Below are 247,452 nucleotides of genomic sequence, written 5' to 3'. Positions count from 1 at the left end.
GGAAACTTTTAGTTTTTTTTATTCAATACCTCCTATACTACTTGAAGTTTTTACCATATTCATTCACACCTATAAACACAGACATTTAATTTTTTTGGAAGGGGGGGGGGGCAAGTATCTCTCATTGCTCTTTACTGCCACCTAAGGGGTGCTGGGGACATTGCCTGCCATGATCACAATCATTGGTGTTAACCTTATTCACTTTTTTTTTTAAATTCTCACCCAAGGATATTTTTCCATTGATTTTTTTAAGAGAGAGTGGAAGAGAGAGGGAAAGACAGTAAGAGAAACACATCAATTGGTTGCCTCCTCCATGAGCCCTGACCAGGGCCCAGGCCAGGGAGGAGCCTGCAACTGAGGTACGTGCCCTTGACCAGAATCGAACCCGGGACCCTTCAGTCCACAGGCCCACTCTATCCACTGAGCCAAACCAAGGGCCTTATTCACTATTTAATAAGTGATCCCACTTTCTTGAGTTAGTATCTTACACCAAACAATACATGACCTCAAACTTTCCATTTTTAATTAGGTTGGTAACAATCAGAAACATGGGCCCATAGTTATAAAACTCAATAGATTTTAAAACAAAAATATCTGGTTTGATCTCCTTCACTGAGTGACCATTCCATCTTTATATTTATAATCTTGATCAGCCTCACCCATTGGCCTACCCCAAATAATCTCGCCTCACCCCTTCCCCAATGATCTGTCCATGATGCCTACATTTCTAAATCAGCTAGCTGCCTGCATTCGAATACTGGTTCCCAGCTCTGTGACCTTGAACAAGTCACTTCACCTCTCTGAGCTTCAGTTTCTTCATCTATAAAATACAAGTGATAATAGATCTCGTCCTACCAGTTTGGCTCAGTGGATAGAGCGTCAGCCTGCAGACCAAAGGGTCCCAGGTTCGATTCCAGTTGGGGGCATGTACCTTGGTTGCAGGTTCCTCCCCAGCCCCGGCCATGGTGGGGGCTCGAGCAGGAAGCAACCAATCAATGTGTTTCTCTCACATCGATGTCTCTCCCTATCTTTCCCCCTCTCTTCCGCTCTCCTTAGAAATCAATGGAAAAGTATCCTCTGGTGAGGATTAACAAAAAAATTAAAAAAAATAATAGATCTCTCACAGGACTCTTTGGGGATTACAAGTTGATATATCAAGTGCAATGCCAGATGCATAACAGGGCTTGATAAACAAATTTCACTGTTAACACCTACAGTCTTCAAATCTCAACTTAATTGTCTCTTCCTCCAGGAAGCCTTCCCTGACCTCCTAAGTGGGTCATGTTGTCACAGATGACTGTTGGATGTTTGTTTGATTAATGCATCTCTTCCTGGCTGGATCATGAGCACTAAGAGCACAGAGCACGGTCTGCTTTGCCCAGCATTCAATGGCCAGGTCTACCACAGTGCCTGGTAGAGAGTGGTTATGCCATACAGGGTACTGATAAAGAAATGAGTCAGGAAACTGAAGGCCTCTCAAAAATTAAATGTTAACCAGAACACGTGTCATGAGCCCAGGTTCTGATGGGCTGGGTGACCTGTGTCGGGGTGGAGGGGTCATCCTGCAAGACAGCTCGCATAAAATGAACCGGAAAAGGGATAAACCATATACCTCAGCCCCTTCTCCTAGGACCAGCCCAATGTGTTATTTTACATCAAGGTGAGGGCCCCCGGTAGTCCTCGCGGCGTATTCATCCAAATGAGGAGGTGCCCATTCCTCCAGGCAGGTGGAATCTCAGGACCTACTTGTCTCCTCAGGCAGGCAGCCCTGCCCAGGGCACACTGCACAGCCCCGGGCACTGGGCTCTCTCACTGGATGCAAACCACCGACACCACTTATCGTATCTGAGCCAGAGCACGGGTCCTGAAACTTTCTCCAGGCACGAGCGACTGCATAGCGAGATTAGGGGTCCACTGCTCACGTGCTCTTCCTTATCTCGCAAGCTGTTTGGAGAGAACCCAGAGCTCACCGTCTTCATGTCCAAGGCTTCCTCACCGACTATCGGGAGCAAGAACAGCTCAAGGAATGACACCGGGTACCGCCAGCCTGGCCTGAGCCCCTCCCGCTCCTGGGGACGCCCTTGCCTCCCTGTGCTATTGCCTTTCTGTGAGCCTGTGTCCATTCTCCTCTATGGATCCCTTTGGGGCTGGATCCATGTCTTATGTATTTTGTCTTTTAAAAATCCCTTTTAAATGACAAAAGTAGTACATCCTTGAGGTAGGAAAAAATTCAAACAATAAACTAAAGAGCTGAAAGTCCTCTTTCTATCTGCTCCTTTTTTCAATCCCACTCCTATTTCCAGAGAAGATCATATTTTTAAAATATATATATTTTATTGACTTTTTGCAGAGAGGAGGGGAGAGGGATAGAGAGTTAGAAACACCGATGAGAGAGAAACATCGATCAGCTGCCTCCTGCACACCCCCTACTGGGGATGTGCCCGCAACCAAGGTACATGCCCTTGACCGGAATCAAACCCGGGACCCTTCAGTCCCCAGGCCAACGCTCTATCCACTGAGCTAAACCGGTCAGGGCAGAAGACCATATTAATAGCATGTTGTGTATCTTTCCAGGACCTTCCATTTGCAAGCCTAATGGTGCCAGCAAACATGCTAATGTTTATTAAATGTTTACTAAGAGTCAGGTGCTCTTGCTCGGCACTTTTTGTGCATGTCCTCAAGTAATTCACAGAACAAGCCTACAAGGTAAGTGTTATCTTTGTTCCCTATTTCACAAAAGAGAAAGCCAAAGTGACAGTTACCAGGTGGTGAAGCCGCATTCGAACCCGGGCAGGCTGACTTCCGAGCTCACGCTCTTAACCTCTACGGCTCTGCCATTTTTGGGGGGGCCTGGGACGTCACAGACACTTCTCCGTGGTTACCTGTGTGCTTCTCCTTCCTCCTTCTGAAAGGCTGCTCGTCGTCCATAAAGCGAGTGTATTTAATTCATTTAGCCCTCCGCCTATTGACAAACTTTGCAGCATCTTCCAGTTTTTCATTTCCTTATTTCCTCAAACCTAAGATTCCACTGGCTGTATGAAGCGCCCAGTTTCACAGAGATTAAAATGCGCCTCTCAGAATTAATATATTATGGCATTAGAGACAGTGCTGCAAAGAACATGCCTGCATACGATTTTCAGGTGTGGATTTCTGTAGAAGTTTCTAGAAGCAAAACCGTGCACCGAAATGAAGGTGCATTTTTATTTTGATAGATACGGTCGCATTCCCCTCCAGGAGCACATCACCCGTGTCTCCAATGGACCCGGCACAACGGGTAAATGTTTGTTCAGCGGACAAAACGCATGACCAGGCCCGGCAATGGGAAGTGCTCTGTGTTACCTACATGCAAAACAGAAACGAAACCCACACACGACAAGGAAACCTCGGCAGGGCCAGCCCTGAAACGAGAGCGTTTCGGTGCCGCCTGTGGACACACTGGCGGCTGAAGCGCTGGCCGCAGTGAGTGACACGCGCTAATGAGGCGCGTTATGCAGGGCGCTGCGTCCACAGCGGCTGCAACATTATCTGCCCACAGGCTGTGCACTCGGTTTACAAACAGCACCTGAAAGCGCCAGCATTTGACAACCCCCCAGGCACCAGACGAGAGAAGGTTCCAGAAATCTTACGGTCTGTCATTTTACTCAAGCCCCTGCACCGCTACCCGCACGAGCACCGCCTGGGCACTTATTGAAACGCACACCCCCCTCCAGAGCTTCGAGGAATCGCCATTCCCGAGGACTCGGGCCGGGGAACCTGCATTTTCACCGCTCGGCCCTCACGGTGACGCTCAGGCGCTCAAAGGCGTGAGAGCCAGCGCACCACGGGCTCTAAGGGGCCTCTTATTTAGACTTTCCCTTTCACACGAGCCCTTCGGCTGGAGAGTGTGGAATCACCCGGAAGTGAGCAAAAATACCCCAAATCTCTAATGGAGTCACTCACCCCCGCGCAGGGAGCGCGGGCCAGAAAGTCGCGCGCGGCTGCGCCCTCTGCCGTCCGTCAGCAGCCTCGCCCGGGGCCGGGCCGGCCGGAACCGTCGACTGCGACTGCGACTGCGCGCGCTGAGGCCCGCAGAGACCGCCTCAGGGAGCCGGCGACCGCGGTGATCCCGACCGGAAGCGGAAGTAAGGGTGAGCCTCGCGCCTTCCGGGCCCCAGCCGCGCCCACCCCACGGGCCCCGCCGGCTGGCGGAAGAACCGGAAGCGGAAGTTGCTAAGAGGCGGGGGCAGTGTGTCTGGTTATCTTTGCGCTCCCTGGGTTCGCGCCGTCGCTGCCGGAGCTGGGAAGGCGCGGCCGTGAAACCTCGCCAGGTTTGCTGACCCGGCTCAAACCGGATTCCCGCCCGGAACCTTAGCCCGAGAGGTGCGGTCCTCGGCGCTCCGACCCTCTCCTTGGGCCCTGTGACACCCCCGCGCCCCCGACTGCGGGAGTCCCCTGCCCCTTCCCCGGGGTGAGGCCTAGCCCTGCCCGGTGTCCCCGCAGACTCCCGCCATGGGCAACACGAGCAGCGAGCGCGCCGCGCTGGAGCGACAGGGCGGCCATAAAACGCCCCGGAGGGACAGCTCGGGGGGCGCCAAGGATGGGGACAGGCCCAAGATCCTGATGGACAGCCCCGAGGACGCCGACCTCTTCCACTCGGAGGAGATCAAGGTGAGGGGAGGTGGGGACCGGTTCCCTTGCCCATTGAGATCCAGCCCCCGCCCCCGAAACTCCCCCTCGGAAGCGGGGCGGCCGCGGCCCCGAGGAGCCCCCCGAGCAGCCCGGCCGCCGGTGTCTAGTTTCCGACGGAGAAAGTCACCCTGAGGGGGAGGAACGCGTGCGCTCACATCGCTGAGGAGAGAGGCTCCGGGCCGGAGTGTAAATTCTGAATTGAGACCGGGAGCCGGCAGTCACAGCCCGCCTCCTTCTCTCGGGGATCCTGATTACTTCACTGAGAAGCCTCCCTCCCCGCAGGAAGCCTGGCCCCTGTGACCGTGGGTTTGCAGGTCGCTGTGGGTCCGGGAGATAAGGCAGAGCGCGCGGGCCGAGTGGGTCAGCGATGGCGGCGGAGGGTCTGGACCGGCCCCGCCAGCACCTTGGGTCCCCGCTCGCCCGGAGCGCGCACGGAAGGGAAACGGCTCTGGAGGCCGGGGGTGTGGGGGGGCCGTGGGGTGCCAGGCGCAGGGGGCGGCCCGCTGCCGCTCACCTGCTCGGCCCTGGTGTGAAACGTGACAACAGACCAAGGCAGACCAAATGCGGGCGCCCTGCTGCCGCCTGCTTTCATTTATCAGAAAGTCTAAGGCGATTCAGGCTCCCGCTACCCGCCCAGGGCCTGCTTCCAGCCGCAGGACACGGAGATGCCGGCAGCTGAGCTGCGTGCAGAGTATCCTAGAGAACAGCTCATTTCTTAAGGACAAGGCGACAACGCAGGTCTCGGTGCGGTGAAGGTGCCCGGCCCACCCATCCCCATGGGGCCCAGTGTATTCTGTTAGCATCCACTTGTCTGTTAAGCATCGTCCATTAGGCTAATCGCCCGCCACTCATTCCAACTTTGCTCCCATTTTTTCTCAGCTGTTGGGCGGGGTGATCATGTTATCTTATATTCTCACTTGGATCTTCGCTATAAAGACTCTGCTTTGACTTGGCTTTCCGTCCTGCAGTTTGAACCTGCTTTCTGAATCTGTTGCATTCCTGGGAAGCTACGTGCAACATGAACTTTGGAGTCCTGGTTTTCCAACGACCTGACGGCCCTTCCCTCAGTAATAATTTTGGCCCAAGGATGGCTATTTAAGACAGCATAAGAATGAAACTACTTTCTTCAAGAAGTATTTGTTCTGCCCTAGCCTGTTTTGTTCAGTGGATAGAGCGTCGGCCCACAGACTGAAGGGTCCCGGGTTCGATTCCAGTCAAGGGCACGTACCACGGTTGTAGGCTCGATCCCTGGCCCCAGTCAGGCGTGCAGAAGGCAACCAATCAATATGACTCTCACATCAATGTTTCTCTCTCTCTGTCTCTCCCCTCCCTTCTACTCTCTAAAAAAAAAAATCAATGGGAAAATATCCTTGGGTAACGATTAACAACAAAAAAAGAGAGAAGTTTTTGTTCTGTTGCTATTCCAAAACTTCTGAAAGAAATGTTTAGCATACACATGATCTGTGCAGAATGATTTAAAATAGTGTCCACAAAAAAAAAAAAAAACACAAAAAAGAAGTTATGGATTCTTTTAACTATGCGCAAATGTACCATTTTGGCTGGGGTCAGTTATCACATCCTCAGGGAAATCGTTTTCAGTCTGATATTCTTTATCTGAAATCTTGTGAAGCTCAAAGAATGCAGGCGGCTTTGAGGACGTGCGCAGCCAGTGTGTGAAGGGAAGACGCCGTGCAGCACCCCTAACGGTCTCCCCAGCCTGCAGCGCCTGCTCGTTTAGTCTTGGCTGCTGGCTAGGAAACATGTAACAGATCCCAACCACACATCTCCCCCGAGCCAGACGTGCTTCTTCCTCGGGAGCCTCCAGTTACACGTCTCCCACACCGGCAGTTCCTGTCGACCGTGGGGAGGGCTGGTCTTCGTCTTACCTTTTTCTCCCCGGTCTGATGGCACTCGGTGAATGTCATTTTTCCCTTCCTCGGAATCTGGATTTGCCAGTTTTCACGTTGACACCTCCGGAATTGTTCCTAATAAATGTTCATGTACTTCAAATCTTGCTTAATTAAGGGAGGAAAATGACCTTTATTAAGCTAGTCTTGAATTCATTGCACCTTCTTCCAAGAGAGTTTTGTCATTTCTCCTAGAATTTAATGTAGTTCTCTTTAATCACAGCAATAATAGTAGCTAATAATTTTTAAGCACTTACCATATGTCAGACACTACGCAGAGCATTTTACATGGACTTTCTCACTCAGTCTTCACAACAACCTTAGTGTTATTTTTACTGTGTCCATTTGCCAGTGGGGAACTGACGTACTAGCCAGTTAATGAGCCTGAACATGAACCTTGGTAGTAACAGCTGCCTCTGGAATGAGTTGTCGATATTAGGGTAACTGTCTGTGTAGGGAGCTCTCTAATGACTTCCTGTCCCTGAGTGCGCTGCTGTGTTTCCAGGCTCCCGAGAAGGAGGAATTCCTGGCCTGGCAGCACGACCTGGAAGTGAACGACAAAGCTCCTGCCCAGGCTCGGCCCACTGTCTTCCGCTGGACGGGGGGCGGCAAGGAAGTGTACTTATCTGGGTCCTTCAACAACTGGAGTAAACTTCCGCTCACACGAAGGTAATTGCCGGGGAGGGTTCACGTACTGTCTCAGCTCCGGGGTGCTCTGGTCCTGAAGGATCTCTGCTGGGGAAGAGAAGGGATGTTTTTATAATACGAATGCTGAGTGGAAGAATAATCTTAGTAATTCATAGGTTCCATTCTCACACCCACATGTCTAGGTTTAGAGCACACGTACTTAACGAGCATTGCTTCCACTTCACATATTCAGCTGTGCGTTTGCTCAGGCAGGATTCTCGGAAAGAGAAATCGATTCCTAGTGCTGTAGAGAAAGCACCAGGCTGGGAATTTCGAGACCCGACTTGAGACCACATTGGCTGGGCTAACCTGTCATTAATGCCTGAGCGTCAGCGTTCCTGGCTGTAAGAAGGGACTGTTGGATCGGATGATCTCTGAGGTTCCTTCTAACTTGGATTCTCTGTGCGTTCCTTTTGTTTGAAAGGTACATGTTATGTAGCATCGTTAAGACCACAGTAAACTCATCAGGAACGCTAGCATGGACTTTTGTCTCAGTGTCAGTGAAAGCATCTTCCCCGGGGGTACTCCTGATGAAGCCGGGGGAGAAACGGCCCTGCGTGGCCAGGCCTTGCTATTGTCAGGGAGCCACCTACCTTTCCGGGGTGATAGTGGTGTAGGAGGGAGCTGCTGGGCACAGTGACAAGTTGCTTCAAGTCGGGAACAAAACAGGTTTTCTGGGACCTTTTTAACAGTTATGCTTCTTCAGAGAACTTTTGCCTCTTATTAAATTGCTCCCCTTCCCTGCCCCTGGCAAACGGACAGGGTAAAGCTTGGCTGCAGGCTGTTGCCGTCCTCCTTGGCATCTAGGCTGCCAGGTGTTTTGTGTGCACGTTGAGGCGACCTTTTGAGCAAAGTGAGTTTTTAATAAAAAACTCCCTGCTTCCTTGACCATTTCTAGATTAAGATCTATGTATTGAATTGCTTGAATTGGTTAAAAATGTTTATACTCCTGCAGCTGAAGTCTTGGTTTTACATGGGAAGGTTTGGTTTTGTTCTATGGCTGGCTTTGTAAGTAAGCTCAGAAGGCAGCCCACCCAGCTGAAAACCTCTGCTTCCTTTTCCTCGTAGCCATAACAACTTTGTAGCCATCCTGGACCTGCCGGAAGGAGAGCATCAGTACAAGTTCTATGTGGATGGTCAGTGGACACACGACCCTTCTGAGGTACTCTCCCCCCGCCCTCCGTCCTCTGACTGCCGCACAATCCAAATGAGTCACCTTCCCTTCTAGACTCTTGCCAGGTCCCTCTGTCCTGCCGGTAAAAGTCCCTGTGTGTGGCTGAGCTAGATAAGTGCTAATTGTCAGACTTTTGGCATACTTGACCAAGAGGAGCAGGTTGGCTAGACAAGAGCTGAGCCCTTCCAGCCAAGAATTCTAAATCCTCTAAGAATAACCCCAGAGATCTTTCCCATTATGATTTCTGCCTGTCTGTCTCTTCCCAGCCAGTAGTAACCAGCCAGCTTGGCACAGTTAACAACATCATTCAAGTGAAGAAAACTGACTTTGAAGTGTTTGATGCTTTAATGGTGGATTCCCAAAAGTGCTCCGATGTGTCTGGTATGAACACAGTTCTTTTATACCACGTGTGTGTAGGTGGGGGCTGGACAGCATAGAAATCCTCTGTTTCCCTCTCCTCTCTCTCTTGAGTCAAGCTGCCCAATCGGGTGGATGTTTGCAGCTCCCTAAAGAGCCACATAATGAATTCCTAACTCTTTGGGGTCAGGCGGCTGAAATCAGCCCCGAGGAAGCAGTCAGTCATTTTGGGGGCAGATCTCCAGGATTCAGTAGGTCTGTTGGCCACAGATCAGAGAATTGAAACAATCAAAAGGCCTGGGAGCCTGGCCGTGGGTCAGTGATGAGCCAGCGCCAGGGAAGCCTGTCAGCCCCCGCTGCTCACAACCCACTCGGTGCCTGGAGAGTTTCAGCCTGACACGCGGTAAACAGGCACCTCCGTGACCTTGGCCATCACCGTGTGGCACATTAGCACCTTGTTGGGCAAGGAGGCTCACCACAGGAAACAGGCTGCACAGCACAGCCTGCTAAGGACAGTCTCGGGAAACGTTCCCGTCTTTCACGAGTCATGCAGTCATAGCCCTTTCAGTAAATTGCTTTCCATCCAAACCCACAGGAAGGAACTACCTGGAAACGTAAGTGCAGTTCAGCGGGAAGGGTGTGTTGTCACCTACAGTGTCAACAGCAGCTGCACTGCAGCCTTTAAACAATTCCTGAACCCCCTGGGAGACCATGGAAGAAAATGGCTTCAGTTCAGTTTATAGGATTCCTCATTGCCTCCTGGTTCGACCTGGAGGTTCTGCCACCGGGGCCTTGTTCTTGTCGGCTGGAAGCCACGGTGGTAAATGATCATGGTGGGCTTGCCTGGCCAACAGGCCAGGTGGTGGTGCGTAGGAATCAGAAATCCGGACATCGAATTCTCTCTGGCTAGCTACCAAGTCTTTTAGAGAAAACATTTATTTCTTTTCCAGAGAGGTGGAAATTGGGGGATGGAGGAAATGCCCAAATATCCCCTACTTACTGATAAGTGTAATTTTGGGCCATGCACTGAGGCTTTTAGTCACGTTTCCCAGCCTAGATCACCTGGGACAGAAACTGACACCCCCCCCCCCCCTTCCCCCGCTGCAGATAACCCACTGCAGGCTCTCTGTAGACTTCTCAGGCTCTCTTAACATCTGTATTGGCTCCCAATGGCTTGATTTTCTGCACTTACTGCTTTTCTTGTTTTCTGCTGTGAGCTGTTCAGGTCATGGGAAGGGAGCCTTTCCCTAGAAAGTGTGGCAAGGACGTTGGCAGAGCCGGACCCTGTTTATTCCAGACGGCCCAAGGGTCAGGCAACCAGCCCCATCCCAAATGTCCTGAGTAACAGTTCAGTCCTCCCAGCTGAGTGAGCTGCTTCTAACTTTGTGAAATACTGTGCTTCTAGAAGCTTCTTAATGTCTATATAATCGAGACACTCAAGCACGAGTTTGAAAGGAACCTGAAAGTGGTAGAGTCAAGTGCCTTTGGAGATCGGTTTTCCAATTTTGTTTTGATTTGCATTGTGCCGGTACCTCATATAACCTTTATAAACAGGCTGCTTTATCTTCTGTTTTATTCTGGCTGGCGGTGCTCCCAACTCAGGCTAAGCCACTTAAGCCTCACTTGGTGCCTGGAGCTTCTTTGCGGTATTGGCCGGTGCAGCCCATAGCAAGGAGCATGTCCCTCCTGTTAGGTCACGGCGGACAGCTTCCGTGATAGTCTGACCAGACTCACCACCTCTGCCACAGTGCTGACTCCTGCAAAGGATCTAAGTTCACGACTGAATTTTATCCAGTCATAGAATTCCGGAAAGGTTTTCTCATTGCCTCTGCTCTTCACCCCTGGGGCCTGTATATTCTGCAAGAGAATATACGTCTGTATTGAGGGAACAGTGCCGTGCGTTAAGTGAGACTGCTCCTACCTCCTCATTTTCAAAGTAAGTGTCCTGTCACCATCTCCCAACAGAGCTGTCCAGTTCCCCGCCAGGACCCTACCACCAGGAGCCCTACGTCTCAAAACCAGAGGAACGGTTTAAAGCACCACCCATTCTCCCCCCACATCTGCTCCAGGTCATTCTGAACAAGGACACGGGCATCTCTGTGAGTGCACAGGCGTCTGCCTGGACCGTCCTCCACGGTCATGTTCAGCCGCCCCCTCTGTCCACCTCTGCCGTGGGAACGGGCTACTGGCAAGACCTTCTCCAGTGTGGGTGCTGCCTTCCCATCCAACAAGCCTTTCGGGGCTTTTCCTTGCACTTTACTCCTTTCAAATTTTATGACAAAAATACATAAACCAGCGCTTCCCAGTCAGCTGCATGATGGGATTCCTCCTTTAGCCCCCAGTGCTTTCAGAAACTGCTCTTAGATCAGCATCTGGGTGTCTGGGCAACACATTCCCTCTGAGGTCGCTGTCACAGAAGGAAGTGCGGGTCCTCCTGGGCCCTGGAGAACACACCGTCACTCCCTCGTGGCTTATTGTCCAGTTGGTTGAGCCCGAATCGCCCAGTTTTCTGCTCGGATTCTTGGAGAGGCTCGATGTTCTCCAGCTTTATTCAAGCCACCATCTCCAAGGCACCCGTTTATAAGGTGGAAAGCGCACCTTATAGGAGCTGCGTACGGACAGGAGCTGAAGGACACGTGTGCAGGCGTGCCCTACACTGGCTACACTTTTACCCAGGGACCCACCACTCGGGGCAGAGAATGCCTAAGCACACACTCACCTGACAGCTGAGCCGACATTTGCCCTACACCTTCCTCATTGGAATGAGCATTTATAAAATTGGAGAGGGGTACATTGGAAAAAGAAATCCAGATTTCTGGTTTCTCAAAAAATTGGAGGGTGTGGCAGCATTAGTGCCAGTCCTGAGAGCTTTGTGGAGCAAGAGTGCCCCTCCTCCCCCAGTGACCCCTGTCATTCTCCAGGCGCCCACTGCCCGGGAGTGTCGGGTTTCTATTGTATCCTCCTGCTTTCGCTAAAAGTGCACTCATTGGACAGCTCTGTCTTCTGCCCCTCCAACAAGAGGACAGGGCCATGGGCCACATTTTATAGAGGCCAAGGCAAAGCTGAGCAGAGACCCCAGGGAGCCCAGCAGCACATGGGGGCTCCCCTTGGTTGGAGAATGAAGCTTGACCCCCTCGCCTCACCTGGCGCCTTGGACAGCCCTTTCGCTGCCTTAGAAAGACGGGCCCTGAGCAGCTGCTCCCTTTCCTTGGCTCCCCAGGGCTATGATATAAAGTGGGGAGTCTTTCCGATTCCCAGATCGTAAATGCTCACCTCACGTCTGCTTCTGTTCCTCACAGTGTGATCCGGCTTTGCTTCCTGAGCCCAACCACGTCATGCTGAACCACCTTTATGCGCTGTCTATCAAGGTAATGATGTGTTTGTTGCTATTAGGGCTGTGTTCTCAAAGTGTGCCCTGCGCCCCCTAGAACTAAACTACCTGGAGTTCTTGGCTAAGGGGAGCTCCCAGGACCTGATGCAGACCCTCACTCCAGTCCTGCAGGCGGCCCAGGAACCTTTCGATGAAGCCCCCCTGGTGATGCTCATGCACTCTATGAACTGTGAGTCCTGATCATTTGTCATTTCCACCCTTTCTCAGGACGGAGTGATGGTGCTTAGCGCGACCCACCGGTACAAGAAGAAGTATGTCACCACCTTGTTATACAAGCCTATATGAGGAGCTGCGGGCAGTGGTGGGCCCGGAACACGGGCACCACCAGGCTACACACACGCATGCTTCCCACTGGAGGGAAGGGACTGTAAATTCCCCATTTCATGCTCTGTAAGACATTTCATACCTGCCCTAGTCCTGCTTGAAGGTCAGTTCCGGGCACAGCAGCTCCTGGCACGCCTGCCTCCGTCTGTCATGGCCCTCTCAACACCCAGTGGCTGAGAATGGAGTCGAGGACAGAAGGCCCACAGCCCCACCACAGGGCACAAGGACGGGTGCAGTTCTAAATACACATCCACCAAATCGGTCGTGGAGGTTTTCTTAAGCCAAAAAACAAACACTAGCTACTTTGGTAGCAAATATCTGGGAAGCAGGAATAAGGCCACACAAAATTTCTGATTGTATGTGTGTCTTTAAGGCCTGGCTCTGGCGCTAACAGTGTTGGTGCTGCCTGGCCTCTGCAATCAAAGCAATATTGTCTCCCGTTCTCTGCTCCAGGGAGGTGTCATTTCTATAGCAATTAGCACCTGTCAGATTTCAGGTGAAGTTCTACAGTTGTTACACTTACGTGCACTAAGTTTTGTTGTGTGTGTTTTTTTTAACCAGAAATGGCTGATGTACAGCCTTAGGGTAATTTTCTAATCACCCAGCTAGAATGTAGATCATGTGAACAAACTGCTCAGCAATAATCTGTTCTCAGAACAGACTTCGAAAACCGCTGCCGGGTTTCTCCATTAAGCTGGATGATCCTCAGGACTGGCCACTGTTAGCGGCACAGTCGTCCAGCTTTTTATTCTCATCGTAATGAGGTGACAGTGTTACCATGAAAGCCTATGCCACCTGCTCAGGACCTCTGTCCCTACCTAGAAGGCTGTCGCAGTTCTTGTTGTTGCTTATCTGCAAGGAACTTAGAACTCGACAGCAGTCTTCTAGATTTGTGTTGGGATGACATCCTTTGGACCAAAACGAACCTCTTATGCTGGGCTTGGCTTCCAGGGAGATGCCGCAAATGTTCCCATTAGTGCAGGCTCCTGTCCCCGAGTCAGCGGAAGCTGTCATGGTCTGTGTTCATGCTGGGAGATGGAGGAACGGAACTCCCTGGCTTCCAGTACCTGTTCCATAAACCCGAGTCCGGGTTAAAATAACCCTTTTTTGTTACTGTTTCAAAACACTGAGTTACTGTCACCTTGACATACAGGTTTCAATAAAGTGTTCATTCAGCGCCATGCTTTTTAATCGTTTTCATGTCCTGTGGCCCACAGGTGAGGCTCCATTCCCTGGCCACACCCATTCCACACACACAGTTTGAAAGGCTATTAAGGACCCTGGAGACTTAAAGTCCCTTTGAACAGCTGAGTCACAAGGGGAAGCTGAGGCGAGGTAGCTGCGAATGTTCCTGGGTTAGGCAGGGAGGTGGTGTCCCAGGTCAGATACTGCTTCCTGTTGCTCATCAAGCACCGTGAGGGAGCCTGGGGCCATGACACCTGCTTGGAAGCCACCAGGACAGCCTGGAGTCAGACCTGTTCTTGCCAGCTATGGGCTCTGTCCTCCCAAAAAGAGGGACGGTTACGGGTATCCCTTTCATGGGCCTTTCTTCCCAGGTATCGGAGCCGCTGGGACATCTGGCCCACCTACGGTGGGGAGTGGCTGGATAACTAGCCATCTCACCCTGAAGGCCCAGCTCTGGCCAGAGTGACTCGGTTGGTTGTCCCAAGGCCCGAGAGGGTGCTGGTTCAATTCCCGGTCAGGGCACATGCCTGGGTTGTAGGCTCCACCCCTAGTAGGGGGCGAGCAGCCAATTAATGTTTCTCCCTCTTTCTCTAAAATTAATAAAAGCCCGAGTTGGAAAATGCAGCCTATAAATTGGCTCTACCCACAAATTTCAGAAGCAGCCACGCTGGAAATGCAATGCAAAAGGATTTGAAGCCAGTAAGCCTGGTCATTGTCCTGCGCAGCCCAGGGCCCATGGGCACCCGGCAGAGATGCCTGTGAGGGAGCACAGGCCCCAACCACAGAGCAGCACGCGGTGTCCGCACTCGCCACAGCTGCTTGTGTACTTAAACGACTTCATTTCCTTTAAAAAGGAAGTCCCCTGTGGTCCAGAAGATTGCTCAGACCCAAGTGAAAAACTTTATACCCCCAAAAAAACTTTATACCCAAGAGGTAATAGGGATTGTCCCACGGATGTGGAAGAGGAGACCCTGCTCTGCCCAAATCACGAGCAAAGCCACGTGCCCTGCGGTGCCCCAGGACCCGGGACTGTTGCTCGGGTAGCATACCCTTGCGGGTGAGGACTGGGGACATTGGCTAAAGCTTAAGTTGCTTATGAATGTAGAGGTACTTTTCCCTCTGGGAGTTTATATGCAAATGAGTATGTGGAGGCAAAGGTAAGGGCCTTAAATTACAAATGTAAAGTGATATTGCAGGGTAAATAGAACCATAGATCAGCACATTGAAACCAGAGACCAAAGGACCCAGGCAAGGCCATTTCCTTCCCCCCCCCCCCCCCCCGGGAAGTCAACAGCGCCCCAAGACCAGGTCAAACAAAGCCTGACATCGCCCTGGAGTCCGCCGGTCCCCCAGCATCCCCTCCCAGGGTGTGGACACAACTGAGATTAGGAATGTCCAGTTCAGTTGCTGACTAGCTAGGTGAACTTGGGCAAACCCACATGACCTTTTTCAGTCTGACTTATCCCCCTGAACAAATGAGAGGGCTTGGACTAGCACTAGATGGTCCCTGAAGCTCATTTCATTTCCCAATGGGAGCCACAAAGCTTTTACAACAGGCATGGAATGTGGGCACAAACAGGAAGTTAAGAAAAAGTGCCAGCACATCAGGCTCAATTAGGAGACCTCCATGACTCCCAAGGCCACGCCTGAAACCAGGTCAAAGTGATCCGTCCACGGCTGAGGTCAGAGACTCCACCATCACAGAAAAGAACAAACTTTCTGAGTCTGCTCAGTTCTGAGACCTGACCCTCCACCAATGTTTACAAATGCTTTGAGTTAATTTGTGAAGACTGAAGGCTATGGACCACTCATGTCGCCTAGCTTCTGAGTAGTCCCTCCCTAGCGGCTCTCTTGATCAGCAAATTGGTGGAGAAAGGAAACTAGAGCCACCTGCCCTGGAACGCAATAGTAATTGTCTTCAGGAGAAAACAGGAAGTTAGGATCATGCATGTATTTCCTCTAAAACCCAAACCACTCCAACTAATTATAAAAGGATCCACAAGGGCCCTCCTAAGAGTCATTCCTGCTGTGAAGCAGACCTTAGACTGGATTCTAAAAGCTGGAGCAGCCAGAGTCCCATCTCGGGCCCAGCCCGGTCCCTGGGTTGAACCCCGCCTGCAGCCCTGCCAGCAGGGTCACCTCCCACAACCACCTGTTTTTTTGTCCTAAATACAGCTAAAGGGCCTTTGCCTGGATAGGCTGCCAGCCTTCCCACTCCTTCCTACTCTCCTGGAGTGAATGCACCCATCTCATCTGGAAAACTCAACAGCAAGTGAGAATAAGAGACAGCCCCAGCTGCACATCCCCAGAGTCAACTTATTTTCCCTCTGTGGTTTCCTGAAAGACAGCCTGAGTGGTGTCTAGAATAGTAAAGTCATTTTCAAGGTTCTTTCCTCTACCCTAACAACCCCTTCTGGGCAAACAGAGCTCCATTAATCATTGATGGACTGAGAGCCATGATCAACGCTGCACTGTATTTCCTGCCCCCACCCTCCCAGCTTTGGGAAAATAAAGTTTCAACATTTGACTAGGCAAGGGATAAACTTTTTCTCCTGTGAACAGTGTGCCTAGAGCCTGCCTTAGACATAATATTTAAATTACCATGAAAGGAAAGCTTCTCAGCCTTGGTACTGTGGACACTGTGGGCCTGATTATGCTTTGGGGGTGGGGAGCTGTCCTGGGCCTTGTAGGACTTTTAGCAGCATTCCTGGCCTCTACCCTCTAGGCGACAACCAAAAAGGTCTCCAGACCTTGTCAAGTATCCTCAGTGGAGGGGAGCAGTCACGCCTAGTTTAGAACCCCTGGAAGAGGGCCCTTTAACTGTTGTATTATGAGATTGAAAGCTTAGCTAGTCCCACCCCTGTGGGTCTAGCTTTAATGCTTTAGCCAGTGGTTCTCAACCTTCCTAATGCCGTGACCCTTTAGTACAGTTCCTCATGTTGTGGTGACCCCCAACCATAAAATTATTTTCGTTGCTACTTCATAACTGTAATTTTGCTACTGTTATGAATCGTAATGTAAATATCTGATATGCAGGATGTATTTAGGCGACCCCTGTGAAAGGGTCCGTTCGACCTCCAAAGGGGTCGCGACCCACAGGTTGAGAACTGCTGCTTTAGACTTAAATCTGCGTGAATGTTTTCTAAAGCAAACCCAATTCTGAAGACCAGCTGGCTGTTCAGTCCTATTAAGCAAATCATCCCTTTTTGGCCTGAGTCTCCAAATCCTAGTTTCATGGTTATTAAATTTGCTATGCAGTCGCCTCTTTAATCTTATGAGAATTAAATTGCAAAAGCAGAAACGTGATGTCTAATTTTGTGCTTCAGACCCGGGAGGCTGGTGCGGCTGAGTAATTGGTCGGCTGTTTCTTTGAAGTCACTCCTTAGGGTGCAAAGAGCCTTTCTGATGCGTTCCTTTAGGGAAAGGCGGTTTCCTTGCGCTTGTCAAGTATCCTGGGGCCGACAGAACCCTCAGGACAATAACTGAAAGGCTGGTTGGTCCTTAGTGGATTTTTTCTAATATTATAAGGAAAGAAAGGTTTCAGCATTTCCCTGGTTCATCTTCGGAAGTATTTTCATTCCTGCAGCTGTGACCTTAGGCAGATTTTTATCCCGGCAGTAAAACAGAGAGGAACAGAATTGCAACTACGGTTCCTGTCACTGGCCTTGTGAGGTACGACCCTGTAGGTCAGACTTCAACTGTGGTCAGGTGACTTAACTGCAAAATAAAAATCGAAGACTAACAGCAACAGGAACCATGAGGAAATCAACAATTGCCAAAAGTGATGATTTTGTCTGGGTCAGGCATTTTTACTAAGAAAATATTTAAAAAATTATAGAAAAAAATTCCTTGTAGACTATAAAACTTCATCTAGTTAAAAACAGAAATATTTACGTTTGAAATTACCTTGATCTGAACTCCTCCCTCCAAGGAAATTTACCTCTTTAAATCCCTGTGGCCTTCTAAGGAGGAGAGAAATTTTAAGGTGGCTTGTTGTCCCGAGGGGCTGCATCCTAGGGGAGCTGGGTAATCCTTCCGGGAGGAATCCTTCGAAATGGCCTGCTTGCTCACGCCTTCCAGTCCTGCAACCCTATAAAACCACCTTAACAACCACTTCACGGCTCCCTGGAAGAGCTGACCACATTGACAATGTCACGCTTTTGGAAGAGAATGTCGCCAGTCTAGCGCTCTGTGTGCTCCCACCCACCCAGAGGAAAAGCCTCCTGGAAAGGAGGGAGGCCCACGCCATGATGACAGGCCGGGCCGGCACTGGCCATCCTTAGGGTTTTTACGGTCTCGCTCAAGAAATAAGAGGAGGTCACTGCACTAGAGCAAACATTTCCGATCGTTGCTTTATTTCATTATGGTTCAACACCAAAGTTCATTCCTCTCAAGGTGGATCTTGAATTGTTCCCTCCTCGTTCTGAATAAAAAAGGTAATGAAGAAAAAGCCTGTACTTTTGGAGACCTAGCATCTTATTTATGCTAAGAAGCTTTTGACCGCAATTTCGTGTTACAATATTTCCTGCTGGCATCTTGGTGGTCACACGGAGCCGCCCACCCTCCAGTGAAGATGGCTGTCCACAACTGCCACCGTTGAAACCAAAAGTAAGTGTTGAAAAATGCACCTTTTACAATAAAAAAGTAGAAACCAATTCAATTTCCTTTTTTTTTTTTTTACGAATATAAAGTTTCTTGTAAATATGTACAGTCTGTTGAGCTACTTCTAGAGCAGGAAGCATTTCACACATGGGACACACGATATACAGGCCGGGGCTCTAGAGGCCCGTTTCTCATGGAGATCCTAAATGAGATGCCAAGACTGAAAGACTCGTTTGCAGTGACCTTTCCAGATGCTGTGGACCAAGAGACAAAACTTCAGCAAACATTCAGTCGGGTCTGTCCTGGGGGAGGGAAGGGATGCAGTACAACCCCAAAGACTCAAAGCGACACACAGAACACGACAGCATGACACTGGCCAAGGGTGCGACAACAGGGAGGGTCTTGGGCGTTTCAGAGGAGAAAGCACTTAGGTTAAGAGACGAGCAGGAAGGAGCCGGGACTCGGGCCAGGCTGCAATCTGGAAAGGGCCTGAACTGTGGACACCCGGGTTGAAACACGGTCACGTTCACCTGCTGCGGTGGGAACAGGCTACCTGTCGGCCCACCTAGGATTGCCTGGTGGTGGGAGGCGTGCCTAAGAGAACACGAAGCGAGATGCCTTCTGGGAGATTAAAGGCAGAAATAAGGCCGCTAGTTAGCTTGCCAACTGCAAAGCCTCTAGGTTAGTTCTTTACCAGTTGCCAGGAATTTACCGGCCGCCAGAGGGTAGAAACAGGTGGGCCGCACTGCACCTAAGGAGGGCTTCTGGCCCCGGCAGAGGTGGGAGCTGAGCTGCGGCTGCCTCTTCCTGTCTTAGTCTAGCCCTAGGGAAAGGCTCGTTGGGAAGTCACAGTTTTGTGGGGTAGAACCGTGCTGGGTTTGTGTGAATAGTCATCCACGTGGATCGGCAGGAAGCGTGACCGTGTGAGGTGGTGGTTTGCTGAAATCCTTCTCTGGTCGTAAGGCTTGAGCGTTTGGTTTTTGTTGGTTCAGTGCTACAGACCGCAGCTTCTGTGGCCAGTGAGCTGGCAAGTCGTCAGAGGGTCTCGATTTGTGGGAGCTATGGGCGGTCCAGGACATTGCAGAGCAGCCAGGTCGGGGGCAGCACATGCAGCGAACAGCCATGCAGAACTCCCGGACGGGTCTCTTCCATCCCAGGGCGGGAACAGTGTGCCATCGCAGACATGAGGTGGGTGCCCCCAGTCCCCTCCCAGGCCCATGGGTGCTGGGCTCAGAGCAAATCTATTGCATGCTTTCCTGGCCAAAGCTACATGAAGCGGGACAGCAGGCTGGGGAGATGACGCTGAGGGGCGGGGAGGGAAAGCTTCTCGAGGTCCCTTGGCCCCAAGTCACTGCCTCCGAGCTGAGGCCGATGACCTCCATACATTCTCAGCTGGTGGGAGGGGTAGTCGTCAAGGCCATAAAAGGCAATGAGAACAGTAAACATTTGGCTAAGATGTCGCCCTGGGTAAAATGGGGCCTTTTGCCAGGAAGGGCGAGGATGAGAATGGGCCTATGTGAGTGCAGGAAGTTAGCCAACTGGCGGGGACTCTTCTACGATACGTTTCAGTAGCAAAGACCTGATGTGTGATCTAGCTAAAAATGACTACAACAGGAAATACATTGCTATTCAAATCTAGTAAGAATTCTGTTGTCTTAAAAAAAAAAAAAAAGGAAAAAAACTTAGAAAAAACACACAAACAAAAAACAACCAACCCTAGGATCTTAAAGTAGCTATTAATTAGGATTCTAACCACATTGTAGTTAGTGCCGGGTTGGTTTCCTCTGATGAACTGGTACAGGCTAGAGCTAGATACAAAAGTTTATGAATGCTTGGAAAGAGTAACAAAGTGCAAAGGGGATGACTGCAGGACGGTGCCGGCAGCTCCCAGGAGCCTCAGCCCCGCACTCCTAGCAGGGTGTCCGTGCCGAGGTGGGTCTGGGTCCAGCTGTGCCACGGGGGGCTGGGGTCCCCTTCGGCAGCGTTCCGTCGTGTGTTGGGTGTTTTCCTGCAGATTATGAAGAGGAGTTGGCTTTGCTGACTGAGGACTATACTGAAGACTGGTCCCAGACCTGCGAGCAAAGGAGGAGGAGCCGTTTTAGCCACCAAGGCCAGGAATTGCTGTGCTCTTTGCATAATCCTAACAGGAAGTTTGCAGCACCTGGTTCCCCTCTCAGCGGTTAATGCTGAGTGCTGGGCAGGGTGGCACCAACTAGCAGAGCCAACCCTCAAAGCTTGGAGTCCATCAGGGACTGAAATTCACTAAAAAGTCTCAAAGGCTATGAGTATTTCTACTGTTACACACACACACACACACACACACCATCTTATGGAGCCATCGCATTTAGATGGCTTTTCCCCTCTCCGTCCCGGCAGGGGTGCGAGGGTGACCGGCATTAGAAGAAAAATGCGATCTAGAAAGTCAGCTTCAGTGACGGAAGATTCAAATTCTGTGACCAGTGTCAGGGCAGCCTTCCTGACAATGCTGATGTATGTGTGCACTAGCATGTGCGCGTGGGCAGGTAAGGCGCAGAACGCTTTGTGTAGGAAGCCGTGCGTGTGAGAAGGGAGAATGCACACACACCTGCTTACATGCATACTCTCTCTAGAAACTGCCAGCACCTGTTGCCTCTGCGGGAGGGAAAGACCCTGTGTGGCAGCTATCGCGTTGCTGGGGCCCACGCACACACACTATCCTTTGCGTAGGAAGTCTCTTGTGAAGTCAAGTACCTTTCCTTCCTAACCTCGTGTGCTCACCAAGCCCGAGTTCCTTCTCACAACAGAGGCCGGAGGGGGCTCAGCTCCCAGCTCACTCCTCTGGCCTCCGGAGGGTGCCTCACCTTGTTGACCTGGGACAAGGGCGTCCTCACGGCTCCCACGGGAAGCCGGCCCCTGCTGCTGTCTTCAAACAGCCTCCCAGGGGACCGCTCCCTCCGCGTGCTGAGCATGCGGCCTGGGGACTTCTCCCGCTCCAGGGGGCGGCCAGGAGACTTGTCCCTGCGCAGCTCGGTCCGGCCCTCTCGGTAGCGGTGGGGTGTGCTTGGCTCTCGCGGGTGGCTGGGGCCTTCGGGTGGCGCCGGGCTGGAGGCCACACGCTTGGTGATGTGCTCGTTGTACGTTGGCGGGCCTCGCTTGTTGGGGCTGCTGGCAACAGGAGAGGGAGGGGGAGCTGAGGAGTCACACCCCAAAGGGGCAGAATCCTGTGAGAATCCCCCGTCCCCCAGCTCACCACTGACCCTGAGAAAAGGGTCCCACCTGGAGTTCTCCAGGCTCTTAGTCTGTTTGATTTTGGGTGGGGAGGGCAGGGAAGAGAGCACAGATGACGACAAAAGAAAATCAAGCTTCCGCTCTAGGAGCAGGCTTTTGTTTACTGAGCACCTACTGTGCCAGGCCCTGTGCTCAGCTCCTACTGTCCTTAGATCATCCCAACTGCACAAGCTGGGAACAGGCAGGCCCACACTGTACAGACAGGAAATGGAGACCAGGCGGGCTGGTGGCTGGCCTGAGCTAGTGAACCATGGACTGGGACTCAGCTCAGGTCAGTTTGATGTCATAATCCCCAACCTCTATCCTTCGACCTAGTCTTTTCCAGAGCCGCGGAGGCACGGGAGGACGGCAGGCGGAGGGTGAGCCTGCTGAAAGGCCCTCGATGCCCGGAGCAGTTTGGAGAAAGCCTGTTTCCTCCCTGTCGGCTGCCACTGCTGTCCCCCTCCTGGGCTGGTGTTCAGTCCCCTCTCCCTCCAGGTGGCTTTCTAAGGAGGCAACCCAATGCTGATGCGAGAGGTGTAGGGATCGGGCCTGACATAAGTAGGAAACCAAGCAGGGCAGATAGAAACAGTGTAGCTGCTCATAAAATGTCCCTGACCCCAAAGGGTGATGGTTAATAACCAATCAGGTGAAAATACTGAGGCCCCCCTCCCAGCCCCCCAAAAAGAAACAAAATACTGAGGACTTTTTGTACAACAAGCTAACCCTGTACCCAGCACTGCCTGGGTATTTCATGACGATTTCTGCACACATGTCCCTAACCACCTCTGAAGCAAAAGCAAGAAACAGAACTGACATGCAGCCTCCAAATCAATTCCTTCCAACCCTCATGAGCAGAAAAAGATCTGGGTCCTCATTATCTGAGCATGATTAGTGCTGGAAGAAGGCAACCCACCTAAAATGAGACCATTTTATAGTGAATCCACTTGGAGACATATTTTCATTGATTGGGGCTTTATCTTCAAAAGTAAAAGGAGAAATCAGGAAAATAAATTTATTTTATCCTTGATATTTTAAAAAATCTAAATTACATGCTAATTCTAAAAATGAACCAAGTATGAATCTCATACTGATTTATTTTGCTGTAACTTTCTCAGCAAAATTATATGCTCGAAAAAAAAATTAAAAATTATATGCTAACATGTTACATGACATCCTTTACATAGATGCTAGCTTTTGCAGTAAAACATAAGGACATCTCTTCGAAAATATCTGAGAATGTCACTGGTTTTTCCAAAGGCCTATTGTAATCCTTGAAATTTAAATCCTTCTTATTGGGACAGTTTATCATTTTATCAAATTTGCTGATTTTCTTTCTTCAATTATTGGTCTAACTTTACCAGAACCTCTTTTGTCAATGCCCAGAATTGAAAGCAACTGAGCAAAAAGATACTGATCCCTGGGGGAGAAAGACTAGAGCAAGCTGAGAGGCCTGCTGGTATAGGTGAAGTTTTACTGGAACTCAGCCACGCCCATCTGGTGAGGCACTGTCTGTGGCTCTTCCACACGACAGCCAAGTATGGAGACAGATACCATATGGCTCACAAAGCGGAAAGATTTACTATCTGGACTTTTACAGAAAAAGTTTGCCAATTCCTGCTCCACCGTGAAACAGAGAGGTTGGTGAGCGGAGACTGTTTCATAAGCAGTCGGTTCGTTGTGCAGTTTCATGTCATTCTCTTACTTCCCGGTGCAACTCTTAACTGTGCAGACCCAGATACCAAATGCTCAGAAAGCCAGACCTCCCTGCGTTGAGCATGCAGCCACAGAACAGAGTAACTCGGATTTCAACAGCTTGAAACCAACTTTATATTCATCTCTAGTTACGTGGCTTTAAGATATGGCAGACAAATAAAATGAACCCCAAGCAGGAGAATTACATTAAGTCTGTTTGTAACGGATGAGAAATTATAAAATGTGTCCACAGGGGCCCATCAAAAAGTGAGAGGGAGGCTACTGCCCAGGGGAAGAGAGATGGCTCAAGGAAGGCCATTCGGGGTGTCGGCTTAGATTAATGGGACAAGAGAAAATACCCATCATTCTAGGCCGAGTGGGCAAGCTTCCATCTCCATATGTACTAATAACCAATGATCTTCCCCGTCAATTTTATGCTTCTTGCAAAGAGTTACACTTCCTGCTCTGCTAACCAGCCAGGGCGACGTGGCTGACCTGCGGAGCAGCTGCGGGTTTGGACTGAGCGCCAGGCCCAGAGTTGGTCTTGTCGTGTTGCTTACACGTTGGGGGAAATTCAGTTTGTTAAACGTTTCATGTAACTGCTGTCCAGTTTTGCCAAGCTGTGTAGTGACTTTCAAATTCTAGTTTTCACAACCTGGAGACCAGACTGTTGCTTTCACATGATGTGCGTAGTGTCTCATGACTGAAGTTTGCTTTGTTTTATAGGGTCTGTACGCCTTGTATTTTCCAACAGCTATTTTGTAAACAGATGATGTATTTCTCCATTGAAAACACAATTTAAACAAAGCAACAACAACCAGCACTCTTCCCCCCCAATTTCAGACTTTTACCTTCTAAGCTGCCTAACGCAGTCTCCAGCTAAAGGCCATGTAGAAGCCAAGAGGCAACTGAAGACTACCAGCTGGTTTTGCACGTGCCTGGCAACAGCATGACTTCTGCCCGTGTTCACAGAAACTGGAGCCGCTTTCGACTACAGGAAAAGCAGCTCCCTCAGAGACACCACACAGTCCCAGAAGGAAGGTGCCTGGCCCTGAACTAGTGAGGCAATGGAGAAAAGATCTAATTACAGTACTTTGATCTGTTCTTGACATGATGTAGGAACTCTTTAAATAAAGCCTAGATAAATAAAATAAAAACCGCTTAAATAAAATCTAAAATTTCCAAGGGAGGACTTCAGCAGCCACTCTTGAGGCAGGGACAGGCCAAGAGTGAGGAGCTGCTGGTTATTCAGCCAGTCCTGGGATTAAAACCACACCGACCGAACGTTTCTGACTGACTCTTATATTTCAGCAAAAGAGAGAGACAGGGTATTAAATAGCCTGGAGTATTAAATTAATGACTCTCCCAAGACCTGAGCATTTTGTGGTATCAGAGGTGTTTCCTCCACAGACCGAGAGTCCCTTCAGATTAGAAAGTGTCTTCTTCATCTATGCACCCAGCCCGGACATCGTGTCTGGCACATGGTAGGGGGTCCACATAACTCTCTGTAGACATGTGGGGTTGTAAACCAGTCCAAACATTAAATCCTAGATAAGTAAATATCCCCTGGGTTAAATCCTCGCAGCCCTTTCTGTGGACCAAGGGCTTGAACTTTACACGTCTCATGCCTCCGCATCGCCCTGGAGCTGGCTAGCCCTCCGCGGCAGGACAAGGCCAGGCCCACTTCCACACGTGCTGTGGGACAACAGGTCTCCGCCTCCACGGAGGAAAACGCAGCAACATCTACGAAAATGACAAGTGCACAGCCGCTGCTAGGAATTTACCCTCCAGGTAGATTCCTAAGATGCAGAGTAACAAAATGACATAGGCACCGTCATTTGCTACAGCAACAGACGGGAAACAATCCAATACCCAATGGGAAAGGAGCAGTTAAATAAGCCGAACGTCATGGGGAGGAATGCTGTGTAGGCATCAAAAAGAAGGAAGAAATACTCCTTACACTGACACGGAACACGCTCTGAAATGTGAAGGTCTGCGGGCATGCACCGCGTGCGGCCGCCTGTCTTAAAAGGAAGGGGCAGAGCGAGGCCCTCCAGAAACCTGTTCCTTCATACAAGCAGCAAGAACACCAACAAACACCATCAAAATCAACTTCCCAGAACTCTGGAAATTAACCAAAGGCTTGCAAGAGCGTCTATGTAAGAAAAACAGCTGAATTTCAGTAAGAACAAGCTTTGTGACACTTTAACTTGACCTGCTCCCCCGGCTTTCTCCCCAGATCCGCAGTCCTGTTGAAAGCAGCAGCCTCATAACCACAGGAGCCATGGAAGCCAGCAGAGCAGCTGCCACCAGAGGGAGCTGGCGGGACTGACGCGCCCCAGAAACCTGTCACCAGCTGACCTGTCTGGTTCCTCCTGGGAAAGGACCCTTCTCACGCTGGTTTCTATTTGCCCTGGCTTAGCGCTCCCTATCCCAGGGAACATCCTATCCCAGGGAACATCATTGGCAGCCGTAGTAAGAATCAGTCTGGGAGAGTCACTACATAAACAGCAGCAAGCCCAAGGAGGGGACCAGATTTCCTGCCACCACATTCTATTATCTGAGAGGCATGTTTTCAACAAAATAATTATGACATACAAAGACAGAGGGACGTATAGATAGGACTTCATTTCTTCTGGGAAATCTTCCCTGACCCCCAAGTCCAGGCTGGGGGCCCTCCTCTGAGCTCCACGGTAGCTTACACGACCCCGATGGCAGCCTCAGCCTTCTAGGCTGTGCCGGAATGGCCTGAGTGCATGTGTCTCTCCCCTGGGACTTCACGGGGGCGGGGGGTGGGGGGGAGATGCATCTGGTTTATTCACCTCTAACCCTCCCACGACCGCCCAACGAGCCCGGAAGGATATCTGCTAAAGCAATGAGTGCATAATGCACGCTCCACCCAAACAGAGCCACAGAGACACCCTCCAGAGAAAGGCCTGCCGTTTCCTCCTGCCTGTGCTCAGGGGCATTTGAGCAGTCTCCTGCCATTACCGTGACTGTGTCATGTCAAGGCTGCCGAGCTCAAAGAAATGAGTGGCTTGAGCTTCAATACCAGGGAACCTCCAGCCAGTGAAGTAAGACTTCCTTCTGCTTTGCAGAAAGCGCTGACCCCTGCAATGAGAAGAGGAGGGGCACGGTACCTGCGGGAGGTGGAGGGACCCCGGTGGTGGTCAGTGCCAGACTCCTTCACGAGGTTTCCTTTGCAGCAAATGATCCTCAGTTTATCCTGGTATGAGGACGCCAGGTATATCGCTCCCGAGGAAATTGCAGGGCCCAGGTAGCGTGGGTTTGGGATTTCCAAATACGCTCGGGCAGGGGTCCTGCAGAGAAGAGAAGAGTAGCAGTGCAGGTTAGCGCCACTGCTAGACAGGAAAGGAAGCAGCAAGCGCCTGGCCCCACACCCACCCCAACCCTGAGCCCCCAGAGCCTGGGGCCAGTGCTTACCCCAGAGAGGAGCGTGCCTGGATCTCAATCACTTCTAGTGAGTTGAAGTGGGTCACAAACAGATAGGGTTCTCTGTAGGCTGTGGGGCCGCCACGGAGGAAGAGCGAGAAGAAAGGGTTAAAAGAAAGAAAATCAAAACCAGCCTGCAGTGCACCCTTGGGCCTAGCAATCCCACCTAAGCACAGTGAGGCATGATCGAGGGTGTTCACTGCCATGTCGTCAGAGCAGAAGATAGGAACCAACTCAAGGGTACATGCGAGGGGATCAGGTACATACAATGTGGCACAGCTGTGGAATTCTGCACACACAGCTGTGGAATTCTGCACACACAGCTGCAGAAATGCAAGAACCTCTCCAGTACTGATATGGGGGGGAGGGGGGGCGCGCTGAGGTGTGTAGTTTTACTTAGTGCATAAAGCAAGGTTCAGAATAATGTGTCAAGTGTGCTACTGTAATGATAAAAAAGGGGGACATAAGAATGTATTTTCTCTCTGCATTTGCATAAAGCCCTAGAAAGATAAGAAACTCAAAACTTTTTTCTCTTGAGGGAGTGGGCATAGAGAGTTTGGAAGATGGGTAATATGGATGAAACTTTTCATTGTACACGTCAAAATTTTTTGATTATGTGCATTTTGAAAAAATTAAATAAAAAAAGACTGGTTTCATAGGTAATTAGATATTTCTGGTCCTAATACTATATATCACAGTGTCACTGAAACGCTAAAGATGACCAGAGATCTTTTCTGTCTTAAAGGGAAAAGGAGGTCATCCCTCCTATTCCTGTGGTCCTTGTGCTTGGGTATTAGACTTCTAGTCACGCCTCCGGTGCTGAGGCGTGGGGGAGTCTCCTGGCCGTGAATCTGGGCTGGCTCTGTGGCCTGCTTTAACCAGTGGAGCGCGGTGGAAGCGAGGCCTGAGCTCCCGCTTCTGCCCACAGGGAGAGGAGCTGAGGCCTCCAGCCACCAGCCCCAGCCGGGCTCCCACCAATTGCTGCCATGTTGGTGAGGCCACTGTGGACTTTCTAGTTGTCCTGTGACCCGGCTGACACCATAGGAAACAGAACTATCCAGGCAACCACAGAATCATGGGCCATAAGTTGTGTTAAGTCACTAGGTTCTGAAACTTGATATGCAGCAATAGATCATCGAAAAAGCCTTGAAGGGCATTTCGGCTGCGATGGTAATTCCCAACATTCACAGGGACAAGCAAGTTCATCCTTGTATGTGTGTGTGATCACGTAGATAGTCCCACATTTAGAACTTAGGAGCAGAGGATACCATTCGACAAGTGCATACAAATTAGTACAAGATTTCATCACAGTGCTACTTACACTTACAACAAGAATGGCCAGGACCTGAGTGCTTTGCCCAATTAGAGCTGATAATAGTGACATGTGTTCGGTTAGGCCATGGGGTACTCTGCCGCCTTTGAAATGATGTAACTAAACTCAGGGGATGGTCTGCTTTCTATCATGAGACCCTAACAAATACTTCGCAAGGCCAGTGGGTTTGGCTGATGCAATTCTTTATCAAGCCGTAGACTCTCTGCCCTGAGCACTGACTCGGGGGATGACGACATGTGGCACTTGGTGTCCAATGGAATCCACGAGCACAGTGCTTGGGCCAAAATGAATTCCACCCACAATTCTTTCCCAGGACACCAGCTGCTGGCGAAAGGAGCCCTCCACACCTTGCCTCACTCACCGAAGGCCAAAGGTAAGCGACTCCACTTGAGATCGTCTGTGCGGCTGCGTCTCCCGTAAGAATCCACAAACACCCCAAATTCTGCAAGGAGTCAGAGCCCGGGCATCAGCATAGCTGAGGCAGACACACACTTTGACGGAAGAAGGAGGAATCGAGCCCAGGGGACCACTGGCCAGATTTCACCAGATGGTTAAAACCTAAGGACCCTGCTAAGCCTGATCTATTAGAAAAGGAGGGTTCAAGTGAAAGGAGGAGAGAGAGGAAAGGAAAAGGGAGGAGGGTTGGGGAAAGGAGGGCAGGGAGGAAAGGGGAGAAACAGAGACCCAGAGACAGGAAGGGAGAGAAGAAAGACCCAGAGATTTGGAAAGAACCAAGAAGAGACACATCAAGAGGAAAGAAAAAGGAAAGACAAAAATGTAAGGACGGGGAGAGAGGTGAGGACAGAGAAGGAAAGGACTGCCTGACTTTCGGACAGAATGGAGTAGCGCTGGTCAGGGGAGCGCCCTGGTGGGGACAGGACGGGCATCCCGAGAGGCCTTGGTGGCAGCTGGAAGGGGTTCTCTGCACCCCAGCAGGACCCGCCTTGCCCCAGAGTCCCCTGACAATCGCAGCTCTGGGGGACCCGGTCTGGGTCTGCTGGTGCCAGCAGCCCTCAGAACAGCAGCGAGCGGCAGCCCCGACTCACCGTGGAAGCAGAGCAGGTACTCCTCCCGCTGCCCTGCACTGTTCACCTGCATTATCGAGACAGGGAAACTGTGGGAAGAGGAGGCAAACACAGCAGGCGCCAAGGAATGGTCGTTCTTATCCAGGAATTCTGAAAAGGCAGGCGAGAAGCGGGGCTTCAGGAAGGGGCTGGAGCTGGTGGCAAGGCCAGAGCAGTGTGTGGGCTGGGAGGACTGGGGCCCTACCCTCAAGCGTGTACTGCTTCATGTCAATTTCGTAGAATTTATTGGTTCCGATGAGGATACTGTAGTTGGTGAAGTGGATACAGCTGCAGGGCTCTGAGGTCTCTATCTCCTGAGACAGAGGGCAAGAGGAGAATGTGAGTGTCCCCAGCCCACGGTAGCCACGCCTCCGGTTCTCCTATTTCCGCCTCAGGCATCAGTGATCCTTGCAGAGGGACTGCTGCCACCAGACTTGTTCAAGCTGTGGATTACGCACAGCACATTCAATCTTTTCACGTCCCTTTGCTATCTCTGAATTCTTTGCAACCCCAATCTAAGGAAATAAGGCCAAATACAGCCAAATAAAAGGGCAGAAACACCAGTTCAATGAAAAGGTAGCATTCAAAAAGAGAGCTTTAAAAATACAACGTTCTTATCAGAGGAAAAAGCCGGGAAAAGTACCCCAACTATTAACAGTGGTGGCTGGAGGGAGTGCTTTCAGCTTCCTTCTGTCTTCGAGTTCTACGTTTCTATTTTGAACCTGTATCACCTACGTAATTGTTATCTTCACCACTGTCGTCATCTGTCTGAATTATTTGCTTCCTCATTACTTCTGCTTGCTTTCAGGCCAATCCTTATGGCCCAGCAACCTAGACATGCTTATTCGAAATGGTGGCCAGGAATTAGGAAGAAGCAATGATTTCTGAGAATTCTCCTGAAGCTAACAGTTCAAACCCAAATCAGCACTGTCATGACCACTAACTATTCACTGACCACCTACTACGTGGAAGGAAACTTTTAGGCAACGTGACAAAGTGAAATGGTTGGAAAAATCCAAGTTCAGTTTTGGTTTCGACTCTGCCACTTAGCAAGGCCAGCCTCTATCCATCGTCCTACCTGAAACTGGGGATTGCCACACCTGCTTCTCAGAATCACTGTGAAACGTGTTTGTAAAGTAGCCAGCTCAGTCCCTGGTACCAGAAGGTGCTCAATAAAAAGCCACCCTAAACTAACAACAGCCCACGCAGGGTGGACAGGTCCTCCAAGGAACGAGCCTGGTTTATTCACCTTCCTTTCACTTTTGAGACTAATCATGAAAGTACCTGAAATAAGTCAGGCTTATTGGGTGGGACATCCTACTCTGCCAGCCTGCGGCCATCCTCCTGACGCCGCTGCTCCGAGGAGAGCCAGCTCTACCTGCCCTGCCCAGCACAGCCAGCACTGGCTTTTCCAAGGTAATTCACAGAAGCTTCCAGGACCCAAGAAAGATTCTAGTAAGTGCCAGCTTCTCAGAGATCTCTTCCCTTTTTTCCTGCTCTGCCATCAGCCACCTTCCTTCCACCTTAATGAACAGCTGGGTCCACGGGGCGGGCTGGAGAGGAGCTCACAACCAGGAGGAAGTGAGAGAGGAGACCTGCAGCCACCAGCGTCTGGAGCCTCCTCCAGGGAGGAAGGGTCTCTCCCAGGCCACCCGGCGAGAGGTCGGCAGGTGAAGAGACAGCACGCGCTGTGCCCTGAGAAGCACGCTTTCTACGCCAGCGCGTGGGCAGCGCAGATGGACCAGGCCCGAGACGTACCTTCCGAATGCAGTACTTGCTGAGGTTTTCGTTGTAGCGGAGAACGACGACTTTGCTGGGCATGGCTGCACAGATGCAGAGCCCGTTCTCAATCTGAAAGCGTCGGAGGAAAAAGGAGCGTCACTGGTGTGTATAGTGACTGCGGGAAAAGAGCGAGGTCTCACCCTCGGCACTGCTGAGCCCTGGACCAGGTGACTTCTGGGTGAGGGGCTCTTCTGTGCATTGTGGGATGCTCAGCAGCAACCCTGGGCCCTGCCTAGTAGATGCCAATCGTTTGACAGAAAATGTCTCCAGCCATTGCCCAACATCCCGGGGGCAGGCTCAACCGTTTGAGAACCACTGATTTAGCAGAGATTCAGAGAAAGCCTCAGGAAATCCACCTGCCCCACACACATTTTGTGTGTGTGTGTTATCTGCTGGAAACAGGGCCGTTTGACAATCTTATACCCTCAGGGAGGGGAAAGGCAGTAGACATTGCTGTAAGAATTTAGAGAAGATTTTGGCCCAAAAAGAAAAGTTCTTGGCTAAGATCTGTGTATATAGAGTTCTACATTAAAACTGTTTTTCTAGAATAGCTGAATCCCTCTTACTTCACCTCCTACACCTAGATCTTTGTCATTTCACCAAGAGTGAAGAGAAGCTTATTGTTCAAATCAGTCCTGAAAGGAAGGTGGCTGGCAGGGTGGGGAGAGGGAAATGGGATGGATTAGGGAAGGAATACACAGGAAAATGAAAATTACTGGCAACATTCTATTTCTTGGGTTGGATAGCGAGTTTGTGGATATTTACAACAGTATTAGGTGTTATAATTTTATAATTTACATATATACTCCATATATTTTTTGTGTATTTCAAACATTATGATGAAATTAACTTATAATTTTTAAAAACCAAGATGCACATTTCTTCTTTTTAAAATATATTTTATTGATTTGTTACAGAAAGGAAGGGAGAGGGACAGAGAGTTAGAAACATCGATGAGAGAGAAGCATCGATCAGCTGCCTCCTGCACGCCCCCCACTGGGTATGCACCCGCAACCAAGGCACATGCCCTTGACCGGAATTGAACCCGGGACCCCTCAGTCCGAAGGCCGATGCTCCATCCAGTGAGCCAAACCAGCTAGCACTAAGATGCACATTTCTAAATAACTTATCATTCACAGATAAATATAAGAAATTTTAAAAATATGTTGAATAATAAAAATTTACAGGGTGCAGCCTAGCCAGTTTGGCTCAGTGGATAGAGCACTGGCCTGTTAACTGAAGGGTTCCGGGTTCGATTCCCAGCCAAGGGCACATGCCCAGGTTGTGGGCTCGATCCTCAGTGTAAGGCATGCAGGAGGCAGCTGATCAATGATTCTCTCTCATCATTGATGTTTCTCTCTCTCTCTCTCCCTCTCCCTTCCTCTCTGAAATCAATAAAATATATATATATAGTGCAACTAAAACTGTAGTTAGAGGAAAATGTGTAGCCCTTAAATGCTTATATTAGGAAAAAAGACCTGGGAGTTAATTAGTGAGACTTTCCGCACACGGAGGCCCTGAGGAGCGCACCTTGCCAGCAGCGAACAGGTGGCAGCCCTTGACAGCTTCGAACACACTGGGCGACACGTCTGGCTGAGCGGGAAGGTGAGCCTGCGCCAGGGACTGTTTCACTTTCTTCACGTCCACGAGACACAGGGCTCGCTCTTCTCCTGGGGGAGGAGCAGCGCCGTGGTCAGTGTGGGGACACCAAGCAGACACAGGATGGCCGTTCTCATTCCACCCACAAATCAAGCCAGCAAGGCCACACAGATGCCCTGCTTTCCATGAATCCTGTAAACGCAGTTTTGGTCCAAGTTTCAGATCTCAAATGAAAACATCTTGCCTCTTAGTCAAGATTCTGGGAGAAAAACCATTCTGCAGGCAGAAAACTGGAGAAGGTGAACCATACTTTTCAAACATGTTCCCCCCCCAGAGTAAGAACGGGACAGGAACACCAAGAGAACATTTCATAAAACAACAGACTCGGACAGTTCCAATATGGCAATGTCATGAAAGACAACAGACAGGTTAACAGAGACTAAAGAGACATGACTAAGCGCAGTGAACGATCCCAGACTGGATCACTACTCAGGAAAACAGATACTCTAAAGGCCAGGATGGGGCACAGGTAAAGTCTGACTGTGGGCAGTATATCAGAGCACTGTATTCCAGCAAAGGTTAAACTCCATGAATTCATAACGGTACCATGTGGAACTGTTCTGTATGATGCCATCATAGAGGATTCGTGCCACAACCTAAAGGTACAAACCCATAAGTACACAACACCAAGAGCAAACCTGCATGTAAACTATGGACTTAAGGTGACAATGATGTGTCAGTGCAGGTTCATTACTTGTAACTGATGTACCCTCTGGTGGGACTGTTGATAGTGGGGGAGGCTGTGTGTGTGTGGGGGGGGGGAGGGGGGCGCCAAGGGCCTATGGGAAATCGCTGTACGGCTGAGCATCGACCTATGAACCAGGTGGTCACGGTTCCATTCCTGGTCAGGGCACATGCCCAGGTTTCAGGCTCCATCCCCAGTGTGGGGTGTGCAGGAGGCAGCGATCAATGATTCTCTCTCATCATTGGTGTTTCTACCTTTCTCTCCCTCTCCCTTCCTCTCTGAAATCAATAAAGTTATATATATATAAGATCAAGGAGAGAGGGAGGAAGAGAGGAAAGCCAACAAAAAGAGACAAAGCAAGCAGAGGAAAGAGCTGAAGGCCAAGAAAAGTCAGTTCCAGACCCTCTTAGCTCAGCTCCTGGATCCATCCAGCTGAGCCTAAAACAGGACCAAATTGTGGATGTTTCGAACATTGAGCCAATAAATTACTGTTTTCCTTTTAAAAAAAAAATAGTACCCAAAAGAGAAAAACATTTTTGCCTTGGTTATAGGAGAGAATACCCTGTTCTTAGGTGATATGCTGAAGAACTGGCTGCAACTCTCAGTCCAAAAAAGTGATAACACGTCTATGTATCACAGGAAGAGAGGGAAAAAAGGTGGCAAAAGCCTAACAAGTGGTGAATCTAGACAAAGGGTCTCTGAGAAGTCACAGAGCTCCCTGCGTATGAATGCGATGAGGACAAAGGTCTGACATTAATGAGCCTCAGGCTCACTACTCTTCACCTGTCACATGGTGAGAAGTTCCTTGGGGGTGTCAGTGTGTGCTATACTGGACCCCCAGGAAACTGAAAATGAACAAGAGGGCCATCATCCTGGGCACAAAGAGGGACAGAGAGAGAAGAGCTGCTTCCACTCCAACCTGCCCCCAGGAGGGCCTGCCTTCCGGTTTCACAAGCATGACACCTGGCTTTCAAACAGTTTTCCTTAAAGTGAAGAAAAAGCGCCATGTCCTTGGCCTCCACCTGCTATCATGAGGAGCTTCTCCAGGTCCTTGATGATATAAATTTGGAAGACCGCTCCGATTCCCGGGACGTGGGTGAGGGAGTTTTTCAAGACATTCAGTGCATAGAGCCCTTCCTCGGTGCCTACCAACACCACCTGCAAGGGCAGAAGTGCAAGGGCAGAACATAAGCACCGTCACGTCACCATAACAACCAAACAGGAAGAGGCACAAGCTGACACAGCCCTTTCTTTCTTGACGGCGTGTGGCTGTGGCCAGACCCAAGCTGACAGTGTCCAGAAAACACCGTTACCTGGTCGCTGAAGGGCAGTGTGCAGTTCATGTCTAGCCGGTCATCACCTTCCAGTTTCAGCAGGGAGTTTCCAAGCAATTTCTTTTCATATGTGAAAGAAAATAAGAAAGAAAAAAGAGGACCTGGTGAGATTGAACTGTTTCATGACCAGAGAGACAAAAGCAAGAATGGAGAGAAGCTTAATGCCAGAAAGAAAGGCAAGTTATTCCTGAAAACACTCAGAAACACACATCTGCTCTTGGCTTGCTTCATATTTTGATCTGAGCTCAAAAGGCAAGACGGGGGTCTTACCGCTGTCTCTGGGGTGGTTGTTAATTAGCACTGGAGTTAGAACTCCGCTTGGACGCAGAAGTAAATGAGTATAATAGTTGTAGAAATATTCTGCGTGGAAAATAAGCTGAAGCTAAAGATGTACCTGCAAAGGGTTAATGAGCACATGGAAGGTTCTTTCCCCTACAGGCTGTAGCAAAAGTGCAAAGCCCAGCGTCAGCAGCAAACCAACAAGCTTCGGAGTCTCTTTACCTGAACCCATGCAGGCAGAAGCCCCTGGGGAACGCAGCCAGGGCCCTAGTGTACACACAGTAACGTGGACTCAGTCAAAGGCGTACGCGGGTAACGATGAAACAGGTCACTGAACACCTCTACCCAGTGAACAGAGCTCCTGACAGCAGGAGGTTCGTGGCTAAGGATTTCCAATTGCTAATATTTCAAGTGTTTATTAGGAGAGATAAGTGTTTGAAAAGCACTGTTTGGTCTTATGTGGAGAAAATGCCAATGAACAACGAGCCCTGTTTATATCCTGGAAAGTTCTAGGAGGGCTGCTGCCAATCAAGGCACACCTACGTTCCTACGTTCAAGGATAAGTAGGATTTCAAACCTGCCTACGGAAGAGCAAATCGTGTCGAAGCAATTGAGAAGGTTATGAAAAGCTTGCCTGAAGTAGACACGGCTGTCGGCCGCCTTTTGTGCTGCTTCATGGCCAACGTGCTTGAAACTCAAGCCTTCAACCCCAATAAACTCATCAGAATAATGAGAGAGAGGATTGCCGTAAAGTCCATAGCTGCTGTGTTGCCATGACTAAGAGGTGGCTAATGGTGCTGCTGTCCATTCTGAAAGAGGGCCCGTGATGCCAGACGAGCCACCTGAGAGCCTGTCTCTCTATCCCCACAGAACTCCGCTCATGGAGCCATCACCCCTACGAGAAGGAGCCCGAGGGAAATCATGACAGCCAGGACCCCACCGAGGCAGCCCACAAAGACAAGCCCTAGCGCCCACTTTCATACTCACAGCATCGGCTTCTGCCTTTTCCCTAGAAACTCTCCCACCTGCGACAACTGATTCTAAGGCGGTGACCCAGCGCTGCTTGTCGGGGAAGCTGGGAGCTAGCAAGTAGAGGGTTCTCCCGGGCCAGCAGGTGGTATGTGGGTGGGACTCCATCTTCAGGATGTATGGGACATCTAGGAGATGTGACAGAGAGCACAGGGTTGGATGTGGATTTCCCCACTCCCGCCGGAAGGGATGGCCCTGAGGTCTCAGAGATTTCACTGCTAAGACAGGGAGTTCAGGAGGTTGGGCCCTTGTGCAGGCCAATCGCCCACATACCCTGATTCAGCAAGCCCAGCCCACCTCCAGGAGAGGCTGCTGCTCTCACCTGCTTTGGCTGTATTTGCGAGTTCAGAAGCACCAACGGCGCCATGAATAGATACATCCCCGTCGGGAAGGCACAGCTCAAATTCTTCCACCGGCCTCTGTCCAGCTTGGTACAAAGAGGAAGGGCAGAAAGAAAAACAAAAGAACAGGAACAAGAACAAGAGGAGAAAAGAGGAAGAGAGAGAGAGAGAGAGAGAGAGAGAGAGAGAGAGAGAGAGAGAGAGAGAGAAAGAGAGAGAGAGAGAGAGAGGGGAGAGGAGACAGTATGCATGGAAAGAGGCACACGAGAACAAAGGAGGGAAGGGTGTGCAGAGAAGGCGGAGAGGGAAGATAAAAAAAATAAAGTGTGTCAGATGAGCAGCACAGTCAACTGTGTGATGACGATGCGGATTTATGGGTTAGTTGGCTGAGGCAGGAGTTCTCGGAAGGTGTGTTAGCAGGTGGAATCTTCAGGGCAGCACCCTGCAGGGTCTTCAGAGGGGAGACCTATAGATGTGAGTATCGTACCAATAACCTTTAGTGAAGTCACTTGGTGTTTAATTTCCAAAAATGGGAAATTGTAGAAGGCTTGCAGCGCAGTCCAAAAAAACAAAGCCTTTACGCCAAGCCTGGGAGCCTGGGTGCACCACGTGCAATGAATTCCCCCTGAATTACTAATTTACCTTCTCTGGCTTCGTTGTCATAAATGAGGACTTTGGATCCCTCCAGGACAATGTACTTCCTGTCCCAGCCTTGCTGTCCTCGTTTGTTATTCCTGGGAAAACAGATGGAAAAGAAGAAATGTTTGAATTCAGAGGAATCAGGTGGGAGGAAGGGGTACAGTAGGGAGGGATGTCCAGAGAAGACATCCCTAGAATTCTCTAGAAAACACCAGGATTGGAAGTGGCCTGTGTCTTTCCATGCCAGCACAGGGGAGGAAACACTTCCTTCACCCCTCTAGGTTCTGTGGCTGGCATAGGAGTTCCACTGATACCAGAAGATGAACGGGAGAAAAGCAAGCACATCTCATTTTGCCTGGGCATCTCCATAGGAAAATAAAGACCCAAAAAGCCGATAGGCCACGTGCTTGTATTCTAGGCTGAACAGAGTAGTAATTCTGGAAAAGTGACTAAAATGTACAGGGGCAGCCATGACTCCCCATCTCTGGTGATAGGAGTGTTTCTTTCCTGCTGGTGCAGGGAGGGCAGCTCTGACAGGGAGTTTTATCTCCGACTTTCAGGAAGAGGAAGGGGAGGTCAGAGTGTCCTTCTTGCACCTGCTGTTTTTCAAGAGCTTTTAGTTCAAAACAGTCCTTATCCCAGAGTGGCATCTTTGGGGGTGGCATATTCTGCCATCCTTCACCAGCACCAGCCCAAGCTACCCTGCAACGATACCTGGGCACCTTCATCCAACCTTCCAGGTGCAAGCTGCTGCTGGGCTCCTTGGCCTGGAGACCCGGGGAGCTCATTTTGTCGCGGCAGAAGGCCTCGGTGAAGTGTGTGGCATATTCGGCTGGCAGGCCACAGGTCGCCGGCAAGCACGTGGAGCACTTGGGATGACACATCACCTGACATTCTAGGGAAAAGCAGGGAACAACCTGGAAAGTCACGTGGCTGATCCTGGACCATTCCCTTCCTCCGCCAGCCACCCCACTGCTGGGCCTGCCAGCCAACCCCCTGCCGGGCTTGTCAGTCTGGCCTTGTCATCCAGGTAACCCCTAAGCTTCCCCAGGAGCCAGGCCTCTACAGAGACAGGAAATGAGAGAGCCAAGTGCTCTCAGTCCAGTTGTTCTGGCCTCTCCCAGGCTATCACAAATAAATGTGTAAAGGACACATGTGCATGATCCAGTGGAAGCCAGCAAGCACATAGCCTCATAGGAGGCAGAGACCAGCCAGAAGAAAGGGGGCTGGAAATTAGCAAAGCCCAAGGCATTTTGTACCGGAGGTTGGAGACATGAGCCAAAAACAGGTATAAACTCTCTCCTCCAACAAGAGAAAAATAGTATCCTCCCACGGAAACTAAAGCTTGAAAATGAATGTACTCTATGATAAGAAAATTAAAATGGGGGGGGGGGATAGATTTTTTTTTAGGTGGCGACACACAGGTGCCCACTGCAAACATACAACCACTGCTCTTACCCAGACATTTGGATGCCTGGCGCCCGAAGTGCACAGTATCCAGACAAACGGCGCACTTTGTGGCTCGCATGTTCAGTCCTACGTTAAACCGGTGAGGAATATTGTGGTGCATGCGTTCCTTAAGACGCCGGCTGAATTCTGGAGGAAAATGTTAAAAATCATTAGGGTGCTACAAATTAAACCATCAAGAAAGTGGAAAGACAACCCACAGAACAGGAAAAAATACTTGCATGTCATGCTCTGACAAGGGACTTGTAGCTTGACTATATAAAGAACTCTTACAAAGCAGTAATAAATGACACATAACCTAATTAAAAATGAGAAAAGGATCTGAACAAGCATCTCGCCAAAGAAGATAAATAAATGACCAACAAACAAATATAAAGATGCTCAACATCATTAGTCACTAGGGAAACGCAGATCAAAACCACAAGGAGATACCGTTCATGCCCCCAGAAGTCTAGAATTTGAAATACGGAAAATAAGTGGTGAGGATGTGCAGACATTGGAATCTGCATACATTGCTGGTTGGAATGTAAAATGCCAAGGCCACTTTGGAACCCACTCTGGCAGTTCCCCAAAAAGTTAAACATAGGATTACCATGTGACCCAGAAATTTCACTCGTAGGTATACGCCCAAGAGAACTAAAAACATATGCAGCTACAAAATGTGTACATAAATGTTCATAACAGCATTATATATGACAGCCAAAACAATGTAAACAACCCAAATGCCCAAATGTGCTATTCATACAGTAGAATATTATTCAGCCATAAAAATGGAGTACGTGCTGGATGGATCTCAAAACTTTATGCTCAATGAAAAAAAGCCACATATGGTTTGATTCCATTTCCATGACACGTCCAGAATGCAAATTCAGAGACAGAAAGCACATTCATGATTGCCAGAGGTTGGGCAAAAAAGAGAAATGGGAAGTGACTGCTAATGAGGATAGAAGGTTTTTTTTTTGGGAAAAGGATGGAACCAAATATTAGAATGCAATGTTATACAACCTGGTAAATTTAACAAAAAAGACTGAATTATACATTTCAGTGAGTACATGGTATGACATGTGAACTTATCTCAATAACATTGTTTTTGTTGTGTTTTGTTTTTTATACATTTTTTTTTAATTTTTTTACAGAGAGGAAGGGAGAGAGATAGGGAGTTAGAAACATCGATGAGAAAGAAACATCGATCAGCTGCCTCCTGCACACCCCCTACTGGGGATGTGCCTGCAACCAAGGTACATGCCCTTGACCAGAATCGAACATGGGACCCTTCAGTCTGCAGATGACGCTCTGTCCACTGAGCCAAACCAGCTAGGGCTCAATAACATTGTTTAAAAAAATATTACAGCAGGTTAGTTACAGATAGGGGAACTTAAAAAAAATTTTAATATATATTTTTTATTGATTTTAGAGAGAGGAAGGGAGGGAAAAAGAGAGAGAGAGAGCAACAATGATGTGAGAGAGAAACATGAATCCGTTGCCTCCCATACCCACCCTGACCGGGGATCAAATCCTCAGCCTAGGTATGTGCCCTATTGCCCTGACCAGGAATCAAACCCACCACCTTACAGTGTACCACATGATGCTCCCACCAACTGAGCCATATTGACCATGGTGAGAAACTATTTTAACACTAAAAGATGCATCTAATTTATATGAATCAACTTAAAATCTCCATTTTCTGGTTACCAGGAATTAGGGGTTTTTAAAAAAAGTAGGAGGTCAACTACATGATAGCATAGATGTTTGTGGGCATAAAGAAGCATGCTTTCAAGCCAAAGGTTTGTAAATATCTTAGTCATGAATTCTTTGATTTCCCAGATATAACATTTATCTAGAGCATTTCAGAATCCAATTTAAAAATCACAAATATCAATTACAGAATTTCTAATTATTAAATATACTAGAGGCCCGGTGCACAAAAATTTGTGCACACGGCGGGGGGAAAAGGGGGTCCCTCAGCCCGGCCTGTGCCCTCTCGCAGTCTGGGACCCCTCGGGAGATAACGACCTGCTGGCTTAGGCCTGCTCCCGGGTGGCAGAGGGCAGGCCCAAAACCTAGGTGCAGCCCCTGGTCGGGCTCAGAGCAGGGCCAATTGGGGAGTTGAGGCACCGCCCCCTGTCATGCACAGATCAGGGCAGATTGGGAGGTTGCGATGCCACCCTCAGTCATGCTCAGGGTAGGGCCGATTGGGGGGTTGGGGCACCGCCCCCTGTCACACTCAAGGCAGGGTCGATGGGGAGGTTGTGGCGCCACCCCCTGTCATGCACATAGCAGGGCCGATCAGGGGGTTGGGGCGCTGCCCCCTGTCATGCACAGATCAGGGCCCATCAGGGGGGTTGGGGAGCTCCCCCCTGTCACGCACAGAGCAGGGCCCATCAGGGGGTTGAGGAGCTCCCCCCTGTCACTCACAGAGTAGGGGCGATAGGGGAGTTGGGGCACCGCCCCCTATCACACACAGAGCAGGGCGGATCAGGGGGTTGGGGCGCCGCCCTCTATCACCCACAGAGCAGGGCCGATCAGGGGGTTGGGGCGCCGCCACTGTCACACTCAGGGCAGGGCCGATGGGGAGGTTATGGCTCTACCCCGTCACACACAGAGCTGGGCCCATGCGGGGCGGGGGGGTTGGGGCGCCGCACCCTGTCACACACAGAGCCGCAGGGCGATCAGGGGGTTGGGGAGCTCCCCCCGTATCAGGCACAGAGCAGAGCTGATCAGGAGGCTGGGGCGCCTTCCCCTGTCATGAACAGAGCAGGGCCGATAGGGAGGTTGTGGCCCCACCCCCTGTCACACACAGAGCCGCAGGGCGATCAGGGGGTTTGGGCGCTACCCCGTCACGCTGATCCCGGTGCCAGAAGACCTCGCGGCTCTGCTGATCCCGGTGCTGGGAGGCATATTACCCTTTTACTATATAGGATAGAGGCCTGGTGCACATGTGGGGGCCGGCTGGTTTGCCCTGAAGGGTGTCCTGGATCAGGGTCAGGGTCCCCACTGGGATGCCTGGCCAGCCTGGGTGAGGGGCTGAGGGCTGTTTGCAGCTGGTCACACACCCTTCAGGGCGGGGTCCCCACTGGAGTGCCTGGCCAGCCTGGGTGAGGGAATGATGGCTGTTTGCAGCTGGTCACACACCCTTCAGGGCGGGGTCCCCACTGGGGTGCCTGGCCAGCCTGGGTGAGGGAATGATGGCTATTTGCAGCTGGTCACACATCCTTCAGGGTGGGGGTCCCCACTGGGGTGCCTGGCCAGTCTGGGTGAGGGGCTGAGGGCTGTTTTCAGGCTGGCAGGTGACAGAAGCTCCCAACCCCTCCTTTTTTCTTTTTCTTTTTTTATTCTGGGCCAGCTTTAGCTCTGAGGCTCCAGCTCTTAGGCCTCCACTCCTGAAAGCAGGTATCTGGTTTGTTTCCGTTCTATAATCGAAACTCTGTATCAACTCCAGCTCTGAGATCCCGGCTCGCTGAAAGCTGGTTTCTGGGGTTTTGTTTAGCTTCTATATTTGTTACAATGTTTCTTAAACTGCAGGCTCAGAGGCCGGCAAGGCAGGCGGGGAACGCTGGAGTCCTCTGTCACTGAAGCAAGCAAGCCTCATGTTAGTTTCAAGCTGCCTGGCTGCCGGCCGCCATCTTGGCTGGCAGTTAATTTGCATATCTCGCTGATTAGCCAATGGGAAGGGTAGCGGTCATACGCCAATTACCATGTTTCTCTTTTATTAGATAGTACTAGAGGCCCAATGCATGAATTTGTGCACCATTGGGGTCCTTCAGCCTGGCCTGTGGTATCGGGCTGAAACTGGCTCTCCGATATCCCCCAAGGGGTCCTGGATTGTGAAAGGGTGCAGGCCAGTCCGAGGGACTCCACTGGTGCATAATTGGGGCCAGGGAGGGACGTGGGAGGTTGGTCAGTTGGGGAGGGACCACGGGAGGGCTCCAGGGCATGTCCAGCCTGTCTTGCTCAGTCCCGATTGGCCAGACCCCAACAGCAAGCTAACCTACCAGTCGGAACGTCTGCCCCCTGGTGGTTAGTGCGTGTCATAGTGAGCAGTTGAGCGGCCTTAGCATATCGTTAGCATATCACACTTTGATTGGTTGAATGGACAACCAGACGACCAGACACTTAGCTTATTAGGCTTTTATTATATAGGATTGGATAAGCTGACTCAAGAATTCTCCCTTAATGTCTAGTTCCATTATGAATAACCTCATGTTAAAAACCCAACTTTTAAGCCTTAAGAAACAGATTCTTACACTTATATTCCTATCTGTTAAAATTAATAAGATGTTTTTTTCCCTTTTAATAGGCCCCCTCTCAATAGTGACCTAGAACTTAGTTAACTAGAGACAACACTAAGAAATTTCTGAATACAAATTACATTCACCATTTAACATCACCCCCCTTCCTTTACCACAAAGTTATAAGGAATAAATGACATGCTCACGTTCAAGGCACCCGAAGGAAGTGCTCCGAGCATCACAAAGTGCTCAGGGAGCCACTCTCCACAGCCCTGTCAACAGACACCAGAGCCAGGAACCTTTCTTTCCTGTTAACATCACCATTTTAGTGACCTTAAGGGTAAAGTTCTTTGACTGATTCAGTGTTATGTAAACAGAGAAAACAGATGATATTATCATTGAAGAAAACCAGCAGAATGCCATGGAGAGTTACAATATTTATGACGAAAGTCGGTTTGATGGTGATACCATGATGCTAAATCACAGCTCTACTCCACTCTCCCTAAGACTTTCCAACCTCCTTCTTTAAGTCCTTTTCATCTCTGGGTGAACAGAATACTTCTGAGACTATAAAGAAAACTCCTTAGACTGTTGGTAGGAATATAAACCCGCATGAACTAACAACACTCAAAAAGCACATAACCTGCAACACAGTGATTCCTTCCCTAAGAGCATACCCTACAGCTACACTGCCCAGAGGCACAGGGTGTATGGTAACAAGCAACTGGAAATAACAAAGATGCCCACCACCAGCGCCTGGTGTAACAGGTGAGTCACATACCCACCCCATGGAGCACTATGCATCCCTTGGAAAGGATGAGATCCATCCGTGTGTGTTTATATGACACACTCGCAGATAACATTTTAACTAAAAGAAGAAAGGTGTTTTGTGGTGTATAACACAGTGTGCTCTGATATTTATAAAAGAAAAAAGGCCTAAGAAAAACAAGCTTATTTTCTCAGACTCTTTAAATATGATTATATAATATAAAATATGTGAGTAAAACAGACATGCAGCTCCATGAACCACTGCTGGATGAACACAGTGGTTGACTCTGGGTAAGGGAACTAGGATTGGGAGGATGGAGAGATTTGATTCTTACTCCTTATCCCTTAATGTTATTGCTTATCATTTTTACCGTATTGCTTAATGAAAAAAAAATGTCAACCAAACTCCAATGGCTTGAGAACGTACCCTCTGGAGTTGAAGACTCCTTTCTACGGCTGGACGGCGGGGCGAGCAGGCTCATGGCACTGGGCTGGTGCTCGGGCGACCGCACGATGGCAGACATGGCAATCTGCTGCCTCGCAGTGGCTGGTGTGGATGGGTGCGGATGGTCGGTGGCTTTCCGGTGAGCAGCTGGGGAGAGAGCAGTCCAATGCCTTTTGGTCAGCCAAGTCACCAAGAGACCCGAGCCCATGGGCTGCCCCAGGCTGTCTTTCAAGGACCCCAAACTAAAGGGACATCATTGTACCAAATCAGCAACGCCAAGGATGCCATGAATTGTTCAGATTTTGGGTGTCTGGACTGAAAGCTCACAGGCCATAAATACAGATGCCGAGCTGGTCTTGAAAACCTCCTCGGGGTGGGTCCTAACACTGCCTAGAGAGCTGGGAGCCCTACCTTCCTCGCGGGCGGAGCGGAGCTCGATGCGGGTCTTCTGAAGGGCTTCCTCTAGCTCAGCACAGCGAGCTTTCTCCTTCTCCAGAGCCACCTTCAGCTCATTGTACTGCAGAGGAACCTGTGTGGGCAAAGCAGGGTCCTCTTTCCGTCGACTAAATAAACCCTAGCAATGGAAACAGAGATATCTCCTAACTCCTGGAGACTGGCACTTGACGCTAGCTAAAGGAACGCTGACTTGGGAGGAGCACACCACGAAAGCCAGGAGCATACTCACTGTAAGCGGATTTAGTAAAAATGGCATGTGAGGGGGAGGGGAGAGGGCCACAGCCCATTCCAGCGGCTGGAAAAAATAGGGATGCGCAAATTTTCACCGAGAGGGTTTAAAGATGCTTGGATTGCCACCACCTCTTCCTTAAGCATTCCCAAGGAGGAGAGCCATTTCCTGATTCTTTACCCTCAAAAAATGGAAGTGGAGGATGGAGTCAGGAGAGATGGTTCGGAAATCACTCTTGCCTTGAATTTGTCTCATGATGCTTAGTTACAAGACACAGAGAAGAGTGTTATAAAAAACAGAAGCAACAAAAAATGGAATGCTAAAATTATGTCAGAATTAGGGGCTTACTCAAAAAAAAATGCAAGTGGAGACATGTGTTGTACATAAAAGAAAAAAAGGAAACCATATAATGAGACAAAATAAAAACAAAAAAATGGAAACACCCTAACTACATCAAGTGACATAATCAGATAACAGTCCACTGCTAAAATAAAAAAGATTAGATATCATAAGCATAACAAACACAGTCACACAGTGTGCAAGAAATTACTTCCCCCGCAGCCACTACTCAGTAGGAGGCTGCTTGCAAATGCTGCTCTCATCCTCACTGTAAATGCAGCACTGGGCTCATGGAGACCGCGTGCCCCTTCAAGCCTCAGTATCCGTCATCAGAGGCCTGTTCTGGGAAGGCCCTGCCACTGCTACTCTAGGGTAGGACCGCCTTTGGAAGGAAACAAAACTCCTTAGAGACCTTTGCAAACTGAGAACACTTGGCCAAACCTCAAAGGAGGGCTTCAGTGGTTCAGAAAAGAATGTGCTAGGCTTATTAAAAAAAAAGAAAGTTCCACCCTAACCGGTAGAGATCAGTTAGTTGCAGCATCTCCCATGCATCAGAAGGCCACGGGTTCGATTCCCAGTCAGGGCACATAGCTAGGTTCAGGTTCATCCCTGTTGGGATGCATGCAGGAGCAACCAATTGATGTATCTCTCTCACATCGATGTCTCTGTCTCTGTCTCTGTCTCTGTCTCTCTCTCTCTCTCTCTCTCTCTCTCTGTGTCCTTTCTTCCATGTCTGAAACAACTAGAAAAAAATCTTCCCGTGTTCATCTATACCATATGAAACCCTGCCCATAGTTGCTTGTTTGGGAAGACTTTTTGGCTAATTTTTAATTTGTCTGCTACAACTTTAAAAGGACGGAGCAGTACTTGGTGGAGGATGTAACTGTCCAGTCAGGCACTTCGAACTGGTTGCTTCAGCTCTCTCATGAGCCAATCAAAATGACTGGGCCAGGTGATTCCTAGTCTTTTCTGGAGTCCCATACACGTGGCCTGTAATCTCTCTAAAGTCCCATACCTGTGACCTAATCCCTCTGGAGTCCCGTACGCATGAGCTGAGACCCCCCCTTTGGAGACCTGTATGGTGACCCATGTATAAACCTTTCTCTGCTGTCTTCCCAGTTTCTTAGGTTAAAAAAAAAATTACTCCCTTAACAGAGACAGGCACTACAATTTTAAAACCATGAACATAAAGTACAGAATTGACAATGATATCCTCTCTTTGAGGGCTATTCTGATTATCTCAAAACCTACATTTCAACCCAAAATAAAATAAAAAATGCACATTTTGTTTTCTTCAATGTTCCCTGGATTATGTATCACCATGGTTTTCCCTGAACCATCATTATGGTTGGGCGAAATGTCAAGTCCCCCTTTTCAAACACGATGACCCACCTTTTTCTTTTTAGCAGGTTGGTCCATTTTGGCTTGCAGAAAATCAATAAGTTTGGTTTGTTGAGAAATAGTGCCCTCCATTTTCACCTTTTCATGAGAATAGAGAACCTGAAATTCATCAGAACAAAAACAACCTCAGACCCAGAAGGAAGTATACTTTTAAATTTGATACTTTAAGAAAATAAAAAATACAGTCAGTAGCATACTAGCATATGAAAATTCAACACAAACATACTCAGTCAATATTGATTTACTCAGTCCTATTCTTATAGCCAAAAGGGTGTGTGTGTGTGTGTGTGTGTGTGTGTGTGTGTGTGTGTGTGTGGGGGGGGGGCGGGCGGGGAGGAGGGCATGGACTGATGGATGGATAAAAAAGTGAAAAGGTAAAAATAGCAAGTGGCTAATACTAGAATCTCAGGGGTAATCGGTATAGAAGTTTTCCAACTTCTCTGAATATTTGGAAATGCTCGTAATGAAGTCCTGGGGGAAATACACAACAGTGCACAGCATGAAGATACTGACCGTTTCACCAGCTGGCTCTTAGCCACCAGGCTGTGGCTCCGCAGGCACCTGTTATGTAAATTCCCTCTGCCAGGTCTCACCTGAATATTTTCCAGCTGATATTCCAGATCACTCCTTTCTGTTTTCAGCAGATCAGCCCGATCTAGAGCTTCTTGCAACCCTTGAGTCAGACGGAAAATGTGACTCTTCTGCAGGTCCATCTGCTGCTGTAGTTTGGCTTGCTGGCGGGAAGGAAGGCCAGAAAAGGGCTCACTACACTCACAACATGTGTTCCCACACGGTTCCTACTACCAAACGCATTCAGGCCTGACACCAAGAGTGCAGCTTCCGAAATCATCTCATTCCAGAATTAACAACTGTCTCCTATTCCACAGTGATGCAGGCCCAGTTAAAAAGAATCTGCACAGAAACCTCTGCAGGCCAGCAGGTAACCGGGCGCCCACTGTAACAGGAGGTCCAGGCTGCTGGGTCTGGCTCCCCAGTCAGAGCTGCAATGAAGGCTACTTGGGATTTAAGAGTGTGAGCTGCCTGAGTTGACATGTAAGGCTGTGTAACTTAATGCCTTGACAATCAATTTGTCCTTATTGTTTGGTTTTAAAACCTCAATTGCTGTTAGGAGAAATCATTTGTCCACGCCTGGGGGCTACACAAAGGGGAATCACATCCCTTCTTTTTTTTTAAACATATTTTATTGATTTCTTACAGAGAGGAAGAGAGAGGGATAGAAAGTTAGAAACATCGATGACAGAGAAACATCGATCAGCTGCCTCCTGCAACTCCCTACTGGGTATGTGCCCACACCCAAGGTATATGCCCTTGACCAGAATCGAACCTGGGACCCTTGAGTCCGCAGGCTGACGCTCTATCCACTGAGCCAAACCGGTTAGGGCCACATCCCTTCTAACTTAGAGCACCTTGTCAGGCTGAGGGACCCCAATAAGCATGCAGTAGCCACAGCTGTGGGAAACATTTCTACTGTGTGGGAAGAGGAAGATCCCAGATTCAGTAAAGTGTTGGTAAAACCCAGAGAAAGTTTTCAGTTCAGTTTATTGGAAATATAGTTCTGTGCTAGAATTTATAATGGAAATTATAAGTTTCCAAATTTATAATGGAAAATCAACCCAAAATAGGGCAGGCTATCGCGGTCCTGGTCTCATTGCTCTCTTTCCTAAATCGCCTGTTTGTGGAAAGCAGGAGAGAACAGCTCTCCTGACAAGACTGCTTGATTTCCTCCAGCCCTGGGCTCCCGGCTAACCACGCTGCTGTGACCCACAACGCCCTTCCCAGCGGCCCACGCCCCTGCGGACTTGAGGACAGAGAGCTAATGAGGAGCAACACACATCACCGCGGGCTCCCCGCAGACAGCGCCAATGGCAGAGCTCTCGGACCTGCAGAGCCAATGGCAGAGCTCGCGGACCTGCAGAGCCAATGGCAGTGCTCGCGGACCTGCAGAGCCAATGGCAGTGCTCTCGGACCTGCAGAGCCAATGGCAGAGCTCTCGGACCTGCAGAGCCAATGGCAGAGCTCGCGGACCTGCAGAGCCAATGGCAGTGCTCGCGGACCTGCAGAGCCAATGGCAGAGCTCGCGGACCTGCAGAGCCAATGGCAGTGCTCGCGGACCTGCAGAGCCAATGGCAGAGCTCTCGGACCTGCAGAGCCAATGGCAGAGCTCGCGGACCTGCAGAGCCAATGGCAGTGCTCGCGGACCTGCAGAGCCAATGGCAGAGCTCTCGGACCCAGGGACCCAGCAGGCCGAGGCTCCCCCTGACCTCAGTTTGCTGACCTTGTCTGTCTGACTGCCCTTCCCTCCACCTGTTTCTCTGCCCTCCTCTTGAGAGGTGCCCGATTCCTTGAGGCATCACAGCACAAGGAGAGGAAGCTGGGTTTTAGAATGTGAGAGACCCTGGTTTAAATACTGATGCTAACACTGATCAGTCATATGACACAGGGTAGCTCATACTGCCTCTCAGAGCCTCAGTTTCTTCATCTGAAAGTGGGTGTAACACCTGCCCTCACTGGGGGACATACTGGGTGCAGTGCCAAGCATACAGCAGATGCTTCATGAGTTTTAATACTCTCTACCTCCTCTCTCCTTCTTTCTTCCCTCCATCCAGCTCAGGTGCTCTTTCTTGCCCCACCTACTCTGCCAGCCTCTCCCCTATCAGTTCCCCAGGAGGCAAGAGATATTGTCAGACATCACCTGGTCTGTGAGCCAACCTGGAATTTCTGAATCGAACCACAGAACCCCCTAAAATACTTTAAAAAGAAGAAGAAGAAGAACAGCTAAGATAACCTATTCAAGGGAGCTATCCATCCCTCGCAGCAGGAGTGATTTGTAAATTACACTCTTAAGCTTCTCCCCGCTATTTTAGGACATTAATTACTAGGCAGGAAGCAGAGAAGCAAATGCTGGGGACAAGAGTGTGTTTGGTGACAGCCAGACCCAAGGTTTTTTTCTAGAATAAACACAACAACCGTGCCTTAGCTTTCCAAGAAACAGGCTGCTTAGTTACCATAATAAAAAACAAGTAAGAATGACATTTGTAATCAATAAAATGTTTTTCAAAACCATTTGCCTGCTTCCCAAAGAGAGGCAAGTGGCAGCTATGCCTGGCCAGTGTTAGACTGAAAGGAAGGCTGTAGCTATGTACTTAGATCTGTCCCACAGTTTTATGAGGTGACATGAGACTGGGAAGAAGCAGGAAGGATCTAGATGACAGAAACCAGAGCCTGTAACGACCCTGGTGGCTGGAAAGACGGCTGAAAACTAACAAGAGAATATTCAATAGGGGGGTATTTTTAAAAACTTCAACTGAATAAATACAAAACACAAAAATGTAAAAACAAACAAACAAAAAACCACTTGTGGAAGGGCAGACGGTGACCTCACAGGTCAGTGGTGTCAGGGGCACGATAAAGCCCCCAGGAGCCCAGGGCACGGCAGAGGTTACAGAGTCTGGAGGGAGTGGAGGTGCCCACCATGTCCGTACTTCCAGACCTCGGGACTCTGAGGGACTCTCTGGAAAGATCAATCCACCAGAAAAGAACATCGCCAACTTGAAATGCACTGTTTAGAAAAGATGAGGTGAATCGAGTGGGGAGCAACTTAGACCATGTCACTGGCATCAGTGGTTGCCTTACAGAACTGTCACAGACTGTGGGAGCTGATTCATGTAAACGCCTCAGAAAGGCACTGGCACGTAGTAAGTGCTAATTAAACATCAGCTATTCTGCTTAATCACCAAGTAATCAATACTGATCTGCTATTTCAGTTGGGAATATCAGACTACGTTCTATTTGCAAATGTTTCAACCTAATAGAACCAGTGGGTGGAAGTTATACGTGTTAGCTCAAATTAAGACTTTGTGAGAATCTGAGTTGCTGAGAAAAGGGCTGGGATGTCCAAAGTCACTGTGTTTAGGCCGTGATTCAATGAGACCCATGTGAGGAATGTTGGGGAAGAGATTCCCTAGCTTGGGTTGGAAATTAATTTCACCAGGATTAGCAATGGACTTTAATCTCTGTCATTACTTCTAATGGACTAACAGTGGCTGGAAAGTGTCATGTCAGAAAGCTTCTGAGGCCATTTAGGGCCCAAGAGGAAGGATTTGGGAGAAAGAGCCACCAATAAAGTCTGGGAACAGTGGTGCAAGTGCTGAGAATTGGGCTAGATGACACATAAACATTCTGTCCAGCTCAGAGACTCTGATGCTGGCCGCATTGACAAGTCTCTGTGCCTAAGATGAGGACAGCTGGGTTAAGCCCTCGGTCACATGCTTGCCGGGTGCATACCACAGCCAAGGAGCTGAGCCCCATTTTGGACAATAAAGATCATTCTATGTTTCATAATGGTTTCAACTGTCAGTGAAATTTGCCTCAAACTCAATGTCAGCCAGATGTCTGTGAGGTACAGACTAGGAACTGGAAATGTTCTCCTGTGGTTTAGAAGTGAGAAGAGGGGACTGACTCCGATTCCAGCATTCTATTCCTAGCATTGTCACTGACTCACCATGTAACCTTGGACCAAAGCACTGAGCTGTCAGGGCCAACTCTCCTTCCTCGGAAAGAAAATAGGACAGACGACATCATTGATTATCTCTGCTCTTTCCGTTTCCAACATGTGCTAAAGTGAGGACACTGCCTATTCATTCCTGTTAAAAGACCACAACTCTCTATTTGACTACCCAGTAGGCTTCTATTTTTTTAATATTTTAAATATATTTTTAAAATATATTTTTATTGATTTCAGGGAGGAAGGCAGAGGGATAGAGACAGAAATATCAATGATGACAGAGAATCATTGATTGGCTGCCTCCTGCACACCCCACAGTAGGGATGGAGCCTGCAACCCAGGCACATGCCCTGACCGAGAATTGAACCATGACCTCCTGGTTCACAGGTCAATGCTCAACCACTGAGCCACCCAGGCCGGCACAAGTACACTTTTAAATTTCTATTAGAGTGTGCTTAGTCCTACCTTTCATAAACTTCTCACTCATCTATATAATTAAGTTTATTTAAATATTTCATGTGGCAAAATATATAGCACATAAAATTTAACATTTTAACCATTTTTAAGTGTGCCGGTCAGTGGCACTAAATACATTCACAGGTTGTGTAACCATCACCACCTCTGTCTCCTGATCCTTCCCAAACTCCCACCCACATTTTTTAAAGTTTTATTCTATCATACATTCCATATTTACCTGCACAATTTTCACCACATTTGTTCAAACTTAGTAGCACAGCGATATTATTTCTACCAGCAGAGCCCTTTGGCAGCTATGGGCACCATACAATAAAACCCCAATTAAGCAGACAAGCACTCGGTTAATCCAAGTGCCAGGCTCACTATGGGTTAAAGAGAACACTCCGGAAGTCCAACTTCTTGTTAAATATCTTTACACAGTGTGTTTGTCTTGGTTGGTCCATTCTAATGAACAAAGCGAAATAATTAGTGATTCAACACAGAGGGCTTTGCGTGGGAGTGGGAAGTAGTTACCATTTTAATTAGCAATGTTCAGATTTCTGCTACAAAGTTCAGGAAATAGCAGAAGGAACGGGTGTAAGAGATCACTGGAGCTTTTCATTTTGTGTCTCAAAAGCAGGGCATCATTTTTTAAATTGAATTAGCTGAATACTCAAGTCTTTATGAAACTTGGTGCTCACCACAATCAAGTCTCTGCCCCGTGCACACCGCGGATTTGCATGGATGTTCTACCAGCCTGAAAACTTAATAGACTTTGGATATTAAGAACAATTTAACACAATTTTCATTCACCCACATACTTAATAAACTCTCACTGGGCACACACCCACCATGGGCCCCACCCTGTTAAGCGCCGTGTGGGAGGGCGCAAATGTCAGAGGCCCTCTGGCCTTCATGACACGTCTTTTAACTTTACTCTTCCTCTAAAATTCCAATTGCAAAATCTGAAAGTCTAATTTGGCCCTGACCACCCGAACACAACTGTTCACTTTCGAAACCCCGCCTGGCCCATGTGCCAGGAGTTCCCACTCACCTCCTCCAGGAGCCTCTGCTTGAGCTCACGCTCGGTCTCCAGTTTCTGCTGCAAACTCCGGGCGTTCATTTCAAGCATGGCGTGTTTCTTCTCCAGGTCACTGAGCTGGACATAGGGGAAGTGGCCATGATACCACATTTAGGAATGTTGGATGCTAATGACTTTTGCAAATAGCCACAAACCTTCACATGTAAAGAATAACCAAGTTCTGAAGGTCAGAACATAAACACTATGTTTTGGAAGTTTACCACACAAGTCCACGGTGGAGATAAGCCTTATGGAGGCCATTTCTGTAAGGATAGGAGTGATCTGTAAGGGATGGGTCATATATACAGCCATGACAAGTTCTAAGAGAACGGCCACTGAAGAATTTATTTATCTGACATGCTGTGGCTGAATGAAACAATAGTCATATGCTGAACACCTACTTCTTGCCCAAGATAATATCAGGGGCTTTGGGGGTAAAAGGACGGACACGCTCTCTCAAGGACATCACATCAAATCACAAAGGCAGGGAGTGGCCGTAACTAGACATGCACACAAAGAATGAGGCTGCTTGGTAATATGTTAATTTTGATAAGAGGTACGGAGAAGATAAATTCATATTGAATCAGTGGTCATCGAGAAAAGATGGTCTCAGGATGCCTGGTGTCTTAAAGGCTGAGTAGGACTTTGCTATAGAATATTTTAAGAATAGTCAAATAGAAAAAGAATTTCTTCAAATTAAACACAGAAGAGTTCACTTATCTCTAAATACCACATTTATTTTCATCATAGTTAAAAAAAAAAAAGTAAAGCCACTCGGGAATATTCCTGAGAGGCAAGCTCTAGCCTTGAATCTAATCATTTTATTTCTATAAAATTCTAGTAAGAAAATAATCATGATGTCCATAAAGATCTATGTTCATCACTGTTACTTAAAATAACAAAAAAAAATTGGAAGAAGCTCAAATTTCCAACACGAGTGGAAAGATTACAATGGGTACCTCCATGTAATTTCTGTTTTTAGAACTACATGTTCAAAAAATATTCTATAACTCAAGGAAAGTCCCTAGCTATATGATGTTTTTAAAAAGCTGCAAACTATTTCTATAGTAAGAACCTAAATTTGTAAATGTTTGTGCGTACACATCAACATGTCACACAAAGAAAAGACTACAAATTACAAATAGCTTTATCAATAAGATAGTGGTGATGAATGATCAGTCACTTTTTCCTTTATTTTCTGTGGTTTTTATATCTTCCATAATGACCCCAAATAATTCCTTTTGTAATCATGAAATAACCAAGAGTTATACAAAATACAAAACTCAGATGACTGTACATGGGTATGAAAGTGTATCTGTGAGGTATATATGAAATTTCTCTGATCTTCACTTTTGTTATCTGTAACACTGAAGCACCTATTCTAAATCTCTTTCAAGGATCTTAGATAAAAATCTCCAAAACACTGGTCTACGACTTTGTAAATATAACATTAAGTCCTTCTTAGAAAGCCTTCTAGAAATCAGGTGCCAGAAAACTACAGTTGTACGTCCACAACCAAAAGCTGGACCTCAGGGGCAGACAGGGAGATGCTAAGAAATCACTGGTGGATTGTGATGCTCCAGTACCTACCACACTCACCCACACAACTGCCAACCAAGGATGTCCTATGGTGACACCTACCTGTGGGGCTTTACTGGAATGGGTAAATGCCTGTTCATGAAATATGCTGACCATAGGTTGCATCTAAAAGAAGGAAATGAGGACGTTTTCCTAAAAGGCAGATGGGATGGACACCGACCTTGTCAGAGAGGCTCTCGGCTTTCAGCTTCTGCTCTTTGAGAGCCTGCTGCAGAGCGAGAATCTCGGCCTTGTGCTCCTTCACGGCCAGCTCGACCACCTGGCGCGACTCAGTGATCCGCTGGTCGGCTCTTGCTCTGCCGGGGAAACACAGGCCACTCTCAGAAGCGCTGTCATCATCGGTCTGGAGAAAGGAGGCTGGCCCACCTTTAGTCCTGACAAGCAACCCAACAGGCTGCAGGCTGGACAGATGCCCTACCCTCCAAACTATGCCTTGCTTCCTGACTTATTACAGAGCGAAAGTTTGACCCACTTTAGGCCTTGGGTAAAAATACTCTTAAAAAGTAAAGTTCCTGTGAGGAGCCGCTTGGAAAGGCTGAACAGGAAAGGGCACGCTTCCCAATGCAACTGGGCTGATGGGATGCGTCAACACTGCCACACCCTCCAGTGGGAGCAGAAATGGATCGAAGTCCCACTGAAGGACCACTGGGTGCAGAGGATCATGGGAGACCCCATTTGAGCAACCATTTCCTCTCCTTAACGTATATGCAAGATGCTGAGTGCTTTGTGTGCTCATCGGAAACCGAAACTTGAATCTGGTGAATGTATCTGTAAATAAGTTTAGAGAAAAGAAAAACTAGAAACAAACTGGAAAAGTCACTTCCCTTCCCATGCAGGTCTTAGGTTTTGCCTCTTCCACATCTGGGCGTATAGCAAGCTCCTCCACGGGCAATGCTCCCCTCCCCTGCTCCACGAACCCAACCTGCCTCAGCCTTCAAGGATAAACTCAAGGCCGTGTCCTCCAGAAAATCTCCCCCAACTTCTGCTCTCAGAAGTAACCTCTCCTTGCTCTGTACCCAAAGCACAAATGTATTTCTTTCCTGGCGCACCCCACTATTTTAGGTGATAAACATCTGAATGAATAGGTTATCTCCTCCATTAGACTCTTAGCCTCTTGAAGACAAAAATTAAGAATTAGACTTTACTCATCTCAGCATCCCACATAACACCAAATTGGGGGGGGGGGGGGAGGTTATAATTGCCCCCTGAAAATATAAATGAAATATCTACCTAAACACAGTCCATAATTATACCTCCCATGTGTGGCTGTGTATTTCCTAATGCTGAAGCCAGCCTCCAACCTCCAAAATTGTTTCTGAAGAACTCTAGAAACAGCTAGGGTAGGAGCTGGACTTGAGGGCAGGGGGAGGGGTCTGTGTGAATGCAACCAGAACATACCCTGAGGATTCGGGGGCCCAAGAGGGAAGCAAACCAGCAGCCCCTCACAATCAGCAAATACCCTGAGTGGGAGGATGTGCAAAAAGGGAATATTTCTCTTGAAATTTAATCTTTAGCCTCTAACCTTTTCTAGTTTAACTAACTGAGCATAGACTGTATGTAACATCAACACATTTAGTTGAGTCTCCTATGGTCAAGTAAACATAAAAAATACCAAAATGAGTCTGACTGAATGACAGATGTTTCTGTGTATAGTTGTCTTGCTTAAGAAGTATCACAGGAGCCGAAACCGGTTTGGCTCAGTGGATGGAGCGTCGGCCTGCGGACTGAAGGGTCCCAGGTTCGATTCCGGTCAGGGGCATGTACCTGGGTTGTGGGCACATCCCCAGTAGGAGATGTGCAGGAGGCGGCTGATCGATGTTCTCTCTCATCGATGTTTCTAACTCTCTGTCTCTTTACCTTCCTCTCTGTAAAAAATCAATAAAATATATTTAAAAAAAAAAAAAAAAGAAGTATCACAGGAAGGTAGTGTCGGAGGAAGGTGATATTAGGGAGGTTATGAAGGATAAATACGACTCAGCTGTGCAGACAGGAAGTCGTGGGGCTAGCTCTAGCCCATTTGATACCTTGGTGCGCACTGGAAAAAGACACCTATTTCAAGACCATTTATTTCCATCTGTTGGCAAACTGCTGTAATATAGCAATTTTGTTAGAGCAAAATACTTCCCTGCCATGAGTGGTGAGACTGTCCTCATAAATCTGCCACCCGGTGATGGTGATGTCTTCGATGTGAACGGCACGCCTAGAGCTATGCAGTACACAGCCTGCACTGCGTGGCCTGCAGGGGATTCTGTGCCAGGGTGATGGGACGGGGGGACGGGGGAACGGGGGGGTGGGGGGGGGGGCGAGACAAAGGTGAGAAAACAGAGGAAGAAGACTGCCTGGACTTACTATTTTTTTCCTCTGAAGAAAGAAAAAGAAAATTAAACTATTCTTGTAGAGCAGTTGTTCTCAACTGGGGGTGATTTTGCACCCTCAGGGGTCACTGGACAATGTCTGGCGACGTGTTTGGTTGTCACAACTTGAGGAGGGGCATCAAGTGGGCACAGACAAAGGAGGATGCTCACAGCAGAATGCACACGGCAGCTCCCATGACAAAGGGTTATCAGGCCACACTGAGAATAGGGCCAAGGCTGAGAAACCCCTGGGCAGAGGGAGACCAGCATCACTCACAACCAGGATTAAAATGGTGATGGCTGGCATGGCTCAGTGGTTGAGCATCGACCTATGAACCAGGAGGTCCTGGTTCGATTCCGGTCCAGGGCACATGCCTGGGTTGCAGGCTCAATCATTCTCTCTTATCAATGGATGTTTCTCTCTCTCTCTCAAATCATTAAGTATATATTTTAAATGGTGATGGTCTTGCTCCAATACAAGGCCACCAGGGTAGGGAACCGGAGGAAAGAGTTTCTGCAAAGAAAGCACTGAGACATGTGTCCTGCTCTGCCTTCTGGGTCTCTCCTCGGGGTATACGGACACCAACTGAGGCCACAGACTCCAAGTGACACTGACCACCGTTACAACTAGGGTGACCAGCCCATCCTGGTCTGCCCAAGGGTCTCACGGTTTCAGCGCTGAAAGTCTTTTGTCCCAGAAACTCCTCAGTCCTGGGAAAGCTGGACGATTGGTCACCCTGTTCACCACTCTCGGGTGATGCTGCTGTGGTCACCTGTCATCGGCTGTCTACAAACAGAGAGTCTCACCTGCTCTGCTTCTCAGTGTCCAGCATCCTCTGCAACTCTCGGACCCGGCACTCAAACTGGGACTTCTCGTCACCGAGGACGCTCCTCCATGCCTCCCACTGCCGCTCCTTTTCCAGCAGCTCGTCGTTCAGGGCCTCCAGGTCCATGACCTGTTCTTCCAGCATCGTGCAGGTGGTCTTCAGAGCCTCCATCGTCTGCAAATCAGTACCAAGTGAGCGTTTCCTGGATGTTACTTTTGTCAGATCAGTTTCAGAAAAGCACACATTTCTCACTACAGCCTGAAATACAGTCTATCTTTTTCTTCTACCGATCGAGGGGACTGGGCAAGAATTGATGAAGGGCTATTTCTGCCACCTCCTCTAGGCAGAAACCAAAGCAAGGCCAGGGGAGGAGACTGCAAAGGCTCACATTAGCCTCCTGGAGCAGTGTGTTTTATTTTTTTTAATTCTTATCTCTTTTTTCTATTGATTGATTTTAGAGTGAGAGAAAGGGAGAGGGTAGGGAAAAGAGAAAGAAACAGAGAGAGAAAGAGAGAGAGGCATCAATTTGTTGTTCCACATATACATGCATTCATTGGTTGATTCTTTTATGTGCCCTGACCAGGGATTGAACCTGTAACCTCAGGATGATGCTCTAACCCAGCCGTGGGCAAACTATGGCCCGCGGGCTGGATCCGGCCTGTTTGAAATGAATAAAACTAAAAAAAAAAAAAAAAGACCGTACCCTTTTATGTAATGATGTTTACTTTGAATTTATATTAGTTCACACAAACACTCCATCCATGCTTTTGTTCCGGCCCTCTGGCCCAGTTTAAGAACCCATTGTGGCCCTTGAGTCAAAAAGTTTGCCCACCCCTGCTCTAACCAATTGAACTACCTGGCCAGGGCTATTTTTAACTTAAAAAAATTAAACCAAAGAAGAACTACACACTTTTAGAAACCATTTTTAAAACCCTCAAGCCTTCAAAACACAGACATGATTATAACAAGAGCCCATTTCCTGGCCAGGCTCAGTCTGGGGGAGATGCGCCAGGCACTCACGCTGACCTGAGGGGACCAGGGGTCGCTGACACTGTTATTGTCCTTACCTGCTTCTGGCTGGTGAGTTGCATCTCTCTCTCCGAGATCTCGCGGCGGAGATGGTCCACCTCACTTCGCAGCTGAACTATCTCATCATTGGCGCCAGAAGCCTCATCGAGTTGTTTGGACAAGTAGAAGTTTTGGTTGTTAAGCTCAGCGTTGTCCTCCGTTAGCTGGTTTAGCTGCTCCTCCAGGTCTGTGATTACCTAAAAGATAAAAGCAATTGGTTACACACCACACAAGTAGATTTTAAATGAGAAACTGCTTCTAGAGCCGTGGGTTCCTGAAGCGGGGGACACTAGCGATCAATGAGCGGCTCCTGAGTTTGCCTCTCCAACGCCCAGAGTGGGCCCCAAGCTCCTGCGCCCGCCCACTGGGCACTAAGACACTCGCTGTGCTAGAAAGAGGAAAGTCTATCTCAGGGTTCACCTGGAAAACATGGCAAAAGCAAATCCACCAAAAGTGAAGGCCATACAGAAGGGGCCCCTTTAAATGAGATAAAGTTCATGGACAAAAATATAATGTGGAAAATGCAAATTGAGGAAAGAGGGATGAAGACCGGTCTCACAGTCAGCTAATTAAGCTAAAATGCCACGACACCTTCGATAGAAACTATAGTTTTACCAGGAGATAGTCTTAGAAAGCAAAATAAAGTTCTTATTGAGAAAGACCGAGTGAAGGACACTAAGAGTTATTCTAATAATATCTCAGGCAATATATTTAATTACATGCAACAAAGGAAAAATATCTTCAGGGAAGTTCAGAGTAATCCTGAAAACACAATATTGTACCATGGCGTCACTTTAACGGTTTTCATTATACAGTTCGCTATCGGAAAAATGGGAAGGCGTGTATATGAAATTGTCATTTTGTGAAAAGAGATTTAATCGGGTTTGGCTAAATTATTTCCCCGCTCAATGGCAGAATGACTTCAACTCCACTGCCTTTAGCTTTCCTGTTCTTTGCTGAGCTCAGTATCAGCACTTGCAGACCGCTTTAACACACAATACTTGAGAACTTTAAGGCCAATTTTCTTATAATAGTTGGAATGAGGTGCACAGGCAGCAAATTAAATTTTATGTAACAAAAAGATGTAAATTAAAAGGAAATGCCTTTAAGCCTATGCTTATTAATTGTTTCCAATTTTCAAACCAAGAGTAGAGTTACTTTATGAAATGTTAACACTGTTTCCATGACTAATTCCCTATTTTAACCACCTCTGATTAGCGTTTAAAAAATATCTTCCCGGGCACATGGAAATAAAGAGCATCAAGTAAGTACATTTGTTCAATGCAGCTCAGAAAGCACAGCTTTTCATTTTGTTAACCGAGCTGATGGATTTTTAATGTAGTAAGTGGTCTAGGAATTTTAATTTTAATATCAGAAGTCAAATTCCTAACGTACTGGTTTGAAGCACACTGTCAGCTACAAAAGGGGGAATAAAGGTTACCTGGTCAGGTTCTTAGCTGAGACTCCTTCCTCATGGGGGTGGGGATAGGGAAACACTGCACGCTTGCCATTCCTAGCAGGCAGCTATGCCTCATAGGGAGCCCTACACCACCCCCTCTGTGCCATGGCGAAAGCTCCTCAAACCATAGATAAATGAATAAACAATGCTTAATAGTTCAACTGGTCTCTTTCGGGTAGGTAGCAAGCCCCACTCCTTAAGATCGTTTTCAAAACAGACTGCAAATGTCCCCACTTAACTCTATGATGCTTCCTTCCGCCACTTTCCCAAAGGAAAGCAGAATTGAGGAAACTGGCCCGGAAGCTATGCAGTACAATGAACGCAGGAACCTGAGATAAGCAACGGTGGACTTTACTGGGTTGGCTTCTCCATCTGTGACTAGATAAATACTATCTTCACTACCCTTCTGCTTCTCTTGTTTTAATGTTTTGAATTTTCTTGCCTACCATTCCACTTTAATGTACCATGTAAAAATACTAGAGATAGCCCTAGCTGGTTTGGCTCAGTGAATAGCACGTTGGCCTGCGGACTGAAAGGTCCCAGGTTCAATTCTGGTCAAGGGCACATGCCAGGGTTGCAGGCTTGGTGCCCAGTAGGGGGCATATAAGAGGCAGCCGATTAATGATTCTCATCACTGATGTTTCTATCTCTCTCTCCCTCTCCCTTCCTCTCTGATAAAAATATATTTTAAAAAATACAAGGGATTAAAAATTAATGACCAAGATGATGCTTCATTATAAAGATTACAATGGTGCCTCTTGGGGAGCATGAACTACAGAAAATTTGTTCATGTAAGAATATACATGCTGCCAAAACAGTTTCCTTGCCATCTGAAGTCTTATTTAAGCCTTTGGATACCCACTTCCTTTTGAAATTTATGAAAAGAAAATGCAGTCTGTTATGAATCCATTTCTGCCACCTCTTCTCTTTCTCCCAAAATTAAATTACAAGTTGTTTCAGAAGAAACACTGGAAAGATGTCAATGACGTGCCAAGATCGTTACTCTCACTTCAACCGAAACGGGCCCTGGAGGAAGGGTGCTTCTGGTTCCCTGTTGTCCTCTGTTGTTTTGTTTGTTTGTTTTGGGGGGAGGGGCCATGTCTCCGATTCCTACTTACACAGTTTGTGATGCTGGTTCTAGAGCTGTCACTGTCTCTATGCTGCCGATGGCTAAGGGAAGGAGGTTGTGTTTGTGTGAAGCACCCAAACACTCATTAAAACATTTTAACTCGTTCAGACTTTTACATATTCTTTCTACCCAAGCCAGAACATGTGTAGCTTATGCCTCTGTTTCCAGTTGCTGGAGATGTGGTATTAAGTGTTACACACACACACACACACACACACACACACACACACACACTTGAGTTTGCAGATATTGAACTGACTTGAGACAAAGCAGTAAATTAATGGTCTCCATGGTTTAAAAATATATATATAATAATAGACTTTTATAATAATAGGCGATTTTGAACCAGGTAATACACAAGGAGAATTGCTGGGTCTACTTTGTGGCCTTTGGTTACTCTCTCCACACCAAGGGCAAATGATCTTTTTACTATGTTAGAGCCGGTTAATCTTTCATCGCTGAAGACAGAGGGTAAAAAAGATAAACTGAAAGCCGGACTCCATCTTAATGGCAAAAAAGACAAGGGAGACGGGGGCCAAGCGCCTTCTTGTGGACGGTTCTTGCAGATGAGACATGGTGGTGCAGCTCTAAGAGAAAACAGGATGTAAAAAATGCTGTTTGGAAAAAAAAATAAAAAATCTCTATTTGGGGTTATCTGTTGCTTTTCAAGGCTTTCATACAAAACTCGTGGTTCTGAGGAACAGATGCTAACATCTCGCACCTAGCGAGGAGCCCCCGGGGAAGGTTACCCAGTAAATGTCCGTAGCCTGTGAGAGGTGAAGACCCCGCCAGGTAGTGTGCACCAGGCTACAAAGACACAGGCCTGAAGTCCTATTTTAATGCCTAGTTTTCTCTTGAAGGCAGCTATTTGCATATTATTTATTTTTAATCTTATAGCTGACAGATTGATTCATAATTAAAACTGTGTCATATGTTTGCCCACCAACTCCCCTCCAAAACAGGCTTAGGTAGGATTCAAAGATCTATATTTTGAATCAAATCCTTTTTTGAAATCTCTTTGAAATATAGAAGCGGTCAGAGCTTGAAAATCTTACTTTTCATGGGCTTTTTAAAAGCTGCTAACTGGGAGCTTCTATCAATTGATTTAGTAATTCCCAACAGTAATAAAGACACTTCTAGTGGATGATCTCAAACCACACCAACAAGAAAGGAACATTTACTGAGGTGCCTTGAAAGCAGCCTTTGAACTTGGCAAAAGTATAATTGAGATAGACTATTGTTGCCAAATATTGTTCCATAAGGGGTGCCTTTCAAACTTTTCCAAGGAGCAGAACCCTTTTCTAAACAAAGGATTCACTTTTATGTCAGAGGTCCAATATCCTATATAATAAAAGCCTAATATGCTAAGTGTCTGGTCGTCTATTCAACCAATCAAAGCGTAATATGCTAATGATATGCTAAGGCTGCTCTACAGATCGCTATGATGTGCACTGGCCACCAGGGGGAAGACGCTCTGACTGGTAGATTAGCTTGCTGCTGGGGTCCAGCCACTCTGGACGGAGCTTGGGACTGAGCGAGACAGGCTGGACACGCCCTGGAGCCTCCCCTCCCCGGCTGGCCAACCTCCCGCATCACTCCCCAGCCCCGAACATGCACAGATGGGGTCCCACAGCCTGGCCCGTGCCCTCTTGCAATCTGGGACCCCTTGGGGGATGTCAGAGGGCAGGTTTTGGCCCGATCGCGCAGGCTGCGGGACCCCACTGGTGCATGAATCCATGCATTGGGCCTCTAGTAATAAAATAATGATAGTAACCAACAGTTTAGCACTTTCTATGGACCAGGCCCTATGCAAACACTTGGATGCATCATCTCATTAATTCTTGTAGGAACCCCATGGCTAGGTACTGTTACCAAATTTCTGATTCTATGACTCAGTATTCCCTAAGTGTTACGGTTTCTGTAATTTGGATATATACTGGAACTAAGCAGCTATCTTTCTTCTCTTGCCCAGGCTCCAAAGATCAGTTATTAAATAAATTATGTCTTACAATCCATGATGCATTGGAATCAAGGAGAGTGTTCACTCCATTTACAGGCAAAGAAACAGAGACTTGGGAGATAACACCCCATAGGCTCCCAAGAGGCCAATTCAGAACTGGAGCCTGGTCTGCCTAACATCAGAGAGCCAGTGTGGACCCTCAGCGGCCACTGCTGTGGGTGGGACCCCTCCATCCACCTGCGAGGCCCCCAGAGCTTCTCCACGGAATGCCGGGGGGAAGGAAAGGAAGGATTACAGGTCAGTGTTGCAGGAAAAAAGCACATCTGAGGAATAAAGAGAGTCTGAAAGTTACATAAGTTAAGAAAGTAACCAAATTCATTCTACATATCGCCATATTCTATTAAAAACTGTATTTCCAATTTTAAAAATGTGGGGGAGAGTGGATGACAAAGGAGCACAAGGGAACTTCTGAGGATGATGGATATGTTCATGATTTTCAGTGTCGTGCTGGTTTCATAGGTGTACACACACTTCAAAATTCATCAGGGGATTGTATGCCAGTTACACCTCAATAAAAGTATTAAAAATTTTATTTTAATCTTTATGCCAAAAGACTAAAAATGAAGAAAGGAAACCTGCAGATGAAGGATTACTGATGTACACACTGAAAATATATCCAAGTTTTATTTTAGGAAAATATAGTAATCTAATAATATCACAGCCATAAAAAGACCTATATTTTATTCAGTGATCATTTGAATATGTACGTAATGTAAGCAAATAACTCTTGTGTAAAATAACAAACCAAGACAAAAAGAAACTAAAAAAGAGAACAGGCCCAGATGCGTCTATTCTTTGACGAAGGGAGGGAGAATGGAGGAAATCAGCAGACATTTCTAAGGTGGGTCCACCCTGGTCCTGCCATCGGCACCAGAAAATAACCAAGAGCCATCTGCCAGGTGCCTACTAGAGTCAAACTAAAGGCACGTCGCGTGACCTAGCTATTCCGCTCTTGGGTATATGCTCATCAGAAATAAGTGCTTATAGCCACCAAAGGACGTGAACAAGAATGTTCTCTAACAGCTTTAACCACAGCAAAAACAACACAAATTTCCACCCGCAGGAGAATAGGTAAACTCACTTCAGTTCTAGTCATATACTGGATACACCACACCATAATGAAAAAGAACAAATTTTTGACAGATACAACATGGATGAACCACACGGACAACTTAAGTAAAAAAAAAAAAAAAATTTAAATGCTAAACTCAAAAGACCTTCATTTAAATGAAGCTCAAAAATAGGCAAAATTGATCTATGATATCAGAGATCAGAATAGTGGTTACCCTTGGGGAAAAGGATGCTGATGAGAATATGAGGAAGCCTTCTGGGGGCTGAAAATGCTCTGTATCTTAATCTATGTTGTGGCTACGTAGATTGTCTATACATGTAAAACTGTTATAGACTTTATATTCTTTTCTGTATGCATTTTATACCTAAACTAAGGGGGAAAGAATCAGGATCTAATGCCCCACTATTGGTAAGGAGGGAAGAAAGAGTTCATAAGAAAATAAAACACGTATGGGGGCGGGGAGGGGGTGCGCATTCTGGAAATTCACAGATGCGAATAATGCAAATGGAGACAAGCTCACCTAGGACTGACTAGGAGGTGATAGCAATGAAAGGACCAAACGAAAGGCAGGGGACCATGGGTAAGATAACACCCCTCTCTTCTGAAAGAGGCCTATTTCCAGCCTTCCTTTTCAGCAAAAATAGACTTTGCATTGCCACTGACCGACCCTATTACATAATCTGTGAATGATGCTTATCTGTGCATAGGATTTATTTTTCTCAATATAAACATCTTCCAGAGTCCTAGATTTTAAATTTGCATGGAAGGAAGCCAGATTTTACCTGTTAGGAAGTTAAAATTTCTAGATGTTTCCTCTGCAGAGGCAGCAGCTTACAGAAGACTCTTCGCACACATAACTGCCCCTGCACAATCTCTGGCCTGAGCTAGCCTGGGCATCTTCCACACTGGAGAAGGAGGGGCAGATGCTCGGGACTTTTGTGGCAGCGACTGAAACCTATTAGTGGTTGTGCGGTGAGAATTACTTGGACCGCTCCAGCTATCCTCCCTCCAGCATGAAGAATGGCTTTATATATTTAAAACAGGCAGACACCCGAGAAACTGAAGTGATCTGGGGCTCAGAAATGCCAAATTGGTTTGACAGCATTAACTGCTTTGAGCTGAGAGTCTGTATCAAAAATTAGTCACTGACATCACGAAGAGATGTTCTCTTTTTCGTCTTGGATTTAATGTTATGCTATTTTAATCATCTTTGGTTAATACTCACAGTACAGCTGTTACGAAGGGCATCAAATTTGCGCTGGATTTCATCTCTATGTGCCTAAAAGGTAAGAAGTTGATTATAAATTTTCCATAGGGAGGAATACAATTGTACACACTACGGGTCAAATAAAGAGAACAGCAATTGCCTAGAAAGCCAAGAATGTTGATGCAGCAGCTTCTGCATCTGTTTTTCAAAGGATTAAGTCATCCCCAACATCAGAAACAAAAGTTACAGGAACACATGATGCTGCGTTAATAACAATTAACTATTTTTTTAATTTTAATTTATTTTTCAATTACAGTTGACATACAACAATGAACTACTCAGACCACACATGCCCACCCTTTACAAATATATTTGAACATTCACATTAATGCCTAGGGATGAGTGGACAAAAAAAACTAATAAAGGGTGAAGTCTTTACTCTCCTTCATTTGCTTGTTCCCCGGCCTTAACCTTTCCCTCTTCTCGCTACTTGACCCTCCCCAACCAAGCCTATTCCCAAGAGAGACAAAAAACACACAGACACACATACAGGACAACAGCCAGGACAAAGTAGGAACTTTTTTTTTTTTTATCAAAAGCTGCTGAGACTCAGAAACCCCATAGTGATCTTGAAATAAATAGAGAGGCAGAACTGCTTCGTTCAGTTGACAAGGATTTTTTGAGTGCATACTACATGCTAGACACTGTGATAAGAGAGAGCGTGTAGGGCTGACAACTTCATTCTGGTGAGGGGAGCTAGAACATAAATAAGTACATGATTACAAAGTGTGGCAAATGCTATAAAGGAAACAGAAAAAAAGGGAACCAGGGGGTTAGGAAGGAGCTCACTTAGATGGGTGGTCACAGAGGCTTCCCTAAAGAGGTGACATTTAAACCAAAACCTGCTGGGTGAGGAGGAACCAGCCACGCAAAGAACAGGAAAAGGCAAATAGAACAGTGCGTGCCAAAACCCTGAGGCAAGAAGGGTTTAGTGCACTTGATGAACAAAAAAAGACCCGAGTGGCTACAGCAGAGTTTTTTCAACTTCAAGCTATACTCCAATGGTGAGCATAAGTGGGATTTTCTGGTTTGTTTTAACCAATGAAATGGAACAAAACAGGACAGAATATAAAAAACATCACATGGTACCTTTTCTACAACAGTAAGCCCTGTTGTAGAAAATTTGTCTGAGATAGCATAATTCATCCAATTTAAGTTGCTATCAAGTTGTAAGACTATCACAATTTTATGTAATATTTAAAAAGAGAAAGTACTATCAACTAAACCAAGACATGTTTATGTATATACTAGAGGTCCAGTGCACGAAATTCGTGTACTTGGGGGTGGGGGGGGTCCCTCAGCCCGGCCTGTGCCCTCTCGCAGTCTAGGAGCCCTCAGGGGATGTTCAACTGATGGCTTAGGCTCGCTCCCCACAGGAGCGCACTGGCTCAGGGCTTCTGGCTGAGCTGTGCTCCCCTTGGGAGCTAACTGACCACCAGGGGGCAGCTCCTGCATTTGGTGTCTGCCCCTGGTGGTCAGTGCGTGTCATAGCGACCGGTCATTCTGCCGTTCAGTCGATTTGCGTATTAGCCTTTTATTATATAGGATGATTATATAATCATATAAGCTATGATTGTAAGATGCAATCCCAATTTTTGGTACCTTAAGTTCAGTGAAACACACTATTACAATACAAGGTAAAATGTATTCTTCGGTGGGTTGTAGCCAAATGATTTTTGAAAACCACCTGGCTCAAGCACAGACAAGGAAAATGTGGTTTAAGATGATGGTAGAGAGGCAGGCAGGGACCAAGAATCTTTTCTTTTTTTAAAATATACATTTTTTATTGATTTTTACAGAGAGGAAGGGAGAGGGATAGAGAGTTAGAAACATCAATGAGAGAGAAACATCGATTCAGCTGCCTCCTGCACACTCCCTGCTAGGAATGTGGCCGCAACCAAGGTATATGCCCTTGACCTGAATCGAACCTGGGACCCTTCAGTCTGCAGGCCGACGCTCCATCCACTGAGCCAGGGCAGGACCAAGAATCTTGAAGGCCCAGAAAAGTGTTTGGATTTCATTCAAATTGCAATTAATTGAAAGCCAATGATGTTTTAAGAAGCAGACTTACATGATATGATTGTCATTGTGTGGACGCCACAGGAAGAATAGATCAAAACAGGACAAAGGTAGAAAGGAGCAGGGAAACCACTGTCATTCAAGGAAGAGAGGATGGTGGCAAAGACAAAGAAAAGTGAATGGAACTGCTACCTCTTTTGGAAGCACATGCAATAAGACCTGCTCATGAACATGGGGGCCAAGGGAAAGGAGGAGTCAAATCCTTACAGCTTTTTGATTTGAGAGCTAAAGTGGATTATGGCATTGTTTGCTTTGCTCAGAAAGCCCAAAGGCAAAAGTAGTCCTTCTCTTAAATTTAAAAAAAAAAGGAAAGGAAAGAAATTAGCCCTGGCCAGTGCTAAGTGGTTAGAGCACCGGCCCTCGGACTGGAGGGTCGTGGGTTCAAATCCCAGTCAAGGCATGTACCTAGGTTCAGGCTTGATCCTGACAGGTATCAATAGATGTGTAAGAATACTTGCCGAAACCGGTTTGGCTCAGTGGATAGAGCGCCGACCTGCGGACTGGAAGGTCCCGGGTTCGATTCTGGTCAAGGGCATGTACCTGGGTTGCGGGCACATCCCCAGTGGGGGATGTGCAGGAGGCAGCTGATCGGTGTTTCTCTCTCATCGATGTTTCTGACTCTCTGTCTCTCTCCCTTCCTCTCTGTAAAAAATCAATAAAATATATTTTTTTTTAAAAAAAAAAGAATACTATTTATCCAAAGTAGGAACGTAGCTCTCTACACTGCTGTTGAAGTCTCATCTGTGAGCAAGCAGAGTCTGGCCCCAAAGACCATCCAATCCCCGAGTGCATTTCATGACCACCGAGGACTCTTCCTAAAAGGAGAATAAGGCCCACAGATTAATAAACTCTAGAGCAAGAGTGAGCAAATTTTTTCTTTAAAGGACCAGACAGTAAATATTTTTGGCTTCGAGGGCCATTCAGTCACTGTTAAAAATACTCAACTCCGCCCTCATGACACAAGAGCAGCCATACTCAATATGTAAAAAAATGGGCATGGCTATGTGTCAATAAAACTTTATTGACAGAAAACAGGAGGCAGACTGAATTTGACTCACTGGTTATAGCTTGCCTAACCCTGCTCTAAATGACTATTTGGTATGAAATCTCTCAAAGACAGCAACAAGAAGCTGAGGGTTGCCAAAACCGGTTTGGCTCAGTGGATAGAGCGTCGGCCTGCGGACTGAAGGGCCCCAGGTTCGATTCCGGTCAGGGGCATGTACGTTGGTTGCGGGCACATCCCCAGTGGGGAGTGTGCAGGAGGCAGCTGGTCGATGTTTCTCTCTCATCGATGTTTCTAACTCTCTATCTCTCTCCCTTCCTCTCTGTAAAAAATCAATAAAAATATATTTAAAAAAAAAAAAAAAAAAGAAGCTGAGGGTAGAGTTGATTCCTTCAAAGCCTAAACAATGATCCCTGGCCTAGACTTAGGGATAGATGACCTATTCCACCTTCTTACTAATAGCAAAGTTTCTCATCCCACACCATTAAAAACTTGTTTAACTGCCCCCACTTGTAGTTTGAAATGTCAATCACTAATACTGTTTCATTTTCTTTGAAATTTTCCATCACCAAGACCCTTGGATCATTTTGGCACATCAAATGGCAATCCTCTTTGAGGATATAATGTAATGAATTACCATCGTTATGGCTTTTGATTTATTATTGACTATGAACTATAAACCCAAAATGTAGAACCAATCCTGTGTGACTGCTAGAAATACTATAAGAAATTTAATAATTATTGGGCTGATCTGGGTTAAAAAATTGTCAAGAAACATGTTTTATGTTTTTTTGAAATAAGTTATAAACCAACTATACAAAAAAGCAAAAGGTCGCATAATAGTATATATAAGGATAGTGAAATACATAAGACAAGGTAAAATGTATTTGGATTCTCTCAATGAAATAACTGAGTGTTAATAAGATATTAGGTATTACAGGGAATAGGTATTCTTACAAATTATTGAGGACCCCAAAGAGCTTTTGTTGATGTGGGTTACATCTATCTATATTTATATTAGAAATTAAAACTGAGATCTTTTTCAAATATTTGTATTTTATTTCTTTTTAAATAACAATAACATTGCTTTTGTACCATCAGTGTGTTAACCCAATAAAAAATGCCAAATGACATCTTAGTATTACTGTGAAAACAATCTGACCTTGGGGACCATTAGGCATCCACAGACCTACTTTGAGAACCACAGAGCTAGGGGTTAGGTGGCAATAAGGTAGAATGACAGGCTGCAGCCTGCAGAACAGAGAGCCACTCTCTTTAGAGAGTATATCTTCATTAATTTTAAGGAAAGTTACAAGAAGAAGAAAGAAAAGAGAATTATAACACAGCCTTGTGAGAGAAAATACCCGCAGAGCTCAGGAAAGGAAACCAGTATTTAGATGTCTGACCACCTTCTGGGATCCATGGTCATAATTCTAGAACACTCAGGCTTCCACCCCTTTCTCTGTGAAGGCAGGCCCCAAGCAAGACTGTCACCTTATATGCCCCAATTTCACATCTTGGCTATCACACTGACAGCTTACTAATTAATACAGGGTTTGATATTTATTTGGGGGAGGGGGGGTAGAAGAAATGAGAACGTGCATTGACTAACGATTTTAACTAATCACAGGGAACGACTGTGGAATCTCATAATCACAGAATGCTGGGATGATTCCTCTCATTACTGTCTCTGGCTTTAGACTCTTGGCCAAATCAATAAAAGCACATGAGGGAAGGGACGCGAAACATGTTGGTGGGCCCTGCAGGTGTACGCAGGGCTCACACCACACCTCTACCCCACGGCACCATTCAGACACCATGTCACACATCGGTGTGCTCTAAAGTGTACGGACTCCGATTCTCTCCCTTCCAGGACAGGATTACATGGAGTCTTAAATTTCAGGTCCAGGCAGAAAATGCGCTCCCACCAATAAGCATGGCAGCATCTTGAAAGTATGGATTTTTGCTTAAATTTGACTCGCCTGTTGGTCTCTACCTTGATTTAATCTCAGCCAGGAAATTTCAATGCAAATGCAATTGACAGGATGGGTAAAGCGAGAGTGAGGAAAAAGAAAGCAGAAGACCCACACTGGCTTCCCAGTGGCCCCTGCCAAGCTTCTTCAATGCCCATCTTCAACTTAACTGCGGCGATCCATCTAATTTGGTCCAGAAGTGGAGGCCAAATGGGGTAACTACTCCTTCCCAGGCGAGGAGATAGAGGCCTCTTTGAAATAAGCAATAATAGCCCATTTAACTATTCCTTTTATTGATAAAACAGCCTGCTGTGAAAGCTGACAAGCCTCCTGGGAGATCATTTTAGATCTGGCTGATTTAATTTGATTGATGCTTACGCTGGGTCTGAACCTGGGCCTCGAACAATGAGAGAGAGGGCATCAGAGTACAGCATTTTTGACCATTTTCTCTTTCTCTTGGAAAATACGTTCTTCAGACAAAATTCAACAAAGCCATTCAGGCAACAACCACATGAGGCCCATAACCAGGTTTATAGGACGTAATCAAAAGGAGGGGAGAGGGAAAACCCATAGCCTCAAAACTGAATGGAAGCAAACTGGCATGGTGCTGGGTTCCCGCGTGAGGGGCTTACAAAGAGCTGTCTGACCAAGGCAGCTTTCTGCCAGAACTTTAAGAAGCCCTGTTTTCCATGGCATCTTCATCTGCGAGACTGGTAGAGCCCTAGTTTCTAGACCTAGGAAAGCTGTTTTTCTTTTTTTCTAAGATGCTCTGAGGCAGTGATCTCATCTGACTAAATTAAGTCGTGACTTGCTGCTGTGCTAGGCTCCCAGCAGCCATTAGATACAGCATATTCCAACCAGCAGCAAGCAGGATTTAGAGACTAATTTCCCCACAGATAAACAGCGGTGACACGCGCTCTATTTTATACCCTCCTCCTTCCAAAGGGAAGAAGATGCATGGCCACCGCCCTCCCTCCCAATTCCAACTGAGCAGAAAAATAAATGTCTCCCTCCTCCAATGTAAAAGGATTTGAGGAATTACAGGCCAATCCCCCAGGGAGAAAAGGCTAAAGACACAGCCCTAGGCACACAGTGAGGACTCATTGAGTATGGATTAAATTACTGAGTTCTCTTCCTTTCAGAGCTTGGGTATTCATACAGGGGCAAAATATTAACAAACAATGCATTAAATATAATTTTTGGTTAGATTTTTAAGTGTCTCCTTTAGCAGCCAAGAAGAGCTATCTGGCTGTCTTCCTCCCCATCCACCCAACTCCAGAAAGTGTATAAGCCTTCTTTGCATTCACTCTTATATATTCATTTCATTCTTACCTCCATTTTTCCCTTTTATAGTCTTATTTACTCTTTGCCTTTTCTTTCTTATTTACCCTGTTTCACTGTTTTGTATCTTTCTAAATTGCTTTCAGTACATTTTGAAACAAGGCCAAGTATAAAGAGATATCATGACTACTTTTTTCCAAACAAATATTGGGGGCATGTGTCATCAACAGTGTTTAATAAGTGTTCTCATAGAGACATGGAAATTCAGATTTTAGTCAGTATCTGAACTTGACATTAAGTCCTGGAAAATCTAGGAATCGCAAGTACCTTCTACATCTGTTACTATGTTACCCCCAGAATCCTAGAAGTCCCCGTGTCCCAGACTGGCCCATAGGACCCTGGCACTGTCAACTCATGTTCCCAACTGGGTTGAGATAATGGGTTCTCCAAACCCAACAAAGGGAGAATAACTTCTAAGAATGAAACTCGTTTAAAATATATACCAGATCATACCAAATGCATACATAAGACATAAAGCAGAATCTACAAATTAAAAAAAGAACGTAAATAAGGTTAACCAAAACAAATATAGAAATATGGTACTGTTAAGATTATTATTTTTATTAATGATTATTGAAAATCAAAGTAGAAGATCCAAGCAAAAAGACTTTGGCTAAAACTGAAATTCCAAATATAACTGAAATTCAGATGAATACACCTGAAATGAATATAATATTGAATGTCAACTGTAATTGAAAAAAATAAAAGAAAAAATAAGGATGATTTTTTTTTTTAAGGGAAGATAAATAAAGGAAGACCTTTTCCAGATGCTAAGGAAAGCTCAGATATTACCAAATGATCTAAAACACTAATTCCAATGAAGGAGAAGCCTATGTAAGCCAATTTAATGCCCATTCAACATCTCAAGAGATCGCTGTTTTCTCTTTCGAAATGTCTAAGAGTGAGCAGACACCTTAGCACCACACTCATCCTCGCTGCAGCCTTCAGCGCTGCAGGGGCCGCTCCCCAGGCCGCTCCCCAGGCCTACCGTGAGCGCCTGGATCTCCTCTTCTGCTTCCGCAGTCGTCTCTTCTAGCTCCGTCTTGGCCTGGCGGAGCTGGCTCTCCAGGGCCGCCCGGGCAGCCTGCAGGGCTGTTAGCTGGGCCTCGCGCTCCTGCAGGGAGAGCTGCAGCTCCGTGAGCTGGCGCTTTAGCTCCAGCTTCTGCTCCTCGTGCTCGAGGCTGACCTGAGACACAGAAATGCCCAGTTGACCTTAACTATAAAGGAAGCCAGGATGTGACCTGCTGTTCAATATGTATCTTAAACTTGGTCATGGAATCAAATTCTTCAGCACTCAACTGAGGGGGAAATTTAAATTAAACAGGTCTGACTTCTATGAGTCTTGAAAATCAACAGGAGTCAGAAAATGTGAGAGGATGACATACAAACCATTCCTTATTTACAAATATTCAAATGCTTGGTAAGGTTTCCAAAGGAAAACCATGCAACAATCTCCTCCAGGCGACATTATAACAAGAGCTCTTACTAGAAAAGCATTTAAAAGCAATGATAGAAGTAACATCATATTAGTAAGAGGAACACCTTCGTAATTAGAATACAAATGGAACAACAGGCTGAATTCCATGTATTTTAAATATTCTTGCTCGGATTTGTTCCCATTAGGTAACCAGTAACAATGTCACATCACGAATATTCTTCCTTCTATCGGCCCATCTAGCCATCTATCTACTCAACATTTCATTCATTCATATAAGAAAACTTTACTCAGTAACGTCTGTGTAAAAAGGAAAATGGAGATGAAAGACAGGATCTGCCTTCAAGTTGAGAAGAAAAATGAAAACCAACCATTATCTTGTGTTTGGTCTTGTGCAAGGGTCAGGACATGCAGGGGTGTAATGGGAACACAGCGGAGGGCAGAGGTGGTAACTGCATCTGTGTACTGAAGAATACAGGAAGCCAACAAGCAGCTCAGAAAAGAAAGAAAATTCCAAGCAGGGGCAGCAAGGCACCCAGGGGCATGGAGATGAGAAAGCCTGTGGCGCATCTATTGACCTAACAAGCACTGACAAGGCTGAACCGAGAGCCAGACTCTGTCGGACACTGATGACCAAGCACATAACAGACGCTCACTGCCCTCAGAGAGCTCACTCTCCAATGGGACTGCCAAGAGGCACACAGGGTGATGAGTTAAACACAGGAAGCTGTGGGGACCCAGAAGAGACATCAGCTCCAGCTCCAGAGGACAGGAGAAGGCTCCCCAGAAAAGATGACACTGGAGTCCCAAAGGCCATGCGGGTGAAGAGAAGAAAGGCTTACGAAAGATTTAGCCTAGAGAACCAAGAGAATCAGTGGTTGCTTCGAGGCGGGGCAGGGAACCAAGGACAGAGGGGAGTCCAAGGTGAATCTGTGTTTCTGGCAGGTGAATTACACGAGGGAAACCATTGGCCAGGACAAGGAACATGAGAGGAAGAGCCAGTCTGAGGAGAAAGATAAGAAATTCAGTCTTCACCTATTGAACTTGAGCAACAGGGAGACAGCGAAATGGAGAGGTCTAACGTCTGCTGGGATGATGGCTCAGAAACCGGAGGGAGGGCTCAGGTGGGAAGTCAGGGGCAGCTGAAGCCAAGGCTGTGATCTCTCTCTAGTGAGGTTGAGAATGATGATGATGGTGCAACGACGACATGACAGCAGCAAATGTACTCACAGGAGCCAGGCACTGTGTTCACTCCTTTCATCTTCATAACTACTATGACCTCTGTTCTGCAGATTAGCAAACTTTGGCATTGAGATCAAGTAACTGGACAAATGTCATACAACTAAACAAGGGCAGGGCTGGCTCGAACCCAGGAAGTGTAGCTCCGCTACTTACTGGTGGCCTTAATAAAGGGCCAGCACTCTGCTAGCAGGCCTGGAAACTCCTTGCCACTTGGGAAAACCATGAGACGCAGCTGACAGCGGAGGAGCGGAGGTGGGTGAGCAGGATGCTGAACACGACAGGAGAACCCAGGAGCCCTGCACAGTCAGGACGCCACACACTTTGCTAGCGAAGAGCTAACGCTGCACACACTGGGCAGGTGCAGGCCCTTCAAGGTGAGTCAAGCCGAGGCTGAGGCCTCTGACCCCGTCTCAATGGCAGCAGGCAGCAGGGAGGTCGGACCTGCCTTGTTATATTTAAAGTTCCAGAACTCCCAGAGAGCATACAGCTCCAAGCCTCTCAGCAGCATTCTAAATTTCTACCACCATCCTTGAGGGACTAGCTGTATTAATTTAAGAACAAAGCAACACACTTCCCAGAGGCATTTTAATTGCCCAGATGAGCTATACAGCCTCAGGGCAGAAGAGGTAAGAGAGACATTTGTGGAAAAGAAAGGCAGGCCATCCAGCCAATGTTCCCAAGCTCAAAGAAGTCTCTCTGAGTTATTTAGGGGGGAGTGGTGTTAAACTTACTGAGGAGTAAAAATATCGCCTGCATGATAAAAGTTAAACCATCACCTAAGGCTTTCAGATGACCTAGAAAGATGGTTCTCAAACTCCACAAACAAGAATTTCCTGGGGCATCTGTTAAAAATGCAAACCTCTACTCTGCACCCTCTCCAACCCCAACCCCATTCCAACAGGTTGAGGGAGGAAGCGGGCCAGGAATCTGCATTTTGACATACCAAGTGGTCCTAATGGAGGGTCCACACTTTGACAACACCTGTCCTTTGGAGTGCTGGCCTCATTTCAACACTCCAGTGTAAACTAAGACGTGCCTAAGCATGGGTATTCCCCAGGCCTCTGCCAGCTTAGCAGGCTTTTCCTTGAGAGTCACCATCTGCTCTTTGAAGAATTCCATCACCAATATTTGAGCACAGTGTCTCCACTCCCAGCCCAATGTCCCACTTCCAACAACCACTCTGCTGAACGGCAGGCCTGTCTCTGCAGGTGCCAGGTTACCCTGCCCACTAGGCTGACAGCCCCAAGATCAGGGACTGGGTCTGTCTTGTCACAGATTATATCAGGCTACTAACTGGCACACAGCGGGCATTTAATAAACACAGCATGGGTGAGTACCTGAACGTAACTTCATCACTTTAATCAATCTCAACATGTTTACAACCGAGTATGTTGTATTTTCCTCCTCAAAACCTGGCTGTCCTTCCCAGCTTCCTTATACCTCTGAAGAGAACCACCTTCCATCCAACAAACCTACCGTTTGGTTGAATCTGCCCCTGTCATTAAGCCATGCTAGAGAGCCAATGCCGTGCTAAACTCTGTGCATGAGCTGGGTCATGTGACCCTTGCTAAATCGAGATAAGGAGGAATCACTCTGCCTCCATCTGAAGATGCACCAATTACATAAGCCCCATGTGACCTTGGAAGGGAGATCAATTTTCATGGCTGCTTTACGGATGAAGAAACTGATGCACAGAGAGAAGGTAGCCTGCCCAAGGTTGGAAAACTCATCAGAAGTGGAGGTGCGACTCTAACCAAGACCCTGTGCCCAGCCTGTGCCCTTTTCCAGGCACAATGCCTCTCACGTGAGCACTGACTTATGCCTGATCCCTGGCTGGTTTGGGGCCCAAGTCCTCCAACAAATCCTCTGGGACGATCACCCTCACTCTCACCTCCCTCAACCGTGTCTCCAGCTCCAGCAGACGATTCTTATCGCTATGGTCTTGGTGGCTGATTTTTTCCAGCTGTTCCTCCAGCTTCCGGTTCTGGGCCTCCAATTTCCCAGCCTGCGTCTCCAGGTAAAACTTCTGCTGCCTGAGTTCTGAAATCATCTCTTCCTGGGCCTTCCTGGTGGGGGTGGTAAGAGGAACCAAGCAAAAGCACAGTCTCGTCAGAGGTGAGCACGTCCTTTCGGAAGGACAGACAGAAACAGAGTGAGTGATGTGTCTTCTACAGTAAGTGGACACGGTCATTCCCGGGTTAGCTAGGACCTGACCTGGCCTCGGGGTCATTCCCAGGTTAGCTCTGTTCTGACCTGGCCGCGAGAGCATGATCCGAGCATGGGGACGAGTCCCCCACTTTGGGGATTAAGTGTGGCCAAGGGGAGTGCAAGATATAACCACCTTTCACTCTTTGGTAGACCTTTCTTTTTTTTTTTGAGTCTGTATAGGAGGGCAGAAAGAGGGCCACTTAGAGTCTAAGAGAAGCCTAACCACGCTTTCAGGTGGACTCAGGGGAGGAGAGAGGGCTGAGGGGAAGGAATGCCGTTCCTTCTACCGCTCCGTGAACCATGCTCACCTCTCCCCGCCTGCTCGAAGCATCAGAAACCAGAATCACTCAAAGACCAAAGAGCAGTCTGCCAAGCTGGTTTAAACTAAGATGGGAATGTTTTAGAAGCGCTCTGAAGAGATATTTAAAGAAAAAAACACCACTCTGGCGATTGTAATTTCAAGATCAAAGTACTCCTGGAACAATGAAGAGTCCTTGCTAAACCCCACACTTCCTCCCCCAGGGTCTAACTTAATAACAGCAAAATAGATGGCCCAATTGGGCACCACAGATCACCTCTGGCTAATCACAGTGGGCAAGTCTGGGAACAAGGTCTGCAGCTTTCCAAAAGCAAACTATAAACAGCCTCATTAGAGACAGCAAAACACTCTATAATCTAAGGGCAATTTGAAGCACTTAAGAAAACCCAGCTCAAAAGAGAGACTCTTAGAATGAGCCCACGTAAGAGCGGGCAAGATTACATAAGTATGGGATGAGGGGCCGGGCCAAACTACAGAAGTAATTAAATCTGCTCCAGCTCCATCAGAGAGGGGAACGGAGTTTATGCCCAGGAGAGAAGATCAAAGTGTAATCACACAGGCAGCTAGAATCTGAATACTTACATGTTCCTCTGGGTAAAAAGACTGCTGTTTGCAGCAAGTTTATTGGCTTCCGACAGCTCCACAATCCTCTGTTCCAGGGATCTGATCTTGGAATCCATAGCATTGATCATCTGAAACACAGGGGACCTCTGAAACCTTACCCACAGGCAGTTCTCCCAGCACAAGAGTAATGTGAGCCATGTGCCAGGGTAAGGGTCTCATCTGAAATGCAGGCCATCTGACCAGAGGCAACAGGCACACAACTAGTCTGTACCCTGAGGGTCACAGATCTTATTGCTCAAACGATGGCACTCAGTTGTTTTACCTAAACAGCGACTGCATGTCCCACACTAGCTAAATGGCTTGCATTAGAAACAGGCAGGAGGCCCCATTCAGGAACCTGACATTCTGCAAGTAAGCAGGCCTCTTTCGATCCCATGGCACCTGCATGTCACCTGAGCCTGCAGGAGCCTCTAACTTGAACCTACAAGTCCATACTTCTCATCACCCATGGAGTTGTCCTTTCCTAGGTGATCCCTTATCACCCAGCCACTGCTGTCCGACATCCTTGAAGGTTTCCCCAACTTAAGGAATCATAAACCAGCAGAGGTCATGGTTAAAAATACCACCTCCCAGGACCCTCCTTTAGAGAGTCTGAGGTGCGAAGGCCAACTACAGAAGTCGTTAGGACAGTAGGATCTGAGATAACACGCACTGCCCGTGAGCCCATGAGCAGCAACTTTCTGAAATGCCTGCTTATATGGATTAGAAAGGAGAGATGGACAAGTGAAAGAGCAGACGCATGAGGGACACCAAGGGCCATTGGATGTTCTGTCAGGGGGGCGTTTTGAAGGACGATGTTCTAGCTGATGACAGATTAGCTCTTAGAGAAGAGTGAAAAGGCGAAATCGGCCATCCTGAGCTGCCACCTCCACTGCTTTTAGGAGAGGAAAGTTACAGAGAGAACCACCTGTTTGCAACAAATTCCACCAGGTAAAGCAGAAAGAATAATTCATCAGCTGCAATGGAGTCATCTCAGGTGTGTGGTTCCTGGCATGGTTCACAAACCCTCTGAACACTGGCTTTGCGATTTCTTATACCTACCGCCTTCTGCTCGCTGAGAATCTTGCCTTTCTCATGGGCCTCCTCCTCGTGTCTCTGCATCATATTCTCTAGGCTCTCCTTATCAGCCAGGTCTTTCTTTATCTGATTGTCCAACACCTATGAGGAACAGAAACAAAGGAAGTTAGTTTCCTGAGCAGCAACGCTGAGCAGGGAAGGCTAAACAAGGGCACTTGAGAAAAATGGGGAAAGGAGGTAGGAGGGGGAAAGCAGTTGGAGAGGACAAGCCCTCCAAATTCTGGGGCAAAGAGAGGGTTTGGGAGTCGGTTTCTTAGCTGAAATGAGGTTAAAAAGTCTTACCATGAAATGGCAAGTAACCCAATGACTTGAACTAAGAACTTATTTTGAAATCAGTAGCCAAAAAGATCGAAGAGGTATATCCTAAATGGAGGTGAACTCCAAAATGAAAGAGAAAATAAGATCTCTCTACAGATCCTATCATTTGAAGATATTACCTGAGGACAACTTTATCGTGGCCAATGCACCAGTAGTTTTCAGAATATTGCTTGCTCTTAATTTGCACAAAATGAATCTAGATATCTCTGGGCTCCTATGTGAAGAGACAGAAGGCTGGAGACCGAGGAAGTCTGTGCGACCGAGGCTGATGGTCTGACAGCCAGGGGCAAGAGGCTTTGCCCACCAGTAATGTAGGTGGAGAGTCAACAAAGAAGAGAAAAAACGAATGTCTTTCCTCTGATCCAGCTGCAAACCTTTCCCAGGGGAGAGAAACCGTGTGTTCTCAGTGCCGAGAATGCCACTCTGAGCACCTACTGTTCCCGAGAGGAAAAATCAACCAGTAATGGTGTCACCATCCGCCAGCTTGTTCTAATGTTCCGCAAGCCCTACTGGTTGCCAAAACAAGAGAAAAAGAAAGACAACATCATAACTTGTCCAAGCCTTTGACCACAACCCTGTGTTCCTCATCTGAGAGAATCCACTCTGCTTTTCTGAATGACACCAACTGCATCTGATGCTGGAAAGGAAGCGGAAAGAATTGGGGTCACAGATGGGATTGAAATCTGCCTTTCCCACAATGCCTATTGTGAGGGGACCTTCATAGAGCATGGGGACATCGTCCCTGAAAAGAACCAGTCAGCAGGGAGGGGGTCCACATGATAAAGAAAGGAAAGAAAGATTTCAAAGAGGGCTTTAAACTAGAACCGACTGATGGAAAAAAATAGAATGCGAGTTGGTGGAGAAGAACAAAAGGTGGAGAACAGGTCATGGGAAAAGGGAAGAAGCTCAATAGGATAAGTGGCCCATTCTCTTGGATGTCAGGGCATGATTCTAAAATTATGAACAAGAAAAGGACAGAATCTAGGGTATGATCATAATTATAACTAAAATGGCCTTACAGAGGTGGGATCAGGAAATACAAAGCAGAATAGGCTAAAAAGAACAGTTTCATAAAGATTCCAGGAGGGAAGTCAGAAGAAAACGGATCTTTCCCTAACATTCCCTAAACAAAGTTCTCGCCATCTAGAAGGCAGCAGAGACTACATAATATCTAGACCAGGTATGCTCTTTTTTACAAGGTGCTAAAGCAGTAAAGCACATTTTCGGGGTGCCTCTGCTCAAAAAAGACCCCAATATTGGCAGTGATGGAACCCAGTAAGAGGTCAGGGTGAGCTGGAAGGAACCAGTCTCGGTCAAGACAGAACATGTCTTTTTGACAGGAAAGTCAATGTAATATCACAAATCTCAGAATGAATTTTACGAAGGGTTATTTCCATCATGCAAAGGTGCCAATGGACTCCTGTATACATAAAAGTCTGGATCCCAGAATTCAAACTAAAATGATGGGTATATAAAGTTTAAAATACACTAAAGTAGGAGGTCATGTTAAAACACTTTGCAGTCACTTCTGGGTTGTTTTCCTATATTTATTTTAATAAAAAATAACCAAAAGTAACACCAAGGGTAAAAGAAAGAAGATGTCAAGCTAGTGATGGTGATAATACTGTGTGAGCACATGCATGTTGGACTCTCCAAAAGAGAACCAGTCACCTCTTTGAGAATACCAACCAAATCAATAACAGCATCACCACAAAAATTAAAAGCCTTCTTCACTGTCTGATTTGGAAAGGAAAGAAACAATATTTGAGATATTATGACCAATGTCTGATTCTCTAGAACATAAGAATTGAAGGCTAGGTCCAAAAAGCATTAAAAAATTGTGATGCCATTTTAAAAGGAAATGGATAGGCTGGCATCCATTTCTGACCACCGAATTTATTAATAATAATTGAATTAAAATAATAATTTCAATAATTAAAATAATAATTGAATGTATCATTTTATATGGTGGGTAAGATTATTTAGGCTACTTTTTCTCCAGAAAATGACTTAAAATGCTAAATGAAATATAAAAAACATTTTCCCAAAAGTGAAAGCAGAAACCCAGAAAGGTAAAAACGGCGCAAAGCACCTTTTAACTTGAGGCATTTTTAAACCAAACCAGACTTTCGCTTTTAATAGTCTCAAAGGTTAAGAAGGCAGACAAGTCAAAACCCATGGCCACCCACAGGGTGAGCACACGTTCTCATTCAAGGTCTTGTAGGATAATTAATAATTTCCTAAAGAAAACGAGCAGCTCACCACGCACACAGGAGACAGGCACTGTGAAAAAGAACCAAGAGAAACAACAAAGCAGAAGAAGACCTTCAGATACTTCAGATATTGGGATTATCAGACACAGATCATAAAACAAATATGCTTAATCATTTAAAAAATAAAAGTCAAGCTTAGAAATGAATGCATGAAATAGGAAAATTATTGTCTTAAAAAATCTAGGAAGCTTGGGAAAGAACTAAATAGAATGTCTAGAAACAAACAAACAAACAAAAAATACAGTAACTGAAATTTTCAACTCCATTGGTAGGTTTAACAGCAGATTATACAGGTAAGAACTAATAAAATGGAAAATCTGTCAGACCCTGCCCAGAATGTAGCACTAACAGATAAAGAAATGGAAACTAGAAACAAAGGGTAGACTGTTGGTTATTTAACACGTGCCTAATCAAATTCTCAAAGGAAAAGGAAAAAGAGAAGGGGAAGAGACAATATTTGAGATATAGAGATAGACAATTTTCTGGAAATATTAAAAATACCAATACATTCAAAGCTCAGTATATTTCAAGCAGGATACATAAAAATAAATCTGCACCTAGACACACTGCAGTAAAACTTCAGAAAATTAAAGCAACATTTTTATAGAGTCAAAAGGGGAAAACAATAAATTACTTTCAAAGATAGCAACAGTTAGATTGACAGCTAACTTCTCAATAACAGTCATAAAACCCCAAAGTCAATGGAATGATAATTCCCAACCTAGAACTATACCCAAACAAAATATCTTTCAAGAATGAGACTGAAATAAAGACATTTTCAGACAAACAGAACAGAGAGCTTGTCACCAGCAGAACTTCGCCTAAGAATATCAAGGATACACTTTAGACTTATTGGAGGGATCACTTCATAAATTATGTCTAACCACCATGCTTACACCTGAAACTAATATAATATTGAATGTCAACTGTAATTGAAAAATTAAAAAACTTGTTTTTGGGATATGCTTTAAACAAACAAACCAAAAAAGTTTCTTAGGTCTGAGATGCAGCAAGGCAATAAAAACAAAGAACGTGGTCAATCCATCTAAATCAAAACTATCACGGACTGAATGAAAGTGGGTCAAAAATATTTAAAAAATAAAATTGAGATACAAAATGACCAAACTTTTAAAATAAATTTTTGAAGCTCTAATATCCATGCCCCTGCATGGGTAATACAACAAAGCCTTCCGCAGTGGCCTTAAGAGAGTGTTTATCCCAGACAGTCCTTTGATCAAGCAAGAACTGGCCCGAAGTGCCCAGGAAGAGAGGGAGGCTATGTGGTGCTCTAGGCTGAATGCCAGGGAAGATCAGAAAGTGTCTTTACTTTAATTTTTTCCTCATAGTGCTGCTCTTTCTGCTTCAGGTGGACCTCTAGGTGCTGGGCTGAGATCTGGGCCTCCCGGTGCTTCTCCTCCAGCTCCTGGACACAAAAGAACAGACAGTCAGGTGTGCAAAGGGCAGGCCATCCCCAGTGTGTTAGACATTCACAGGAAACATGACTTTGGCACAGGCAGCACAGGCAACAGGCATCTGTTCCTTCATCACTAGCCCTAAGGCTCTTGGGAAGGAAATCGCCACCAAGCCTTGGCCTGGGCTTCCCAAGTCCAAGTATACACACATATACACACACAGCTGGTGGGCAGAATCAGAAATCTGTCAGTGTGACAGGTCAAACAAAGGCAGCTCTTCATATCTGCATAGAGAAATAAGAGTAACAAGGCAACACTTGAACGTTTAGCACAGCGCAAAGCCCTGACCACTATCTTGAGCTTCAGGCCATTTTCACTGCTATGACAGCCTTAAATGAGAAAGTAATTTTAATTTATTTTAAATTTAAAGTTAATTTATTATGATAAAAAAAGTATTTTGTATTTTTTCTCATTAGCAAAGTGATTGCTCAAGAACCCTCGCTGAGAAGGAAAACTCATGTTACACTTCAAACACTTTTGAGTTTTGAATGATTATTTCAACTGACTGGTATGCAGAATATGAGAATGGAGACATTCATATGATCTAATGTGTATATCAGCAATTTTCAACCTTTTCCATCTGATGACACACATAAAGTAATTACTAAAATGCTACGGCACATCAAAAAATATATTTTTTGCCAATCTGACAAAAAAATAGGTGCAATTTTGATTCATTCACATCAGACAGCTATTGTTGTGTTGGCTGTTATCACTTTTTTATTTGACAATCTAAGGGAAAAGAGGTCAGGTATTGCATGTTTTAAAAATTCTTGCAGCACACCAGTTGAAAATCGCTGGTTTGTGTGATACAAGCTAATGGTAACAAAGCAGAACATAAAACATACTGATAATAATGACATAAATATGTACACATATATGTTATAGATAGAAGAGAATTTGGAGTAATATAAATAGCTCAAATTTAATGTTCTCTGCATTCTTTTATTAAGTATTTTGCTTTTAAACAAACTTGTAATTCATTTGAAAATTATACCAATTCATTTGCCAATGTATCATAAACTGATATGTGAACGGCAGCATTCAATTCACTGAAACATTCTCTAAATGCAGATATCATATCCGCATCTACATTAAGTCTTATGAATCTAGGCCCATTAGTTCATTACTAACATAAAAAGTTATTACTCCAAAACTAAGATAACAAAAACAAACAAAAAATTATTAGTTATTACTCCAAGTTTTCATCTCTTGACACTATTATGACATTTTTTTTTGAAGTGGGAAGTAATTACGAGAATTTTGAAGAATGAAGAAATTATACAGGGTATGTTCAAAAAATGGGAAAAAATACTTCCAAATTCACATGCACATAAAATGTTACTGATCAAGCTTTTGAAATTCTAAATTCTGCAAGCATTGGCTTTGCTTTGGGGGCCAGTGAAGTGTTCAATTTTAAGACCAGGTACACAGAATCTGTTGTACTCTAGCAGATATGATCTTGAAAAAATGAATATAAACGAAATTTTAATTAATAAAAACATAATTTAAGGGCTTGCTGTGTACTAAAGGATCCTCTGCAATGACTTCTTTTATTAAAGCAAAAGACTTTGCTATATAATGAGATCCCCAATGATCTGTGTTGAAAGTTCCTACCAGATAGCAAATATTTTAAAGCAGATGACATTTTGGGATCTGCTGCAAGCTTCATCATTATATAACAGTATTAAAGACCACCTCTGCCCATGTCCTAGATACTTCGCAGCCTAAACACAGGGTTCTTGAGCAAAAGGCACCTTCCGATAAACGAAGTCACAGCCACAGAGGAACTTGGGCAGCTGGCAACATACATTCAAACAAAGAAATATGCTTACTTTATCTTTGTTATAAATAACTTGATAATCTTCTTTTGTTAGTTTCAGTCCTCATAAGATAGCACAGGAATGGAAATCTGAATCTAAAACAGGTCAAGAACTCAGATACCTGAGACTGGCAACTTTAAGACCAAATTTCTGGTCTATATATGAATGGGAGTTTACGATATATAACCAAAGAATGTGGAGCTCTATTCTCCTCCATAGTAATTGCAAATGACCTTTGGAAAAGCAGATATGCTAAAATCTGACTTCTTGGCAGTTTGGCATTTTTTGTTGTTGTTGTCATTTTTTAAAACATTATTTTTTCTATATGCATTGGATCAAACTCTTCAGTCCTGTTACATAAACACTGTTGTTCGCTGCTATATTTCCAGCTCCTAGAACAGTGCCTGGCACATAGTAGAAGCTCATTAAATATTTGTTGAATGAATGAATGAACACATCACCAGTAAACAGAGAAACACTTTGCAACCGCAAGAGACTTAACCACTTCATTTGCACAAAGCAAGGGATAGTGGTGGTGGGATCTCAGTGGGGCCTAATTTTACTCACAATAAAATTCACACACTTGACAATTGCCAAGAGAAACTTTGATGACGGAAAAAGAGAACGGAAAGGGTAGAACAACAGTCACATTTGCCTTTGCGTACAGACGTATATATGAAGACTGTGTGCCCACACAAAACAATCGAACCAATTTCTCTTTCACCTGTTTGCTCAAGAGCATCCATACGCTCGTGAATATATACAAACATAGAAATGTAAAGTTTTAAAGGGTGTTTCTTTAAAAAATATTAAGTACAGGCCTATAAGTTGGCTATTCTTGAGTTCATATATGACTCATTTCCCAGAAGTGATGCAGAGAGAGAGAGAGAAAGAGAGAAGTGACCTGCTCACCACCTCGCCTCCTTGTGGCAGAGAGAAACAGCCGACTACTCCAGAGTCGCTTCTGGGGCGGGGGAGGAAGGAGCTATGAACAGACTCCAAGTCATCACTAAGTGGCATCAAATTCCTGGCTTTGGGACTGAGATCCAAGGGGAGTCCTTCAAAGGTTCCCCTGCGTTCCACCCTGGCAGGCAAAACTTTAACCCATCTGCAAATACCGCCCAAAGCCTTCCTGATTAAAGTTAAATTGGTCACCAGAACTGAAAACAGAATCATGATTACAAAGCTAAAAAAAAGACCTGCTACATCTAAGGAAATTGAAAAATAATAATAAGAACCAACTGTGGCAGAGAGAGTGAGTGGGTGAACATTGCTATGACAAATACTACTCTTGAGAAAAACAATTCCGCGTGACTAATTTCTTCTCCAAAAACAAGAATCTGGGCTTTGGTCTTAAAGGTCTAAAGCCCTACTGTTTTTTTAAATTGGCAATGCAAGTTAACGGCCATACAAAGCCTGCTCATAGGAAGGAAATGCTCCTGGAGAAATCTATGGGAAATAACAGAGTATGCAAATCCATAATTTAAAATGCCAGGCAGTAGCAAACAGAGCAAAAATAAAAAATGTTTACGGATCTGTTACCAGTGCTGAAACGTCCAACATTTGATTATTCATACTGTTCTCTGATGTGGTGTTCACTGAAATCACTTCTCTTAATTCACCTACTTGGTGATACCTCCCCTCTGATGGTACTTAATGCTTCTTTTTACCCCCTTCCCTCTGCAACCTCTAACCTGTTATCTTTTAACTTTTCAGCTTTGGTTCCTGCTCACCAGAATTTTATCAGCCATCTGCTGGATCTGTTGGGATTTTGTCTGGATGTCATCCTTCAGTCTGTTTTCTCTACGCTCCATGGTCTCTAGCCTCTTTACCTTGTTCTCCAGAGAATGGCGACGTTCCTGTAGATCGTGAATCAGAGAGTTTTAATGGGGTAACCGCTACGGGCATAAGGCCTGCACTCGAGGCGGGAAGAGAAGTCTCAGGCACCCGCACCAACAGCGAAGAAAATAAAGACTCTAGAATTCAAGTACTTGGTTGTGAAGGTTACAGGAGTGCATTCATTCATTCAAATATTTACCAAGCACCTACTATTTGCAGAAGTACCATACTAGGCATCACAGAAAATACAGAGAGGAAGCCGACATAACTCCTGCCCTTGCAAAAGGTAAGACAAACACAGGTAAACATAATATAGGTTAAGAAGGGAAGAGCCATAAAGCAAACAGGTACAGAGGGCTGTGGAAGGTTGGAGGCAGGAAAGGGGACTTTTTACCCAACAGGTGAGGGGAAGAGTCACAGAGACGTGAGTTCTGGAATGGTCTGGGATAGGGGGAGGGCAGAAGAGGAGGACGGAAGACCTCTCAGACAAAGGCAGGCATGTTAGCAGAAACACGGAGGTGGTCAAGAGCCAGGTTAGGCCCCAGCTGAAGCCTGGAGCAGCTACACCTTCAGATGCGTGATGGGGAAGAGCAGGAGAAAAGGTAAAATTCAAAAAGGTGGGTCAAATAGTTGTGAGTGTCATGTATCAGGCTCAGGGCTGCGACTAAGATATATGGAAGTCCTGAAAGGTTTGGGATGGGGTAGGGGTTGTTGATGAGCCTTCTTCTGAGTCCATGAGTCTTACTATATGAGCTAGCTGGGAGGAAGGAAAGACCGGAAGCAGAAGGCAAAAAAAATCACTACTGCCCAGCAAAGAGGAAGAGGACCTGGTCTACGAGGAGGCCGACAGAAATGGCAAGCAGGGGATGAACGGAGGAGACAGGGCGGCTGTATTTATAGGACTGAGTAGCTCACTGAATGGCAGGGCCCACAGGTCCACGGAAAAGCAGATACGATGTCAAGGTTTCAAGCCTGGGGTGACTATATGAATGATGGTGGCCCTGACCACCATGAGGAAATAAGAAGGGAACTCAGTTCGTGGGGGAAAACCCTGAGGCCATTTTAGATTTGATGCACTATTCAGATACCCAGTCCAGAGGTCAGGGGAGCACTGGGAAATACTGACTGGAAATGGGTGAGGATGGCTCCAAAGAGACATGAGCAAGCAGGGTCACGCCAGCACGGTGTAGGGAAAGCAGAAGGGCGGCAACAGGGACATGGTTAAATCAACTGGCACATCACTCTGTAGAGCAATCACCACGGAGCTAGGGGAGATGGACAGGAGAAAAGGGGAAGTGTCACTTTTTATTCTATGCTCAGTATGTTTTAAGTTTTTGACAATGAGAAGACACTCGTATGTTTGCTATATAATTATATAAACGATTTCAACAACAACAACAACAAAGAATCTGAGGGCGAGAAGACACCCAGAAATTCAGATCTGGGAAGTCATCGACACGGTAATAGCTGACGCCTTGGAAATCAGTGTTATTATTACTCTGGGGAAAAGGCAAGGACAAACAAGGGCACAGAGAGAAGAAAGAGAAACTCAGGGACGGCGTTCGTCTCCTATCCACACATACACAAATCCTCCCAGATGAGTGAGCAGGTCAGAGGAAAACAGAAAGGAAAAACTTTCATCAAAACATCTTTCTACTTGAAGCTGCTGTGACAAATCTTCCTTCCCCTTTGGGAAAACATTTCCAAGCCTCTCCAGTTTCCAAAATATTTGCAGAAGGGAAAACAGTTTGGTCAGACATAAGCAAGAGGTGCCTTTGCAGTTCCTCTCCCTTGGCACAGCCAAAGGCTGCTCACTGTCACTCCCACTTGGCCACGCCAGGGTCCAGGGTCAGCTCACCAGGGACTGGCAGTCCCCTGCTCACCTCGGCTTCCACCAGCTTCTTTTTTATGCCTTCGGAAGAATCCTCGCGGTTCTGCAGCTTCTCCAGCTCGCGCTCGGCTCGCTCCTTCGCCTGGCGGATGTTCTGCAGCAGCTCGGTGGCCTCGGTGCTGGCTTTTACAGCCTACCGGGAAAGAGGGAACAGGAGATGGATGGCCATGTTTATTCCATTTTCTAAATGAGGAAAATCAGGGACACTAGGAGAATGTCCATTTTAAAAAACATATAAACATTCATTTTATTATGAAGTTTGTCTAATTCTAAGACGCACATACATATTCTTTTAACATCGCTGAATTAGGAATGCATCTCACACTGAAAATTGACGGCATTTTTTCCATCTCGGGGTATGTGAGATAATGGTGCATCTGATGTGAGATAATGGTGTATCTGATAGTCATTATCATCTTAGATTCAATGCAATGTAGTAATGCAAACACAAAAGTCTAGAAGGATTTATCTACCCAGGTAATAATGTATTTACCTCGAAGCATTAATTTTCTCCTCATTTAATTATCTCACTTTCTAATTTTCCTATAGAGAAGTTGTACCACATTTACAAGCAAACAAGATAAAAACAGTAATTTGAACTATTTTTTTTAAAAAATATATTTTATTAATTTTTTACAGAGAGGAAGGGAGAGAGATAGAGAGCTAGAAACATCAATGAGAGAGAAACATCGATCAGCTGCCTCCTGCACACCCCCCACTGGGGATGTGCCCGCAACCAAGGCACATGCCCTTGACCGGAATCGAACCTGGGACCTTTCAGTCCGCAGGCCGACGCTCTATCCACTGAGCCAAACCGGTTATGGCAATTTCAACTATTTTTCAAAGGGCACAACAGCCATAGTGTTCATGGTAATTCACCAATCCATGTGTTGTTGTTTTTTTTAAATAACACATTTTGAAGTTAATTTTTATGTGGGTCTTCATTATACTTCTGCTCTTATAGCATCATTGTAAAGATCTGAGTTGAAGAGACCAACAACCTCACACTTAGTTGCTTTTTAAAAAATATATATTTTATTGATTTTTTTACAGAGAGGAAGGGAAAAGGAGAGGAATAAAGAGTTAGAAACATCGCCGAAACCGGTTTGGCTCAGTGGATAGAGCGTCGGCCTTCGGACTGAAAGGTCCCAGGTTCGATTCCGGTCAAGGGCATGTACCTGGGTTGCGGGCACATCCCCAGTAGGAGATGTGCAGGAGGCAGCTGATCGATGTTTCTCTCTCATCGATGTTTCTAACTCTCTATCCCTCTCCCTTCCTCTCTGTAAAAAATCAATAAAATATATTAAAAAAAAAAAAAGAGTTAGAAACATCAATGAGAGAGAAATATCAATTCAGCTACTTCCTGCACACTCCCTACTGGGGATGTGCCCGCAACCAAGGTACATGCCCTTGACCAGAATCGAACCTGGGGCCCTTCAGTCCACAGGCCGACGCTCTATCTACTGAACCAAACCGGTCAGGGCAGTTGCTTTAAATTAAAATTTTAAAAAGTAGAAACTCCAAATTTTAAAATGGAAACTGCAAGAAAACTCCAGTTTCGAGGCCAGCACTGTCCACATGGGAGCCACTAGCCACGTGTGGCCCTGGAGCACCTGACAGTGGCTGGTGTGACTGAGAAGTACATTCTTTTTAAAAAGTATATATTTTTATTGATTTCAGAGAGAGGAAGAAAGAGGGAGTAAGACAGAAACATTAATGATGAGAGAGAATCATTGATCAGCTGCCCTCTGCATGCCCCCCACTGGGGATCAAGCCCGCAACCTGGCATGTGCCCTTGACTGGAAATGAACCTGGGACCCTTCAGTCTGCAGGCCAACACTCTATCCACTGAGCCAAATTGTCTAGGGCAGGAACTCCACTCTTTATTTAAGTTCAATATATTTAAAAACTGAAATAGCCGAAACCGGTTTGGCTCAGTGGATGGAGTGTCGGCCTGCGGACTGAAGGGTCCCAGGTTCGATTCCGGTCAAGGTCATGTACCTGGGTTGTGGGCATATCCCCAGTGGGAGATGTGCAGGAGGCAGCTGATCGATGTTTCTCTCTCATCGATGTTTCTGGCTCTCTGTCTCTCTCCCTTCCTCTCTGTAAAAAATCAATAAAATCTATTTAAAAAAAAAAAAACTGAAATAGTATAAATGTCTTAATATTGACATACACGCTACCATGATATATTGAATTAAATAAACTATACTATTCAAATAATTCCACCTGTTTCTTTTCGTTTTTCCTAATAAGCCTACTAGAATATTTTAAATTACATCTGTAGCTGATAATTGTGGCTTGCATCACACTTCTATTGGAGAGCACAGTTCTAGGTGAAAACAGGGTTCCTTACGCAAGCTACTAGCTAAAAGAGGCAGTAAAGGCTTTCATTAGTGGCTCAAGAACAGGCAAGAAGGGAAGAAATGAATAAACAAAATGTGGAAGATACAGACAATGGGATATTATGCAGCCCTGAAGAAGGAAATCTTGTCAGGTGCCACAAAGTCGCTGAAACTCAGGATGTTATGCTAAGTGAAATAAACAGTCACACAAGGACAAATGCTGTGTTATTCTACTCATACGAAGCACCTAAAGCAGTAAAACCACACCGGCAGAAACACAACATGAAAAGGCGGTGCCCAAGGGCAGGGCTTGCAGGGAAGGGGGATTCGTGTTGGCAGGTATGGAGTTTCAGTGCTGCAAGATGGACAAGTTCTAGTGCTCCATGGTACAACACTGTGAATGTACTTAACACTATTGAACTGTATACACACTTAAAATGGTTACGATGGTAAATTTAATGTTATGTTTTTTTACCACAATTTTTGTAAAAAGAGTAAGTAAGAAGGAGTTCTCTTACACTAAGCCAATAAACACATTCACAAGCATCCACAAGGCATGTCTCAGAACCACATTCATTCTGGCTCTTTTGTTGGTATTTCCAGGGTTCAACTAGCACAACCTTTTCCGGATGCTGTCAACCAAACTCCCCCCTCCCCCCACCAGGAGACGCTTCCTCAGCTCCTTCCATCTTCCAGTGCACAGCAATGCTGCCCACAGAGTTTCTCATTGAAAGCAGTCTGGGTCGTGAACAACACATGCTTCCCTTACAAATGTGCAAAATGGGGAGCCTGGCCCCACGAAGGGAGAGAAACCGGCTTCTTGGGTTCTGTCACAGTATAATTAGAAATTTTTCTTGAGACTCTCACACAGCTTGGTTTTCAAAAATAAACACTGCTGACACATCTCAAAAGAAAAAGTATATTAAGAACTCATATTTCCAGGTAATAGCTCATTCCCCCTGCACTTTCCCCTGTGCTGGGTGACTAAATCTGTTTCTTTCATCGTTCATGCCCAGGAGGGGGTAAGGTAAAGTATTTGGGAAGGGGGGGAGGGTAGGTTCCCAAGAAAATCCCCTCGGGCTTACCTTCTCCAGCTTTTCTTGGAGCTCTTGAATTTTGAGCTGCTGCTCAGCATTGATCTATAATTAAAATCCCAGGAAATAAAGCAAAAGGCAAGTCGGTATTAAGGTCTTGCTACATTTACTGCAGTCCTATTTTCTGAGGTTCCTGTGGGGTCTTTTTGTTTTGTTTCCCTGTACCTACTAATGGAGAGGAAAAACAAGTGCCTATCAGAAAAGACTGAATGTCCCAGAGCAAACCTCCAGCATACAAAATGGCAAAAAGAGAATCAAAGTTGCCCAGTGCCTTAAAGGCAAAGAGAATTTTCACATGCATTTTATTAAGAGTCTGGGTTTTTTTGTTACTGTGAGCAGACATGACCAAAAAAATGATGTCTTTTATCCCTTTAGAACTACAGCTGAAGCTAAAAGTGGTCACCCAGAGGTTGACCATCAAAATAAACCTGGAAGGAAGTTCTCTATTCATTACAAGAGAATTCTTTCTGATGACTGGCCACTGATAGTAACCTCTGAAAGATTATCTACCAAAACAGCAACATCAATAATGGAAAATACCTTCTCCAGTTTGGAATATTCTCCCACTTCAGGCTTCCCTTGATCCTTCGCCTGTAATTTAAAAGATATGACATAACGGGTAGTCTCAAGAATATAAAGTCTTACAGACAACAGTACCTCCTGTACTTTCTTAAGTCTCGGTGATCAAAGTAATGATGATGATGATGACGATGATGATGACAACAAAATATCTTCTGTAAAGACCAGGACTTCCCAACGTATCCCATTATTCCTAAATGTAGACTCATCAGGCTAGTACTCCCTTTAGTCTTGCTAGATCATCCCTGATTCTACCCCAACACCCTCCTGGTGGGTGGCTGCTACCTTCATCAGTTTATGCTGACTTTCTGTCGCTTTCCGCTTGAACTCTTCAGCGGCGAGCCTGGACTCTCTCAGCTCCGATTCATAGAGGTCACTCCGTCTTCTTGCCGAAACCAGGTCCTCTTCCAACTGGTTCATCATTAACCTCATTTCTTCCACTTGAGCCTGGTACTCCTAAAGGACGGACCATGGAAGAAAGGTGAACTTGAGAACTACTAAAAGAAATGACGGGCAGTGAAGACAGACAGACATTGACCACAGAGGGAAGACAAAAGCTGAAAAGAGACTGGCAGAGAACAGACCCAGAGAGAAGGTGAGCAGACAGATGGGCAAAGGGAGAGGCGTGGGAGGGTGAGGAGGGAGAAGAGAGTATTAAATCTTTAAACCGTCTTAAAGTGGAACATGTATCACTATAACACCATTTGGAACACATGTGCCTGTAATTAAGATCCTTTGAGCAAATAATACCACAAGTAAGCACAGAATCTTAAGGCATCTGCATCACAAGAGAGCTGAAGGGGATGTTCTTTAAACAACTGGAACAAAGTGCTTATGTGTAGCTTTCTTCCAAGGGTAATCGTTTCTATAGATTTGTCCTTTAGAAGTCATGTGCTCCTAACGTAATTAGATATGGTACTAGTTTTAAAATTAACCTTTCAGATTGCTCAAGAGGGTAATTGGAAATCTCAGTGGAAAGAATCTTGGAAGGTGAAACTCATCATGTCAGTTTCTCACCATTAATTTTTCTGGGCCCAAACTGAATGAAGAACTTAACATTGCTCTTGAAATACAAGTCACCCTGAAATTTGCATGAGTCAGAAAACACTGACTCTGGTCAGAATAACTTGTGAGAGAGATTCCAAAGAAAGAATCATCTTGTTCCCTCTAACAAACCCTTTCAAGTGATCCAGACAGCCTGACCTTTTTCAAAATGCATTTCTAAAATCAAAACAGAACATCTGAATTGAGGCTTTTCAAAATTGGATTTACCAGAAGAAATGGGCAGTTTTGAAAACTTTTGGTCAAAGTATGAAAATCATCTTTATTAGCAAAATCAAAACTTTTATATATAAGAATTATGAATGAGCACTTTTGCAATCCAAGATGCCTTGGGGTGGGGGTAGGCAGACTATAAAATGAAGAACAAGGAATTGAATCAAGATTGTCTTTGACATTCACTATATACAGTGAACATCTCTAAGACCTGTTCTAACAAGCAATAATTGAAGAGGTATCAATTGAGCAAGGATATGTATGTTTTAAATAATAAGGTATAAAGTAGACCTCTCAGCCTATTTTAATAGGCGATCTCTCCAGTGCACACTAAAGGAGAGGTGATGTCCTATGAAAATTGGGTAGTTCTCATGCAAGCACACCTCTAACTATATCATTGGTAGAGGGGAAATGAAGAAAAAGCAAGCCCTGAGTGGAGCAGTCTTATTTCACTTTACTGAAAACTATACTGTCACTGAAGGTCAAGCCTAGACGTCATGGGGCTCCAGGTTTCTGGATGGTGCACACTAAGGGGGTGATGTGGGGTTATATAGCCAAAGGCCTTTATAACCTGCTCACAATTATCTGAACTCACGGAATGGAACATGAGCCAATTATGTAAAACGATACATTTTTCCTTGGGTTTTTCCAGACCCCTGGATGCATTCTGGTTATCATGGCTCTGAGTACTGTGCCTTCCTGGACCCCCTTCTCTCAAAAAAGAAATAACAATTTTTTAAAACTATATTTTATTACTGTGTTCATATAAAGACAAAAACATGATTATCTGTGAAAAGTTTCTTTGACCTAAAAGCTCAATTTTTTTTCTTCTAAATAAAAAAATTTAAATATTTTATGGGCAACTATAAATACCATCAGTCCTACCCCACAGTCACAAAGACCAAACTGTGGAGGCAGCTGAGTTGGGAGAAAATCTTGGGCATCTTATCCCGAAGCTCCCTTTCCTTTTCTTTTTTTGTTTATCCTCACCCAAGGATATGTCTCCATCAATTTTTAGAGAGTGGAAGGAAGGGGGAGAGACAGAGAGAGAAACATCAATGTGAGAAAAACACATCGATTGGCTGCCTCCCATATACGCCCTGACCAGGGCCGGGGAGCATGCCTGCAACTGAGGTCTGTGCCCTTGACCAGAATCGAACCCAGGACCCAAGCTCCCTTTTCTTCCTTGAACTTGTTAGTGAGAAAGGGATGTAATGTTTGTGTTTTGTCGACAGCGAGGACAGAGCAGCTGTTCATCCCCCCAACATCTCTTTCCTGAGCCGTCAGCACCCAGGGGAAAGAAGGCAAGAATCAGGCAACATCTCTGTCAGCTCTCTCAGCTCTTGGGGCACTCAGCCTGCTCAAGCATCGACGAGAATTCTACCTCATTTGTTGAGCTGCTGTTATTATGCTGCAGACTTCAAGGCAATCTCATAAATCCAACAGCTAATGCCTGCTGCAGGGAGAACCTGAGGGAAGGTCATCAGGTCTGTCTCCAAGGGCAGCCGAGAGCGGTCCTGTCTCAGCATGGGCAGAACTGCAGGTGGGAGCTGAGCTGGATCAGAATGGGGACCACAGACAACTCCCGCGGCCTGCCTAAGGTAAGTGTTCCGGAGGGAGCTTCCGAATTTTGTGGGAAGGAAGTCAGACGTGGTCCTATTCAGTGAAAAGCATCTTCCGTGTTTCCTGAGCTTCTGCTTCCCTTCCTGAGGCGAGGGCGTCGGCGGGGGGTCAGCGATTGCTGGTAAAGGTGCATGAATCAAACCATCACGGGAGACTCGGGTGTTATTTTAGACCAAGTCCAAATACTCTATAGGGGGTGGCTAAGTAGAAGCAAAATATTAATAAAATAAAGAGCCGTATAGAAATTAGCTTTTGAGATCAAGAGCAGGTGAAAACTGCCAAACCTGAAAGGAACCACCATGCTGCAAACCAATTACAGACAGTCCTCGGGCTATGTCGGACTTGACATACGTTGTTTCATGGTATGTCGCCATCTCCCATTTATTAAAAAAAAAAAAAGTTCTATCATTTCGACGTATGTACATATGTGCTTTACGGTTTTTATTATTTATTTACCACAAGTAAAGGTCAGGAATTGTTATCTTTCTTTTAAATCTTTTTACTGTTTCACTTCATTACTGCTGTGTATGTGCTCCATGTGAGTGACATAGGTGCTTATGTAGGTGGGTTCCAACTTGAAAATCACGTTATGTCACGCCATAGGAACGGATCTCCGACGTAACCCGAGGACTTGCTGTACTAGGAGCTTGCTGGAAGCAGGAAATGCTTTTCCTTTTTTGGTCAATCCTCACCCGAGGATATTTTTCCATTGATTTTTTTAGAGACAATGGAAGGGAGGGGGAGAGACAGAGAGAGAGAAACATCAATAAGAGAGAGACACATCAACAGGTTGCCTCCCACATGTGCCCCAATCTACGGCCAGAGCTTACAACTGAGGTACATGCCCTTGACTGGAATTGAACCTGGGACTCTTCAGTTCACAGGCCGACACTCTAGCCACTGAGCCAAAGTGGTCAGGGCACGGGAAATGCTTTTTCCTGGACTGCAAACATCCTCCTCTCACAAAACGTCCCCGAAGTCACTTTAATAAACCCTTTTTCTGGTGAGAAGTAAAATCAGACAGCAAGAAGTGTTCTTTCCCCACTGGAACTTTTAGCAGTCATTAAATCTAAAACTCCACATCATGCCAACTGTGATATGAATCACAAAAGACATTGCTTTGAATTCAACCACCTTTCAAAATGTTCTGTTAATTCTGTTTCTGTGGAATTTCATGGACACCAGCTGCTCCCTCTGGTGGCCAAATATAGCTTTAATTTCCCCAGGATGTCAACCAAGAGCAAATTTCCAAACACATTGAACTAATGTGGGAAAAAGAACCCCACCTCTTGAAACTTTTAGAATGAAAAACCACGTTGGTAAAAGGGGCAATGAGTCACCTGTCAAAGCAGTTCTTTCAAACTGAGTGGCCTGGAAAAGCTCTAAGATTAGCATTGTTCAGACACCTGCTAACCAGATTTCTCCGCTTCCTATGCATGTTTACTTACAACAGTTTAATCAAGCAAGAGGATAGAAACCAATCATTTTTAAATATTAAGGTGATTGGATTATACCAACAACACCCCCCAAACAATCATTCTTTCTTTAAAGAACAGTGAATGGATCCGATCATTTGCAGAAGTTTCTTATATTTAGCACCACCCAGATGGCTAAGTTGGTGCTACCCAGAGACAAAAATGTTCATTTCCATCAGTGTTTACATTGGGTTTTCTGAAGTGAATGAGAGTTGCCTGGCAGCTGATAATTCAGTTCTCCCATTGCTCATTACCATCTCTTCATGAAAGTTTCTATTTACAGTTTCTTCAAAGGACAGAAAAATCTATGCTAAAAAGGAAACAATGAAGCAAAATAAAAAAAATGAACAATTTCCAAAGAAAACCCTTTTGAAGGGGGCGGGGGAAGTGGGCTTTTTAAAGGTCTTGGTGCTCTTTTCTGAATACACAGGATGTAGCTTTCTGCACTCAGATTTGCTGTGTTAATCTCACTCAGTCTTACCTCTTCTTCTAGACTAGTGGTCGGCAAACTGTGGTTCGTGAGCCACATGCGGCTCTTTGGCCCCTTGAGTGTGGCCACGAAGTTTCAATCGCACTGTACGTGCACGCCCACACGTGGTATTTTGTGGAAGAGCCACACTCCACCAACTCACACCATACACAAAAATAAACTCAAAATGGATAAAAGACTTAAACGTAAGACGGGAAACCATAAAAATACTAGAGGAATCCACAGGCAGCGAAATTGCAAACATATGCCAAAGGAATTTCTTCTCTAATAATGCTCCTAGGGCAAGGGAAACTAAAGAGAAAATAAACAAATGGGACTACATCAAAATAAAAAGCTTTTGCACAGCAAAGGAAACCATCAACAAAACAACAAGAAGACCCACTACATGGGAGAACATATTTGCCAATGATACCACCGATAAGGGTTTAATTTCCAACATTTACAGGGATCTCAAGAAACTTAACAAAAGGAAGATAAACAATCCAATAAAAAAATGGGCAACGGACCTAGATAGACACTTTTCGAAAGAGGACATACAGAAGGCCGAAAGACATATGAAAACATGTTCAAGGTCACTAATTATACGAGAGATGCAAATCAAAACGACTTTGCGTTATCATCTCACACCTGTCAGAATGGCTATCATCAACAAATCAACAAACAAAAAGTGTTGGAGAGGATGTGGAGAAAAAGGAACTCTTCTGCACTGCTGGTGGGAATGCAGACTGGTGCAGCCACTGTGGAGAACAGTATGGAGCTACCTCAAAAAACTAAAAATGGAACTCCCATTTGACCCAGTGATCCCACTACTAGGAATATATCCCAAGAAACCAGAAACGCCTATCAGAAAGGATATATGCACCCCTATGTTCATAGCAGCACAATTCACCATAGCTAAGATCTGGAAACAGCCTAAGTGCCCATCAGTAGATGAATGGATTAGAAAACTGTGGTACATCTACACGATGGAATACTATGCTGCTATAAAAAAGAAGGAACTCTTACCATTTGCAACAGCATGGATGGAACTGGAGAGAATTATGCTAAGTGAAATAAGCCAGTCAGAGAAAGATAAATACCACATGAGCTCACTCATTTGTGGATTATAGAGAACAACATAGACTGATGAAAACGGACAGACCCAAAGACTGAGAAACAGCGATCAGGCTATCAATCCCCAGAAGGAAAGTAGGGGAGGGCGGGGGTAAGGGGAAGAGATCAACCGAAGGACTTGTATACATGTATATAAGCCAAACCAATGGACATGGACAACAGGGGGATGGGAGCATGAGTGTGCGGGGCGGGGGGGGTGGGGGGGGGAAGGGGGAAGGTTGGGGGTTAATGGGTGGGATGAGGACACATTTGTAATACCTTAATAAAAAAAAAAAAAAAAAAAGAGGCCGCAGTTTGCCAACCACTGTTCTAGACTATTTCTTTACATTTTATTTATATAGTAAGTTTTACCTACTATGAATTATTCTGGCTTCTCTCAAAAACTTAAAAGTGAAACTGAAAAGCTATAAAAACCTTTAATTTCTTTTTAATGATCTAAAGCAGAGGTTGGGAAACTCTTCCTGTAAAAGGCTAGATAGTAAGCAATTTCAGCTTTGCAGGCCAAATGGTCTTTGTCACAACTCCCCTCCACCACTGGAGCAGGAGTAACAGATATGGGCAATACGTAAGGGAATGAGCATGGCTGTCCACAAAAACCTTATAATGGACACCGAACTCAGACGTCCACAGACTTTGCATGTGCCATGAAATATTACTCTTCTTTTGATTTTTTTCCACAATTATTTACAAATGCAAAAGCCATTCTTAGCTTATGGTCATGGAAAACAGATGGTGGGCCAGACTTGCCCCAGAGGCCACAGCTGTCCTGCCTGTGCTCTAAACCTAAACTTTTCATAGAAAAGAGCAGCCATTATGGACACAGATTTCAAAGGAGCTACAACCAAACACTCGACAGTTTATATCAGGGATCCTCAAACTTTTTAAACAGGGGGCCAGTTCACTGTCCCTCAGACCGTTGCAGGGCCGGACTATAGTTTAAAAAAAAAAACTATGAACAAATTCCTATGCACACTGCACATCTTATTTTGAAGTAAAAAAACAAAATGGGAACAAATACAATATTTGTATTTGCATGTGGCCCGCGGGCCGTAGTTTGAGGACCCCTGGCTTATGTAAATATGGGGTAGCTGGAGGGGGGTTAAAGAGAAGCCAAAGGACTTACATGCATGCATATTAGCATAACCAATGGACACAGACACCGGAATGGGGGGGGGAGGGGGGGCTTGCCCGGGCTAGGAAGGGATGCAGGGGGAATCAATTGGGGAAAAGGGAGACATATGTAAAACTTTAGACAATAAAAAAATAAAAAGATTTAACCCTAATGTAAAAAAATAAAATAAAAAATAAAGTTTCCAAATGACCTACATCTCTCCCCCTTTCTCTCCGCCTCTCAAACACCCCTCCCTGAATGAGAGGTCGGAGCCGCCGCCCTGCTCCCAGGCAGGCAGTCATACCTGCTCTTTGATTTCCTGGAGCTTCCGGCTCTGCTCTCTGATATCATGGAGAAGCTGCAGTGCTTTGTCATCCTCCTGGGACACCTCCATCCGTGCTTGCTCCAAACTTCGCTTTAAGCTCTGCAGAAAGCAAAAATTTTAATAGGGATGCCCTGCGGAGCCTGCTCTGTTTGAAAAGATTCATTAAGGGAGCTGCAAGCTGCTTCGCAGACAGCAAGACGGTGTCAGGTGATGGACCAAAGTCGACAACTTCCAGTTGGTTGCTGATTCCAGTTTTCATCCTGTAAAGACCCCTGGTTTCAAGAAAGATCATCTCAATCCTGTGACCTTATGATCCAGCCTGCAGCTACAGCAAACTGTCTCCTACCACCGTCTCCTTGACCCAGCACATACTTACTTGCATGTTTAGGACTAAACACTAATAAGATCCCTTAGCTGTTATAACCACCACTGGGATAGTCACAGAGTCTTGTCTGTAATAACAGTTATTCAAGGACATGCTAGTATATAACTCTTTCAAAGTAGCAATGACTTCATTCTCTGCCCTATTGTCCCTTGAGACTCCAAGTAGTCTATTTCCATCTCCTGGCTTACGTCTCCTGGATACCTTTCATCCATAAGGTTCCCTCAGTGCTTCAGTGGCACTGAAATATATATCTGAAATACATAGCTGAATAACTTCACCCACCACTGAAAGGCAGCCAGATCTGGAATGGAAACATAGCAGTTACTCTTAATTAGCCACGTCCTATAGATCTCTCCCTTGTGAGAGAAAGGGGGGGGAGGGGGGAGGAGGAAACTTGAAAAATGTGTGATTCAATTTTTTAAGACTGTTTAATTGGGCACATTAAAAAAACACCTGGATGAAAAAGTTAACGAGACAATGGAGAAGACAGTCTACTCTTGTGATGGAAAGGGGGAAAAAAAGCCACATGGTAAATAATGACAGAGGGTCTGGGTTTTAAAGGCTGAGTTTTCTTGTTGCTATGCCAGTTGCAGGCAATGAAAAATTGATTTCAGGCAGATTCAAAAGACATTTTCTTGTGCTTATTTGCGAGTTGGTTCCCGAGGCTAATCGTGTCAGACATGGTGTTGGTTTGGACCAGAGAGGTTGGGATGGGTGAAGTTAGGACCCTTGGTGACTTGCTGCAATGATGACTACACCCATCTCCAAGCTCTGCGGCCTGCCTGGACTTCCTGGGGTCCAGTCTCATTTCTCTCTGGGACCTCTCGCCAGGCTCACACTGCTCTGCAAATCACAATGCTTGCTTTTGTAAGCTCCCTTTCTCTACTCTCTGCCATTGGCTGTGATGTGCCTCATGGAGCTGTCATGAAACAGGATGAGACACACACAACAGGAAGTGCCACCTCCAAGGGCAGGGGACTTGGGGAAGGCTCACACTGCATTCTGTGATGTAGGTAGCAAGGTCCTGCTCCAGGAGGGATCTCTGAGTCTCAGAGGCCTTCAGCTCCACCTCCTTCTGACTAAGCACAGCCTCCACCTCTGACACTCTCCGATGTAACCGGGTCATTTCCTGCTCCATCTGAAATAAACACATCGACAGGTTATAAAGGCCCCTGGAGGTTCGTCGGGGGCTATCACATCTCAAGTGGCCTCCAAAACCACCTGGTGGTCTGGGCTGGCACTATCTTGCCAAAGGTTGGGATGGAAATACCATTGTTTCTTCGCCCAGGAGTGCACAGTTCTTCGTAAGGACAGTCACCAATGCTAAGTCACTCCTCTCATTCAAGTCTCGGTTCACACTTGGTCACTCCTCTAACCCAGTGAGCAAGAAAGCCACAATCATCACTTTTCACCTGCTTGCTCTTTTGGTTTGGTTTGGTTTTTGCAGACGTCACTTTAATGTTACCCCAAATCCATCTTGATCCCCCCCATCTCCTTGCAAAATCTAGAGGACAATCCAGGACAGGGCAAGGAGATATGTATTCGTCTGCACTCCTAGGAGTCCCAGGCAAGCAGTGACTTTTATGAGCTTCCAGAAAGCTGCCCCTGGGCAGGTACAGTGAATGTTAAGAGACGTTGAGCATAATCAACACCGTGGCAGCAGTTACACAAGCAGGAGTTTTAAAAGACTAGGAAGAGAAACTTCGCATCACTCAGAGCAGATGGGATGCATCTCGGCCACAGGTGAGGACCCACACCACCTGCCGGAAGAAGCGGACATCTGGCTGGGTCATGCTGAGAAACAGGCCGTTTTAAATCCAGGGCCTCCTCTGGTTAAGATTTAAAGGATTTACAGCAAAGTCAAGGCCCGAATTCATCTCCCTCTGAGCTGCTGGAGATGTGACTTCAGCGAGGGAGATAGCACCTCACTCGCTCTGTATGGATCAGGTGGCTCAGTGCCAGCAGCGGCCCCGGGCGGCTCCCTTGGCATACATTGACGGGAGGATCCTGGAGCAAGGAGAGAGGCCGGCCTTGGAAATAAATACCTTGTGACACTTGTCCTGGGAGTCTTGCAGCTCTTTGCTTTTGATGAGAAGTTTCTTTTCCATGGAGCTAGTCTTGGCAGGGGAGTCCAGGCCCGACACAACAGACCTAGACAGAAGGAAACCAATGTCAGGGTGGCAAGTGCCCGGCCTGAAAGCCACACTCAGAAACGACGCATGGACGATGGAGCTTCCAGAGCTCTGTGGCCATCAGCAGGGCTTCTAATGGCATCACGGCCATGAGGCAGGAAGGTGGAAGGAAGCAAGAATTCTGGAAGCAGGCAGAGCTGGGTGTCAATTCAGTTGCCACTGACCTGAGGCAATATTCAGACTCTCTGAGCCTCGGTTTCCATGTCTATGAGATGGAATGCTAATAAAAGGACCTACCACAGAGGAGATTGTGAGCAGGACCCTGCCTACATGGCTTCACGCACACTCAGCAGATATGTGCTGTGCACCTACTGTGTTCCAGAAACTGTCCCAGGCACTGAAATAGCAGTAAATTAGACATCAAGGTCCCTGCCCTCCTGGAACTGACATTCCGCAGGGGACAGAAAGAATGCATCAGGCAGACACACACAAAAAGGTTACAGATGATGACAAAGAAGGAAACAGGGTGACATGACATGAAGAGACAATGGATCCAGGGTCTGCTTTAAGCAACAGTAATCAGGAAGTGCCTCTCGGAGGACGTGACATTTAAGCTGGGGCCTGAGGATGGGAAGGTGCAGGCCATCCAAAGCTCTGGAAGGAAACAAGCTCTAGGGAGGAGGGATAATTGATATAGTCCTGAGGCAGAGCAGAGCTAACACAGCAAGTGCACAATAAATGTACACGGATCAAATTATTGTTTATTCCATCCCCAAGCTAGCCAGTTGGTTCTGTTTCATTTTATACAAACCGCTGAGGCTAACTATGGTAGGCTGAATAATGCCCCGGCCCCAAGAGGTCCATATCCAAATGTCCAGAACCTGTGAACCTGTTACCTGACACAGCAAAGGAGACGTTGCAGATGTGATTAAGTGAAGGATTTTGAGATGGGGAGATTAATGTGGATTATTTGGTTGGGTCCAATGTAATCATAAGGATCCTTATAAAATGAAAGCAGAAGAGGGAAGGAGATATGACAACAGAATCAGGGTCAGAGTCAGAGAGAGATTTGAAGATACCACACCGCAGCTTTGAAGATGGAGGAAGGGGTCACAAGCCAGGGAATCTAGGCGGCTAGCAGAAGCTGGAAAAGGCAAGGAGACCGATTCTCTCAGAAGCTCCAGAGTGCAGTCTTGTCTACACCTTGATTTCAGCTCATCTCAGACTTCTGATCTCCAGACTTCTGACCTCCAGAACTTGAAGGTAGTCAGTGTCCTGTGTTAAGCCACTAAATTTGTAGCAATTTGTTACAGCAGCTCTAGAAAGCTCATACACTTACTGGGCACTGACTACATGCCTGGTTCTCTTCTAACTCTAGACATGTTTTTACTCTCTATTCCTCATAACTCTGGGAGGCAGATACAATTTATTATCCTCATTTTATAGATGAGGAAATTGAGGCCCAGAGTGATTAAGCAACCTGCCAGTTACTAAATGGTTTCAGTTGGTCTCACAATAAAGAGCTGGGGCAGGGAGAATGACTTGATACACCTGATATAACCCTTGGAAAAATATCACAAAAATAATGCAGCGTGACCTCCTGCAAGTGGGTTAGAAGGATGCTCTCGCCATAGAAAGGATATGCTTGTGTATATCACTCGTGCACTCTGCCTCATCCCTAGAAACAGCTAATTATGGGTGGAAATGACAGTCCCCTTCCAGGACAGCTTCCCACAGGGGTTGGCTCCCAGGGCACAAACACTGGGACTGGTGAAGGGCAGGGTCAGAGCAACAACCGACAAGGGTTCTCACATAGGTAAGGACATGCAGCAGAGCCCACCGCTGTCCCACAGCCCCATCTCTGTTGCCTTGGTAACGGGATTGCAGGAGCTGGTTCTCCATAAGCATTCACTTCTTACCAGCAGGTGAAAGTTCTGCTTTCTGCCAACCCAATCTACTTCCCTGCCTGAAAGAGGTCAGTTCCCTGCAGCAACTCAGAACACCTCTCCTTGCAGCTCCCCGCCCAGTGACGGGGTTGGCGGGATAGTGCTGTCTTGCCATGCCCCAGTGACAGCTCCCTACAAACACACTACAGGGCAGCCAAGCAGGTCAACACCCAGAGCCAGGCTGCTTTGTTCAAAATCTGACTCTGCCATGCTAGCTGTGTAACCTCTCTGAGCTGCGGTTTCCTCATCCGTAAAATGGGGATAATTCTCAACCTACTTCAAAGAGTCCCTGCAGGGATTAAATGAGATAACCCAGGTAAAGCCCCAAGCACAGTGCCTGGCACATCGCGAGGGTTCAATAAATGCTGACCATTTACTAGTATCACTGTCGTTCCTGTCATCACTACCCATGCAATGTCATAAATAGCACATGCCTCACAGGCCTAAAACAGTTGCTTGAAATAGTCAAACTCAGGGGGTTGAATTCACTCTGTGCTATTATTCACATTAAAACAAATGTTGCTTATTCATAGAAATGGGCAACAGGGACTAAAATCCAGAAATAAATCCTTTTTAAAATCTAACATTTGGCCAAAAATTTTAACTGATTTCTAGGCCTCTCATTAGCCTGTTTGGTACCTAAATCTAGGTACACAGACACACACACAGTTTTTCCCCCCTTAATCTGAGATGAAATGGGTTGCTTGGCATGACTTGAGTTACCCTTGCTGCTTCCTTCATTCTTGTCTTCACTCTGGGGGTGAGCTAGAGAAGAAGACCCAACCCACCCAGAAGGGAGGGCTGATCTGCAGACAGGCTCGCAGGTCTTTCAGTATCTAGAACCCCCGCCTGTCATTACGTCACACGCACTGACCTGAGTCAGAGAAGACAACACAGGACACAGCTCTCTGTGCCCAAGCTCAGTGCCTGGCACTCTTTAGAGGAGTGATCACATGGGTGCATGATGATGGGATGGGATGGGAAGTGGCTCCCACAACCTGATGACACGTGGAGGGCAGGCTTAACGTTTGAAGTGGGCTGCTACGGGTGCAAAGCTGATGGCTTGATTCACAAAACAAACAAAATCCTAATCTAGGTCACTCACTAATGGGACCCAGAATCGAGGAGATGTGTGGCCCCACTCACTGGCTCTTGCAGGAAGGAGACAAAGCGACAACCCTCCTGGTCGCCCGAGGTCTAACGCCCTCATTCTTCTACTGCTTTCATACTTGACAAATGTTCACTGTTTAGAAGGTCTAAGTACAATTAAGAGCTCTTCCGAATAAAGGGGCTAAGAAAATAGTCTTTTTAAGAAATAAAAATCGTATCTATAAAAAGCTATGGTGATTGTTGTCTTGTTGCCAGAATACCATCTCAATGTACTACAAATGTTAAATGTTTACTATCCTGTACCCACCAGTATAAAAGAAGTATGTACCTCTCCATTTTACTCTATCCAATTCTAGACATTTCTTCTTCCTGGTTTCTCCTACCTCCTTCATCTACCACCAATGGGTTTCATGTAACCCTCCTTCCGTTTTCTCCTTTGACTCTAAAAGTATAAAGAGAACCGCAAAACTGCCATTCTCTAGAGCAGTGGTTCTCAACCTTCCTAATGCCGCGACCCTTTAATACAGTTCCTCATGTTGTGGTAACCCCCAACCATAAATTTATTTTCGTTGCTACTTCATAACTGTAATGTTGCTACTGTTATGAATTGTAATGTAAATATCTGATATGCAGGATGTATTTTCATTGTTACAAATTGAACATAATTAAAGCATAGTGATTAATCACAAAAACAATATGTAATTATATATGTGTTTCCGATGGTCTTAGGCGACCCCTGTGAAAGGGTCGCTCGACCCTCAAAGTGGTCGCGACCCACAGGTTAAGAACCGCTGCTCTAGTTCTCAGTTCTTTGAGATCTTGCTTCTGGGCTTGTTCTCAGTTTGACTCAAATAAACTCTTATAAAATTTTAAATAATAAATAAAACAAAATAAAAATTTTAAAAGCTCTGGTAAGAATTCTGTGATTAAACCGGCTTGTAGCAACAATCCCATAAACAACAATGGGATTGGAGCATAAGGCTGGAGGATGGAGGGCAAAGTTCATCGCAGCCCTCTGGACATCCCTGCACCTTAGTGTCACCTGAAGAGCCTTTGAAAAATACTGATGTTGGACAATGAAAATAGCCATGTGATACTACCATGATGGATACATGTTATTCCATACGTGTCCAAAGCCCTAGAATGAATGGTACAACAAGAGTGAACTATGAACTCTGAGTGATAATGATGTGTCAGTGTAGATTTTATCCATTGTAACAAAGGTACCACTTTGGTGCCAGATGTTGATAGCGGGGGCAAGAAGTATGTGTGAAATTTCCAAACCTTCTGCTCTTAAAAAATTAAGCAAAGTCACTAATCATCCGAGAAATGCAAATCAAAACAACCATGAGGTACCATCTCACACCTGTCAGAATGGTTATCATCAACAAATCAACAAATAACAAGTGCTGGAGAGGATGTGGAAAAAAAGGAACCCTCATGCACTGCTGGTGGGAATGCAGACTGGTGCAGCCACTGTGGAGTTTCCTCAAAAAACTAAAAATGGAACTCCCATCTGACCTAGCGATCCCACTTCTAGGAATATATCCTAAAAAACTAGGAACACCAATCAGAAAGGATATATGCACCCCTATGTTCATAGCAGCACAATTCACCATAGCTAAGACTTGGAAACAGCCTAAGTGCCCATCAGCAGATGAGTGGATTAGAAAACTGTGGTACATCTACACAATGGGATACTATGCTCCTGTAAAAATAAAAGACCTCTTATCATTTGCAACAGCATGGATGGAACTGGAGAGCATTATGCTAAGTGAAATAAGCCAGTCAGAGAAAGATAAGCATCACATGATCTCACTCATTTGTGGAATATAATGAGCAACATAAACTGATGAACAAAAACAGATCCAGAGAAAGAGAAGCATCTATCAGACCATCAAACCTCAGAGGGAAGGTAGGAGAAGGTGGGGGTAAGGGGGTGAGATCAACCAAATGACTTGCATGCATGCATATAAGCCTAACCAATGGACACAGACACCAGGGGGTGAGGGAAGGGGGGGGTGGCAATGGGGGGATAAGGACACATATGTAATACCTTAATCAATAAAGAAAAAAAAACTTTTTTTAAAAATTAAGCCTTAAAAAAAAAAAGATGTCTGGGGTCCAAAAAGACCAATTAAATCAGAGACATAGAGACTAACTAGAGGCCCAGTGCATGAAATTCCTGCACAGGGGGTGGGAGTTGGGGGTGTTCCTTAGCCCGGCATGCACCCTCTCCAATCCGGGACCCCTTGGGGGATGTCCGACTGCTGGTTTAGGCCCCATCCCTGTACTGGCAGTCAGACATCCCTCTCACAATCTGGGACTACTGGCTCCTAACCGCTTGCCTGCCTACCGGCTTGATTGCCACCTAACCGCTCCCCTTATGGCCCCCAACTGTCCTCCCCTGCCGGCCTCATAGCCCCCAAATGCCCTCCCTGGCCAACCTCATGGCCCCCAACTGCCCTCCCCTGCCAGCCTCATGGCCCCTAACCGCCTCTACCTCGGCCCCACCACTGTGGCTTTGTCTGGAAGAAAGTCAGGCAGTCGGAAGATGTCCAGTCTCCCAGTCTAATTAGCATATTACCCTTTTATTAGTATAGATAGTAGGGCCTGGGCAGTACCATTTTTATTAAGCTCCTTGGTAATTCTAATGTACACACAGCACTGAGAACCATGATACCTGTGATTTATACCTCATAGTATTACTGTCCCCAGCTTCACTCTCACCACACCTTTTGATGCTGCTGCCCTTTGGTCACTTTTTGAGTGGGAACACAATTTTTAAGTTAATCCAGGTGGGCTATGAATTTCAAGACAATGCACATGTTTTAGACAATGATAAAAGGCTATTCCTTTTATATGCTCCCATTGTTAATAAGTCAACTAAAATATACCATTTTCATTAATTTCTATAAAAGAAATATACTAGAGGCAGGCACAACCTAACATATTTGTATTCCATTTATTTTTCATGGCCAATTCAATCATTAGCAGCAATGATAAGCTTTGTATTTCTTGAACCAACAAATCCCCCCAATAGATATTCTGAAATACAGTGGGGCCTTGGCTTACAAGTTTAATTTGTTCCGTGACGGAGCTCGTAACTCAAATTACGTGTATGTCAAATCAAAAAGTGAACGAGTGAGACACGTGATGCTGGGCTGATGTTGTGGCGTTCACTGTGAAGTTCGCTGTGCCAACTAGCGGTGGGGTATCTGAAGCTGGCTCGTAACCCGAATTTTAGCTCGCAACTCAAAGCAAAAAATCAGCCAAGAGACGGCTTGTATCTCGAAAAACTCGTTAGTTGGGACACTCGTAAGTCAAGGCCCCACTGTATTATCTATTTTTTTCTAAGCTTTCATTAGCCATCCTTATGACTTTCAAAGCAATAGCAAATTGTTGCTGACATTTGCATTATTGTAGAATTAACCATATTATAAATCATAGCTTAGGAGGTTCGAGACAAAGCTGGTCTCAGAGCCACCAGACTGTTACCAAATAGGTCCCTGTCCTCTACAACTAGTAACTCAGCTGGTTAAAAATTATCGTGAAATGGACCATTTCATCAAGAGTAGTATTGTTTAAAGAGCTGATGGTATTGTTGCTTTAAGGAAAGTTGGCAAAAGATTGTGTAGCTGGTTGACTGATGGGCACAGAATCACAGCTAAGAAACTATCTAATCATGAAGTTCTGTTGACCCTGGAATGGGAGTCTATCTACTAATTAAAGAATTTTCCAAGAATTCTCAAACTTCGCCCTAGCTGGTTTAGCTCAGTGGATAGAGCACCAGCCTTCAGGCTGAAGGGTCCCAAGTTTGATTCCAGTCAAGGGCGCATGCCCTGGTTGCAGGCTTGATCCCCAGTAGGGGGTGTTCAGGAGGCAGCTGATCAATGATTCTCTCTCATCATTGATGTTTCTATCTCTCTCTCCCTCTCCCTTCCTCTCTGAAATCAATAAATATACATTAGGAAGATGACTGCCGACGGGAAGGCAGACTGCAAGATAGTGTGTGAGAGAACGAAAGGAGAGGGTGTGGACGTACGGAGTGTATAAATTTGTGTGTGAGCAATAGCTATACTCCAGGGGACTGTTGGAGACTGCCGGATTGGGCTTCCCTAACCAGGCAACCTCCACTGCTGCTGAAATCTCTCCTGGAGCAGCCGGCTCTGCCGTGGAGACCACGCCATCTTGAAGGGGAGAGTGGCTGTTATCAGGAGCATATACACCCAGGGATCCTGCAACCACGGCACCCAGGGACCAGCTACGAACCCAGGAACACCGGATCTCAAGCATCGCAAATGCGTGGACTCGGACGAGCCCTGCTCCTCCTCACAAAAAGGTGAGATTTCGCCTAGGGAAAGGTGAGGTCTGCAATCCAGGTTGGAGAGAGGAACATGTGCAGGGGAAGTCTGTGCCCCACAAAGTCTGCGGCTGTTGGGGCCAGCGTGATCCACGAATGTGGAAGGAGATCCACAGGGCTCATGGCAGAAGGGAACTCTAAAAATCAGCCCATAGCTGGACTGGGACCAAAAAGGCAGCCTCGGATGTTACTAGTGTGCTGGCTGCTTAGTGCCAGGGGGGAAAGGATGTGCAGGAAGAGACATTTGGAGAATTGCATGCAGAACTGGATGGAGAGAGAGAGCTACATAACCAGACACCCGGAGAAAAGAAATCATGGTGAGACAAAGAAACAGCTTGCAAATGAAAGAAAAGGAGGCATCACCAGAAAAGGGAGTAAACAAAAAGGAGGCAAGCAATATGTCAGAGAAAGAATTCAGAGAAATGGTCATAAGGTGGCTGAAAAGAATGGAAGACAAATTCAACAATATGTGTAAGAACCAAGAGGAAACGAAGAAGAACCAAGAAGAAATGAAAAATGACATTGCTGCTATAAAGAACTCAATAGAAAGCATCAACAGTAGACTAGAAGAAGCAGAGGACCACATCAGTGAGCCAGAAGACAAGGTAGGAAAAAATACCCAAGCAGAGCAGCATCTAGAAAAAAAACTTAAAAAACAGGAGAGCCTAAGGGAACTTTGGGACAACACGAAACGAAACATCCGCATAATAGGGGTGCCAGAAGGAGAGGAAACTGAGCAAGGAATAGAAAACCTGTTTGAAGAAATAATGACAGAAAACTTCCCTGATATAGGGAAGAAAAAACTCACACAAATACAAGAAGCTCACAGAGTCCCAAACAAAATGAACCCCAAAAGACCGACACCAAGGCACATTATAATTGAATTGGCAAACACCAATGACAAAGAATCTTAAAAGCAGCTAGAGAGAGACAGAAAGTTACCTACAAAAGACCCCCCATCAGACTACCAACTGATTTCTCAACAGAAACACATCAGGCAAGAAGGAAATGGAATGAAATATACAAAGTCATGCAAAGGAAGGGTCTGAATCCAAGAATACTATACCCAGTAAGGCATTCAATCAAAATTGAGGGTGAAATCAAGAGCTTCACAGAAAAAAAGGACTAAGGGAGTTTATTACTACCAAACCAGCAATGCAAGAAATGCTAAAGGGTCTGCTGTAAAAAGAAGAACTAGGAAACGAAGAAGGTGCATAGGCATAAAAAATAAACATGGTGACAAACAAGTACCTATCAATAATAACTTTAAATGTTAATGGATTAAATGCCCCAATCAAAAGACATAGGGTAGCTGAGTGGATAAGAAAACATGACCCATATATCTACTGTCTATAGCAGTGATGGCGAATCTTTTGAGCTCGGCGTGTCAGCATTTTGAAAAACCCTAACTTAACTCTGGTGCCCTGTCACATATAGAAATTTTTTGATATTTGCAACCATAGTAAAACAAAGACTTATATTTTTGATCTTTATTTTATATATTTAAATGCCATTTAACAAAGAAAAATCAACCAAAAAAATGAGTTCCCGTGTCACCTCTGACACGCGTGTCATAGGTTCGCCATCACTGGTCTATAGGAAACCCACCTTAGAAAAAAGGACTCACACAGACTGACGGTGAAGGGATGGAAAAAGACTTTTCAGGTGAATGGAAATGAAAAAAAAAGCTGGGGTAGCAATACTTATATCAGACAAATTATATCTCAAAGTGAAGGACATAACAAGAGATAAGGAAGGCCACTTCATAATACTAAAGGGAGCAATCCAACAAGAAAATATAACTCTGGTAAACATATACGCACCCAATACAGGAGCACCCAAATACATAAGAAAACTTTTGGAGGATATCAAGGGAGAGATTGATAGCAATACAGTCATAGTAGGGGACTTTAATATCCCACTATCACCACTGGACAAATCCTCTAAACAAAAAAATCAGCAAAGAAACAGCAATCCTAAATGATGCACTAGATCAGATGGAATTAACTGAAATCTTCAGAACATTTCACCCCAAAGCCACAGAATATACATTCTTCTCAGGTGCACATGGGTCATTTTCAAAGATAGACCATATATTGAGTCACAGGCAAAGTCTCTTCAAATTCAAGAAGATAGAAATCATATCAAGCACCATCTCAGACCACAATGGCATAAAACTAGAAATCAACTACAATAAAAACAATTTTAAAAAATCAAACACCTAAGGAGGCTAAATAGCATGCTATTAAACAATGGCTGGGTTACCAGAGAGATCAAAGAAGAAATAAAAATCATCATGGCAACAAACGACAATGAAAACACAACAATCCAAAATCTATGGGACACAGTGAAAGCAGTCTTGAGAGGGAAGTTCATAGCTCTACAGGCCGGCCTCAAAAAATAAGAAACAATGGTAATAAATTATCTAACCCTACAACTCAAAGAGTTAGAAAGAGAGCAACAAGAAAAGCCCAGCGTAAGCAGAAGGAAGAAAATAATAAAGATCACAGCAGAGATAAATGACACAGAGACCAAAAAAAAAAAAAAAATACAAAAGATAAACAAAACCAGGAGCTGGTGCTTTGAAAGGATAAACAAGATTGATGAACCTCTAGCCAGGCTTACCAAGAAGCAACGAGAGAGGACCTAAATAAACAAAATCAGAAATGAAAGAGGTGAAATAACAACCGATCCCACAGAAACATAAACAATTATGAAAAAATACTATGAACAACTCTATTCCAACAAAATGGACAACCTAGATGAAATGGACAAATTCTTAGAAAAATACAAGCTCCCAAAACTCAACCAAGAAGAGTCAAAAAACCTGAATAGGTTGATAACTACTGAAGAAATTGAAACAGCGCTCAAAAATCTTCCAGCAAGCAAAAGCCCTAGTCTGGACAGCTTTACAGGGGAGTTCTACCAAGCATTCAAAGAAGAACTAAAACCTATCCTCCTCAGACTATTCCAAAAAATTCAAGAGGAAAGCACGCTTCTAAGCTCTTTCTATGAAGCCAGCATTACCCTAATCCCAAAACCAGATAAAGACACCACAAAAAAAGAGAACTACAAGCCAATATCCTTGATGAACATAATGCTAAAATCCTCAACAAAATCCTAGAAAATCAGATTCAGCAATACATTAGAAAGATCATACACCATGACCAAGTGGGACTTATTCTAGGGATGCAAGGATGGCTCAATATACACAAATCAATAAATGTGATACATCACATAAACAAACTGAGAGACAAAAATCACATTATCATATCAATTGATGCAGAAAAAGCATTTGACAAAATCCAATACCCTTTCTTATTAAAAACTCTCAGCAAAGTGGGAATAGAGGGATCATACCTCAACATAATAAAAGCCTTATATGACAAACCTACAGCCAACATCATACTCAATGGGCAAAAACTAAATTCATTTCCCCTAAGAACAGGAACAAGACAAGGATGCCCACTTTCATCACTCCTTTTCGACATAGCACTAGAAGTACTAGCCATGGTGATCAGACAGAAGAAAAAATAAAAGGCATCCAAGTTGGAAAAGAAGTAAAACTGTCCTTATTTGCAGATGACATGATATTATACATAGAAAGCCCTAAAGACTCCATCAAAAAACTACTAGACCTAATAAATGAATTTGGCAGTGTAGCAGGATACAAAATTAACACCCAGAAATCTATGGCCTTTTTATACACCAATAATAAACTCACAGAAAGAGAAATGAAAAAAAAATCCTATTTACCACTGCACCAAAAAAATTAAGATACCTAAGAATAAACTTAACCAAGGACGTAAAAGACCTGTACGTGGAAAATTACAGGACATTGAAAAAAGAGATAAAGGAAGACATAAACAAGTGGAAGAACATACCATGTTCCTGGATTGGTAGAATCAACATCATTAAAATGTCCATACTACCTAAAGCAATCTATAGACTCAATGCAATACCTATTAAAATACCAATGGCATATTTCAAAGATCTAGAACAAACTCTCCAAAAATTCATCTGGAATAAAAAAAGACCCCGAATAGCCACAGCTATCCTGAGAAAGAAGAACATAGTTGGAGGGATCACAATACCAGACATCAAACTATATTACCAAGCCATGGTTCTCAAAACTGTCTGGTACTGGCACAAGAACAGACATATAGACCAATGGAACAGAATAGAGGACCCAGAAATTGACCCAAACCATTATACTCAATTAATGTTCGACAAAGGAGGCAAGAGCATACAATGGAGTCAAAACAGCCTCTTTAATAAATGGTGCTGGGAAATTTGGTCAGATACATGCAAAAAAATGACGCTAGATCACCAACTTACACCATACACAAAAACAAACTCCAAATGGCTAAAGGACTTGAATGTAAGACGAGAAACCATAAAAATCCTACAAGACTCCATAGGCAGCAAAATTGCAGACATATGTTGTAACAATATCTTTACAGACACAGATCCTAGGGCAAGAGAGACTAAGAAAATAAACAAATGAGATTACATCAAAATAAAAAGCTTCTACACAGCAAAAGAAACCATCAACAAAACAACAAGAAAGCCCACTGCATGGGAGAACATATTTGCCAATGTTATCACCAATAAGGGTTTAATCTCCAACATTTACAGGGAACTCATACAACTCAACAAAAGGAAAATAAATAATCCAATCAAAAAATGGGCAAAGGACCTAAATAGAATCTTTTCGAAAGAGGACACTCAGAAAGCCAAGAGTCACATGAAAACATGCTCAAAGTCACTAATCATCCGAGAGATGCAAATCAAAACAACAATGAGGTACCACCTCACACCTGTCAGAATGGCTATCATCAACAAATCAACAAATGACAAGTGCTGAAGAGGATGCAGAGAAAAAGGAAACCTCCTTCACTGCTGGTGGGAATGCAGACTGGTGCAGCCATTGTGGAAAACAATCCGCCGTTTCCTCAAAAATTTAAAAATGGAACTGCCATTTGACCCAGTAATACCACTTCTAGGAATATATCCCAAGAAAACAGAAACACCAATCAGAAAGGATATGTGCACCCCTATGTTCATAGCAGCACAATTTACAATAGCCAAGATTTGGAAACAACCTAAATGCCCATCAACAGATGAGTGGATTAGAAAACTATGGTACATCTACACAATGGAATACTACACTGCCATAAAAAAAGAAGAATTCTTACCATTTGCAGCAGCACGGATGAAACTGGAGAGCATTATGCTAAGTGAAATAAGCCAGGAAGTGAAAGAAAAACACCACATGATCTCACTCATTTATGGATAATAAAGAACATTATAACCTGATGAACAAAAAGATAGCTACAGAGGCAGAGAAGCATCGAACAGACTGTCAAATTACAGTGGGAAGGCTGGGGAGTGTTGGGGGGTGGGGTAAGAGTTCAACCAAAGGACTTGTATGCATGCATATAAACATAACCAATGGACACAAGACACTGTGGGGGAGGGGGGAGAGGAGGGAGGGCATGTGCTGGGGGGTAGGGGAGGCCGGGGGAAGGTCAATGAGGAAAAAAAAAGAACGGGAGACATATGTACTACTATCTGTAATACTTTAAACAATAAAATTAAATTTAAAAAATAAATAAACAAACATACATTTAAAAAATTCCCAAACTTCAATAAATATTTTAGGACTACCACCTATAAGTGGATGTGTATGTGAGATTAGATAGATAGATAGATAGACAGACAGATACACAGACAGACATAGACAGGGATGGTATTTCATGAAAGGTACATGTAAACCAGTGGTTCTCGATCAGGGACAATCTTGTCACCCAGAGGATACTGAGTGACATCTGTACGTTTTTTTACTTTCATAACGAGGACTGGAGAGCTATTAGTATCTAATGGGTTGAGGCCAGATATGCTGCTCAACATCCTGCCATCCACAGAAGAACCTCCCAAAAGCATTAACCAGCCCAAATGTCAATTGTGCTGATTGAGAAACCCTGCTGTGGAAGTTATGAAGTTAAGGAAGCTACAATTCCTGGCTTCAAGGACTAGCAATGTAGGATAGAATTAATGCCACAATCTTTATCACTGATATTAATGCACATTTATTGAGCACTTACTATGTGCCAAGCACTGCTTGGTACTCTATGGGTTACCTCGTTGAGTCTTCCCCACGAGCCTATGCAGTGGGTATTTTTATCCCATGACACTGATGCTCAGGAATAGCTTACCCTATGACCTCTACATTTTCCTATATGATGATGATTAGGGTGTGGGTGCAGGACAGTCAAGCTGGGAATTCAAAGTTGGGCTCTGCAACCTAACGGTTTTAGGTTCAAATCCCAACTCTGCCACTTTGGGGTTGCAAGGCCTTGCACAAACCCAAGAAAGGTACCGAAGAGGCTCATAGGAGCGAGGTCACGGAGGAAAGGAAAACCAGGTAGTTGAGGGAAGGGAACTTCTATCTGTGACTGGCTATGTGCAGTGCTGGGAGGGCAACTCTGAGCCTGAGCCCAGGGCAGCCTGGGTACTGAAGAATATCCACAGCCAGGTTAGTCCACAGCCACCCCCACACTCTTCCTCCATTACTTGGTGGCTCAAGGGTGGTAATTAAATAGGAAACAGCACAGACTTGAGAGGCCCAGGCTGGCTCATGCTCCAGGCTCGATGAGATGCAGTACAATAAGGATGCTAATAAAAGAACATGCAGCCTGCCCACACATTGCTTGCCTACTCCTCCTGGCCACATCTCTGATCCACAGCCAGTTATCCCCATGGAGAGAAAAGGCACTTCTGAGCAGCGCTGCATGCAGCCACCCACCCACACACAGCAGTGCTGTCTCTGCGAGCACGAAGACGAGTTTGGGTCTTCCTTTTCTCCCAGCTTCTATTTTCTAGAAAAACTTACTCTGAAATCGACATCTCTTCCTGATACACATCTGCTTTATAATTATAGAGGCCCAGGGAGTATTAATAGAGGTAATGGCATATGACACAGAGGGAAGGCTGGGCTTCGTTGTTATTGCTGCAGCGGGAAGAATGTTTTTATTTTTTTAAATGTGTTAGATGTGACCTAAAAATTGCTTTACATGGAACTTCAACATTTAAGTACAAATGATAAAATGCAGTTTTTCCAATGTCTATAAATAATCCACATAACTCCAAAAACACCCTTAATAAAGCTATTAACAGAATACTTCATATCAAAAGAGTATACAATCTATACTTCCATTCTAAAAGCAAGTACTTCCCAATCACTACTGTAATAATTGAGATCATGCTTAAGCATCATGCCTCCATTTATTTCCTTAGGAAGAAGACCCCATGACTGCAGAAGATGCCACCAATTCACAGATCACACATGTCACAAATCACAGATATGCGTGAGCTAACCAAGAATGGGCACTGGAAGCTAAAATAAGGGACTCAAAATTAGCTCAGCTGAGGGCCCTTCTTAATTGTGGCCAATGGCACTAAAAATACATGTCAATGCAAGATGTAGCACGGTGCAAAGAATAAAAAACTCATCAGCATTCTGCTCCCAAAATATACTGGCTTTTAAGATTGGGCATTCTGAAATTTATGAACTAACTTTATAAACCCCTTTTAACATACACAGTGGTGTCCATCATGAACACTTGGAAATATCAAAAATACTGCTGTTCTAAGGATTTTCAGAGTCTACTGGCTTTGGAGCACACCCTACCCAAACACAGACACACACACACACACACACACACACACACAATCAGCAGTGGTCCCCAGTTGAATTAGAGCATTTGCTTTGGAATGATTAGCATATAATTCAAGAATCAGTTATTAAAAATCATGTTATTAATAAAAGCATAGCATCTCTAATACAGTCCACACCTCTAAGCCAGTGCCTAGCTTTGCAGGCTAATTTCATTGACATACCTGCACCGCTTGTCTGGATGGCTGCAGTAACCCAAGTTACTTCCCTGATTCTAACTCTTGTTGCCCTACTCTCCACCACACAACATCACAGGGCCCCTTTGTGAAATAAGAACTGGCTATTCCACATCCCTCCTCAAAATCCTGCAAAGGCTTCCTGTTCATTGCAATTACAGGTGCTCCTTGACTTGTGACGGGGTTACATCCCAATAAACCCATCATAAGTCAAAAATGCATTTACCACACCTAACCTACTGAACGTTATAGCTTAGCCTAGCCTACTTAGCATGCTCAGAACACAGTGTCCAAAAGAAACAACAGGTATTGGCTGTTTACCCTGTGACTGTGTGGCTGACTGACAGGAGCTACAGTTCGCTGCTGCTACCCAGCATCACGAAAGAGTACTGTACCAGGAAAGACAAGAATTCAAGGTACAATTTCTGCTCCTGCCCCATTTTAAAGTGGAAAAATCATAAGCCAGGGCCACCTGTACAGCACAATCCAAACCTGAGGGCCCTACCTACCGAAATCCAGACCACGCTCCCCATGCACCCTGAAGCTCAGGCCACTGTCACTCCCCGTCCTTCCCATCGAGGTTCTGATCTCTTCAGAGCCCCAACCACCATCTGAAATGTTCCAATTTATGAGCTTATTTATCCTCTGCTCCCCCAACAGAATGCTAGTTTCTTAAGGACAAGAACCTTTTCTGCCTTTTTCATAGTTAGGCCACAAGGCCTAGAACAATATATTTGTTGAGTGAATGAATGAATGAATGAATGATGTGCCAAGAGCTTCTGTGCCCCAGGCCACCTCAGTTCAAAGGTCATGGTGGGACAAAGGAAAACAAAACAAACAGTTTTCCTTGCACGCTGGCATGAGTACTGTTGCTGGCCCTTGCCCAAGAGGTGCCCAATATCAGTTCTGGGACAGCAATGCTGCAATTACATGCACACTGGCCACACTCAAGCACCGTAAAGTGGAGGAAGTGCGTGACCTCAGACTGGCCTGTCCTCCTTCCCCGGTGCCGGCTTTCAGACCCCACTTGAAACTGATCCTACCAGAAGCCTCAAGCGTGTTTTACTGACACACCACAGACTCCGTTCAGAATAAAAAACTGAATGGAGGTATTACGACATCTGTCAGGCACCCCACATGGAGTCTGCTTCTCTCAATGGGCAGAAACCAGCACGATGTTTTTATAAAGTGGAAGCAAGAAAGACCAGAAAGCCGAAAGCACCCTTAAGCACATCCTCACCCCTCAATAACAAACATGAAATGAACACTCACCTGTACCAGGTGCTAGCAACTGTATGCTCCCCACAAAAAAACCTAACAGACAGGCGCTATTATAACCCCCACTTACACATAAGGGAGCTGTGGCTGAGATAAGTTAAATGCCTCGTTCACATAGCTAGCAAGGGTGGAGCTTAGATATGAGCTCTTATCTCTCTGACTCCAAAGCCTGTGCTATATAGCTCATTCAAAAAAATAAAGAGTGCTTATATCAGCTCTAAAGTTACACGCTGAAAAAGTTGGCCATCCTCTGCCACATCAGAGTGCAGGAAACGTAAGAAGTTTCACGCTTATTAATCACCACTTTTCTTATCTGTAAAACAATGGGTTGTTATTGGGATGAAATGAGGATGCCTGTCATTTGCAATAGCATCTGGTACAGAGTGAATTCTCAGTGAAGTCAGCTCTTTCGCCTTTGTTATTTTTAGGCAACTCTGTAGGTTCTGCATAATCTAGTACAGTCATAACCATTAGAAGCAGGGTCTAAGTCTTAGATCTGTTACTACCTACAAAACTTCAGAAAAATAACAACATTGCTGAGCCTTAGTCTCCTCATCTGTGAAATGGAGCTAATACCAGCTGCCTCACAGATTTATGGTGCGGACTTAATGAGATAATGCATGTAAGGCACTCGGCATAGTTCTGGGCACACAGGAAGTACTCAATAGATGACAGTTCCCATTAGCGGTTGAATAAACTGTGAAGAAAATGGTATAATCCCTGGCCACTTTAGTCTAATTCAATTTGACAAATGTTCACTGAAGACCTGCCAGGGGCAAGGCACAAGGTAGAAAACACAGTCACTGTCCTCGAAGAGCGTGAGCAGCTTGGCCAGACACAGGGGACAAGAAGGAATGAGGACTGAAAGGCAGGCTGGGTGCTGGCATAGACCAGGCTTGAATACCAAGTCCAGGAGTGGCCGTTAAATCTGTGCGCACTGTCATACTACTGAAGGTCTGAGCAGGAGAATGACATCATCCAGCCTGTGATTGGGAAGAGTTCCATCTTCTGTGGAGAATGGGTCAGAGCCAGGAAAACTGGAAGCAGAGGAATCAGTTAGGCTACTGCATTAGTCCAAGTGTCAATGGGGGAGGGGGTGAGGACAGAAAGATGGGCATAGATACAAGTGTCATCCTCGAGGCACAACATAGAGGTCTTGGCAACTGATGGGATGCGGGGGAGGCAGAAAGAGTTTCAGATGACTTCGTTTTCTTATCTTAGAAGGGCAGGGAAAGTGGTAGTTTCTTAAATGAAATGAAGAAGCCACAACTAGCACCTAGTGGCTTACTGAGTGCGTCCGTGTTGGGAGGGAACAGAGGACAGAGATGGTGAGGAACTGGTGAATATCCTGGCTGGGAGGAAGGGCACGGGGCAAGGAGAGTTAGCATCAAGGAACTGAATGAGATCACCAAGAACAGGCTAAAAAGAGCACTGAGGAGGGAACTTCAGAGAACGGTGTGCACGCTTTAAGGGCCTGGAACAGAAGACCAGCCACAGGAGTGAGAACGGCAGAGTTAGAAGGAAAGCCAAGTTTGCAGAAGAAAGTAGAAAATTTCAAGACAAATGTGGCAATTAACGGTATCTAGTGGTGAGGTGGAATCAGTTGCTTCTGAGACAGTCATTTCCATAGAGGTGCAGAGGTTGAGAAGAGGTTGTAGGCTATTCTTTCTAGAAGCTTGTCAGAGAAAAGAAGGAGAGTGAGGTCAGGAGACAAGAGATAAGAAAAACAGAGAGAACAGAGAGAAATTCATTTAGGTAAAGGAAGAGTTGCCAAACTGGCGCACAGCTTGGGAACATACAGCTCCATTTAGTCAATTACTGTCTTCTTAGGGGATCCGAGGCAACCGTGCAAATTAGCATGTGTAGGCCAGCAAAAAAAATACTTGACAGATCTTCTAGAGCCTAATCTTTGGGACTGGGCTGGGCTGGTTTGGATCCGCTTTCCTGAAGGTATCTTTAAGACAAGTGAGAAGGCGGCAGAACGGCCCTGCCAGGCCTGCAAGGCAAGCACGCACGGTCTAAATAGAGAACAGAATAAGGCAAGCAGAACAAGATGTGCTCGACTAAGAGAAGGAAGAACTGAATGATCAAGAATAGAGAACCCAACACAACCGAGGGGAACATTAGACATCTGGTCCAGATAATGGCAGCATGGAAACCATGCAGCACACACAGAAACCATGGGCAGGAGCCAGTTACGTTTTTTTAACCTATTTGGGAAGTACAGGGGATGCATACCTTCATGTACCACAACAGATTCTGTCATTGTTGCTGACTAAAGAAAAAATCAAAACACAGATGAGGTTCTTTGCAATAGGGATCTGGGCTGGACATGGAAAGGAAAACCATTTTTAAGAGAATATTCCCAAGTATTTCAGTAAAAAGGAAGTAGGACTGATTGGAGAGTTCAGGCTATCCTTCACTAGAATAAGCAATCCCAGGATAGATGACAGGCGGCAGCGTGGAAGTATAAAATGTAGGTTTGAATAGACACGGATCATAGAGTCATCAACAAATGGAGAGCTGCAGCCATAAAAATGATTTGGATCGATTCACCAAATGCTTATTGAGCAACTTGTATATGATCAGCCTGCAGATAGGGTGGAGAGCAAGGTCAATGCAGCTCCCTGTCCTTGCCAACCTTAGACCCTAGCAAATAAGAACTCTTAGGGAGAGAGTACATATGCATGTGTTGATGGACACACACACACACACACACACACACACACACACACACACGGTAAGAGTGTCTAAATGAGAAGAGGAAGAAATCAATCAGAAAAATCCCGGAGCTACACAGTCTACCTACTCAATAAACTCACAGAGATTGAAAACAAAGTCATTTAGCATTTAGGTCGCTTGTTAATTCTCATCCGACCCTGCCCCAAACCCATTCCTTGTCATTCTCCACGTCGACAAGCATGTGAATCTGCCTGGGTTCAAGTCCCGGCTGAGCAACTCGGAGCTGTGTGGCCTTGGGCAAGTTACTGACTCGCTCTATGCCCAGGTTCCTCACATGTAAACTGGGGATGATGATGGTATCTTCCTTGCGGGCTGCTGTGCAGTTTAAGTTGATCTGTATAAAGTGCTTAGAACAGAGCCTGGTACAGAGCTGGCACCCTGTAAGGATGAGCTGCTGTTATCACTCTGCCTACCTGAAATCCTGTCTATATCCCTCTCCACTCATCCAAATCATTGTCTCTTAAAAAGCCAAGCCAAATATTTCACCTTCCACCCGTACGCTTATAAATTCAGTTCCAGCACACACTTCGTGCCGGTTTGCCATGCCCAGCGCTCCAGTAAGAGCGGATGAATGAGACCCAGCCCTGCCCTGTGATCACAGCTGACGAGGGAAAATGGACAGACATTCCAACGATGATCATCACTGTAATTTGGCAAGAACTGTGACTGGCATTACCCACTAAGTGTCCCGTCCTGGGCTGCCAGGCTCTCCTGCCACTCCAATTTGTACCAAGATATCTGCAGCAAAGGTGTTTGCCTGGTGCTCCCTGAATTGTTTCACACACATATACTTTCACTTGTACAACCTGATGGAAAGGAACCCATTCTGGGCCTGGGCCTTCTAATTCTATCCCCCATCCACTCCACCCCAACCACCACCCTATACCTACAGGTATTGGCAACTGCCTACTAATTTGTGGTTGGTCAGGACGTTCAAGCTTCTCTAGCAGAAAGTTACCAGGGCCTGGGAAGCTGGGTTTCTGGTCTGGTATGACTTTGGACTTTTAATTATTGCTGAGTTCTTCCCATCACCACTTGGCATGAACGAGACACTGCATTTACAGAATAGAGTATCAGTAGTAACAAAAGTAATAGAAGTGAACGTTTATTGAGACTCTTCCACATGCCAGGTACTAGATCAAGTGTTTTAAATGCTTCACAGAATCCTCCCAACAGCCCCAAGAGGAGGTGGTATCATTACCCCACTTTGCAGTGGAGGAAACTGACATGCAAAGAGGCCCCCGTGGAGCAAGGAAGAGGCACCGAAAACTGGTTCTCTAAGAACCTGGGGAAGCAATATGGCAGCCCTTCTTCATTCCCCCCGTGTTTGGATGGCTGGCTCCAAAACGAAATTTCAGACCCACCCAAAAGGAAAGGGAAAAGCCCTGAGCCAAAAGAAAGAGTAAGCCCCTTCCTAAACAGCCTCCTCAGACACTGGCATCCCAGAGTCCAGTCCCACTGAGATCCCAGCGCTCCTCTACAATTCCCAGCTTCTCTAACAGCACACAACTTGGCTGTAGAAACTATACAAACTACAGAACCAACTGGCTTCTTCCTTCTAGAGTTGATGCTGAAGGTTTGCAGAAATGTACTGGTCCAGCAAGAGCTTCAACAAGGCAGTGCCTCCAACCTCAGAGGAAGGAGAAGGGCCCTAAGGAAATGGACCCGCACTGATGGGGGAGGGAAGAGGGCTGGGACCCGCTTTATTTTGAAACCTTTAACACACTGATAATACCCTACTATTGTGAAATCCAAGCAAATAGAAGCTCACAGGAACCACCAGGCATGCAGAGCTTGGGGACTTGGTTTGGGTTATTGTTGATTAAAAAGAAAAGGGGGATACTTACCCACTCTCCAGCACTAACCAGCTATGCCATAATCCCACCCCAAAGACAACCAAAACTAGTTCCGTAGACTCTCTCCTACTCCCTCCAACTCAAGCTGCAAGGAACTCCCACGAAGACTCAGACAGAGAATGCTGAAATCGAGAGCTGTATTAAGCCTTAAAAGAATGATGCGCTCAAGTGGCTGGCTTAGAAATAGTCTGGGGGCCCGAAAAGGGATCCTAAAAAACAGTCGCGACAAAGTCATCGCACTGCCAGAGTCTCCGTGAAAATTCCTCATTCATTCAGCCCCACCTCTGAACATTTCATTCAACTCACTGGCAGCAGACCTGGGGTCAATTTACCCAGCGCCGTAGAGCAACATCTGCACTTTCCTCGGTGGTGTGAAGAGTGAGTAACAGCACAGGTAATCAATGTGTGTAAATAAAAACCTGTGATGCTGGGAACAGGGAGGGGAGGAGGAGAAACTCAGGAAGTAACACCAATCCCTGGAGGCGATGGTGGTGCCCCCAGAAAATGCCTCCCCCCACCTCCAAGTGAATTTTGTAAATATATATCAACAAACCTGCAGGGGATTCTAAGTAACTCCATCATTGAATCTCTTTTATTGAATTTCTCAATAATAACAATCCAATATGTCCAGGGTCACCTACATCCAACAGGTGGAGTGAATTCCTAAAATGATGTTATAGGTTTTACCTGTAGGGCTGCCCATGGCAGTATAGTCCGAAGGCAAAATCACATTAAAAGACCTAAGATGAAAGAAAATTCTTTCTGATTCCAAACATGAATTGGTATGGAAAAGGCAATGAAGTTTCCCCAAAGACAGGTACTATGATTCCATCTTCCAAATAAGAAATACAGCCTTTTGTTTGCATGGACTTTTTTTATTTTAAGAGAATCTTATTAAGCATTCTGTTGGGGCATGAACAGAAGCTCATTCTATGCTCTAGAGATATAGTCTGAACGACCAAAGGTAAGACAGCATATCTTCAGATACAGTGAGCAATATAAACACAATCTGGGGAAAAGGATCACGGGAAAATTAAATCAACAAATATTCGTCGAGGGCCTGGGCCTTAGCCCTGAGATGCCCTGACAGAGAGCTCCCTTTACTGAGCTTTCGGTGAAAAACGGGAAGATGCAATTACGGTCTTCCTGAAAAATAAGCAATTAATCACACTCTGCTTCAGATTAATTGCTGTGTGCCTAAGATCCCCGTATCATTCTGCCTTTGCCCCTAAAATCTAATTCCCTTGAGTCCTCTCTGGTTTTTCAGATCACTGATTGGCACCCTAAGCAAGCTTCGTTCTGACCTGGCCAGCCCACTACTGACCAGCACTAGGACTCTCCGCACGCCTCCTCCCAGTCCGATTTGTGACCTTCAGTGTGCTGCATGTGTCAAGGTTAAGCTGCCCAGGAACCATGCATCCTTCAGTATCGGGCCTCCATGTCTGCCCTGGCTGTGAGGCCAAGTGCAAAAGCTCGCAGCCCTGCTGGGCCATTTCAAATCCATCTGAGGGCACATTCAACAGCTAGTTCGCTTTCTGCCTCTCCTCCCATCGTCAGATCCCTTTGGGGTTGCTGAGCAAATTTAGCCAGAAAGGCACAGCCAACACTTACTGAAATCCAACCCCCAATTTTAAGCCTAGCACCCAGGCAGGGAGGAAGAAGGACCACTTCAGTGCCTTTCTAAATAAAAATCTGTCTCAAATTCAATCGCAGCCCTCAACCCTATCTCATGTCAAGTGCCCAATTCCCCACAACAGTCTGAAATCTTTTCAGGAACATTACTGTCAAAATAGCACCCAAGGGGAGACACCATCCAAGAACCAACTTGATATCCCTTCAAATTGATGTCTAAGCTACAAGCACAACAAATTGGAATGAATGCTGCCAGGGAGAAAATCAAATTCTGCTCGTCTCCTAAGTGGGCAGCAACTACCTACCCAACATTACCCTGCGAGCCTCCAAGTGAGGAGCCAGGCCGGGCCAGGAACTGCCTGGGAACTCCGCCTCTGGACACAGACTGTCATCGGATCATGAGAGCGAAGCGAGACACTGGGCTCCTGCATCCACAGAGGCTACTGCATTTTAGACAAATTCCGGGAGGCGGAACCCAGGACACTCCCGTCCCAACTGCCACGCTACTGCGTTTCTCATTAGCTTTTTAAAAAACGAAGAAAGACCTATCGTGTCAAGAAGTGGACAGTAACATGTACACTTCCATTTTCTAGTCTCCTGGTCGGTTTGGTTTTTCCCCTGTGAAGCCCAGGTTCTGGGAATCAGTGACTCGCTGCATCACACTCCCTCCCTCCTGGTGGCTCATGGTAGCGGGCTTTCTCTGGCTGCCAGCGCTCTGCCAGCGCCCTGATCTTCAGCAGACTTCGAGCGGAGCCGAGCACAGCTCTGTGAGAGCTCCGGCACAGCCACTTGAAGCTCAGATAGCTAAACCCCTCAGGAAACCCTGACGCACAGTTTTTAGGTTTTTTTTCAGTACAGCCAAGATAGCGACCTCCATCTACCCGCCTGAGAGATGGAGACCTAGGTGGACAGATACACAGATGAACAGCTCATCTTAGCCCTGCACATTTCTCCTTCCACCACGGATCTGCACTGCTAGATATTTCCCACTATCTCCTCCCTCTAAAGAAGACCAAAGACTAGAAAACTAACCCAAAGTACCCAATTGACAATTATGATGCTGCAGGCAGGAAGAGGTACCTTAAACAGAGCAAAATGAAAATATTAACAGTCAACCCCTCCCAAGCCCAAACAGGTAAATTGCTTTCCCAATGCAGGCTGGTTAACAGCTTTCCCCCACCACACTCCCACCACCCGACCACCACCACCTTGGGGCTCCGTGGGTCTTGCATCAATGCAGGTCCCTTAGAAAGTCAAATTCTCACTTACTCAGATCTACCAAGAATCCCCAGTGCCTTGCTATATGAAAACCCCACAAACGGCAGTTCTTCGCCCGAGAAGCCTGAGGGGTTCAGCTGGCACGGAGAGGATGAAACCCACGAATTCTTCTCTGGTTCATCAAAATTGGAGGTGTCATCATCAGACTTGAGGGTGGGAACGAAGGGGGGAGGAGCTGGTTAAAGAAAAACAAGAAGAAGGTGGGGAGAGAGAAATTCAGCCAGATTGCACACTGTTGCGGAGAAAATCCTGACTCCCTCAGCGTTTGCGATGGCACTGCAGCGCCTGCTTTCAATCTAGCTCGCACAGGCAGCCCCTGCCTGGGCTGGCTCTTACAGCAACAAGAGATTAACCCCTTCTCTGCCAACATGGCCACCCACCCGCAGACAGGCTGCCTTCTCTGCTGGGATAAACTCAAACAGGTCACTTGGTGGAAAGAAAGCAGTTGGGAAACTCATGTGAGCAGGCTGCTCATGGCTGATATCTCCAGAGAGCTCATACAGAGCATCGGTGGGGGTGCCAGCATGCCCGATGACCTAAACCTATGCATTTCCTCTTCCAGACGGGTCTGCATTATTAATGTTTAGTGCTACTCACTGAAATAAGGTTGAAATAAGATGGAATTTCGTGGATCAGCCGGAATGAGAGGGAGGAACAGAAAAGAGGATTTGGGAGGTATGTAACTCCTGTTAGGATAGCACTGCAGTCTAGCTCATTCATATCCAGATGAGTACACACGGAGGTCTTATTAACCACTTTTTTTTAGTTAATTTTCCCTTCTCCCCAGCTCAAGCATGCCTCCCACCGTCCCCAAACCCACCGCAGTTCAATCAGCATAATGAAACACGAGCCAAATAAAGTTCTTCCCCATGATTTACAGCACCCCTGCGCTGGCGGATGCACCGGATGCACCGAAGGACATCGGCGTCCTACCTCGTTAAGGCTTGACTCCAGGCCAGGGGCATCTTACATCTTTCTCCACTCGCTGCAGACCTACTCAACTCTCTCGAAGTCAGGGAGGTGGAAACTCATCCATCCGTCACCAGGAGGCTGCCCATGGTGGTGGGCTCCCAGGGGTGCAGCCGGCCAGAAGCGTTACCATGGCTGCAGGCTGAAGCGTCTGAGGCAGCCTGGCCCAGCGAGTTGGTGAGCTGGGCATCACATCCCCCGCAGTGCAGGCTTCATGCTCCCCACTCTGTGCGTGCTCTGGCTGTAACCCCACCTGGCTGCCTGCGTGGCAGGGGCCAACGCTGATCTGAGTGACAGGGCAGCATGAGTCACTGCCGGAGCTGGCTACAGCGCCCCCTAGGACAGTTGTCACAGTCCTTCACAGTCCAGACTTGTTTAACTCCTTGTTTCCTGGACAAAGCCGTGTGCCAGATCTGATCAGCAGTCTGTTTTCTGTTTACAGACTTAAAAGACTCTGGCTGTTTCCAAAGTTCCCCAGTGACAACAACATCTGCAGTAGCACTGGGAAGTAAATGGAGCAGTGGAGGGATGTGGAGGGCGGAGGAGAGGAAGGGGGTCTGGCTGCTCCCAGGAAGTGCAAAAGAGCATTCTCAGAGTTGCAGTGCATTGAGATGAGGTGGGAGATTGAAAATGTAAAATGTGCACTGCCAGGAAATTATTTAACACCTCTAAGCTCTCAAGAGAATTTAAATGTTCTCTGTTAGTATCGGAATCTACTCGCTTAATACTTTAAAAATTAGCTGATGGGGAAAAAATTACATTGAATGCTTCAGCCTACATCCCATGCATACTTTCATCAACACAGCTTCAAATCCAATCTGATTTCAATTACCCAATACCTTTCTTTAAGCAAAAAAAAAAAAACTTTAATGAAGCGACATCTCATAAGAATCAAAAAGAGTTTTCCATCCTAAAATAAGGAAACTCAGATAAAGACAAGAAATGTATGAAGGGAGGTTTGCAGATGATAATAGCATGGAAGCATCGTGGTTATGGCACATACTTTGGGATCTGAGTGGATTCAAGCTTTACCACTTAACAGCTCTGTGACCTTGGGAAAGTCACTTAACCTCTCTGAGCCTCACTTTCAATACAGAGATAACTTCCTCAAAGGGCTGCTGGGAAGTTTAAGTGAGAATAATTTGTATAAAATGCCTGTACAGTTCTCAAGACACAGTAAGCACTCCATAAAGACTGCCTACTATACTACTGTTGCTCATATGAGATACATGTTTGTGACAGATGCTGCAGTTACTGAAGTCCAGTGAGATACAGCAGAATCTACGTTGAATATTCTTCTTTCCTGCACATGACACCGACACACTCATGCGGATGTTTGTGCTAATCATCTTATATCATTTAATTCCTAACAGAGGTTTAATACCCTTCCCACTATATCCTAATCCAGCGGTCGCCAACATTTCGGACCTTGCGGACCACCATTGGTCCACAGACCACCGGCTGGCGACCATTGTTCTAATCTATCTTTAGGAGACTAAGATAGAATTTCACTTCTGAGTGAGGAGTATGATTAATATAGGGGTAGAAATAATCATGATTTAGAAATTCCATACTATAAAATAAGAGTCCTCTTTAAAACTCCATCATGCTCAAAGGTAGCCCATCTGGTCAAGATTTAAAAAAGGGCCAGATAAGCTGCAATAAAAAGAAGTCACCATGAAATATACCCGCTGATAACATGTGAGATATTCACAGGACAGATTAAAAGCCAGGGATGTAAACCTCCAGACAGGTAGTAACTGAGTGCAACAGGAAACTGAAAAGAAGAGCCTCTGGGAATCACATGTGGGCAGGGAGAAGAGCCAACGTCTCAGGTCAAGAGAAGTGGGGACAGTGGAAACTGAAAGTGATGGGGATGCTCACCCTTGACCAGGGCCCTTTAGGGGAAAAGACATAGGGTGACTACTAACTCTGTAAACCTGGGCAGAGTGTCTGCATTCACAGTGTCCTGAACGGTGTGGGAGCTACAGGGCAAGAAATGAGCATTGACACTGGTCCAGGATCACTGAGTCCTAAGGGTACTCACAGACACAAGTGGAGAATAACTTGTAGGGACACTCAAACCCAGGGGACACACACACACACACGCACACACACACACACACAATCCCTACTGCAAATGAGTTCACAATGAAAAAGGAAAAACAATCAGCTACACATAACAAGGAAAAAGAGACCATCCAAACTATCATGAAGGAGCATCAACAGATACAATGGGAAAATCTGCCCTCCAAAAACTACAGATAAAAGGACAATCTAAAATGGACCATAAAAAAATTTGTAATTTATTATCAAGGTAAATGAGTAAAAATTCTAATAAAAGAACAAAATACTCTGAAAAAGGACCAACCACATTTGAAAGGAAGCAAGTGAAACTTACAAAAATGAAAAGTATTTATTACTGAATTTAAAGCTAAAAATTTATTGGATGCATTAAATAAAAGATTAGACACGGCTGAAGAGAAAATTAGTGAACTGGCAGTGAGATCTAAAGACAACACGTAGACTTATGCTTCCAAAGTGTAACCTGTAGGCTGGCAACATCGGCATCGCGGGGGAGTTAGGAACGCAGAACCCCAGGCCCTGCCCCTGCCCAGGGAATCGGAAGCTGCATTCTAACAAGGTGCGCAGGTGATTCATGAGCACGCTGCAGCTGGAAACATGCTCCTAATGAATGCGACACAGAGACAGGGAAGACATGAGAGGTCAAGGACAGGGAATGACAAGGTTCAATACACATCTAACTGCAGCACCAGATGGAGTGAGCAGCAAACAATCAAAATCTAGATGCCATATTCTAAAAGGATCGTGTAAAATTTGGCCAAGTCTAAAGACCACCAAGCATGTGAGCACATCTATCTTGGGGAACTAATTCTCCTTTTCCTCGTCCATTATGGAAAATGGCCCTTGTTTGATCCTAATAAACTGTAATATTTTTTGCTTTAAAAATGGTAGTAAGCCCTGGCTGGATGACTCAGTCCCATACACCAGAAGGTTGCAGGTTTGATCCCTGGTCAGGGAGCATACAGGAAAGCAACCAATCGATGTTTCTCTCTCACATCTCTCCCTCCCCCCCCCCCCCACCTCTCTCTACCTCTCTCCAGTCTCCTCTCTCTAAAATCAATAAGCATGTCCTCAGGTGAGAATTTTTTTAAAGTATTCACAGGTCATTGGATCTGTACCTATGTTGATGGAGTCTGAGAAGATAGCATACTGCTAGGAACATAGCAGGTGCACAGTAAATACTTCCTGAACAGACACATAATTAAATGACTAGGAAATACCTCTTGCAAAGAGAGTACGTAGCCTAATACAGGCTGGGAGAAAGGACTTGATGTTTGAGTTAAATAAAGAGGCTCTAGGGCCTCTTTAAGGTGGAGATTGTTCTGTCTGAAAAATATGCTAATGAGTGCCTATATTATTTTCTGATACAGTATTACAAAATCATCACCTCCCCCCAACACACCCACCACAATCAATAATGACAAATAAGAAGCCACAAATTAAGATCTATTTTTCATTGGCAAAAGCCACTAAGAAAAAATAGAAAAATATGTTTTCCTACAAATTTTTAAGTAAATCAGCTTGTGCCTGAGGTCACATCAGGGCACTTTCTCCTTGGTGGCAGGGGCTATCCAAATAAGTTCTGAAGGGTTGTTTTTTTCCCTCCAGTTATATAAGATAGATGGCAAAACAAGGCTTTCAGAAACAAAGAGCTATTTTTAGAACTATAGTTAATCTCTTTCCTATAAATTCTCTTTTTTTTAAGTCCTGACATTCATTAGAAGCTTTGAGGGGGGAAAAATTTATTGCCTTCAAAAGTATTCAAAACATAGCCCTGGTCAGTTTGGCTAAGTGGTTAGAACGTCGGCCCTTGGACTGAAGGGTCATGGGTTCAATTCCAGTCCAGGGGACATACCTCATTGCAGGCTCAATCCCCAGCCCTGATCGGGGCATGTGCAGGAGGCAACCAATCAATTTGCCTCTCTCACATCCATGTTTCTCTCTCTCTGTCTCTCTCCCTCCCCTCCACTCGCTCTAAAAATCAATGGAAAAATATCCCTGAGTGAAGATTAACAAAAAAACACACAAAAGATTTTCTAATTTTGTTGCTGTGTCTATCATCTGCTTTCCCCACTGGAACACCAGCTCCATGAAGGGAAAGACTGTGCTGTGTTCACCATGACACACCTCACACCTACAGCAGTACCTGGCTGTCCTTGTTCCATGTTTAATATCTGGTTTGAAGGAAGGAATGAATAATAAGCCTTAGATGTGGGATAATTTCTTAGACCTAAAGGGTTATTTCATGCAATATGCCACTTTAAGAGACCCAATTTAGTCATGAAGAACTGACACATAATATATATATATATATATATATATATATATATATATATATATATATATATATATAAAAGCGTAATATGCAAATCGACCGGGCAGCAGAACGAAGGGTCGGCAGAACCACTGGTCGCTATGACGCACACTGACCACCAGGGGGCAAACGCTCAATGCAGGAGCTGCCCTCAGCCTGCAGGCCCCAATCGCTTGATGGGGAACGGGGAACCGGGGGTGGGTGACGGCGGATGTGGGTGGTGCCAGGCCAAGGCAGGTGCAAGGGCCCCGACTGCCCCGCCAGTCGCCCCATACACAGAGGATGACCGGCGTCAGTGGTGGGGACAGGGGGCCAGCTGCTGGCAGCCAAGGAAGATCGGCCCTGATCACAGGCCAGGCCTAGGAACCCTACCCATGCACAATTTTTGTGCCCTGGGCCTCTAGTATGTAAATAAAAACACCTGAGCCTAGATATGGCTCATAAAACTCCTATGACTTTTAATCATCACTGTGGTCACAGACATTGGTGCTGAGTTGTGTGTGGCAGAGGTAGAAGATGAATAGCAGCCAACACAGTGTCATAAAGGACAATGGCACATAAATCAATATAATGAATCAGGACTGTGCCTGAAACATAGTGGGCATTCAATAATATTAAATCGAAAACATTTGCAACTTTATTCCATCTACCATGATGTCCTGCACCTTAAAAAAGCACTATTTAGCCCAGGCTGGGTAGCTCAGTTGGTTAGAGCATCACCCCGGTACGCCAAGGTCATGGGTTCAATCCCCAGTCAGGGCACACGCAAGAATCAATCAATGAATGCAAAAATAAGTGGAACAAAGAGTCAATGTTTCTCCCCCCCCCCCCCCCACATCCCTCCCTTCTTCTCTCTCTAAAATCAATCAATAAATAAAAATTAAAAAACAACAACTACTTAGTCTGGCCATGTGGCTCAGTGGTTGAGCATCCACCTATGAACAAGGAGGTCACTGTTCGATTCCCAGTCGGGGCACATGCCCAGGTTGTGAGCTCAATCCCCAGTAGGGGACGTGCAAGAGGCAGCCGATCAATGATTCTCTTTCATCATTGATGTTTCTACTATCTTTCCCTCTCCCTTCCTCTCCGAAATCAATAAAAATACATAAAAAAAAACTACTTAACTAATTAAGTAGTTGATATGTTCAAACCTATAAGGAAGACCACAAAAAAATAAGCTATCTTTCAGTTCCTTAAAATCTGAGGTGCCACTGGGATTGCACTTACCCGAGTTAAAAACACAGAACTGCAAAATAAGTGAAAGGGAAGCAATTTCTGTTGTTTAGAGGTCAGGTGTGAATAGTCAAGAATACATCAGTGGAGTGAGAGTGAGTTTTGAAGACGGGGATACAGGAAGTTTTGTGTGTTCCTGAAGGGAAGTGTCATGGAGGTGAATGAATCTCAAGAGTTGGTTAAAAGGTGTCTTCGTGGCTGAAGTGTGGGGAAGAGTGCTACTTTAGATAAGCCACAGAGCAGCTGCCCAAGAGGCTGTGGGTAATGAGGCTGCAAAGTCCGTGAAAGGGAAATCTTGGCTGAACCTCGAAAGGGGGGATCCTGGATTGGACTGACAGGAGGGATTATTAGAGCGAGCCTTAGAGTGCTGCGCTGGTGTCAGCTCCTGAGACTGATATGATCGTTTCCGTAGTGATAGTTGGAAGAGGTCGACGCCAGAAACCTCTAAAGGACAAGTCTACAATAGTCAACATGACAAATTCTATCCAAAGGAAGTGATAACAGAAACAGACACGGTGTGGGTTAACAGGAGACGGGCAACAGAAAGAAAAGGCAAAATGTAACAACTGATGCAAGGGCAGTATTTGTTATCATTTTAAAAATATCAATGACCAGCTCTAATTCCAAGAGAAAAGGGTTACGATAGAAAGAGCAAGCTAACCCAATATCAGAGGTCTCCTGAGAATGAACCACGAGAGTAAGTCAGGGGATAGGCAAATAGAGCTAATTACTAAATACACAGAAGTAACAGAGCCCATGAGAACAGGTTATATTCCTTACAGCCTCCAGGTGGGAGGCAATCAGATATAATTCATTCAAATGATACACTGTATAAATTATTCAAAAAGAAGACAAATCATAACTAGTTCCAATAGAGTTAAGTAAATTAAAAGTTATCCCATCTCTTTACTTCCCAAAAGAGTCATAAAAAGACTTTAGGGCACTGGTTCTCAACCTTCCTAATGCCGCAACCCTTTAATACAGTTCCTCATGTTGTGGTGACCCCCAACCGTAAAATTATTTTCGTTGCTACTTCATAACTGTAATTTTGCTACTGTTATGAATCGTAATGTAAATATCTGATATGCAGGATGTATTTAGGCGACCCCTGTGAAAGGGTCGTTCAACCCCCAAAGGGGTCGCGACCCACAGGTTGAGAACCGCTGCTTTAGGGCAATGTTGATTTGCCTGGTGATTTTCACAAGGTAGCTTCCAAGTAAATGAAAAGGAAGTTAGCGTTACTAGAGTATGCTTTCGTCAGTCCATCGCCAGGTGCTAGGGTCTGGCTGCCAGCTGCTGAGCAGAGTTCCTCTCTGATGGCAAAGACGAGATCTCGAGAGGGTTGTGAGCTCTGTCTGAAACTCATTCTCAAAAGCCATGTCCCTACTGGGCTACTTACTGGCAAGTTCTTGGGTAACAGCTTACGCTCCCCACAGAATTGTACGTCAGAGACACTTCCTCTCAGTTCTGGTGGCACTTGAACCAGATTTCGAACTCTTCCTTCTGCTTTGTTTCTCCCTTCCCTCTCAATCTAGGTGCCCAGTGGCCTGTGACACATCTACACAGGCTAGAAAACACTCCAAAGACAGACCTGCTCACACTGCAGCTGGGCATTTCTCTGCAAAGTGGGGTTTGGACAGACCCAGTTTGGGACCCAGGGGGAAGCCCCAGACTCTACTTTAAACAAAAGCAAGTGAGCTGGTTCATCGGCTTCCATTCCGTAGAATCTGCTCACCCTCAGTCTCAACAACTGAATTACTTACAGCCAAGAACACACTGGATCTGGTTCATTCTTTGCTGCCCTCAAGACTCTGTAGTATCCTTTCTTCCAACATTTTCATATTTTATTTTTAAATTTTTTGCTATGAAAATTTTCACATGCTCAGAAGCAGTAAGGTAGAAAAATGAATTCCCATGTGCCCATCACCTTCCATTGCATCTCACCCCATCCCTACCTTGTCTGCATGCTTGTTGATTATTAAAGGCAAACCCCAGAGATCCTATCATTTTGCCCATCATTACAGCAGGAGAGATCTCTCAGCCAGGGTTTCCCAGCTGATTTGTTGTAGGGGGCTGCCAGGTGTATTATAGGTTACCCGTATCCACAACCTCGACCCACTAATGCCAACAGCACCTCCAGTCATGACAACCAAAAATGCCTCCAGACATTTCTAAATGTCCCCTGGAGGGCAAAACTGCCCTCAGTTGAGAACCACTGCTCTAATACAAAAGGACTTTTACACACACACACACACACACACACACACACACACACACAACACTGTCACGCATCCAACAAAGTTAATAGCAACTCTTCAACATTTTCTAATACCACGTTTGTGTTAGACTTTCTCCAATTGTCCCAAAACTGTTTCTTTACAGTTGGTTTGTTTGAAGCAGGATCCAACCAAGGTTCATACACTGATTCAGCTGGTGTACCACCTAATCTACACCATGTAATGCTATTTATTGGTTTAAGAAACTGGATCACATGTCCCTACAAAATTTCCCACATTCTGCACTTGGTTGGTTTTACTCTTGTGACTCGTTTAACATGTTTTCTGTCCTGCATGTCTCCTATAAACCGGCAGTTAAATCAAGGGCCTTCCGTATATTCATATTCAATTCTTTTGGCAAGAATACTCCCCAGGGTGTGTTGGCTACATACTAGGGCATGATATTAGAGGGCACAGGATGTCTGCTTTTTCCCTTCTTGTGATGTTAAGAAAGACCCAATGAAAAGGATTCCAACGGTATCAGCCTGATCCCTCCACCATAAAGGTCCCTCCAATCTTTCAATGAAAGGTCACTGATGACCACTGCCCACAGCCATTATTTCATTAAGGGCTACAAAATGGTGGTTTTCTAACTGTCATTCCTTCTGCATTTATTACCACATCAACAATTTGGTTACCCTAGAAGATAGTTCGAATAGGAAGGCAAGATAAATGCTTGGGTCTTTCCCTATATTTAGGAACATTCAGAGTAATGAGTTGGAGGGTGGGGGCCCTCAGCCATGGCCAGAAATAACCAATAAGATTTGGTTATTTTCAGTTATTGGTGTGAAGTCATGAATTTTTATATAGTTGATGTCTTCACTGCAGTCTTTTCGATGGTCCTCTTGTCCCACCTTAGACCAGAGAAGCCCCTCTACTAGATATTCTTGCCAAAAAAAAAAAAGTCAAATCAGAATTCATTTTAGTTTTTGGAGCTGCCTTCCAGTTTACAGGGACTGGAAGAGCAAATACAAAACCACCACCACCATCATCCCTACTGAGAAAGCAGAGACAAAAGTGGGGATGTTCTATAAGACAATGACCTCACTTCATCAAGTCAATGACATGGGGAAAAATTTTTTTTAATATAAGCCCATCTCCATAGCTGACTATATTCCAAGATATGAGTGACTTTACATCCAACTGGAGTGTTGGCAAGATGTAGAGAAACTAGATTTCTCATACACTGTCAGTAGGAATGTAAAATGGCACAACCACTTTAAAAAACTTTGGCACTTTCTTAAAAAGTTAAGCATATATCTATGATCCAGCCATTCCACTCATGGGCATTTGTCCAAGACAAATGAATGCATGTGTCCATAGACTTGTACACAAGTGTTCATAGAAGCTATATTTCAAATAGTCAAAAACTAGAAACAACCCAAATGTCTATCAGCAGATGAAAGGATAAACAAATTGTGGTATATCCATACAATGAACTACTACTTAGCAATAAAAAGAAATGAAATAATGATACGTCCTACAATGTGGATGAATCTCAGAATAATTATAAATGAAAGAAGCCGGATAAAATAAATACATATTGCATGGTTTAGTATCAAGTTTAGAAAATATAAACTGGAGTGACAGAGGCAGGTCAGTCATGGTCTGAGGGCAAGGGAAGGGAAGGGGAGAGGTGGTAGAGAAGAGTTACAAGGGGCATGAGGAAACGTTCGGGGTGATGGATATGTTCATATCTTGAGGGTGGTGACGGTTTCACAGGTGTATACATACGCCAAACTTAAGCGCACACTTACAATGCATGTACTTACTATGCGCCTATTCTTCCCCAATAAAGCTGTCTCCGACCATTGGGAAGGGAGAATATTTTGTCCCCAAGTCTCTCCTGGTCTAACAAGCTTCCACCCAGGCTCCTTCACCCCATGAGGTAGGCGTGTAGAATAAACACATGTAGTCTCACCCTTTAATTCACCTCTCCCCCAAGGAAGGACTTAGACATTCAGCAGGCTATTTTAGTGGCGCACAGGGTTGCTGCGAAAACAAGAACCAGGCTTACCACTTCCTGTTTTATTGCCCATGTCCAGATGCAGCAGGCACTCAACCAAGTGCCCACGCTTGTCCTCCTTATTTCCATCACGCCTACTGCGCAAGGCCTCCCAGTCCACGAGGGAAGACCTCCATTCTTCTCTGTTCAATAGGGTAGGTGAATTTAACAGAGCCCTACGTCGAAGGTTACTGAGCACTTACCTTGCCAAGAATAAAGTGGATATTTCCGTCCCTATCTGGCTACCAGTTCTTTGTGTGTGTCCCTTGTTAGTCAGAATTTTGAGGGACAGAAGGGTGGGTCTTAGAACCCGAAGTGTCAGTGCTATACCTTTCCTTTCTATCAGCAGGGATCAACAGAGTTGGCCACACTTTTCTCTGAAGTGAGACACTGAAAATCATTGCCAAGCCCTCAGTCATGAACAACCTGGACCTCCTTGTCTTTGTCCCAGGCTTTAATCTCTTTGACTCCTGCCAACTGCCCTCTTTAATTCTATCCAAACATCGCCCTCTGAATATGTACGTAAATGCAATCACCACACTTCACAGAGCTGACTGTGAAGTTGGCTGCTGAATATAGTCCCAGATGTTTAATATAATTTTGAATCTTTGGCCAAATCATTTCCATGATTGCTTGGTTGTGGAAGGTTTTCTGGCAAGTGAGAATTTAAGGGCTATGGATTCCAATTTATGGGCTTTCTCTACAAACCTATTTCCTGTTTCCCATCTTCTCCCAGAAAAGGCACTAATTTACCTCGTTTAGAGTTCATTAACTGAACTGGAACTTAGCATTGCATTGTTGGCTTACACGAAGAGGCACTATAGGAAGAATCATAGGGAAGTCCCCAGGGCATGTATTGGAAGGATGTGGCCCACCATGTCACAAGGGGTCTCATTTATAGGGAAGCTCCTCAAGGCTCAGTATCCAGAAAATCAAATCTTTTCTGAGCAAACTATTCTGGGTCTCTTTCTCGTGGAACTGAGGCTCGTGGGACTGTTCATAATATTTTCTGCTGTGGCCACTAGAAGGCTGAGAGTACCAAATCTGTCTTCTACAACTTGACAGGCACTTGCTTGTTTTCACCTTTGACCCTGATTTTATTTCCTTACCCTGATATTTCTACCACCCAGATTTCTACATTTATTTTGTATCCTTTTAGTACTGCAATTATAACTAAAATAAGCTTGTTTCAACTTATCTTGGAATAAAGTGAAATATTACATATGTTTAACATCTGGATGTAGCTTCTAGAATGAAATCCTATCATTTTAATTCATAAGCATTTGGCTCTTTTTAGTCTATTTTATCTTGTCAATGACTTACTCTCTAAAAAAAGAACAGCCCTCAAGAGACACATCGATATCCACCTGTATATCCCATAAGACGGTAAGAGCTTCTGACGACATGTCTTCATTATTCCGTCTTTAGGTTTTAGCAGGTGGTCCAGTAAGTGTGTTTCTGCTATCACTACTATACCATCCCCCCTCTTTCTACCCTCCTATACCAGTTCCCCAAGCAGCTCCTTTCCTCCCTTCCTCCTGCCCCTGAAGTGACTGGGTGAGTGTCTGACAGGGAGATACTAGTACATTTAAGGGGCCACCCAAGGCTAACAGAGAAGTACATCTACCACCGTCCTCAAACTATTTTCTAAAACAACACATGGCTGGAAGCCTGCTCAAATGATAGGAGACCTTAAAAAGGCTCAAAACACACACACACACACACACACACACACACACACACACTGCACAAGCCACTGAGAGAATGCTATCTGAAAAACAGAACACTAAAATAAATAACTGAAATATTCATATTAAAACCGTAAGTGGCTTTTCATTTGAGAAGAAAGCACCGCTCATTTGAAATCAATAGTCAGAGTGGCAAATTCAAAGGATAAACACAGTAGGGTTTTGCAAAGACTTTCCCCTCATTTATTCCAATGATGCAGGAAAATAACCTGACAATAAATACTCCTGAATTCTTGAGAGGCAGTATAATGATGCTGTTAAGAGTACAGGCTGTGCTGTCGTTTATATTAACAGAAAATATTATGGAAAGTTATACAAAAATTTGGCAGTAGTGGTTCGCTGTAGGGAGAGGAACTGGGTGTGTGGTGGGAAGATGTTTTTCATTGTATAACCTTCCCTGACACTGGAATGTTTTCCCAGGGACTGTACTACTTTTCATATAAATAAAAGCTAAGAGAGCTTGGAGTCAGGGAGATCTGATTTGACCTCTGCCACTGTCAACGCCTGGCTCGGTGACCTTCACCAAGCGGCTTCATCTCTTTAGGCCTTAGTATCCCATCTGTACTGTGGGACTAATAATTGTACCTGTCTCACAGAGGTTTGGGGAGAAGTAAATGAAACAAGAACATGCATAAAGTATTTTGCAGAGCCCCTAGCATATAGCAGGTGCTCAATAAATGGCATGGCAGTATAATACGCAAATAAAAAAGTGTTAATGATGAAAAACCGAATCCATCCTTAATTAAAGGTAAATATAAAATGACAGTTAGCTGCGGTGTGGGAAGGCATAAAACTGCCTTTTTACAACCATATGCTATCAGCAGGTGAAGATTAAGTTAAACCACCATCTTGAAAGTCACGAAGGATATAAAGCCCATCTGAGGGAGAACTTTCAATTCCTCAAAAGCAGAACCTAAAATTTGGCATTTCTAAGCACTTCCATCCACCCATTGAAGTTCTTAGCCAAAAAGCAGTTTCCCCGTAGCCTGACCTGAGCACAAAACTAAGAAGACTCCACAAACATGAACAAGAAACTCAGATCTAATTTTCTCCTCTTGCCAAGCTTCACAAATGCTAATATGCACAGGAATCTGATTCCTGGGGACCTTATTAAAATGCAGCTTCGGCTTAGCAGGTGGGGCGTGAGTCTCTGCATCTCTAACAAGCTCCCAGGTGATGCTGACGCTGCTGGTCCACGGTCCACACGCTGCACAGCAAGGTCCCACTGACCCCAGACGACGGCTCCACTGCTTATCAGCCAACAGCAATCTTGAGGGATTCCGATTACTGTGATACTCTCTCCTGGTAACAACCGGTCGATTCTTTTAAATCAATAATTCTGGCCCTAACTGGTTTGGCTCAGTGGATAGAGCGTCGGCCTGCGGACTGAAAGGTCCCAGGTTCGATTCCGGTCAAAGGCATGTACCTTGGTTGCAGGCACATCTCCAGTAGGGGGTGTGCAGGAGGCAGCTGATCGATGTTTCTCTCCCATCGATGTTTCTAACTCTCTGTCCCTCTCCCTTCCTCTCTGTAAAAAATCAATAAAATATATTTAAAAAAATAAATGAAATAAATCAATGATTCTGAACTGGGGGGGACTGTGTCCCCAAGGGACACTGGGCAATAAACATCTGGAGACATTTTTGGTTGTCACAACCGTAGGCATGGCCTCTATGGGTAAAGACCAAAGGTGTTGCTAAACATGCTACAATTCACACAACAGCCCCCACAACGAAGAATTACCTGGTCCCAAATGTGAATAGTGCCCAGGTTGAGAAATCCTGTTCTAAATAAACAGAAAACATGAGTCCAGTCCTCTCAATTCATCTCAAGACTATAAACCCCGATTTTAGAAGTAGGTCATTGATCCAGCAGTGATTGTCCTTTCCCAAGCTAAATCTGAGGTGTGGGAAGGGTAAGAGATTAGCAGAAAGAACAGAACGCTATACATAGAGAGGGGTCACTGGGTCATGGTCTACATTTTGTTTAAAATCAAGCATTGGTGATTCAGTAAGCCAGAATGACCAACTAAGCATTAAACTTTCTACCTTTTGAGGTGCAGCAATTTTAACAGAACCATAGCTCTATCTAAGCAAAGGCTCTAATGCTTAGACTATAAGCTCCATGAAGACAGGGTCATATCCAAATTTATTCACCTATAGAGCTACAGCACCCAATGTAGCCCTTAGACATTGTAGGTACTCAAATATCATGATGAGTCTTGTACATCCAAAAATTACTGCAATCTACACTAATAATAAGACAAATATGTAAATTGACCATACCTTAGGGACGCCCCACAGTCAATCAAGAGTGCGTATGCAAATTAACCCAACAAAGATGGCGGGCCTGTGGGCAGTGCGCACACACACAGGTGCCGAGCGGCTGGGGGCGGGGTGGTAACGCCCTCTACATCACCATGGCAGGCCTGTAGGCAGGACCTATGTGCTGAGCGGCTGGGGCGCGGGGCATTCCCACCCCCTCGGCTGCTCCAGGCCTACCTGTGCAGGCACCAAGCGGCCTGGGTCCCGGGGAAGCCACTGGAGTGTCTGGTCCTGTCAGCCCGGCCTGGGGGCAGCTGAAGTTCCCAATCCTTTTTGTTTCTGCAGCCCCTGGACCATAAGTGAAAACCAAGAGCACAGGGAGCACCAGGAATTCTGGGAATCATAATTCTGGTGGCAGCCCCCGGACCGGAAGCAGAAGCCCAGAGTGTCAGGAGCACCAGGAATGCTGAGAATCATAGTTCTGGTGGCAGATGCTTTGTGCAATCTCCTAGACACCAGAGCAAAGTGAGCCTGGAGCAAGTTACTTGTGTGGGTGGGGGATGGAGGGAAAGCAAAGGTGAGAGACATAAGTAAAGTCAAAGTGCTGAGGAAAAATTAAAAGGAAGATATCCTGCAACTTCTAGGAAATCTCCACCAATGGAGCAAAGAAAAAAAAAAGACCTCTACTATTCTGTGAGCACAAAACCAAAATAGGTTGGGGTCTCAGATAATTCACTCAGATGTGCTGGGGTCCAACCCCAGCAGGTCCAGGGGTCCCCAAAGGTGTGGACGGAGTCGGCGAAGAAGGAATGACACAGAGGCAGCGTTCAGGTGATCATCATAGCCAGGTTCTCTTGTCAGGGTCTCCAGCCAAGTTCTGTTCAGGATCTCCAGAGAGGTTCTGCTCTGGATCTCCAGCGAAGTTCTGGTTAGGATCTCCAGCCAGGTTCTGTGTCCATGTTCTCTTGCTAGGTTCTCCAGGTTCTCCAGCCAGGTTCTGTAGCCATGTTGCCTCGCTAGGTTCTCCAGCCAGGTTCTGTCCAGGTTCTCCAGCCAGGTTCAGTCACCAGGTTCTAGTCAGGTTCTCTTGCCAATTTCTGTAGTCAGGTTCAGTCCAGGATCTTTTGCCATGTTCTCTCGCTAGGTTCTGTCTCTAGGTTCTGAGGCCAGTTTCTGTCCAGGATCTTTTGCCATGTTCTCTCCAGCGAAGTTCTTCTGTCTCTAGAGAACGTTCTGTGTAGGTTCTGTGCCAATTTCTGTCTCTCTTTGTTTTGTCTTCTTACATCTGTATTTATACCAGTTGATTCCAATCCTATCAATCTCTATTTCAAAGGTTAGGGCGTTTCTTATCTCCATTCCAGGGAGTAAAGATTATGTAGCTTAAGCATGATTGTTCGTAGTTAAAGTGATTAATTACCCACCTGGCACTTAGTTAAGAGGTTTTATTCCCTCCCTAACTTCAGGGGAAAATCCCTACCTGGGGAAACAACCTTTCTCAGAGACCTTGGTAAAACACATAGTGCCTAGAAGGTGAGCAAACATATTAAGAACAGTATGCCATATATGCCAGGTCCCTTGAAACAGCAAGCATGGACCAGCTCCCGGCACAGATGATTGCAAAGACAGACAGAAATTCCTGGATTGGAGAGGGCTCCCCTGAGGGCTCCAGATTGGAGAGGGTGCAGGTTGGGCTGAGGGACCCACCCACCCCCCCCACCCCCCCCCACCCCCTCTCCGTGCATGAATCTTCGTGCACCGGGCGCCTAGTCCTATATAATAAAAGGCTAATATGCAAATCAACTGAACGGCAGAACAACTGGTAGCTATGACGTGCACTGACCACCAGGGGGCAGATGCTCAACGCAGAAACTGCCCCGTGGTGGTCAGTGCGCTCCCACAGGGGGGACACCACTCAGCCAGAAGCCGGGCTCACAGATGGCAAGCACAGCAGCAGTGGCAGGGGCCTCTCCCGCCTCCATGGCAACGCTAAGGATGTCCAACTGATGGCTCCAGGACTGCGAGAGGGCGCAGGCATAATGGGAGTATTGATATGGATTTTCAACTGCACACCACCAGGACCACCCCCCAGGGGCATTCCCAGACTGCGAGAGGCAACCACTTCCCCCCACCCCCCAAGTGCACAAATTTTGTGCACCAGGCCTCTAGTTACTAATATACGTAAATAGACACAGAGATTAAACCATCTATAGTGTGAGATGGTTTATGATATGTCATCATTACAAATCACAATTACTTCTGCTAGGGCATGCATGTTATTATAGAAAGAGCATGGGCTCTAGACCTCAACCCAAATCTGGCCCCTCTCACTCAATTGCTATATGACCTGGGATAAGTTACCACAATGTCCACATCTGTGAAATGGATATAAAAATCCTTACCTCTGACAGAATTGTTTAAAGTAATATGGTGTGATATACTTAAATACCTAGTAGTTGACTCAGAATAGGTGCCATTTCCTATCATACAGAGGGACTGGAGTAAAACACCCAATGGGTTAGTTACATAGTGCTTATTTCTACACACAACAATATGTAGAATTTCACCTGAGGCTAAGAAGAAATAGACCTCCTCTCCTTTAAACCAAATGCTGTCATCCCTCAGGTTAAGTGAGCATCCACAGGATTATGACCTTGTGGTTTCACTATTCAGATAGCAAATAATGATCATCAGCAAAAAAAAAGAGAGAGAGAGTTAGAAACCTATCTGACAGGGGAATATCTCAGTATTCAACTCCCAGATCAAAACAAAATGTACTTTCTGCTAACAAACGTTAAGGGCCTGAAAACTCAGAATAAGGTGCTACTTGCACTGACATCACCATGCCTTTTGGGGGGGGGGGGTGCAGGGGGGGGATATGTTTGGGAGAGTGCAACTGGAAGAGTGCACCAGACTGCTATGCTTCCCCCCTGATAGGAGCAGGGGCATGATGCCAGGAAGGCAGGTGCGACCCCAAAGGCATGAAAGAGGAGCTTGACTAAGCTTCAGCTTTCCGGAGCCCAAAATCAGAGTGGGTACAGCCAGACTCCGGACCAACACCTGAAACATCACCAGAACTGCATGGCCCAAGAAACACAGTACACTTAAGAGGCCCCAGACTAAAACAGTGGAAAGCAGCCTTGAAATAATGATAATAAGCAGCTGAAAACCCAACCTTACATCTGATTGTGTGAAGCTGGGAACAAAGCATCAGAGTAATGGGCACCCGGCGACCATGAGTGTGGCAGGGACTCATCACAGAGGTTGCTTGCTGGGAGAATAAGCATTCCTGAGTTGGGTCAGAGTCCTGGTGGTGCCCATATCACCCCCCAGGGGCAGGACCCAGGAGGGCACAGATGCTCCACCTGACTTCAGTGTCAAAGCCAAGACTTGTCCAAGTTTCTCTCAGAAGCCATTCCCAACTCTGTCATTCATAAATTTGCCCAGACCCTTCTTAAACTGCATTTATATATCCAGCCAAGACCACCTCTTGAGATAATGAGTTTTAGAAGATTACCTGCTGTGTTAAGCAGTACTTCCTTTAGTTACAACAAGAAAAAAAAGAATTAGGGGTGAAACAGCCGAGAGGTTAATGTTGCTTTCATCAAGGAACACTCTTGTGTGTGGAAAGTGGACTATTCAACAGTTTGGAACCACGAGGCATTTCAGCAGCAACCATGAACTTGGGAAACTTGATGACTTCAAGTGTATTGTTTAACAAAAGTCAATCAACATGTGCTTATGGGAAAAAAAAAGGCTGGACAAAGGCATAATTTCTGTTAGAGTGAGAACACAGCCCAAATTGCATGGAGTCCAGCAATGTTCTCACTCACAGAGCCCTGAGCTGACTGCAAATATGCAGGGATCAGAGGCTGGTGAAAATCAGAAAGCCTGCCAGGAGACGGTGAAATTAATGCCATGGCTCTCTGCATGGTCAGGGAGGCCGCGGGACCTCCAGGAAAGGGCACTACCAATCCTCACTGGGCAGGAAGATGCCACCCATTGGCTGAGCTACATTAGTTGATGGGATTAGTCCCAGCAACTACAAACACTCTAATTGCAATATGGTACCTGGATTTTGTTCCTGAAGAAGAAAGAAAACATGAGTAGGGACACTGGTGAAATAAGAAGCAGGTCTAAAGTTTATTAATAGTAATGCACCAATACTAATCTTAGTTTTGACAAATGTGAGATTGTTATGTAAGATGTTAACATTAGGGGAAACTGGGAGAAGGGTATACGGGAACTCTCAGTACTATCTTTGCAACCTTCCTCTAAATTTAACACTATTCCAAAGTAAAAAGTTTATTAAAATTAAAAGAAAAATTTTTGAAGCCAACATATTTCATGAAGTGATAGCTCATTGTGGTTTTGATTTGTATTCCCCTGATGATTAGTGATGTTAAGCACATTTTCATATAACTGTTGGCCATTTGTATGTCTTCTTTAGAAAAATGTCTTTTCAGGCCCTTTGCCCAGAACCCTGGTTCTTAAAACTTGATGGTTTTTATTGACTTCCAACTTCCAGTATAGTGGCTCTGAATAGTCATGAAATATGTTGGCTTCAAAAATTTTTCTTTTAATTTTAATAAAAGAGATCTAATGTACAGAATTACTACAGTTAACAATACTGTACTGAAGTCTGGAAATTTGCTAAGGGAGTAGATTTCAGGTACTCTCACCACAAAAAAATAAAAGTAAGAGAAAAAACTAACTGTGAGATGGATATGTTAATTAGCTTGACTACAGTAATCATTTCATCATGCATATGTATAGCAAATCATCATGTTGTACATCCTAAATATATACAATTTTTACTTTAAAAAATAAATTTTAATAAAAGAATTAGGATTCAGTTGGGTGAAGAGAATTCCCTTATAAAAATGAGTGTGTCGGGGGGAGAAGGGACAGGACATGTGTTAAAAATAAGGAAAAAGTAGGAGGGCACTTATTAGCATATGGAAAAATTAAGATAGCCACAGAAAGAATAGTGAGCCAAATATGGCAGCAACAAGTGTGAAGATGACCGAGACTATTAGTAATCCATCACAAAGTCATCTCCTCCCAAAGACAACCATGACCTTCAGAGATGGGCCTCATGATGGGACAGCATGGGCCACATTCTACACTGGCATGTGTTCTCCACAGGGCTATATCATTTACAGAACAGTGGTTCTACTTGTAAACCCAAAAGCCTAAAACCTATAAACAGCCCGAAAGGAAAAGACTAGAACAAAATCTGAGAATTCTTTTTTTTTTAATATATTTTTATTGATTTCAGAGAGGACAAGGGAGGGAGAGAGAGATAGAAACATCAATAATGAGAGAGAATCACTAATTGGCTGCCTCTTGCACGCCCCACAATGGAGATGGAGCCCGCAACCCGGGCATGTGCCCTTCACTGGAATCAAACCCAGGATCCTTCAGTCCACAGGCCGACACTCTATCCACTGAGCCAAACCAGCTAGAGCAAAATCTGAGAATTCTGATACAATACTGAAAAGTAAAGGTTTACCAAAAAAAAAAAATAAGTTAATCACTATTCCCTGACTTACTTGAGTGGAGATATGTTCTTAGACATAATCCACAAGTGCATGCATAAACCATTAGCTGCTTATTCAAGAATCTATATATAGTATAAAAGGCTAATATGTAAAGAGTCCCCTCGGGAGTTCGAAGGTGAGACCAGAAGTTCTAGTGCTCACTATGGCATGCACTGACCACTAGGGGCAGCATGGAACATGGTGGGTGACCAGTAGCGCCCCAGCTGAGGGAGTGAGGGAAGGAGGAGGTGGGGAGGTGGGGAACCTGATCAGCCCTGATCGCAGGCCAGGCCAAGGACCCTGACGATGCATGAATTTCATGCACCGGGCCTCTAGTATTAGAGATAAGAAGGCAAGGCAAGAAAAGATTAAGTATCTGAATAGCAGCTAACAGAAATTGTATCTTCTTTCTAAAAGCAAAAAGGAAGACTGCACTGAAAATGTATTGCTGATTAAAAGCTCAGAACCATGGAGAGTTGGGGGTTGATGCCTAAATAGTAGAAAAATAAAGCAATGTGGCTACCAGAGGGAAAAAAAGCCAAGAAAGACTTATGGAAGTGCAACCTACTTAAATATTTTGGCAGGAGGTTAGAGAAACCATCAAAATGGCTTTCAACTGAACAATACTGGATCTTAACCCAACACGTTCCAGCTAAAGGTGCAAGCGGTGATAATTACAACAGTTCCAACTAGAAGCCTGGTTTTGCCACCTAGACATGGCTTCCACTTCCCCACCTCCCCTCATCAGCAAAAATAAAACACACTCAAGCAGACCAATGGCTTTCTGACTGGCTAATCTATGCTAATCACTGGGTCAGGTCACTAGAACACATTCAATAAACAACACACCCAAATAAAAAAAGGTTTTAAAAAATCACCAATTTGTAAAAACCCAAGCATTTTTATTTTGTTGACAATAAATCAGGCGTTTGCTTTTAATGAAGTTAGTTTGCATTAGTTCATTACAAAGTGATATATGAATGAATCCACTCTGTGTATACATTATAGATTTTACATACTTGTGGGCAAACACAAAAATTTTAGAGGGAAGCAAATGAAAATGCGAGGCATCTATGGCTTTACTACAGGCTTGGCCATTAGCAGAGCAACCTGGGCACTTTGCCTAATCTCGGAATCCTTTTCCTAACCTGTGAATGAAATACCCAGGCCCACTTTTCCTCTGGAAGGAAACTCTATTGAAGCAAGTGACCACCTTCAAACTCCATCTCTCTAACTTACTGAGGGATAATATTCTAAAGGCCGCATAACCACGGAGTTTGACCAGTGACCCAGTTCTGTGCAAGCAACTTTAAAGTGGAATTACTCAGACAGCTGCATTACACCATCAGCCTTTTTTATCCAGTAGATAATGAAAGCCTTACTGTTATAGTTTATACCAGCTTCTGTGGGTCACAATAATTTCAGATCATTCTCAAGTGTTTCTGAATCCCAACCCCAGAACTGAAGGAACCGCAGCTCTACTTACAGTTACGAATGTTATTCCAGTCGATTTTTGAGAAAAAAGGATGGCAGCAAAGGCCTTCAAACTTCAGTCTCTCTTTCTGGCCACACAACAAGCTTTGAATCAGATCCAGTAATTCACTGCTAACTTTGGGGTCATCTGGAAACTTCAAAAACCGCTATTCCAAAAAATAAAATAATTTCCTTAGCAAATTCAGCTTCATATGCCCAATATTAAGAAAGTACTTCTCATATATGCAAGTTTCTTTCTTTTTTTTTTAAAGAAGGAAGTTTTGTGCCCTCTTCAGTTTGAACCAAAGGCAAGCTCCCAAAATAAATGGCCTGTTCACAGGAATAGGCCTCATTTCTTTGCAAGGGTTCAATACTTTTCATGACTTGACCCCTGCTCCTCTACCATTTCATCTCGCTCCATTCCCCATCTCCCTCTTGACTGTCCCACAATGATGAGCTATTTAAAGCTGCCTGAACAAATCATGCTGTTCTGTCTGCCTAGAAAACCCTGCCCACCCTGAGCCCTTCTTCCCTGCCTAGCTCTTCCACCCTATCACTCCCTCCTGCACTCTCCTCTGTATTCTGCTTTTGCACACATACATGTATTCTGATTTCTGTGTGATGATGGAGGAAGAAGGCAGAGAACCTTCTCCTTGCTCATCACTGTAAACCTGATACCTAAATGTAGCGAGTGCGACCTACTCATTGCTGAATGGTGGGCTGAAATGAAGGGAATAAATCAGCCCCAAGAATCATCTAAGTGGAAACTTTAACTCAAGAGGAGACTCAAGAATAACAAATAACTATGCATGTATTAAGCATATAAAATATGTATTATACATAGAAAAAATATGTATTAAGTATTCCAGAAAGATGAAATTGGGTGAGATACAAAAACCTGTGAAAACACTTCTCTTTTTCCTTTTGGTTGAAACTAAAACATTTATATTTGTCATATCTTTAAGAAATGGGCTCACTATAGTGAATAGTCAGTTATTAGAAAATAGTTTTAAATTCTACTTTATATATATTACTGTATTTCTGATTCATGCCCTGAATCACATTCGACAGCTCGCAGCACTACGGAGCCGTAGATAGCATAACATCAAGAGCATGGACTGCAAAGCCAGACTGCCTGTGTTATTTTTGGACAAGTTACTTAACTACTCTGTGCTTTGGTTTCCTCATCTGTTACAAGAAAATAATAATATCCACCTCACAGGTTGTTGGAGAATTTTCCAAGTTAATAAACTATATTTCATCAATTCTAAGACTCACATTTATTCACATTTAACAACACTGAAATCAAAATGCATCTTATACTCAAATCAAATATCAAAGATTAACTGGCAGCAGGTTTTCTTTTTCAATGGTGCACAAAATAATGACGTAGGCTTACAATTAATTATTGGCAGCTAAAAGTCAATAAACTACAAGTAACAAAGTGTTTAGAACAGCTTTTGGCATAAAGTAAGTGCTGTATAAGTATTTGCTATGTTATTAACCAGTACTGCTGGTTTACATTACAAATGCACATTCCACAATTTTTAACATTTCTTAATATTACCTCAAAATCTACTAATAGCTCTTTACCTGGAAATTCATGATGTTATTAAAGGTTCTGGCCGAAGTTCCCTCCGTGAACGGAGACCTTCCATACACCATCTCATAAGCAATAACTCCCACTGACCACCAGTCACAGTCGAGGCTGTAGACACCTTTTCCGTCCCCATTCATCACTGTCAACACTTCCGGGGCCATGTAATCTGGGGTCCCAATCGGGAGTTTGGCATTCACCTGGAAACCCATAAATAAAATGAACACAACAAGCTTTCAATTACCCTCAAATATATTGCGAACAGCCACATTTCAGACACAAGCTGATTTGCCGCTGATTACTCTTCTTCCAGGCACTTAAACCTTCTGTCGAGTGGCACACTGTTAGGAAATGCAAATGACTTACTACTTTTTTTAAGCACATAGTATAATCCAAAGGGAAAGGGCAAAGAGCTGTTGATATACCCTTTGGTTATGCAATGAGAGGGGAGTATATACGTGAAATGGAAGATAGCTTTTCTGGCACACGTTACGGATATGATAAAACTTCTCTTACTTATGAAACAGCACAGTGATAATGAATCCTAAAGATGAATCTCTAAGATCAATCTACCCATTACTGAAACACTGGCAGCTAGTTGGCAACACAATATTACAAACGTGTTCTATCTCAAGTTTAAATATTTGGAATCAACATTTTCACTTTGATCCATCCACAGGGCAAGATATGAAAATTTGCACGAGAGGTCAAATGTTACTGAGTTCACTTTCCTCACCCCTCCTCCTCCAGTTCCTTGTTCCCTCCCCACTGTTCAGAAACCAGGGCCCTCCAATCCAATGGCACCCAAGCATCCGACCTTGGCAACAAAAGATTAGGACGATGTAGCAGTCTTTTTATAAAGCTAAATATTTTCCATTTAAAGAACTGTCCTTTCTTTTTCTGAGAATTTGTCCTTCTGGCTGTTTTGGTGTTTAAATGTCCTTTGTTTCTTGAAATGATGCTCATGACAGAAGTAGGTTTTCTGCCCCTCACCCCACCCCTTCGGAGGCAACCTAGTAAGTCAGCAACAACCCTTTTGGTCTTCAAAATTGTTTTGAAGTTTCACTGAGCCATGAAATTTGAAGTCTAAGGATCACCTCTCTAACCTTTTTCCCCATAAACCAGAGAGGGCCTGATGTTAATCATATACAGTGTTGACCAGCTTGTCCAACAGGCTTCTCTCACATCAGCAGTTACATGGCACAAAAGAACTTTCTCCCCATTAAAGGATGTTAAGTGCCCCTCTGTGAGCCAAGAGATTTTATGGGTGAGGCCACATGTCTTTAATGCTGGGCTTTATATCAGGAAAGTAAATTCGCTTTGATTGGGAATTGAGAGGAAAGCGAATGTTTAGAGGACACTAGGAGGTCTCTTTTCCCCAGTGATGAAGACCCAAAGCTCTTCCAACTCTAAGTTTAATTTTGTCTATTCCTCTGACCCAGAGGCCCAGTGTGATAGGAAATGGACTCATTTTCCAGACTCCCCGTTTCTACCGCCTGCCTCAGGCCCACCATGTTTTCCCAAACTGTAACCCAGAAAGCAGTGTGATACTGTTACTCTTGACACTTGGGCCATCCACTACTTTGGGCAACAGGCTCTCCCTGCAAATACCCATTTGGGAAAGCTACAGGGTCACAAGAACCCCACGGGCCTGTGTTGCTGCACAAAAGTGAAGAGAACGGAAGAAACATATGGTCTAAGACAGCACACCCTAAGCCTGAGGAACTGAAAGTAGCTTACATCAAGAGGAAGCCTTGATGCTGGGAAGCCTCAGTCTAGACTTCTGTGCTTTAATGTGTGTATAAATGTTAATGAGCTCAACATAGGTTAGGATGAAATTGCAGGGTTTTGGTAAAAACCATCAATACTGACAATGAGAAATATCTTTTAAATATCAAAATAAGAAAATAAACACTATAATACCTTGATTTAACCAGGTGTTGGTAATGCCACTGTATCGTTGATTAAATGCTTACCCTTTATGCCTAATTATCTTGCAGAAACATTAATACACAATCCTCAAATGTACATCCTTTGCATATGTTGGGTTTTATTTTATCATCACACTAGGTTGTTTGAGAATATTCAGTTCTCCCTGTTTGCAGCTCACATGGCTTGGTTACTCGTCCACAACCAAAGAGCTGAAAGGAACTTGACTAGGTCATGTGTACCAGCATGACCCAGCAAAGGGTATAAACTGCCAATCCCTCATTTTCAGACTCATTGTTAGACTTATCAGAGAGATTCAGATAACTCCCCAAGTAATGCCCATAACAGATATGTGACCATAGGCATCTGCCTCATCCTTTGTAAATTTTCTAAATGTTAAAGAAAAATACTCCTTGGCTTGCTCTTTGTATATGTCCTACTATAGTAATTAACAGTAATTAACAGACTCTTAATGGCCATTAATGATTACTAAGTTTCCATTAGCTATTGACCTCCAAGCATATTAAACCTGTTTGATATGTAACCTCACACATCTTGATAAGGTTTTGCAAGATGCTTTCATTCTCCTCTGGGGGCAATTCACAGCCAGCTAATATGGGTAAGATATCAAAAAGGGAATCATGTACTAGAGTCCAGTCCAGCACACCATCTGACAAGGCCCCCGTTTTGTGAAGTTTCATTCATCTTCACTATATTGACAGGGAAAAAAATACACCAGTTCAGAAGGAGATGAGAAGAAAATGACTAAGAGGCAGAAGGGTCCGTCATATTTAGAGAAATAGAGGGTTTTAAAAAAAGAAAGAAAAGGATTGACCTAGCCGATTCTTTTATAAGCAGAAAGACAAGAAAAAGGTAAGAAAACCACTGTTTTCCTCTTCCCAAGCCCCTTCCCATAAAATGCTAAAACTATATAAAAATGCTTCAACCTACCTTTCCCCACCTCACTGCCCAGGGCATAAACATACACCTTTGCAGAAGCAGGGGGCTAAGAAATTCTCACTCCAACATAAATCTCAAAAATGGCTATCACCTATTGGTTTCCAACTGATCAATGGGGCTGATTTATAATCTTTATTTATAATCTTCTTACAATTGTTTTCCTGAGCTGAGACAGGTTAAAAATGTTAGCTGTTTACCATTCTTTGAAATTCTAATAAATGAAGTGGGTGACCTAACTCACACAGCACGTCAGTGGCACATCCTAGAACACCCAAATCTCCAGGCAGTAAGGTCTACCTGTACTTACTAAGAAAAATACTCCAAGGCAATATTCTAAGAAGCTTGAAATAAAGACAATGGAAGATAGAAAACAACAGATTTAAGATTCACAAATATCCAAAATACATAAACAATATTTGTGAGTGGTAAGGAAAAGGATTAACAGACTTGGGGTAACATACAATAATTTCAATCAATGTGGATTCAATTTTTATAGTGTATTTTGAGTACAAAAAACATTTAGAGCTCTGACCGGTTTGGCTCAGTGGATAGAGTGTCGGCCTGCAGACTCAAGGGTCCCAGGTTCGATTCCGGTCAAGGGCATGTACCTTGGTTGCGGGCACATCCCCGGTAGGGAGTGTGCAGGAGGCAGCTGGTTGATGTTTCTCTCTCATCGATGTTTCTAACTCTCTATCACTCTCCCTTCCTCTCTGTAAAAAAATCAATAAAATATATTTTTTTTAAAAAACATTTAGAACCTACTTAAGGGCTATAAAACATTCTATTTAAACTTTTTTTTTATTTGAGAAACATTGATTTTGTTGTTCCAAAATGTTATTTATGTAATCATTCGTTGCTTCTTGTATGTGTCCTGACCAGAGGTCAAACTCACAACCTTGGTGTATAGGGACAACACTCTAACCAACTGAGCTATCTGGCCAGGGCCATAAAATCTTCTATTTAATGGAAACACATTTCTAACCTACCTCCATTGGTCAAAAATACAAAAAAAAAAAAATTATAATTCTACTAGAGGCCCAGTGCATGAAATTTGCAGTCCGGGAGCCCTTGGGGGATGTCCCCACAGGGAGTGGGCCTAAGCCATCAGTCAGACAGCCTTAGCCCTGCTGCGGAGGCAGGAGAGGCTCCTGCCACCTCCGCAGTGCTCAGGGCTTCTGGCTGAGCAGCGCTCTCCCCGTGGGAGTGCACTGACCACCAGGGGGCAGCTCCTGCGTTGAGCGTCTGCCCCCTAGCCGTCAGTGTGCGTCATAGCGACCAGTCGTTCTGCCGCTCTGTCGATTTGCACATTAGTCTTTTATATATAGGAGGATATCCATACTTGATCTAGATTGCAGATACTTGGTCTTCTATAATAAAAGGGCCTTTGAATTTAAAACAGTGCTAAAAACCCCTACTTCTCTGGTTGTCACATGCTCGGCCCTAGAAGCAGGAAGTTCTGGAGAATGATTCTGTCTCCACAAGGAGAGGAGTGCAATACTCTTGAGTGTACAGGACTGATACCATCTCCTTGACCCAAATAATCCGGGGTTAAGCTCGTTGAGCTGCAAATAAAATAGTGCCTCTGGGAGGCTCCCTGCTGGAGTGAAGGTGCTACAATTAGCAGTGACAAGGGCAGTTTGAAGCACTGAAAAACAGAAACCGGAAATGAACGGGAGTCCTGTCTCTGCCACAAGGGGTCTGAAGAGAGTGACTCCAGATGCAAAGATAGGGCCTTCGTCCTAATTCCCATTTCTTCAGCAAGCAGTGACACTGGATCTTAGCCTCACATTCTGAGCAGGTTTATTGCAAACACATTAACTACATTTCAGATGCTTCTCAATCCACAGCAGTGATTCTCAACCCGGAGTGATTTTGCCACCCAGAGAACATGTGACAATGTCTGGAGACATTTTTGGTTGGTTGTTGCAACTGGAGGGGAAGGTACTATTGGCATCTACCTAGTGGATAGAGGCCAGGGATGCAGTTAAACATCCTGTAACACACAGGACAGCCCACAACAAAGGATTCTCCAGACCAAAATGTCAATGGTGCTGACTATGTACCTATGTTCCAATTATCAGATTATGTACCTATGGCCCAATCTATTTCTAGATGCATAAGATTTTGTTATAAATGCAATGTATAAGTTTTTTTTAATCTTATGTGGTAAAACTTCTGCTGTATTTAACTTTTTTTACGGAGCTTTATTCCACCATAAATTCAACACCTACGTTTTCATGCCTGTTTAGGAATTGCACATAATTTTAAAAACAAAATGTTTTGGTTCTATAATCTAATTCTTAATGTAATGGTCAAGAGGAATAGATTATAAAACATAATTTGAAATAATACCCACCTTTCCTTCAAGAAATTTGAGAAAGAAAGGTACTACTGAGCTAGGTAAGGCTGAGGCGTGTGGGGCCATGGTCCCTTTGGCCTCCGTGGGGAAGGGAGAAGGGGGAGCTCATTTTTTACGTTGACATTTTTCTACTCTGTTTTCCCTTTTTCTTCTGCTCCATTTGGGGCCCTTGGGGTTCTATCATCTCCCCATTTGGTCCCCTGGGTTGTCTTTGTCTGTTGATTCTAACTTGTAAATAAAGAAAGTATTATTCAAAAAAAAATACATATTGCCCTTTACAAAAAGAACTTAACTCTCACAGTTGGGGGGCATTTTGAAGAGCAGCTTCTCTAACCTCTTAATTTGTGCATTTTGACTAGAATCAGTATTTTCTGGAGAAAGAATAAAAGGCCAAACTCATAAGGACTTGCCTAGGTCACCGAGTGGTTCAGTTGTGAAATGAGTCTTAAAACCTAAGTCGATTTTCTCTTAGACTTATCATTTTTTGCATAATTGACCTCCAAATTCACATTTTAATATGTATCAACTTTATTAGATTTTTTTAATCTATTTTTTTTTTTACTGTCATCTTTTTCCTAAAGTATTCTCACTCTTGCTCTCAATAGCTGCCCTCCTGCCTTACTATTTAGCACATAGGATATTTATTAATTTTTACCATAGTTCCAGGACTCAGGATTAACATTTTGAGCACTTGGTTCTTAACGCTTAGGGTATTTGGTTCAAATGCTCTGATGATTAACTTTGATTTTGCTGCATGAAAAATAGAGGATTTGAAATAAAGAAGATTACATTTCATCAAAATATTTTAAGGTTAAAAAAAAACATAATGTAACAGAAGACAGTCTCTACCAGGCAGGGAAAACAAAATAAGCATTTTTCTCTCTTTTAAACCAACTATAAGAATGTTCCTAAAAATGTCTTGTAGGGTGTGAACAGGTATCCTATCTAATAATAGACAAAGATGCAGATTGACCATACCTTTGCTATGCCCACCATTGGCTAATCAGAGCGATATTCAAATTAACTGCCAACAAAGATGGAGGCTAACTTGCATATGCCATAGAAGGAAGCCAAGCAATGGAGCCGAGGTAGCGGAGATGGGCGGGAGAGAAGCTGCAGAGGAGGGCGGGGTAGGAGCAGCAGAGAAGGGTGGGAGAGAAGCAGCAGAGAAGGGCGGGGTAGGAGCATCAGAGACAGAAGCGAAGCCCTATTCTTGCAGGAATCCTCCTGCAATAGGCCTCTAGTTATACATAAAGGGTGCCAAGGTCAAGTAAGTCTGGGAAACGGCTCTGGGTCCCCATCTCCACTCTCATCCCCCTCAAGAAGTCATTTCACACGCTGGCAGAAAAAGGCTCCAAAATGTTACTCAGCTTTATCCCAGTATTTCCCAAACTTATGAGGATCACAGCACGCTTTCCAATACAACCTCTATTAAGCTAGCTTATTGCATTTTGTTACCATCTTATTTGAGTTCATTTTAGCAGCTGATCCAAAATCCACCAGCTTGATGTGTCCTGTGCGATCAATGAGAATATTCTCAGGCTTGATGTCTCTGTAAGAAAATCAGGCCACAAATTAGTGTTGTCTTCTCCATGCCAATCAGCAAATGCCTGCTTACCTAGGATATTGATTCGGCCAAGAATCTTAGTGTCTGCTGTAGAAAACAGTATGGAGTTTCCTCAAAAAATTAAAAATGGAACTCACATTTGACCCAGTAATCCCACTTCTAGGAATAAATTCCAAGAAATCAGAAACACCCATCAGAAAGGACATTTGCACCCCTATGTTCATAGCAGCACAATTCACCATAGCTAAGATTTGGAAACAGCCTAAGTACCCATCAGCAGATGAGTGGATTAAAAAACTGTGGTACATCTACACGATGGAATACTATGCTCTGTAATGGAACTCTTACCATTTGCAACAGCATGGATGGAACTAGAGAGCATTATGCTAAGCAAAATAAGCCAGTCAGAGAAAGAGAAATATCACATGAACTCATCATTTGTGGAATATAATGAACAACATAAACTGATGAAAAAAAATAGATCCAGAGACAGAAGTATCGAACAGACTGTCCAATCTCAGAGGGAAGAGGGGGGAGTGGATAGGGGGGTGTTAAGAGATCAACCAAAGGACTTGTATGCATGCATATAAGCATAAGCCGTGGACACAAACAGTAGGAGGGTGAGGACATGTCCTGGGGGGTGGGGGGGATGGGGAATGGTTGGGGAGAGGTCAATGGGGGGAAAAGGAGACATATGTAATACTTTAAACAATAAAGAATTTAAATTTTAAAAAAATCTAAGTGTCTGTGTTCTGCTATAGACCTCCCTACTGATGGATATAAATAATAAGCACACATTTGCAAAATACACTGAAGAAGAGGAGGAGGAGGAGGACTCCTATGATTCCTGGTCTAACCACATTCCACTCCCACAACATTCTCGGGGACATGAAACATCAAATAGTGAGGATGCACAGAAACCCATTTCAAGCGAGGATCGTGCGGAACACCTTTGTAAATTACAACAGGCGAGGTCAGAAGTACAATGCCATGGTTCTCTTCCTACATGGTATGTCAGCTCCTTCGGCAAGTCAAACCCTGTCTTTCTACCATGTAACGTAAAGACCCCTCTAAGAGCTCCTGGTCTTAATTAACTACGTGCACACACCTAATTAGCAAACTTGAGAACGTTACCATTCTAGATCTATTCCACTGAATGGGCAAGCTGAAATGACTGCTGCCGGGGTCCAACCCCAGCAGGTCCAGGGGTCCCCAAAGGTGTGGACGGAGTCGGCGAAGAAGGAATGACACGGAGACAGCGTTCAGTTGATCAGCAGCCTAGCCAGGATCTCCAGCCAGGATCTCCAGCCAAGTTCTGGTCTGGATCTCCAGAGAGGTTCTGCTTAGGATCTCTGGCCAGGTTCTGTGTCCATGTTCTCTTGCTAGGTTCTCCAGGCAGGTTCCAGGTTCTCCAGGTTCCCTAGCCAGGTTCGGTCACCAGATTCTGTAGCCAGGTTCTTCAGCCAAGTTCTGTCCAGGTTCTCCAGCCAGGTTCAGTCACCAGGTTCTAGTCAGGTTCTCTTGCCAATTTCTCTAGTCAGGTTCAGTCCAGGATCTTTTGCCATGTTCTCTCCAGCGAAGTTCTTCTGTCTCTAGAGAACGTTCTGTGTAGGTTCTGTGCCTAGGTTCTGTCTCTCTCTCTGTCTCCTAAGTTCTGTCTGCTGTTGTCTTGTTACAACTGTATTTATACCAGTTGATTCCAATCCTATCAATCTCTATTACAAAGGTTAGGGCGTTTCTTATCTCCATTCCAGGGAGTAAAGATTATGTAGCTTAAGCATGATTGTTCATAGTTAAGGTGATTAATTACCCGCCTGGCACTTAGTTAAGAGATTTTATTCCCTCCCTAACTTCAGGGGAAAATCCCTACCTGAGGAAACAACCTTTCTCAGAGACCTTGGTTAAAACACATAGATAGTATGCCATATATGCCAGGTCCCTTGAAACAGCAAGCATGGACCGGCTCCCGGCAGACTGCCATTTTGGAAAATTTCATTTCAGCCAGTTACAGTTAAGACTGGCTAAAAATTAGATGAAATGTTATTTTGATGCCTAAGTCATTCATCCATTCATTCTATTGTTGGAACTCTTATGTGATACAGTTAAACCCTCAGTATTGTACCAGAGAGTGTCACTTACCGATGTACATATCCCATCAGATGAACGCTGTGAACAGCCAAAATCAGTTCAGCAAGGTAAAACTGAATCATGTTTTCATCTAATTGGTCCTCATATCTATTCAAAAGTGACAGCAAGTCCCCTCCAGGCTGATATTCCATGACCTGTATAGAATGCCAAAGCTATTAATTCTTCATACACACACACAAAAAGGAAATGTCTCAATTAGATCCTCAAATCCTGCCTGACATGTTATAATTACAATGTCTCCACAAAGTAATGAAGATGTGTGAGGCGTATTATAAGTCACGTAGAATGAGGTCCCTGCCCTAAGGAAATGGTATCTGTTCCCCAAGAGAATCAATAAAACGAAAGACTAGTACCAGACCCCATGCACAATGTCTACAAGGCAAGCTCGAAAAGTTGAATTAAATCCTCCCACGCGCTCACCCACCGACACTGACAGGCATCCCCGAGGGTGAGTACACAGCCTGGATGGAAATCCTGGAGGACAACGAACCTCTGCATCCCTTCTGCATTCCCCTCAGCGCCCAGCGGAACACAGCAGGCGTGCAATAAATATGATACCATCTTCGCCTTTAACCGTCAGTCAGGGTGGAAGGCAATCTCACTCTATTAAATATTTAAACGTGAACATATACTCTTTGGTCTCATAGTCCACTTCTGACTATTTTACAGGAACTTGTAATAGTTTGTAAACAGATAAACAGATTCACTGCAGCACTGTTCGTAACACAGAAGAAAAAAACCTGGACATCACCTAACTATCCATCAGTAAGAGACTGCTAAAATGTAATCCACCTAAACAGTGGGCTAAGATGCAGATATCAAAAATGAATGGACTCGATCTATTCACACTGCCATGGAGAGCTGTCCATGGTAATCTATGGAGTGGCATCCTATGCAGGATAAAGTACAGCTCCTTTGTTGTGAACGTAGGGAAAAAAACACAAATTATTACATTTGTTAGTATATACACAGGGCGGTTAGTGCCCTGGCTGGTGTTTCTCAGTGGTTAGAGCATTGGCCCACATACCGAAGGGTTGAGGGTTCAATTTCCGATCAAGGGCACATAACTGGGTTGCAGATTCAAGCCTTGGCCCTGGTCGGTTGCATGCAGGAGGCAACCAATAAATGTATTTCTCTCATATCAATGTCTCTCTCTCTCTCTCTCTCTCTCTCTCTCTCTCTCTCTCTCTCTCTCTCCTCTCCCTCACCCTCTCCTTTCCACCCTATCTAAAACTCAATGGAAAAAATATCCTTGGGTGAGGATTAACAAAACAAACAGAAAAATATTTGATTAGCAAAAAACTTCTCCCACACCAAAGAACCCTCTCACTACAAAGCCCGGCACCAACAAGGCCGTCCACACTGTTCGCGTCCTTTCACTCTGGGAAGTGAATTCTCTCCATCCTCCTCCAAACTCCTGTTTGCTTTTAGTCCAAAATTAGAAGAAAGCTCTAGTCAAGTCAAACAAGGAGCGTTGGCACATATCCCCAGGGGCCCCAGGCTAGTCAAGTAAAGACTCTGCCCCACACCGAGCCAGCCCCACGCCAGAGGCCCCGAAAGGAATCAGTGACTTGCATGTCCTCCCAGAGGGCTCCACATCACCCTGGAGTCTCCCCCATTCACATGGCATCACACACATGGCAGATACCCAACCAGAGACTGGACAATTTGAAGAGTAAGGTTCCATTTGATTTGATCTATGAACTAACAAGAACAGCAACACTTAGAAGGGGAGGCAGCTAAAATGTAGACTTCATGTCCCCCAAATTCACAGCAGACATAAGCTACTTGTCCCTGTGCTAAAGGAGCCCACTCGCCGAAACCGGTTTGGCTCAGTGGATAGAGCGTCGGCCTGCAGACTGAAAGGTCCCAGGTTCAATTCCGGTCAAGGGCATGTACCTGGGTTGCGGGCACATCCCCAGTGGGAGATGTGCAGGAGGCAGCTGATCGATGTTTCTCTCTCATCCATGTTTCTAACTCTCTATCTCTCTCCCTTCCTCTCTGTAAAAACTCAATAAAATATATTTTTAAAAAATAAATAAATAAATAAATAAAGGAGCCCACAGGAGCCACCTAGTTGCCTATAGCTCACCCACTCATCTCAACCTGGTTCTCTATAGGCCCTGGTATGTGGGTAAATGAATGCTAATTTTGATGTCTGTTTTACATATTACCATCAAAAATGTCTTAAACATCCCCCCAAGATTCACAGATAACACTAGTAGTCACACTTTTAGAATGGAAATGTCTTAAAATAAGAACAATGCATATTTATGACAACACGTAGCAGTTATAAATTTTCTAACCTGGCTCTATTAAAGATGTGAAAAATTGAACAGCTTTTAAGTTTAAGGATGAGAAAGTCAATGCATAGCAGCCACTGACAACTTTTAAGAACTCACAAATTGACCACTATTTAGTACTTAGCAGCTACTCCTGAAGAGTCTATTTGTAATAATCAATAAAACAGTTTAGAAAATAAAAACCATCTCTTAGAAAGGCAAAAAAATATGCATGCTGTTCAAAAAAATAAAATTTCCTGAGCTAGAAATCTCTGCCCAAACTAGATTTGTCTTTTCTACAAGTCAAACAACTTTTTATTTCTTCAAAACCAGGGCTGATTGAGAAGACAAGCAACAAAAATTACAACAGCTGCTAGGCAGCATGCTCCACAACATGAGGCCAAAGAGACATACGAAATTACAAACCTACCAAAATAGACTGGGTACTTATCAAAGAAGCTAATCGAACTCGACCCACCAATATGATTCCAGATTACCATACAAAAATCCCACTGGGCACCACTAGGAGAACTCAGCTTGGCCATTTATTGAGTAGATTTGGCTATCCCAAGATGTTACCCATGTCCTAACCCTATCCTACTGGGGTAGCTGTTCATCTGGTCTGAATGGAGCCCATGGGGAAGATGGCGTGGCTGGGGCCAACCCCAGCTTAATCAATCATCTTGCTGTTGAGCTTAGAGATACAATAAAGAACCAGGACTCAGACACTTTCAGAAAACACATCTGGGCTTTTAAAAATGGTACCAAGTCAAGAGGCTCCAAAAGCATCATCAAAAGTCAAAAACTAAGAGCCCAAGGCAGTTTGGCTCAGTGGATAGAGCGTCAGTCTGCGGACTGGAAGGTTCCAGGTTCAATTCTGGTCAAGGGCACATACCTCGGTTGCAAGCTCAATCCCCAGCCCTGGTCAGGGCAAGTGCAGGAGGCAACCAGTCCATGTTTCTCTCTGTCTCTCCCCCTCCCTTCCATGCTCTCTAAAAAAATCAATGGAAAAATATCCTTGGGTAAGGATTAACAACAACAAAAAAGAATAAAGATTGACATTCCTAAAAAAAAAAGTCACAAACTAAGAGCCTTTAAGAGCGGCATCAACAGAACACTATCAACAAATTAAGGCGGAAGTTACCACCCAGGCTGTTCCAGACCGATCATTCATAGCACTTGGTTTTACTATTCAGTGGTGCCCAGTGAGATGTTGGTCCCCCCAAAATATGGTTTCTAACCTACTTAGACTGGTAAGTCCTTTGGGCAGGGCTCCTCAAACCTGCCTGCCCACCAGAATCACTTGGGTAAGTAAGCACTATTTTAAAACAGATAAAATATATTCATCCAAATAAATACGTGAGTGCCTACGATAAGCTACTAGGCACTGTTTTAGATATTAGGAAAACAGCTTTCTTCATGGAGCTGGAATTCTAATGGAATGAAAAAATTTATTTTTAATTAAGCAGCATGAAAGGGTAAAGTATGTCTCTTCCCATCCTAACCATTCAGGATCTTGTTAAAAATGTGGATTCCAGGGACCAACTCAGACTCCATGGATCAAGCTCCATGGGTGGGGCCCAGGGGCCTGCATTTTCGGGCGCTACCGGGTGATTCTGATGCAGCCAGCCCAGCCCTGTACTAGACCCGCTGCCTGGGGCTCCCTACTCCGACCAGTTGAAAAGTTTCCACAGCAAAGGTGCCCTTGTACGAAACTTGGCCTTAATACAACTATCACTTCTGTTGTGTACATTTTTTTTCAATGACTACCTGGAGCCTTTCTGCAAATCAAGACAAGATCACTGACAACAAAGGGCTGGAAAATAACCAGGCTGTCGGCACTGAAGCAACAATCCCCCATCTTTGCAAGGACGAGAGATGTCCCTGCACACACTGAACAGCTGCAGGTCACCCGAACGGCGAGTGCCAAGGCACGGTAATCAAAGGCCGGGAAGTGGGAGGAGGAAAGAGCCCTGCAGTGAAATAGCCCTAAATAGTGTGACAACCCTGCGATGGCACAGAAAGCACAGCAGCTGACAGACGAGCCAAGCTCGGAGCTATAATGGACTTGCTCTTTTAAAGCAAAGACATTCAGGCCAACAGAGACAGACCCTTCTGATGACAGCAGCTGCAGATGCTAATTAAAGGGCAAGTCTTATATGCTTCTCTGTTGGTGTTTGGGTCCATACCCCCAAGTACAAAGATGGCAATTCCCATCAGCTGTGTTGCATTTGAAACCAAGAGTGAGTGTGCAAGTGGGTGTGTGCGCACGTATACACACACACACACACCTGCACACTTGCTTACACATGTATGCATATTTAGGGTGTATGACTATTTAAGTTCTTTAGTACTCTGTTCCAATTTGCCTAGGGTGTCGTTAGAGCACACTGTGCTGGCCATCACTTAGAAATACTGTAATATTGTCCTTGAAATGCTTGCACTACAATCAGCAAGACTGAAAGTGCCATGGAAACGTAATGACGCTATTGGCATCACTACCTGCTCTGCCCGGTACTCCTGATCTTTGGCATGAGGGAGCAAGGAAGGGATCCTCTAAGCAGCGTGGGCCCTGGCAGAGACCCTAAATTATTCTTGAAGGGCAAGATGACCAAGAGAAAAAGAGAGGAGGCCTTTTATTTCAGAAACTATGAATCCCAGCCTGATTCATCCATGAATTCAAAAACTCATTGAACACTGAATCACCCACAGTCTTGGCCAGAAACAGACAGCACACTCAAACTAGGCAACAGAGGATATGAATTAATGAAGGGGCTATTTCCGAAGGCATAGGGAGGGTTAAAGGAAATAAATGTGGATGGAGAAACACCTGTGGCTAGCTAACAGCAGGGGAGTGAGTAGGTAACATGCCTGGCCTAAAAGAACCAGAAAAGGGATCTCAGATGTGTGAATACTAATACTAATACTAATACTAATACTAATACTAATACTAATACTAATACTGAAGGAGGGGAGGAAGACGCAGGAACCAGACGCTAACTATAGCTATACCAGTTACTATAGGACCTTGGTTTCAGAGTGGGGACCAGCAGCAGCAGCCTCACCTGGGAACTGATTACAAATGCAAATTCTTGGGCCCCGCCCCAGACCGACTGAATTAGAAACTGAGGGTGGTGCCAGGCAAACTGGGAGAATGTAACTAAACGGGGACCTAAGATGGTAAAACTCTAAATTCACTCACTTGAAATATGCCTTGAACACCAGGACACAAAACAACTATGTCAAAGGCATGGAGAACTCAAAGAACCCCCCGAAGGTAACACACTCAGCAACTGAACTGGGGTACATAAAAGGTATTAAAATCTTATTTTGCCATTGAGAAAATTAAAGCTGAAAAGGCCAATGACTCCGGACAGACCAGATCAGGAACAGTAATGAAACAAGGACCTACACTGGAAGTAACAGCCTCCTTCTGACAGGCAGCTGTCTTCCAAACCCTGGCTCCCGAAGCAGCAGCGCGTGAACACGCCGGCGAGTTTTGAGACAAGCCTGAAAACTGGGTAATCTTACCAGTGAGATCAAAACAGCACATGTCTTTGCTGTCAAAACTATCGCAAGCTGCCACATTTCAGTAAAATAAACAATGAAGTTGTATTCGCTCTCTCCAGGCTCCCAACGACAGCACAGGCTGGTGTTCACACAGGCCACAGGTCACTGCCTGGAAACAGCCCACCTCTAAATTGCTCCTACACAGAAAGGAAAGACTGTCTACATAATTGCATGGCTGTGCATTGAAAGAGAAACAGGAAGAATAGAGCAGTAATTCCAAGCAGGACATGAGAACCAGGGTCATGTTAGAAGTGGTTTGGGATGCGACAATATAATGTGATAACAGTCTGGGAGGTGGGTCTAGGGAGCCTGGCTTCAAACCCACTGCTTTCATCTCTGTGGCAGACTACATAACTTGTCCCCCAAATCCATTCTTCCACTGTAGTAAGAATTTTAGCTGGATATAGGCCATGCAGCTAGACAATACAGATGTGTAGTCATGTGACAAAGGCCTGGTCAGCAAAATGTGAGAGGAAATGATGTGCCCCACTTCCATATCATCCTATGTAAAAGACATGTGGCTGCTCTGCCTTGCTCTCCTTTCTCCTACCAGTTGGGGTAAATAAAGGCATGAAATGGCCCCAGTTCAAGCACATCAATGAATACAATATCCTAGGTCCGTGGTCGGCAAACCACGGCTCGTGAGCCACATGTGGCTCTTTGGCCCCTTCAGTGTGGCTCTTCCACAAAATACCACGTGCAGCGCGCATGTACGGTGCAATTGAAACTTCGTGGCCCATGCGCAGAAGTCGGTATTTTGTGGAAGAGCCGGTATTTTGTGGAAGAGCCGGTATTTTGTGGAAGAGTCACACTGACGAGGCCAAAGAGCCGCATGAGGCTCGCCAGCCGCGGTTTGCCGAGCCGCAGTTTGCTGACTACTGTGAGATAGGGGGAGTCACAAGATGGAAGGAAACCGGGTCACTGAAGTATCACAGCTGCTCCACCTGCATGGACTGTATTTTGTGGTTTTTTCATTATAATACCTTAGTCCAGTGGTTCTCAACCTTCTGGCCCTTTAAATACAGTTCCTCATGTTGTGACCCAACCATAAAATTATTTTTGTTGCTACTTCATAACTGTAATGTTGCTACTGTTATGAATCATAATGTAAATATCTGATATGCAGGATGGTCTTAGGCGACCCCTGTGAAAGGGTCGTTTGACCGCCAAAGGGGTCACGACCCACAGGTTGAGAACCACTGCCTTAGCTTATACCTTAACTACCTATACCTCCCTGTGTGCAATAGAGGAGAGGGGCATTGGGAATGCACAGAGGGAAGCTGATAAAAGGCCACAGGAGGGAAAGAAGATTCATGGGTTATAGGCTCAGTGCTAAGGCTGACTGAAGAGATCCACAGTATGAAAAACATCAATACAAAACCAGCAAGCTTTAAGAATTTCACAAAGAATGTAGATGCAACAATATTACAAGTGATGAGTTGCAAAACCATGTTTCCTTTGTAAAGATCAGCTCCTTAGTGGAAGGACACTGGCAAAGGCATCTGCTATTCAGAACTGAACAGATTTCATCATGAACCATATTAAAACAGCACTGTTTCCATGGGCCACCTGCCAGAATGCAGGACTAGCCCTGTTAGATAGAACCAGATGTTACAACGAACTTGCTACAATGTTCTATATACCAGGAATTGTAAGCCACATTCATTAGTATGTAACTACAAATGAGAAATTTTTAACCATCAAAATTCCAAAGGGCCCAAGTTCAATTTCCTTGCATTGCACTCCAAATTTTGAAAATCCCAGTGTCTATCTTACATTATAAACTTTAGAGTAACAAAACTCATACTGCTAACATATTATTTCCATAACACAATGAGTAAATTTGTATACAAATCAAATTTCTGTGAAATCAATCATGTATTCATCCAATAAATATTTCTTAAGCATTTACTTGGGGAAACTCTACTGAAGCAAGGGAGACATAATCCCTCCCTCCATGAAGGGAGTAGTCTGGTGATGGTGACCAACGCCCGCTCAGAAAGAGGAAATACAGGGGTGCAATGAGTCCAGTAGAGAATCTGGCAGGAATTTCTCAAAGAGTAAGTTATATAAGTGTCCAACCACTGGGTTGTGCACCTGAAACCACTATACCAGGGGTGGGCAAACTTTTTGACTCAAGGGCCACAATGGGTTCTTAAACTGGACCGGAGGGCCGGAACAAAAGCATGGATGGAGTGTTTGTGTGAACTAATATAAATTCAAAGTAAACATCATTACATAAAAGGGTACGGTCTTTTTTTTTTTTTAGTTTTATTCATTTCAAACGGGCCGGATCCGGCCTGCGGGCCGTAGTTTGCCCACGGCTGCACTATACTGTACCTCAACTCTTATTAAAAAAAGTTTTTTAATTATTTTTTAAAAAAAGAATTTCTAAAAGAAGTAGCATCTGGTCCAAGCCCAGAAACTGAAATCAGAGTAAGCCAGAGAAACAAAGAAAGAGGGAACAGCATGGAGAAAGGTCAGAGCCAAGTTCAAAGAACCAAAGAAAGTTTAGGGTGAATGTCAAGGGAAAGGAAAGAAATGGTAAGCAACAAGGCTGGAGACATATGGAAAAAAAAAGCCCATGTAAACCACGTGGAAAGGTCTGGACTTCATCCAGGGGGCAGCAGGGAGTCTTGAAGGGTTTTAACAGCAGGATGGCTTGGCCGCACCGTGTGGAAGACCTGGGGGAAGGGCAAGACAGATGGCAGGGAGAACACTAGGAGGTTAATGCAGTAATGCAGGCAAAAGATGGCGGCCGGAACTCATACGCAGAAGCAGGGCTGAAGAATAGAGATAGCGCTGAGAAATATATCAGAGGTGGAATCCTATAGTTTTTTTTTTTTATTAATATAAAGTGTTTCATCAATTAAATGCATTTGCATTACCAATGATGTTCAACTGCCAGGGGAGCTTACATGATTTGCATGTTTCCCCAAACTTCAAAGGTTTGATGATCTCTAAGTGGTCAAACGGTATAATGGAAATTTAGAACTTTATGATACCAAAGTAGATCTACAATCCCCTGATCTTTCAGCAGAATGCATTCCCAGGTTTCAGAAGGGTAAAATGTGCATATACTTTATATTATGTAACACCCAAGGGTAGGGCCTGGGATAGCACCCTGTAATAAAATACATTTATAATTTTGCAGCAAAATGGATGAATAGTCGCACTAAAGGGAATAAATAAGAGAGTTCAGGTCAGGTTTTGCTGGAGTTCAAGTCAGGCTTTGCTGCCAAATAAGTAACAAAAGAACTTGAGGTTATTCAGAGCTCTGGGTGTTTCAGAATTGCAGATAAGGGATGGTGGATCTGTAATCTCACCTTGATTCCTATACTAAGTTTGGATTTTTATATGAAAACTGTACCCTTAGCAAGCATTTTACTCCAAAGTACCACAGTAATTGAGAAGACAACACAGAAAAGGAGATAATTACAAGATGCCATCAGTGATACTCAATTGAGCTACTAAAGAAGGGCATAAAAATGCTGCTGCAACCAGGTATCAATGTGCTGAGGCAACCAGAACTCCAGAAAGCAGCTGTTTTGCAATCATTCCCATCTTGCAAGTCGGCGGGTAGATAACCTGAGAAGATGGTCCTTAAGCTAAGGATGCCGATGCCAGGGACAAAATCCAGAGGGAAGGCCCACAGCTAAAAGACCCCAAAAAGGAAGCCCCTGCAGCCGGGAGCCATCCTAGCGGAGGAACAGCAGGTATTCCCAATCCATGAGCTATTCCAGGAAGGCTATGTCCAAGCAGAAGTCCACACCAGTTAAGTCCACAAATTAAAAAGAAAGGGTAGGTTCTTACGATTGTGACAAAGGCAACTGGTAAGGATGTAAATGGGGACACCAAAAAAGTTTAAAATTCTCAAAATGCCCAAATATTACTTCCTGAAGATATGCTTTGAAAACTTGAGCCATGAAAATAAATAAATAAATAAATAAAAAGACAATGGTCACTCCTAGGTTCCCTCTGGTCATCCCCAATGGCCACCACAGAGACCATTTCCCTGACGCAGCTGAGCAGTGGCTTGCCACGTGTGACTGGACCAGTAGTTGTCATCTGAGTTACACAGAACACTCAGAATTTGTCATCGCCCTACCAAAGCTGACCTCGATAGTGTGACAGTCCTAAACAACACGTAGTTTTAAGAAGAAGCTGCATGAGATTGGATATCTAGAAGGTGAGCTCTTCAACCCAGAGGAAGAGAAATATGGGCTTACAGAGCAGCGCAAGGCAGACCAGAAAACTGTGGGCTCAGCTTTTGCCAAAAATCAGTGCCGCTCCTAGTTCCAAGATTGCCTGTATTGCCTTGAAAATAAAGCTTATGCTCACAAGCTGGTCTTCTAAATCATTTGCAGAGTTCTAATTAAAATATCCACAAGAACAATAACAAACCAACAAACCCCTGCTGGTTTCAAGGGAATTTCTTTTCTGCAGGCTAATCAAGAAGTCTGCTACCACCCCCAAACATAAGGAACTCTCAGATACAGACACCACAAGGCAATTGTTGCATTTGCAGCAAGTATCCTAGGATATCAGTGAACCTGAAAACACATCAAGGTCATTTGTGAACGTCAGGCCTCCATGCCCAAGGTCTCAAGGAAGAAAAGCTTCCCAGGCAATATTCAAGGAAAAGAAGTTTCAGGCCATAAACAAGCAGATGTGGTGCTGGTTTTGAAGGAGCATGTGGCTGGTGCAAGGCCAGTCTCCCAACACAGTCTGTAAGAATATCCTTGCTTAGAAGGCTAGGGCGGGGGCAGGGGGAGGGGGGGAGGGGGCGGAAGGAGGGCTTCTCTACCGACATGGGTTCTCAACTAATATGAAACCAAAGTAAATAAACTGTTTATTCCAGGTTGGAAATAAAGGCAGTAACGTCCCCCAAAAGAAGCCCCGTGAAATTTCAAGATAAATAGAAACCCATCGCTCTCTTACATGAGCCTCTATACAGTTTATATAGTCTTGTTTTAAGGGCTGAATCAGACAAGAAGTGTTTCTAGGATACATTTTATTTTTTTACTTTAATAATTTAAACCCCTGAGAACCTAAACAAGACCCCAAAATGAATTTTAGCATTCTACAACTTATGTTACATGTATATCAGAAATACCTATGGCACCATTCAAAGAATGAGGCAAATCTCTATGCACTAATCTGGAAAGATGTCCATGACAAATCGTTTAAAGGCAAAAAGCAAGGTGAAGAGCAGAGCAGAGAGTAATATACCATTTTTCGTAAGATAAACTATACATATGTGTCATAAATATAGACATAGAAATACTTTTCCCATGAGGCACAGTTAAGAGTCAGAGAAAACATGCATAACCATTAATATTTGTTCTACTAGAAAATGGACTAGAAAGAAAGGAAGAGCATTTTCCCTTCTATGTCATACAGTTCTTTAGTGTATTGTATTTTCTTAATAATCATGAATTATCTCAATTTTTAAAAATTAACACTTTTTGCCCAGCTGGAGTGGCTCAGTTGGTTGAGCATCATCCTGTGCATCAAAAGGTTGCCAGTTCGATTCTCGGTCAGAGCATATACCAGGGTTGCAGGTTTGATCCCCCATCAAGGAGTGTATGCAAGGCAACTGATCAATGTTTCTCTCTATCTATCTATGTATCTCCAAGCATGTCCTCAGGTGAGGATTAAAAAAAAAATTAAATGATGTTAACTAGACTTATTGTGGTGATCATTTCACAATATATACAAATATCAAAAAGTTTATACATATGAAATATAATTATTATATATCAATTATATCTCAATTAAAAAATTAAAGCAAGACTCTATTAAAGGTGATATAAGACTATTCCCAAATAAATAATTTTTCATTATTGACCTTTAAGCCATAGATACACTACCCAACGATAAGTGGGGCTGTTTCTAAATGGGCTAGCCCTTAATCTTTAGGGTAAGAAGAACAGGAAGACACCTGGGAGTCAGAAAAGCAACTGAGTGAATGAGAGGTACCATGGACTGTCTGAGCAAGAACCACATTCAGTTCTATGACTGATATCCAATATCAGAGCACTGGCTACTTGCAGACAGACACAAATGCTCACCAGATAGAGGTTATTTTTGTCCTGAAAGGCATACTGTAAATGGGGGATCCAAGGACTTGTGCTCTGAGATAATATGTTCCGTTCTTCCTCAAAAAATGAAACCTAGAGGAAAAAGAAATCTTTTAGACAATTATAATACAAAGTAAATATGAGGGAGAGGAAAATGCCCTTTTCTCTCTTTAAGCCTAAACTAGTGTCTCTAGTTTAAAAAAAAAAATCATTTAGCCCAGCATCCCACAAATTTCATCCATTTTCTTACTTTGCTCTCAATTTTTGCCAGATCCGTATATTATCTGTCCAATTATTTTCTTAGTGTCTTTCTTTAAAGTCAACTCACTCTCTTTAAATCTAAGTACTTTCTCTTTCTCTTCGCCTCCCCTTTCTGAACTGTTCAGTCTTAAAGCCATGTGGAGCAGAATAAGGTGAGCATCAGTGACAGGTGGTAGAAAGAGAGGCATGGTGGCCCAAGCAGGATGAGGAGGGCTGCAAACATGTGTGGCGAAAGTCCAATATATGGTATCAACAGCCATGCAGGGTGAAGAAGGCATCCACATATAGGGACGCTCTGAGCCCACAAAAGGGAGGGGCAGCACCAAAGACAGTAGATTAAATGTACATCCTACTATAATAAAAGCCTAATATGCAAATTGTCCCCTCCACCAGAGTTCAGCTGGGAGTTCGACTGCTTGACCAGTCGCTGTAATGCGCTCTGACCACCAGGGAGCAGATGCTCCAACTGATAAGTTAGCTTGCTGCAGACGCTGGTGGGCTGCACTGGAAAGTGAGGTGTGAGGTGAGAGTCATCAGGAAGGTCCCTGGGTTTGGCCCGAGCGCCAAGCGGATGCGGCGGGGGGGGGAGGGGGGGGGGGGGGGGTGTGAGCCAGGAGGGACCAGGTAGTGTAGGAGGCTGCTACGTGTGATCCAAGAACTGTGGACTGCGCAGACCTCCACAGTCTGTGGCGTTCTCAGTGTGCAATTTATAATCTTCAGAGCTGCTTTGTTTTATTTGTTAAGTTTCACTAACTACTCCAGGAGAGTGGGTAGCACCATTATGGGGAGACAGGCCAGGACCTGCTGGAGGCCAAGGGGCAGCCTCAGGCTCAGGGACAGCAGCAGAGAGGGGGCAGGGCTGAGTCAGAGAAACCGAGTCCAAAACTTGAAAGGAAGCAGCGAGGGGCAGAGGGCGACAGCTGCACAGGGGCCTAGAAAAGCTGCTGTGTGGGAGCAACTGAGGCCCGGTGCCTCTCCCATGGGACAGGCTCCACATCCCTCCCTCCTCCTCCCTGTGACCTGTCACCCCAGCTCTTCTCTGAGGCCCACACAGCCCCGCCCTGCCCCACCCCCCCACACACAGCCCTGCCCCTCACAGCCTTTGGGGAGCTCCACGCCAGGAGCAGAAAGGGGAAGGCTGCAGACAGGAGGTCGCAGGAGGAAGGGGCAGAGCATGGCCCACCAAGTTAGATGGAGGGGAGGGAGGGAGAGACTCTACAGGACTGGGGACAGAGATGGGCAGGGAGGAAGGCCATGCGGAAGCGTCCCCTTGGTTGAAGTAGAAATCCTGACCCCATTTTACAGACCCCAGAGGAGTGTGTGTGTGTGGGGGGGGGGGGGGGGGGGGGAGGGAAGGGGGACGCGGACTGGATGGATGGAAAGCAGCAACATTTGATTCATGGCTTTTTATTTTTGTTAATATATTTTTATTGATTTCAGAGAGGAAGAAGAGGGAGAGCGATAGAAACATCAATGATGAGAGATAATCAATCTGCTGCCTCCAGCACGCCCCCTACTGGGGATTGAGCCCGCAACCCAGGAATGTGCCCTTGACCGGAATCGAACCCAGGACCCTTCAGTGCACAGGCCGTGGCTCTATCGACTGAGCCAAACCATCTAGGGTGACCCATGGCCTATTTAAAACTGCTGCAGTAGGCTGAGCAGGGGTCTTACCACGATGGTGTTACCTGATAATGAGGGTGTCTCTCCTAATGTTGGGTAATCAGAACTGCAGCGAAGTAAAGACACACCCATGGAGCCTGCAAAGGGTTCCCATGCACATGATGCAATTTACTTCATGTGGCTGCTGAAAAGGTGAGGAGAGCCTTGGAAGGACATGAGGTGTCCAAGACCAGGGGCTGGAGGGAAGGTGCGTGCCAAGCATTCCGCGCCGGGAGTTACAATCTATATATATAAAAGCCTAATATGCTAAGTGTCCGACCAAGTGGTCAACCAACTGGTAGTTTAGCTTGCTGCGGGGGTCCGGCCGATCGGGACTGGGCGAGACAGGGCCGGGCATGCCATGGAGCTTTCCTGTGGTTCCTCCCACAGTCCCTTCCCGGCCACCAGCCCTGATCGGCCCTGATCAGGACTGGGCGAGATGGCCCTGATCAGGCCCAATCGCCAGCCAGGCGGAGGGACCCCACCCATGCATGAATTTCGTGCACCAGGCCTCTAGTCTATATATAAAAGCCCAGCGACCGAACGGCAGAACAACTGGTCTATCAGTCTCTATGACGCACACTGACCACCAGGGGCCAGACACTCAATGCAGGAGCTGACCCCTGGTGGTCAGTGCGCTCCCACAGTGGGAGTGCCACTCGGCTGACTGGGATGAGCAGCTGCTCCACAGCGAGAGCAGCTTCTAGCAGGCCCAGGGTGAGGCCAAGTCTCTGCACCTATCAAATACCTGAGACAATCCAGACTCTGGCCGGACCCCACCAGCTGATGCAGGGCCTCTAAAGTGTGTTCTAGAAAGAGCACAGGGAGCTGGCATAGGCGGATGGCAAGAGGGGCCATGACTATGGACCTGCCAGGGAGGCTGTCCTGATGTCTGAAGATTCTGGAGCATGGCTGCCCCAAACATCCCCGATGGTGTCACTGACCTGGCATCACACATCAAAGACATTCACCAAGTTGCTTTGGGGTGCAAAGCTCTCCGCCAGGTTCCTCCAGGACACAGAACACACCTTCACCCAAGACATTACCCTGAAATATCAGCTCAGACTAACTTCCTCATTCAGCAGCCACTCAGAATGCAGGTCCACAGCTGTTCGGCTGACTGGGATAGCCGGCGCGTCCACAGAGGGCCAATCCCTGCAGGCCATGCCCCTCCACCAGTGCACGAATCCATGCACCGGGCCTCTAGTTTTACACTAAAAGGACTGTTGCAGGACTGGAGCAGGCAGAGTAACAGTACAAGACCCTGAAAACCTTGTACCAGAAAGTAAGACAGTACTCAAAGGTGGGGATATGTCAAAAGGACGAAAAGCCAATCTAAAGAGATTCTCATGGGCCAACCTGGTGACAATCCTATCTAATAAAAGAGAAACATAGTAATTAGCGTACAACCACTACCCTTCCCATTGGCTAATCAGCGAGATATGCAAATTAACTGCCAGCCAAGATGGCGGCCAGCAGCCAGGCAGCTTAAACTGAACATGAGGCTTGCTTGCTTCAGTGACGTAGGAAACCAACGCTCCCCACCTGCCTTGCCAGCCTCTGAGCCTGCAGTTTGAAACATTGTTACAAATATAGAAGCTAAACAAAACCCCAGAAACCAGCTTTCAGTGAGCTGGGATCTCAGAGCTGGAGTTGATACAGAGTTTTGATTATAGAACCTAAACAAACCAGATACCTGCTTTCAGCAGCAGAGACCTCAGAGCTGGAGCCAGGCTAAAGCTGGCCCAGAATAAAAAAAAAAAAAAAAAAAGAAAAAAGGAGCAGTTGGGAGCTTCAGTCCCAGCCTGAAAACAGCCCTCAGCTCCTCACCCAGACTGGCCAGGCACCCCAGTGGGGACCCCCACCCTGAAGGATGTGTGACCAGCTGCAAAGAGCCATCACCCCCTCATCCAGGCTGGCCAGGCACACCAGTGGGGACCCCCACCCTGAAGGGTGTGTGACCAGCTACAAACAGCCATCATCCCCTCATCCAGGCTGGCCAGGCACCCCAGTGGGGACCCCACCCTGATCCAGGACACCCTTCAGGGCAAACCAGCCGGCCCCCACCCATGCACCAGGCCTCTATTCTATATAGTAAAAGGGTAATATGCCTCCAAGCACCGGGATCAGCGGAGCCGCGAGGCCTCCCGGCACCGGGATCAGCGTGACAGGGGGCAGCGCCCAAACCCCCTGATCGCCCTGCAGCTCTGTGTGTGACAGGGGGCGGGGCCACAACCTCCCTATCGGCCCTGCTCTGTTCCTGACAGTGGAAGGTGCCCCAACCCCCTGATTGACCCTGCTCTGTGCGTGACAGGGGGCAGCGCCCCAACCCCCTGATTGGCCCTGCTCTGTGCATGACAGGTGGTGGCACCGCAACCTCCCCATCGACCCTGCCTTGAGTGTGACAGGGGGCGGTGCCCCAACCCCCATATTGGCCCTACCCTGAGCGTGACTGAGGGTGGCATCGCAACCTCCCAATCCGCCCTGCTCTGTGCATGACAGGGGGCGGCGCCCCAACTCCCCAATCGGCCCTGCTCTGAGCCCGACCAGGGGCTGCACCTAGGGATTGGGCCTGCCCTCTGCCACCCGGGAGCAGGCCTAAGCCAGCAGGTCGTTATCTCCCGAGGGGTCCCAGACTGCGAGAGGGTACAGGCCGGCACCCCAGTGGGGATCCCGGGCTGAGGGACCCCCCTTCCCCCCCGCCCCGAGTGCACAAATTTTTGTGCACCGGGCCTCTAGTTTAAGTATAAAAATCTATACTAATAAAAGGGTAATATGCTAATTAGACCGGGCATCTTCCGGACGTCCTTCCAGACAAAGCCATGGTGGGGGGGGCCAAGGCAGAGGCGATTAGGGGTGATCAGGTCAGTGGGGGAGAGCAGTTAGGGGTGACCAGGCCGGCAGGCAGAGGTAGTTAGGGGCAATCAGGCAGGCAGGCAGGCAGGTGAGCAGTTAGGAGCCAGCGGTTCCCGGATTGTGAGAGGGATGTCCCAGATTGGAGAGGGTGCAGGCCGGGCTGAGAGACCCCCGCCCCCCGTGCATGAATTTCATTCACTGGGCCTCTAGTATATAATAACAGTAATGGATCATAACTCACTGACTTAAACAGTTAAATGCAAGTCCATACAGTATAAATGAGTGAGTTGAAAGTTTTATGAGGAATGGCTATTTTGATAGTTTGAAAGCATCTTCCTACAAGATACTTAGGTAATTACAGTGAAGCAGCTCGGCAGATACCAAAGTGAACATCATCATGAACGTGACCAACTGAAATTGAGAGCCACCTGCTGGGATGCAATAAAAAGAACAGAGCATCTCAACTGTGATGTTCCTGCCAAAGAGCTCTAACCTGAATCCAAACATGAGTAACATCAGACAAATACAAATTTTACAACATAACTGGCCTGTAATCTTTAGAATTATCAAGGTCATGAAAGTCCATGAAAAATTAAGGAATTGATCCAGATTGGAAAAGACTAAAAAGACAGGACAACTAAAGGCCAGGTGTGGTCCTGGACTGGATCCTTTTGTTCCAAAAGACCGTGGGACCACTGTTGACATTTGAATGGGGGCCTGAGGATTAGATGATAACAGTGTCTCATTGTTAATTTAAAATAAACTGTCTCTGACCCACTTCTCACAGAGCTCTGGCTGGGTGGACTGGCCACTCCTAGGTGACAGGTCTTGTCTGCAGGACACTACCTCTCCCTACCTCCTCTCTGGCATTTCCCTTCACTCACTCCTGGTGCTGGCGTCTCTCTTCTAATGCCCTTAAATTCCAAAGCCTCAGCATGGCTCAGCTAAAGACCCTGCTTTTCTTAAAGTCACCCTCTTAAGGAACGGATGAGCTTTAATATGTGTATGATTTTAGAAACCTCCCACCCATACCTCACAGGGGTCATCCCGAGTCATTCACCCGGAGGAAGGCACACTATCTGAACTGCAGTGTGGGATGTTGGATTACTCTGCCTTTACATGTACTATTTCCATCTACGAGGTAAGCATCGCAAGGTCGGGACTACATCTAATGCCTCTTCCCAAGACCTAGAAACACTCCAAACACAACAGGTGCTCAGGAAGTGTTTATTGGTGACAGATGGTACGTAGGTGCTAGGAGGCCGAGTGAGCATCTTCCACACCTCTCTGCCAGACGATCTGCCACGCCTGCATTGTTCCTTTCTGGGTAGGAACACTGCATTCCTAAACACTGGCTGCATCACTCTTGGACTCGAACAAGCAGTGTCCTGTCCTCCGCTGCTCCTTTGACTGGAGGCCGCACAAAGTCACTGAGGTCCTCAGACTCTAATCCCAACCTCCTCCTTCCAAAAGCCTCAATGATCCCCAGCCATCTCAGATTAAACTGCCATTCCCAAAACTGGTTTAGGGGGAAATGGGGAGTTACCACTTCAGTTTGGGATGTGAAAAAGTTCTAGAAATGGCTGTGGTTACACAACACTGTGAAGGCACTAATACCAATAAATTGTATCTTTAAAATGATAGATTTTATGTTATATATATTTTGCCACAATTTAAAAAAAAAGGTTCTTGAGGTTTCCCATCAGGAATGGGTACCCCATCCTACCCAAACGTCCTCATTTCTTCCCATTCCCCAGTCTATTCTAAACCATTAAGAAAACCTAAAAATATAAACCACATCTGCATATAGCACTCCTGGACTCAGGTTTCCAGAAGGTCACACATGCTGCACCTGGCACATTCTCGTCACTTCTCTCTGCCCAGAACCTGCAGCAGCAAACGTCCCCTGGCTGCCCCTGGCTCACCACATTTCTCCTCACTCCATCATCCAAGGATTTGCTAACTGCTTCCCCTCCTGTGACGCTTTAGCAGTTTTAGCTGGTAAGCACCTGCTTTATATATTTGCATTTTTCCTCTGCTTTCCAAGGTTGTTTTAATTTAAACCCTGAAACCAACAGCCATGGAGCTTCACTTCCTTGTGCAGGCTTCCCACAAGCCAGATACACTACCAGACACATGATGTGCACTCGAATGTCTGTAACGAATAAATTACTCTCTGAACTCCAAGGCTGATGGCCGTCTCTCCAGAAACACAGCAAAGGAATCAATATGTCTGGAGCATCAGGCTTGTTTAAAAGAAAGAAAATACCACAACCATCAAGATACCTTCTGACCTGCTCTCAAACAAGCAACTCCCTAGCCACATAAGGATTTTATTTCATTTCTTTAGAGGCGTGTTTTTTAAAATCAAATATACATGCCCACAGCACAAATATATAAAATATGCACAAAAGCAAATGCTGACTCACTTCATAATGTGCATATCTCTAAATCCCCAGCTGACAGTCAGGAAAGACCTTAAACTCGTTAATTAAAAGGCCAAGTTGGTTCTGAATAACACACAACTATAAAAACAAGATAAAGAAATCCAGGGGAGTTTGTGAGCCTTCAAAATGAGTCAAGATCAGTTCAAGAAAAAGAGCTAAGGACATGAGAGACCTGTCTGCCCGTGCAACTGTAATTAACGAGAGCCACAGAGGAAATGTGCTTGATCCCAGGTGTCAACTCAGCAGATTAACATCTCTGCAACCAACATTCTGGTACAGAGAGGGGAAGGGTGTGATGCTAAAATGCTCCTACCTGCTCCTGGGCCAACACGGCCTTCTTCTTCATCACTTTCATAGCATAGATGTCCCCGGTGGCTCTCTCTCTTACCACCTGCACTTCAGCAAAGTGTCCACAACCCACCAGACTTCTGACTTCAAAGTCCTTCGCAGAAGGCTGGAGCTCCTGCAGCTCAGCGATGGTGTTGGAATCTGCAAACATAGAAGAACGACTCCCAGGTAAATAAAGAGCTTCGAAGACTTGCATCTTTATGAAAACCAAAAAAGAAAAAGGGTTCTTATGTCCTCCCTCACTGTCAAAAGACATTTAGTCACTTATCGTCAGCATGAATAATTATAAAATCAGCACAAAAGTGTTTTTATATGTTAAAATTAAGGGCTCCAGAAATTCCAAAGCACCGTTTCCATGGCAGCTATAATTTGCATCCTGTAGACTTAGAAATAGGGGAAGGAGAACACAAATCAAGCTTTCCTTCCTCCTCTCCAAGGCTGCAGGGCAGTGTTTGGTCAAAAATGCTTGTCCACATTTAGGTCAATTTTACAATGGACCCAAGCAACATGACTCCCGTTTCAACCAATGTTGGAGTTGGTTTCCGGACCATTCCATTCTGACAAGTGCTCTGCTCAGCTTTCTCTCAGTAGCCCATTTTATTGCCCATGGATTGTGTCAGTAATAGTAATACCTTCCTTGCCTTAACACATGGCAGTGCTACCAAAAAAAAAACCAAACAAAAAAAAACACAAAACAAACTTGACATGTCACAGATCTGGAAGAGTTGCAGCTGTCTTTTTCTTAATGTATAGTCTTACTCCTTTTCCTAGTGCAATCTTTCTGTTGGTGTCTCAGTTTGCTTGGGGTGCTATAACAAATACTATAGATATTTGTTTAAAGAATAGGCATTTATTTCTCATCATACTGAAGGCTGGGAAATCCAAGATCAAGGTGCTGGCATATTCAGTTCCCCGTGGGGGCCCAATTCCTGGCTTACAGACAGCCACCTCCTCACTACGTCCTCAAATGACAAAGAGAAAGGCAGCTCTAGTTTCTCTTTCTCTTCTTATAAGAACACTAATCCCTTCTTGGAAGCCCCATCCTCATGATCTCATCTCAATCTAAGTACCTCCAAAGGCCCCACCTCCAAATGCCATCCCATGGAGGGTCACAGGCTCACCATAGTAAACTGGGCGGGACATAAACATTCAGTCAGAGATCTTCAATGTGTGAATATGGAATAAACCAGTGGTCGGCAAACTCATTAGTCAACAGAGCCAAATATCAACAGTACTTCTTCAAAATAGACTCGCCCAGGCCGAAAACCGACTTCTGCTCATGGGCCACGAAGTTTCAATCGCACTGTATGTGCGCCCGCATGTGGTGTTTTGTGGAAGTGCCACACTCAAGGGGCCAAAAAGCCGCATGTGGCTCTCGAGCCGCAGTTTGCCGACCATGGGACTAAACAAATGGATGGCAGGTTTGGAATCTAACATACATCTTTTTTAATGGAAAGAACACTAGGCTGGAGCATCTCTGAAAATGCAGCGACTCTAATGACCTGCAAGAATTGGGGGGACCAGCTGTGACTGACTGAAAATTTAATTCAGTTCTGCACATTATAGGGAACTGCACCGTATACAGGGGTACACTCCAAAGGAAAACACATAATCAAAATTACCCTGGAGAATCCCTCAGACAGGGCCACCTTGAGGACCAAGAGGCTGTCCTGCAATCGCAGAGGGACACTGGCGTCCTCCGGGCACTGGAGCAGATCGCCACTTCCGTAGGTTGGCCACGGACACAATTGGAAGATAGATTTCTAGAGTTACATTCAGCTCAGCAGATTGTTCAGACCATGACAGGGACTGAGTCCAACAAAAGGAAAAGCCATTTCATACCCACATTCACAGAGTGGCATATTGATGAATTAGCCAATGCAACTGTAACTGCTGCTACCCACCCCCTTTCTTTGTTGCATGGTTGGAATTTAATTCCTTTGTATCAAAGGCACTTATGATGATCTCTGTTGCACTGAGTGTTTTCCCACCACAGACCCACCTCTCACATTAGCCAGTCATCCTGAAAACACCTGCCTTCGGTCCCTTGGGGAATCAGGCAAGAGTGGTAGGTAGATCCCCAAGAATTCATCATGACCATTGTAAAAACAAATAAAAAATAAAAATAAAAAAATCTAGAGTGCCTACTCAGAGAAATCCATGCAGAAGCAAAACTGAAAGCTGAGCGGCATTTTCCTTTTACCCTGACATCACAGTGCCAACCCCATCTTTCTTCTCTGTCCCTTTCCAAGTTTCCTTCAGATCAAGCATTTGAGTTTGAATTATAATTCCCCAAATACGCTGGCTTGCAACTCTCCGGGTTGAACCCGATTTCATTATTGTTCCCACACAAGGCCAATCTCTCTTGATTCCCTGTTAGGCCTTGAGCCCACAATTTGCTTACAGCATTTGTCCAACTTATTAATTTTGGGTCTGTCACTGCCAACCACCAGACATCTCAATCACACAAGCAGGCAAACTGCTTACAGGCAAAACCACCATGATACTCTCAGAATTCTAAGGAATCATTCCAAATCTCAATATCTTTTTTCAAATGCTTTGGATTGTTAAGGTGAACAGGTGAGACCCTAAACTCAAGTCTACGATTATTTAAAAAAATAAATCTTCACAATTTCTCTCCAAATTAGCAGCTTCTGCAACTCCAAGACCATATTACCCTTCACCCCTGCACATGGAGTAGCATGGAAGAGCCCAGTGGGTGCTGACTTCTGAAGTGGAGATAAAGACCGGAAGCACTGAAATAGAATGCAGTCAAAGGATGATCTTGTCAGATAAACATTTGCACCCAGAAAGCAAAAGCCAACACTGCTGAATGCACTGCTTCTTTTCTGAGACTTAGTAATCCGACATTTCAACTTCTAGGAACTCAAAGTGCTTCACAGAAGCACTAGCACATGTGCTCGCAGAAGATACGTATGAAAATGTGATGAGCACGCTTGTAACAGAAAAATAATTAAAAACAACCTAAAGGTCCATCAACGGGAAAGTCCACCCACATAAAAGAATATTAGGCCCTTGTTTAAAAGAATGAGGTAACGTTCAACCTCCACTAGAATATATGGGGGGGGGGGGGTCGGGGGGGAGAGTTTGTCTGTTTTGGTCACTATTGTAAACCTAGAATGGAATCTAGCACGTAGCAAATGCTCCATAAATATTTGTGGAGTAAATATACTGCTAAGCCAGTGGCAAGACATTATACACATATGTAAACGATAATACAAACGGAACCACTTTAAAATGGAGCCGGAGCTGCCAAGCCAGAGGAACTGAACTGTCTTACTCCTCTTCTGTCTCAAATCTTTGGAATGTTAAAACAGAGCAAAACAACATTTGGACTGGGCTTAAGCAACCTTGTGTCCCAAAGAACTGTTTGCCAAAAATAACAAAAAAAAAAGCAGTTATTATGACTACTGGACTGATGACTACTGGACTGAAATTTTAAATATGATTTAGAATTCACTATGCTATCTGCACCAACAGAAATGCCTTCCTTCTGTTGATGCCATCCACCCCCTTCCCTTCCTCCTAATACCCATTGCTCCTCTTGGAACACTATTTGGGCTTTGCCTGAACCAGTGATTCCCAAATAACTATTCTTATTGATCTCAAATAAACGCTTATGTTTCACTTTCTAATTTAACATATTATTTTTTGTGTGTAAAATTAAACACAAGTAATGTTAGAACATGCATGGAACGGGCTGATAGATGCTACAGCTAATTGACTGGGGCAGAGGGATTCGTAAAACTACTCTCTTTCCCTTTCGATGTGCTTGAAAATTGCTATAATAAATATTTTATAAGGACAAAAACTTTGCAATACTATTAATAGTGGTTATCTCAAGCAGGCAAGATTTTGAGGGATTTTTCTCTTTGATTTTTTATATTTAATTTTGTATTATGTTTACTATTAGGGGGGAAAAACTCCAAGTTATAATTTGTCCACAAGTATTAAAGTTGTGAACATACAGATTTTACCTATGGTGAATGTAGATGAAAGAGGGTAGAATTTCAGCTACTATCAACTCACCAAGAAATTCCCAACTTTGGCAATTATGAACACTTTTCTATGTTTGTTTTAATATCACTCTTGCTGTTTATTTTTTACGCAAATTATGAGACACTATATTTAAGGTTTGGCGACTTATTTTGTTCATTAGCATCATAGTCAGTCAACCAATATTTACTGAGCACCTACTATGCGTCAGACACTGGGGATAGAATAGTAATTAAGAAACAGCCCTGACTGGTTTGGTTCAGTGGATAGAGCGTCGGCCTTCGGACTGAAGGGTCCCAGGTTCGATTCCCGTCAAGGGCATGTACCTTGGTTGTGGGCACATCCCCAGTGGGGAGTGTACAGGAGGCAGCTGAATCAATGTTTCTCTCTCATCAATGTTTCTACCTCTCTATCCCTCTCTTTCTCCCTTCCTCTCTGTAAAAAATCAATAAAATATATTTTTTTTAAAAAAGAAACAAAAATTCCATCCCTAGTTCCCAGATGCTAGTTCTCTGCCCTCCCTTGGCCCATACTAGGGTCAACACTTTAGTATATAGGAGTATACTTTGTCTCATTTCCTCCAATAGTTCCCAGAGAAAATCTCTATGACAAGATTCAAGAAACTTAGGCAGTAACAGCTGTTGGATCTTTCTTCCCATGGGAAACTGAAGCTTACATTCTGAAACAGAAATTCAAAAGGGGAGGGGAAAGAAATACTAATGCAATCATCCTTTTTCAATCATAGCCTCTCAACTATACTCTCCAGGAGGCCTCTTCAACAATATGAAACAGTTCCCTGAAAGAGAATTCCATTAGAAGAATCGACATTTCACTAAGCCTAGCCCCCTGATTACAGAATGAGTCGAGAAGAGCCACTGCTTTAAAGTAACCAGAGAGCAGTCTCCAGACTAATGAAGGTGCCTCTGGGTGGCTTGGTAAGTGGTGAATTCGTCTGTCACATAATTTCCCTTCCCCTCCCACTCCCTATTTGAGAATTTAAATATGCAAGAAAATAAGGTGGGAGTTTATTCAAACAAATACAGAATAATGAGCAAATGCCCCAAGTACATTTTAAAGTTAAAGATATATTAAACATAGGTGGAGGTTTATGACTATCATTACTGGGAAACATTTATTGTCTCTATGTACCAGGCATCATGGTAAACCTGATCATTCAATCCCCACACAGCCTTATTAGATATACATTTTCCCCATTTTGCAGATGAGGAAACTGAGGACAAACAAGGTTCACACATAAATACCTAAAGTTACTATACTGAAGATACACTGATTTTTAAAAAAATATATTTTTATTTATTTCAGAGAGGAAGGGAGAGGGAGAGAGAGATAGAAACATCAATGATGAGAGAGAATCATTGATCGGCTGCCTCCTGCAACGCAGGACACCTTCAGTCCACAGGCCAATGCTCTATCCACTGGTGAAACCAGCTAGGGCCCATACACTGATTTTATCTATTCAAAACGCCCAGCTCCTCTGGGTACATGCACATCCCCCATTCCATGAGGTCCTGGTAATCATGGTGCCCTGAACCTCTAGGCACCCAGATGAGGCCAATCACATTGACTGGTCAAGGGGCAGGCAAACGACCCAAAGCAGAGCCAATAAGAATCTTCCCTGCCACTGTATTAATATACATAGTGAAAGATAAACTTCAGGGAGGGTACGAGAGCCAGTCTCTGAAAGTGGTGCCCAGTGACCCATGTTCCCTGGAATTCATGCCCTGTGTAGTTCCTGGCACGTGGAACATGAGCCGCCCTATGACATACTTCAAACAACAGAATGCAGCCAAATAGATCCTAGGCACCTTCCAGGCCTTAGCCCTAAGGAAGCCTGGCCACTTCTACTTCTGTGCTTTTGGAAACCTCGAGCTACCATGTAGGAAGTCCAGACATCGCTGCTAGAGACCGACCATGCAGATCAGGGGTCAGCAAGCTTTTCCTTAAAAAACAAGATGGTAGTAGGAAACCAAGATGGCAGCATAGGTAAACACCGGAGATTGCTGCCTCGCACAACCACCTCAAAAATACAACTAAAAGACGGAACGGACATCACCCAGAACCACAGGAAGGCTGGCTGAGTGGAAATTCCACAACTAGAAGGAAAGAGAAAAGCATACCGAGACTCAGAGAGGCGCAGTGCGGAAGTGAAATACTAAGGTGCGGAGGTGCGTGCGGAGTGGGCTGGGGGCTGAGGGCGCGGTTGTCTGTTTTAATCGGGAGGGAGTCTCAGGCTCTGAGCTCCAGTTCCAGGCGAGTCTCTAGGGACCCAGACTCAAACGGGAGAAGCGGGACTGTCTAGCATTGGTCAGAACTCGAGGGCAGCTTTCTCTCCGAGGTTTGCAGCAGTTGCTGGGACACTGAGAGGCAGAGCCTCTGGGGACGGGACTGAGAGCAGCCATAACTGCTCGCTCCCCCCCTCCCCCCCCCCCGTTGATCCCCTGGGACCCGTCCCGCCCAAGCCTTGCACAGAGGCATTTGTGGGATAGCCTCAGGCAGAGGCTAGATTAGCGCCGCCCTAGAGGACAGAAGTTCTCCAACTGCAGACACAGCTGATTCTCACAGCCAGCTGGCCTGGAGGTCAAATCCCTCCCAGTGTTACCTACAACAATCAAGGCTTAGCTACAACAAGACTGCGCACAAAGACCACAAGGGGGTGCACCAAGAGTGTCTACCTCAGGTAATTGGGACACTTAGCACAGAAAGCCACTCTATCGACACAGCGAAGCATAAAAAATGCCGAGACAAAGAAACAGGACACAAATGACAGAACTGGAGGAAAGCAGCTGCTGGATATAGAGTTCAAAACCACACTTTTGAGGTCTTTCCAGAGTCTTCTAGAGACTGCGGATAAACTTAATGAGATGTACAAGAAATCTAATGAGACCCTCGATGTTGTGATAAAGAACCAACTAGAAATTAAGCACACACTGACTGAAATAAAGAATATTATACAGACTCCCAACAGCAGACCAGAGGAGCACAAGAATCAAGGCAAAGATTTGAAATGCGAAGAAGCAAAAAACACCCAACCAGAAAAGCAAAATGAAAAAAGAATCCAAAAATACGAAGATAGTATAAGGAGCCTCTGGGACAGCTTCAAGCATACCAACATCCGAATTATAGGGGTGCCAGAAGATGAGAGAGAGCAAGATATTGAAAACCTATTTGAAGAAATAATGACAGAAAACTTCCCCTACCTGGTGAAAGAAATAGACTTACAAGTCCAGGAAGCACAGAGAACCCCAAACAAAAGGAATCCAAAGAGGACCACACCAAGACACATCATCATTAAAATGCCAAGAGCAAAAAACAAAGAGAGAATCCTAAAAGCAGCAAGAGAAAGAAACTCAGTTACCTACAAGGGAGTACCCATACGACTGTCAGCTGACTTCTCAACAGAAACTTTGCAGGCCAGAAGGGAGTGGCAAGAAATATTCAAAGTGATGAATACCAAGAATCTACAACCAAGATTACTTTATCCAGCAAAGCTATCATTCAGAATTGAAGGTCAGATAAAGAGCTTCACAGATAAGGAAAAGCTAAAGGAGTTCATCACCACCAAACCAGGATTATATGAAATGCTGAAAGGTATCCTTTAAGAAGAGGAAGAAGAAGAAAAAGGTAAAGATACAAATTATGAACAACAAATACACATCTATCAACAAGTGAATCTAAGAATCAAGTGAATAAATAATCTGATGAACAGAATGAACTGGTGATTATAATAGAATCAGGGACATAGAAAGGGAGTGGACTGACTATTCTTGGGGGGGAAAGGGGTGTGGGAGATGCGGGAAGAGACTGGACAAAAATCGTGCACCTATGGATGAGGACAGTGAGTGGGGAGTGAGGGCGGAGGGTGGGGCGGGAACTGGAAGGAGGGGAGTTATGGGGGGAAAAAAGAGGAACAAATGTAATAATCTGAACAATAAAAATTTAATAAAAAATAAAAAAAAAACAAGATGGTAAATATTTCAGGCTTTTAGGTTTTGTAGGCCTTTCAAGGTCTCAGTCACCACTACTCAAATGCCACTGTAATGTGAAAGCAGCCACAGACAATGCCTAAACAAATGAGAGTAGCTGTGTTCCAGTAAAACTTTATTTAGAAAACAGGCATCCCAGGCTGTAGTGGGCTGAGCCCCTGAGGGAGGGACCACACAGAGGAGCTGTGGAGAGCATGAAAACCCTGAGACTTCAGGAGAAAAAGGCCCAGTCACCCCAGAGCCCCAGCTGAGCCCAGCCTTCTAGTCAACATGTCAGCGTTGGGCGAGCCTAGGGAGTCCCTGGTGCCTGAAGTCTTGGCCAACATCACATAGAGAGGAGGAATCCTCAGCTGAGCCCAGTCAACCCACAGAATCATGAAAGGTAATACAATGATTATCATTGGAGGCCACTTAAGTTTAGGGTAGATAGTTACACTGCAAAGTCATGTAAGGCAGGGTTTCCCAAACTTGGCACAATGGACATTTCCAGCCCAATAATTCCATGTTGTGGAGAGCTGTCCTGTGCACTGTAGGCTCTTTAGATGCCAGTAGCAATCTCCCCCTGCCCCCCCCACCCCTCCCAGTTTTGATAATCAAACTGTCCCCAGACATTGCCCAGTGTCCCTGTGGGCAAAATCACCACTGGTCGAAAAAGACTAGGGCACCAGCAGCCAACTTCCCCAAGTCAAGCAAAGTCAAGAACAGGGTGTGGGCAGGACCAACTTAGGCCCTTAGGCTCTTTTGCTTTCATCAGCCCCTTCCTTCATTAAAAATAAAATAAAAAATTATATATATTTTATGACCACAGTGGCATAATGATGAATATAATCATAATCCAGAACCATTATACATTATTCTATATTCATATTTTCCTTATGACTTTAAAATAAATTAAGTTAAAATAAATTAAACTTATTAAAATTAAATATTGTGGGACTTAAGCATTGTGCCCACTATGCCTAATGGAGAAGTCCACCCTGAGTGAGTGGAGGGCTAGGCCAGAGGACAATATTTAAGTCCCTGGAACCAGCCATGCCTAAAGTTTGACCCAACCTTGGATTTCTCACTTACTGGCCTATGCTAGTTTGAGATGAGTTTCTGTCACTGGCAACCAAGAGGCCTGACTTATCCGGTCTCCCAGCAACAGGTGGAACCTGACCTTGAAAAGGTCCGTCTAAGAGCAGGATGCTTACCCACTGTCAGCAACCACTAACTCATCTGCCTCTGGCATCCTTCCAGGTTTCTCCAGCGGGACAGTTTTCAAGAAACAGTTCTCCCAACTTACACTTCCGGACGAAGTTGCTCACGTGCTTCATCTTCATCAGAGCAGGCTGGCTGCATTCTTCAAAGAGAACAAAGAGGGCATCTAATATCCCTTCTCGGGAGAGAGGAGACATCTGCTGTTGAGTCATCAAGGGTGGTTTCCCCTAAAAACAGCAAACAGCAGATGGAGACACTGTCAATAATGAAAAGCTTTGATCAATAACATCCATCCACACAGAGTAAATTACAAGCCACCAACTTGACTAACTGCTCACACCACATGCTAACAGCCCGATTCTGCGGCTTCATTCTTTAAAGAGACATCAATTGACAGTCATTAAGTTATCACTTGCACGATTCCATTACTGTGGGTCTCTTCCACCAGCATCCGGGAAGGAAAACGTCACACGAACGCCATTAATTAGAAAAGGCCCTTCTTTCTTTTTTTTTTTTTTATATATATATTTTATTGATTTTTTACAGAGAGGAAGGGAGAGAGATAGAGAGTTAGAAACATCGATGAGAGAGAAACATCGATCAGCTGCCTCCTGCACATCTCCCACTGGGGATGTGCCCGCAACCCAGGTACATGCCCTTGACCGGAATCGAACCTGGGACCTCTCAGTCCGCAGGCCGACGCTCTATCCACTGAGCCAAACCGGTTTCGGCGGCCCTTCTTTCTTAACAGTCTGAGGCTCACGGGAACATTTGTTCTGGACCCTGCTGGCCCTGACATGTCTCCATGTCTCTACAACAGGAAACAGTGATTGCCATTTCCTTCACGTGTGCCCAGAGGCTTATTAATATAACTTTAGTGTCTTTAATTCACTCAAACAACCTAGAGTGTGATGAATGGAGTGACTACTCTAAAGCTCAATTTATTCCTGATCTAGAGCAACAGTTGCAAACTGGCAGACTGTATTTAGCCCACAGACTGTATCTAGCCCACAGACATGTTTTGTTTGGCCTGGAGTGTGTAAAATAATTTGAATTATTATATTGAAAAAAATCAGATTTCACCAAAAAGGTGGGGGGAGGGGAGATTTCTGGCTTCTCTTAAAACACTGGCAGATCTAGCCGCATTGCTCCATACCTCTGCCTGCTGACTTTGAGCTGCAGCTGCGTGAGAATGGGCATTCTCCTAGGCTGGTCTCAGTATTGCAATAAAAACAAAGATGAGCGGCAAGGAAACAAACTCGGATGAGCGGAGTTGGCAGCCTGTTACCTGGAAGAAAAGATTCAGCCTGGAGGCCCGGGCGGCAATGGGCTCAGCAGCACCAGCATCCAGCTGACTCCGTGCTCCATACTTGAACTTCAACATCTCCCCAGGGTGCTGAAGGGAGACAGGACAAGGTCAGGTGTGAGAAGGACGGGCTGAAGGAGCCTGATCTTCCTCAAGGTGTCAGGGACAGGAAGGTGAAGATCAGGCACCACGCACGCGCCTTGGGACACTCGGTCTGGTGCGGGCGAACACAAACCAGGTTTGTGCTCACCGGAGAAGGAAAAGCAGCCCAGGCAGAGGGACCAGCCAGGGCCCAACTGAGGTTCTGAGGCGGGACCTGGCCTTCCCTGACAACGGCAGGGAGACCAGAGGGGCTGGAGCGGAGTGAGAGGCCGGGGTAGCGGGTGATGGGTGGACACCGGGAGCGTGAAGACGCTGAAAGTTAAGGTCACACAGGCGGCGAGCTGCAGGCGGACTCCACTAGACAGAAGGACGCACGTAACGCCGACAGGAGGCCGGGCAGAGGCCACGGGACCCTTCCTTCTGCCCGGGCACCCTCCGCCCCCAGCAGGCCCTTCGGCTCCCGGGAAGAGGCGCGCGCACCGCCGGCCTGGCTCTCCGGACCCCGCCCGCCGCCGCCCCCCCACCCCCGCCGCAGCCCTGGGGGCGGGAGCGCCGCCCTCCCCGCTGCGGGAGGCGAAGTGGGATTGGCGTGGGTGAAGGGGGCCCCTCCGCTGTGTCGCGGAGTGGGGTGCGGGAGAATTGGGCTTCGGGGGGGCCCAGACTCACGCTCAGAGGACCCCGCCCGTCAGCACTGAGCTCCCCTGCCTGCCTCCCGCCGTCGCGTTTGAACACAGGGACGGATGGGCGGGGCCAACCGTGTTTGGACCAATCAGAGTACCCCTACCTATGATGGACATCTGCGTATCATCCAGGCCCGCCCAGGTTCTTAAAGGGACGGAGTAAGTGTAAAGGAGAGCCAATCAAATTGTTCCTTCCTCTGACTGGTGACCAATGGGAGTCTGGGAGGGACTAACCCGGCAGGGCCGGTCGGGGAAGTTTGAAATTGGCGGTTAAGCTGGATGCCGTGTTCACCGACGCCCAGTGTGTGTCAGGTATCCCGGGGGAGTCGCCGGTGAGGCGTCTCCTGCTTTCATGGCCACCAGCGAGGAGGAAGGCAGCCAGGCCTCCGCCTGGTCTTGTTTCTCAATCTTAGCTGAAGTCGAAGTACTTGTGACTTTGGTAAATGCGCTGGTTCTCTGCCTAGCTAAGGCAGCCAAAGTTTTGAGTTTGAACTTGGGCCTGCCTCGGTGACAGCGTCTTGGGTCTAATCGTCCTGCAGGGAGTGGGTGCAGGTATGGAAACTGTGTGAAAGATATTTTAAAATAAAAAGCAAAATACTTAAACAGGCACTTCACTAAGGAGGAAATCCAAAGGTCCAACAAACGTATGATAAGGTGCTCAACCTCATTGATAATCACACACAAAAATAAATAAATAAAACCACAGTATGACACAGTAACATGCAGGTGTGGGGGGGGGGGGGCGGGGCCTGACTGTTTCAAAGAAGAGGAGCTACATGCATGCATACATAGCTGACGGGAGTATAAATTAGTACGGTTTTGGCACTATTTGCTAAAACTGAATATATGCACAGTCTACAACTCACTCCTGGACATATATCTTAGAGAAACTCCTCATTGTGTACACCAGGAGATATGTACAAGCATGTGCAAATAGTATTGAGTGGTGTCATGGCAAGAAGACCTGGAAGCTAGCCAAATATCCATCAGCCATAGAAAGGATCATTTCTTATTGGCACTGTTTTCAAACAGCAATGAAAAGGAATAAGTGCAGCTACACACAATGACATAATGGGTCTCAAAACAATGTTGAAGGAAGGAAGCAAAACAATAAAGTATGATTTATTAATATAAACTTCAAAAGCTGACAAAACAGTGTTGTTTAGGGAGGGGTGTACATACAGGGGGTAAAACCATAAGAACTCAAAAAGCCAGGCAGCGATGACCTGGAGTTGGGATGGGAGCCTTTCAGGGTGTCTGGGGACCAATATGATCTGTTTCTTAACCTGGGTGGTAATAAAATGGAGGTTTTATAATTATCCAACTGTGTTTATATATGTTCTATTTGTGTATGTAAAAAAATTTAGGTCCTTTCTGTACTCTTCTAATCCCTACACTAGATAGAACTGGAAATGTGTTATCACATTCACACATGCACCACATATGTATCTATCAATACAAAACCAAAGCTACAGACTTGCTTAATACACTTTTCCCTTCCAAATATAACTGGCTACTCACTCCCGAGACAATATAGTTATTATTATCAAGCCCTCCTTACTTTACCACACACTTTATCTCACTGAATCCTTACCACAACCCTGAGAGCAAGGAACTGCAATCCATACTGTACACATCGAAGTCTAGAGGGGTCACGTGACTGATCTTGAGTCATTCAGCTTTAGGCGTTGGAGCTGGGTTTGGAACTCTGGGACTATAAGCCTTCAAATCCTTTCCTCTACACAAAATCTGCTTCTCAGAAGACATTAGAAACTCTCCCAGCCCCTGCTTTTGTCCTGTTGCAAGAGCTGACCCAGTCCAGAACAACATATAAAAATAAATCTTTCTAATGACATGAGAGGCTGAACAACATTTGTGGATGGTAAGCTGAGAGGAGACACAAAAAAGGGTTGTAGGCAGCTCTTGCCTTGATATAAAGAATTTCAGGCCCTGGTTGGTAGCTCATTGGTTAGAGCATCAGCCCATGGACCAAAGGGTTGAGGGTTCGATTCCTGGTCAAGGGCATGTACCTTGGTGGCAGGTTCCACAGCCCCAATCTATGTGTCTCTCTCACTTTGATGTTTCTCCCCGCCCCCCCCCCCCCCGCCCCCGGCTTTAAATATCCTCCAATGAGGATTAAAAAAAAAAAAAAAAGGCTCTCAGAAAAGCTGTGAATATGGAGCTAGTCATATTCACAAAATATGCTTCTGCTGATTTTTCTAGCCCAGCAAACTTAGTTTCCAGGTGTCTCAAACAGAAGTCTTTACCAGAATCTTAAGTCTTATTCTTCCTAAATTAGAATGTGCTGTTAAACAACACCCTTTTGCATTGCCCTGAATCCTCCTTTGAAATTCCGACTAACGTCCCAGTAGAACAATGACTGGCCCCTGCGAATCCTTTGTGAAACAAGATAGGAAATAAAGCAAAATGAAGAAAGAAACATAAAGCAAAAGCCACATTAACTCTGCCACTTTTCTTTCGGGGTAGTCACTGCACAGGAAGTGTAGAAGGAAAGAGAGTGACGAGGACAACAGTGGCTGTGCCAATCCTAAAAGCTAAGCACTGCCCGATGGGAGGAACTGTCATTAGCACTAGACTGTTAGGAAGCTGGGCGTTTGTTCTTGCACAAAATGAGGCAATGACCGCTTCAGTGCTGAACATGAATCCATGATGATCGCTGTGACGGGGATTCTGGAAGAAGATCACCAGCGCTGAGTCATAATGAGGGACATTGTGATGTTCTTGCATTTAATCACCATTTATTCATTTATTTTTAAAAAATTATTATGCCAAGCACTGCGGGCACCAAAATGAAAAGAACTCCCACCTTGCCTGTTCCTGAGAAGCCAAGTGCGGTGGGGAAGTGGGGCTGTAAGCAAACAATAGTGAATCACGGTGCTGAGTGCCTGTGGCAGGGGAGGCGACGAGGGCTATGGCAGCCAAAGGGAGGAAGGGCAGGCGGAATGTGACAGCAAATGCCCGAAACTTTAAATGAATGTGATCGCCCTCAGAACATTCACCTGGGAGATAAAGGGAGCAGAGATGAGCCAGTGCACCTTAAAGAGACAGGAGACTTGACGACAAGATTCAAACTAGATGGAGTGGAACATTAAGCATTATACATACCATCCTCCCAAAGGGGAGAAAACGAGTCTGAGAAGCTAGCCACAAAGAGGCAAAGCGATTCTGGCCCCTTTGGTAAGAAAGAGTTCCTCGAGCTATTTTAGCTGCAGGTAAGTTCTAAATAATAAAAATAACTGCCCCTAGCTGAGTGCTCTCTACGAGGGAGCCATATCCCAGGCATCACTTGTTCCCAAAAATGTGTTCCCACCACTGGTGTGAGAGATACTTTCAGGTCACGTTTGTTAAATTTTACCCCGTGCCTGGGAAAACTGTAGCTAGTCCATCAAACCAGGTGTTTCACAGCTTGTATCGCTTGGAGTAAGGCTAAAGGAGGTACTTAAGCAGAGAATGTGCACTAGCCAGTTTGGCTTAGTGGATAGAGCATTGGCCTGTGGACTAAAGGGTCCCAGGTTTGATCCCGGTCAAGGGCACGCACCTCGGTTGCAGGCTTCCTCACGTGTCACCCGAGGCAACATCAATGTTTTTCTCTCTGTGTGTCTCGTCCCTTCCATCCTCGCTTAAGAAAGAAGAAAATGAGTGAATAAAGAAAATGTTAAGTCAATAGTGGTATAAGTGGCCCATGAATATAGCTTATTCAAAATCGCGAAATTTGGAAAACACACATCATTTAACCTTTGAGTCTAAATTTATGCATAGTTACTGTGGCATTAAGAGCTAAGAGATGTGAAATGCTTTGTAAAATCTAAAGCCAGCAAACCACAGACTAGGGAGAAATATTTGTAAGTCTGATATCTGATAAGGGTCCCATAACCAGAATGTATAAAGAATTTTCACTCAACAGTAAAAAAAGACAAATAACCCAACTTTAAAATATACAAAAGATGTGAATAGACAGTTCTCCAAAGAAGATATGCAAATATGGTCAATAAGCGCATTAAAAGATGCTCAACATCATGAGTCATTAGGAAAGTATAAATCAAAACCACAATGGGATAGGATACCACTCCAAACCCACTAGGATGGCTATAATAAATAAAAACAAAAACATACAATGCCAAGTGCAGCTGAAAACATGCAAGAAAAATTGAACCCTCCTACATTGCTGGTGAGAATGTAAAATTATGGAGTTTGGCAGTTCCTCAAAAAGTTAAACATAGAATCTATGCCCCAACAACTTCACTTCTAGGTATACACCCAAGAGAAATTAAAACATATCCACATAAAAACCTCTACACAAATGTTCCTCACAGCATTTGGCATTCACTGTAGCCCAAAGTAGAAACTAACAAATAAATGGGTAAACAAAGATGCTCTATCCAAGTAATGGAATATTATTCCACCATCAATAGGAATGAACCGCTGACACAGGCCACCACATGGATGAATCTCAAAAATAGTTTGCTCAGTGAAAGAATTCAGTTGCAGAAGGCCACATATTACATGATTCCATTTACATAAAATGTCCAGAATAAGTAAATCCATGGAGACAGAAGGCAGAGTAAGTGCCAGGGGCTAGGAAGATGGAGGAATGAGGAGTGACTACTAATGAGGATGGAGTTTCTTTTTGGAGGTGATTAAAATGTTCTAGAATTAGATAGCAATGTTGGTAGTTACACAACTTTGTGAATATACTAAAAACGACTAGACTGTACAATTAAAGTGTGAACTTTATGGTATGATAATGATATCTCAATTTTTAATAAAAAGATTAAAATCCTATATAATAAAGAGCTAATATGCTAATTAGACGGAACAGCTGAAGGACCTTCTGCAGGTCCTTCCAGACGACCTTCCGAATGAAGCCAGGGCTTCAAGGGGCTGTGAGGGCCGAGCCCCTTGCATGAATTTTGTGCATTGGGCCTCTAGTGAGTATATAAATGTGAAACATTGTTATAACACAGGATTTCTCATCCTGGACACTGTTGACATTTTGGTCCAGATAATTCTTTGTTATGAAGGCACTGTCCTGTTCATTGTAGGAGATTTAGCAGTATCCCTGGCCTCCACCAACTAGCACACAGCCCTAGTCATGACAATAAAAAATGTCTCCGGCCCTAGCTGGTTTGGCTCAGTGGACAGCGCGTCGGCCTGCAGCCTGAAAGGTCCTAGGTTCCATTCCAGTCAAGGGCACATACCTGGGTGGTGGGCTCGATCCCCAGGAGGGGGCGTGCAGGAGGTAGCCGATCAATGATTCTCTCTCATTATTGATGTTTTTATCTCTCTCACCCTCTCCCTTCCTCTCTGAAATCAATAAAAATATACGGAAAAAAATGTCTCCAAACATTGCCAAGCGCCACCCTGGAAGGAAGTGTGGGGAGGGCAAAATCTCCCTTAATTGAGAACTGTTGTGACTAGGATGTGAAGATTCCCAACAAATACATTAAATATACGCTATTTAAACCACAGAGCTCACAAATAAATCAAGATATATTTTACAGATTTAAAGATTATGAAAATTTTAACTGTTATAACTTTCATTTTAACACCTAATGGTGTCAATGTTTTATCCAAGTTTGAATAAATCATTTCCTATCTATGTTTTTTTTCTTCTTTGACCCTAGACAAAGCTTCCAACAAGGAAAAATAAATTTTTAAAACACAATTAAATGACAATTAGCTTTCCTGCCATTTGATTCTAGATAATCACTCTATGATGCTTGGGCATGTCAGTTAGCCATGTTTCTTTAAAGGTATATGCTTTAAAACCTTAGAGATTTGTTGTGGGTTTTTTTCTTAATATATTTTTTTGATTTTTTTTTTACAGAGAGGAAGGGAGAGGGATAGAGAGTTAGAAACATCGATGAGAGAGAAACATCGATCAGCTGCCTCCTGCACACTCCCTACTGGGGATGTGCCCGCAACCAAGGTACATGCCCTTGACTGGAATCAAACCTGGGACCCTTGAGTCTGCAGGCTGACGCTCTATCCACTGAGCCAAACTGGTTAGGGCTAACCTCAGAGGTTTAATACCTCTGCCTTCAGCCCACCAGCTTCAGGAGTATTTTATTCAGGAGTAAAATGCAAGAAATTCAGGCACCTGACTCACATCAAATGTTCTCTAAGGACAACTAGAAAAGAAAAAAGTCATCAAATCCCTACAGTGTTTAAGAAAATGAAATAAAAGCCAGAGATGGGAAGAAAACATTTCCAAACGATACATCTGATAAAGGGCTGTTACTCAAAATATACTGCGCCCCCCCCCAAAAAAAAACTCTTGAAAGTTAGCAATAAGAGAACAAACAACCTGATTTAAAAATAAGTCAAAAACCTTGACACCTCCCCATAGAAAATAGACAGGTGACAAATAAGCACATGAAAAGATGCTCCACATCCTATGTCATTAGGGAAATGCAAATTAAAACAACAATGAAATACCACTATGTCCCTATTCCAAGGACCCAAATCAGGAGAACCGACAATACCAAGTGCCGGTGAAGAGGTGGACATGATTCCCAGCAGGTGGGAATGCAAAGTGGTGCAGCCACTTTGGAAGACGGTTTGGCAGTTTCTAAACCAACAGGCACCATACAGCCCAGCAATCACACTCCTTGGTATTTAAGGAGTTGAAAACGTGTGTCCGCACAAAAACCTGCCTATGCCCACCCACACTTTAGCTCAGGGGTGGGCAAACTTTTTGACTCAAGGGCCACAATGGGTTCTTAAACTAGACCGGCGGGCCGGAACAAAAGCATGGATGGAGTGTTTGTGTGAACTAATATAAATTCAAAGTAAACATCATTAGATAGAAGGGTACGGTCTTTTTCTTTTTTTTAGTTTTATTCATTTCAAACGGGCCGGATCTGGCCCACGGGCCGTAGTTTGCCCACGGCTGCTTTAGCTGCATAAGAGCAAGGGTCATGTCCATCTGGCTCCCGATAACAATCTTCAGTATCTTGCACGGTGTCTGGACCTTGGTAGGCCCTCGGGACATTTATAGTCTCTGAATTAATGCACCCGTGAGTTCAGTAAAGTGCTAGAATCTAAAGTTCAGTTGAAAAGCCACTCTAGTTTATGTTTTACTTTGGAAAACGCCACCCCTTTTGCCGTGTAAGATGACATATTCACAGGATCTGAGCATTACGACATGCACTTCTTTGGGGGGCCACTCCTGGGCCTCCCACAACCAGGAAGGTGGAAGAAGGCAGTGTGCAGGCAAGAATAGTAGGAGATAAGGTGAAAGATACTTTTTCTAATGACTAAAAGCTCGTTCGTTAAGAAGAGAATTGTCTTTGCAATCACATTCTTTAACACTACCTGGGTTGGCCTTTTCTCGCTGTAAATAATACAGGGTTGCACTTTCCTACTCTTTCTGCTGTCGGACAGCCTTCGTCATGCTCTCTTTATTTCTCAGCTTCTAAGAAAGTTAAAACACTTGGTGAGACTGCAGGATATAGTATTTTGGTTTCCATATGTGGGTGTTGAGAGAGATTGTCCGAGCCCAAAAAGCAAACCTAGCTGGGAGGACTTTGGGAAGAAAGAAAACTCAAAACGGGGTGGGTAGGAAAAGATGTGTTCGGTTGTTCATTAGCATCACTTTGCAGGAAAGCCCGAGATCGCTCTATGGGGGCGCTCTATTGGGAAAGACGCTGTCCAACCTGACATAGCTCTTTTTCTCATTTTTAAAAATTTTTATTTATTGATGAGAGAGAGAGAGAGATGGATCTGTTGTTCCACATATTTATGCACTCATGGGTTGATTCTTGTATGTGCCCTGACCAGGGATCAAACAACCTTGGTGTTTCTGGACAGCATTCTAATCAATCAACTGACCTACGCAGCCAGGACTCGTTTATTTTTTAATTATGGTTAAAATACAACTAACATCACACTTACCGTTTTAGCCATTATTAAGTGTACAGTTCAGGTATTAAGGATATTCATATTCTTGTGCAACTACTACCACCATCCACCTCCATAGCTCTTTCGTCTTGCAAAACTGAAACTCTGTACACGTTACATAATGGCTCTCCGTTCCCCATTCAAGCCACTGGTAACCTCTTCTCTTCCCTGTCTCTCTGAATCTATACCAAGTACCTCGTATAAGTGGAATCATATAATATTTATCCTGTTGTGTCTGGTTTATGGCACAAAATTAGAATAATGTTTCCAAGACTCCTCCACATTGTAGCATGTACCAGAACTTCACTCCTTGTTATGACTGGGTCATATTACATTGTGTAGATAGACTGCATTTTGTGTAACTATTCAACCGCTGATGGGCCCTTGGGTGGTCTCACCTCTTGGCTATTGTGAATAATGCTACTGTGAGCACAGGCATACAAGTATCTGTTTGAGTCCCCGCTTTCAATTCTTTTGTGTGGATACCTAGAGGTGGAATTGCTGGATGATTTAGTGCCACATTTACTAGCAGCTTTTAGAAGCCCCGCCCAACTGTTTTCCACAGCAGCGACACCATTGTACATTCCCACCGGCCATGCATCGGGGCTCCAATTTCTCCACGTCTTCACCAACACTTGTTATTTTCTGTGCTTTTTAAAAATTATTATTATGGTCATCTTAATGGGTATGAAGTGTTTTCACATGGCGCCTACTTATTTCTACGTTCCTTGTTTAGCACTAGAAATATTTCACGTGTGAAATGCAGCCAGTTCTCCACTCCGCACTGTCTAATGAGCACCTACATGTCACTTCCAACAGCCGTGAGGCTCCCGCCTTCAAAATTACTTCCATCGGGGCTTCCTTAGACTAGTTCCTTAGACTCGTAGTTAAAGCACCGGGACTACCTTGGCTCGCTCGACGTTTTGCCTCACCGGAGCGGAAGCGCCCTCTAGTGGCCGAGCAGGAAAACTGCAGGTGCCGCCCCCTCTTGCACTTGTACCTGTCCTGCAAGGTCCTTGGTTATATTCTACTTACCTGGTGATGCCCATCTGGTCGTGCCTCGAAAGGCAAAGTCCGAGGCAAATTCAGCCAGGGGTGCCTTCACAAAGGTTATGTAAACGGGCTTTCTCCCTGAATGACAACGCCTTCTCCGGTGTCCTCTTCATCGCACCCCTTTCTAAAACAGGAATAACAGACGTGCAGCTGACAGTTTAAATGCAACCGGTTGTCTGGGCCCGGCTCTCCCCGGCAGGCTCCGCCCTTCGGGACTGGCTGGGCTATTCCGGGCCAGGTTGGTATTTCAGAGGCTTGGTGCGGGTCTTCGGAACTAGTGTCAGCCCTCTGGGACTAGATTCGGCTCTGAGACCTTGGCTGGGCCAACCTGGGCTAAGTCCACTACAATCAGATTGAGCCGGGCCATGGGGAAGCCTGGGTCTCCATACGATGGCCTTAGAGCAGCGGTTCTCAACCTGTGGGTCGCGACCCCTTTGGGGGTCCAACGACCCTTTCACAGGGGTCGCCTAAGACCATTGGAAAACACATATATAATTACATATTGTTTTTGTGATTAATCACTATGCTTTAATTATGTTCAGTTTGTAACAATGAAAATACATCCTGCATATCAGATATTTACATTATGATTCATAACAATAGCAAAATTACAGTTATGAAGTAGCAACGAAAATGATTTTATGGTTGGGGGTCACCACAACATGAGGAACTGTATTAAAGGGTCGCGGCATTAGGAAGGTTGAGAACCACTGCCTTAAAGGAAAGGACCCATAAGTGAGTACGTGTGGCCTGGGAGCCAGAGGTTGAAAGGGCTGCTGACTCTCCAGGGGGAGGTGCCTGTGGAAATCACGGGGACACACTGAGGCTGGCTCCCTGGGGCCTGTGGGAGAGGGGGGATTGCTTAGGGGTGAGCTGGGCTCCTGGGGTAGGCGCCTCCCTTTGGGACTAGGCTCCGCCCATCGGGACTGGCTACAACCTTAGGGTCTGGGCTGGGCTCTGGGTCTGGGTTTAGTTCTTGGGGGCTAGGTCCGCCCTTCAGGTCGGGGCTAATCACTTTGGAAAGTCCCAACTCATTTCTGAATCCTGCAGGTTGACCCCTAAGGTCAACATTGGCAGTGGAGAGTTGAGTTTATTAATGGCCAGAGATATAAAATAAATGAGTTTCTGAGCTTTATGTGGGTTGTAAGAGCCCCAAGACGCTCACTCTGTTTGATCTCGCCTACATGTTCAAATTTAGAGACTCATCCATAGGAATGATTTTCAATAACTAACAATGAGGATGTCCAGTCAATCGGCAAATGTATTGAGTTTTTGCTTGTGCGGGGCTACTAATAGGTTTTATTGGAGGACTCGAGCATATGATTTCATTAACTGAAGGGGCTCAAGGAGGATCTGTAAAAAACCCCTTACTGCCAAGAGAGCTGCAGAGCTTGCTTTGGGAGTTAGGTCCTTCTCCATAGCATGTGGCCTGACGTTCCCCACCCATTCTCCCCTAAAAAGGAGTAAGTTATGCTCATAAGAGATTGGTTGCCAATGAGGATGTTTTGGTCGAAGCCCAGCTCCAGGCGGCTTAAACAATGCAGAGAATGTGCTATCTATTCACTCACGTAACTGAAAGTCTGTAGGTATCTCCTCCGGGTAAGGCTTGATCTCATGGCTTGCAGGTCCCCACGCACATCCTTTCTTTCCGGCTCTCCATCCTAACTTCTATCGTGTCGGCACCCTCTCCAGAGCTTACCAAGTGGTCCTGTGGCTGCTCCACATCTTCGCCCTGCACCATCCAAGGGAAGAAAGACTATCTTCTGAAATCTCTCACACGAGACCTAGAATTCACTTTCTCTTGTTGACCTGAATCCAGCCATTTGATGATCCTTGAACCATCTGTGGCCAGGAGACAAGAACCGGGGACCAGATGGCCTCAACAACACATTGCTCCCTTTTTTAATTATTAAATATATTCTTATTGATTTCACAGAAGAAGGGAGAGGGAGAGATAGGGACATCAGTGGTGAGAATCATCGATTGGCACCTCCTGCACACCCCACACTGAGGATCGAGCCCACAACCCGGGCATGTGCCCTGACTGGGAATCAAACCATGATCTCCTGGTTCAGAGGTCAACACTCTACCACTGAGCCACCCCAGCCAGGCAGCACGTCCCTCTCTGAAGGCGAGGTCCTTGAAAACGGCTCCCCTAGGGGAATGGTGGGCAGAATGTACATTCCAAGGATAGGGGAGGGGATGAGGAGATTCCAATTGTCCAGGGCCCGCTCGCTGGTCAGCTGGAAGTCACGTCCTCTCAACGTCCTCCTCCAGCAAACACCACGTCATCCAAGATGCTTATTCTAAGTGCCCGATTGCCGGCAATACTGTCAGCTCACCACTCTGAGTTGTATAACCTGACTTCAGAGAGTCTATCTTTGACGTTGACACTTGCAAGATATCCAGCCTTGAGCAGCTCCCTGCAATTTCTGTGCCTTATTTTTATCCCATGAACTGAGGGGGAACGTGGTATATTATTTCACAAGAGGAAATGCAAAGCAGCCCATAGACTTCAAGGATTGCAGCCAGGCCATCTGCCCCACTGATTAACAGGAAGCCACTGAATGATAAGTCAGCCAATTCCAACTCTGCCCACTCAAGACAATTTCAGGACCTTAATAATCATCGTGACTTGCACAGAATAGAAACGCATGACTTGACTTGCTAAGCGGTTTCCCACTGACAGCAGTCAAGATAAGAATGAGTTTTCCTCCTTCCCAACACACACACACACACACACACACACACACACACACACACCAACACGTAAGTTCAGATTCCAGAGAGAAAACTGCCTATTAACTACAGTAGACATTCAATTACACCGTTGGGGGACTGGTTAACCAGTTTAAGAATGTCCCAAATCAGTACCCTGACTACAAAGCAGAATCACCCAGGGAGGTTCTATAAAATACAATGTCTGCGCCACACCCTCAGAGATTCTTGTTCAAGAGGTTTGGGGGCGGGGCGGGGGGGGGGTCGTAGTAATCTGTACATTTTATTTATTTTATTTTTTAAATATTTTATTGATTTTTTACAGAGAGGAAGGGAGAGGGATAGAGAGATAGAAACATCGATGAGAGAGAAACATTGATCAGCTGCCTCCTGCACACTCCCTCCTGGGGATGTGCCCGCAACCAAGGTACATGCCCTTGACCGGAATTGAACCTGGGACCCTTCAGTCCGCAGGCCGACGCTCTATCCACTGGGCCAAACCAGTTAGGGCTAATCTGTACGTTTTAAAGTCTCCAGGTGATTCCAATGTGCAACCAGATCTGAAAACCACTGACCTAAACCAATAGTTCCCAAAGTTGAACATGCATGGGAATCACTTGGGGGAAATTCTTAAGCACGTCGGGCCCTGGTTCCTACCCAGAGACACTAACTGGGCGGGTTTAGGGGCGGGGCCCTGGAATCGGCAGGGACTCTGATGCCTCCTCCCTCGGGTATTTTTTTTTTATTAATTAAATCTTTATTGTTCAGATTATTACATTTGTTCCTCTTCCCCCCCCCCCCATAACTCCCCTCCACCCAGTTCCCACCCCACCCTCCTCCCTCACTCCCCACCCACTGTCCTCATCCATAAGTGTACGATTTTTGTCCAGTCTCTTCCCGCATCCCCCTCACCCCTTTCCCCCCCAAGAATAGTCAGTCCACTCCCTTTCTATGCCCCTGATTCTATTATAATCACCAGTTCATTCTGCTCATCAGATTATTCACTTGATTTTCAGATTCACTTGTTGATAGATGTGTATTTGTTGTTCATAATTTGTATCTTTACCTTTTTCTTCTTCCTCTTCTTAAAGGATACCTTTCAGCATTTCATATAATACTGGTTTGGTGGTGATGAACTCCTTTAGCTTTTTCTTATCTGTGAAGCTCTTTATCTGACCTTCAATTCTGAATGATAGCTTTGCTGGATAAAGTAATCTTGGTTGTAGATTCTTGGCATTCATCACATTGAATATTTCTTGCCACTCCCTTCTGGCCTGCAAAGTTTCTGTTGAGAAATCAGTTGAGAGTCGTATGGGTACTCCCTTGTCCGTAATTGACTGTCTTTCTCTTGCTGCTTTTAAGATTCTCTCTTTGTCTTTTGCTCTTGGCATTTTAATGATGATGTGTCTTGGTGTGGTCCTCTTTGGATTCCTTTTGTTTGGGGTTCTCTGCGCTTCCTGGACTTGTAAGTCTATTTCTTTCACCAAGTAGGGGAAGTTTTCTGTCATTATTTCTTCAAACAGGTTTTCAATATCTTGCTCTCTCTCTTCTTCTGGCACCCCTATAATTCGGATGTTGGTATGCTTGAAGCTGTCCCAGAGGCTCCTTACACTATCTTCGTATTTTTGGATTCTTTTTTCATTTTGCTTTTCCGGCTGGGTGTTTTTTGCTTCTTCATATTTCAAATCGTTGACTTGATTCTTGCAATCCTCTAGTCTGCTGTTGGGAGTCTGTATAATATTCTTTATTTCAGTCAGTGTATGCTTAATTTCTAGTTGGTCCTTTATCACAACCTCGAGGGTCTTATTAGATTTCTTGTACATCTCATTAAGTTTATCGGCAGTCTCTAGAAGACTCTTGAAAGACCTCAAAAGTGTGGTTTTGAACTCTATATCCAGTAGTTTGCTTTCCTCCATTTCTGTCATTTGTGTCCTTTTTCTTTGTCTCTGCATTTTTTATGCTTCCCTGTGTTGATAAAGTGGTTTTCTGTGCTAAGTGTCCTCTAGGGCCCAGTGGTTCAGCCTCCCCAATTACCTGAGGAGGACACTCTTGGTGCACCCCCTTGTGGTCTTTGTGCACAGTCTTGTTGTAGTTAAGCCTTGATTGTTGTAGGTATCACTGGGAGGAATTGACCTCCAGGCCAATTGGCTGTGAGAATCAGCTGTGTCTGCAGTGGGAGGACTTCTGTGCTGGAGACACCCCTCTGGGGCAAGACTTGCTTCAATGGGGCTTTGGTGCTCACTGAGTCTGCCCTCTGAGTGTGTCCTTTATGGTTCCACAGAGCTGCACGCTGGATGGTCCCACTCTGACCTCTGGGTACACTGGCTCCTGAATATCTAGGGAGGTGCTAATCTAGCCTCTGCCTGAGGCTATCCAGCAAAAGCCTCCCTGCAGGGCTTGGGCGGGGCGGGTCCCGGGGGATCAACAGGGCAGGGCTAGCAGTTATGGCTGCTCTCAGAGGCCCAGCTTCTCAGTTTCTCGGCAATCGCTGCAAGCCCCTCGGAGAGAAAGCTGCCCTCGAGTTCTGACCTATGCCAGACAGTCCCGCTTCTCCTGTATGAGTCTGGGTCCCCAGAGACTCACCTGGAACTGGAGCTCAGAGCCTGAGACTCCCTCCCAATTGAAAATGACAACCGCGCCCTCAGCCGCCAGCCCGCTCCACATGCACCTCCGCACCTTAGTATTTTACTTCCGCACTGCGCCTCCTCTGAGTCTCGGTATGCTTTTCTCTTTCCTTCTAGTTGTAGAATTTCCATGCAGCCAGCCTTCCTGTGGTTCTGGATGATGTCCGTTAGGTCTTTTAGTTGTATTTTTGAAGTGGTCGTTCCAGGCAGAAAATTCCGGTATTTACCTATGCCGCCATCTTGGTTTTCCCTCAAAACCCTCGGGTATTTTTAAGGTAGGTTTTTTAACCTGCTGTCGTATTTGCAACACAGGTACGAGAAGAAAGAGAAGGAAGTAGACATTTGAAGCCACCCGTTTTGCAGATGGTCCAAAACCTATTGAGGGAGCTGGGTGAAGCTATTAACTATTAAAAGATTTGGGATGAGCAGCTGAGTGCAGGTAACTATGCTCTGGACCCAGCAGGACACACACACACACACACACACACACACACACTCTTCCACACAAGTTGCTACTATTTAGCCAGGATGTCCATACTGATTGTTAGAATGTTGAAATATGCCCAACCGGTGTGGCTCAGTGGTTGAGCATCGACCTGTGAACCAGGAGGTCATAGGTTCGATTCCCGGTCAGGGCACATGCCCAGGTTTCGGGCTCGATCCCCAGTACTGGGCGTGCAGGAGGCAGCCGATTCATAGTTCTCTCTCATCATGGATGTTTCTATCGCTCTCCTTCTCCCTTCCTCTCTTAAATAATAAAAATATATATTTTTTGAAATGTTGAAATACTTTTATAGCAGTTAGCAAAGCCTCTCCTCCACCTCAAGCTGCTATTAGGACCCAGTCCTCCCCACACCAACCTCTGAGTGCCGATGGCCTGGTCAGTGGGCCGCACTGTGTGGAAGATGTTGAACATCCCGTCCACCGTCCCTCTCTACAATAACTATGTGTGATGGAGGTGTGTGCAGAGTGGTAGAGAGGTACAGAGAAGGGACAATCAATTCTACCTGGAGAGGTCAGAGAAGGGCTTGAAAAATAAGTCACCTTTAAATGGAATCCTGACAGATGAGGGAGAAGATCTTCAACAAGTAGGGAAAGGGAAGCATTTCGGACATGGAGAGTGAGCAGAAGGTACAGGGGTGCAAACTGAGGGGAGGAGTCGTGAGCAGCTGACATCACTGGAGGGGAGGGGAGGGGAGGGGAGAAGAAGAAGCTCTAAAAGGTAGGTTGGCATTAGGTCAGGAAGAAAATCAAACACCATGTGATATTTATCCGGTCGTGTTTCTCAAAATGAGCTCCAAGAACTGCCCCGCAAAGAATACCATGGATGCTTTTTTACTTCAAATGCAGATTCCAGATCACTATCCAATGGGAACTCGTCGCTTCCCTGCAGTGGGACCCAGATATCTTTACTTTGAACAAAGAGATCACAGCTCACTGTTTTTTTGGAAAGTGGGACAACCCACGGATTGGGTGGCTGTGGGATACCATGAGATCAGCATCCCCAGAAAATTATTCCAGAAAAGACAGACAGCGAGGTTTGTCTGGGAGCTGCAGGAGAATTCTGGGAGCTGCGGGAGAATTCTGGGAGCTGCGGGAGAATTCTGGGAGCTGGGGGAGAATTCTGGGAGAATTCTGGGAGCTGCGGGAGAATTCTGGGAGCTGGGGGAGAATTCTGGGAGAATTCTGGGAGCTGTGGGAGAATTCTGGGAGCTGGAGGAGAATTCTGGGAGCTTCAGGAGAATTCTGGGAGCTGCGGGAGAATTCTGGGAGCTGGGGGAGAATTCTGGGAGCTGTGGGAGAATTCTGGGAGCTGCGGGAGAATTCTGGGAGCTGGGGGAGAATTCTGGGAGCTGGGGGAGAATTCTGGGAGCTGTGGGAGAATTCTGGGACCTGCGGGAGAATTCTGGGAGCTGGGGGAGAATTCTGGGAGCTGCGGGAGAATTCTGGGAGCTGGGGGAGAATTCTGGGAGCTGGGGGAGAATTCTGGGAGCTGCGGGAGAATTCTGGGAGCTGGGGGAGAATTCTGGGAGAATTCTGGGAGCTGGAGGAGAATTCTGGGAGCTGGGGGAGAATTCTGGGAGCTGGGGGAGAATTCTGGGAGCTGGAGGAGAATTCTGGGAGCTGGGGGAGAATTCTGGGAGCTGGAGGAGAATTCTGGGAGCTTCGGGAGAATTCTGGGAGCTGCGGGAGAATTCTGGGAGCTGGGGGAGAATTCTGGGAGCTGGGGGAGAATTCTGGGAGCTGGGGGAGAATTCTGGGGGCTGGGGGAGAATTCTGGGGGCTGGGGGAGAATTCTGGGAGCTGGGGAGAATTCTTGGCAAGGATTCTGGGAATGGAGGGTCGGAGCTGGTCCTGGGAAGGACTGGGAGGAGGTTAGCAGATTTGGTCATTGGTTGCCCGTGGAGCGTACAGGAGAGGAAGGAGTCACAGATGACCTGAGGTTTCTCCATTCAAGGCTGGTTGGGTAGTGGTGCAAATAAGGACATTGGAGCAAACGTAGAGTTAAAGAGCAAAGAGTGTGTTTGGTTTAGACCTGGTGCATTCAAGACGGCTCTGGGACTGCCCATGTGGACATTCTGTGACTGAGTGGCCAAAGGTCAGGTCTGCCATCAAGAAAGATGATGGGCTGCCTTGGCCCGGTGGCTCAGTGGGTTGGAGCGTTGTCCTAGACACTAAAAGGCTGCGGGTTCAACTCCTGGTCAGAACACATACCTAGGTTGTGGGTTCAATCCCGGGTCGGGTCACATACAGGAGGCAACCAATTGATGTTTCTCTCTCACATCAATGTTTCTCTCTCTCTCTAAAAATAATTGAAAACATATCCTTGGGTGAGGAAGAGAGAGAGAGAAAGAGAGAGAGAGAGAAAGAGAGAGAGAGAGAAAGAAAGAAAGAGTTGTAATCCGCGGATCACATAAGGATGCTTCAAGAAGTCGAATTAAAAAAAAAAAAGTCGAATTAAAGAGTCACATTTACTGCAAATCCAGGACTATGAGGGGGCATTTCGCTCTTCCAGATCTCATAGTGCCCGCCCCAGCCCCAACACCAGATTTATAGGCAAAGATCACAAAGGTATTGATTACATCCCAAGGTCTGGAATGAGGAACCTGGTTTGCAAAAAGCAGTTTACAGAAGTAGAAGCAGTTTATCTAAATTACAGTTTTTGGGTCTCCGGATCACTGAGTCAACAGGGACACGTTAACCGGAGCCTCTGACCTTGGGATAACTGTGCTGTCCTTCCCCGGTAAAGGAAAATGTGCTTTCTAAGACCAGTATGACCACAACCAATATTCACATTACAATCAATAGGGTATTTAATCGAATGGAGTGATTTATATATTCAGAAAATTAAAATAACTTTTCTATTGTTAAACAAAGCAAATAAGTACAGAAGCCAAACAGCAGGGTTAAAGTTAAACTATAGTTTCTACCTGAGATGATTGCTACCATACTTCAAGAGAAAGCAAGAAAGCAAGAAAACAAGAAACAAAGAAAGAGGAAGGGAGGGAAGGAAGGAAGGAAGGAAGGAAGGAAGGAAGGAAGGAAGGAAGGAAGGGAGAGAGAGAGAGAGAGAGAGAGAGAGAGAGAGAGAGAGAGAGAAAGAAAGAAAGAAAGAAAGAAAGAAAGAAAGAAAGAAAGAGGAAGGGAGGGAGGGAAGGGAGGAAGGAAGGAAGGAAGGAAGGGAAAAGAGAAAGAAAGGGAGGGAAGGAAGGAGGGAGGAAGGAAGGAAGGAAGGAAGGAAGAAAGAAAGAAAGAAAGAAAGAAAGAAAGAAAGAAAGAGGAAGGGAGGGAGGGAAGGGAGGAAGGAAGGAAGGAAGGAAGGAAGGGAAAAGAGAAAGAAAGGGAGGGAAGGAAGGAGGGAGGAAGGAAGGAAGGAAGGAAGGAAGGAAGAAAGAAAGAAAGAAAGAAAGAAAGAAAGAAAGAAAGAAAGGCTGGAGATGGAGAGCTGAGTGTCACTGGGAGAAGAGCTGAAGACATGGAAATGGATTAGCTCACTCAGGCGGGCGTCTCCATCAGGCACAGCAGGCACAGTGCCTGGGGCCCACACAAATGTTTTCATTGCTTTTTAAAGCAAAAGAGAAATAACCACGATGATAATCATAATCCAGTCTGGATGTACATGCATCTTTAAACCCACACAGTAGTAAAAATCTAATTGTTCATATCCTTTTGGGAGGAGGGGCCCCAGAGGCAGAAGTGCCCCAGGCACAAGAGTCATAAAACTCTGGGGTTTTGCAGCCATTTCCCCCCTTTCCTGGGTGCGGAGTCCCGCTCCGAGTAATGTGTTTAAATGCCTAAAATAACACACAGGATTACAAAGGAACCAATTACACTGAAATACAGTTATCGATACACTTTTAACAGCTAATTAGGGACAGAGCAATACGTGTGTGTCTTTATTAATGCACTAAATAATAAGAGTCAGCGACAGCTCTAACAGCCGCCATCATTTGGAAGTGAGCACTAACTGAGACGTCAGCTCTCAGGCGACATGCAAATATCTGTGACCTCTACTGGTGGAAAGGTCACAGTGACAGGACCACTCCCGTGCTCTGTTGCCTGCATTCCTCATGGAAGGAGAAATGCTGGCTTTCAGTTAGAACTCAGTGGAAAAAAAGTGATCTTTCCTGCAGCCAAGCTCACAGATGCCCAAACTCCCATGCCCAGGCCCCTGGGGGTCCGAGGAGTCCCACTAAGAACTCCCAGTCTAATGAGAGTCGGGGAAGAGGTGCCGGGAAAGATCCGAGGAACAGGAACAGATCCAAGAAAGACATTATCAAACTGAGGAAATGCAAGGGGCCAGGAATAGAACGCTGGATCCAGCCAGTATTGTAAGAACTATTCATCAGGCTCTGTTAACCGTGACTGTTTTATTCTGATTAAAGAAGGCACATTCCATCCTGGCAGGAGCTGACCTGGAGATGCAGCCCTTCCTCCCCATTTGGGCTGCCTGTTATCATGGAAAGATGAGCAAAGATTTGTTACAGACACCAGAATCACCAGCCCTTTGAAGGTCCCCAGCCCCTTTTTGCATACCTGCAGGCCTTTGCAGACCTCCATCGTGCTTACCTGTTAATGTTGGCACTCCCTGTAGGGAGGGGCTATAGGGTTAGGCCTGGGACTGACCTGTGTCAGGGCCACAAGCAAGTCCCAGCTCTTCGCATAGTTAAGCTTGACCTATAGTCCTCCCTGCTCCTTCCTAGGTAACTAATGGGCTGTGGGAGGTGCAGCAAGTGCTGCGAAAACAAGGTGAAACTCACAAGAACATTGTAAACATGTTGACCACTACCCTTGCTTTGCTTTGTGTGCTCTGACTATAACATAAAGACTCGGCTTGCAGGCCGTGGCGCTGTCTCTCCATCAGAGTAGCAGCATCCCACCGAGCCCAGCTGTATTCTCTTGTCTGTCTTCTTTAATCCTTCGCCGCCCCCCTCAGGCTCACTGAACCTACCCTTGCTGGATGGCACAACTCCCTTCGGCTATTTCCCCATGGAACCCCAGCCCTTGCATATCACTAAGCCCTTTGAAGACCCCTAGCCTTTTGCATATCTGTTAACTGCCCTTTTGCCTACTTTTCCTGTGTTCTTTTATGGTGGGTGCAGAGCAGATGTTTGTGGCTAACCTGCTGCTCTCCCGTACTGCCCGCAGTATTGGGATAAACGCTCATATATGCTCCAACCCTGTCTCTCTTCCTTGGCTCGAGTGGTGCCAGGCAGCACGGACCCATTGTTTGTCCAGTTACAGTTTCCCATGAGCTGCCCTGAACCACATCACCCCTTAACAAGAAATTTCAGCTCCAAATATACCATCAAGCATGCCAACTGAAAGAGCAATGTCTTCACGGTTGTGGGAAATCTCTATGCCCAGGAAAACCGGTCACATTAAGGCACTGTCTTGCTTTTGTCTGCAGTGAACAAACACAAAGTATGTGGACGCATCAGTCCAGTGTTCCCCCTTTTCAAGCGTTTCATCCTAAATAACAGCAAACCTTGGGAGCTCACAAAACCCATTCAGACCGGGACTCTCTTCTTTCCGGCTGAGAGTGTACTGGACTCGGCCATCTGATGTGGGTGCGTTCCCTCTCTTAACCTCCCTAGGATTTATTCGGTTTACAGGTAGCCCTTGTTTCTATGCCTCTAAATAGTATATTCTTGGAGGCCTCCGTGATAAAGGAGCATCTAAAGCAGCGGTTCTCAGCCTGTGGGTCGCAACCCCTTTGGGAGGGGTCGAACGACCCTTTCACAGGGGTCGCCTAAGACCATCGAAAAACACATATATAATTACATATTGTTTTGTGATTCATCACTATGCTTTAATTATGTTCAATTTGTAACGATGAAATTGGGGGTCACCACAACATGAGGAGCTGTATTAAAGGGCCGCGGCATTAGGAAGGTGGAGAACCGCTGATCTAAAGGAATCTGAACCTCTTGCTTGCCTTTGGTAATGGGATGGCTCTGAAGGAGGCAGCCAGGACTCAAAACTGGGAGCAAAAGAAGCTTCTTGGCCCCTACGTTCCAAAGAGAGAAGAAACAATTGGAGTCCCTGTTAGGTCGCCGAAGGAGGAACGCATGAGGCCGGAGGGGTGAGGGATTATGAATTTATTTGATCATCCGCACACCAGGTGGCTGAGCCTGGATGGCTCCAGCACCCAGTGAGGGGAGCCAGCGGCTTTTAAAGGACCCTTGCGGGATTTTTCTGGGTGTTGACTCCTTTATGCAGACCTGGAGGGGAGAGAATGGAATGTGGTCACCGCAGGTGAAATGTGGTCAGAGGGAATGTCCATAGTGAAGTGACCCGAAAAGCCAGTTCCCGGGGGAAGGTTATCAACTCAATCGCTCCGTCAAACCTAACAGTCCCCCTTCTCTACAAGAAGGAAACACACTCCTCGGCCGCCCGTAGCCTCACTCCAGCCCTTGACCCCAAACCCAGGCTGGAGTAGCACTGTTCCTTCTCCTCCGATTGGGGAACTTTCTTAGAGATTGAGGGTGGGAGGGTGTTTGCCTCAATGAAACATGGAAAAGCAGATCACGCCCCTCCCCACTCCCAAGCCTGGCCTATTCTGGGATAGAAGTGAAGAATCAGAAGGCCATGCAAGGGACTTTGTGAACACTTGAAGAAAACTGAAAGCTATGGGGTTTCCTTAAAGGGTGGGAAAGGGAGAGTCCATAGACTGTGGTTGAAGGAAGACACCCGAAGAAAATGTAGTTTGAAGACGATCACTCTTCCGAGCTAGTTTTCTTGCTGCTCCCATGAGCAAGGTATAAAAGGCAGAGTTGCCCCAGGAAAAGCCGCTTCCCACACTCACAGAAAGGTAATGCATCCAAGAGCCTCCACCCGTGTTCCACTCTGTGCGGCTAAGATTCTTCCAGGAGCAAGAAATCATTATGATTTGAGGTTTTTTGGAAATATTCATGGCAACCAATCAGTGACAGAAATTGGGGCCGATTTCTCCATGGGAGTTGGTGGAGACCGTCCTGATCTCTGAGCCACTGAGGTGCCTCTCTATTTTCCGCTTGTCAATAAAATAAGAACAACCTTAGGCAGCACTCCTGATTGCCTGCTGGGAGGAAACCAAGCGTATCATCCAGCTCTAATGAAGTAAAGACCTTCCTAACATGTTGGCACATAGGGCATACGTTTACTTTTCTGCCCTGGTCATAGGGGGTAAGACACCAAGTTCCTGAGAACTGTCTTGTCCCCAATCCCACCCCCAGCGGAGGCCCCCTTTGTCTGTATCTACACAATGTGACCCCAATTCCTTGACCAGAGTTGGGACGAGGAGTAGAAACGGACGCTACTGAGCCCAATCCGGTTATTTCTCCTAAGACTTGAAAGCAGCCCTGTGCAGAGAGAAAAAAGAGGGGACGTTATTGTGTAGAAAGAAAGAAGCAGAGATGCTGAGAGGAGAGAGATGAGAGACCATAGACCATGTAGTATCTGAAAAGGGGGGCCTGAGAGATGTTGCAAGTTCCTGAGAGCGTGTTTGATGAAAATTTTGAAAGGGAACAAATGACAGGTGAAGACGGGGGTGTGTGTGTTCGTCCACAAACTCAGGTGAAATCTAAAACTGGCCCCTGCACACGAAGGGCAAGGGAGAACCAAGAAAGAACCAGATCACTCCACAGGGTAGTGGCAGATGGGGTCAGGCCACTCCCCAGGGCAGGTGGCAGGTGTACTAAGCAAGGGAACCTGCATCTGAGGCTGGTCTTGGGTGGCACCAGCTGAGTAGATCTCTGTACCCCCCTGTTAGAATCTCAGAAGTTTATATCAAGGCTGCCAGGAAGTATTAAGACAAAGAGAGTGTTGGGGCGAGGTGGGGAGGGGGGGAAAGAGGAGGCAACCATTGTTCCAACTAAACTATCAGCCCCTTGAGGACAGGGATTGTGTCCTGTGTTATCCAGGGGTGAGGGGAGGGTCATAGAGTTGTCATAAGGACTATATGAAATCAGTGCAACCCGTCACCACCTACAGACCAAAATAATGTTGCCTCCTAGATACGCACATGACCATTTTTCAATTATGTATAGATGAAAAATTGTTTTATTATTTCTAATAAAATAGAAGTCTGGCAGCTTTTGGTGATTATATACATTTTCCCCATTGCAATGTCCTAGAACTACATGGAGGTCATTGGGCCATCCAGTTTGCCGTTTCCTCTGCACAGAGGGCTCTGATGTACACCCGCCCCCGCTCCTGTTTTTGGCTTGGCCAGTTCTTACTCCTCCTCGCGCCTTAGCTCACATCACATGGGTAATTAAGGACTGGTTCAATATCTGTCTCCTCTTTCTCCATGAGTATTGGGACTGCTTCTGTATTCCCAACGCAGGAATGAATATTTGTTGAACGGATGAGGGGTCAACAGATGGCCCCCCTAAGACAGGACTTTAGAGAACAACTAATCTGCTTAAATACTTTCATTTTCCCCTCGCCGCGTCGATTTTCACCCATTTTTGCCTAAAAGGTATTTCATCGTTCTCCTCGGTTTAATCCCGTTGCCAATTCATACTAACCTCAGACTCTGATCACAGAGATTAACGTCACTTCCAATTTGCCCCTCAATTTTTTTTTATTTTTTATTTTGGTACCATTCCCATGGTGGGAATTAGAAGAAAGAAAGAAAATAAGGAGACACGTGGGAGGCTCTAGAATAGGGAAGATTGTGGAGGTGGGAGTGAGTGAAAGGAACCAACTTGATAGAAATCGGGGAGAAGCATCAATCACTTTATTCCCCCCTAAAGCTCAGGGAGCCCTCGGGGGGAAGCTTGCTCTTTGCTGCCACCTGGTGGCTGTTATTGGATCAGCTCTCACAGGAATGAATTCCAGCAAATGATGACACCACATCTACTGTGTTCGAGGCTCTATTAATAATTCCTTAGGTTTTTGTGTTCATTTACCAATGATGAAGCATTTTTACATACATTATTGCAACTCAGTCTCATTGCAACCCTGAGAGGTGGACCCTGAGCGGGTAGAATTATTCCCACTTTGCAGATAAGGAAACAGACCCAGCTTGCACAGCTGGTCAAGAGTAGAGTTGAGGTGAAGCTGGAACCCACATTGTCTGATCATAGTTCACTGACTGCTTCTTGGTTTTATTCAGGGTAAAACACAAAAAGGAAATACTAACTTCTCAAGCAGTGAAGGCACATAGACCCTGAAAAGTGACAAGGAAAGGAAAATGGACCAACAAGAAAGAGAAGGAAACTGCGTCTCTAATTTTTTTTCCAGCTCTCAATTTATTAATTTCAAGTAATATCCTCACATTTTAAGATTTAGGATCAATGAGCGACAAATAAGAATCAGCTAAGATAACAATACTGTAATGTATATTTGAAAGCTGCTAAAAGACTAGATCTTAAAAGTTCTCATCACAAGATAGAATTGAAAAGAACATTACTAATACATAGAACTTGCTATGGCATTGTTCAAAGTTCTTTATGTATATGGACATTTAACTCCACAGTAGCCCTATGAAGAGATACTATTATCAGCTCCAATTTATAAAAAAGGAAACTAAGGTTAGTTAAGTAATTTTCCGAGAATCACGCCAATAATAATCAGTCGAGTCAGGATTTGAATGCTGACAGACTGATGTCAAAGTCTCTTTATTGCCTCGTTACACTACTTCCGAAAAGAAGAAGCAGTTGGGGTTGATGGGTGGTGTGGAGAAAGATGCCAAATAAAGAAGCTAAAAGTTAAAGATCAATTACTTTCTGTTGTATAATATGCTGAGACCACACACTTTGTTCGTGGGCTTTTCCTACATTCTATTTGTCCTGCATTAAGTTTCCTTTGTGACAATAAATGACTATTATGTTCCAAGGGTCAGAATAGAAATAAACCAAACAATGGCAATTCTCATATTCAGTTGCAATCTGAGCCATTTCTCTTTTGCTAACGTGCTTTAAATACTACCCTTAACACAAAGAGTCCAGCAGAGCCTGGGAGGTGAGTGCTCTGAGCAGTGTAGCTGGCCACCTGAAAACATGTTACCTGCCACATTTACTGCCCTCCTCCCAAACTGGGAAAACAGGACTTCAAGTGTGCCCGAATACACCAAGCCTGTTACCAGAGTTTCCCTGTCTAGGCAAGTCCTCTTGTTGAGACTACTTTATATTCAAAAACTAGAGGCCTGGTGCACAGGATTCGTGCACTGGTCGGGGGTGTGGCCTGCGGGGATCAGCCTGCTCTGGGAGCACCGCTCATCTTGGTCAGCCGAGCGGTGCTCCCCCTGTGGGAATGTACTGACCACTAGGGGGAAGCTCCTGTGTTGAGTGTCTGCCCCCTGGTGGTCAGTGCGCCTCATAACAACTGGTCGAGCGGTTGTTCTGGTCATTCCACTGTTCAGTCACTGGGCTTTTATTATATAGGATAAAGACCATATCTGTTTGTATAGATCAGGGATTCCCAACCTCAGCACTACTGAGATTTGGGGCCAAATAATTCTTTGCTGTGGGGGCTGCTATCTGCATTGTAAGATATCTAGCAGCATCCTGTCCTATCCACTAGAAACCAGTTGTGACAATTAAAAATGTCTCCAGACCTCATCATTATCCCCTGGGATGGCAAAGTCACCCTTGATTGAGAACCACCAGTGCAGGGTCAATGGCAGTTTACAACCCAAGAATGCCCACCTCCATCTCTCTTCTGAAGAGAGATTGTGAAAGTAGGCATTGGAAAACAATCATTTAAATATTCAAAATATTTGCACTTGGAAGGAAAGGGAAAGGTTTTACTACTTATAGCCCAGGAAGAGGAATAGATCCATTAGGAATAAGGGCTTGCCTACGTGTAAGATTTTATTTTCCCTGAGTGAGAGATGGATCCGGCGGCCGCCAGGCCCCAGCTATCCCTGAAGCAGCCACGTACATGAGAAACCCTGTGGGCATCTGGCTTAACCGGCTTCGTCTGCACGTCATTCCCTGGAAACAGTGGTCAGTCCAAGGGTGAGCCAATCAAAGTGCTCCCCTGGGGTTCCTCTAACTGAAATGAGGGGCCGGGCAGAAGAGGGTGTCTTTCCTCTCTGGTCACATGCCCCCACCTAGTGAAGAAGTTCTGAAAGCAATGCAGCCGACATCCAGAGAACAGCATGGGCGAGAGGCACGCAGACAGCGAAGCTCGAGTTCTGAGCATCCGTGTGGCCGGCCCCAACCAGGGCATTCCCATGGTTTTGTTACGCGAGCCAATTATTCAAGCTAACTTATGTTGGGTTTCTTTATTGTTTTGTTTTTATTTGTTTGTTTAGAGAGAGAGAGATTACTTTGATGTTCCACTTATGTATTCATTCATTGGTTGTTTCTTGCATGTGCAGGGATTGAACCTGCAACCTTGGTGTATCAGGACGATGCTCTCACCAACTGAGCTACCCGACTGGGGCCGCTAAATGACTTCTTATGTCATCCAGGGGTTTGGAAGGAGAGCAGCGGTTCGCAAATTCAATTGGTCGTGGAGGCTGCTGTGAGTGATTGGGTGCTAATGGTTAAAGTGCCGAAGCTGGAGAATGACTCATCTGTTTTTAAATAATACATTATCCTTATAACAACCTGACTCCGGCCGGCATTCGCTATGCTCCCCCGGTGGCAGAGAGAGGAGTGGCACTACAGCGCGCACTGAGGATTCCACGGCGTGTCACGCCTGGGAACGTTCAACCTGTGTATCGCGAGGGGAAAAGGCGAGAGTCACTGGGTCACCTGGGCCCCAAAGCTGCTTCCAGCTCTATAATGTGACGCTCCCCCAAACAGACAGCGCATTGATAGCTTTTGAGATCAACACTCACCACCTGTCCCCGTCCCTGTGTCTTGTGAGGGACCACTCACTGCCAAGAGGGGAGGATGAGGGTAGCATGTGTCACCCCAACAAAGATACTTCTAAGAGGAAAAGGGGCGTGGGTAGGACAGAACATCAATCAGGGCAACAAATTAAGCAAGAACTGTGCTGCGTAGCCCGGGACCTGAATCACCCTAAGTATATGTAACTCCAGAAAAGTGGCTCTAGCCCTGGCCGGTGTGGCTTGGGTGGTTGGGTGTCGATCAGGGCACAAGCCCAGGTTGCGGGCCCAATTACCGGCGTGCAGGAGGCAGCCGATCGATGCTTCACTGTCACATCGATGTTGCTCTCTCTCTCTCTCCCTCTCCTGTCCTCTCTCTCTAAAAATCAATAAAAATATTAAAGAAAAAAAAAGTAAATTCACATAACTGGAAACCACCAGACCTGCCCCCAGGAACATCACTCTAAAGGCGAGTTGGTATATCTTTTTTTAAAAAATATATTTTATTGATTTTTTACAGAGAGGAAGGGAGAGGGACAGAGAGTTAGAAACATCAATCAGCTGCCTCCTGCACACCCCCTACTGGGGATGTGCCCGCAACCAAGGTACATGCCCTTGACCGGAATCAAACCTGGGACCTTTCAGTTGGCAGGCCGACGCTCTATCCACTGAGCCAAACCGGTTAGGGTGAGTTGGTATATCTTTATGCCAGTTTCCCCAGAAGCTGAACCTGAAACAAAGATTTGGGTTCCGTGTAGTGTATCTGGCAGGAGAAGGGAATGCCTCTAGGGCAGTGGGAAGTGAGACGGGGACAGAAAGGCAGCCACTTAGTGCACAAAGGCCAGCTATTGCTGTGGCCACAGAATGTGACCCTAAGGTGTTCATAGGGACCTGCCACCCGCATCCCCTTCAGGGAAAGACCTGCTGTCCAGATGCAGGGAGTGTGGTCAGCAGCCTGCACCTGCTACTGAGCCAGGCAAGCCACAAAGGCCAGCCACTTCCTCCTGATCCGGGACCCTGATGGCTGTCCTCACGCCAGAGCTCCGCTCAGGGTGGGCCAAGCATTTGTCAAACTTGTATTACAACTAGACTTTCATTTCCTTTTTTAAATGTATATTTTTATTTATTTCAGATAGGAAAGGAGAGGGAGAGAGAGAGATAGAAGCATCAATGGTGAGAGAGAGATACAGGCTGCAATAAATCAACAAACAACAAGTGCTGCGAGGATGTGGAGAAAAGGAACCCTCGTGCACTGCTGGTGGGAATGCAGACTGTGCAGCCACTATGGAAGACAGTATGGAGTTTCCTCACAAAATTAAAGTTTGGCCCAGCGATCCCACTTCTGGGAATATATCCCAAGAATCCTGAAGCACCAGTACACCAAGGTTACAGATTTGGTCTCTGCTCAGGGCACATACAAGGAGCAACCAATGAATGCATAAATAAGTGGAACAACAAATCTCTCTCTCTCTCTCTCTCTCTCTCTCTCAAAATCAATCAATCAATTAAAAAACAATTTAAAAAAAGAAGTAATCCAGGCGATACCACTTCACACCCATTAGGATGGTTATAATTTAAACACACACACACACAATAGCAAGTGTTAGTCAGGATGTGGAGAAGCTGGGACTCTCACACATTGCTGGTGGGAATATAAAATGAGGCAACCACTTTGGAAAAGTCAGGCAGCTCCTCGCAGAGTTAAACACAGAGTTACCATGTGACCTGGGGACTCTACTCCTAGCTTTAGGCCCGAAGGAACTGAAAGCAAACACGTGAACAGATGCTTGTATGACAATGCTCTGCATCGATATATGAACCAGGAGGTCACAGTTCGATTCCTGGTCAGGGCACATGCCCAGGTTGCGGGCTTGATCCCCAGTGTGGGGCATGCAGGAGGCAGCCAATCAATGATTCTCTCTCATCATGGATGTTTCTCTCTCTCTCTCTCTCTCTCCCATCCTTTCTGAAATCAATAAAAATATATTTTAAAAATATTTTTTAAAAAGGAAGCACTGATACATGCTTACAACATGAATGAACCTTGAAATGATCATGGTGAGTGAAAGAGCCAGAACAGGTCTGCAGAGACGGAGAGTAGATTCGAGGTTGTCAGGAGCAGGGAAAGGGGTGATGGGGAGCGACTGCTAATGAGCTGGGTCTCCTTTTGGAGTGACGAACTGCTCGGGAATGGAACGGCGGTGTCGGCTGCATAGCATACGGAGTTTACTTAAACCCCCTGGACTGTTCACTTCAAGAGGATGGATTTTATATTGTGCAAATGTACCTTCACTTGAAAACACATACATAACAGAAGCGCCACATCCTCTCTCTCCTTCTCTGCTAAGATCTACGTGAAAATGGAGCTTCCTAGAAGTGACCTGCTTGTGGGTGGTGCAATCTATGAAACGTTAAGAGCTTGTGTCTCAAAGGCTAGACTTTTTAGTTTTTAGTTAGTGTTTCATTAAATAAAACGACTGTGCTTGCCTCTGAAGGGAAACACATTACAGCACAAAACCCCAGATACCTACACGCCTGTGACCCACGCCGTAAACAATTTCTTTCTGATTCATAAAGACATAAACGGTCACTCCATGTCTGGTATCTGAGACTCCTGGGGAGCCCCTTTTCCAGCATGGCTGCTCGTTCCTCTCCCAATGGGGGTGCTACGGAGAGCAGCTGGCCAGGACACCTACCAGCAGAGATTAGGTTCATTGTCAGGATGCATTTGAATCGCCGTGGGGGCTCCTCCATGCACAGAGCCTGCTGAGGAGACATTTGAAAACACGTCTCTAGAGCTACCTTTCGCTCCTCCTCCCAGCTGGTGCTCACGAAAATAAGGACATCCTCCGTCCTGCTAGTGCGGCCGGGGAGCCGTGACCGCATGAAAACACAGCGCTCGTACGTGGGTGGGCCGCTAACTGGGGGTCTGTGGGAAGCCACACTGCACAGAGGCCCTATACCTTCTATCCGTTCATTGAATGAATAGTTCCTGAGCACCTACTATGTGCAGGCACAGGCCTAAGCACTGGGTTCAAAGAAGGGGCTCAGCCCTGCGCCTCTGTGTCTGCATCTGGCCACAGAGTCGTGTTTGGTTTTGTTTGTTTGTTTTTATGGTTGACAATATTACACGTGTCCCCCACTTCCCCCTTTCCACACCTCCACCAGCCCCCGCCCACCCCAGCCTTCACCACGCTAGTGTCTGTATCCATGGACTGTGCATATACTAGTATGCATGAGTTCCTTGGGTAATCTTTCCCCATCTCCCCACACCTGTCCTCTGAGATCTGTCCGTCTGTTCCAGGCATCCATCCATGCCTCTGGGTCTATTTTGTTCGTCCATTTATTTGGTTCATTAGATTCCACATATAAGTGAGATCATGTGATATTTGTCTTTCTCTGACTGGCTTATTTTGCTTAGTATAATAATCTCCTGGTCCCTCCATGCTGTCTTAAAGAGTAAGAGGTCCTTCTTTTTTTTTACAGCTGCACAGTACTCCATCGTGTGACCGTACCACAGCTTTTTTATCCACTCATCCACTGATGGGCACTTGGGCTGTTTCCAGATCTTACTATTGTAAATTGTGCTGCTGTGAACATAGGGGTGCACGCATTCTTTCTGAATGGTGCTTCAGGATTCTTAGGATATATTCCCAGAAGTGGGATTGCTGGGTCAAACGGAAGCTCCATGTTTAATTTTTTGAGAAAACTCCATACTGTTTTCCACAGTGGCTGCACCCGTCTGTTCCCTTTCCTCCACAGCCTCGCCAGCACCTGTTGCTTGTTGATTTGTTGCAGCCTGTGAATCTTTGTGCTCTGTGTCATTCTACAGAACAATAGCAGATGCTTTCAGGTGGCCAGCGTAGCACAGTACTGGGCACAAGTGAATAAAGCTTTGTTCCAAGAAATTCACAGAAGAGGGAAAATGGTCAATAAGTAAAGGGGAAATATTAAACCTCACTAGTATTTATTTATACTCTACTTCCCTCCCCCCCCCCCCAAAAAAGGAAAAAGATTTAAGGCAGCTTACAAGAATACATAAAACATAGCCAGGCAGCATAAATTGTAAGTAGGAGAGAAGGAAAAAAACAAATAACACTGGGAACCAAGATGGAGGCATAGGTTAACGCCGGAGTTTGCTGCTTTGAACAACTACTTCAAAAGTGAAACTAAAAGACGGAACGGACATCACCCAAAACCACTGGAACGCTGGCTGAGTGGAAGTCCTACAACTAGGAGGAAAGAGAAACGCATACGGACACTCAGAGGAGGCGCAGTGCTGAAGTCAAAGTCTGAGGTGCGGAGCACGCGGAGCGGGCTGGCGGCGGAGGGCGCGGTTGGTGTTTTCAATCGGGAGGGAGTCGCAGACTCTGAGCTCCAGATCCGGGCGAGTCTTTAGGGACCCAGACTCAAATGGGAGAAGCGGGACTGCCTGGCTTCGGTCAGAGCGAGTGCAGCTTTCTCTCCGAGCTTTGCAGCGGGTGCTGGGACTCAGAGAGGCAGAGCCCCTGGGGACAGGACTGAGAGCCGCCATAACTGCTCTCTCCGGCCCACCCTGTTGATCCTGTGCGACCCGCCCTGCCCAAGCCCTGCACACAGGCATTTGCCGGATAGCCTCAGGCAAAGGCTGGATTAGCACCTCCCTAGAGGACAGAAGTTCTCTCACTGCAGACACAGCTGATTCTCATAGCCACTTGGCCTGGAGGTCAAACCCTCCCTGGAATTAGCTACAACAATCAAGATTTAACTATAAAACCACGAACAAAGACCACTAGGGGGTGCACCAAAGAAGCATAACAAAATGCGGAGACAAAGAAACAGGACAAAATTGTCCATGGAAGATATAGAGTTCAGAACCACACTTTTAAGGTCTCTCAAGAACTGTTTAGAAGCCGCCGATAAACTTAATGAGATCTACAAGAAAACTAATGAGACCCTCGATGTTATATTGGGGAACCAACTAGAAATTAAGCATACACTGACTGAAATAAAGAATATTATACAGACTCCCGACAGCAGAACAGAGGAGCGCAAGAATCAAGTCAATGATTTGAAATGCGAGGAAGCAAAAAACACCCAACCGGAAAAGCAAAATGAAAAAAGAATCCAAAAATGCGAGGATAGTGTAAGGAGCCTCTGGGACAGCTTCAGGCATACCAACATCAGAATTATAGGGGTGCCAGAAGATGAGAGAGAGCAAGATATTGAAAACCTATTTGAAGAAATAATGACAGAAAACTTCCCCTACCTGGTGAAAGAAATGGACTTACAGGTCCAAGAAGCGCAGAGAACCCCAAACAAAAGGAATCCAAAGAGGACCACACCAAGACACATCATAATTAAAATGCCAAGAGCAAAAGACAAAGAGAGAATCTTAAAAACAGCAAGAGAAAGAAACTCAGTTACCTACAAGGGAATACCCATACGACTGTCAGCTGATTTCTCAACAGAAACTTTGCAGGCCAGAAGGGAATGGCAAGAAATATTCAAAGTGATGAATACCAAGAACCTACAACCAAGATTACTTTATCCAGCAAAGCTATCATTCAGAATTGAAGGTCAGATAAAGAGCTTCACAGATAAGGAAAAGCTAAAGGAGTTCATCACCACCAAACCAGGATTATATGAAATGCTGAAAGGTATCCTTTAAGAAGAGGAAGAAGAAGAAAAAGGTAAAGATACAAATTATGAACAACAAATATGCATCTATCAACAAGTGAATCTAAGAATCAAGTGAATAAATAATCCGATGAACAGAATGAACTGGTGATTATAATAGAATCAGGGACATAGAAAGGGAATGGACTGACTATTCTTGGGGGGGAAAGGGGTGTGGGAGATGCGGGAAGAGACTGGACAAAAATCGTGCACCTATGGATGAGGACAGTGGGTGGGGAGTGAGGGCGGAGGGTGGGGCGGGAACTGGGAGGAGGGGAGTTATGGGGGGAAAAAAGAGGAACAAATGTAATAATCTGAACAATAAAGATTTAATTAAAAAAAACAAACAAAAAAAAAACAAATAACACCAAAGTGAGGGCTGAAATGGGGCTAGAAATGAGACAACACAGAGATAAATAGACGGATTCCTCTGTGCTCGTAGCCTGGTGTAGTGGCTGGTGTAGTAGATGCTGCCCTGCCCGTAGAGGCCCTGCCCAGAGCCCTTATCACTCATCTCCACACCAAAGGATGCTCATTGCTACACCTGTGACTCTGAAGGAGGGCTTTGTTCTGCTGTGAAATCACACCTGGCCAGCAAGCAGGACAGCCCAGAAATGCCAGGGAGTTCATGTCCCTAGAAGCAGCCCCGCCCGTGATGGATGGGAGTTGGTAGGAGAGGAACCCAGCTTCCTCTCGCTTCACTGCTGCGTGAGGCCTGTCGTCTGCAGTCTCCCAGGGCGCCCCGCGGCCACTGAGCCCCCGGTGCCCAGAGCAGTGACTGGCTTGGTACACACCTTTTCCTGGTTGTCTTGCTTCCTGCGTTTCCCTTGCCCTTACCCCCACACTGCTGTTTCCTGGGATCATCCCCCAAATAAACCACCTGCCCTTGAATCCTGGCCTCAGCATGCATTTCTTGGGGAATCCAACCCACGACAGCTCACCACGCCCTCATCTGCATTTTATTATAGAATTCCAGACTCCAGCACACTTACTCCCAGCCAGAGTTTCTGGGAGTGCCCAGGAGGGAGTCACACACGCTCAGAAGCATGTGTAGTCGGCTACCACGTTTGCGGATTTTCCCTCCTGTCCTTCTGCATCAAGCAGGCACGCCGCTATTTCTGCTGTTGAAGACGATCTCAGTTGACTTCCACTTTATCCAAGAGACATCTCCATCTTCTGTCATTAGGTACCACCTTTCCTGCCAGCCACCGCTGCCGCCTCCTGGGTACCAACTAGCACAAGGTGCCACGTTGTTCAATGCGCCAGGGTGGTATTCAGTAGAGGGCAATGGCTCCCGCCACACTGTGTCCCAACCCACTGACAAGATGCCACAACAACGATGCTTGGGGGCCAAATAAGGTTCTCATTAAACAGCCCCTTTAGCTTTTACTTAGAGCCAAAGCCACAATAAATTCAGGCCTGGTAAGTCCTCAAGGACTGGTCCTGGGAATTAGTCTGAGTGACACGTACTCCACTGTCCTTAAAGATCCCCATCCAATCTCTAGCCAGATGTAAGACTTTTTGAGTCTAACTTGCCTGACTGACCTTGTCTTTCCTTTTGACGACTTATCTCCTGGGAAGTCCCTTGGTCCCTCAAGGAAACAGGACCCGTGGGAAAGGTACAACATGGGTACAAAAGGTGTCTTGGTATATGGGATTATTGATTAAAATACCGTTGAATACTGGAGGACGCTTACCAAAACTAATCGGTTGTTAGGTCTTCTTTCTGGCAATTAGAGAACAGAGTCAACTGTCTATTGGAGTATCTGAATGGAAACTACATCTGGTTACTTTTTTACTCTAAAACCATCAATGGCTCCTCATTACCCTTAAAATAAAATTTAGTTTCTTAATCTGACCTATTGGCTCTGACTTGCCAACTCCTCTCCTATTCCTTTCTCCTTTTTGTTCACATATCCTAGCCAGATGGCTTCCATTCTATACCCCAAATACATTAAATTCTTTCCCATTTTAAGGCCTTCGCCTCCGCTGAGCTTTCTACCTGAGGGTCCTGCCAAGGGGGGGCTGACTCCTCATTCTTTAAATGTCAATCCAAATGTCATCTTCTCAGAGGGATTACCCAGCTACCAAACCTAACATAGTCAGTCCCTCACCTCACTCCTCACCATTTGATGAAGTTACTCTTTATCAAATCGCTATATTTATTGTTTTCAAAGAACTTTTCAGAATCTATGATTATCTTATTAATTTGTTTCCGTCTCCTTTCACTGGAACGCAAATTCAGCAAAGGCGGGGACCTTTCCTGTTTCTTTGCACCTGAATTCCTAGCATCTACCACAGTGCACAGCGCACAGCACCCACTCAACATACTGATGAATGGATGTAGGTAAGTATCCTTCTGTTCTCGGTAGCAGGAAGGCATATACTTTTGGTTCATCCAAAGCTGATCATCTATCATTAAATTATGAGTTATAAAGCAGAAAGGCCAGTACACACCTCTTATTCCCCCACTTAAAACATTTTCATGATTGTATCATAAGACCTTTCCTAGTGATTCTGACTCTGTATGAGCATCAGTAGCTGGCAGGAAAGAAGGAAAACTTGATCAAACTCCTTTAACTCAATCCATAAACACATTTCTGGTCCAGACTAAAGGCTAAGGAAAGTCAATAAAATCGGCAAACAAGTGATTTCTAACCGACTTTTCCATATAGTACTCAAAAATATAAAAGTTCATAATAGGTCCTCAAAACAAATCTTTTGAAATTAGTTCGCTTGAGTTAGGTTTTTTGATGAGACCAGCACTGATAGACATATAATGTGGGACACATGCATAACTTTATATTTCCTAGCAGCTACAATGAAAAAAGCAGAAAGAAAACAGTTGAAATTATTTTGTTAAATATATTTTCTTAAACCCAATATATCCAAAACATTATCATTTCAACATGGAACCAATATTTTTAAAAAGAATACATGTGATCTTTTGCATTCTTTTTTTTTCATACTAAGTCTTTGAAATCTGATATAAGTGTAATTTTACACTTATCGTGATTGGGACAGTAAATTAGAATTGGAAATAATTGCTCTGTAGTTAAATTTCAGAAACTTGGAGCTGAAAAAGTAGATTTATATACCCAAGTAACTCCAAACATACTTAAAAGTTTTCCAGTAACAGAACCAACTATTACTTTTTAAATTTAAAATGGAAATTAACTTGCATTGTCCTAAGTAAAAGAAGCCAGACACAAAAGCTGTTATGATTCCACTTACAGGAAATGCCCAGGATAGCTAAACCCAAGGAGACAAGCACAGATTGGTGGCTGCAGCTGGGGGAGCAGGAAATGGGAGCGATGCCTCCTGGGCACGGGGTCTCCTTTGGGGGCCATGAAACGTTCTGGAACTGGATAGAGGTGGTGGTAGCACAGCATTGTGAATGCACCGGATGCCGTGGAATGGTTCATTTTTCAATGGTTACTTTTACGTTATGTGAATTTCATCTCAACTTTTAAAAAATTTAAATGGATAAAATTTAAGTAAAAGTACAACTTCAGTTCCTCCGTCACACCAGCTACAATCCGAGGGCCTGGATTAAGCTATGACATCGTGTGACACGGAACCAGGCTATGCCCACGCAGAGGCCACGGCTGTTTCAGTCCTTTACGTGCACTTCCCAGGCCACGGCTCCCGCACCGAAACTCCCCAGGTGAAGGGCCCCTGGCGGCCGCCGAGGTGTCCGTTGCCACGTCACGCGAGGCAGCCATGAATCTGATTGCTGCTGTTCCACGTGATGAGCCCGTCTGGGCGACAGTGTCAGGTTCCCGCACGGTTGAGCATGTTGTGATTCTTTGATCGTTTTTTCTGAGAGGTGCCAGGCACCCAGCGCTGAGGTCTGAGCTTCCTGACTGACTGCTCATGGTTCCCAGCAGCCTCTCCTCCAGGTCGGGGAGCTGGGAGGGGGGAAAGGTGGGGGACAGAGGGGGAATGAGCTCACGGAGAGCAGGCACTGTGCTGGGAGCAACACATGTAAAAAGCAGTGTAGCCCTGGCCGGGAGCTCAGTCGGTTAGAGCGTTGTCCCAACGCCCCAAGGATGCAGGTTGGATCCCAGGTCAGGGCACAGACAAGAAGCACCCACTGAATGTGTAAAAAGAGGGACACCCAATCGATGTTTCTCTCTCCCTGTCTCTCTCAAAAGAGTCAACCAATGAAAATAAAAGCAGTTTAAACGATTAGGGGCACCAAACCTTAGCGAAGGATGATTCACGGCCTCGGAGGATCTGATGACCTCACCTGGCCCATCCCAAATGAGTAAGAGCAAACTGCCCTTTTCTTTCAACTCCCTGGAGATAACATCCGCTCTTGTTTTCCCGGGCACTGAATCAGAGCTCTCAGGTATCGGGAAGTGTTTCTCCACGTCTTTCTTATCAAAACCTCTCCTACTCGTTGATCTTTTAAGCCTCTGGACGGAATCTGATCGCATTATCATGGCCGTGCCCTGAATGCCAGGACCCCTCCCTGGAAGGATCTCCAGCATTTTCTCATTTCTGATGCTTCTACCTCCCAATATAATGATTCCGTTTATCCACTGCCTGAACGGTTTCTCCTTTCGGCCCTTTCCCTCCCTCCCCTCACTCCCCTTTACCAGATCGGAGGGAAGAGGAAATAACATTTCCAAAGGTCAGGTTTTTTTTCTTGGCCAATCCAATAATGGAAATGTATTCAAATTCTTCCTTTCTGATATTGAAGTGATAGCTATCACCGTCGATCTATACTTCTTATTTACTTATAACAGACCTAGGGTGATATTCTTTATTTTAAAATATATTTTTATTAATTTAGAGAGGAAGGGAGAGAGAAATAGAAGCATCAATGATGAGAGAGAACCATTTATCAGCTGCCTCCTGCACATCTCCTGCTGGGGCTCAAACCCGCAACCCAGGCATGTACCCTGACTGGGAGGCAAACCACAGGTCGACGCTCAAACACTGAGCCACGCTGGCCGGGCTAGGAGGATTTTCTTTCTTTTTTAAAAAAATATTCTTTATTGATTTTTTACAGAGAGGAAGGGAGAGGAATAGAGAGTTAGGACATCGATGAGAGAGAAACATCGATCAGCTGCCTCCTGCACACTCCATACTGGGAATGTGCCCACAACCAAGGTACATGCCCTTGACCGGAATCAAACCCAGGACCTTTCAGTCTGCAGGCCGACGCTCTATCCACTGAGCCAAAACGGCCAGGGCTAGGATGATTTTCTTAAAACAAACAAAACACACACAGTAAAATACAAACCATGGTGGCACATTCTATCCTGTTGCTGACAAAAGTGACGGCTGCTATAGATTCCTCAGAAGAAATGGCAAATAATCCCCCAGAGAGTTGCCTCTTTCAACCTTAACCCTGGCTGTTGGCAATGTTTTGCTTGCAGAGTGTTGATTGCAAACAACAGAAGCGTCCTATGGCTAGCACAGACTGTGCAAGAAGAAGAGGGCGAGGGAGCTGATGACAGGACGCTGGCGGAGTTCTGTGGCATCAAAGGAAGAGCTGAACAGCTAAAATTCAGAAAAGGAAGCAACCAGGCTCAGATTTGCTTATTCAGTAGCAGCTCATGAACTTTGCCTCCGGAGCCCTGCCATTAACATCACTCCTCCCAGGTCTCCTCCTTTCCATTTCCAATTTCAGATTCCAAATGAATTGTGTGTGTGTGTTGGGGGGTGGGGGACACACACATTTAGTCAACCTGGCAGGAAGCTCTTAGGACAAAATGGCATCCCCTTCCATGCCCTCATTCTTTCAGCCTGATGCAGGCCGCCCGGGAAGGACAAGGGGAGGCCAGCCTGAAGGAGCTCAGAGCTGGAGGCCGGCTGCTGACCACACTCTCACAGCCGAGTAACAAGTTCTTCCCTGAAAAGGGATCTGAATGGCTCCTCTCCGCGTGTCTGCGGGAGTCCCCCTCTGGTTCTGCTTGGATTCATGTTTCCGTCTACTCTCAGGAACCGGCTCCTCATGGCTCCAGTGGGCCCCTCTTCCTGAGGGAGAACTGGGGGGGGGGGGGGGGGAGGTTAGTGGGATGAGCCACAGCCCCTACCATTGCAGTTGGTCTCAAGGCTGCAAACAATAGTCACCTTTTCCTTCATTCGTCCTCTACTCCCATTCTGGATTCATCTCAGCCTCGGCTACCACCTCTGCTGGCTTTGGTATTTCAGCTGCTATGATTCAGACCCTCATCGCTAGGGCTGAACAGGCAAGAAGCTGATTAGCGAGAGTTCTCAGCATCAATGCGTGTGGGGGAAGTGAAGGCAGGGAGACTGGACTGAGGAGGAGGTGGGATTCAGTCCCAGTGAGATTTCAGCTGACTCCAGGGGGCTCTGAAGCTGGGCTCACCCTTCAGAGCTGTCTCCGACGGGGGTGAGAGGACCACGCCTTTTTGCCCCTGCACTGCCATCCTATTGGATGCAGGCTGCCCTGGGGAAGTGGGTGTGTGATGCTGGGTGAGATGGCTTTCTACCGCAGAGAGCAATTCCCACCAAGCACTGACAGCTGAGGGCTGGGGATTGTGGGGCTGTGGGGTGTCAGCCAGGAGGACTCCCAGAAGCTGCTGGGACAGGTGTCCTTCAGCCCGGAAGGGGGAACGGGATGGCACCAACCACGACAACCTCATCTGTATCCAGCACCCAACACCCATCTCTCCCTGTCCCCGTCTCAAATTCATCACGAGTTGTTCTCGCCGACTCCTCTTTAAAGGATTTCTGAGACTGCAGTAAAATACGCATACAGAGAATCCACCGTCTTAACCATCTCTTCAACATTTTTGAGAGTACAGTTCAATATTGTCCAGTGTACCCACAGCACAGTATTGTACAACCAACCCACAGAACTTCCGCCTCTTACGAGACTGACACTCGATAGCCATCCGTTAAACAGCTCTTCACTCTCCCCTCTCCCCAGGCCCTGATAACCACGTTCCCACTTTCTGCCTCTCGGAATTTGGCTGCTCTGGATTCCTCATGTAAGTGGAATCACACAGTAACTGTCTTTTCGAGGCTGGCTTCCTTCACTTACCCTAAGTCCTCCAGTTTCATCCATGTTGCAGCCTGTGTCAAAACGCCCTTCCTTTATAAGGCTGAATAATAAAACTCTACTAGGTGAATATATCACACTTTTGTTTCTTCATTCATCCGTTAACAGACACTTGGGTTGTTTCCACCCTTTGGCTGCTGTGAATAATTCTACTATGAACATGGATATACTAGTATTTTTTCCAAGACTTGCTATTTTTTAAAAAATATTTTTATTGATTTCAGAGAGGAAGGGAGAGGGACAGAGCTAGAAACATCAATGATGAGAGAGAAACATTGCTCAGCTGCCTCCTGCACACCCCACACTGGGGATGGAGCCCGGGTGTGTGCTCTGACGGGGAATTGAGCCTGTGACCTCCTGGTTCATAAGTCGATGCTCAACCACTGAGCCACCTCAGTCGATCCTAAATTTTAAATGACTTGCCTGATGTTCATTTCAACTAGAAAAAAAAAAAAAGGCAAAAGAGAATACAAAACAAAACAAAAAAAACCCCAACACATTTTTGACTTTCTCAGTTCTCCATTTAAACATTGGCCAAAACATGGATAAATTTAAAATTCCCTTTTCCTGTGCCCTTTAGCAAAGATGAGATCATCTATGATTTTAAAAAGAGGCTTCACTAGTAAACACAGAAAGTACCAGAAGCAAAGAAAGAAAAAAGCCAAGTTGAAAAGCATAGGTTTTTGAGTTTCTGATCCTATGAAAGCTGGCTAGCTTACCGAGACAGCTGGTTCTGATCTGATCAAACAATTTCCTCATTGAATTTTGCTGCTGTTTCTTCTCTGGCTCCTGTACTTGAACCAACTCAAAGACGGCCCCACTCACTCGGAACTTCAAGGGAAAAGTGAGAGGAAGGTAAGTGACATTGGTGGCCAGAACCTGGGTGGACAATGAGCTTTTCATTCCAGGTGGCCACAACATTGAAAGGTCTCCCCATCCCTAGGAAAGGTTCTAGGGTTCGTGTCTCCGAGTGACAGTTTGTGGCATTCCTAATTTGAAATATCTACTACACAAGAATCTAAGAGCTTCCATTACCCAACTTAAGTCCTGGAGACTTAATCTTAGCCTTAAAGTCAAATTTCATTGGGTGTGAAGTAATTTTTATCATAGGAGTTGCAGCTGTCTTTGAAATAAAATTGCACCCTTCACTGTTCACACTCAAAACTTCCCATAGCTGAAACAAATCAATCGGATCTGTTTTTAGACATCTCAAAGCAGCCCAGCTATCACAGTAACCCAAGTGTTAAATTAAGGGCAAGCACTTTCTGAGTATGTTGTTGCTACATGTTGACATAAATGGCCATTATAGCGGATGAGTTTAGTTAACACAGAATAATTTCTGTTTTTATGGTGAACTAGAGGCCCGGAGCACAAATTTGTGCCCAGGTGGGGTCCAGCAGGTCCGCCCCCATCGGGCAGATTGGGCCGAGGCAGCTGGGGGGAGGGGCCATGGGCAGCTGGCCGGCTGGCCCCGCCCCCTGGTCAAACTCCCAGTTGAATTGTCAAGAGGACAATTTGCACATTAGCCTTTTATTATATAGGACTAGAGGCCCGGTGCACAAAAATTTGTGCACTCGGAGGACAGGGGGGTCCCTCAGCCCGGCCTGTGCCCTCTCCCAGTTTGGGACCCCTCGGGAGATAACGACCTGCTGGCTTAGGCCTGCTCCCGGGTGGCAGAGGGCAGGCCCAATCCCTAGGGGCAGCCCCTGGTCAGGCTCAGAGCAGGGCTGATTGGGGAGTTGGGGCACCACCCCCTGTCATGCAAAGAGCAGGGCGGATTGGGAGGTTGCGATGCCACCCTCAGTCACGCTCAGGGTAGGGCTGATATGGGGGTTGGGGCACTGCCCCCGTCACACTCAAGGCAGGGTCGATGGGGAGGTTGCGGCGCCACCACCTGTCACGCACAGAGCAGGGCCAATCAGGAGGTTGGGGCGCTGCCCCCTCTCACACACAGAGCCGCAGGGCGATCAGGGGGTTGGGGAGCTCCCCCGTATCAGGCACAGAGCAGGGCTGATCAGGGGGTTGGGGCGCCTTCCCCTGTCACAAACAGAGCAGGGTGGATAGAAAGGTTGTGGCCCCGCCCCCTGTCACACACAGAGCCACAGGGCGATCAGGAGGTTTGGGCGCTGCCCTCTGTCACGCTGATCCCGGTGCCGGGAGGCCTCGAGGCTCCGCTGATCCCTGTGCTGGGAGGCATATTACCCTTTTACTATATAGGATAGAGGCCTGGTGCATGGGTGGGGGCCGGCTGGTTTGCCCTGAAGGGTGTTCTGGATCAGGGTCGGGGTCCCGCTTGGATGCCTGGCCAGTCTGGTTGAGGGGATGATGGCTGTTTGCAGCTGGTCACACCCCCTTCAGGGTGGGGGTCCCCACTGGGGTGCCTGGCCAGTCTGGGTGAGGGGCTAAGGGCTGTTCTCAGGCTGGCGGGTGACTGAAGCTCCCATCCGCTCCTTTTTTTCTTTTTCTTTTTTATTCTGGGCCAGCTTTAGCTCTGAGGCTTAGCTCCAGCTCTGAGGCCTCGGCTGCTGAAATCAGGTATCTGGTTTGTTTGGGTTCTATAATCGAAACACTGTTTCAACTCCAGCTCTGAGATCCTGGCTGGCTGAAAGCAGGTTTCTAGGGTTTTGTTTAGCTTCTATATTTGTAACAATGTTTCAAACTGCAAGCTCAGAGGCCGGCAGCGGCAGGCGGGGAAGTTGGCTTCCTCCATCACTGAAGCAAGCAAGCCTCATGTTTGCTTCAAGCTGCCTGGCTGTCGGCCACCATCTTGGCTGGCAGTTAATTTGCATATCGCCCTATTAGCCAATGGGAAGGGTAGCAGAGGTACGGCTAATTACCATGTTTCTCTTTTATTAGATAGGATTATATAGAATGACAAAGCAGAAGAGATGAATGACAAGCTCAGGTGTGCATCATTCATTCATACTTGGATGTTCCCCATGGCCACACATAAGCCATCCTATATGTTACATCCTTGCCTACCACTTCAATTTTTATTTTTAAATACCAGAAGCCCGGTGCATGAAATTCGTGCATGCGTAGGGTCCTAGGCCTGGCCAGCAATCAGGGCCAAGCTGCAGGGTGACTGGCAGGGCGACCGGGGAACCCCCACAGGCACCCGCCTTGGCCGACCTGGGGTCTGTAGGCTGTGGGCTCCTGCATTGAGCGTCTGCCCCCTGGTGGTCAGTGTGTGTCATAGCAACCAGTGGTTCCGCTGTTTGGTCGATTTGCATATTGGGCTTTTATTATATAGGATGTTTTTAAATTGATTTGAGAGAGAGAGGAAGGGAGATGAGAGAGAAACATCCATTGGTTGCCTCCTGCACTCCTTCTACTGGGGATTGAGCCCACAATCTGGGCATATACCCTGGCTGGGAATGGAAACAGGACCAGGAAACAGCACTCAACCAACCGAGCCACACCAGCCAGGGTGACCACTTCCATTTTTGAAAGCAGCCCAGAGTCTGTAAATTCTGTAAATGATTTTAGGGTCAGGCAACCAGCATTTTCAGAAACTTTTATTTGATATTTAATTAAAATCCTCAGTGCAGTAAGAGAGTAATTGATCACCACTGTGATGGTTAATTTTCTTTTTTAAAAATATATTTTTATTAATATCAGAAAGGAAGGCAGAGATGGAAACATCAATGATGACAGAGCATCACTGATTGGCTGCCTCCTGCATGACTCCTACGGGGAATGGAGCCCGCAGTTGCCCTTGTCTGGAATCAAACCCAGGACCCTTCAGTCTGTGGGCCAACGCTCTATCCACTAAGCCAAACTGGCTAGGGCAAGTGATGGTTAATTTTCTATGTCTAATGGACTGGGCTAAGGGAACACCAGCTGGTAAAATAGTATTTCTGGCATACCTCAGCAGCTCCCCAATTCTCGGGCCTTTGGACTTGGACTGAAGTACACCACCAGCTTTCCTGGTTTTCCAGCTTGGAGACAGCAGGTGGTGAGATTTTTCGGCCTCCATAACCAGGTGAGCCCATTCCTACAATACCTTTCTCATCTATTTATCCTGTTGGTCTGTTTCTCTGGAGAACCCCGACTTATACAACCACCTTCAATAACATAACACAGGATATGTTATTACTTACCTCAGGTTAAATAATTCCATTCACTCACAATCTCTTTGTAAGTTCTATTTGCCAATTCTTCAACTGAATTTTGTGATTTTCTAAATCATACACTTGGTTTGGTGTCGTATATTGACTCATAGTTAGAAAGTAGCAAAGTTAATGGCAGCTAGTTCATCCCATTGCTTCCGGTCCCCTGGACCAGCCTAGTTTGCTCCAAAAAAGAAACAGTCAGTATCTGTCCTAGACTCTGATCAGCTCCATTTCATATTACTCTTCCATCCTGGCCCATGTCATTACTACTCAGCAACTCACCCACACCTGACATCCCTCACTTAGCCCAAGAATTTCCCAGTTCTCACTCAAAATCCTGCAAATCTCATTAAACCCCTTGAGTTCACACAAGAGCAGTTTTCTTTCTGTAATGGGCCCAGGATTCTTTAAAAGGACAGTAGAGAAAACAATAGACCTGAAAGGGGGCACCAAATGGGCCTCATATAACCCCCAAGTTTTCCCCTTTATTGGCCAATCACAGCCAATTAAATTCTACCATGTGAGAGCATTCCTTTGGGTGTTGGCAGTACATTTCTGGGAAGGTTAAAATGGATGCACGTGTGGCCCTGACTGGTTTGGCTCAGTGGATGGAGCGTCGACCTGCGGACTGAAGGGTCCCAGGTTTGATTCCGGTCAAGGGCATGTACCTTGGTTGTGGGCACATCCCCAGTAGGGGGTGTGCAGGAGGCAGCTGATCGATATTTCTCACTCATCAATGTTTCTAACTCTCTATCCCTCTCCCTTCCTCTCTGTAAAAAATCAATAAAGTATATATATTTTTAAAAATGGACGCATGTGTAATCCATAGCGGCTCTCAGTCATGACTTCATTGGCATCCATAAATTTGTTGTACTGACTACAGAGACCTGGCCAGGGGCCTGCAGGCTGGGTTATGTGAAGGCCAGAGCTGCAGTGCTCCCCGCGGGGGTGCTGGCTCTGTCTGGCCATGGCAGGAAATCCTGAGGGTGTGCAGTGCTTGGAAAGAGAGGGAGAGGCAGCAAGACAACCGGGATGGCTCCTTCACAACGTGGCCTGCACTTTGCCCGTAAGAGGTGTGCAGGTTCCAGCAGAAGAGAAGCATGTGGGCTCTGCGAGGTCAGACTTTGTCTACCAAGAAACCTCACAGGTAAGTTCCCGTTCATAACAAGACTCAGCACTGGCACGGTGCTTATTACGTGTGAGGCACGGAGTTTATGTAATCATCACAACACCTGGATGAGGCAGGTGTTGGTTTTGATTTCCATTGTCAGGTAAGGAAACTGAGGTTTGGAGACATCTCTGGCCTGGCTCTGGTCTGTGATCTGAAAGGCTTAGAAATCTGACTTGGCCAGCACATTAGTAGCAACAGAATATTTTAGAATTGCACTGACATTCATTAGAGCTCAATAAGCCTAATGTTCAAAACCAAGCTGCCAAATTATTAATTTATGATGAGAAATATTTAAGCTCTCAAAGACCACAATGCTGAGGTTGGCATGACCAAAAACATTCTCTCTTTGTAGGCAGAGAAGCCAAATTGCAATCAGAACACAGTTTAAGGAACATATAATTAGAACCAAGAGAATCAGAAGAACAAGCTAAATAAGCGTCCCTCCGCATAGCTATTTAGACACACTCTGCTCCTCTTGGGATAATCTCATCAATGCGTCTGTAATCCTAGAGCTCTATTCCTGAGCCAAGTGTTAATGGGACTCCTGATGGTTACCCCCGTGATTCTTCTTCTGTGCTTCTAAATAGACCAACTTCTCCTCTGATGAGCAACGTTTTTAAAAATTGTGTTGAATCCCTGAAGTCAAGTCTTGTTCTGGCTTGGGAGTACTACATGGTATATTTATTTTATAGACCCCTTTTATACCATCAAATTAGTCTTCATTATAAACTCCACTGAGCCCAGCATTGTCATTACATAAGGCAAATCCTCAGGAATGTTTGTTGAAAGAATGAGAGTGAAGGAATGAATGGATAAGTGCATCTCAATGTCAGGTGATTTTAAAATAGCTCTCCATCACTATGGGAAACATATGGAGAGTCCTTAAAACTTCAAAAATAGAATTACCACATGATCTTAACAATTCCATTTCTGGGCATATACTCAAAGGAATTGAAAGTAGGGACTTGAAGAGATATTTGTATCCTCATGTTCATAGCAGCACTATTCACAATAGCCAAATGGTGGAAGCAACCCACATGTCCATTAACTGATGAGAGGATAAACAAAATGTGGCATGTACATATAATGGAATATTAGTCTTAAAAAGGAAGGAAATTCTGGTACATACTACAACATAGATGAGCCTTGAGAACATTATGCTAAGTGAAAGAATCCAGTTACAAAAGGACAAATACTGAATGATCCCATGTACGGCATATCTAGAATAGTCAAATTCATAGAAATCGAAAGTCCAGCAATGGTTGCCAGGGGCTGGGAGAAGGGGGATAGGGAGTTATTGTGTACTGGGTACAGATGTTCCGTTTTGCAAAACAGAGTTCTATGGGTGCTGGTGGCGATGGTAACACAACAATGTGAATATAATCAATGCCACTGAACTGTTCACTTAAAAATGACAAAAATGTAAAGTTTATGTTATGTGTACTTTACCAAAACTGGGGGGAAAAATAGCTCTCCCATGCTAACCTATGGCTTATGTTTTTAAACCTGAGCTCTCTTTCCAGAAAACCAATATATCAGCTCCTGTATTTGTCCTTGTTTAGTACAATGGTTTGCCTGTTGAATTTCATTCTGTTTGAGACTCCTTGTGTTACAGTGTCACTGTACCATAATGACATAGCTATGCATAGAGTTGTGCAACATAGGACACAGCATCCTATCTAATAAAGAGGGAATATGCAAATTGACCCTAACAGCCGCACAACTGGTCGCTATGATGAGCACTGACCACCAGGGCACAGATGCTCAACGCAGGAGCTGCCCCCTGGTGGTCAGTGTGCTCCCACAGGGGGAACTCCACTCAGCCACAAGTCAGGCCGATGGCTGCAAGTGCAGCTGTGGTGGCGGGAGCCTGTCCCACCTCCTTGGCAGCACTAGAGGTGTCCAACTGTGGCTTAGGCCCGCTCCCCCGGGGGCTCCTGAGCTGCCAAAAGGATGTCTGACTGCCAGCTTAGGTCCAATCCCTCCGGGGAACGAGCCTAAGCCAGCAGGTGGACATCCCCCGAGGGTCCCGGACTGTGAGAGGGCGCAGACCAGGCTGAGGGACCCCACAGAGTACATGAATTTTCATGCACTGGGCCTCTAGTTTCAAAATAAAGGTGTGAACATTATTGTCACTACTTGCTAATTAAAAGGACAGACTTTCAATCACGAAAATTAAGACTGGCCCTAGCTGGTTTGGCTCAGAACATAGAGTGTCGGCCTGCAGACTGAAGGGTCCCAGGTTCGATGCTGGTTAAGTGTACATGCCCAGGTTTCAGGCTTGGTCCCCAGTGGGGGGCATGCAGGATGTAGCCAATCAATGATTCTCTCTCCTCATTGATGTTTCTATTTCTCTCTCTCTCGTCCTTCCTCTCTGAAATCAATAAAAATATATTTTAAAAAAGAAAAGAAAATTAAGATTGTATTCATGGTTGATAAACAAAGCAGTTTGACACTAGGTTGATATCAACTTTGACAATCTTAGCATACTTTATTTTTTAGTTCCTCAAGAAACAAATGTACCAGCTGAGTGCAGTTGAATAAAATCCTCACAGAATTAGCAGTTTTCTGACCCACTTACTAAAAAAAGCTGAATCACACCATGGGGACCCCAGGGAAATGCAGATTTATACCTTTGATGTGTTGCTTGGTTTTTCTTCAATTAAAATAAATTCTGGGATCGGTTCCTGAGTCTTGGTCATCTTCTCTTCTTTTAATGGGTAATTTCACATGTCTTCTTGAATATTAAGCCTTTGCAAATTCTTGATTTTTGTAAATGCAAATGTATAATAAAACCTGCACACAGCTTTCTTCTATGCAAATATTTTCTAAACCCATCAGGAGGGCCTGTTTCTCTCTCTAATCCCTTCCTTTATTAGATTGGGGTTGGGGTGGGAGGAGGGGGCTGTCAGGAGGAGAAGTCCAATGTGCTTTGCTGCAGATGCGGGCACTGGTCACTCCACCTGTGGTCACACTGATACAGGAGAGACGCCATCATTCCCACAGGCATGGAGCGTGTTTACTCTCCATTTCCCACCACCAGGCCTTCGCCAGTGCTTTTCCAAACACAGAGGACAACCTTTCTCCTCCTGTCACAGATTCTCCATCCATTCTAGTTTTCCTTTAAGAAGCTGTTGTCCAGATGAGGAAACTTTCCAATTTCAAACGCATTAACACAATCCCTGACCAACATCTCATCAACAACTCACTCTTGTGATTGCTCTATTTATACTGATTCCATGCTTGTCTTAGCTCCCTGTAGGAGCCAGGTGTCCTTGGCCGCAGCCATAGTTGCGTGATTCTCTCTCTCTTCCTGGCACTATCATTCTGTTGCCCAGGTTAGTAATCTCAGGGCACATCTGCAAGTATCATAGCATATATATTTTTGCTTCCTACATAATATCTAACACCACAGCCTCTATGTAATAAATGTTCTGAGTAAATGAAGAGGTTAATACCAACCAAGTTATTGCGTAACAAATCCGGCATTCTGAGATCAAGGTGTTCTTTTCCTGACATCGTGTTGAGTGGGCACTGACGATGCTAAGTAATGTGCTAAGTGCTTTACATATATTATTTTTATTTTATTTGTGTTAATCCTCACCTGAGGATATTTTTTTCCATTGACTTTTCAGAGAGAGTGGAGGGAGGGGGAAAGAGAGAAACATCAATGTGAGAGAGATACATCGATTGGTTGCCTCCCGCACATGCCCTGACCGGGCCGGTGATTAAACCTGCAACCAAGGTAGCTGCCCTTGACTGGGAATCAATCCTGAAACCCTTCGGTGTGTGGGCCAACACTGTAACCACTGCTCACCCAGAGCACTCTACATATATTATTCATTCATCATAAAAATGTATCAAGATCTGACTATGGGCACTGTGCTATGCCTTAAGAAAACATTAGTGCCCTAACTGGTTTGGCTCAGTGGATAGAGCGTTGGCCTGTGGACTGAAGGGTCGCAGGTTCGATTCCAGTCAAGGGCATGTACCTTGGTTGCGGGCACATTCCCAGTGGGGGGGTGGGTGCAGAAGGCAGCTGATCAATGTCTCTCTCTCATTGATGTTTCTAGCTCTCTATCCCTCTCCCTTCCTTTCTGTAAAAAATTAACAAAAAAATATTTTTTTAAAAAAACTAAAACAAAAAATTGCCCTTTAAAAAAAAAGAATACATTAGTGAACAAAATTATTTACTTACACATTGCCTGGTGGTCAGAGAGGTGGTCTGAGGTTCAGTTAGTAACTGGGGGAGCCTCAGTTAGGTCTTACCCTAGAAACATGTTCTTAACCACTAGGTTGTATTTCCTCTGGTGTGAGCTACTGACAAGCCACGTGATAATAGTGACTGTCCAGTATGACCACATTCTTACACAATCAATGATGAAATACTCCTTGAAGACAAATTTTGAAGGTCTTATATAATGTTAATTCCAAATCCATACCAACTTTCGTTGATTACTCAATAAATACCTATTGGCCAACTGCTCTGATAACTGTATGATCCATTGGCTTTCATTAGAACTTGAGAATTTTTAAAAATTAATTCACCCATAAAGATATTTCATCACCAATTTATTTCTCGCCCTAACTGGTTTGGCTCAGTGGATAGAGCGTCGGCCTGCGGACTGAAGAGTCCCAGGTTCAATTCCGGTCAAGGGCATGTACCTTGGTTGTGGGCACATCCCCAGTAGGAGGTGTGCAGGAGGCAGCTGATCGATGTTTCTCTCTCATCGATGTTTCTAACGCTCTATCCCTCTCCTCCCTCTCTCTGTAAAAAATCAATAAAATATATTTTTTAAAAAACAAAAAAAAACACACCTATTTCTCCCAAGAGCCAGAAGGGTAGTAACAGCAATGATAACACAAATTATGAAAAATAGATTTTAAGGCATCCTACCTACCTGCCAGCAAACATATTCAGTTGTCCTGGCAACTGGGTGATATACTATTTATACAATCAGTTTGCTTTAAAATTGAGAAAGAAAACTACACGGGGGGGAAAGGGAAATTCACTTAAGAAACTGTTAGTATGAGGAGTATCAATAGGTATAAATAACTTTGCCTGCCAACAGACTAAACCAGAATGTGATGCAAAAAGAACAAGACATAACAAATGTTTGGGAAATTCTTGAAATGAAATAAAACTAGGAAATGCCTAAAAATAGCTTCAGATAAGTGATACATGTAGCAAAACACATCAGCAGTGCTTTTAGGGCCAAGATCATTGAGAAGAAATAGAAAGATGTGAATACAGAGAAAATTAAAATCACAAATCTTTCTAAATGTGGGCAGTGAAGAACAAAATATAGCCAACTCTTGAGCATAAAGTAGCAATTTTCTGATGAGTTTGGGCAATGGAAACAGCCAAATCATTAGAAGAGGGAGAGGGAGAGTAGGGAGCCATTTAGTCAATGTTGAGAGCAATTCAGCTCAAAACAAAAGGATTTATTTATTTATTTTTTTCTTGTTTGTTTGCCTAAGTGGAATGGCTCTGTTATGGGCTGGTTTCCCAGTGGGAATTCCCAGAAGCAGCCAAAAGCACCCATGGGCTCACATCATAGACTCTCTTGTGTATAGCCCGTTTATTCCTATTCGGGGAACAAATCCCATGTCAAATTGCGAAGCCTGTCATTTTAGAGCACAGTTGCTCAACCTCAGCACTATTGACATTTGTGGACAGAAAATTCTTGTGGTGGGCTGTCCTGGCATTGCAGAACGTTGAGCAGCATCTCTGGCCTCTACCCACTAGATGCCAGAAGCAACTCTTGCTCCCAGTTGTAACCACCAAAAATGTCTCCTGATATTGCCCATGTCCCCAGGGGGCCAAAGCATCCCCAGTTGAGCACCATTAGCTTAAAAGACGAAGGATGACCATCCGCCCAACCTCTTACCACACAGATGAGGAAACCAAAGCCCAACACATTGAATGCCTTGCTCAAATGGACACAGGTGCTTAAATGCCAGATCTCACCCAGAAACCCCAGACCATCACCTTCAATAATTCCATTCTACACCAATTTTAGTCATTTCCATGTCACCATCATGATTTTGCCATACCCAATGCCAATGATCGGAGCTGACTCATTTTTTAACTTAATAAATTGATTTTAAAAGGAAACAGGTATATAAGGGAAAGACACATGCAAAAGTTAGAAAAGATTGCCCTAGCGGTTTGGTTCAGTGGATAGAGCATTGGCCTGCAGGCGGAAGGGTCCCGGGTTCGATTCCAGACAAGGGCACATGCCGAGGTTGCCGGCTCAATCCCCAGTAGGGGGCATGCAAGAGGCAGCCGATCAATGATTCTCTTTTATCATTGATGTTACTATCTCTCTCTCCCTTCCTCTCTGAAATCAATAAAAATTTTTAAAAAATTAGAAAAGATTATGGTGTCAGAGGGAGAGATCTGTGCTCAGGTATTTTATCAAACACCTACATTGTGCCTGCCGTGTGCTATGTACCATTTATTGATTTACTTATTTATTTACTAGGTGCCCCGTGCACAAATTCGTGCACCTTGAAAGGAACTGTGGGCTGCAAGGCTGCGGTGGGCACAGGGGCGGGTCTCAGCCCATCCTTCACGTCCCACCCCTGACCCCTCCAGCCATGCCACCCCCCCCATCCTACCCCCCATCCCCTATCTGCGGGCGACCCCTGCTCCTGCTGCTCCCATGCGCTGACAGTGCTGGCCCGCTGACAGTGCGGAGTGATTGGGGCCGGTGCCAGCAGCAGGGGCAGGGGCGAACGGCAGCTGCTGCCCTGATCGCTCCTCAGGAGCACGGTGAGGTGGAGAAGCCCTCAGGGGTGATCTGAGCCGGCAGCTGTCACTCACACCAGCTGACAGGGCAGAGTGATTGGGTGTGAGTGCTGGGCAGGACCGCAGTGTGTGGGAGCAAAGAGTTTTCAGTAACCACCAGAGGCTCGCCCCGATGACAGCAACCAGCGCCCTGCCTTGGTATGGCGCCCCTGCTCCACCATCCCGCTGCGGCCACCTCCCACCATATTCCTTGCACCCCTGGTGGTCAGTGCACATCATAGTGACCAGTTGTTCAGTTGTTCTGCCGTTTGGTCTATTTGCATGTTAGCCTTTTATTATATAGGACTAGAGGCCCGGTGCACAAAAATTTGTGCACTTGGGGGTAGGGGGTCCCTCAGCCCGGCCTGTGCCCTTTTGCAGTCTGGGACCCCTCGGGGGTGACCAGTTGCTGGCTTAGTCCCACACCCCGGGGGATTGGGCCTAAGATGGCAATCAGACATCCCTCTGGCAGCCCGGCAGCCCTCGGGGGATGTCCACTTGCCAGCGGGGAGCAGACCTAAGCTGCAGTCGGACATCCTTAGCGCTGCTGAGGAGGAGAGGCTCCCACCACCACTGTTGTACTGGCAGGCGTTAGCCTGGCTTGTGGCTGAGCAGAGCTCCCCCCGTGAGAGCGCACTGACCACCAGAGGGCAGCTCCTGCATTGAGCATCTGCCCCCTGGTGGTCAGTGTGTGTCATAGTGACCAGTCATTCCCAGTCTTTCTGCTGTTAGGGTAAGTTTGCATATTACCCTTTTACTATATAGGATTGAGGTCTGGTGCACTGGAGGGGGTCAGCTGGTTTGCTCTGAAGGGTGTCCAGGATCAGGGTGTGGGCCTGGCCAGCCTGGGTGCCTGGCCAGCCTGGGTGAGGGGCTGATGGCTGTTTGCAGCTGGTCACATCCCCTTCAGGGGGCGGTCCCCACTAGGGTGCCTGGCCAGCCTGGATGATGGGCTGATGGCTGTTTGAAGCTGGCCACACCCCCTTCAGGGTGGGGGTCCCCAATGGGGTGCCTGGCCAGTCGGGGTGAGGGGCTGAGGGCTGTTTTCAGGCTGGCGGGTGACTGAAGCTCCCAGCCTCTTTTTCCCCCCCCCCTGGGATTTATTTACCTTCTATAGCTGTCACTGGAGCTGAGAGCCGGCTAAAGCTCTGAGGCCGCAGCTGGCTGAAAGCAGGTATCTGGGTTTGTTTAGCTTCTATAATTGAAACTCTGTTTACCATCACTAGCGCTCTAAGCTCTGAGCCTGCTGCTGGCTGAAAGCAGGTTTCTGGAGTTTGTTTAGCTTCTATAATTGCAACATTGTTGCATCCGGAGCTCAGAGCTGGGCTGAGGCAGGCGGGGAACCTTGGCTTCCTCCATCGCTGGGGCAACCAAGCCTCATGTTCACTTCAGCTGTGTGGCTGCCAGCCGCCATCTTGGTTGGCAGTTCATTTGCATATCTCGCTGATTAGCCAATGGGAAGGGTAGCGAAGTTACGGTTAATTGCCATGTTTGTCTATTATTAGATAGGATTATTATATAGGATTCCTCACCTGAGGATATTTTTCCATTTATTTTTAGAGTAAAAGTGGGGCAGGGAGAGACAGAGACATCCATGTGAAAGAGACACATTGATTGGTTGCCTCCCGTATGCACCCTTGGCCAGAATCAACCCTGGAACCCTTCAGCGCGTGGGCTCACGCTCTATCCCAGCCGTGGGCAAACTACGGCCCACGGGCTGGATCCGGCCCGTTCCGCTGTTCTATCCGGCCCGCGGAGCCGAAAGAGTGGAGGGTTCTCTTGCTCTCCCCTCCGCTCCTTCACCAGCAGCAGTGTTAACATGGCAATGTCGGGAAACATGGCTGCAGCTCCTTCTTCTGAGTCCAGTTTAAGAACCCATTGTGGCCCTCGAGTCAAAAAGTTTGCCCACCCCTGCTCTATCCACTGAGCCAAACAGGCTAGGGCTGCACCATTTTAAGTGCTTTACAGATATGAATCTTTTTGTCTTACTAATGACCTTATTAGATAACTGTTACTATTATCCTCATTTTATAAAGGCTGATACTAAAGCATAGAGATTCAAGATCACTCAAGTCCTAAGTGGCAGAACCAGGATTCCAGCCCAGGAAGGCTGGCCCCAGAGTCCACGCTTTTCATCGGGAAGGGGAAAGATCGAAAATGCCTGGTAAGGGAGAGATGGGCCTGGAGCTCAAAACTCAGGAGCATTTTCTATGTAGTTAGAAAATAATGGGTGCAGGTAAAAAGGCAGTCAGACCTGGTAGTTAAGTAAATCCTTTTGGAAAAAGGGAACTCGCACCTGGAAGAGAGACAAGTTGGACAGAAATGGAGGTGGAAAGAAAGGGACAGAAGCTGCGGGAGGGCGAATCAGGGGCAGGGACAGGATGAGACTCTGAGTAAAGTGTACTGGGCTCTGAGAGAAGCAAGGAGCTTGGCTGGGTGAGGAAACGGTGAGGCTGGAGGTGGAGATTCAGGCATAATGGTGACCTGGAAAAAGGGAAAAAGGGGGGAGGGGTTTGAGGCCCAGGAGAGGGCCCTGGAAGGTTGGGGGGAAAGGTGCGAGGGGGCTATCAAGGTGAGAACCTAGAGACGGGGGTGGCGAGTTGCTGCAACTTTAGGTGGGACTGAGAAGGGGCCAGCGGGGCGAGCTCAGGCACCCTGATGGGTAGCAGAGAAAGCACTCCCATGCCAGGCAGAAAAGGGTGTCTGCTAAAGGCCGATGCTGGTGAGCACCAGCCACTGAAGTTAATGTTTTTCCCTTAAAAATCAAGTTCAGCCCTGCCAGCTCATAGTTGAAGGTCAACCTATGAACCAGGAGATCACAGTCCGGTTCTTGGTCAGGGCACATGCCCGGGTTGCGGGCTTGATTCCCAGTATGGGCGTGCAGCAGGCAGCTGATCAATGATTCTCTCTCATCATTGATTGTTTCTCTCTCTCTCTCTCCCCCTTCCTCTCCTAAATCAATAAAAATATTATTTAAAATCAAGTTCAGTATACACACCACATTTTGCAAAATGTTGAATCAATTCATCTCCAAAATATATTTTAAAAAAGCTTTTAATTACATTTGAGAAAATTTTGAGACTTTCATGTTCTCACCACTAGTTCATAAATAAAATATACCACTTGAAAAAAATGCACACACACTTGTAATCGCTGAATTTAAAAATCTCAAGCGTAGAACATGTGCTTTGTCACATGTTTTGCCAGCTCCTGGTGTTTCTTCAATGCTTGACTTTTCAAAAAAAAATTTCTGGAAAATGTTTTGTCTTTTACACTTTCCAGTTTTTGCAGATCGAGACGTTAATAAAACAACTTGGGGAAATTCAATGAGTGTTGCCATATTTGGAAATAGGATTTCTTAGAAAGAAAATTTCCATCCATAGAAATCTATCCATAGTAGATTAAGATCAGTTACATCCAAGTTCAACCAGAATATCCAGGTACAAAAGCAAAACTAATACAAATATATTTAAAGGAAGATATAAATAATAAAAATGTGAAGTGAGGTATAGTAATTAAGAGTCAGTCAGGCCCTGGCCGGTTTGGCTCAGCAGACAGAGCATCGGTCTACAGACGGAAGGGTCCCAGGTTCGATTCTGGTCAAGGGCACATACTTAGGTTGTGGGCTCCATCCCCAGCAGGGGCGTGCAGCGGGCAGCCGATTCATGGTACTCTCTCATTGATGTTTCAATCTCTCCTCTCTGAAATCAATAAAAATATATATTAATCTAGGTACATAAAAAGCCAGTGACTAGAACGCCATAATGACCGGTCACTATGATGCTCACTACAGCCAGCAAACCTGCCAGATGGGGGGCGGGCGGGCCAGTCAACCTCCTGTAGCCCCTCCCCCTGGCTGGCCCCACCCCTGATGGGCCTCCCTACTCTGATCAGGGGCAGGGCCGGCTGGCCAAACACCCATGGCCCCTTCCCCAGGCCGCTGGCCCCTGATCGCTCCCCGAACATCCCATTCGGGGGTGGGGTCAGCCAGCCAACCTCCCGCTGCCCTCTCATCCTCCTGACAGGCCCAGCTCCAATCAATCCGCCCCATTGGGGCCAGGCAGCCGGACCCCACCCGTGCACGAATTCGTGTACTCGGCCTCTAGTAAATTAATAAAGAGTTAGTCAGGCCTAAAGCACTAGCATCATAGTATCAAGTAGTATATATCTTGGGATTACATATTAACAATATAGAGTTATTGTGAGGATTAAATGAGATGTCATATAAAGAATAGAAGGAATGTAAAGCTAAATATAGTTTAGCTACTATTATTCTAGTGTGAAGCAGAATGAACTAAACAATGAGGTTTGCTTTGATGAGTTTTTAATTCTGGCACTAATTTCCATATAGGCAGGTTCTTATTTATTCTTCTTAGCTCAAGGCTGACCTAATGGTCTTAAATGGCTCTAAATCAACAGTTCTCAAACTGTGGTTTGCAAACTCCCGAAAGTCCCAAAGACCCTTTCATGGGGTCTGTAAAGGGAACACTATTTTCATAATTTTATTAATAATAGTATAACTAGTTTTATAATAATACTAATGGTCTAATACCATTTTCATTTTTCACTGTTGACATTTGTACTGATGGTGCCAAAGCAATGGTGGGCAACATTACAGAAACCTTAGCATGAATCAAAGCAGTGGAACCAACGTGTATTGGTGGGCATGCTATTCTTCACTACCATGTGCTACCAAAGGGGGGAAAAAAATAAAGCTAGTTTCCCTTAAGAATGTGCCTGATGCTCTAGCTGGGTAGCTCAGTTGGTTGGAGTGTTGTCCCCTACCCCAAAAGGTTGCAGGTTGGATCCCCAGTTGGGGTGGGTATGGGAGGCAACCAATGTATGTTTCTTTCTCATATCAATGTTTCTCTCTTTGTGTCTCTCCTCCTTCCTTCCACTCTCTCTAAAATCAATGGGGAAAATATCCTTGGGTGAGGATTAACAACAAAATAAGAACAATGCCAGTCCTCTCATTCTTTTTAAATTTGGGACTACATAGCGATTTTTTTTTTTTACTAAAACACATGATGTTAATATGTAACAGGCTTATTATAAGTATTTTAAAATGAAGTAATAAATTTTATCAGTTAATTTCTAATATGGTAAATATCAATATCTAAATCTACCCAAACTAAAGTTTTTGAGATCTTCAATAATTTTTAAGAGTGAAAAGAGGTTCTGAGACCAAAATGTGTAAGAACCACTATTCTAAATAGTTGTCCACACTTGGGCTGGTCTCCTCGGATTACACCCTCACAGGGAGGCAGCGCTTAGGGCAAACCTGTCCAGTAGGAAATGGTCGGGTCAGCCGGGGAGCACTGTGAGCTGGAGTTAGCGCTGGGGAAAGGCCTCACAGTAACAGGAAGTCTGATGGAGCAGGATCACTGAATTCAAGAAAGGCAGGCCAAACACCTTTTGGGAAAGATGGGCCGCAAGTCTGGGTCAAGGAAAAATAAACAGCTGGAACGCTTATGGATTAGGAATTCTGTTTCTAAATAGATTAGGGAGAAACATGTCCTTTTCCCAGCAGAAAAACCCCAAGGGGAACTGCAAAACTGAGCTCTAAGATCGATGTGGGCCCCTTACTGTCTCTCCTTTCCAGTCAACAAGTGAACAAAGCCGGCCCTAAGGCTCCAGGCCTTTCAGACTCTCCCCCTGGTCTGCGGGCGGAAAGTGGTGTCCAGGCCTGACTATGGCTGGGCTCTGAGCTTAACACCGAATAAAAACCACAAGAAACGTTTGATCCATTTCGGCCTCTTGTCCTGAAATTCTCATCTCGCTGCGGTGAAAGAACCAAGGCGTGATCCAACTAAAAACGGGATGCTGTCCAAGAGGAAGGGGAAAGGATCGGGAGACTCCAGCTCCAGAAAGGACAGTTTCTGAAAACGGGAGGCGGGGCATCACCCATGAGGTCGGAGCCAGCACCGGCGAGTCCCCCCAGCGGGCTCCTGAGTCTCTTCCGATCCCTGCGGGGCGGCTCCTCGCCACCATCTTCCCCTGGATTCGCCAGCGAGGAAGGAATGCTTTACCCGAACCGCCTGGACCCGATCCTGCTGTGATGACCCGGCGACGACTCCACCCCTGGAGGCCTCGATTTCTCCTCCGTGAAATGGGAAGAGGGACCGGACTCGCTCCATAGGGTCCAGCGAGGGCGACCTAAGATAACGCGCAGACACCCCTAGCACCAGCCTGGGCACCTACCCAGCGCCTCCGGAGCAGAGGTTATTATGAGGGGCATTTCTTTGCTCCGTATCCTCAGGGAGCGGCATTTTTCCTTATTTTTCAATATAATTCCTTTCTTCCAGGCTATTATTTTCGAGGTTCTGGTCCCTCGCATCCCTGAGTCATCATCATCAAGATGCCGGGCTCTGAGACCGTCCCTTCCCCCGCTCTCTAGGGCTCCCCCTCCTGACGGCTGCGCCCTCGCGGGGACCGGACTCGTTCCGTGACCCCGAGTCCCTGGGGCGGGGCCACCTGGACCTGGCTCCGTGACCCCGAGTCTCGGGCGGGGCCTCCTGTCCCGGGAGTGTCTCGAGGAGGCCGCCTGGGGGGCCGCGGCGAGCCTGAGCCTCCCCAGATTGAGACCCCCTGACCCCCAGCGGGACGAGGCCGGCGGGGCCGGGTTCCCAGGGGAGACCAGGCCACACCCCGAGCTGAGGGCGCTGGGGCCGCGCCGCACCGCACCTTGTGGGTCCGGGCCGCACCTTGGGGCGCCCGCGGGTCCGCGCGCAGTGGGAGCCTCGGGAGGGAGGTGCCAACCGCCCCCGCGCGCCGCCCCGGGCGTGAGGCCG

At 45.6% G+C, this 247,452-nt stretch overlaps 2 protein-coding genes across 4 annotated transcripts; one reads left to right on the top strand and one right to left on the bottom strand.

The window, feature by feature from the left end:
* Window positions 1–4,208: 4,208 nt before the first annotated feature.
* PRKAB1 (protein kinase AMP-activated non-catalytic subunit beta 1) lies at window positions 4,209–13,689 on the top strand. Of its 2 annotated transcripts, none has more exons than XM_081113531.1 (8): window positions 4,209–4,359; window positions 4,480–4,647; window positions 7,081–7,244; window positions 8,331–8,424; window positions 8,703–8,817; window positions 10,759–10,892; window positions 12,093–12,161; window positions 12,392–13,689. In XM_081113531.1, exons 2-8 carry the CDS (start codon window positions 4,489–4,491, stop codon window positions 12,467–12,469), a joined length of 813 nt encoding a protein of 270 aa, XP_080969657.1. In that variant the 5' UTR covers window positions 4,209–4,359; window positions 4,480–4,488; the 3' UTR covers window positions 12,470–13,689. The 2 variants fall into 2 exon arrangements, with proteins under 2 accessions (XP_080969657.1, XP_080969658.1); XM_081113532.1 differs by having other exon boundaries at window positions 4,220–4,307.
* Window positions 13,690–18,026: 4,337 nt separating this feature from the next.
* On the bottom strand, window positions 18,027–156,306 carry CIT (citron rho-interacting serine/threonine kinase). 2 transcript variants are annotated; one of them, XM_081113434.1, is made up of 43 exons: window positions 156,219–156,306; window positions 149,509–149,712; window positions 147,929–148,082; window positions 126,000–126,183; window positions 101,803–101,908; window positions 100,752–100,895; window positions 99,352–99,471; window positions 92,246–92,416; window positions 91,922–91,972; window positions 91,373–91,426; window positions 87,935–88,075; window positions 85,946–86,071; window positions 82,245–82,340; window positions 78,291–78,407; window positions 77,208–77,317; window positions 75,990–76,164; window positions 72,410–72,607; window positions 64,984–65,037; window positions 58,078–58,275; window positions 56,991–57,184; window positions 53,990–54,125; window positions 52,204–52,308; window positions 46,762–46,902; window positions 46,160–46,267; window positions 44,155–44,272; window positions 43,726–43,890; window positions 38,293–38,430; window positions 37,549–37,729; window positions 36,838–36,929; window positions 36,177–36,281; window positions 35,813–35,982; window positions 35,048–35,092; window positions 34,526–34,606; window positions 34,235–34,370; window positions 32,399–32,538; window positions 30,845–30,937; window positions 29,292–29,400; window positions 29,069–29,197; window positions 28,384–28,464; window positions 26,681–26,759; window positions 26,377–26,556; window positions 21,136–21,439; window positions 18,027–20,367 (listed from the first exon to the last, which is right to left on the bottom strand). In XM_081113434.1, exons 1-43 carry the CDS (start codon window positions 156,234–156,236, stop codon window positions 20,344–20,346), a joined length of 5,475 nt encoding a protein of 1,824 aa, XP_080969560.1. In that variant the 5' UTR covers window positions 156,237–156,306; the 3' UTR covers window positions 18,027–20,343. The 2 variants fall into 2 exon arrangements, with proteins under 2 accessions (XP_080969560.1, XP_080969561.1); XM_081113435.1 differs by lacking the exon at window positions 35,048–35,092.
* Window positions 156,307–247,452: the final 91,146 nt, after the last annotated feature.

The sequence above is a fragment of the Myotis nattereri genome (assembly GCF_964212035.1).
Source record: "Myotis nattereri genome assembly, chromosome: 19".
NCBI lineage: Eukaryota > Metazoa > Chordata > Mammalia > Chiroptera > Vespertilionidae > Myotis > Myotis nattereri.
The sequence above is the reverse complement of the archived record's forward strand: the minus strand, read 5'-3'. Positions and strand labels throughout refer to the sequence as shown.

Coding starts and splice junctions, on each gene's coding strand:
- CIT (XM_081113434.1), bottom strand. Junction 100,896..101,802: donor CCCAGGACAAGTGTCACAAG/GTATTTATTTCC, acceptor TGTTTATTTCAG/ATGGAGCAGGAAATGACCCG. Junction 46,268..46,761: donor ATCAGCTGGAAAATATTCAG/GTGAGACCTGGC, acceptor GATGAATTTCAG/GTTCTCTATTCTCATGAAAA.
- PRKAB1 (XM_081113531.1), top strand. CDS start 4,489: ATGGGCAACACGAGCAGCGAGCGCGCCGCGCTGGAGCGACAGGGCGGC. Junction 7,245..8,330: donor AAACTTCCGCTCACACGAAG/GTAATTGCCGGG, acceptor TTTTCCTCGTAG/CCATAACAACTTTGTAGCCA. Junction 8,818..10,758: donor AAAGTGCTCCGATGTGTCTG/GTATGAACACAG, acceptor ATCTCCCAACAG/AGCTGTCCAGTTCCCCGCCA.